The sequence below is a fragment of the Drosophila serrata genome, unplaced genomic scaffold (assembly GCF_035046125.1).
Source record: "Drosophila serrata isolate PLE 108 unplaced genomic scaffold, ASM3504612v1 contig_276, whole genome shotgun sequence".
Classification (NCBI taxonomy): domain Eukaryota; kingdom Metazoa; phylum Arthropoda; class Insecta; order Diptera; family Drosophilidae; genus Drosophila; species Drosophila serrata.
In genome coordinates this window covers 9,104,762-9,345,695 of record NW_028257174.1, presented here as the reverse complement: position 1 = coordinate 9,345,695, position 240,934 = coordinate 9,104,762, and the positions used below count along the sequence as shown (strand labels likewise).

General features: G+C 36.5%; 11 protein-coding genes and 1 pseudogene across 77 annotated transcripts in view; 6 read left to right on the top strand and 6 right to left on the bottom strand.

Annotated features, from left to right (window-relative positions):
* Positions 1-3,500: 3,500 nt before the first annotated feature.
* LOC110181803 (uncharacterized) lies at positions 3,501-19,125 on the top strand. 2 transcript variants are annotated; one of them, XM_020949686.2, is made up of 7 exons: positions 3,501-3,881; positions 15,380-16,040; positions 16,156-16,456; positions 16,665-16,800; positions 16,856-17,003; positions 17,112-17,429; positions 17,487-19,125. In XM_020949686.2, exons 2-7 carry the CDS (start codon positions 15,393-15,395, stop codon positions 18,399-18,401), a joined length of 2,466 nt encoding a protein of 821 aa, XP_020805345.2. In that variant the 5' UTR covers positions 3,501-3,881; positions 15,380-15,392; the 3' UTR covers positions 18,402-19,125. The 2 variants fall into 2 exon arrangements, with proteins under 2 accessions (XP_020805345.2, XP_020805344.2); XM_020949685.2 differs by having other exon boundaries at positions 3,510-3,881; positions 16,856-17,024.
* On the bottom strand, positions 18,877-51,592 carry Nost (Nostrin). Of its 5 annotated transcripts, XM_086836269.1 has the most exons (8): positions 51,041-51,589; positions 50,685-50,858; positions 38,141-38,479; positions 22,314-22,399; positions 22,031-22,256; positions 21,218-21,967; positions 21,035-21,145; positions 18,877-20,980 (listed from the first exon to the last, which is right to left on the bottom strand). In XM_086836269.1, exons 2-8 carry the CDS (start codon positions 50,709-50,711, stop codon positions 20,195-20,197), a joined length of 2,325 nt encoding a protein of 774 aa, XP_086692395.1. In that variant the 5' UTR covers positions 50,712-50,858; positions 51,041-51,589; the 3' UTR covers positions 18,877-20,194. The 5 variants fall into 5 exon arrangements, with proteins under 5 accessions (XP_086692395.1, XP_020805773.2, XP_020805772.2 ...); XM_020950114.2 differs by having other exon boundaries at positions 50,685-51,592; XM_020950113.2 differs by lacking the exons at positions 38,141-38,479; positions 50,685-50,858; positions 51,041-51,589 and adding exons at positions 22,514-24,310; positions 33,048-33,239.
* A 3,145-nt stretch (positions 51,593-54,737) lies between these two features.
* rdgA (retinal degeneration A) lies at positions 54,738-173,629 on the bottom strand. Of its 46 annotated transcripts, XR_015272428.1 has the most exons (19): positions 173,068-173,629; positions 95,947-96,879; positions 93,975-95,425; positions 71,340-71,478; positions 69,567-69,770; positions 68,851-68,980; positions 64,938-65,340; positions 64,665-64,845; positions 63,617-64,047; positions 63,189-63,482; positions 62,895-63,121; positions 61,621-62,828; positions 61,438-61,551; positions 61,161-61,212; positions 60,622-60,675; positions 60,250-60,313; positions 59,931-60,088; positions 59,291-59,454; positions 54,751-58,933 (listed from the first exon to the last, which is right to left on the bottom strand). XR_015272428.1 is itself a non-coding variant. In XM_086836240.1 (18 exons), the coding sequence occupies exons 2-18, from the start codon at positions 96,235-96,237 to the stop codon at positions 58,890-58,892; spliced, it is 4,521 nt and encodes a 1,506-aa protein (XP_086692366.1). In that variant the 5' UTR covers positions 96,238-96,879; positions 173,068-173,629; the 3' UTR covers positions 54,738-58,889. The 46 variants fall into 46 exon arrangements, 35 of the variants coding, with proteins under 35 accessions (XP_086692366.1, XP_086692370.1, XP_086692358.1 ...); XM_086836240.1 differs by lacking the exon at positions 61,438-61,551 and having other exon boundaries at positions 54,738-58,933; positions 62,607-62,828; positions 71,340-71,481; positions 95,938-96,879; XM_086836232.1 differs by lacking the exons at positions 54,751-58,933; positions 61,438-61,551 and having other exon boundaries at positions 58,981-59,454; positions 62,607-62,828; positions 71,340-71,481; ... (1 more) ...; positions 96,782-96,879; positions 173,068-173,609.
* On the top strand, positions 78,321-82,036 carry LOC110182108 (ceramide phosphoethanolamine synthase pseudogene; annotated as a pseudogene). The gene has a single exon (XR_015272430.1). The product of XR_015272430.1 is annotated as a ceramide phosphoethanolamine synthase pseudogene (transcript).
* Positions 110,140-116,244, top strand: LOC110182110 (uncharacterized). Its single transcript, XM_086836271.1, has one exon. The coding sequence runs from the start codon at positions 113,108-113,110 to the stop codon at positions 113,624-113,626; it is 519 nt and encodes a 172-aa protein (XP_086692397.1). The 5' UTR covers positions 110,140-113,107; the 3' UTR covers positions 113,627-116,244.
* On the top strand, positions 124,198-126,957 carry LOC110182109 (farnesol dehydrogenase). Its single transcript, XM_020950116.2, has 2 exons — positions 124,198-126,236; positions 126,289-126,957. The coding sequence occupies exons 1-2, from the start codon at positions 125,664-125,666 to the stop codon at positions 126,463-126,465; spliced, it is 750 nt and encodes a 249-aa protein (XP_020805775.1). The 5' UTR covers positions 124,198-125,663; the 3' UTR covers positions 126,466-126,957.
* Positions 173,630-174,320: 691 nt separating the features above from the next.
* Positions 174,321-175,886, bottom strand: LOC110181690 (uncharacterized). Its single transcript, XM_086836272.1, has one exon. It carries the CDS (start codon positions 174,950-174,952, stop codon positions 174,500-174,502), a length of 453 nt encoding a protein of 150 aa, XP_086692398.1. The 5' UTR covers positions 174,953-175,886; the 3' UTR covers positions 174,321-174,499.
* Positions 175,887-182,869: 6,983 nt separating this feature from the next.
* LOC110182008 (uncharacterized) lies at positions 182,870-195,234 on the bottom strand. Of its 2 annotated transcripts, XM_086836275.1 has the most exons (3): positions 195,075-195,234; positions 194,173-194,444; positions 182,870-182,937 (listed from the first exon to the last, which is right to left on the bottom strand). In XM_086836275.1, the coding sequence occupies exons 1-3, from the start codon at positions 195,102-195,104 to the stop codon at positions 182,928-182,930; spliced, it is 312 nt and encodes a 103-aa protein (XP_086692401.1). In that variant the 5' UTR covers positions 195,105-195,234; the 3' UTR covers positions 182,870-182,927. The 2 variants fall into 2 exon arrangements, with proteins under 2 accessions (XP_086692401.1, XP_086692399.1); XM_086836273.1 differs by lacking the exons at positions 194,173-194,444; positions 195,075-195,234 and adding an exon at positions 188,782-189,369.
* Positions 195,235-196,153: 919 nt separating this feature from the next.
* Positions 196,154-197,889, top strand: e(r) (enhancer of rudimentary). 10 transcript variants are annotated; one of them, XM_020949768.2, is made up of 4 exons: positions 196,172-196,366; positions 196,844-196,937; positions 197,067-197,213; positions 197,273-197,889. In XM_020949768.2, the coding sequence occupies exon 4, from the start codon at positions 197,281-197,283 to the stop codon at positions 197,593-197,595; it is 315 nt and encodes a 104-aa protein (XP_020805427.1). In that variant the 5' UTR covers positions 196,172-196,366; positions 196,844-196,937; positions 197,067-197,213; positions 197,273-197,280; the 3' UTR covers positions 197,596-197,889. The 10 variants fall into 10 exon arrangements, with proteins under 10 accessions (XP_020805431.1, XP_020805427.1, XP_020805428.1 ...); XM_020949769.2 differs by having other exon boundaries at positions 196,230-196,366; positions 197,067-197,183; XM_086836278.1 differs by lacking the exon at positions 196,172-196,366 and adding an exon at positions 196,417-196,645 and having other exon boundaries at positions 197,067-197,183.
* Positions 197,890-199,416: 1,527 nt separating this feature from the next.
* Positions 199,417-201,325, bottom strand: Rbm13 (RNA-binding motif protein 13). The gene is made up of 4 exons (XM_020949767.2): positions 201,180-201,325; positions 201,069-201,115; positions 200,115-200,892; positions 199,417-199,696 (listed from the first exon to the last, which is right to left on the bottom strand). Exons 1-4 carry the CDS (start codon positions 201,192-201,194, stop codon positions 199,553-199,555), a joined length of 984 nt encoding a protein of 327 aa, XP_020805426.1. The 5' UTR covers positions 201,195-201,325; the 3' UTR covers positions 199,417-199,552.
* A 232-nt stretch (positions 201,326-201,557) lies between these two features.
* On the top strand, positions 201,558-204,533 carry LOC110181741 (uncharacterized). The gene is made up of 4 exons (XM_020949600.2): positions 201,558-201,895; positions 201,962-202,339; positions 202,400-203,057; positions 203,118-204,533. The coding sequence occupies exons 1-4, from the start codon at positions 201,795-201,797 to the stop codon at positions 204,096-204,098; spliced, it is 2,118 nt and encodes a 705-aa protein (XP_020805259.2). The 5' UTR covers positions 201,558-201,794; the 3' UTR covers positions 204,099-204,533.
* A 62-nt stretch (positions 204,534-204,595) lies between these two features.
* NFAT (nuclear factor of activated T cells 3) overlaps positions 204,596-240,934 on the bottom strand; it is a 49,119-nt gene continuing 12,780 nt past the window's right edge. Inside the window, exons 1-11 of one of the 6 annotated variants that reach the window (XM_086836223.1) lie at positions 230,771-230,947; positions 226,826-227,453; positions 222,353-222,477; positions 221,658-221,992; positions 217,159-217,905; positions 215,465-215,885; positions 215,244-215,400; positions 214,927-215,174; positions 214,536-214,719; positions 207,672-209,762; positions 204,596-206,968 (exon numbers count right to left, since the gene is read on the bottom strand). In XM_086836223.1, coding sequence (XP_086692349.1) covers positions 206,964-206,968; positions 207,672-209,762; positions 214,536-214,719; positions 214,927-215,174; positions 215,244-215,400; positions 215,465-215,885; positions 217,159-217,905; positions 221,658-221,992; positions 222,353-222,477; positions 226,826-227,045 — 4,533 coding nt within the window. In that variant the 5' untranslated portion in view covers positions 227,046-227,453; positions 230,771-230,947 and the 3' untranslated portion in view covers positions 204,596-206,963. Of the gene's footprint in view, positions 206,969-207,671; positions 209,763-211,912; positions 212,578-214,535; positions 214,720-214,926; positions 215,175-215,243; positions 215,401-215,464; positions 215,886-217,158; positions 217,906-221,657; positions 221,993-222,352; positions 222,478-226,825; positions 227,454-227,730; positions 227,827-230,770; positions 230,948-240,934 lie in introns of those variants that run through there. The other 5 variants (XM_086836226.1, XM_086836225.1, XM_086836228.1 and 2 more) reach the window with 5 other exon arrangements.

Genomic DNA, 240,934 nt, shown 5'->3' with positions numbered 1-240,934 from the left:
ACTATAGATATTAAAAGCGGGGAGGCCACGAACAGACTGAGGTCAGAGCGCCTACAGTGCCTGTATTTATACTCTCCAAGTAAAGGGAACAGAGAAAGTAAGATCGGGAGAGAAAGAGATATCTCTAGGGATATGCAGAGAAACATGCAGATAAAGAGGTAGCTCTATTTTATATTATAGAAATAAATAACTATTGAGCATTAATTAAATATGAGCAGTAAGCAACTCTGAACAGTAAGTATCTATAAACAGTAAGTAACTAAAATCAATAAGTATCTATGACCAAAATGTAACTCTGAACAGCAAGTATTTATGACCAGTAAGTACCTATGATCAGTAAGTATCTATGACCAGTAAGTAACTATGATCAGTAAGTATCTATAATCAGTTACTAACTTTGAACACTAGTAAACAATGACTTGCAACTTTTGTAACACAACACATATCTGAGACGTGGCCGGCAGAAGTCACTTCGTTCCGGGGATGTTAAAACAAGTTGGGAATCATAGGCACAGATGTGCGAGATATGTTTTGGAACATATTTAAGAGCAAGCTATTTGAATGAAACTATGGAGCTATTCTTCTATATAGTTTTACTAGTGTATAGGTCGTAGCATGGCGAATCGGTGGACTACATATATATAGATATATATATATATATATATATATATAGCTGCCATAGGAACAATCGGACGAACTATGATCAGTAAGTAATTATGACCAGTGAGTAACTCTGAACAGCAAGTATATATGACCCGTAAGTAACTATAATCAGTAAGTATCTATGAACCATAAGTAACTCTGAAAAGTAAGTATCTATCACCAGTAAGTATCTATATCCAGTAAGTATCTATGATCAGTTACAAACTTTGAACACTAGTAAACAATGACTTGCAACTTTTGTAACACAACACATATCTGAGACGTGGCCGGCAGAAGTCACTTTGTTCCGGGGATGTTAAAACAAGTTGGGAATCATAGGCACAGATGTGCGAGATTTGTTTTGGAACTAATTTAAGAGCAAGCTATTTGAATGAAACTATGGAGTTATTCTTCTATATAGCTTTACTAGTGTATAAGTCGGAGCATGGCGAATCGGTTGAGTATATATATATATATATAGAAATATATATATATATATATTGCTGCCATATGAACAATCGGACGAACTATGATCAGTAAGTAATTATGACCAGTGAGTAACTCTGAACAGCAAGTATCTATGACCAATAAGTAACTATAATCAGTAAGTATCTATGAACAATAAGTAACGCTAAACAGTAAGTATCTATGACTAGTAAGTAACTATGACCAGTAAGTAACTATGATCAGTAAGTATCTATAATCAGTTACTAACTTTGAACACTAGTAAACAATGACTTGCAACTTTTGTAACACAACACATATCTGAGACGTGGCCGGCAGAAGTCACTTCGTTCCGGGGATGTTAAAACAAGTTGGGAATCATAGGCACAGATGTGCGAGATTTGTTTTGGAACTAATTTAAGAGCAAGCTATTTGAATGAAACTATGGAGTTATTCTTCTATATAGCTTTACTAGTGTATAAGTCGGAGCATGGCGAATCGGTTGAGTATATATATATATATATAGATATAGATATATATATATATATAGATATATATATAGATATTTATATATATATATATATAGATATAGATATATATATATATATAATATATATATATATAGATATAGATATATATATATATATATAGATATAGATATATATATATAGCTGCCATATGAACAATCGGACGAACTATGATCAGTAAGTAATTATGACCAGTGAGTAACTCTGTACAGCAAGTATCTATGACCCGTAAGTAACTATAATCAGTAAGTATCTATGACCCATAAGTAACTCTGAACAGTAAGTATCTATGACCATTAAGTAACTATGACCAGTAAGTAACTATGACCAGTAAGTATCTATGATCAGTAAGTATCTATAATCAGTTACTAACTTTGAACACTAGTAAACAATGACTTGCAACTTTTGTAACACAACACATATCTGAGACGTGGCCGGCAGAAGTCACTTCGTTCCGGGGATGTTAAAACAAGTTGGGAATCATAGGCACAGATGTGCGAGATTTGTTTTGGAACATATTTAAGAGCAAGCTATTTGAATGAAACTATGGAGTTATTCTTCTATATAGTTTTACTAGTATAGAAGTCGGAGCATGGCGACTCGGTGGACTATATATATATAGCTGCCATAGGAACGATCGGAAAATTTTAAGAAAAAATTTAAACTTTTTCATTTTCGAACAGATTTTCATCAACTTTAATATGTAGCCATATATAATAATCTAGAATTTGGTTTACACTTTTATGAAAATCAGACTATTATATTTTATAGTTGCCTTTCTTGTTTTACTATATAAAAGATCCTAATTTATTTTATGAGAAATTCCCATTAGATAATATCTTATAGCGTTGGCATTATCATCGGCTCATTATGAACTGCATGATGATTGGCGATTTAGGCGAACCTTGAGCTCTTCTTCAATGCCACCTCCACGACTCATTCTAGGACCGATCGTCCGATCGTGACTAATGATGCTAATGACGCCCCCAACCACCTCCTTCACCCAATCCAAAACTCGGAGGAGGAATATATGCATAACCTTGTGGATATCCGACTGGATATCGCATGCCTCGGATGCATAACTGAGGCATGTACATATCTGCATCTGTTAGCCGGCTACAAAGTATCTGCATCTGCATCTGTATCTGTATCTGGTGGGCATGCAAATCAGAGACATGATCGACACGATCGGGGTGTTCCCGATCCGAGCATACACACACACACACACACACATCGACACCACGAATGATGGCGGTTATTTATGCACTCGCGGATCCAACTGCCGAGTGGGAACCCGTTCGTTCCGTCTCCCAACTGCCACTCGGATAATGTATCTGCAATGATATATGGACAGCTAATCTATCATGGCCCAAGCAACGTTACAATTTTATGGGTCAATTTGCGGACTGCGGACGGGACGGCCATTATCCAAATGTGCGAGTGTGTGCAACAGGTAGCCCAGGTATCATTTTTTTTGCCTACTAAATACAGGGAGAAAAAAAAGTATCCTGTATAGAATATTATTAACATTATTATTAAGACAACATTAATTATTATCTAAGTGTACACAATATATAAAATTAGTATTCAAGCTTTTATTTGATTAAAGATACTATTCATATTATATTTTCATTAATTTATATATAATAAATACTAACAAATTAATTAATAATATTTAACCTATTGTATGTTTAAATTTTAATATTTCAACGCCAAAACAAATATATAAATAAAAGCTCAAAGCTACGCCGCCATCACTGATCGACGCAGCACAGTTCGCGGCTGGCGCTGCAGTCGGGATCGCTGCCGTCGTCGTATCATGGCCGCGCTTTGGCGCTTTTGGGGGGCTTTGGGGAGCAGCGCTGCTCGGCGCTCTGCCGGCGTCGACTGGCCGCTCAGTTCGCTGCGAGCGCTGGAACGCGAAAGTCGAGGAGAAATTCGAGCGCGGATGAAAAGGCCATATTCCAGCCATATTCCAGTTGGGGAATATATATTTTGAAAAGCGCAGGCGTGCAACGGTTTCTTGCGAGTCGTCGTGGTTCGCTTGCTACTTTTTTTTCGAGTGTGGTGTCTGCTGATTGAAAATTAAACGTGAATATTAAAAAATTAGTAAATTTTTTTTTGCGTGGAAATTTACATTTGAATTTGGTTTTTTGAGCAAATTAATTAAATTTGTTTGCAACAAACGATGCAATAATAACAACAAGCAAGCTGAACAACTAAAGAGTCAACAGCAATTACAAGGCACTCTATAAGACAGAGAAAGAGGTGAGTAAATATTTCCATTAATTTGTTGTTCTTTTGTTTTTAGGTTTTTTTTCGTATTTGTTTTTGTTGCCTGATTTTGTGATTTTTAATTTCCTTGATTTGTTTTATTTTTTTGGCGCTGCATTTCAAGAAGACACTTGAAGAAATTGTGACAAAAGATATAAGAGTGCAATAGAACGTATTCAAGTTGTAAATATTAATTTTAAATATATTATTGAAAAATTAAAATTAACTAATCCAAGGCAGACAATATTGAAGTCAAGCTGAGATAGTTTCATTGTGTTTTGTATTTCAATTTGGTTAAGTAAAAATTTTAAATGATTTCGAACAATGCCAAAAGAACCAGACTCCTTGGTATATATCCCTAAAAAATTTAAAATTAAAATTAATCATAATAATATCTATCTTAAAAATGATATATAACAAATAAAAGAAATAGCAAACCCAACAATAAACAGGTAAACTTTACCTTGAATTTAGCAAGAAAGCCTCTATTTATAGAGAAATAAATGGCAACCTCATAATATAAATAAATAAATAGTTATTGTTTTTGTTTGTTGGTTGTTATTTTTTTTCGGTGTGCCTATCCCAGCACTCACTCACTCACACCACAACAGATGCAGGTACACGCACACCTAGGCATAACCTCATTAAAGTTGTCGCTGTTGTTGTCCTCATTTATCCGGACTCCAACTTGGAAGATGGAGTTCCAAGAGCCACGGACTCAAAAAAAAAAAACACATCTCTGAGCCGTCTTCGATTATTGAGCCCGTTTGACTTTTTCCCCAACAACGAACCTGTTGGCCCCACTGGCAAAAAGCGAAGAAAAGACACAAAAAAGCCAAAGAAAATAATATAAAAAAATCTGAACAACAAAAAAAAAATATATATAAAGAAATAAAGTAAAAAGTAAAAAACAAAACATGCTCTGGTCAGCCTCTAGAAATATGCGAGTCTCTGTTGAGTCTCTGTTGAGCTCTTTTCTCTGCGGACTCTCCGAGTGCCTTTATTTATTTATTTATTCTTCATTTTCGACTCGCAGCTCGTAGAACCCATAAAGAGTAAAGCCGTAAAGCCCATAAAGTGCACTAAAATAGCGGCTATTTTCCACATATACTATATGTACTTGACCTATCCAAATCGGGCTTCCAGAAGCGGATAAGCTTGCACTTGACCTCAATTGGGGATTGGTTTTTTTTCCAGGGGTTTCTGCAGAAGAAAATCTATTGAGGAATATCATAGATAAATATAGGAAATGTATTTATATAAATATTTAATGTATAAGAATAATAATAATTATTAAGTGTACAAATATTTAAATGGTTAGGTATATAAATAATAATAGCTTTAATTAAAAGAAAATTTAGAAATGATTTAGTCAATTTTGAAACCCCATCAAGTGATTTTTAAACTATCCAACTTCCAACCCCACATATACAGCATTTATCTTTATTTAAATTACTTAAAATACACATATTTTTATAACAGTGCATTCCTAATTTAATTCAGTTCACTTTGCTTTTGACTCAAGAGCAATTTTCGTTTGGATTTGCCCCTGCTTGCCCCCTTTAAATCTTTTAAAAATGATGATTACTCCAGGGCAGCATCTCTTTCGGTGGCCGCCGCATCATTATCGCCGCGCTTGAGATCTAATTTCAGCCGCTACAATTTGCCACACGACTTGTTTTGTTTTATTATTATTTATTTAATTTTTTGTTGTTTTTTTTTTGTTGTATTCCATTTGATTTTCTTTGTTGCGGGTTGTCCGGATTGTGCGCCGAAAGGAATTGAAAGTGCGCGCGCATGCGCAATTAAGGCCAAGTGCGCGAAAAATAAATTCAACAAAAAATAATAAATAAATACCAAAAGAAACAAAAAAAAGCAATTTAAAAAGAAAATAACAGATACAAAAAAGTATTTAAAAGGCAGGAAAAAGGTAAAATGTCGGCTGCTTTCGGCTAAAAATTCACTTTTTATGGCCCGAAACGGAAGGGGGTGGTGGTGGTGCTGGTGGTGGTGATGTTGGTGGGGCAGAACCCAGCTCCACCGAAAGCCAGTTAGTTGGTGAAAATCCACAACGCATACAGGTTATAAAGATTTATGATCACTCTTGATACTGTCCGTCCGTTTGTCCATTCGTTCGGCCTTCCCAAGTAGGTGAAGCTCAGGTGAAAGAAGCAGATAACGAGGCTACCTGGAGTTGGTCTTACATACTTTTCTTCCTTTTTTATATTTATTTTTTTACTTGTTTTATCAAGTGAGCTCAGTTGGATCTGGGTCAGCAAACTGCATTTTTTCCTAGCCAAAAAAAAAACATACATACATATACATAACAAAAATGCAATATAAATAAATAAAAAGGAAAACTTGTTAGTTTTCTTAGAGCTAATCGATTAAATAAAATCAAACTATATTTAATTGATATTTTGATCAAATTAGAGATACCTTAAATTATTGTATTTGTTTTATATTTAATCAAAAACAAGTAATCAATCAAGTAAATCAATATACTTAGCTTACCTTGAAATATCAATTTAGAATATTATAGTTTCTAAATATATAATATATGTTGCTAAATTCATTTATAAAATATATTATATATTTTTATTGTTATATTTATTTTATTGTTCTTTTATTATTTGCTCAACTTGTGTAAGGTAGTATTTGAGTCACTGATAAATTGTGGTTTATTATCTTATCTAGAATGTGAGTAATTTCGAACGTAAAGGATTTTTGCTAGCTATTTACTATATACATAAAAACACTATTATTTCCACCGAGTTATTTATGCAAATATGTACATTTATATCTATATCGCCTGTGATTCATTTCAGAATGAATGAATCGTGTTGCAATCATTATGTATTCGAACAAAAAGCTACCACTTTGTATGCAAACGCTGGCCAATAGATCACATAAATGATTTCTTAATTGGCAGTTAAAGCGGCTTAAAGTGGTTTCAAAAGAAGCAGAACACAATTATATAGACCTGCTTTAACCGATGAAAAGTTTTGCTTTTACGTTAATTTTCTCACAATTTCAATCAATGCACTTAAATTTTTACTTAGTAATAGTGTGACATTTGTCAGGTGACCTTTAATAATATAGCCTTAAGTAATTGCTATGTTTTTAATATTGACTTAAAGTTCAATTCGTTGTCCATTAATTTACTATATTTCTTATAACATTTCCTTGGCTAATTACACATGCATCAAGTTGTTTGTTCACCTTCTTATCGCTGTGAGTTTAATTGTTTGGCTTTAAAAATTTCCCACCATTCACTCGTCTCTTTTGATACCCTAGAATAGGGTATTATGTGCATTATTAAAAACTATGTAGAAATGATACTCTTTTTAAGAGTTATAGATCCCAGGGTATATAAACTTCGTTATTTCTTAGTGCATTCCATTACTTTTCCCTTGCATTTTTCCTGCCCCTTTAAGATACCCTTTGCTTGCAATTTTAATTTTTTTATAATTATTATTTTGTTGTTTGCCTGCGAGAAAGGCATAATAATAAAAAGCTAAAGGAAAAAAACAACAATTACCAAGACAAGATATAACTCATTAATAACTTGCATGGCAAAAAGTATTTTTAATTTTTAATTTTGCTGTTGAGATCTTTTTTTTTGCGATTGTTGTTGCTGTTGTTACGGTTAATGTTGGAATAACTATTCATGAGACTTAAACGGGTTAAGTTGAGCTGAATGAATGGAAACTTGCTTTCTAACCAACGAACGTAACAAATACACCCACAGACTCATCCATCCATCCATCCACAAGTTTGGCTCTTTCAAGTGTCTCAAATAAATGTTTATGAATGCGGGTAGCAAAAATCATCAAAATATAAAACAAATATTCAAAGAAAAGTACCTCGAAGAATGGCTATTTGGAGCTATTTTCTATATATAGTTAAGAGCCAGCTTTGTAGGCCCAATTGACCTTAAATTATTGTCTTGCCAACGGCGTTGGCGTAATGTTTCAAAATTCTTACATATACAGGTATTTATTTATTTAACAAAGGCAAACCAGCACTCATATTTGGCTTTTGACCACATTTGGCCGTACAACGTCCACTATTCACTATCCACTATTCACTATCCACTATCCACTATCTGAAACATGCAAATCGGGTTTATTTCCATGGTTTTATGAATCGCTTTTTGTTTTGGTCAATTAACCTGCAATATCCGGGCAAAAAGCAAAAAGCAACAGCAACAGCAACAGCAAACCCGAGCAATTACAAATGCAGAGCAGGCAGTCTTAAAAGTCGTGCCACATGCCACATGCGAGCTTTCACTGATCCAGCCAAGCAAGACTGGCCAGCTTCGGATCTCTCGGACCCTGATCCTAGCTCCAAGATCCAACATCCAAGATCCAACAACCAAGATCCAAGATCCGCACACGAAGCAAACGTGGGCGAACTTTCCCACGTCCACACTTGGCCGGGGAACTGGAACTGCACAGTGCGAAAATCTAGAGAGTCTGATCTTGAATCAAATTCAAGTAGTACATAGCTTTATATATACATATATATAAAATAATATATATATTTTCAAAATTATTATTAAGGAAAACCCCTAATAATAATAAAAACTGGTTTTTAAACTTAATTTTGACCAGCTTCAGATTCATAGATTTTCCTGCAGTGTATCAAAATAAAAACCCCGTCACGCTTCGATTTGTTGTTCTGGCAAAAAAAAACCCAAGCAGAGGTGCCCAAAGAAAGCCAAGAAAGATACACAAATTTCACAAAATATCAATAGATGTGTGCGGCAGCAACATCAGCAGAAATCTGACAGCGGCAAAAGCAAAACCAAAAAACAAAAAATTCCTACAAAAACAAGGTAACAAAAAATCAGACCTGGGGGCCAAATCTCATGGCGAATTTGATGGTAACAGGCTGAGATTATTGGTTCCAGTCTCCAATCTCCACTCTCCAGTCTCAGTCCCTATTTCCAATGCCAAAAAGTTCTCAGCCAAAAAGATTCTTGGACTGCACCTTTCACTCGCAGCCGGAAATACAGAGAGAGAAAACTACAAAGAAACATTATCAAAATATCATAATTTTGATGTGACAATTTTTCTCGACAAATCAAAGTTGAAAATCGCATAAGTCAACCAAAAATGTAATCATTTCAAATCGGAAAGCTTTCCAATGTTAGTTTTTATCAGGTTAATAAATCTGCATACTTTATTTAAATTAATAGAAAATTGAAATTTTTATCAAATTTTGAAAATTTTAACGATGTAACCCCTTATAAAATTTTGAAAAAATTGGTAAAAAAATTTTTCCTTTCCGAGGTGGCTAGATCGACTCAGTTTTTGATGCTGATCAAGAATATATATGATTCCTTCATAAAGTTACAGACTTGTAACTAAAATTCAAGCGTAAAAAAACTACAATTTATTAAATATTGTTTATATATTATTTATTTAAAGAAATCCTATCTAAACATAAAATGGAATGACTATTCTTTATTATTATTAAAGCCATAAATGTATGCCCCCCATTTTTAGATCTTATAGGCTTGGTTTTGGTAGAATGTATTTTGAAATATTTATGGGCTCCATAAAGAACTCTTCTCTCTTTTCAGGGGATTGGCTTGGAGTGCTTTTTAGGCTCCATAAACATTTCATTCGGGGGTGTGGAAAAAACAAAACAAAAAACGGGTTGGCTAAGCAAATTGTTAAGTAAACAAAGCTAAGAATTATTTTCCAACTAAAACTGGGGGAGAGTTGTGCTGTGTATTTACGTGATTTGAGCTGCGTTTGCCTTTTGTTTGAAAATTTCCTGCTCATAAGCACGGCTCAAGGTCATTGGATACAGAGACCAGCTCACATATATAGTATATATAGAGCCCACACCCTTTCTATACAAAACAAAGGCTTTTTATTTGAAATGCGGTTTGGCCTTTTTTTTTTTGGGGGGCTTTGATTTCTTTATTTTTCATTGCCTCACTGATCGGCTTACTATATGCAAACCTCCTCAGCCATGCATACTTATGTATATATATATACATATATGTATATATCGTAATCTTTATCGTAATCAAATGCATCACTGCCTTCCTTCCACTGACCTTTTGCAATAATAATCGAAAGTGAACGAAAAGCGAAACCAAAACCAAATGAAAACGAATCAAGAGTTTCCCAATCGAAAAGCTTGAAAATAATGTGAAATGCATATCGGTCTCACTTGGATTGCGTCTAAATGAAAAACTCTGCTGCAACCAAAACTAAAAAAAGCAGAAAAGATACAAATAACAAATAGTAATAATAATAGTTTTGTTGGTGAAAAAAAAAAAATGAAGAGTGATGATGATGAAGAAAAAAGAAAAGCTGTTGCTTTCGTCACGGTTATACATTTTTGTTTAATTTTATTTTGCTGTTGTTAAGGTTGGATATAGCTTAAATCTTAAATCCGCATTTCCCATTTCCAAATCCCTTTCCAGTTTCGATTTCACAATCAATCAGGGCTCATTTTCCCTAAGCTTTACTTTGCAATACTCGAATGCTTACTACAGCAAAAAATGATATATACAATAACTATATAAAGATAAACAAGAATACTAAGCTAAAAGTAAACAAAACAAAGGTTCAATTTGCAGGCCTCGAATGCGCTGCACAGTGGCACCAAAACAATTGGAAAATATACAAAAATTGTGTGCACGTGATTCATTTGTTCTTGAGCAAGTATATGGCTGGTTGGGAACTTCCATTGGTTTTTCTTTGCATTTTAATTGCTTTTTAAGTGCACACAAAATAAACTAAATTAATTAATTAACCAAAGTGCACTTGAAATAAATATTTTTGGCTTCATGGAATCTATTTATTATGGAATATATTTATTGTATATTTAGTTAGTTTGAAGAAATACTTTACCTTAGATAAATATTTTATTTGTATTGAAAGCAATGTCTTGCATGGAAATCTTTACTGTTGACTATACATTTTATTACAGAAAAACGAATCAACAAAATTGATTAATACTATCTTCTACTCCTTATTGTTATCTTATCGTCCGAGTGCATTCAACTATTGGGTTAAGTAGTTATAGTGACTTTAACGCCCCTCACTTACCACTATGCACGGTTCAGCATTTATTTATAAAACTAAGGTAGTTGGTACTCAGTGTATGCATAAACAAGAGAGGAAACTAGCTTCAGGAAATCGAAGTTTATATACTCTTTCAGCTTTCAATTGAATAATAAGATTGTATTGGAAATCGCTCATATGTTTATATGACCACTTTAATGCCAAATCAAAATTTTTAAAAACTCATAACTAGGCCAAAAATGCATTAATTTCAAATCGGAAAGCTTTCCCATGTTAGTTTTTATTAGGTTAATAAATCTGCATACTCAATAAAACATTAAAATTTTGTTCAATTTTTGACAATTTTAATGATGTAACCCCTTTCCTTTTTTTCAAAAAATTGAAAATTTTTGAAAAATTTTATTTTTCTCCCTGAGATAGCCAGATCGATTCGCCTGATGATGCTGATTATGAATATGTATGATTTATGGGGTCGGAAATGATTCCTTCACTGCGTTTCAAGCTTCTGACTACAATTATAATACCCTTGCAAGGGTATACAAAATAAACAAAAACAAATTAAAAAAAACAGCAAAATGCGGCGAGTGAGCGTGGGAAAAAGCATTGGCTAATATCTCGGGCCAAGTTTGACCAGTTTGTGGGGATGACGACGACTTCCCCTTGCTGCAACGCGCTGGCCAACACTTCGCATATTACTCATACGCCGCGTGGCACACTCTCCAGACCGTTTTTGTACCTATCATATAGCTGATTTTAGGGTCAAAACACTTGTACCCGATACCGGGCGAGAATATCGATGCGGATCTGTTATGATCTATCGGCTGGCGTTGCCTTTAAAGACTTTCATTCATAGAAACTTTCAAAAAACACGAAATCACTTCCCAAAGTGACCATCAAGAACTGGCCGATAAACTGGTTTTCTGGCTCTGACTCCAGCTCTGCTCTGACTCTGGGGCTCTCTGAGTTTTGGCATAATATTTCGCTGTTGTTGTTGTATATATTTTATTTTTCGTATATATTTTTTTTATATTTCATAGTTATTCGCATTTTTGTTTTTATACTTCTCCGCACCCTGGCAGAATACGATTTTTGCAGATACATTTCGCAGGCAATCTAACAGTTGGCTGCTAATGTGATTTGTGAATGTTTCGACGGCTCTCTGTGTATTTCGCAAGCCGGAGTAAATAAATTACATTGGCAGTTTAACGACGTCGTCGTCGTTTGTTTGAAAATTGTCGCCGGCCGATCGGCGGCTTTTGTTTGAGTCTAAGATTTCCCCTTAGTTTTGCAGTCAAGCAGGCAGGGCCTTAGCTCAAGTCCACTCCCCTCTCGCCCTGTAAGTTGCTGGCCATTTAACGAGCCAATAGATACAAAGCCATACCACACAATGGTCACACGGGCTAGAGCAAAAGATACAAAGATACGCAAGGCACAATGCGAGGCAAAAATGTGTGTGTGTATGCACAATTGAGGTCAGGAGAATAGCTACCATTAAGCGGGGGGAATATGTGGTGGCTTAACATACTAAAAGGCTTAAAATAACCCAGATAAGTTTAGCTTTTGTCATATTAATTACAAAATAATAAAGTTTATTAAAGTATTTCCCTTTCTAGAGAGAGTTTCAAAGCACTAGACTTGTGATTTCCCTTAAGCTAATCATTCATAAGTATTATTATTAAAAAAAATATATATATATTGGATAAAAAGTAAATGCCTTTACCAAACATTCAATTATATTTTAATAAAGATAAAACAAAGTAGAATTTTGTTGTTTAAGCTTAAGAACTACGCGTTTGACCTCAACTGTGCGGATACACAACCTGCTGCCGATGAGCTTCAATGGTTAGCGATCGCTTGATTGACAGTTATCTAACCGTTCCGACTTAATACAAGTGTTTAACGGTTAGTCGGCGTGGAGAAATAGTGAGAAATAGTGCGAGATAGTAAGGAGATATTTATTTACTTGCCGCCAAGACAATGCTATCAGTTGCGAGTTACACAGAACAGCACTTATCTGCCGATATCTGGAGCAATGGAACCTGTTCATTACACTGATAAAATAGCAACAAAATGACAATGGCACAACGATAGTTAACAATTCCGGGAAACAGGAAGCCCGCCTTATGAACGTGCCATGGAGTTTAATGTATCTTTTGCGGTCGGATTCAAGCCATTGACTTACTTTGTTTTGCTTTAATTTGGTTTGGTCTGTGTCTCTGTCTAACTTCATTAGAAAGGCATAAATTGGAAAGGTTATTTAAGCTGAATTTTAAAGAAATATATAGATTATACAAATTGGAAAAGGAAATTAAAAGAAAACAAAGTTAAAACTTTAAAACCTTGTATATAAACAAGAGCTTGGTTTGCTGGAATTTATTTTCGAAATAAATAGAAGAAATTGATTGTAATTTATGGGGTAAAGAATACAGAAACATATATATTAGATGATGGAATGTACAAATAATATTGCTAGGCAAATGTTGCCAAAGAAATCTTGTTAATAATTTGTTGAGCAATTACTTTTAAAGCTCCTATTATTTAACATAGTCAGCTATCAACCTGAATTAAAGGCTCTTAATTAAAGTAATTTTTGGATTCAACTAGATTTATTATACTATGGTTTCATAAATCAAGATTACACAGGTTGCAAAAATAACATGTAAAAAGATACTTGTCTTATTTTTGTCATGTTTGTTGCAAATATTTCGAAAGCCAAAGCCATTGCCCAGTGTACACCTCTGACCCTCGTGCGAACTTCGTTGACTTTAATTTACTAACCTGGCCAAAAACCTTAAAGGAACTCTGTGTTGTTTTGTGGTTACCCAATTGTCGGAGTTTTGCAAAAATTGCCGGAGCCATAAATAAAGAACCTCTGCCCTCAAAAGAGGACACATCGTGACCTTAACCTTAGCCCCGATCTCTGCATTTTGATTGGAAGCCGAGGGAAATCGCGCAGAAAAACACTATAGAAATATATATATATATATATATATGCAGCAGAATGTATATATATTAGAAAAACCAGTTGGCAAGAGAACCTTACAAGTGCCTAGCTTGCGCGATCTTGGCCCGAACGAGTTGGCCAGTTGGAGTTGGACAGATACAGATGGAAATCGCTGTAGAAATATGGGTCGTGCGACAAGAAATGAGAAAGTGCCTAGTGCCAGTGTGGTCGAAGCGACCGTTAGAATCGGCTTTATGAATGCAAGTCTTGGGCTTGGCATTAGTCCGGATCGGGCTCCAGACTTGGGAGATCGAAGATCCAATAATGGCAGCCAGAAGAGGAGCTTCTGCTCTGTGTGGCCCCACAAAAAGCATTCGAAAACGTGCGAAAATTGTATGATTTAATGGAATAAAATAGCATGGGAAGGAAGAAAGTTAGTCTAGAAAGGATATATGTATAATATATTAAAACAATTTATATATATATTTTAATAATTAACTTAGACTAGAGAAGAGAGAGAAATATATTTAAACAAAAGAATACTTGAAGAGGTACGGATAGGAAGTGAAATTTAACTACAAAACTAAAGGATATATTCTTTTACAAATCATATATTATTCTATAAAATCCTAGGCACCTTTAAAAGTTTTATATATAAATATTCCATAAGCATCATTAGCTAATAAATTGGACAGCATTAATTAAATCGCTTGCCTCTTTTGCTTTCGCCTTTGTCTTTGTTCATTTATTTATTATTTTGGCTTGCAAGCCCGAAACTGTCAATAAAGCAAGGTCACGGACATAAGTTAAGGAAACGAATGCCAAATCTGAGAACTTTTCAAGATTTCAAAGATAAATAGGGGCAAGCTTGACCTAGACAAATGGAGAACCCAAATCAGCCAATAAGCTAAAAGATAATATTATCGAACAAGAAAGGAAAACCAACTTTGGGAAGTTTAAAGTTAAAAAGTAAAAAACTTATAACTCGGTCAAAAATGCATTAATTTCAAATCGGAAAGCGGTCCTATGTTAGTTTTTGTTGCGGTAATAAATCTACATACTCAACAAAAAATTATAATTTTTGTCAATTTTTAAACATTTTAATGATGTAATAACCCCTTAAAAAATTTTGAAAAAATTGAAAAAAAAATTGTTTGCCAAAGATAGCCAAATCGATTCAGCTGTTGATCCTGATCAAGATTATATATGCTTTATAGGGTCGGAAATGACTCCTTCAAATGTAATAATCTTCTGACTTAAATTATAATACCCTTGAAGAGTATACAAATTCTGGCAGACTTTTTATCTAATACTATATATAATGCTCATTTTCTGAATTATTAATAATATATCTTTCAAGTCAATAAGATATTTTATATACTTTATGAACTGTTGATAATATATCTTATATATCTCTCAAGTTGGTAGCATATTCTTGTATATAGCTTGTTTGAATATTATATAACCTAATATCTTTCCCTTTCAATTTACTCCAGATCCTTGTTCAAAATGTCGGCTGCCACGCATATGGCCCTGCCGGCTCACTCCATTGTCCCGCCTCCACCTGGAACACCACCTGTGATCTCCGCTGGATCGGGTGGCTCCCATTCCCATTCAAATGTCAAGCGTGGTCACAAGCGCAGTGTCTCGCTGGAGAATAACGCTCCGCTGGCGCTGCGTACAACGCCCAGTCTGGGTCAGTCCTCGCTCGGATCACCCCTGCTGCAGTTTGGCCAGGGTTTGAATCCCGGCCAGCCGGCCTTTCACACCGGCACACTGAAGTCACGGCAGGAGCAGCGACGTTTGAGCCAGAAATTCGGCAGTCACAGCAATCTTGATGACGAGGGCGTGGGCCTTGGTCTGGGCTTGGGCTTGGGCCTGGGTGTGGGTCTGCAGATGCGCAGCAAGTTCCAGAATATCCGTCAGATGTTCGAGCTGAGTCGCAGTTGTGTGGGTGGCAGTGGCGGTGGCGGTGGCGGCGGCGGCAGTTCCGGTTCCGGTGCCGGTTCCGAGGAGGAGGCAATGCAATCTCTACCAGCAACATTGCAGCCACAACAACAGCATCAGCAGCAGCAGCAGCAGAGGCGGACCACGCCCATTGCTAGCGGAAGTCGGGCGCAGCAGCAGCAGCAACAACAACTGGGCGAGGCGGAACAGGTGAGGCACAGCAACACTCCGGGGTGGGGTCTTGGAAACTCTAAATAAAATAAAACCATGTAAATGCAAATTATTTGCGATTATTTATTAATTAACCATTTATATTTCTCTCCAGACCAGCGGCAACTTTCTGAGACCGATAGCCTTCAAGCCCATACCATTTGAGCCGGATTATCGCATCGCTTGTCAGCAGCAGCAGCAGCATCAGCAACAGTTGCAGCTGCAACAGCAACAGCAACAACAGCAGCAGCAGCAACAGCAGTTGCAGTTGCAGCAGCAGCAGCAGCAACATCAATCGCTGCAGCTGCCATTGTCGGAGGGCAGCGCTGGTTCCGCTGGTGGAACGGAGCGATATGGCTACGGATCTACACCATCGCTGGCCCCCCTGCCGCCGGCAGTTAGCCAGAAGTTTGGCAGTGAGTAGCAGTTAACATTACCCACATTATCTAGTTGAAGTTAAAGTTTTCCATTGGCATTGGGAGTGTTCATAAAAACTGTAGATATATATTGCTAGGGGAAAACCATTTCAAATTGTGCACTTAACTAGCATAACTTGTTTGGAAAATTCTTTTGTGAATTCTTTAAACAGTTTTATATTAATATTTAATATATATTTTTATGTAGGCACCACAGATCTGCGACACCTGGCCGCCCGGCGTCGAAACCATCGCCTCCTGCAACGCTCCAGCAATGAGGATTCCCTCACACTGGATCTCCTCAGTCCAGGTGGAGGCCATGACAGAACCGATGGAGCCAGCAGGTAATTAAACTGGATTTTATTATTATTATTATTCATTAACGTTTTTGTTTGGCAGCAAAAGTAGCGGTGGTGGAACTCTGGTGGGCAGCAGCGACCTGACACCCTCGCCCTCGGACTCCGGCATCTCGGAGCTGGAGGCGGCCCTCAAGGATCGCGATTCGGAGCTCTCGTACCTGCGACAGGCCATGGAGCACAATGAGAAAGTAATTTTCCAAGTACAAAAGGTTACAATTGGGATTTATAGAAGTTTTCTATTATATACTAATTATTCATTTGGACTTTTACCTTTTTTTATACGAATTTCCCTTCAGGACAAGGAAGTCTACTGGGAACATGAGAACCAGCGGCTGAGGTTGTTCTATGAGGGCCAGCAGAGAGAGTGCCAGTTGAAGCTGCGCAAAATGGAGCAGCTCTTGGGTCTACAGCAGTTCCAGCTGAAGCAGCACAAGCTGCGCCAGTCGGAGCAGGTGAACCGGCTGCAGCAGCAATTGGATCAAGCTCGGGATTCCAACCAGAGTCTGCAGCAGCAGGTGGATGCCCTGCGGTCCCAGTTGGAGGACAGCGAGTGGCGGGTCTGTGAGCGTAATGGAGAGATAGCTTTACTTAAGACGCAGCTCAAGGAGGCGCATGTAGGTCAATGCTTTCAGGTGGTTTGCTACCTTACTTATAATATTATTTCTTTGCAGATGGAAATCAATATGAAGGATCATGCTCTTGTCAGCCTAAAGCATAGTAACAGCAATAATAATAACAGAAAAATCAGCAGCAACAACTGTGACACATCGAAAAGCCAAAGTCAACCAAAGCAGCAGGCGAAGGAGGAACAGCAGCTTCAGCAGCAGCAACAGCAGCAGCAACAGAAACTGCAGCAGCAACAGCAGCAACATCAGCAGCAACATCAGCAGCAACAGCAACAGCAACAGCAACTGCAGCAACAGCAACAGCAACAGCAACATCAGCAGCAACAGCAACAGCACCTACATCAGCAACATCAGCCAGAATTAAACCAGCAGCAACCCAAGCCACAGCCCGACCAGCGACAATTGCAGAAGATCATCACCTTGAAGGATCAGGTCATTGGAGCTCTGACCAGCGAATTGGCCAAGCTGCGCAAGGAGCTCTCCGATCTGGCCATTGCCCATGAATATGGCGAGGAGCCATGTGGTCGCTATACACGCCTCAAGCAGCAGTTGGACAATCTCAATGAGATTTGCCAAAAGACAAGGAAATACACCACCAGCACGACAGCGACACCGTCTCCGCCGGAGGTGCCTCCTAAGCTGGATATTCTGGTGCAGCGCCTTCAGCTGGATCAGGGACAGGTGCCGCAGCAAACGCTGGACACGCTCATCGAGGAGTCCACCACATATGCAGAGGATATAGCCAAGTTGCGACAGAAGCTCGATGATTTCAGGCTGAATCTCGAACTGGAGAAGCGTCAGTGGTGTGCGGAGAAGGATAAGGTCCTGGGCTATCAGAAGCAATTGCAGGCCCATTATATACACATGTACCAGAAGCTACGTTGCCTGGACAGTCAGGGGACGGCAATGGGTGGATCTGGAGGAGCCGTTGAGGTCAGCAATGGAAAGGGATTGGAATGATAAATGGTGCTACACCAATGCCTTTTTTCCTTAAATATCTAGCGGTTTGAGGTCACTAGTAAAAGGTATCTGAATATTAAACTGAATTAATATACTCTGACAACAAAAATAAAGTTAAAATATGGATCTTTAAGGAGCTAGTACATATTGAAAATGGCCCTTAGATCCTTTGATTATTGTACCTAAAGCAAATAAACTTATTTATCAAATAAAATGTAATACTTTTAGCCATTTTGACAAGCAATTTACAATCTAGAAAGATTTTACTTTCCAATTTAAAAGTTTCCTATACAATTTGGCTTACAACTTTCTTGAGAAAGAAAGGATTTAAAAAAGAACGGATATATATATACAGGGAACTTGTTCATAAATCTTAAGCCAAGGGCTGCCTTGACCTCCTGCTATGATTATTCAGTTTCCTTACCCTGGGCGATAAATAATACACGATTTTCGATATTCATCGAGTTTTAACAAATATTTTTACAAAATATGCATATTTAATTTTTTGTTTTTAATATTTTACAAATATATATATATATCGATATATATATGTATGTTTACTTTTAATTTATGAAATGTAATTACGCACGAGAGCAAAAAAAAACCTTTGTGATTCCTGCATACGTAGATGAAATCGTATGTATGTTGAATATAATAATAATAATAATATATATAATATATATATCGTTCCATTATGTTTATGCAATAAAAAATGATGTAGTAACAATGTTCTTTTTATTGATGAGGGCCATAAGTCAGAGCTAAATTAAAGGGCTCGCTTGATAATGGGCTAATGACTCAGCTGGGCTTTATAATATAATATATTCATATAATTGGTAATCGGTAATTGGTAGTTAACAAATATGTAAAAAAAAAATAGGTAAAATAAAATTAAATACAATCTTTTATCATAGATTACTTCGTATGCTTAATGCAGAGGCCTGTCCTGGGATCAACAGTTTGTCAGCGGCAGGATAATAATTAAACATATATATAACACTAAAGCGGATCGATTTGTTTGATACAATATATATAATCTGATTCATATTTTATATACTTCAGCCTAGAATTTGGCAAATGATAAGTTCTTTAAATGAAAATTATTGTAGTTTTGTAAGTGATTCAGATATTTAATCTTTTAACCTTTTTCTTTCTTTGTTATGTATATATTTTTTATATTTTTGAACAACTTATGCTCTTTACAAAAGTATTTAGTATATATTCAATCATTTACTAATGAAAGATATTAAGTAGTTCTTCAAAAAAATCAACTAAATATTTTCATTTTTCACAAAAATGAAATATTTTCTGTTATTTCGTTTGTATTTGTTTTCGAATAGAAAAAGGTTTAATTTAATTTTAAATTGTGGTAAATATTTGCTAATAGTTCATATTTTTAATTGGAATAGATAATTAATATTGAATTTAATAGAAAAATGTTATAATAAAGAAGTTACTGGTGATTTCTTAGAGTTTTAAATATTTTTAGCAAATGCTTCAAGAATTTCTTATAAAGAAAGTTTTCAAAAATTAACCAAAAACTAGTTCCAAATGGTTATTTAAATTAAAAACTGACAGTTCTTCATTTAAATTTATAATTCTTGGCTGAGTAACACATGTATTTCCATATAAATGATCTAATAATTTCCTTGTTTTAAAGCCATTTCTAATGCATTTTGAATTAAATTTACAATTCCTGATTTTTGTATCAAACAAATCAAATTCCCACGAATTCATACACACTTTGCACAGCCACACACACACTCACACACACTATCTATAAGATGTGACCTTTAGGCACACTCCTCCACATAGGTGGCCGGAAAGATGCCAATGTGATTTCTAAGTGCTCCCAGCCACCAGCCGTCATCCTGCTTGGCGTGGACCTCGATTATGTCGCCGGGACTCAGTTCCAGCTCGTCGTAGAGCTTCGGGGTGTAACTGTAGAGGGCCTTGCAGCGTCCAAGGATCGGGCCAACACCTTGGTCCTCGTCCTCCTTCTGGCTCTTCTGCAGATCCTGCGCATTCTGATAGAAATGCGTCTGCGTTTGCAGGGGATTTGGTGCTTTAATGGGCAATGGCTTCACCGGCTGCTCCTCATCCTCCTCGTCCTGCGAGCTAAACTCATCAAAGTCCGAGTCCTGTTGATTGGAACCACCATCCGCCTGGCCACGATCACTGCCTCCACCCAGATTATGCTGATGGTGCTGATGATGATGATGATTATTACTGTTGGCCAGGGTCTTGGCCTTGACAGACATGGCCGCCACGGCGGCATTCGTTGTCGAGATTATCTTTGGTTGGTTGGTAAAATTGGTCTCGATATTGCTTTTGCTTCGATTGAAAGGCTTCACCACGGAACTGATGTCCGTGCAGGAGCCATTGCTATTGGTGTGGCTATTATTGCTGCCATGCAAATGGGAGCAGTGCTCATCCGGCAGCTCGTCGGAGGCGGCAGCAGCTATATCGGTGATATCGAGAGCGGATTGTTGATGCTGCTGCTGGGACTTGTCATTGTTCTTTAGCCAATTGGGCACTTTCAGGATGCTCTGCTGGAGTCCAGTGCGATCACGGGTGATCTGTTGGGAAATAGGGATTAGTAAGAGGCCTAGAAGAACTCCTTAACTTCTTACCTGAATATGCTGGGCTAGAGGATGAGTGGTCCTGGGCTTGTGATCCAACTCCAAGAGAGCAGAGTGTAGTTTAAGACGGGCGCCCTCCAAATATGTAAGCATGGAGCGGATCTATAAAATGAGTTTCCAGGATTATCATTATTCAGATCATGACTTAATAAACATATTTTAAAGGAAACCCACATGATAAAGCTTATCGGTTATATTCTGATGCTCCTGATGGTTCAGCGATTGGGATAGTCCCCTCAATCCATCACGGGAACGTCTCTCCCGCTCCAGATCCGTCTTGACCAACTGCAGGAGCTTGATTAAGGCATGTTTGCGTCTCTCCCGATTCATGGCCAATGTGGTGTGTTCACAGTAAAAATCGGGCAACAACTGCTCGCTGGGTCCCTCCGAATTCCGGCGAATGTGACGCACCACCTGCATATCCTTGGACACATTGCATGCCTCCAGCTGTGGCTGCAGCCGGGCACTGAGTCCGCCCAGTATTGGATTCATATCCGCAATGAGACGGGCATATTGCTGGGCAAAATTATGCATATTGCCCAGACGTTGCTGCTCACTGCTCTGCAGCTGGGCACTGCCCCGGAGCACGGCCATTTCCCAGTCCACCCTGGCCCGCTCGGCACGCACACACAGGGTGTAGTACTCGACATCAGCTCGCTTCACTGCCTCCTCGGCCTTCTTGCGTTTATTGTCCAACTTGACGCAGTCCTTTTCCGCCGACTTGAGCTCCTTCTCGGCGGCCTGTTTGTTTGGTCCCTGGTGGAGTAGGGCAATCGAAGGGGATTTCTGGATGCGTACATCCAGCATGGCATCCTGCAGCTTCTCATTCTCCCGGGCAGCCGAATGGGAGGCCTTCTTAGCCTTTGCCTCGCTGGCACGCCATTCACCCAGGACGCGGGCCGCCTTGTCCACATTGCTCTCCACCTGGCAAAGGGCGGAAAAATGATTATTAAAATATTTTTGGGATAATATTTATAGATTACCCACCGACTTGCGAGCCTTATGATGACCCTCGACCACAGTCTTGAGCGGCTTGACCAGCTCATCCGTTAGCGAAGCCGCCAGCTGGCGATGGATATCGCTGCGGCTCTCCATTTCCGTAGCCACACCACGCCAGGCATCGGCCACACTGCCAGGAATCTCCCTGCCAGCCTTGTTGAGCTTATTGGCCAGCTTGGAGAGTGATTTCGAATAGATAAGCTCCGAGTCGGCTCTAAGGAAAATCAATATAATTTACAATATTTCTTACTGTATAATATATCCAATATACCTTTCCTGCAGGACAAATATGAGCTCCTTGCTAAAGTCACCGCCCTGCTTGACATATCGCCGGAGTTCCTCAAAGCCGTTCTGTCCCTGTTCCAGGAAATAAACAAAAGTTAATGCCAATATAAAAGCCCTCAGGATGAAGCCCCTCCTTTAAATCCCAGACCCCAGACAACAACAAGACAACCCCAAGAAGATGTATACCTCATCCTTGAACCGCTTTGCATGCGGCGATAAATCCTCCTCGCTATTCCTATTTGACATGGATGATTCCATTTCGGTGCGTTCGGTGACATCCTCACAGCTCTCGGTCATGTCACGACGACTCCGATCCGGTGACATTGACTTGCGTGCGGCACTGGCATCCGCCGTCGACTGGTTGAGATTATTCCGGGACTGGGCCAGCCGCTTGAGTGGTGTCTGCTGGCGCACCACCTCCTTGATCTTGGAGCTCTCCTCACCCAACCAGTTTTTCATGCCATGCCAGCCCTTTCTTAGCTTCTCCTTGTTGTGACTAAAGTTGATGAGGGTCTGGTTCTTGTTCTTCAGCAAAGTAATCCTCCGCTCACTCGGCTTCAACTGATCCCTGTGGGTGCAGTACTCCAGATCAATTTCACGACTAAAGTCCTCCGATTCATTTATCTGGCGGGTCAGCTCCTGCAGCTCGTCAATGGACACAAACAGATTCTGGGCATTCAGGCTCTGGTAGCTAATGGACTTGAGATCGAAATCATATTCTCCGGCATTGCTGCTGGCCAAACTCTGGTGGGAGCTCTGCTGGGAGCTACGATGCGATAGCTTCGAGTTGAAGTACAGGGAGTCCAGGCTCTTGAAGTGAGCTTGCTGGGCGGCAAAGCCACCATTCGGTATGGGAGTTCTGGGTAATTCCTGCAATGTTTGCAACCTAGGCTCATCATTCTCCTTGTTATTATCACTGGCCGCCAGGCTCAGCTCACTGGCTCCGTATAGCTCCGGCAGCTCGGGCAGATTCAGATCCAAGTTCCCCAGCTTTGCCGGGGCCGTTACATTCATATCCAGTGCCATGGAGTTGGTCTTGTGCAGGTAGACTTTAAGCTCGCTCCGATGAAGATTCTGCACCGATTGCGATTGCATCTGCTGGCGGGCAATGCGTGGTCTCCGCATGGGCGGTTCCACAACGGCTCTGGGTTCATCTGGTGTCTTTGGCGGGGTGATGGCATCTTTGATAGCAATCTCTGCTTCGATTTCGGTCAGGAGATCGGGACTGGGATTGGGATAAGGGTCAGCAGGATGATGCTTGGGGGTTTGGAATTGATCTTGATCCTGATCCTCCTCGATATCTTCGACGAGACACCCGGCTATATCTATTTTCCTTTCCTTATTCATATCACCAGCTGTCTTCACATCCTCCAAATGAATACCATCCTGTTCTAGATCCAGTTCATCCTGGTCACGATCCATCCCCTCCATCTGCTGTGGCGTGCTCCTGGCGTCCACAAACTCATCCTCATCCGAACTTTTGGGCGTGAGAGTGCGAACAATGCTGGATGTCTGGGCAATGCCGCCGCCAATCTGCTTCAGCCTTGCCTCGGTCACATCGAAGCGATCCGTGTCCAAGGTGGTTGTCGATATCAACACAGGTGCTCCGATCTCCAGGCGATGATCCTCCGAATGGCTGCCGGTCATGTTGTAGCTGCCATGATGCAGTTTACCTGGCGCGACCAAGTGATCTCCGCCAGCGTTATGCTGATTATGCTGCTGATGATGATCTCTGCTCGTGTGCAGATTCATGCTGCCCAGATGGCGACGCCCCAGTACCGAATACCGTTTGATTCTGCCAAGAAATCCCTTGGCTCCACTATTACCGTTGTTATTATTGGCGTTGGTATTATTATTGTTATTATTATTGTTATTGTTTGTATTGGCATTATCCGGTTGTGGCAGATCGGCCGGCATGGCGGCACTATCTTTGCCGCTGACCAGCCTGAATTTATTCACCCGCAGGTGGTTCATCGTTGAATGCTGTTCGATATATGACACAGAAAAAATATTACAAAATCGGTAATTTACACCCAAGTTCTTTCTGTGCGTGTGTGAAAGTGCGTGTGTTCTTTTTTATCTTTCCCTCTCGCCTGCAATTGAGTGCAGCGAGGGTGAAAAGGAAAGCAAACAATGGTTCCTCTTGCTGACAAGAGAGAAGCGCTCAAGTGAGAGAAGAGAGGAGAGGAGAGGACACTCGACGTATGAGTGATGTGTGCTGATGGGAAAGTTCTCGTGCTTTTTTGTTTCACTCAATTAGAATTCCTACTCTTGCTAGTTTGAGATAAGAAGTCATTTGCATCACGTGCAAATTTTTCTATCCATTTAAAAGTCTGTGTTTATTGTTTTTGTGATCTCTGATTAGACTGGAGTTATTTAAAGCATAGTTATTTATCCTTTAACTTGTTTTTCCGTACATAATTAATTGATTTGCTTGGACACATACATATTACTCTTACCACCGCCTCGAAGATAACCTAAATTCCATTGGGAGCCCCTTTCTCATTACAAGGTAAGCCCGCATACCAAATACCCTTTTCCCCATTTAATACCCTGCACTAAGTAACCCTAGGCCGATGTTCACCTACATAAGTACATACAAATATACATAAGAGGCAAAGAAAACAACCACATACAGAACAAAGAGAAGCTAGAAAGGGTATGAGTAAAGAGCAGGGGACGACTTAAGAAAGGCGCAAAGAATCAGGTGAAGAGAGGAGTCCAGGGTCTCTACCTTCGGTCATGCTCTCCCGCTTGTATTGCCTTGCGGTGACCCCTGCTTCTCCCTCTCTACCTTCGTTTCGTCCCCCTCTCTGTGCTCCACTTTGGCTGCAGGTAGAGATTACAAAACGGTTCGGCCTGTTTATTGAGCCGCAGCAAATGCAACGACTCAAAGGGGGAGCGAGAGCAGTAAAGAGATGTGCTCAGACACAGAAGGGCGGCGAGCAGCAGCAAAGGCAAAGAGTCAAAGAGGGAGCGGGAGCATTAAAGAGGTGTGCTCAGTGACAGAAGGCCGGTGTGAGAAGTAGGAAGCCGACACATAAATCGCTGCGTTGGCCCCTGCACACAGAAAAAAATAATGAAAAGTCGCCGCCTGTGGTGCCCCCATCGACTTCGTTTCTGTTTTATATCTGGCCGATCAAGTGTGGCTATATGTTCAATATACAGTCAATAGTAAAAGTGTAATAATGCGTTGTTGGATTAAGACAGATTTTCACGTGTGAGTGTGTGAGCGGCAGAGCGTCAGCAGAGGTGATAAAAGTCACGTGAGCTGCAGGTGAGCTTTTATTCTTTACCCACTTTAGTTGTATACTACCGGTCAACATTTTAGAACCATATACATATAAAAAAAGAATTTCTACAAATAGATAATTAAATTTTCTGTTTACCCTTAAAAATCAATCAGTTCCTACTTAATATATCCCAATTTTAAGAATTATTTAATAGCGATTGCTATATTTTTGCCCTCAATTATTTCCTCTTCACTGTGAGCTTTTCTCCGCTTGAATATTCTGCTGCTGCTCCTCTTTTGCACTTTTCGCCATTCCGTGTGGTTAATTATATAAATCATTTATTTATGAACTATTTACTTTCGAGTTAAGCCAGGTAATGGTTATACTCGACGCTTTTCCCCATTTCATTTACGCCGCCCGAATGAAATGCAAATTGTTTTTATTTTCCCTGGGCAAATCATATTTTTTTCTAATTGCAAATGTGCATAAATATGTGTATGGCTAAACTCGAATTTCTGTTGTTACAATTGCATTGCAGAGTGGAGCAGAGAGCGGAGAGGAGGAGGAGGAGGAGGCGAAGTTGGAGAGGGAATATGGAGAGAACTCGGGTACAGGCGACGATCAGCGGAGCTCATTAGGCGGCAGTTGTTGTTATAACTGTAATGTGATGTAAGCTTCGTGCCAAGTCTCTACAGATGTACCAGTATAATAGGTATGTATGGCTGTATTCTACAGTGAGCACTCCTGTGATTAGAGTGATTCCTCAAATATATTCTTTGACTTTTGAATAACTAATATAGGATATATAAATATTAATTTAAATATAAGTTTATATATGTGTACACTACAGTTTCATTTTATATTCTTTTTAATTATTCTATTCTATTCTCTTCTGTTCTCTATTATCAAGTGATCACTGTACTAACGAGAGCTTTTGTTTATGTTTGTAGATATCTGGGTTGCCTTTGTTACAGTTTTCCCGATTCAAATGGCCGACCTGCGAAACCGTAGTAAGTAAAACAATTTAATTACATTTTGCACTTGTTTGTTGTTACGGCTAATAGCATTTGCATCGAAGAGGCAGACTTGGCAAAAAGAAGATGCAAAACAGGCAGTAGGGGCGAAGCCGGGTTAAGCAAAACAGGCGGATAAACACAAAAGGCATTGCGGGGGGCACAAGGGGTTAATCACTCTGTCTGCGATATGTCACGTTTCTGGGGAGGCAAGTGGAGTGCGATAAAGTGGAGTGTGTGACAAGTCAAAAGACAATTCAACTAATGAGCGAGCTTAGCTTAAAATCCGCCCAAGCAGTTCAGAAAGCAGTTGTCAAGCAGTGCATACACTGTACCGGAAAAGGAAACTAGGAAAAAGTAGTGATGGCCGCATCCTTTTGTGTGGGTGAAAATCCCAACTGACTTGATTTGGAAATGCTAATTAAAAATGTTGCTTTAATGTTAGTGTTATCAGATAATTCTTATATAAAATACTAATTAATAACAATTACTTGGAAAATTTTAATATTCAATGCATGACTTAAAAGTCTTAAGTTAAATCTTTTTTCCTCCAATTTAAACTTTTAAAAAGAAAAATTTTTATAGCTTTCCCCTAGAATTTTCACTGGACATTTTTCTGTAATGAATAATATTGAGCTGAATTTTCTCATAATTGTTTATATAAAAATGATTATATATAAACTTTTAGTTGCTAACCGTCTAAAAAAAGTTCTGTTTATTTAATCAATCTTATTACAGTTATCTGAGCTTCTTATTCGTTTAATTAAACAGCAAAAATAATACAAAAATCACTACACATACTCTTGAAACACTTGTCTTAAAAACTTAAATATTTCTCTGGGTTTAAATTGATTTTTTTTTCTGAATTTTCACAACTTTATTTCAACTGCATGATATGGAACATCGAAAAAGGGGTAGGGCAGAGGCGCAAAACAAACCAAGAGGAACCTGCAATTATGGCCAGCCTTCTGCCAACTTCGCGTTCCAGGTTTAAAAGTCAAATAACATAAATTATGGCCAGACGGACGGTGGATCATACATACGTATATAAAAGGCAAGACCCACGAAGATGAGCAGTGGGGAAGGTGGGAAAGATGGTTTCAAGATCGGGATTGAATCGAAAGGACTACCCGCCCGTGGGTCCGAGAGCGATCTCTATAAATAGAGTTGCCAACAACTGTGGCAATTGCAGCCATCCGACAATTGATGCCCCGTTCCCCCTGATCCTCGGTTTCCCCAGGTTTTTGTGCTCCATCTCTTCTTATGGCAATTTATGATTAATAAAAGGAATTAATCGCACAAAATGCCAACGAGTGGCCATAATTGGTGGCACACCGAACTCCTGTAAGGCCAATGGATCACAGTCCAAGGTCGGTCCTTAAAGGATATATCTTTTTATACCTTAGTTAGATCTATTTTGCCAGTTCTCTTGAATATTCTACGTTCACTTATTTTCATTTTTTATCTTTATTTTTCTTGTCCCTTTATTGAACTTAATTCTTTTCTAATTTAGTTTTTTTTTCACTCCCGATCTGCGATTTTCTTTGGATGCTTATCGGCGCTCAACTGATTTATTGTTCTGTTCGACTTCAGTTTTTATATCAATTTAAGTCAGGAGGTGCACTTAAAGAAATTAAATTTATAGGGTATGAGTAATTTCTATTTAATTGGTACAACTGTTATTGGAAAAATAATTATTGAGCATAAACTACAAATGTTAAGAAACTATTAAAGAACTTTTGATAGCTATTTAATTTTGGTATTTCTAAATAAATAAATTTTTTTAACAATAATAATTTTATTAATTTAATCAGATTTGTAAACGATAGATTTCTCTTAGTGTTCAGCTGAGCCTCCCCTTAGAATCCAAAGTATATAGGTGCCTATGTACAATTGTACCTATCAATGCCTGACACTGAAGTGTGCCTTATATATAGAAATTGATTCCCATAAACAAAAAGTGCGAAAGTCGTCCGAACACCCAGCTATGGCATATAGAACATAATGAGTTTCGTTTTCACATGAAAAGAAGGAATAAAAAAACCTGAATATCCCTTACGCCGTACCGATCGTGCTCTGGAGTAAAGTATCTAGTATCTATGTATCTCTAGGATGGGGCAAAAGTATCTGGGAATCTTTCGCGTTGTTATGCGACTATTTACTTGGGATTAATCTTATTCCAACACTGGATCCGCCAGTAGTTTATGATGCGCATTTATCTCATTTAATGTCTAGAACAATAAACAAAACGAAAAGCGTGTTCTTGCCAAAAAAAGAAAAGGGAGGGAAACCCGAAACAAGTGAGAAAACGAAAGAAAAGCTAAATAGATTTTCCTGGCCTTTGCACTTCGCCTCGTGTGCGATCGGTTGATCTTTCGATCCCAAAAATAGAGAATGAAAATAAGGCAGACCAGCAGAAATAAAACTCACCAAATACAAAATTTAAAAAAATAAAAAAGAAGGAAAAACACCTTATAAACAGTGCTGCTCGTGTCTGTATGTCGACGCTTTCTGTTTCACTTACGCAAATATTTTCACAACTTATCGCGAGATGTTGCGCCAAATGCGCAGGGTCTGAGACCCGAATGCAAAAATAATTCTCTTAATGAGGCATTCAATGGCGAATCGCTCAGTGTGTTTGCCTTTCCCCGCATTTCTCAAATACCATTTCAATGGCCAAGACTGTTTTTTACGAGTTCGTATGTCTATCTATCTGTCTGTTTGTTTGCCCTCTAATCTCTTTTTTCCCCCCTGACAACCGACCGACCGACCACCTGACTCGCGTAGGTCACGTTCGGCTAGGTGTTGGGATGATTTCATTGAATGCGAAATGAAATATCTCAGATACAGGTGCAGATAGCTGCGGGTATCTGTAAGATAAACGGATTACAATGAACGATAAGGATGTTTGGCGAAGACCACCAAATCTTGGGGATATCTTTGGGAGATCTTTGAGAAATCTTTCTGGAAAAAGCTGCTTTGTAATCGTTATTTTTAGAGAGAGTGAGGTGGTATATGAAAACCCTTCTTTCATGTCATAGCATAATCTACAAAAAGTATCTACAACTGGTTTAAGTAGTTAAGATAGAAACAACAAAAGTAATGGCAACAAGAAACTATCTTTGCGGCACGTATACTTATTCGTTTATACTCTTGCTAATTAGTAAAGGTATTTACTTTAAATATTGTTTTAGAGTGTCTGTAGTTATAATACTAAACAACACGTGTCTATATATTTTGTGTTTTAAAGCTGGCGATTTTTTTGTACAGATTTGCGGAGGTTGCAGTGCTTTATAAAAAAAGAAAAACGTGCCTTTTAAATTAACCTTACATAAACAATCTTAACGTTTACTACATTAATACTTCCAAAACTAATCTCCACAAACATATCTCATTTTAAAATAATCTTTAATAGTTTTAGATACTTTGATACCTTAAAGAAACACACGAATGCGCGATATTTTCATTATAGATACTCATAACTGAAGTCATTTAAAAAACGATATTTCTATACCCTTCAGAAGATTGAAATCCATTGAAATACTCATTTCCGACCCTATAAACTATATATATTATTGATCAGCATCAACATGTAAATCTATCTAGCTAACTCTGGCCGAGAAAAGAAATTTTCAAAAAATGTAATTTTTTTAAAATGTTATAAGGGGTTACATCGTTAAAATTTCAAAAAAATGGGCAAAAATTTACATTTTAAACTGAGTATGTAGGGGTTTTAATCTAGCAAAAACTAGCTTAGAAATTTTTTCCGAATTAAAATTAGTGCTTTTTTGGCTGAGTTATAAACTTTTTACTATTTGATTTGTCCAGAAAATTGTCATACAAAAATTTTAATAAATATCTATTAAAAAATAGGAATTGTTTGAGCGTAGGTTTGATTAATTTCCTAAAAGATCCTAAATTTCAATTGCAACTGCAAAGATATATAAACTTCGGCTGCCCGAAGTTATTTTCCTTTCTTGTTTTAAGGCTACTGTTGTTTAACACTTGATTTATAAATTATTTTAAGCAATGTAAAACTCCAAGTATTTAGTTTTCATTATTTAAACACTACTATATCCATGACATTAATTAAAATGGCCAAAGTCCGAGAGTGTCGTGCAGAAGTCAAAGTTTCTGTGATTAGTGTTAATTGAGAGAACCCTCCCCCTCACAAGTTAGAAGTTTACTTTAAATTAGTAATTTGAAAAGCGAGCAGAGCTTGTACTACTGCTGCTGCATTCGGTTCATGTGGGTGTCAAGGGGTTAACGCAATTAACCCATGGCATGGCACCGCCTCAATCAATTCTTTTTCCCTAAATGTCATTGACATGCAATGCTGCAGCAGGCAGCAATTGACAGTGGGACACGACACGAGAGCTCAAAAAGCTTTTATTTTATTTTTTAAATTTTTCTTTAGTTTCTATTTTTTTCGCCTCAATTCTTCTGCCGAATGCCGTTAGACGAAGACGCAGAATGGGCCCGTCTCTGTCACTCTTAGTGGGGCTCTTAGCGCCCGTCAATCTTGTTAGAAATGCGTTTGAAATTCTTCTTGAAAAGGGCGAGAAGAAAGAGCAGAAGAGAGAAGACGCGTCTAAAAAAGCGGCTGCATTTATTTTTATTCGACATTCGGTCATTTTGGGGCTTACGCTTTGTTTTTTCATCATTGTGTGTGTCTTTTTTAGTCCGTTGAATTGTGAGTGTGCCTAATTAACTATATAGAATTACGGTGAAGCTTCGATATATATATTTAAATTGTGATGTAACTCAAAAAATTAAGTATTTAAAGTCTTCTTTCAAATTGAAATGGTTTAAAAAACCTTTAGAACGTATAAACATCTTTAATTTTGTTTAATAGATATGTTAAAAATATTAACAAATTAATCATAAGTAATTTCGTTTAAAATATATTTTATTTTGAGCTCAGAATATGCAGATTCTATACTAATTTGACCGATTTTTCAAAAATTTTACATTCACTTTGTTTATTTTGCATAAATTGTTAAAAATAATGAATCTATCTTTGAATTTGAATATTTGTAAGTATCTATAACCTCTTAGATCACTTTCTGGTAGTCTTCACTGTCCCAAAAGATATCGAATCGTAACGGTTTATCGTTATTTAACAATAAGGTTCTGCCAAAAGCCTCCAACAATTGCTGGGCCATAAATAATTATGCTAATCGCTAGCTAAACCAAAAGAACTCGCACCATCAAAAGCGAACAAACGGTCATGTAAAGATCACATAATATCTATAAATATATACATATATATTTCTTTTCTGGGGGGATATATACAGACTATATCTATGTAGATGCGTGTAGACATCATCATCATCAGCTATGGTTTTTATTGTGTTCTATTTGGGAATTGTACAAAAATAATTGGCACATTTTCAAAGTTGTTTAGACTGTGTTTTGGTTATTTAGTTCATTTCATGGAAGTCTGTGTTGCCAACGCAAAATCCGCCCATATATAATTGCAGCTGAAGAAACATCGTTTTAGCGCATCTGACAGATGCGTTTGTCATTTGTCATGGCGGCGCACAAACTTGAGCTCATTTTTGGAAGCGACAGGAGACAACAAGGTCGGCGTGTAGATAGCACCAACTATAAAGGCCCCCGCCAAAGACACTATTTGATTTGCTCGAAAAAAATACAAAAACACACACACACACCCGAGATATATACAACATAGATATATATATATCTACACGATGCATTTGCGTCAGTTTTGTATCTCGCAGATGCAGAATCGAAATACGAAAAATAGAAAACCACTGCAGGGGGTGGCTAAGACTGGCGGCAGTTGCTCCAAAAATTATTTAGCGCTGTTTTCAAATTCTCAGTTAATTTAAATTGAATATTATTTTGTTTTTCTTGTATTTACTTTGTATTTTATTAGATACAAAAAGAGAGTACAAAGAGAGATACAAAACAGAGAGTCATCGTGCCTGAACTTTATGTTCTTTATGTTTTCCCCCATAAAATCGGGATTCCTTTAAAAGATTTTAAGACCTAGTGATTTCTGTACATACTTCCAAGACATTATCAACAAACCTCAAACTTGAAATACTTTTTAACATTTCAAAAAATCCCTTGAAACTGTTTTCGAAAAATCTTTTCCACGTTTTCTAGAAAACTCAACTTCTATTCTATATTCCAAATTGATCGATCTGAAAAACGAGTAAATACTTGATTGTTTTTATCGCTCCATTTTTAATATTTCACGGTAGGGATTTAAAAAGTCACACGAAAATAATTCTCATTCAATTTCAAATGAAATCAATCAAAAAAACAAAAACCTAATTCACTGCATTATATTGTTGTTGTTATTTCGCACGTTTCACACACGCACACTCAGAAAAAAGAAAAAAACAATTAGATATTTCGTATTGCGGTTATGCAAACAACAAAATATATACACAAATATACATAGATATATGTATAGATGCTAGAACTAGTGCAAAAGTTTACCAAAAATAAGTTAAACTCAAATGATGAGTACAAATATTGCTATTATTATTATTATCGTTATTGTTATTGTTGTTATTTGTCTACGGCGGCAGCGGCGACATTTACAACAACGCGCGACGTCGGCGTCGGCGACTAAATTTAGAACGGATCAAAACAGCGACGTCGACGGGGCACAACGCGCGGCAGCAGACTGAAGTGCCGCCGGTGGGAGCTCTGCCAGAACGCAGAGCGCCAACGTCGACAGAGGCTGTCTGCTGCGGCAGCAGCAGAGCACAGTGGGGTTGATTTTAAAATTGGATACACAGAAATATAAAATTAATATGATATACATTATATTATTTTTTGAACACAAAAAATGGTGTAAAGTATTTTTAGAAATTTTTTAAAAGGAATAATCTTAAATTTTAATGAAAATTTGGAATAGGGATCATTTTGAATTTACAAAATATAATATAATAATAATTTTTATTTTAATATTTAAGAAAATTACTGAAAAATATTCTAGAGACAAATTAAAACAGTTTACATTGCAAGTATAACTTAAAATTCATTATTTAATGAGAATATTTTTGTTAGGTCTTTATTTATTTTTATTTTAATAACGAATAATTTTCTTATTTCAATGAGTTATTTTTCTTTAGGTCATAATAATAATATTATTAACGCTTCACTTTGCAAAATATTGGCTAATTTATATACAATCTATAATTAAATATTAAAATTACTGAATGCAGTTTAAGTTTCTGTGTATCTATGCAAACTTGCAACTAAAGGTCACTTCTTTACCCAGAGAAATGAATATCAACCCCACTGTGCATTGCAGTGCAGCAGGCGCATGGCAGAGGTAGAGATAAAGAGCAGTAGTAAAGAATGCAGATACAATGGGGAGCAGACTGCAAGAGTAAAAGAGATGGCAAGAAAGAGCGCTCGGAGCATGCGCAGCAGCGCATCGCTGGTGCGCCGAAGCAGGAGAGCTGAGCTCTGCCGCTTAGCATCTTCCTGGATGCTGCGCTGCACCTGTTCTGGCTCTCTTCTCTCTCCTGCTGTTTTGTTTTTGTTTTCATTTTGGTTTTTAGTTTTTTTATACCCTTGCAGGGTATTATAATTTCAGTCAGAAGTTTGCAACGCAGTGAAGGAGGCACCTCCGACTACATAAAGTATATATATTCTTGATCAGGATCAACAGCCGAGTCGATCTAGCCATGTCCGTCTGTCCGTCTGTCCGTCTGTCCGTCTGTCCGTCTGTCCGTCTGTCCGTCTGTCCGTTTCTACGCAAACTAGTCTCTCGGTTTTGAAGCTATCTGAATGAAACTTTGCAGTTAGTCTTCTATATACTCTCACTCGTATATATGTCGGAACGGGCCGGATCGGACGACTATATCATATAGCTGTCATAGGAATGATCGGAAAAGTTTTACAAAAAAAATTATAAAATTTTTAGTTTTCAACAGAATTTGATCAAATTTGAGATATAGCCATTTCATATTATTCTACAATTTTGTGTAAAATTTTATGAAAATCGGACTAATATATCATATAGCTCCCATAGGAACGATCGAGAAATTTGAGAGGAATGAGAATGGCGGTGGCTGTTGTCGGAAGACTGACAATCGCGGTGGCGATAACATTTTTAGTTTTCAACAGAATTTAATCAAAGTTGAAATATAGCCATTTCATATTATTCTAAAATTTTGTGTAAAATTTTATGAAAATCGGACTACGATATCATATAGCTCCCATAGGAACGATCGAGAAATTAATACAATTAAATTTATAACTTTTTTAGTTTTCAGCTGATTTTCATCAAATTTGAGGTATAGCCATTTTATATAAGTCTTAAATTTTGTGGCAAATTCCGTAAAAATCGGACGACTATATCATATAGGTGCCATACAAACGATCGTTTGATGTAGAGGAAAAATGAAAATCTGTAAATGTAAAACTGCAAATATAATATGTATAGGTGAATGAAATGAAAGCAGGTATTATTATTCATTGTTTTTTAACACAAATATATATAATTTATATTGTATGGATTCCTATTCATAGAAGTTCTATCTGCAAGGGTATATAAACTTCGGCGTGCCGAAGTTAGCTTCCTTTCTTGTTTTTATTATTATTGTGGACAACACCGCGTAGGCCAAATATTTGAATGGGATCGCTGCGATGACGCAGACGCAGATGCCGACGTAGACGGCGACGTCATTACGGTACTGGCGCAGCCGTCGCGTCGTCTGCACAGCATGCAAAGCGGTACGGTACTCACTGATTGGCCTGCCAATGTACCGTTGCACAGTGGGCCTCGATCGATCAGCGGCTTAATTAATTAATTAAATACTTAATTGTTAATTGGCAAAAAAGAAGGAAAAACAGAGGAAAGCATAAAGATCTTGCATGGGTTTAATGGGTTTGCATCCATTACAAAAGTAAATAAATTTGTATGTTTTATATTTATATTCGATAAATTAATTTGGGAATATAAAATGTTCAAAACTAAATGAATCCTTTTTTATGTATCGGACAGTTTATACCTGTGTTATTACTTCTTAAAGATATTTCTTGATGAATTCAAAATATCAGCTATTGGTATTCTTTGCTTTAATTATCTATTTTGCAATAGTATCTGTATTTCCATATTTTTTCCCATTTTCGGTATCTTTGAGATACTTTTTAGCATGATCCATAATTGTATACCCCTGCAGGGACTTATAAGTTTAGTCATTTTCTATACATTAAACTTCTCTCAAATTGCATCAATAGCCGAGTCGATCTAGCAATGTCTGTTAATAACAAACATTTTATCCAATTTGTTTTCAAAATTACCCATACATTTTTTCGGCTTCGACTTGCCAAAGATAGCTTCCATTTTCGTTGCAATTTATCTCGCTTAGCTGATTTTGGTGGTATTACTTTTCATACGTATTTGCTCCACTGTGCACCATCGGCTCCGTCTGCAGAGTGATACAATAAATTTAAGCAGCTAAATAGCTAAATGCACGTGCTGAGTGAGGAGACGGCGTCGCTGACTGCCGTTGACAAGTACCGGTATTATGGTCGCCGGATCGCTGGATCGCTGGATCGTTGGATCTTCGGATCTCCGGATCCCGGTTGCATAACCATAACCATGGGCATGCGCTTCAGATGCGATTTATGCAGCCTGGGTGATGTGATGTGGTGATTATAATCGGAATAGGAATCGGAATCGCTGGAAACCGTTCACACGACACGAACGGGGCGCTAAGCAGCCGATGCTGCACTTGCCGCTTGACCGACATTCGCCGGCATTAAAACCCGTACTACGGGTTTTCCTCGCCGGCACCAAGTATCTTGTATCTTGTATCTCGTATCTTGTTTTTCTGTAATTTTTTTGGCGTTTGAAAAATGTAAATTAACCCGTGTTGTGACATTTATGAGATGCATCTTGTGGAGCTGCAATAGCTGCATAGACAAACTATTGTAAAACTGAAACTTACTTGTCATTGTCGTTGTTGTCTGTGGTCATTAGGCGAAGGTGCAAAGATACTTGTTAAACCCTTTTGAAATCAGCTTACCTGTAAAGAAAACAAATATGGATTTTGATTTTAGGTACAAATTAGAGACTAATAAGTTGAATTTTTGTTAATGAGTGACTGAAATTAGATGGAGCAACCAATACCTTTGGAAATAACTAAAGTAATAGGTCTTAAAACCGGCACCGAAGAGCGAAGTATCTAAAAAGTCAGAGCTTACTATATCTACACCGATTTAGTCAATACCAAAACCAATGTACAAGCAATTGTTGGTTTTACACCTGCTTTTTGACGTAGACAAGTTTCTTACCAGGTGATTTCAGTAGAATTTTATTGAAAATACGAATATATCTTTTAATTTTCACTTTTTTCATGTATAATGCCTAGATTTAAATCTAAAAAAATTAAGTCTGTAAATCTAAATATAGAGGATTTTATTTGAACTGAATAGGGGATTGTTTTTTACACAAAATACATTAATATTGAATTATATTTATATCACAAGTTTTAGAAATGAGGGAAAATGTTTATGTTGCATCTTTATTTGACTCTAACTTTGTTGTATAAATTAATTTAACATTGCACTATATTAGGAAAGATAAATCGTTATTTTGCTTTCGAAAAAAGTGATTTAAATACATTTTTTAACATATCTTCGATTGAATTGATATATTCCCTTGCATTTTAGTCAGAAGCTTGAAACTTGGTGAAGGAATCATTTCCGACCCTATAATCCATATATATTATTGATCAGCATCAACAGGCGAATCTTTCTAGGCATGTAGAAAAATCAAAATTTTTGTGGCCATTTTTTTTAAATTTTATAAGGGGTTACATCATCAAAATTTTAAAAAATTGACAAAAAATCGAATTTTGTAAAATTTTAAATTGAGTAAGCAGATTTGTTAACCTAACAAAAACTAACATTGGGAAGCTTTCCGAATTGAAATTAACGCATTTTTGGCTTAGTTATGAACGATTTAAAAAGCAAATTTCCCGATATTTAAATTATTATTGTTGTTTTTTTAAGAGTCACTTTCTAGAATACTCTGTTAACAAGAGATTCCTTTCAAAAGTCAAGACTGTTTATTTAAGCTTTTAAATTGGCAAGTGTGTTTGTTTTTTAGTTTCAAATACTCAATTGTGTCGAGTATTTCGGCTTCTGTTTTGCCTTGGACTTTTTTGCTTTGCCTTTACTTAGTACTCGTTACCTGTATAGCTATCTTTCTAGATATTTTGTTTTTTTTTTTTTTTATTTGCCTTTTTTTTATTTACATACAACTTGCACTTGACTGCTAAATACCGTCAGTGAAACGGGTTTAACAATCGCAATCAATTCACACCGATATATCGAGGGGGTTATGGGGGCGGCAGGGGGCAGACACATAATAAATTTAATTTCGATGGCAGATCTCAATTGTGTTGCTAAACAAATGAGTTAAACGCTCCAATGGGTTGATGTCACCGATCATTCATATATACATATAGTAAATATATATATATGGGATCTGTTTAGTTCGGTATTGTTTCGTGGATCGTTGGATGTGTGGGATGCTGATGGAGCCGGAGAGCTGTCAATCTTACCTGAGCATTACCCATTAGTGCATCGTCTTCGGTCCCAAGATTCAGTTCGATTGGATGCACCTCGTCCAAGTTGACATAGATCGGTTGATCCTCGCTCACACTCTGTCGAAGCCTTCTCTTCCCGTTACCGTTCCTTTCCCCGTTCTCACTTTGATTCTTCCGCTGATTTTGATTCTGATTAAGATTCAGATTCTTCTCGGACTCCGCTTCCTGGGCTTCTAGCTTCTGCTGTTTCTTCAGGTGTGCATTCAGATTAATGGCCGACTTGGACTTGGCCTTGGCATAACGCGCCGAACACCGCAGACTCTTCAGCACTCCATAGGATCGGGCATTAGCCAGCTTTTCCCCCAGAGACAGAGATTTATATATGTGATATATATAGTTATAGGTAGAAATAGATATAGACACACAGAGGGAAGGAGGCAGGGGAAGGCAAATGAGGACGGGGCTTGTGCGCGATGGGGTAATTCTTATAATAATGTTAGGGTATTATCTAATCGTAATGCTACTTAAATCTAAACACAAACCTGATCCAATGAAATGTTTTATAATGAATCAATTTCCCAAAATATGCGATGAATGGTAGCACTCAAGAATAACAACAAGAACAAAAGTTATTGAGTAAAATATTGAATATACTTTAAAAATGAATAAAATACAAATCAAGAGGATTGAAATTAATGAGGTCCTGGTCTGCTCTATAAGTTACAGAACCTGTAAATTACCTATTAATTTTCTTAAATCTTTCTCAACCCTAACTCACATACTTTAATTAACCTCTTAAAAAAACGAAAAGCATAGATGATCATTGATAGAAAAGCCCAAAATAGCAAAGCATACACTTTTTATTACGTCTACAATTAGTTTTTTCACATTTGAGTTAATCACCTTTAAGACGAAATTTCAACGTTGATTCGCAGTGCCATTAATTTGACCGCAAGTGTATACAATTCCACACTCATAGAGATGGCATAAACTTAGAAATGGTGAAATGGGATGGTTTGTTTTGGGTTTTGGGCCTGTCCACTTTCTATTAACTACGTGACGGTATGCCCATATATGACCCGTACGAAAAAACTATGGCTTTGCCAACTTCCGGCAGTTGGGGGGAAATGTATATAAAATATACAGAAAAGAGGGAAAATACAAGGTGGCTAGTTCCAGGTGAGGATGATTCAAGGCGCGTTAATGCACCGGGTCTACATTACTGTCTCTATATATAGATACATGACCGAAGCCGCCAAGTCAATGTCTGTAGATAAAACCATTGAACTAAGTAGCTGGTAATGACAGTAAATAAAACAACAAATTTTTGCACTGGCAAAAGCGATATTGAAATGGAATTAATATATATATATATATTGATAAGATAATATTATTCAATAACAGATACATTAAAATGAATCTTGTCAAGATTTATAATTAAGATTCTGTTATTCTTTCTCATTGCTTTGAATGTTCCTTACATTTCCCTTCACTTTTCAACATTAGTAATAATGTAATTATATATTATAACTTTTTTACCCCAAGTTTAGCAATAGTATTATTTTCTATATAATTAATTAAATACATATTCCAAGATCTCCTATTTCTCGTTGTGCATTGCAAGTGCTTTGATCGTACAAGCAAATCACCGACAATTGCTACACCGGCATTGCGCATACGCCCCATTGGCTGCACACACATAAATGAATGTGTGTAGATGTACCTACACTCGGCTCTGAGTATCGAGTGTACAAAGTGGGCCAGCCAGCAGCCAGAAAAACACGATTCTGTGAGGCGATTGCCGAAAGAAGAAAGTCCACATGTTAAAACGTAGAACAAGTCCAACCAGTCAGAGTCTAGCGAAAAGAAAAAACAATGATTAAATACACTGCACTTCCGATGGCCCTCTGAAAAAATGAGTGGCTTAAGCAATGGCTAAATGGAAAACCAAAGCCTAAATTGGATTCCCCTTCCTTCGAAACGAAACAGAAAAAAAATGAAAACTGGCTGAATGCGGAACCAAGCTGGCGGATATTCGAGGAGGTTGCCACACAAGTTAACCGGCAACAAGTCGGATGAGTCTCTTGCCCAAGAACTGGAATAAAACTGGCCAAGGTCTTGAGTGTTGCTAAAATAAACTAAAAAAATAAATTGGAAACCTGCTGGTGTTTAACTCTTAAAAAACAGAACAGGGAGAGTTCTACATTTCTAAACTAAAGTCGTAGCAGGTTGTGAGACAATTAGAGCAAGCTGCGGCTATAAATAAGCTAAACAAATTGCGACGTTCCTCTACTTTGGGTGGGTTGAACTTGAAATGGGTGGGGTTTCTAGATTTTTTTTTATGGCAAGGTAAACATAAAATTGCCTTTCATGAAGATTAGCATAGGAGAAGGGTTGGAGAGATTTATTATTTTAAGTTTATAGAATGGAAAAAAGTTGGCGGCAAAATATCCGCAAATTTGCGAAAAGAAACTTAAAGAAATATTACGTATACGTATGCAAATATTCAAACTGAAACTTTTATATATATAATGTATTATTTCTCTGTTTTGAGTTTCTCTATATACATTTGAATAAGAATTATTATATATTTATTTAAGAAATATTAAGTATATACTAAAGCAGAAACTTGAAAAAATATTACGTATACGTAATATTCATGCAGAAACTTTAATATATATTATGTATTGAATTGCTGTTTTAAATTTAGTTGTATACATTTAAATAAGAAATATTTTATATTTTGTATTAATTTTAGATATATTAAAGCAGAAACTTGAAGAAATATTACGTATACGTAATATTGAAACAGAAACTTTAATATATATTATATATTATTTTTCTGTTTTAATTTTATCTGTATACATTTGAAAAGGAATTATTTTTTTTTTTAGTTAAGATATATTAAGTATACTTATGCAAATACTAAAGCAGAAACTTGAAAAAATATTACGTATACGTAATATTCAAACAGAAACTTTAATATATATAATATATTATATTTCTGTTCTAAATTTAGTGGTATTCATTTAAATAGGAATTATTTTATATTTTTTTTATTAATTTTAGATATATACCTTAAAGAAATATAACGTATACGTATGCAAATATTTAAACATATATTATGTATAATTATGTTTAAATTAAGTTGTACATATTTAAACAGGAAATATTATATATCTTATTATTTATTTAAGATATATTAGGTAAACGTATGAAAATATCAAAGCAGAAACTTGAAAAAATATTACGTATACGTAATATTCCTACAGAAACATTAATATATATTATGTATTGAATCGCTGTTTTGAATTTAGTTGTATACATTTAAATAGGAAGTTATTTAAGAGAAATTAAGTATACATTTAAGAAGAAACTTGAATATATATTAAGTATACGTATGCAAATATTCAGGCAAAATCTTGTATATATATTATGTATTATTTCTCTGTTTTACATTTAGTTGTATACACTTAATTAGGAATTCTACATATTTTACTTTATTTATTTAAGATATATTAAGTATGCGTATACAAATATTAAAGCAGAAACTTGAAAAAATATTACGTATACGTAATATTCATACAGAAACTTTAATATATATTATGTATTGAATTGCTGTTTTAAATTTAGTTGTATACATTTAAATAGGAAAATATTTAAGAGAAATTAAGTATACGTATGCAAATATTAAAGCAGAAACTTGAAGAAATATTACGTATACGTATACATATAGTAAAGCAGAAACGTTTATATGTATAAATTATCCATTTTAAATTGATTTGTATTCATTTAAATACATTTAAATACATTTAATACATTAAATGTATTTATGATTTATTTACTCTACAAACTCTCTTATATATTATTTTTCTTTATTTACTCTAGAAACTCCCCTCGCTGTGGATGCATTCGTAATTAGCTGAATTCGCATTTCGTTACACGCTCCACAGCCCATTCACAATGCGATGCGTCAATGAAATGCATTCGAGAAGGAAGCGTCCGATTAGGCCAACCCACACCCATCGAGCCCACCTGTGCACTTTTGCACCTGTCGCTTCAAACTTGAAGCTAACGCACAACCGATCGATTGGTATTATTATGGCATTATCGCGACTCAAGTTCAACGAACTATCGCCAAGACAGTGGCACAAGGAGAACGACCAGCAGCCAATTAAAGTCAAATAATTGGCAATAATTAACTTCGCATATCAAGTATACGCATCAAGTCCACATATCAAGTATACGCTGCGAAGGCCCAAAGGAAGTGGCTGTGTCCAAATTTTACAACTGCCTTATTTTTATGGTGCTCACAACGGAATGATGGTTCAAAAGCCTCAAAGGAAAGTGCATTTCTTGGTCATAAAAGCAAGTTCAATGTTTGGTTTTTTATTATTAAACAGAAATGTCATCAATTGTGTAATTTTGGTATTTTAGGTTTTGCCTGTATACTTGGAAATCAATCAGCTTTATATATATGATATGGAGTGAAGCAGACTTGGCAAAATGTAAGTAATTAATTAATTTATAAATTAATCAATGATACAAATAGATAAATAGAGGGAGGCTACAATTAAAACCCACACTTGATGTAAAACCTTCAGCTCATCTCTATACTATACATACATATTTATTTCTAGAGCTAACTAATTCAATTGAATTAAATTGAAGCGAGTTGCCATTGTTAACATATAGCCTTGTTGCACTAACAACAATTATCTGGCCATTGTTAACACAACTCATTCAATGCCTGATATTGAGGCACTTAAATATGTTTGCTCTAAAAAAAAACTCAAACTGGGTAGTATTTCAATGCAAGTCCAATTATCTACGTATTCAAAAGATTCATTGGGATCATTTTCAAATACTTTCTATAAAGGATAGTATTCTTAATTATTGTATTTATTTATTCAATCCCATCTTGTCTTGGTTTCTTTGTTATTTTTCACGGAAATTCTTTGAATTCATGACTCGCTCATTCTTGCCAAATAGCATTTAGTGTTTATATATATTTACGATCTTTTGTTTTGGTTGCTGACTTATTTTCGGTTGTTTCTCTTATCTCTTATCAACGCTTTTTGCGAAATTGCCTTATCAAAATGCATTTCGCCACCTTCGCACCTTAATGGAACATGGAAAATTGCTTCTATTTTGCTTTTCTTGCTTCAAAGCTTCAAAATTTACTAGGTCAGTGTCAGAGTGTCGTTGCTCCACAAAGTTCCATATAAAGTGACTAAGGGGCTAAAAACCACGCCCCATATCGACTTAGTCACTAAGTTCAAACCGATGACAAATATTTTCACCTGTAATTTATTTTGCGTTCTTTTCTACCTCGACTTTTTGCTATTTTTTGTGTTTATCTATCTGACTATCTATATATTGCTCGTCGACAACAACAATTAGTGGCATTCAAACGATATATTCAGCGGAGAAGTCAGGATGAGTGTGCGAATGGTAATGACAGGGCCCCAGAGCCCGCTTTCAATGCGAAAATGTAGCCAACTTGCGTGGGTTTTTATTTTTTTGCTGTAACTCCCACTGAACTGAAAGCCAAAGCTATATGTATAGGAAAAATGGGGTGAAAAAACGAGAGAAAAATGGGTGAAAAAGCCTAAAGAAAACTCTGATACACTTGGCTAATATTCAGCATACAAATATTAATTATTTCTTTCTTATTTGCTTATTAACACTGTGAGTTTCCCACGTCTTTTTTTAAGGCTTAAATAAAGATGTTGTAGTTTTTAATATGAGAAATTTTATATAGCCTTATTTTTGTAATAAATACACAAGATTTTTACATTTTACAATAGTTTAACGAGGCCTCGTTCTGGTGACAGAAATATGATTTAATAGTAAACCAAAATTATATGTTTATAATCTTAATTTAATTTTAATTCACAAACATTTTTAAAGTGTTTTGCTAAACATATACTTCTATTTAGTTTATTTCATGCCTTAAAAGATCAGTTTTCTTTAGACCTTTAAAGGCAAAATCAATTCCACATTCATAGCGTGGAGTGTGGAGAAAGGGAAAAGACAATGCCATTCAAGCATTTGAATTTATACTTTCCAAAAGCCGAGAAGTTTGAGAAATCAAGAAATCGAGAAATCGAGAAACGAGAACACTTCTCCTTCTTCTTCTTCTTGGGGGGCGGCCTTTTGTAAGTATCTGCGAGATACATATGCACTTGTCGCGGTCTCTGCTGCCTTTCTTGTTCAGCCGATTTAAACGAGGCCAGATCTCCTAGGCCAGAGCCCAAGTCTGGGCACGTTTTTGTTACCAATTTTTAATGAGTGTGCTTCTGTGTGGTGTTGTTGTTTTTTCCTGTTTCTGTTTTTGTTTTCTGTGAGTTTTTTTTTGTTGTGTTTCGTTTTTCGTTTTGAGTTTTCTTCTTTGGCTTCTCGAATCGGTCACAGTCTGAGCTGAAAATCAATTACCGTTAATGCTGGCCCACATACGAGCGGTTAATATGGGTTATAGCATTGAACGTGACTTGGCTGGAACCAAAGACTTTTGGCCCGATCTTCACAACAACAAAAAAATAGAGGAAAAACAACGAAAAACAAATATATGTTTATATAGATAAACAGTGAGCGGTCGATGTAAGGAATTTAGTTATCAAATAATGCTCAGAGTCTTTTGTTTATAATTATATTTGAATTTAGGGATTTTTCAATACGGTTGAAGGCACAGAAAATTAAGAAAACTAATTATTTTGAAGGCTTTATTATCTTTTATCATGTTGTAAATGTTTTATTTTTGATACAACAAATCCGGGAACTTAGTTAGTTGATAAAATCTTTAAATTTTTCTTTTTATAATAAATGCATTTCAAAAATATTTATTATTTAAAATATAAATAAAAACACTAAGAACAGCTTTGAAACTCAATACTTTTCACATACGAAAAATATGATAAATTACTCTTATCGAGTGCTCACTGTAAATAAAATAAGTTTGTGCCTCTTGGGCCGTTTCAAGGTCAGCGTCCAACCTTTGTAGAGCTTTAGTTTTAGTGTGCACTCGTTAAAACGGAAAAAAAGGCAGCCGTAAAAATCTGAACAAATATAATTAAAAATGCAGAGCGCAACAGACAAAGGCGAAAAGAGAGTTGAAAAGAAAAATGATGATTATTTCTAACACAGTTTGCCATCTCAGGTCTTAGTTTATTTATTTATTTTCCTTTTTTTCATTAAATCTGTCAAAGGCGTATCGCTGACAGCAAAAGAAAAAGAAGACAGAAAAACAAATACAAAAAAGAGCAGCAAAAAAGTAGCAATAATAACAAGACGGGATAATAGCTAATGCCACAACGATCCATTTTAGCGACTTTCACTGTTTAATTGTCGCAAAATTTCATATTTTGCTTTTATTTTTATTTACCTTTATTTTTTCGCCAGCAATTTCTGTGTTTGGTCAGCAGTAACAAGCGGCAATAACAAATGTATCTCATGATGTGCAAGATACAAGTGAGTACTTGGAAATTTGTTTAACTCTTGCCCAGTATCTCTCGCTTATATAAACCTCTCGAAGGGAGCTGCTGCTGCTGTCCGAGTAAACACATTAAAAGAAATCTTTGTTGCTCAAGTTTTAAAAATATCGTATATATCATTTTACTTTCTTTTAATTCTAGCTAATTAGCTGTTTGTGTAAAACAGGTATTTAAGATTACCGTTGTGTCATATTTTCGGCTGATTGAGTATTGAAAAAAAGAGTGATTTAGCTTGGGGATAGTTTTTGTTGTGCCTATTTTTTTATACCAAGTTGAGAACTTGTTTATTGACTAGGAATTAAAGAAATTATAAAGATACTATTTCTATATTTTAATGTAGCTGCAATGTATGAGCAATTCATCAACTATATATCGGGTGTATCTTAATCATGGTTTAAACTCTATTCTATAGAAATAAATATAAAGATTTTAAGGTTCATAGATACTTTAACTATAAACTTAAAAAAGGGCATTCAATTGATGTACTGCTTTTGCTAATATATTAATTTTTTGATAATTAATATAAGTTTTCTGATATTTGTTCGATAATATTGATATTTTACCATAAATGGGATTTATATTCTACAATAAAGGAAAGGAAACTAACTTTGAGAACATGAAGTTGATATAACCTTGCAGTTTGCAATTAAATTAAAGAATATAATCGAAAATTGATCCTAAATAAACTTAAGATATTCGCTTTTTTTATGAAAATTTGTTCAACAATTCAAATTTTAAAAGTAGCATAACTATGCCAAAAAAGCTAACATTTCAATTCGGAAAGCAGTTCTTTGCTAGTTTTTGTAAGGCCAATAAATCTGCATACTCAATTTAAAATATAATAAAGTTACAATTTTTCTCGATTTTAGAAAATTTTAACGATGTAACCCCTTATAAAATTTTGAAAAAATTTGAAATTTTTTTTTCTCCCAGGCTTGGCAAAATAGATTCGCCTATTAATGCTGATCAAGAATATATATGATTTCTAGGGTCGGAAATGATTTATTCACTAAGTTTTAAGCTTCTGACTAAAATAACATTCCCTGGAAGAGGGTATAATGAAATTTTTGATATAGGCAAAATTTCGATACCAAAATAATATTTAAAACTTGAAAATAATGTGAGATACTTTAGTATTTTATGTTTAATACACTTCTATGCTTTTCCCTGAACGAAAACCAAAGTAAAATGCATTCTACAAACCCTTTCAAGTCTTCAAAAAAGCTGGGGTTAAGTATCTGCATGTATCTGGAAATGTATCTGTATCTGTAGCTGCATTTGCATTTGCAATCATTGCAGTTGGCAATCATTCGATTAGGTTTTAGCTGGAAAAATGTACTAACTGCACACTTATTCATAATTTGGCTAACCAGTTTTTTTTCGCAAACTGCCTTTCGGGCCCGAATCCCAGGCAAATCTTCAATTGAAATCTAATCTGTTTTCGGGGCGGGCAAAAGGAGAAGGTTTTTTCTTTTCGCAAGGAGAAGGTTTTCCGCAACAAAAGAGCCAATTGTTCCGCAGCAAATTGGGCAGGCATTAAATTGCATATGATCACGGACGGAGGTGGCTTTCCTCCTTTGAAAATTTTCATATTTCTCCTTCCGTGAACCTCATTTGAATGAATCGAGTCGAGTTGAGCTGAGTCGAGTCGAGTCGAGTCTTTCCCCAAACTCTCTTTTTTTCCTTAATTTTTTGTTGTTACTTCTCCTCCAGAGCTGCGTTTTTATATTCGTTTGCTGTTTCTTTTGCGAAACGAGTCTTTGGGGGTAATTAAAAGTTCATTGTCGTTGACGGCCTCCAACACGTTGTGGAAATTATTTTGCAATGTCTGCCCAAAAAAAAAAAGATACAGCAGACGCAGCAGCTGAAAAACCTCCACACACTCAGCTTCCCCAACGTTTAGTTTAGTTTTTATTTTCCTTTTTTTTATGTCTGCAGAGGCGAGAGATTTTCCCACATGAAAAACTTAAAAACAAAACTGAGAAGCGATGACAAAATGTGCAGGAGGCATCGCAGCGTCATCGTCGTCGTCATTGAGTGAAAGTTGCTGATGACCATTATAGTACACACTGAAAATATATATATATACATATATATATGTATATATATATATGTGGGGGCCATGGCCAATGCCTTCACGACAATTTGCCGTAATTGAACTTGAAGCCAAAAGACCAGGAAGCGAGTTTCCTTTCCAGATTGCAGCTGCACCTGCGCATCTTGCATCTTGCATCTCACAGATCGCATCTCACAGTTCGCATCTCGGATCGCGGGTCCCCAGAAGCAGATAATCGTTAAAGTCACAACGTCAGTCACGACATTTGCGCAATCGTCTTGGGTTTGGGCCAACTGGTTTTACTTATTTTTATTATTATTATTTGGTTATTTTTATCTCTTTGCTTATAATTTCTGTCTGGGAGCGTCTGGGAGGAGGTGTGGGAGTCAACAAAATGGATCAAAATGTGATTTTGATAGAGATAATAAAACAAAATTGTTCTAAAGAATTCTATTACAACCATAATTTACCAGTATTCTCATAATTTATTATGCAAAAACGCAAAAAAAACTCTACTTGAATAATTAACAACAAAGAAAAGATACTGAATCACTTTGCTCAGAGTTATTCCAAAGAGTAAATAATTATTTACTGAAGAACTCATTTGCTTGCGTTGGAGTACTCAATTATGGCTAATAATAATATGGCAATAATTAAATCCATTAAGTTTGGCTTTAAATTCCAATAAAATAAGTGTATTTTATGATTATTTAAAACAATTATGACATTATTCCTTAATATTAAACTTTACAGAGAGTAGAAATATTTCTGCAGTATACAGATTTCTTTTCGTTTTGTTTTGAAATTGTTTTTGTTTGAAATTGTAAAAAGAAAGTGCTGGCGACCTTCAGCTGCAGTGTGTGATCTAGATCGCCTGTGGAAACTGTCTCGGGAAATTTCTAGGAAAATGTAGGTGTGTTTTTCATTCGCTTTAAGACAACCGCTGCGAAGATAAAGTGTCCCGGGGCTGAGACATTTCTGGGTTAATTTCCTAAAAAACTTTGAGTACTTCGAGAGCTTCGTTGCTGGTGAAAATAAAGAAATCTACAGCCTCTCCAGTTGATTTACAAAATAAAAAATGTAAATATAATAAATAAATCAATACTAAATGAAAGAAAACAGAAGGAAAGAAAGAAAAATCAGAGAAATATCTTAACCAAAGTCTTTAAACTTGTGTATCTAATTGTAAATTTTCGGGGTATTATACTTTTAGTCAAGTGCTTGTAACTATATGAAGAAGTCATTTCCGACCCTATAAACCATATATATTCTTGATCAGCATAGAATGCCTAATCTATCTAGCCATCTCAGACAGAAAAAAATTTTTATCAATTTTTTTCAAAATTTTATAAGGGGTTACATCGTCAAAATGTTCAAAAAATGGCAAAAATTTTACATTTTAAAATAAGTATGCAGATTTGTTAATCTGTAAAAAACTAGCATAGGGCAGTTTACCCAATTGAAATCAAGGCATTTTTAGCTTAGTTATGAATTTTTAAAGCTTTGATTTGTCATAGAAAAACTTTGATAAATATTGATTCAAAGAATGCATATATTTTTAGCTTAGTTATGGTAAATTTCTATTATTAAATTGAAAAACTGCAAGAGTATATGCATTTTGGCTTCCTTGTATTTAAGTTTAGTCGCAATTTCATTATTTTTTCGCAGCTATTTAAGATATTTCTCAATGAACTAAACTCGAGCATTTCTTTTCGAAGCAAACTCCACAGATATTTTGAGGGAACTTTTATGAGATAAATTGCCGTAAATAAACAGGTTACATGGCAGGGCCAATCGATTGACCCGCTAAAAAATTTAATTTAAATTTAAATTTATGCAAAAACTGTTCGACTTTCATTCGCTCCCATAAAACAGGGACAGATTAGCGCAGAAATGTGATTAGGTTCGCTTCCAGTGACCTCGACACCGTTGCTAAGATGATAAAGCGAACTTTTCTCGATGCAAGCTGCTTCTCAAGTCGTCAAAATTCTCGCTATGAAGTCAGTTTTTAGTCGACACAATTTAAGTGCACCGAACAAAATTTAAAACAAGTAATAAAAATTGAAAATTTAACATTTAATCTAGCTTTTTAGAAGGTTAAATCTTGGTTGCTTGAAAGTAAAGAAAGTAAAGGAACCTCTTGAATGTTGTAATTGTCTTTTTCAATTTTATTTAAAACAATTGAAATTATGAATAAATAAATAAATTACTAAACTGGTTATAGTATAGAATACTTAAATACTTTGTTTAATAATCAAAAGACATTGCTTTTTAATTACAATTTCAATGAAAGACAAAGTTAAGTACGGAAAATAAACAAAGGCTACTCAAGATAACATTTAATTTGATTTATAAAGATAAATTAATACAATTAAAGTATATAGATGCTAATTTTATTTAATAAATGTTACTATAATTCCTACTAACTCAATACTTAATTGGTTGTCCTTAATTTCAATAAAGATTTGCCATTAGTTATTAGATTTATGAAGAACCAAAATTTGCTTCCTGACAACTTCCATTATGACTCTAGTCATCAAACTTTGTTCCGTTAACATTAGTTATAATATTCATTTTTATATTGCTGTTTTATAAAAAACACCCCCGATAGCTTTCAGTGTATTTGCCAATCGATGGATCGCACTTGTTGAGCTGCGAAATACGACTCGAAGAAAATCGGGTCATCTCGAACGAGATGCAAGGGGCCACTTGGCCAATCGGGTTACAGATGGCCACACAGGTTAATTAACGATTTGGACCAATTAAGTTGACGGCCTGATCTTTGGTATATACATATATATATATATATATTTGTATGCATATATGTATCTGACAGATTGTGACAGCGTTAGTTTTAGGTGCAGGAGTGCAGGAGATATAGAGTGCGAGTGTATCTTTGGGATAGTGCTGGTAATTAGTGCTAGTGCTGGTGCTGGACTGGTTAGTCGGTGGTAATTAGTGGCAAGTCTATATTCCAAAGCGAAAACTCAACTCGATCGATGCAACTCACCCATGAATTATCGCGAAATTGTGACATATTTCGGCCAGCCGCAAAGAGCGGTTACGCTTTTGGTACGTTTTAATAATGATGATAATAATGCAGATAGTCTTACATGTATTTCTATATTATAATCACTATAGTATAATAGTTTTTTATATATTTAAACATTCATGTTTTTAATTTCTATAAATTAAATCAATGGTTTAAACTTGATTCTTCATGCACTGACAAAAAACAAACTAGGCGGTAGCATCCTTATATATTTATTTTATGTGAACAAATATATGACTGGGACGGACAATTGTTGTATTTGACTTCTTTGCTTTATTTTTGAATTATTTTTTATATACAAATCATGCATTTACTTCTCCTTTGGCCGCACTGTTTACTCTCTTTTTTTACTTTCAATTTCGGCCTGCTGCCTTTTTCTTCGTTTGTTCGTTGGCTTTCGTATAATTTTTGTTTGTAATAATATTTTTTTATATTCGCGAATTTCACAGTTTTTGCTTAATTTATCTAACCAATTTGTTAGCTAAGCTGGACACACACTGGCACACACACACACAAAAAGCACACACGGCGATGCAGCTGAGCGTAACGCATGGAAATGAGTGCCTCAGATACTTTTGTATCTTGTATCTGCTGGCTGTGTGTTGTTTTTTTTGGGCTGCTTTCTGAGGCGTAACTGCCAGCACGATTACGTGCGACAAGTGTAACACTGGCCAGCGGCAGATGAGGCTAGATGTGCTTTTTTTTTGAGTATTTTTAATAAAAAAAAATTAAAAAACAAAAAAAAAAATAGTACTTGAAGTGGTAAGATCGTTAAAGCCGCGCGCGAACCTCTCTTTTGAGATATATTTTCTTGATATTCATCAAAAGACGAACCGAACTCGACGAGTCTGCGCCGCTTACTGACTTTGGATTTCAGGCTTTTTGTTTGTTGCCTCCAAACTACGAGATACGAGATACGAGCTACAAGCTACGAGCTCCATGCTCCCTGCTCCACGCTCCTCAGACAACGCTCTCATCCAGGTCGCCGCTCACCGCTCATCGCTCCACAATCGCAATTGCAATCGCCGGTTGCCACCGCTTTCTAAACGCTCTCCGCTCACCTGTTCACCTGTTCACCGCTCAACGCTCACGTTCAATGCTCTCTGTGTGCTTTTACAGGGGCTTTCCTCTCCACAGTGGGACAAAATAGAGATATTTTTGAGTCATTGAAAGCCTAGGATAAACTAGTTTAGATACTTAGATACTTAAGGGAATTTTTTAGAAATTATAGATGAAATATTAAGAATGATCTTATGTAGAAATTGTTAGGGTATTTAAGTTATTTAAATTACTGCTTTCCTGGGGAGAAATTATAAATATTTTTGGGCTAAAGAAAGCCTGGATAAAACTAGTCTAGATACTTAGATACTCTGAGGAAAATTTTAGAAAATATAGATAAAATATTCTAAGTTTATGTAGAAAATGTTACTTAATTTCAGTTATTCAAATTGCAGCTTTTCGGGAGACAAACTATATATATTTTTGAGTCATAGAAAGCCTAGGATAAACTAGGTTAGATACTTAGATACTCTGAGGGAAATGTTAGAAAATATAGATAAAATATTCTGAGTTTAAGTAAAAAATGTTAGTTAATTTCAGTTATTTAAATTCCTGCTTTCCGGGGAATATTCTAAATATTTTTGGGCTAAAGAAAGCCTAGGATAATCTAGTTAAGATACTTAGATACTTTAAGGAAAATGTTAAAAAATGTATATCAAATATTTAGATTGAGTCTAGGTAGAAATTTTTGATTATTTTTATATATTTAATTGGAAAAGATAATAATTGTTATATATTTAATAAATTTTGTATATATTTTTAAATATTCCTTATATATAATTCATTTTAAAATATAATATATTTTCTGCTGTGTAAATACAACAGATAAACCACTTTTCATTTATTTCGAACGATCATAACTAAGTCAAACATGCATTAATTTTAATTCGAAAAACTGTCCTATGCTAGTTTTTATTAGGTTTATAAATCTGCATACTCATTTTTAATTTTTTAACTTTTGTCAATTTTTGCAAATTTTGACGATGTAACCCCTTATAAAATTTTCAAATTTTCACAAAAATGCAAAAATTTTTATTTTCTCCCAGATATACCCAGATCAGTTCGCCTTTAAATGCTGATTAAGAATATATATGGTTTATAGGGTCGGAAAGGACTCCTTTACTGAGTTTAAGTCTTTTAACTAATGTTATAATACCCTGGCAAGGGTATAAAAATAGTACCTCATTTACAACATTTTTATTCTTATTACTTCAAAAAGCATTACTCAAGCTCAAGTTGTAGTTTATATATTAATAAATTGTCACCTCTCTTACCTTTCCCTTGACTTATGGCTATTTCAGTTTTATTTCTGAATAATCGAATAATCTTAAAAGATCGATCTCAAGTGGTCATGAATCAATCCAAACCTCGAGCCCAAAAGTATGCGAGGGTCACTGAAATTTATAAGAGGTTCTTCTTGGCATATTTAGATGGATTTTCATTTACACAAAGTATTTAAAATATTACTTTAACTCAATTAGCTTTTCATGGGTTTTTAAGCCACTTTATTAATTGTTTTCCGTAGTCTTACAAGCAATGCAATGGCCAGGGAAAGCGTCCCTTTAACCCAATCAACCCAAGAAAAAGGCAATCCACATTTGAGTTTGAAATACCAAAAAAAAATTTATTTCCTCATAAGTCAGAAAATGTACATTATAAGCAATTTCGTGGATGATGATCGGTTGTCAAATATTTAGGATTAGCTAGCATAGGATGTGTGATCTCTTTCTTAAATATTTATATTTATAAATGTGTGTATATTTATTACAATGATTCGCAGTTGAAGGGGACAGAAAGAACTCTGGCGAGCTGGAGGCATAAATATTTTTTGGCCCTTTCGAAAATTACAATTTTTGTGTCTGTTGAGAAAGAATAGTAGTGTGATTTTTTTTATCTATGGATTTATTTTTTGTAGAGATCAATGCAAATGGAGCTACAGACTAATGTACAACTATACAAGGTTAATTACTCGCGAGTGTGAGTGAGGTGTGTGTGTGGTGTGTGAGAGGTGTGCGGAGTGTGTGCATATACGAATGCTGCATAGCCAATCCAGATGCTCTACGTTCTCGACTTTCCCATCACAAATTGCCTCAAGCGAATCCAGTTTTCTTCTCCTTATTTATTTTTTTGGAGTCTTCCGAAGTGTGTCTCGAAAAATGTAATTTTTTTTTAAATTTAATAGTTTTCGTAATTTATATCGATTAATTCGATGGTATTGGAGATTTCCGTTTTGTTTTTTTGGGTTTGCTAAATGCTATTTCAATTTCTCTTCGCGTTAATCTTAAGTAAAATTGAATCAAATTCCTCAGTGCTTGCAGTGCATATCGTACTTAGTAATTCATGTTGCTTCATTTAACCGCTATGTCTATGCTTAGTGACTAAACCAAAAAAAAATCAAGGATTTATTATTCATAATTACCATAAATATATATATGTATATGTATAGTTAATGGGACTGGGGGCTGTATCTTACAGTGCTTCTTAGTGGATATAGGATTCCGGCTGGATGTAGGACTCCGAAGCACGAAGCTATAGCTACACATTTAAGGATATCATAGATATTTTTATATACAATTTACATTTAAGCAGTTTAGAACTTTTCGATAGAAATACTTTCAGACTTGCATAAGTTTATCATTAAATATATTATATGTGTCTATGTATGGAGTATCTGGGGAATATCTGTATGTCTTTCGCTTCGATGTCTGACCAAAGTTGCAGCTTCAGAAGAGTGTGTGTGTAAGCACTGAATCCGGCGGAAAAACTTGGTGAGGACATTGTTTTATATACAAGGATATGACTGAGACAGGTCCAAACCAAAGCGCTTTGTCCTCAAGCCTCAGATTTTCTCTCGCGGGAAAATACTTTCCCTTTGGTTTTGTGATCGTTCATAAGCCGAGGACTTGGGCGCTCTGCTTGGGCAGTTCTGCCTTTAAATAAATAACTAACTTGTACATAGATATCCTTTATTGGGCTTTATCAATATTTTTAGTATATATTTATTATAGTATAGTTACTCATACAGTTAGGCATTGTTATTAGGTATATCTGTTTGCATCTGCTTCTTGCTTTTCCGTTCTCGCTTGTATCTCGTATCTTGTATCTTGACCTTTACAATTTTTCATTGGTTTTTGTTTTCGTTTGCCTTACATGCTAGAATTTTCATAAGACTTGCGTTTCATTTTCTCCATATTTTGTTCAAAAGTTGCACTTAAACGATTCGAAAAAAATATATGTATTTATATATATATATATATGTCTATGTCTATGTATATATATATATATATATGTATGTTATGTATGTCCAAATACATAGCTTCTGTAGCATGTGTCCCTTCTTATATATACACACATCATGCAGTAATTGCCGTCACTTTGTGTTATCTGTGTATCCTGTGTGTGAGTGTATGTCCTTATTGGTTGCAAGTGTGTGTGTTAGTGTGTGTAAGTGCGGGCTTTCCTCCCCTCAACTCCACCTTCTCCTGCTCCACCTTCTTTTTCCTACACTCAACTACAAAATGCACGAAAATATATCCTTAGTTTGGCTTGGACCCGGTCGTTCTCCGAACAGCTGTGAAAGTGCCAACTCAAGCACTCTGCTAGCCCGTTTTATTCCGCACTCTCTAAATATTGGTATTTTTTTATATTAGCATTAAGCATTTAGCATTCATCCTTTACCTTTATCTTGTCTAGATTTAAAGTTATCGCTCTTTTCTGCTGAAAATCCAATTAAAATCCTTCGACTACAATTTCAAAATTGAGTATTAGCTTAGTGCTTAGTAGAAAAAAAAAACAGCATTTGTCGAAAATGAACCGCCTCGTTATAATTTCTTATCTCGTTTTCTTATATATATATATTTTTTTTTTTTTAAAGAGTTAGCAAATTTGCTAAATTGTCTAGATTGTCATTTGCTAAATATTCCTTATACTCGACTCTGCTCTAATGCATATGGATTCTCAGCTGCGGTTGGCTTTATAAATAAAACAGTGCCATATTTATTTAATTATTCATAATTTTAAATACACATAAAATTTGGAATTTTGTATAAAAAGTAATAACAAAACCAAATAAAATTGGATTTTTTATAAAATAAAAAGCAAAAAGTTGTATGTATTATTTTTGTGTAATATATTAAAGTGATACTGAAAACCCTTTTTATACCCTTTTTATACCCTTGCATGGTAATAAAATTTGAAGGAGGCATTTCCGCACCTATAAATCATATATATTCTTGATCAGCATCAAAAGCCAAATCGATCTAGTTATGTTTAAGAGAAAAATTTTTTTGACCATTTTTTTCAAATTTTTTTAGCATTAAAATTCTCAACAAAAAAATTGAAAAAAATAGAATTTTTAAAATTTTTAAATTAAGTACGCAGATTTATTAACCTACTAAAAAATAACATGGGAAAGCTTTCCGAATTAAAATTAATGCTTTTTTGACGGAGTTATGAGTTTTTTAAACTTTGATTTGTCGAAAAAATTGTCATATAAAAATATTGATTAAAAGAATGCGATGCATAATTATTTTCTATTTTCGATCCAATTCTATAATTATTTTTCAAGCTGTAAGAGTATATACATAAGCAATGGTGTGCCGACGTTAGCTTCCTTTTTTTCGTTTACTTTCCATTTCCGGTATTCATAGTTCGAAAAATTACGTATACGCACTGTTATAATTATACTCTTGCAGGGGGGCTTTTAATTTCAGTCAGATGCTTAAAATTTAGTGAATTAGTCATTTCCGACCCTATAAATCATATTCTTAATCAGCATCTACAGTCGAATCGATCTAGGCATGTTTTATAAGAAATAAAATTTTGACAATTTTTTTCAAAATTTGATAAGGGGTTACATGGTTAAAATGTTCAAAAATTGACAAAAATTTTAATTTTTAAATTGGGTATGCAGATTTTTTAGCCTTGCAAAAACTAGCAAAAAAATACTTTCCGAATTAAAATTAATGATTTTTTAGCTTAGTTATGAGATTTTTAAACTTTGATTTGTCAAACAAAATGCCATACAAAAATATGGTTAAATATTGATTCAAACATAGCGAATATATTAAGCTAAATTAAAAGCCAATTCCGATTTGATCCTATAATTCAATTACAAACTGCAAGGGTATATAAATTTCAGCTTTCCGAAGTTAGTTTCCTTTCATGTTTTATTTTACTTTTAACTGAGGAAAAGTCTTACAGAAAATGAAAATAAAGGAATCTATTCACTTCAGTTTTTTTTTAATATCACAATATAATGTTTTAGTACTTTGATGAATAATAAATAAATTAATAAATTCCAAATGATATATAGCACTGCATAAAGTATATATATTCTTTTTGACCGCAGTTGTAGAATCCATTAGATGCCGCAGGCGGTGTGACTGTGCTGCGATTTTGGATCCAGGTTCTCCTATTTTTGGGGGGCACCTCTGGTTGGGGCGTATTTGCCGGAAACCCGCTAACCGGAATCCCAATCGCCGATTCCTGCACTTGGACACCACCTGCGGCAGCCATCTCCCATCTGTTTATTATTTTTCACAAGTGTGTGTTTCGTGTGTTTTGTTTCTGTGAAATCCAAAACATAATTACCCGCAGCGGAAGCGGAAATGGCGGAATGCGTACGCTGCCTCCCTCTCTTTAAATGGCGTCCTTTCCGGCTTCGCCCGGTAGCCGGAGCCACGGCTATCCGGGGCCAAGTTACCGGGGAAGGTGACCCAAAAAGGAGGCAGGGTTGCCTTCGGCCAGCGTTACTTGTAAAGGTTATCGATACACTTATCGCTCTTATCGGTGCCTTGTCAATCGGTATAGATAGTGTGTGTGTGGTGAGACTTATTGCTAAGGCTATCGCTATAATCCTAAAGGCTGAAGGAAATTTGCGGTAAACGTAATTGACTCGACTAAACACGACTATTATATTATGCGGAATTTTTGGAAATCTAAGCAAAAGAAGGTTTTATGATTAGACTAACGGCTATTCTGGATATTCGTATTATATCGTAATAACTTTTTGTTTTCGATTCGATAAAATTAGAGTGTGAATGTTGTATGTGTTTGTGTATCTATATTTTAAGAGTGTTATGGTACATATATTAAACATTGTTTGTGTGCTGGGAATATAGCTTTTGGAGAATCACCGAATTGTAGAGTTTATACATATAGAGAGTATGGGGTAAAGTAATGTAGATATATAGTCTTTGTTGGTCCTTGCCCGCTCTAGCTGCTAGCCGTCTCCCCTTTTAGAGGCGGGTAAGTAACCTAGGAGGGGGATTCACCCAAGTCTTTCGGTTTGAAACGCTGAGGGTTTGGATCTGAGATATATGGGATATATATACATCACGAATATATATATATATATCCTAAATACGAGTGTGTGCCGTTGGATAGGTACAGCTCTAACGGGGGTTGTGCATTCTAGTCTGTGTGCATCGGGACTGTGTGTGTGTCTGTTTGTCTGAGCGAGACAGCTATTGAGCTCGGCAAAACGCTCTCTCCATCTCTCTCTCTTTCTCTATTTGTCTCTCTAACTATCTCTTTCTAATCGTGCTGCTGCTTTTGCTGCTCTCTGTCTTATTCGTTCTCGATCAGAGTATTCAAGTTCTCACTTAGCCTAGAATTCCAAAAGAAGTACATTAAATATATATTTAAATATTATATATATATATATATAGCTGTATGTGAAGTGTGTGTCTCTGTATTTTATTTCGATTATTCAGTAATATCGCTTCGCTTTTTCGCTCCCTCTCTCTTTCGCTTTTTAATACATATTAATTAATTAATTTAGATATCACAATATAATCATTAATCGTTAATCAATCGTTAAGTGAAACAAATCAATTTCGAATTTCGAATTTACACTCAATTTTAATTAGAAATTAAAACAATTGCCTTTCGTCTTGCTAGCTTTGCTTTACAATAAATTACCTTCTCTCTTACGCGCTTACTGGCTAAAATGTGTGTTGTCCGAGTGTTGTGTATTTTCTTTGCTTAATTATATATTAACTAAAAAAAAAAACAGAGTTGCAAAAAAAAAAGATTATCATTATTATTAATTAATTATTAATTATGTCGTAGGGTGAATGCTTCGCCTGCTCCTAGATCCTCTTAGATCCTGGTCTGCACCTCCAGATGCATAAAACGCTCTTGACCTAAGCGGGAATCGCAGGACGTTTAATGGAATGTTGATTTGATTTCATTTCGATCGTTCAGTTTAGTTTTGATTTGTGTTTTTAAGGTTTAGTTTTTGTTTCAGTTTTAGTTGCATTATTTACAAGAGAAGTCCAGGTGTTTTTCGTTGGCATAGAAAGGAGAAATTTGCAAATATTAAAATTACGCTCTCTTGGCCGATTAACTGATCTAACTGATATATAATCATTATGTCTGTCCATGGATGCTGGTTGGGGATGGTTGTTTCTAGCAATCACTCTACATGGAGGGGGCCGGCGGCGATGTATTCGAGTCGTTTAGGGCCCAGCAACCGTCCACGGGTTGCGTTCCCTGCTTACTTTCCAAATACGTCGCTATCTCGTTAGCATTCTTATTGAAGGCCACCATCATGGCCGTGTTGCCACCGGAGTCACGGGCCTGCAGGTTGGCACCGGCGGCCACCAGCATTACGCAGATATCACGGCGATTCTGCTCGGCGGCAATGTGAAGTGCGGTCTGTCCACTGCAAGAAATAGAGGTGGATAATAATAATTAAATAATAATCCAGAACCCAATGTGAATAAGAAAGGAAGCTTGTAAACCTTTGGAGCTTAAACCTGGATAGGGAGATCAATTTCAAAATCGTTTATAACTAAGCTAAAAATTCATTACTTTCTTTTAACAGAAAAGCTTTCTTTTCTATTTCAATAAAGTAAGTCACTTGAATATTGCATTCTTTGTTCAACTGTAACAGCTATTTATTGGATTTTATTCCACATTTTTTACATTTGTTGTAGAATTTGTACAAGAAATTTAAACGGCAAGTGTGAATGATCTCTTAGAAATATTTTTCTTCAGTTTCTTGCAAACTCTGACTTGGGAATTATAAACCAGGCAAGGTAGACAACAAAAAGGATACAGGAACACCCTGTACGTTCTGGTACGACCTGATACTGATATTTCTAGGCAAGGATAATTAGTGATGTTAACTGTACTTACAGCTCCTTGTCGGCCATGTTGATGACACGTCGCGTGGCGCACGAGATGATGTATTTGACAATGTCCTTATGGTTGTATTTGCAGGCAAAGTGCAAGGCGGTCTGTCCGTTCTTGTTCACTGACTGCAGTGAGTATCCTTGTTCATGTAGTGCACGTAACTGCAAGAAAGCGTAAGGAACAAGGATTAGTGGGAGTCCTGACTATAGCCAGACTGAACGAGGACTACAGCTAAGCTGCTCTATTATATATATATCTATATATTAATATATATAGTTGGGCATACGGTTAGATTAAATATATATTATAATAGTTATGCTACCATATTGAGGTCGCCGCTCTGGGCTGCTAGTAGTACGGCATCGGAAGTTTGCTCCAGTATAGGGCTATTATTCAAATGTATTTGTGTGTGTATTAAAGAGAGAGAGAGCACGTGTGTGTATGTGTGTGTGTGTGGTGTGTGGGTTGTGTGTGCATGAAAGAGAGAAAATAAAAAGAGAAATTCAAGCATCAGTTCGGTTGGGTTTTTCATTCATTTCATTCGGTTTCGATTCAAATGTTGATGATACGAGAGTAAGACAGACAAAAAGAATAGATAAAGACAGACAGATAGAGAAAGAAAGAGAGAGAGAATAGCCACAACAGACAGATTGAGTTATAAGGAAAGAAAGAAACAGCTAGTTATACGGAATACCTGAATCCATAACCAAAAACATCTTCGTTGAAACTGAACAAACGATCTTTGTTGCTGCATGCAAGAATTCATTATTTTATACAGAAAATAGGGAAATAAATCAATCAATTGAATAAAAACAACTCAAATGTAAATGAAATCGAATTAAATCAAGATAGAGACGGATAGATGCTCAGGGAAGGAGAGACAGAGAGAAAGAGAGAGAGAGATAGCGACAGGGAGATTTTGTGTGTGAGAAAGATGGCGAATATTCTGTGGACCATGAAAAAAGCGTGTGAAAGAGAGAGACGGAGAATGAGAGAGAGAGAGAGAGCTAGCTAGCAAGATGGAGCCAATGGAGCCAAATGAGCAAGACAGCTGTCGCCAAAGGGATCCAATTAACGAGAGAGTGAGAGAGGGATAGATTTTGAATTTGAAATTTAGTTGCGACTGACCACTAGTGCCATCTCGCTCTGTTCAGCGCTGGTCGTCTCTTTTCTTCGTATGGATCTTGATTGGAATGAAATGCTTTACGAATCGGGACTGGGGACGCTTTTTACCTCTTCCACTTCATCACTTTAATGGGCTTGGAGCCAATTTGCAAATCCTCATCTTTGGGGTTTGGAATTATAGTGTTTTTCAAGTAAATATATTTATATATATTTATGTATCGTGTATTGTGTGAGTGTAAATTCGAAAAGAGAGTTACAAATTGTTAGTAAGCCATCAAAATCAAACAATTACAACTAAAGTTAACTATAACTATTGTTAGGGAATTCAATTAACTAACTAAATACTAGCTACCAGAGAGCACAATTGCAAGGCATCAAAACCTACCCGTTTCCGGGGCATTTTGGGTGTGTTTCTGTTATCGGTTATCGATTTTGGGTTGGTTTTTTTTGTATTAAGATGGGATCGTAACGAATACGGTTTGGTCCTTGCTACGGTTAACTGTTGATGTAAGCCGGGATTATATACCATTAAGTGCTCGAAGGTAATCGTATTTAATGCTCTACTTACATGCGATCGTGGCAAGGACTAAGCTGTATTCGGCTCCTCACAATTAGGATTATCGATTCTTATATAGCATATGTGAGTATGTGGATGGTGTAGTGTGCATTTGAGTGTTTATGCATTCGGTTTGCGATCGAAATAATGTATATATATCACAGTAAAATGATATTTCAAACAAGAATAGAAGTTTACAATAGGAAAATGATGTTCCTATGTATATTTTTTTAGTGTATGCTTTAATTACATTTCATAGGGTTGGTCAGGAGATTCCCTTATTATAGAAAGCCTAAAAAAAGGCTAGGTAGAAGAGGAAACTAAAGGAACCCTTAGGTGTCGCAATTTTAGCTCGTTTGGAAGCTGCTTTCTGAGAGAGACTTGAATTTCCTTCTTTTACAAAGAAATGGGTTATCCTTATCTATTTTGTGGATTTTTCTAGGCACGCATGAGCTTCAATTTAAGATCTGGTCTTTAAAAAGTCTTCAAATAAGACTGATTTGATCCAGATTGGTTGTGAAATATTTCTAAAAGAATTCCATATAGCGTATATATATATATATATTTATATATATAGATATTTCGACCGCAACCTAGTTACTCTGAGTGTCGATGTTTGGGGGGGGTGTAGACATGCAATTATCAACATTAAACATAAGGCAATGCAACGAAACGAAGGATGTGAGTGGACAGGACAACTGGCAGCCTCCACTCCGCTTTTGCTCCCTCTAGGATTTTGTGAGGATTAAGGAAAGGGTAGTGGGATTCAGGAGGAGAAGGGAAAGATTAGATCTCGATGCGCCGCTTGCGGAAGTGGAGGTGCAGAAACATGCGCCTGTCCAAATACGGCAGCTGCTCGGCCACATGCTGCTGGTAGAGCTCGAGCCGCTCCTGCAGCGGCAGCTCATTCGCTCCGCCACCATTACCGCCACCCCCATCCCCATTTAAGCCCGTTCGTGGCGGCCAGCAGCCAGCCAAGAGGCGGGAGGAGAGCCTACCGGTGCTGCCGGGGCCGCGGCCCTGGGCCTGATCCAGCTGGCGTCGCTCGTTCTGCGCCTGCCGCTGCGAGAAGGCCGCAAAGGAACGCTCCTGGTCCGGTGTCTGTGGCATGGTGGCCGCCTCGTGATCCAGAATATACAGCTCATCGATGGCAATGTCACAGATGTAGTGCAAGTGTTCTTGGGCGCGATCGATGCGGAAATAATGCTCCGCAGTGCAGGCTGAAAAATACGTAGAAAGTGTATATTAGGATATAATGCAGTAGGAAAGGATCTAGCAGGACTTACAGTCGATGAAGCACCAGTCCTGCGAGACCTTGGGATATGAGATGGACTCCTCAAACTTGGAGTTGAGCATGTTGCGCACATGCTCCAGATCGCACTGCGATTCGATCTCGATCTGGCCCAGCTTGTTGGCCAACTTGCGTAGCATCTCCTTGTCGTAGTGATATTGCTCATATTGCTGCATGGTCACACGCAGGATGTGCAGCTGCATCTTTTCCAAGGGATTCACCCTACGGTGAAAGAATATATATTATATATATAGTTAAAATGTTTAAAAAAGGATTTATGATTACGCACTGAACATCGCCGCGTCCATGCTTCCGCTTGGACAGCATCAGGGCCTTGTTTAGCAGCTCAATCTCAATAATTGAGGGCTTCACCCGGCAGGCCTCGCCATCCACCTGCATGGGTATGGTGCGCCTGGTAATGATCCTCGCCTTTCGGCACTGGCAGATGCAGGTACCATGCATGCCCGCCTGCAGCATGGGCAGCTGGTAGGTGGTCAGACCCACCACCTCCATCAGACCGTCGTCGATCGAGGGCTTAGCGGAGCCAAAGGAGTCGTTCCAAGGATGAGTTCCGCCGCCATAGCTGTAGAATAATATAAATTAATTTATAATCTTGACTTCAGAACTGAAATTCATCAATTTATAGCCATTTAGCAAATTCTTAATTAACAATTAAATTAGAGAAGGTAAATTGAGAGGAAAGGCCTGGCTACCCACCTGGGAATGTTCAGGAAGAGCACCGCATGGCAGCCAGCATCCCGCAGCTTGCCGGTGAAATCCTGGCCATCGCACTCCAGCGTTACCCACTGGGATAGATTGCGATACTGGCGCAGGATTAGATCCTTGCCGCCCATCTGGCCGTAGTACATCTTGTTCCTTAGCCGCGAATTGAAACGCTCCGGATGCGCTTCGCGTGCCTCGTGAAATTCGAGGGCGATGTGGGCATCCACACCAAAGGAGAAATAATTGTTGATCACATTCAGGGGCACATTCGCTTTGCTCCTGTCGACATGATCATCGGTGACGTCATCGTTGGGCGTCACCTTGACGCGCCAGCGATCCATTAGGACGCACTGCGACATGCCAATCTCGCGCAGTATCTTACCAATCGGTTCATCCGTATAGCCCTGAAGTTGGAGTTGGAAGCACTGTTGTCATTTTCGGGTGCAAAAATGCGGAAACAAATGAGATCTAATTTACTGCCACAATGGTAACTCAATTATACGTGAGACAATGTGTGTTAGATACTTAAATACATTATTTATTCCCTAAATCACCCATACGCAGTGTTGCCAGAGGTTATTTCTGAGAGATGTTTTATTAATTATATAAATGTTAATTAATTATTTAGCTTAGGTACGAATGGGTTATGTAAAGATTTCAAAGCAGATTTTTATAATAAGCTTATGTTATAAAATAAATGGGACTGTTATTAATGTAAATTAAAATAAATATGTATTAAATTCCATGATTGTTGAAAGTTGTTTAAAGCAAACTTACACCTTATATAAATTACTTTTTTTGGTAGCTGCTTAAATGATTTAATGCATTTCATTAGCTTGAAATCTGGCGTGACGTGTCGTATGAGTGTTATTTTCATCTCAAACTTGTAGCAGACTTATTTTAATACATACACAATTCAATAAAATAATATTAATAATAATAATATTAATAATAAGAATAAGAATAATGAAAGCTCTGGGACTACTTAGTGTGGTAAAGGGTAGAAGGTGTTTATTAGTCAGGGGGACAATCGATTACTTACCCCGCCCCATCCAAGAGCGCGAGCGAGATCATTTCCAGTGCCCAGGGGCAGGACACCAACAGCTGGGACCGGTTGCAAGGGCGGCTGGATCTGATCCAGGACGGACAGAACCCAGCCGACGGTACCGTCGCCGCCGCAGGCTAAGACACGCAGGTTGGGCGCCTTACGGAACATGTCCAGGCTAAAAATAATATATATTTATTTATTATATTTATTATTTATATATTTTTATTTATTTATTTACTAATAATAATATGTATTTTTTATACTCACCCCATTTTAGGCCCACCCTGAGTGAGGTCGAACACCTGGCGCGGATTGAGCAGATGCTGGAACTTTCCCAGGAGCTTGACACCCTGATTGCCACCGGATTTGGGATTAATAAACACAATGACCGGAATTACCTCCGGCGATGGTATTGGCTTCACAATGAATGCCCGCGGCTCCTTCTTCTCGTCTTTGGCCTTGTGGCGGCGCTGTGTATGCTTCTTGCTCTTGTGCCCACCACCCTGTCCGCCGCCGCTGCCAGCACTGGATCCACCTGACCCACCGCCACCACCAGCTGAACCCGAGGCGACATTGTTCTTGTTGCTCACACGAATCGAGGACTTGAAGTTGCCCTTGTTCGGCAGCTTTACAATCCACGATGGCGGAACAATGATGGGCGCATAGTTGCCTGTCAGGGATAACAAGAGGGAGAGAATTAGCATTAGTGTAAATGTATAATTTAAAAATTTCGACTGTAAATATATAAAAACCCATTTAAAATCGTTAAAAACCATCGTTTCTTTAATTTTATGCATATTTCAAAAAACCCAAAAAAGTGTGCTACGTTTTTCAGCCTAAAAGATGCAACATTTTATGCCCAAATGTCTGAGCCACACTTTCATTCTTTAATTTTATGTATATTTCGAAAAACCCAAAAAAGTATGCTACATATTTCAGCCTAAAAGATGCAACATTTTATGCCCAATTGTCTGAGTCACACTTTCATTTTTTCATTGCCTACTTTTATGATGCACTGAATATTGCGACCGTGCTTAGTTGTAGCATGCTTTTCGGCGTCAGTTCAGATGTGCTGTGACGTCACAAGCTGCCGGTCAGTTGACCTGAAGTACCAGGCGTACCTGAAGTACCAGGCGAACAGAAAGCAGCAGTAGGTGGATGTGCTGTTTGGTGCTGTGACGTCACAGACTTCGTGACGTCACTGCACTAAATTAAATCCACCTTCTGCTGCTTTCTGTTCGCCTGGTACTCCAGGTTCAAAAATTAACGATTTTATACTGAAAATGACTAGACAGAAATCTTGGTTTTGCCAACAACAACAACAACAAAGACATCCATTACAACAACAACAACAACATCCATTACAACAACAACAACAACAACAACAACAACAACAACAACAACAACAACAACAACAACAACAACTACAACAACAACAACAACAACAACAACAACAACAACAACAACAACAACAACAACAACAACAACAACAACAAAAACAAAAACAACAACAACAAAAACAAAACAACAACAATTCGCGGAAGGCAGATTAATTTTAGTGCAAGAGGTGCATTGTTGTTCTCCATTGACCTATTTTGCAGCTGAGTTTCAAACCTAGCTAGAGAACAGCTGGTATGTCATCGATACTTATCGATTTATTTAAGTGGCGGCAACTGATCGACTATTTAAATTCAAATTCAAATCTGTCGGTTAACTGTTATGGCGGGTACTGATGGTATGTTTGAATTCGAATTTAAATTAGGCAGTTAAATTAATATATTTATTGTCTTTTGCTGTTGTAAATTGTAATTTTTTGTTGTTGTTGTTAAGGGGAGGTTGTTGTAAAAGAGTTGTTGTTGTTTTTATAGGCAAAAACAAATCTATTTAAATTTAATACTAAATTTGGCAGTTTAATTATTATATTTATTGTCTTTCTTGCAGTAAATTGTAAATTAATGTTGTTGTTGTTGTACAAAAGCTTAATTGACAGCCTATTTATATTTCAATTCGAATTTGGAAGTGAAATCAATACATTTTTGTTTGTTACAGTTGTAAAATAGTTCTTTATTGTTGTAGTTATTGTAGGCGAAAACAAGCGCATTTAAAAAACTTATTATTTTTACTTTGTATTGGACTATTTTATAACCGATCCTAACATTTTTGGAATTTTTCAACGATTTAGAGAAATATTATAACAATTATATTTAAAAACAACAAATTTCCCACTCTTTTAAAAATTTGAAATAAACATAAGCCAAAATATATTTTTTCCTTGTTATTTCCAGCATATATTTATAGTTTCTTCCAGTGTGTCACAATGTTTGAACAACGCAATGTCCTTTCCGGAGAGCTAATTGTGAGTGTGAGTGTGAGTGTGAGTGTCAGTGGGATGTGTATGTGTGTGTGGGAAGGGGAGTGGCATGTTCTCAAGAATTGCCAAGCAACTAAATTCAATTTGCCACCTTTAAGGGTAGCTTTAAGTGTGTTTGGGTTAAATGGAGGGGAATGAAGGGGTATAAAAAGGCATGGAAAATTGTGGGGGGGGGAGGGGAAACGGCAGCTGGCATAACCGGCATACCAAAGAGCAATTATGAATGCCACAACTTGGCCAAAGGAGCTGCTGATGCTCAAAGGAGGACAAAGGATACGATCCAAGTCACCGCTGCCACCCACATGACACCCACTCGTGTAATTCTATTTCGTGCTGTCTTGTCTTCATCTCCGGTCATGTCCTTGTCCCTTCCGTCGCCCATTGCTTGCCCCGATGGGATGCCAGGAGAAACAGGGATACCGGGATGCCGGGATGAGGCAGGCTGCCAGGATGACAGCAACAGCTGAAGGAGCGTGCATAACGGTTTTCCCTGGAGAGAGAGAGTGTGTTAACAAGATGCTCATTGAGACGCTTTATAAAAACGTGAACAGGAAGCGGTTAAGTCACCATCGTCACCATCATCATCATCATCATCATCATCATCATCATCATCATCATCATGGGGACTTTGTTGCAATATTCCTCGTTGCCTGGAATGCCAGGACAGTCAACAGGACAACCGCAACTAGGTGCCTGTGACTGTCAGTTAGCATTTTACTGCAATTACTTTAATTGAAAATAGTTTACATTGCGCCTGCCACAGCCCACAGATTGCAGCTGAGCAGCTTCAATTCATCGAGATGATAAAGATGACAAGTCCAAACAGATGGCGCAAAGCCATCCTTTGGGATGTCCTTGGCATTGACATTTGTTTCCTACTTCACATTCCCCCTTCCCATATGGCTAAGCTGCTTATTGCCAAGCACTTGACCAGCTGAATTCTGTGGATTTTTCACCTCCAGAGGAATTCATCAGAATAAACAATGGGTTTGGCGGATAAAGAGATGCGGGGATGATTATGTATGGATGCATTTGTTGAAGCTGTGGAGGGGAAAAGTCGTGTTTATTGACAAAAATTTGGCTCTTATTTTTATACTTATTATATACATTTACATACATACATATATAAAATAGTAATATTTAAATTATCAAAAGCCCTTATATACCCTTGCAGGATCAGAAAACCAATCGTATGCCTTGATATTTAACAATATAAATTTGGGGGGAAAAGCAAAATTTAAAAAACTCATAACTAAGTCAAAAATTCATGAATTTTAATTTGGAAAGCTGGTCAATGTTAGTTTTAAACAGGTTAATAAATCTGCATACTTATTTTGAAATGTAAAATTTTTGGCATTTTTTTTTAATTTTGACGATGTAACCCCTTATAAAATTTTGAAAAAATTGGAAAATAATTTATTTTCTCCCGGACATGCCTAGATCGATTCGTCTGATGACGCTGATCAAGAATATATATGATTTATAGGGTCGGAAATGACTCCTTCACCTTCTTAGACCGAAAATTCATCGTGGCCCAGATAACTGTGCTACAATTTGTTTACCCATCAAAACGAGCCAGTTCAAGAGGTTGAAATGGCCCATTCTGCTGGAGTTGCTCTTTTTTCGGGCTCGCGTTTAATTCACAAATCTTAATTAAGTTAACGGACCGCAATTTATTTGCATGCGCGTCACGTAATTAATCAAAGGACAAAGGACATAACGAGAGGAAGGGAGCGCAGGCCTGCCCTAGATATATGTATGTGGGTATATCCCAGTAGGAGCTAAGGATAAAATGTATGTTGGACTCACCCAGACGACACTCCTCGCCGATTTTGGCCTGGTTGAAGCAGGACTCCTTGTTGTGGTAGATCTCGTGGCACCAGGCACAGGACAATGCCACAATCTCCTTCGACCCGAAGAGCTTACTCTGCACCGCCTGCTTTACGGGAGAGATAGGGATCAGTATAGACCATACGGAAAATTAGTACTGAAGGAGTCTGGATTTTTGTTTTATTCACGAAATATACATTTCCACTATTGCATAATGCTTGAATGTTAAATTACATATTATAAAATATATATAAATCTTTAATAGAAATAAGTAAACTTACTAAAAGAAACTAAAATGTAATTATTTAATTTGTATTTTTAAATCTGTTTATTGTTGTCATTTGTGTTCTCTGCCTAAGAAACCTTGCTGTAAAATATATTTTTAATTACAAATTAAATGAAAACATAAAAAATTAATCAAAAAAAACATGAGCTTATGCCACAAAAAAAAAAAAACTTTAGGATTTACATTAAAGTTCCCTTAAATTGGTATGGAAATTTGTGGTTTTACCCACTGAATCGTTAAGAGGCCTTCAGCGCCAACAAATAAAAACTCATTGAATATTATATATATCGCTTTATCAACGGAAAAACGTGTGTTGTGGAGCAAAACCGAAAAAGCATTAAAAATGAATACGGAAAATAAAAACCCAAACTCAGGTTGAAGTGCTTGAAGGTGCTTGAAGTAAACCTACCTTTCCGCATTGCTTGCACTTGCCCTTCTCCAGCTTGCGGTGGACCCAATGATGGTGGGTGGTGGTCTGCTCCCGGTACTGACGGATACCCACATCCCGGTAGGTGGGCTTACAGGCGAGCTGACTCTTCTCGTTCACGAACGGAATGCAGTTCTGGTGCGCAATCAACTGGCAGGCGGAGCACTTCATCCGCTGGCCGCTCTTCTGCAATGGCACAAAAGGAATGCAATTCGAAAGTTTTGCCTGAGGTTACAGTACAACAACAAAAGGTGTATATATAATATCTTATTATTATTAATATTAAGTATCATGTCTTAATCCGGGTAATTCCTATACCCTTACTCTGAACTAATTAGCGAATTCCAAGACGTACATCTCGACAGAAACCGCAATCAAATGACGAACCTGCAATTGCCGTTTGCATTCCGCAAAACAAACTTTCAAATTAATTGTCAAAGCGGCGAGTTGAGGTGAGGTGAGGGTAAGGTGAGCTGGCTGCTGCTGCTGTGGCTTGACAGGTGAAAACGGATTGCCGTCGAGGAAAATGCCTTAGGTTGCTGAGATGTTTTTCCTTGGAATGTCAAGAAAAACCCTCGGCTTGTGCGTTTATTGTGCTAGTTTCGGAAACTGTTTTTGTGAAATTGTTTCCAGGTAAAGTTTACCTTACCATTCCACCTGATATGGCTACTTTACTGCGGGATTCAAATTAAGGTAAGTTCTTGCCAAGGATCTAGCTTGGGATTATTTATGTATTTCACTTCCTGGCAATCGTAAATACATTTTAAGTTTATATAGCTAATAGAAAGGATTTTGCTTATATTTCTCAATTTTAATTCATTTAATATAATAGCCTTAGATCCTTAAAAAACTCTTAATAAGTCCTTCATGGTTCTTTAATACATCTTTTAAAAAATCACTTCCTGGCAATCGTAAATACATTTTAAGTTTATATAGCTAATAGAAAGGATTTTGCTTATATTTCTCAATTTTAATTAATTTAATATAATAGCCTTAGATCCTTAAAAAACTCTTAATAAGTCCTTCATGGTTCTTTAATACATCTTTTAAAAAATCTTCAATAAAACTCTACATGAAACTTTAAATTTTCATAAATTTACTAAAGAATAATCCTGGGTCCTATTCATGCTGCAAATATGTGTCCTGGCAATGTTCAGATTAGTTCTCCTACCTTTCCCCCTCAAACCGATGAAGATAAGACAGGATTTCAAATATATATATATGAAAAAAGCAAGTTTCTCCTCGTGTAAGTTTCCCCCACTTTAGCTGACAATGAGACTGATAAAGTACTTTTTTTGTTACTCTTGGCTTCTTTGCCTGCCCAAAACTGATGACACGCCCATCGTTCTTGGTTCTCCCGACCCACGTCCCTCCAAGGACACTCCATGCCTTCCCCGGTTTATCCTGCGTTTATTGCGTGAATGTTGAAAGAGCACGCAATAAATAAATAACGCTCACATGTAACCTGCCTTTCACTTCTCATTTTCAGTTGTGTTAATTGAATTGCAGGAATGTCAGAGTGAGAACGGAAAGTAGACACCAGGGCAGGGTGCAGGGTATTAGGGTTATTAGGAGCATAGTACATAGGATATACCGAAAAATTAATTCATAACTTGGAAATATAGTAATTTAAGTAATTTATAAAGCAGGCTGCTTTGAAGATTTTATGAATATCAACTGGTTATTGATAAAGATGTCAAAGTTCGGTATTCAAATTGCTTTGTTTGGTTTTGATATTTATCGATTAGTACTCACAATGCACTCCTCGTTCAAACAGCAAAGATCTCCGGATGCGGAAGTGGGTTTCCAGTAGTGCTCGCCCTGCACTGCGTTCTCCGTCCAATCGGGCACGATCCGTATCGGTCTCCGGGAATTGCTAGCCGAAGCGGTACGCCTGCTTAAAGTGAAAAAGAACAGGATACAAATAAATAGATAAAGAGAGAGACAGACAACGGTTAGAAAAGGTGACAAAAACAATTTCGAATACGGTTTCAAAAGGATTTTGCACTCGATAAGTAATGAATATGTTATAAATTCAACTACTTTCTTTTTTGAAGAATTTCGATATGATCCTGACATAATTGAAATCAAGCCAAATTAATTTACAGTGGAAAAATATTTAAAGAATACAGAGAATATAAATTAATAAAACACAGCATACTATATGTCCAGAGACAAAACTTTTCCTGTGACAACATTGTGTTGCCCAGGCATTCGATTATCGATTGTTTGTTTCGAAGTTTAAACATAAATTTTATATATAAATTTATATATATACATGTGTATATGATATATATTTATATGATATTGATGTATATTCCTGTTTGCTAGTTGAGAAACTCACCTCTTCCGGCGCCACGCACCCAGGGAGTCGAGCTTCCGCTGCCGGAAGGCCGACTTCCGTTGCATTCCAATGGATGAGCGCCGGAAGCGTCGAACGCCCATCGAACCCGCTCCCCCCACCGTTCCCGAAGCGCCACCCGTCTCCGACCAGGCGGTAATGGGTCCGGTAATGGGTGAACCGCTAACCGATGAAAAACTATCGCCACGCTGCAAACGACGACGCGTTGTCATCGGTAGCAATTGTGTTGCGGATGAGTTGCTGCCACCACTGCTGCTGCTGCTGCTGGTGCTACTGTTACTGTTATCGCTGCTGCTGCTGCTGCTGCTGCTGCTGCTGCTGCTGGTGCTGCATGTGCTGCTGATTCTAGTCCTGTGCGACGTTTGGCCCTCATCCTCCAACTCGTCCTCCGTTTGAAACTCCTCGCGTACAGCGTGCAGCAATCGCTCCATACCAAATATCGCTGCCAGCTTGTTGCTGCTGTTGCAGTTAACTTTGTTGCATAAATTGCAATGGCAGTGGCCACTGTGGTCCTGACTAGAGGCGATATTGTTGCTAATGCTTTTGCTGCACGTACAGTTCCCGACTTTGCTGCAGAAACATTGACTGCTGCAGTTGATATTGTTGCTATTGCTATTGCTATTGCTGCCTCTGCTCCAGTTAATATTGTTGCAATTTTTATGGCAAATATTGTCGCTATTGCATTTATTATTGCTGCATTTGTTGCAAATATTGCTAATGTCATTTAAGTTGCTGTCGGTGTGGTTGCTGTTGATGCTGCTGTTGCTGTTGCGGCAGCTATTGCTGTTGCTGTTGCTTTTGTTGCTGCTGCTGCTGCTGTTGCTGCTATTGCTGTTGCTGGCATCACAGTCCAAATAAGATATGAACATGGTCTTTACAGTGACTTATTTCTCCACATCCGCTCTCGATTGGCTTTATTTGACTTTATTTTTCACGTTTTACATTTCACTTCACTTCATTACACATTCCCTTTGGTCTGGATTTATTCCTTTTTTCGGTTATTTAGTCATTCAGCGTTCTCTGGCCGGATAGATCCGCTGTTGGAGTCCGATTTCGGGACTGATTCTGATTCGGATTCCGGATCGTGTTCGAGCTTTGGCTCTGTCTCTGTTGCTGTTGCTGTTGCTATTTCTGCTGCTGTCCGTTCTCGTGGCTGTGGCTGTCATTATGGCGCAAAAAGATTGCCCGGAGATTCTGTTTTGGTTTTGCTTTTGGCTTGTTTTTGCAAATGATTTTCACACACCCTTTGTTGGGGGTATTAACGAATTGGCTTGGCCTTGACACATCTGAGTTGGTTAAAGATTTATTGGAATTTTGTGTTTTAAATGTTTATATGCTTGGGTTTTTAGAATTTCAATGAGAGTTCGTAGGCATCAAAATTTTCTTGTAATATTTTTAGCTAAATAATAACAGTTTCCCCTTTCGTAAAGAGTATAAAAAACTCCTCAGAATCGTGTAGAACTACATAGAACTTTGACCGAACATTATTCGGATATCTCGCTCCATCGCACACCCAGTGGCAGTGGTGTGGGTGTGCCGTGCGTGTGGGCTTAATACATTTGCATACATTTTGTTTATATGCATTGTAATTAAGTTCTTATCAGATGGAAATACATACAGCAAAAAAATGTGACTCTCTGCCCCTTTTGTATATATTTCTTTACTTTCCGTGTGTTGCTTTTCTTTCCTCTTTTTATTTTCAATTTACTACGTGCCCTAGGTATCCTTTGAAGGGAGGCAGAAATGGAGCAGGAGGAGCTGCTTTTATTGGCCTGGCAAATTGCCGGTTTGCTTTTTGAAACAGATTGCAGATTTTCCATGTCAATTGTCAACGTTTACGGCGACTTTTTGACTTTGCCCAGGAACCCTTTCTCTTTCTATAACATTTCTCTCTCTTTCTTTCTGTCTATGTGTCCTTTTGCTGAGTATCCTTTTTGCGTGCCGCCTCTCCTTTTTACTTTGTACGACTTTTGAGCGCTTTTAATGCGCTGTTTTTGACGCGCTACTCAAAAAAAATCTTTTTTTTTTGGCATCCACGCTTGATTTACCGCTAAATGTAGCGTGTCGGTGCGTGTGTGTGTTTTTGTGTGTGTAAGTGTGTTTGACATGACCTCACACTGATGCACACACACACCCACGCGTACACTGCAATTTTTATTGAGGTTGTGAGTTGATATTTATTGATACATTTATATAAAAATGTTTGCGATAAATCCAAGTTTCAACAACTCATAATTCCGCCAAAAAAGCATTAATTTCAAATCGGCAAGCAGTTTTTTCTAGATTTTTTAAGGCTTAGAAATCTGAATATTCAATTCAAAATAATAAAAAATTCAAATTTTTGTCAATTTGTCAAAATTTATAAAATTATTTATTTAAAATTAAAAAAAAAATGGTAAAATGTATTTTTCTGCCTAAGATGGCTGGAAAGATTTGCCTGTTAATGCTGATCAAGAATATATATTATTTATAGGGTCGGAAATGACTCCTAGAAGTGTTACATGCTTCTGACTAAAATTAAAATACCCCGAAAGGGTATAAAAATAAAAATGTGTTTTTGACTTAAAAATGTAGTCAACAAAGGGAATTTTAATTCTCAGACACTAATTTTATATAGTTTTATTCATCTATTATCAAATTTATTAGTATATTTTTTAGATACCTAACAAAAAATTAAGGATTTATATTTCTTGTCTCTAAAATGTCAATATTAATAACCTGAATACGAAATAAATTCGTAAAAGAAAATGAACCTTTCTTGGCTACAAATTCCTCCTTATTTTAAGCTAAGTAAAGTTACTCAACGATTGCAATATTGTCAAGAAGGCATCAGTATTCTGGGAGTTAAGAAATCGAAGCCTTAGAAGGATAAATCTCCAAGGAAGGAAGGAAGGAAGCCAGTGGGCGATGACTTCTCAAAGTTGCAAAATTGCAAAATTGAATTGCAAATCAATTGGCCGATTGCAGTTTTAATACGTCACAATGGAGGCCCTTTCCTGCGACTCGAAATGGAAATAAATGTTGAGCTGGCTTTGTGCTAATAGTTCATCAAATAGCTTTGCGAAATAATTGGAAATTCCATTCCATTTTGCCTGACCTCTGAAGTATCTCTTAAAGGCTTCTTCCAAGTCCAAATGCTTTTTATATACGTATAAATATATATATAAATTGCATTTATTGTTTGGTGGAGTTATTGATATGCAAACTTTAATGCTGGCAAATCTTACGATACCTATAATAATGACCTTTAACTTTTTCATTGACAACTAGTGATGGCTTTCCCTTCGAACTGTTAGAAAAGCGTTCCTAATATATTGAAAATTTTAGTTTGATTTTCTATCGTTTTATTTTAAATATTTTCTAAATTACTGTATATATAAATTTAGTCTTAAATCAATTTCAAAAGCCATTGCAACCTAATATATTTATTTTAGAGCTTAAGAAAACAATTTCCCGCATAGAGAGCCCAAAAAAAGAGGCAATCATCCCTAATTAGAATCGTTTGCTACCAAATATGAATGACCACAGAAACTGAAATCAAATAAAACCAAGCGGGGCCAAGACGTAACAAAAAGTTGAAACGCAATTTCAATTCAAATGTGATTAATTTTGATGTCGACTGCCTTTGAAGAGGTCTGGACTTTGCCGCCGACGGTGGAAGGTGGATAATTTGAGGGGGAAAACCAAGGGAGACCCAGGAAAAGCAAGGAAAAGCATAGAAAAGCGAGATAAAGCGTGGAAATGTTTGGCTAATGAAAGGCAAACTGTCGTCAATGGCTTGGACTTGGATATGGAGGTGGAAATGTGAATGGAATTGAGATTCGGTGGCCTCCACCTCATTGACAAAATCAATAAGAGCCTTGAGATAATTTTAAGCATCCCAAGTAATGACACTCAGAAATAATAAAAATACAAATCGTAAAAAATATTATCGCTTTGGCTCTTTGGCCTTTAAGAGTGCAGAAATAAATAAATGAGCACTCTAAAGTGCACACACACAGACAGAGAGAGAGCATCATGAAAAAGCTCATAAAAAAGAGATACTTAAACCCTTTCGGTGGGGTCCTTTCAACGGGCAGACTTTCGGCGAAGCCACCATTAATAATCGCCCACAACTATGCACTTTAAATAGATCCCGCTTAGAGGTATATACATCAACCATTCATTTGCACATTTAAGCCAATGAGAAATCCATTTGAGCTGGCCGAAATGAAAAATTATCTGCACGTCCTGGCCGTCTGTCTCTGAGTTTGAGTTTGAGTTTGAGTCCTCGTTCTCGTTCTCGTTTTCGTCCTTGTGATTGCGATTAATGCCCGGACATTCGAATTGAAAACGTGGCAACAACTTTCAAGCATCGAAAAACGAAAACTGAGAAATGGTTAGCCATTTTCCGAGTCCCTCGCAATGGCAGTGGCAACTTGAGCCGAGCTGCACAGCTTTCAACTCGAGAAAAGGATTTTAAGCTAATGAATATTAACAATAGCCGTGGGCAAGCGGCAGCTACAGAGAGAGAAAACATTTGTAAACTTCTCTAGATTTATTTACAATTAAAAAAAACAAGAGAGAAAATATATATTTCTATTTGAGTTATTAGAAAGAAGGTTAACATTTAATTATTAATTAATTCTTTATGATTTGACATAAATAATTCAAACAGGGTAATAATTTTCATAAATAAACTAATACCAATTCAATCTATTTTCTCTGTGTACGTAAATAGGTAGTTGCATCCTGAAAACACTCAAGGATTGCAGAGGAGGGACTAAACGAGGCTGGGTTGCAAATGAAATTAATATTCTTAATTGGCATTAAGCGTTTGGCCTTCCAACGAGTTGGTGTTTTTCTGGGTGGGCCCAGCCAGTAGGTTTACAGAAGGTAAAAGGATAACGAGGACGAAAAACAATTCAATAAAATAAGCAAAAAGGACCTTACGACAATCTGCATGGCAACCGTTTGCCGAGATGTCTTGGGTGTAAACTTTTCAGACAGATACCGGGAGATCCTGCTGAATCCCACTGTCTCAATTTTTCGCAAGGCCTTCGGGGTCTGTGTCAAAAAGTTTTCAACCCAACAATTAAATAAACTTAGAGCAAAGAATGTGAAAACATGGCTTCAGTTTTCAGCATGAAAAATAATCTGTGTGGAACTGTTAAAGGGGGATTTTTTTAAAGGGGAATATTAAATGGTAGCAAAAAGGATTTGATTAAAAATCTAGAAAGGAAGCTAACTCGGGACCATGTAGTTTGCAATGCAATTATAGGATCAAAACCAATAACGATCACAGCTTAACTTAAAATATTCAGCTTTTTTGAATCGAAATTCATCTATATTTTTATAAGACAATTTGTAAGACAAATCCAAGTTTAAAAAACTCACAACTCCGTCAAAAACGCATTAACTTCGATTTGGAAACCATTTTTTGGCTAGTTTTTATCAGACTTATAACCCTGCATATTCAATCCAAAAATGAACATTTTTGTCAATTTTTGAAAAATTTAGCAACGTAACCCCTCATAAAATGTAGAAAAAATTCCAAATTTTTTTTCTCCAAAAACATGCCTAGATCAATTCGTCTGTTGATGCTGATCAAGAATATATATGATTTAAAGGGTCGGAAATGACTCCTTCAGTAAATTTTAGGCTTCTGCCTGAAATTTAAAGTTCCTGCAAGGGTATAATTATAACAGTGCGTATACGTAATTTTTCGGACTACGAATACCGGAAATAAAATTTAAACCAAAAAGGAAGCTAGATTCGGTACACCAAAGCGTATATACCCTTTCAGTTTGCAAAAGAATTAAGGATCGGATCGAAAATAATGATGCTTAAAATATTCGCATTCTTTTAATCAATATTTATGAATATTTTTATATGACAATTATTTCGACAAATCAATGTTTAAAAAACAAATAACTAAGCCAAAAAAGCATTAATTTCAAGTCGAAAAGCTTTTCTATCTTAAAATGTAAAAAAAAATGGAATTTTATAAAAACTAGAAGTTTCTAGAGCACCCTGTATAAACCTAGTTGGAAGAATAATTATAATAATAAGGTAATTCTCTCAAACCAAAGCACCTGATATCTAGACAATATTCTCTTATCTTTCGAGAAAAGAAAAACATTATCCCGCGTTGCCAACTCATCGGCTGCATGAATAATTGGAGACAAACAAGGGATTTTCATTTTTTGTTTTTTTTTTCGGTCTTGGGCCAGGGAGTGCCTTGAACCCCTTTCTAACATGTTACCCCGTGTTTCTTATCTGGCTCGTATCTCTGGGCTGTTTTTCTACCGTTGCTTCCGTTTCGTAATATGGCCAGCTAAATCTGGTAGGTAGCTAACGGCCTAATCTGTGGCACAATCACAAATTATCTGGGACTAGTTAAATTTATGAATGAACTTATATAAACAATAAAAAAAGGTCTGAAGAGAAGCTGCTACCATGTAGGAAGCAAAACCCAACTTTACAGACATTTTTTAATTGAAATACTTTCAGACAACGACGACGACATCATTGTTGGCTCATCTTTTCTCTGGTTTTTCTTTTGCTAAAAATACTCAAGTTAATTATGAGAACTGGCAAGTCAAACATTTCAAATCTAAAACATGTGTGTGACTTGATATTTATTTTTAAAAACAGCATTTATATATGTATATTTATAAGTATGATAAATACTGGGGGGTGTGGGAAAAAGGCAGGTGTAGCCCTCCCCTTGTTTTCCACCGATTTTGATTTTGATTAAAGTGTAAATTTATGCAGGCATAAATTGCGGCTGGAAATTAGTTTGCCATAAATACGCTTCAATGGGAATTGCACATTTCGCATATTTATTTTGGGTATGCCCCTGAAATTTCAATAAATATTATACCAATATGGATTATTAATATTGCTATATTCAGTTTTCTTTTTTTATTATTATTTAATATTCTATTTTTTCTAGCCGGCTCACGTGGCGTATCCGCAATTTCGTGGGCGCCGCTCTCCCTAATTTGTGTCTTGTGATGTTTTTGGCTGGCCGCAGCTGGCAAAACAAGACGAATCAAAGGCAAAGAAAAAATATATATATAAATAATATAAAATAAAACAAAAAAACACAAAGAGAAAAAGTAGAAAGAGGGAAGAGCAACAAATCGACAATAAATCAAATCAAATAAACGAAATGCGACGTACTTTGGCCGCCCGAATCGTAGCTTCTATCTCTTTCTATATAGTTTATGCCATAGTTTATATACCCTAGCAGGGTATTTTATTTTATTTTTTATAGAATATCGTTTTTAGTGTTATGAAAATCGGAATACTATATAATATAAATGCCAGAGAAACGGTTGTTAAATGTAGAAAATCAGTAAGTATGTTTTCTTATTAAGGAACTATGAACAGTAAGTATCTATGACCAGTAAATAACTATGATCAGTTAGTATCAATGAACATTAAGTAACTATGATCAGTAAGATAACTATGATCAATAAGTAACTCTGAACAGTAAGTATCTATCACCAGTAAGTATCTATGGCCAGTAAGTATCTATGACCAGCAAGTATGTAAGATCAGTTACTAACTTTGAACACTAGTAAACAATGACTTGCAACTTTTGTAACACAACACATATCTGAGACGTGGCCGGCAGAAGTCACTTCGTTCCGGGGATGTTAAAACAAGTTGGGAATCATATGCACAGAGATTTGTTTTTGAGCAAATTAAAGAGCAAGCTATTTGAATGAAACTATGGAGTTATTCTTCAATATAATTTTACTAGAATATAAGTCGAAGCATGGCGAATCGGTGGACTATATATATACGTATATATAGCTGCCATAGGAACGATCGGAAAATTTCAAGAAAATATATTATAACCTTTCCAGTTTTCAACAGATTTTCATTTAACTTGATATATAGCCATTATATATTTATCTTAAATGTGGTGTTTACAATTTATGAAAATCTGACTACTATATCATATATAGCAATCGTTAAAAATAGAGGAAAATGAAAAACGGTGAATGAAATGAAAGCAGGCATTACATTAATATAAAATTTATATTGTACTAATTCCTAGTGATCGAATTTCAATCTGCAAGGGTATGCAAACATTGGCGTGCCGAAGTTAGCTTCCGTTCTTGTTCTATTTTGATTTTGTTTTTCTTTCTTTTTTTCTGATAAATGAGTGCGAAATTCTTTAAATGTCACGGCTGGCAGTTGGCCCCAAAGTTCACATGACGCGAATATAGTAAGCCTATAGTATACTATAGTATATAGATTCTAGTAAAAGTGGAAGAGAGCCAAGATATAGACAAAGGTGTTGGTGAAACAATTACCATATCTTTTGGCAACAAATGTGCATTTGCTGCTTTATATTTTGGCAGCCCTTAAAACCGAGAATATTATTCTATATATCTGGAGAAATGGGATCTATTATGAAATAGAAAAAACTGTCTAAAGCAGTTTGCTTCTATATGTATTTTAGTTGTTTGGATTAGCTAATATTTATAGGGATATTTAAGATAAGTACTTCTCTTTTCTATTAAAAAATCGAATGAATATAAACTAACTGCCACAAAACCCTATCTGAACACTACTCAAATACTAAATATATATATAAATCTGAGTAGTCACTGGGCTTCCTTTCCCAAACGTACCTAAATTCAATGTGTTTTTGCTTGAGCCCACACTGGTGCAGCAATTAGTGAGGTTCTTGGATCATGCGGAGCAGCAGCAGCAGCCAGGTGGCCCAGTGGAATGTGGAGGAAGTGACCAGCTGGGCCAACCAATCCGATCACTACTCGAAGATCCTGCTCGACTGCCTGCGCCAGGAGGCCATCGACGGCGAGGTCCTGCTCACTCTCACCGAGAGCGATGTCCAGGATCTGCGCCATCGTCTGGGCTACAATGTAACCTTTGGCGAGTTGAAGAAGTTCTGGCTGGCAGTGCTACGGTTGCAGTTGCTCATGAAGGACAGCCAGACAGAGTCCGTGACCCGTGTATCCTGCCTGACACCTGACGAATATGTGAAGACTGCCATTAGCCTGATGTACTCCTTCCTCGTCAGTTGGATAACATCGTTCGTTATGGTGATCGTGCACGAGCGAGTGCCGGATATGCAACGCTATCCACCGCTGCCGGACATCTTCCTGGACAATGTACCGCACATACCGTGGGCCTTCTCCATGTCCGAGATCATCGGATCGCTGCTCTTCACCATGTGGCTAATAGTGCTGATCTTTCACAAATACCGACTGGTGCTCCTGCGTCGCTTTTCAGCACTGGCGGGCACCGTTTTCCTGCTGCGCTGCATCACCACGCTGATCACCTCGCTGAGTGTCCCCGGAACGCATCTGCAGTGCAACCAGAGTGACTTTGGCATCAACGATCCGAATGTGGACCTGGTGGGTGCTATGGTCATCCGCCTCAATCGTGCCTATCGCATCTGGCGGGGTTTGGGTTTGTCCATTCAGGGTGTGAGCACTTGCGGCGATTACATGTTCAGTGGTCACACGGTGGCTCTGACGTTGCTCAACTTCTCTATAACGGAATACACACCGCGAAGTATGTATGTCCTGCATGCCTTCACCTGGATGCTGAACCTATTTGGCATCTTCCTCATCCTGGCCGCCCACGAGCACTACTCCATCGATGTTTTCGTGGCGTTCTATATAACCTCCCGGCTCTTTTGCTGCTACCACAGCCTGGCTAATAATGGGGCTTGTCAGGGGAGTGACTCTAAGAGGATGCACACCTGGTTTCCGCTGTTTAGTTACCTGGAGAGTGGCAGTGCCAATGGGATGGTGCCCCATGACTTTGACACACCAGGCTCCCTGGTTTCGGCCTTCACAAGCCGTTTCTGCCAGGCCAAGGATCAAGTGGTCATGACCCTTTCGAATTTCTCATTATTCCCGCTCTCCTTTCTTCAGTGTTCCAGCAAGTCTGCCTAAGTCCAAGCCTAATTGTGATCCCAAACCTGGTTCTGATTCTGCTTCTGCGTTGCCTTTGCATTTACTCTATATTTATTCCTAGTTTTCCCCCAGCTCTACATGAAATAAATAACTACTTAAATTGTGAAAATATATAGAATATAATCCGGTTAATTTTCCGCCCATAAGTATCTTGTAATAATTTCTCAATTTTGGGACAAAGTCCATGAGCAATTTGATGACTTGCCAAGCGAAACTCTCAGAGATCCAAATGCCGTCGTATATATCCCATATTTTTTTGCACATTTATCGTTGTCGTCGGCTGTATCGGTATACATATATGTATATATGTATCAATATATATCACAAACAGCTCTCTGTTAACCGCCTAACATTGAACTTTGGCTGACCCCAGGCGTCTTCTGCCTTCCATTCAAGTTCATTGATTAAATTAATTGGAATTTAACAATTTCCCCATTTTGGGGCTCAATTAAAAAAAAGATACACTCGTTATTTATACACTTTTTGTATTATTTTTGGCTGACAGTTATTTTTATTTTTGGGGCTTAATTGACCCGAAGGGGCGAGCGAGTGGCTTTTGTTTTGGTTTTGATTTCGAATTTCCCCTTTCATACTTTGCTTTACACTTTGCAGCACACTTTTTTTGTTGTATTAATTTGCAACACGCGCGTAATTTAACGAAATAATTCTTGTTTCTTGTGTTTTGTAGAATTTTCCACCCGCTTTTCCCCTTTTAGTTTGTTTTTTGCTTTATGTTTTTTTTCGGTTCTTTTGCTGGCGGCAGCATCCGACCGCACAAGGCAACTGAGCGGCGGGCTGCCGTCGAGCGAGCTGAAAGTCAACAAGAGAGGCGGCAGCAGCAGCAGCAACAACAGCAGCAGCAACAACAGCAGCAGCAACAGCAGCAGCAGCAACAACATCAGCAGCGACACTTTGTCACCTCGAATTGCTGCCTGCCCGCCTTTTCGCTTTTTCACTCATCGCGACTGCGTGGTGAGTTTTTCTCGGCAACGATCTGTGATCAGTGGTGTGCAGCTGACTGGAAAATTAGCCACTAAAATTAAGGCTCTACATAGTTTTTTTTACCAATATTTTAACAAAATTTTAAAGAATTTCTCTAAAATTCTGTCTCAGAAAACAAATAAGCATCTTTAGACTTAATTATAAGCTATTTTTACCCCTGTTTCCCAAAATTAGTTTTCTTTCTTGTTATGTGGGCAATTCGTTCCTCATAATGCAAAATACTTTACTATTATAATTTCTAGTGATATATAAAAAGTTGTAGCTAATTTTTATAGAATTTAAATAATGTTTTAATAGGTATAAACTTTTCTTCTATTAGTGATGCAGTCTAAAAATACTTTTGAAAGCATTGAACTCTTGGAACTATTTAAACTGCACAATCTAGAAAAGATTGAAGTCTCCGGAAAACATTTTAAAATGTATAATCCAAAAATTTAAAAATATTTACTCAATATATATTTAATATTAATGAATAATTTTGTAACAAACCAAGCCTTTTTTGAATATGTTTTGCCCAGCACTGAGAGCGATCTCTCTGTATGATAGTTTTGTTTTCCTCTCTAGTGGCTGTTTGCTTTGAATACGAATTTCCATTTGCTGGGAAACGCGACGGTGACATTTTCTAGCTCCGTGCTCTGCCCCTGCCTCTACCGCCCCATTGGATCACCGCTGGCGGTTGTTGCTGACGTTGCCGCTGACGTCGCCGAGTTGTGGTTGCTGCTTTGTCTCCCGCTTTGATTGTTCAGTTTCGCTTGGCATATTTTCGCTTTGTGCCTTTCAATTTGCATTACAATTTCGCCTCCATACGCCCAACCTGCCCCATACACACTCGTACACTCGTACACACAGACACACACCTCGCACACCCTCGTTGACGTAGAAAAAAAGAAAGAAAGAGAATACAAATCGAATGTTTCATGAAACTTAATTGCGGCTGAGTTTTCAAGTAGACTGGAAGATTGTTGATGTTGCTGCTGTTGCCGCTGTGAATGTGTGGTAAATGTTATTGCCGCCGATGTTGCATGCCGCGTGCGTCAGCCAAATGCGGAACTGAACGCACAAAAAAATATTACAAAAAAAAAAAAGAACTGAATCTGAAGACAGACGGCAGCAATTCATTTATCATCATCCATATCCTACTTTTTCTGGACTGAGAATTTTATGGTATTATTCTATACATATACTTTTTTTTGGAAGAGTATAAAGGAGTAGAGATCGAGACATTGAGGTTCTAAAAATATTAAATAATATTGAAACTATCGAAAAATGTCTAAGAAAATATTATAAAATATTTTTACCCTTTCAGGGTATTATAATTTCAGTCAGAAGTTTGCAACGCAGTGAAAGAGTCATCTCCGACCATCAAGAGTATATATCTTCTTGATCAGCATCGAAAGCCGAGCTAACATATTTTCATCTAATTTGATTAAAAAGTATCTATTATTATTATAGAATTTCGTTCTTAGTTTTAGTCGAAATATTATTCAATATACTTGCCAGAGAAACGGTTGTAAAAAGTGGAAGATAAGTGAGTAACTATGAACAGTAAGTAACTCTGAACAGTAAGTATGTATGTATGTGACCAAAAAGTAACTCTGAACAGTAAGTATCTAAAACCAGTAAATAACTATAATCAGTAAGTATCTATAACCAGTAAGTATGTATGATCAGTTACTAACTTTGAACACTAGTAAACAATGACTTGCAACTTTTGAAACTACATTTCTGAGACCTGGCCGGTAGAAGTCACTTCGTTCCGGGGATGTTAAAACAAGTTGGGAATCATATCACAGATGTGCGAGATTTGTTTTTGAGCAAATTTAAGAGTAATCTATTTGAATGAAACTATGCAGTTAATGTTCTGTATAATTTTACTGGCATAAAGGTCGGAGCATGTCGAATCGGTGGACTATAGATCTACATATATAAAGCTGCCATAGGAACAATCGGACGATTTATAGAACTATGAATAGTAAATAAGCCTGAACAGTAAGTATCTATGACCAGTAAGTAACTCTGAACAGCAAGTATCTATGACCAGTAAGTTACTTTAATCAATAACTATCTATGACCAGCAAGTATGTATGATCAGTTACTAACTTTGAACACTAGTAAACAATGACTTGCAACTTTTGTAACACAACACATTTCTGAGACCTGGCCGGTAGAAGTCACTTCGATCCGGGGATGTTAAAACAAGTTGGGAATCATATCACAGATGTGCGAGATTTGCTTTTGAGCAAATTTAAGAATGAAACTATGGAGTTATTGTTCTGTAAAATTTTACTAGTATATAAGTCGGAGCATGCCGATTCGGTGGACTATATATATACATATATAAAGCTGTCATAGGAACAATGGGACGATTTATACAACTACGATTAGTAAGTAAACCTGATCAGTAAGTATCTATGACTAGAAATTAACGCTGAACAGCAAGTATCTTTGACCAGTAAGTAACTCCGAACAGCAAGTATCTATGACCAGTAAGTTACTTTAATCAATAACTATCTATGGCCAGCAAGTATGTATGATCAGTTACTAACTTTGAACACTAGTAAACAATGACTTGCAACTTTTGTAACACAACACATATCTGAGACCTGGCCGGTAGAAGTCACTTCGTTCCGGGGATGTTAAAACAAGTTGGGAATCATATCACAGATGTGCGAGATTTGCTTTTGAGCAAATTTAAGAATGAAACTATGGAGTTATTGTTCTGTAAAATTTTACTAGTATATAAGTCGGAGCATGCCGATTCGGTGGACTATATATATACATATATAAAGCTGTCATAAGAACAATGGGACGATTTATACAACTACGATTAGTAAGTAAACCTGATCAGTAAGTATCTATGACTAGAAATTAACGCTGAACAGCAAGTATCTTTGACCAGTAAGTAACTCCGAACAGCAAGTATCTATGACCAGTAAGTTACTTTAATCAATAACTATCTATGGCCAGCAAGTATGTATGATCAGTTACTAACTTTGAACACTAGTAAACAATGACTTGCAACTTTTGTAACACAACACATATCTGAGACCTGGCCGGTAGAAGTCACTTCGTTCCGGGGATGTTAAAACAAGTTGGGAATCATATCACAGATGTGCGAGATTTGCTTTTGAGCAAATTTAAGAATGAAACTATGGAGTTATTGTTCTGTAAAATTTTACTAGTATATAAGTCGGAGCATGTCGAATCGGTAGACTATATATATATATTAAACTAGCTGCCATAAAAACGATCGGACGATTTATAGAACTCCGATTAGTAAATAAGCCTGATTAGTAAGTATCTATGACCAGAAATTAACGCTGAACAGCAAGTATCTTTGACCAGTAATTAACTCCGAACAGCAAGTATCTATGACCAGTAAGTTACTTTAATCAATAACTATCTATGACCAGCAAGTATGTATGATCAGTTACTAACTTTGAACACTAGAAAACAATGACTTGCAACTTTTGTAACACAACACATTTTTGAGACCTGGCCGGTAGTCACTTCGCTCCGGGGATGTTAAAACAAGTTGGGAATCATATTACAGATGTGCGAGATTTGCTTTTGAGCAAATTTAAGAGTAATCTATATGAATGAAACTATGCAGTTAATGTTCTGTATAATTTTACGGGCATTAAGGTCGGAGCATGTCGAATCGGTGGACTATAAATCTACATATATAAAGCTGCCATAGGAACAATCGGACGATTTATAGAACTATGAATAGTAAATTAGCCTGAACAGTAAGTATCTATGACTAGAAATTAACGCTGAACAGCAAGTATCTTTGACCAGTAAGTAACTCCGAACAGCAAGTATCTATGACCAGTAAGTTACTTTAATCAATAACTATCTATGACCAGCAAGTATGTATGATCAGTTACTAACTTTGAACACTAGTAAACAATGACTTGCAACTTTTGTAACACAACACATTTCTGAGACCTGGCCGGTAGAAGTCACTTCGATCCGGGGATGTTAAAACAAGTTGGGAATTATATCACAGATGTGCGAGATTTGCTTTTGAGCAAATTTAAGAATGAAACTATGGAGTTATTGTTCTGTAAAATTTTACTAGTATATAAGTCGGAGCATGTCGAATCGGTAGACTATATATATATATTAAACTAGCTGCCATAAAAACGATCGGACGATTTATAGAACTCCGATTAGTAAATAAGCCTGATTAGTAAGTATCTATGACCAGAAATTAACGCTGAACAGCAAGTATCTTTGACCAGTAATTAACTCCGAACAGCAAGTATCTATGACCAGTAAGTTACTTTAATCAATAACTATCTATGACCAGCAAGTATGTATGATCAGTTACTAACTTTGAACACTAGTAAACAATGACTTGCAACTTTTGTAACACAACACATTTTTGAGACCTGGCCGGTAGTCACTTCGCTCCGGGGATGTTAAAACAAGTTGGGAATCATATTACAGATGTGCGAGATTTGCTTTTGAGCAAATTTAAGAGTAATCTATATGAATGAAACTATGCAGTTAATGTTCTGTATAATTTTACGGGCATTAAGGTCGGAGCATGTCGAATCGGTGGACTATAAATCTACATATATAAAGCTGCCATAGGAACAATCGGACGATTTATAGAACTATGAATAGTAAATTAGCCTGAACAGTAAGTATCTATGACTAGAAATTAACGCTGAACAGCAAGTATCTTTGACCAGTAAGTAACTCCGAACAGCAAGTATCTATGACCAGTAAGTTACTTTAATCAATAACTATCTATGACCAGCAAGTATGTATGATCAGTTACTAACTTTGAACACTAGTAAACAATGACTTGCAACTTTTGTAACACAACACATTTCTGAGACCTGGCCGGTAGAAGTCACTTCGATCCGGGGATGTTAAAACAAGTTGGGAATTATATCACAGATGTGCGAGATTTGCTTTTGAGCAAATTTAAGAATGAAACTATGGAGTTATTGTTCTGTAAAATTTTACTAGTATATAAGTCGGAGCATGTCGAATCGGTAGACTATATATATATATTAAACTAGCTGCCATAAAAACGATCGGACGATTTATAGAACTCCGATTAGTAAATAAGCCTGATTATTAAGTATCTATGACCAGAAATTAACGCTGAACAGCAAGTATCTTTGACCAGTAATTAACTCCGAACAGCAAGTATCTATGACCAGTAAGTTACTTTAATCAATAACTATCTATGACGAGCAAGTATGTATGATCAGTTACTAACTTTGAACACTAGTAAACAATGACTTGCAACTTTTGTAAGAACACATTTCTGAGACCTGGCCGGTAGAGTCACTTCGTTCCGGGGATGTTAAAACAGGTTGGGAATCATATCACAGATGTGCGAGATTTGCTTTTGAGCAAATTTAAGAATGAAACTATGGAGTTATTGTTCTGTATAATTTTACTGGCATAAAGGTCGGAGCATGTCGAATCGGTGGACTATAGATCTACATATATAAAGCTGCCATAGGAACAATCGGACGATTTATAGAACTATGAATAGTAAATAAGCCTGAACAGTAAGTATCTATGACCAGTAAGTAACTCTGAACAGCAAGTATCTATGACCAGTAAGTTACTTTAATCAATAACTTTCTATGACCAGCAAGTATGTATGATCAGGTACTAACTTTGAACACTAGTAAACAATGACTTGCAACTTTTGTAACACAACACATTACTAAGACCTGGCCGGTAGAGTCACTTCGTTCCGGGGATGTTAAAACAGGTTGGGAATCATATCACAGATGTGCGAGATTTGCTTTTGAGCAAATTTAAGAGTAATCTATTTGAATGAAACTATGCAGTTAATGTTCTGTATAATTTCACGGGCATTAAGGTCGGAGCATGTCGAATCGGTGGACTATAGATCTACATATATAAAGCTGACATAGGAACAATCGGACGATTTATAGAACTATGAATAGTAAATTAGCCTGAACAGTAAGTATCTATGACTAGAAATTAACGCTGAGCAGCAAGTATCTATGACCAGTAAGTTACTTTAATCAATAACTTTCTATGACCAGCAAGTATGTATGATCAGGTACTAACTTTGAACACTAGTAAACAATGACTTGCAACTTTTGTAACACAACACATTACTAAGACCTGGCCGGTAGAGTCACTTCGTTCCGGGGATGTTAAAACAGGTTGGGAATCATATCACAGATGTGCGAGATTTGCTTTTGAGCAAATTTAAGAGTAATCTATTTGAATGAAACTATGCAGTTAATGTTCTGTATAATTTCACGGGCATTAAGGTCGGAGCATGTCGAATCGGTGGACTATAGATCTACATATATAAAGCTGACATAGGAACAATCGGACGATTTATAGAACTATGAATAGTAAATTAGCCTGAACAGTAAGTATCTATGACTAGAAATTAACGCTGAGCAGCAAGTATCTATGACCAGTAAGTTACTTTAATCAATAACTTTCTATGACCAGCAAGTATGTATGATCAGTTACTAACTTTGAACACTAGTAAACAATGACTTGCAACTTTTGTAACACAACACATTTCTGAGACCTGGCCGGTAGAAGTCACTTCGATCCGGGGATGTTAAAACAAGTTGGGAATTATATCACAGATGTGCGAGATTTGCTTTTGAGCAAATTTAAGAATGAAACTATGGAGTTATTGTTCTGTAAAATTTTACTAGTATATAAGTCGGAGCATGTCGAATCGGTGGACTATAGATCTACATATATAAAGCTGCCATAGGAACAATCGGACGATTTATAGAACTATGAATAGTAAATAAGCCTGAACAGTAAGTATCTATGACCAGTAAGTAACTCTGAACAGCAAGTATCTATGACCAGTAAGTTACTTTAATCAATAACTATCTATGACCAGCAAGTATGTATGATCAGTTACTAACTTTGAACACTAGTAAACAATGACTTGCAACTTTTGTAACACAACACATTTCTGAGACCTGGCCGGAAGAAGTCACTTCGTTCCGGGGATGTTAAAACAAGTTGGGAATCATATCACAGATGTGCGAGATTTGCTTTTGACCAAATTTAAAAATGAAACTATGGAGTTATTGTTCTTTGAAATTTTACTAGTATATAAGTCGGAGCATGTCGAATCGGTAGACTATATATATATATATATATATATATATATATATATATATATAAATAGCTGCCATAGGAACAATCGGACGATTTATAGAACTACGATTAGTAAATAAGCCTGATTAGTAAGTATCTATGACCAGAAATTAACGCTGAACAGCAAGTATCTTTGACCAGTAAGTAACTCTGAACAGCAAGTATCCATGACCAGTAAGTTACTTTAATCAATAACTATCTATGACCAGCAAGTACGTATGATCAGTTACTAACTTTGAACACTAGTAAACAATGACTTGCAACTTTTGTAACACAACACATTTCTAAGACCTGGTCGGTAGAAGTCACTTCGTTCCGGGGATGTTAAAACAAGTTGGGAATCATATGCGCACAAATGCGAGAATTCTATTTCTTTACCTTTACTGATACCTGCCTAAAAAATATTCCGGCATAAAACAAACTGACACACACTCACAATGTAGTCTCTAAATATCGGGGAATTCCCGCCGTGCAAAAAAAAAAAATAATAAGAAAAACAGTTTGCTAAATCAGAGAATAGGGCAAATTGGGAACACAATCGCGTATCCCCCGACCGTTGTATGCTAATTTCATGTATGGAAAAGTTTGAGAAAACCCCGTCTATCTCTCTCTCTCTCTCACTCTATCTCTCTCTATATATATATACATATATATATATATATAGTACCCCTCGGGGGAGTATTTTCATAAAATTATTTGTCCCATTGTCATAAAAGTTAAGTTAACTTTTTGTTTCTTCTTGTTCGATGGCGCTGCTTCTGACTCTCGTGTTATTGTTATTGTTGTTGGGTTTGTTTTTGATTGTTGTTGTTGTTGTGGAAATGGTAGAAAGGGAGGTGTAGGTGATGAGGTGTAGGAGGGAAACCGGCGGAATGTCTAAGGACCCAAAGACGCATGAATGAACCGCACACGCCTCGGGGACAGACAGCAAGAAACCAAAGAAAGGACTCCCATGGAAGGATGACACTGTTGTACTGTGAGAAATTTTGGGAGGAATCAAAAGTTATAATTTTGAGAAAAAAAAATAATAATAAAATATGTGTTATTTAAGATATTGATATAGTTTAGAAAATTTGTTATTTATTTTTGGAAAGGCCTTTCAATAATAAATATATAAAAACAAGAAAGAAATCTAGTGCGTTAAGCCGAATTTTATATATCCTTGCAGTTTGAAATTGGATCAGGAAATTGGTATTTTAAATCATTCATAAATAAGTAAAAAATTCATTAATTTCAAATCGGAAAGCTGTTCCTTGCAAATTTTTGTAAGATTAACAACTCTGCATACACAATTAAAAATTTAAATTTTTTTCAATTTTTGTCAATTTTAACGATGTAACCCCTTATTAAATTTGAAAAAAATTTAAAATTAATTAAACATTTTATTTCTCTGCCGGATATAGCTATATAGACTCAGCTGCTGATGCTGATCAAGAATATATAGGATTTATATAGATAGATAAATTTATATATAAATTACAAGCTTTTGACTACAATTATAATACCCAAGGACATACCTATTCCTACATTATTTTTATATTATTTTAAATAAATAACACAATTTCTTTGGTGTGCATGAAAGCCACAAAGTTGAAGAAGTCAAGATTGGAGTGTAGACCACATCCGAAAGTCAGAAGAATGACTGCAGTGTCCGGCATGCGTCGCATGATTGAGTGATTTTATAATATTTCCAATTTTATCGGGCAAAAAGGATACCGAACAGGGGGAAGGTGGGAAGGGTTTGTCTGAGCAAATTAAACATATCCAGTTGTCAGTGCGGTCAATACTTAATTCTCAGTCAGAAGAGATAATAACGTGTCACGCTCCGGTATCGTAAATCAACAAATCCAACTTTATGAGGGGATCCCCGCACAAGCATAATATATCCCCCGGCCTCCAACTGGAATATACATACTATATAGCCCCCGGGGAACGACTAATGGTGGGATATATATCGTGGTGGAGAGAGAGAGGGGGACTTTAATGGGCATGTTCGGCACAATAAATGGCCATAAATTGGAACAACATGGATCGGAAATTAAAAACGAAAGATATACCCGCATAAAGACAAAAAAAGCAGAAATGGCTGCTTAAAAATATTTAAATATAAAATGAATTTTCAACATCAGTACTTATCTGAGTGCAAGCTTGGGGCTGGGTCAAGGGTTAAACATTTTGTACGTACCTGAAAGTAGAAAAAGGAATTCAAGAATGAGTTAAAATAATTAAATATACATATACAATAAATAATACAAATATATAATATGATAAAACCATTAAAATAACACTCCAACGAAGATGTTTAATGCTTTTTCCCTTGCCTACTAATTTCCAAATAATAATTATATGATTTCTTTAATTCACTTTGATTTCCTTTCTCATTTCGTACAACTTTTTCCCCAGTTATGGGTGTAACTTTTCCGTTAAATGAATAAATATATCCCAGCGGCCATGGCTCCATTCGGTGGTTGCCATTGATAAACCCTGCACTAAGCTAATTAATTTTCCGTGGAACCGAGTCGAGTTTCTGGGCAAGTTCTCGCCACGGGTAAGCACACACGAGGACGCCTAATCTCTCTAATCCATCAGAGGAAAGTTCTGAATTATCCATATCCATATACCGGCTGGGAGTTGGGAGTTGGGAGAGAGTCCTCCGACTTGGAGTGGAACTGGGGGATGGTGACTGGAGCTTGGTGGTGGTGGTGCAGCGTAACAAATTGGCCACAAGTGGTTCGTCACTCTCACACCTAGTCCATGGGGCGGCTTTCGGCACGCAACCTCCTCCTTGTCATTTCGGGCAATGGGATACGCGGATAAAGGACATAACGGACAACGGACACGGGAGAACGGACAACGGACAGTGGTGAATGGACAATGGACAGCGGTCATGGGACACTTTGTTTGAATATTATTTATGAGCGGCTTTTTTCGTTATTCAAGAAAATTGGTTTGCTTAGGCAAATAACACTGCTCAAAATAGGCAAGATATTTGGTGTATGCATTTTATATGTTATTTAAAATTAAATGTTTAAAATTTAAAAGGAAGAATTTACAAATCAGGCCTTTTAATTGATATAACTTCTTTCAAGTTGAAACCACTTTAAGATCCCCATTTATTTTCAAGTATTATGAATGTTTCAGTGTTAAAATTTTGTTTCTTTTTTATTTATTAGTATTTCCTTTTTGTTTTAAGAAAGACTGAGCATAATTTATTCATGCCGAGGGTTAGCCAGTGTCCGCTCTGGGCCAACTTGGCGGGAATTATGAATGGCCCCAGAGGCAACAGCAACTAGGACTGAGTGAAGCCTTCTTTCGCTTCTAATTAGGCTTAAGTCGGCGGGAGTTGGATCACCGACGAAGGACCCCAAACGCACACGGAACACTCTTTTGGGTCTCACATGTCGCTCCGTAATACGAGTGGCACACGTGTCACACACGGATTGCCAGGACCTCGTCCTACCAAAAAAAATCTCAGCAGAAGGCGGAGGTTTTCACTCAGGTCAAGTGGATACAAACAGAAAGAGAGCGATAGCAAATACAGAGTTTAGTTGCAATTATGGGTCCTGGCTTATGTACATCTCCTGTCCATCCTACATCCCTTACCGTCCCATGGCTTATCCCAAAATCCTTACAGGGGGGCCACGTGTAAAGCTTGTTTTAATGAGTCAATTTAAAAGTTTGGTCGGTTCAAAAATAGCCAGCGAGTCAGGGTCGAAGGCAGGCCAAGCAAAGGCGAAAGTAAACAATAAAATGTGTTACAAATATAGGGTTCTTTTGGTTCCCTTTTTTTTGCTTCACAGATTGGAAAGAGTTAGGACCAGGTTAAAATATATATATAAAGAAAACATTAGCTCCAAAGAATCCTTTCAAGTGGAAAATTATTTAAAGTATAAATTAGGAAACCCCATTAGTATATCCTTAAATACATACCCATCGGCATAGGTTGCTGTGGATCCGGTCATGGACAAAGCCTTGTATCTCGCCTGCTCATCGGTTGGTAGCACTATATCCACCGATCGGGATCGGGTGGCATTGATGTTTGGAACGGTTAGGAAGCACCCATCGGCACTTGGTTGCAACTCCTCGGCCTTGGGACCAGAGGAGAGCTTCGAGAAGCATGAATCCACGGAGGCAGCGCGATCTCGCTTCAAATCCGGCACCATCAGGTAGATGTCTCTCACCACAAAAGCATTGTGATGACTGCTCGATGATGCTGCTCCGGCACCAGCTGCCGTCGGTGAGCCACAAGTGGCCATGGTTGAGGCCTCATCCAGGGAGTCGGCAGTGTCCACCGATGACTTGTTATTGTTGTCCACCTCCTCGTGGGATACATTCTCCAAGGAGTTGCCCGTGGGCTCCACAAATATGGCCTCTTGTCGCGAGATCGATCGACGTCTGGCTCGCACCGGCAGACCCATGGCAGCGCCAGCATCATCCGCATCCGCCGATGCACAGGGCGAGGAGATCGTTGGTGGTGTTATCATGGTGGGCGGCAGCCTGGCCCCCGAGCACGGTGACATTGGTGGTGATGGTGGCTCAATGGGTAGAATTGGCGGCGCCGATGGATAATCCCCATTGGTTGGACTGAGCGTGAAGGTGATGCCACAGGGCGTGGTCGGCTGAGGTGGCAGCAGGGTATTGCCAAAGTGCGGTGATCCATTGTCTGATTCTTCCAGGCCTTCATCCTCGGAGGTCATGGTGGTGTGCCCGCTGCTGCCGATGGTGTGGCGACGCATCTGGCGTGGAATGTGGGTGCGTGAATCTTCGATGCTGCTGCCCAGGCTCATATTGCCAATTCGAATGTCCATTTCCATGGCAGCATCATCGTCCGGATCGTGATCATGCTCAGACTCCACTTCGGTGCGCGGCTCCTCCTCCACCTCCTCGGGTGCCGTCTCCGTGGTCTCACCCTCGGTGGCCTCTGTGGTCGCACTGCCCTCCTCGTCATCATCATCACCACCACCATCGTCGTCATCATCATCGTTGTCCTCATCCTCACTTGCCTCCGAGCTGGTGTTGCTCAGGGCACTCAGCTCACGATGATCGATAAAGTAGCGCTGCTCGGCCGTCATCCGGCGCTCGTACTCCTCCAGGTAGTGACAGTGGATGCAGGGCGGTGGCGTCTTGGTGGACGAACTGCGACGAGTCTTGAGGCGACGCGGCACCTCCAGAAAGGTGCCGGAATCATCACTGCCTGCGGACACAGCCGCCGAGTCGAAGCTGTGAGATCGTTGCTGGTGTGCGGCCAACGGCACCTGGAGCAGTCCAGCCTCCGAGGATCGCTCATCCGCCGAAGCCGAGGATGAGGATTGTTGCTTGAGCAGGCTCGAGGAGGCACGCTGTGCCTCTAGTTGCATCTCATCGAACGAGGCTGATCGAACCTGTAACAACATGGTTGAGGGGATTGGTCACAAAATGTCAGAGACATGGTTGGAAACTAGGGCGGATGCCAGTCTAAGCTGCTAGTTTCACTCAAAAAGACAACGGAAACGTAAGAGAAAACAACATATGTTGAACACAATATAGCATGCTCTCAATCGAATTTATCAACAGGGTTAGTAAGGATAGTGTAAAGGTATCGAGTTTATTGATTGTGCAGAGGTAGAATCCAAGATAGGAATCCCTGTAGGATTACCGAGTCGAAAGCAAAACGAATTAAACTGATCAAATTCAAAACAAACATGCAAACAACAAACGATTCATTTAGAAAAAAAAGGAAAACAGTCCAACCAACAACACAACAAAAATATTAATATGTATAGAACTATTATACTTAAATTTGTACAAATATATATACAATTAAGTACACCAACACGAAACAATGATGCGTTTGAACAATCAGAACAAGAACAACAATCGGAACATTGGAATTATCAAAAAATTAACGATCCACCTTTTTTACCTGTTTGGGTACCTCCAGGCTGTTCTGCATTTTCATCTCGGCACCTGTTGGTGTTCGCGAACGCGTAAATGTTGTACGTAGACGTTGCATGGTGGCTGCTGTTGTTGCCTGCAGTTGTTGGTTGAAATTATTGGTAAATGTTGTTCTAGCCGGGCTGGTGTTGTTCGACTTAGAACTTGTTGTTGTTGAGTTTGAGCGGGTAGTTGTTGCAGCTGCTGCTGTTGTTGTTGCGACCGTTGTTGAACCTGAGGCCACCGACAGCTGATCGCTGGACAGTCTTTGCTGTTCCATTTTTAGTTGCTAATACCAATATGGCTGCAATGTTGTAGAATGCTGGTTGACTTTCGCTGTTGCTGCTTGTTGATGTTGTAGTTGGTGTTGTTATGGCCGGTAGTATTGTTGATATCGTTGTTATTGTGCGATTGTTGTTGTTGGGATTGTTGTTGTTGTCTTCGTCGTTGTAGATTCGATTAGTATTGTTGTTGGTTTGAATGCTGTTGCTCTTGGAGTTGTAGTTATTCTTGTTGGTTTTGAAGTGCTGGTTTCTGTTGTTGTAGTAGTTCCTGTTGTTATTGTTGTTGATTCTGGCTAAATGCTGATTGACAATTCTGATGCCCAATTCCATTTCGATGTTGATTTTCTGGCCAACAGTTCTTGTTCCTTGTTATTTGTTTTGTTTGTTTCTTTTTTCTGTGTATTTTTTCGTTAATTTATTTTGTTTTTGTATATATGTATTCTGGGTTTTTGTTATTGTTGTTTCCTGGAGGAGAAAATTGTTAGAAATGGGACAACTTTCCGCGAATGTCGTTGTAGCGTCGATTCCTGGTTAGATTACTTGTTGTTGTTGTTGGATGCCACTTGCTGTTGTTGTTGTTGTTCTTGGCTTTGGCTCTCAACCTTTTGTTTTACTTTTAATTAATCAAAAGTTTCTCCCTGTGAATCGCAATTTACAAAAGGGCCAGCGGGAAAGAGAGAGAGAGAGAGAGAAATGGGAGAATTGATTACGTTAGTTTAATGATTAAAAAGCATTTTCCGCAGTTTTCTCTTCGCGGCATCAAACGAACAAACAATGGCAAAGCGGGCAGCAAAAAACTGCTCAATTTACACGCCAAACAACATTTTTGCTGACCAATTTCGTGAAAGTCTCAATCACACACACACATACAGTGAACTCTCACACAAAAGCAAACCGGCAAACCGAAGGATATTCGTAAATTGAAAAATCCTTTTATTGCCCTCGGCATCTACACGCTAAAAATGTTTGTATGTGAGGGCTTAACTTTTTTTCTTTTCTTTTCATTTCTGATGAAAAACTGCTGGCAACTCGATGGGGCGAAAGAAAATATGGAAAATCACAAGGTACGAACCATAGAACTACTGAAAGTTTTCAGTAGAATGTAAATATTGGAAGTTGGTAGGATAATTAGCTTCATTTGGTGGAAAATTCTGTATATATTCAGAAGAAATACAATTTCTATTGTCATACTATATAATTTCTAAAATGATTTGATTTGAAAAAAGGATAGGTAGTAGGTATAGCTATCAAAACTATCCTTCTGTTTGGTTTTTTACGAAAAGAAAACTGATATAAGATATTTCCTTGTATTCAAAAGATACAAGCTGGTAAGTTCATGAAATATTTAATATGAAAAATGCTTTATTATTACCATAAAGTACCTATTAATATTTTATTCTGAGAGGGTAAACTCCATTCGTTGTCTCAAACTAGCCCTTTCACCTGGTCATGGATATTCGCTGTCGTTTACCATTAATTTTTGTTTTTATTTTCCACTTTTTTTCGTAAAGTTTTTCCATGTTGTTTTTGTTGTGCTTTCTCTACTATTTCCTTTCAATCCATTCCAAAAACACACACCGAGACGTAGACCGAGACCGAAGCCGAGACTGAGACCGAGAAGGAGACGAGGGAGGGTGGCACGTGTGTGCAGTTGAAAGTGCTAAATTGACGAGCAATGCGGTTCGCAACGGGAACAGTTTGATACCGGGGTCGGCGGGGATTCCCCGGCGGGTTTCGTTTTACAGACAATAGGTGGCCAAAAGAAAACAAGAGCAGAAATCCATTATATGGCATACCTTCGACGTGGAAAAATGAGGTCGGCGGCGGTGGCCCCAACAAAAAATAAAAAAATACAAAAAAAAAAAGGGATGCGGCTGGACAAAGCGCGCCGTTTGTGTGGGTCGCAAATTGAAAGCGTGAAATTAAATGAAAATGATATAGCTTTGAAATTGAATTCCATAGAAATGCCAAAAGTTCCCTCCCGGTTAACAGGCTGTGCGGCGCAAGGTGATGGCCTGGAACGGAGCCTCTCTACACTCCCTACTCCCTACCGGGAAAGGGAACTTCCCAAGTGCGTAATTATTTCGTAAAGGTTGAGGTTCCGGTTCCGGTTTAGCTTTCCTAACCCAAAAGATGAGGGACAAGCGACATGTAAATGCATTATGCAATGCCCGCTTCTGGGCTGAGATTTTTTCATTGAGTTTTCCATTTCCCACAAAAATGTTGCCTACTTTCCAGCTGAGTTCATCAAAAAAAGTAACAAGGCTAAGAGTTTTGTTTATTGTTTTATAAACAAATTGTAAATTGAAATAGGTTTTAAATATATATATATATATATATAAATATATATATATATAAATATATATATATATAAATATATATATATATAAATATATATAGAATATAAGAATAAGATTTTAAAATAGAATACCATTTAAAAGGTATTTAAATTAACATGACATGAAGTCAAATATTTAAATTTCTTAAATATGTATGCTTGGAAAATTCACAGCTACTGTAAATTGCAACCTTTGATTTATGCATTTTCTTGGTGATAAGTAATTACGTAAACTTCCGCCATTTGAAAAATGCACATAAATCTTTGAAACATTGTTTGCCGTTTTGGTTAATTAGTGGAAAACTGACAGATTGCGGCGATAAGCCAGCCATTCGAACAAGGGACAATTTCCATTTTTCCCCACCTCGAACACACTTTATTTTCCTTCAACTTTCCGCATCGTTTAAGGGGCCAAATCAAACACACAAACACACATTATTTATTTGCCGAGGACCCCATTGACTTGGGACTTGACCCCCCTTTATTTTCCAGCCAGCTACTTCCCTGATGGCCTCGTAATTGTTCAGAGCCCGCCTGCCACTAAGTAAAAAGTTTTGTATAATTTTTCATAAAGCCAGCAAACGACGGGGAACAGTAACAATACTAAAAAACCAAGTGATGAATTAGGAAATACCCTAGAGTAAGGAATATATCTTAAATATTAATCAAAAAGTCTTGCAGAAAATGTAGAAAAATAGGTATTAGTTCTACATATTTATAATACCCTCTGTGGTAGGGCATATATATAACACAGCTTTGAAAGAAAAGACTCAGACTCACAGGAACTGCGGAATCGGTGGCGTATGAGGAATGCCCTTATTATGTGTCTGTGTGAGCAAAAACCTGCCATCTCCCACTCCCAATCTCCCCTGGCTCATTCTCATTCCGGGAACTCCACGGATTCCCTCATGACCTCCAATGCTGCTCTCTGCTTTTTAGTCTGGCCCATTAAAGGTGCAACAAAAATGAAAGCGTTTCACTTACAGGCCATACAAATATTTGAAAAATTAATTTCCCTTCAGCTTAACTGGCAATTCATCATGACATTTAGTGGCAACGATTAAATACCTTACTTAATTTGCAACAACTTTGATAACTAAGTTGAAAACATTAACAAGTTAACGAAAATATATAAACGTTAGGATAAATATTATTTTGGAAAGACACATATAATTATTTAAGCCTTTAACGTAAAACTAATAATTATATAAAACATTTAAAATCTTGGTATTTCCATTAAAGACAAATTTTTGAATTTTTCGCATTTCCCTGGAATGCATTGAATCCTTTTGGTTAAACGGCTTAAAATTTTTCCCGGAACTGCGAGTAATGCAAAAGTTATCCACCTGCTTAACTAGAAATATTCCAGGAAATACAAAGCTTTTGCATTACGTGGAAAATCAATTTACAAAACTTTCGGCAAGGATTTAATTGGTCCGAATGGCTTACTTCCGTTTCATTCTTCACAGACGCTGAAAATTAATCCGCGGCATTCGAATTTATTTATTTTTTTTTAAGTAGAAAAACTTGTTGAAAATTAACTTGGTCAAAAGGGAAAAGAGACAGAGAGAGACGTGAGGGATGGCCTGATAAGTTGTCTCAAATAAAAGAAGAAAAATATGTTAATTTCAATTAATTGTTGGCAGTAAGAAAAGTTGTCGAAAAAGGAGCAAGAAAGAAAATTGTTGGGAGAAAGCAGAGAAGAGTTTACGCTTGATGGGGTAAGGGTTTAAATTGGGTTGTTTTTTGGGTTGAAATTGGGTGGCTTTTTGAATTGGGCCAGGACAGGGTTAGACAGGACTTTCCCTTTCGGAGGGAACATCATAATTTGCTGCCATTTGTCGCTGCCAGAAAAGAGGGAGGAGAGAGGGAGATTTATTTGGAGAAAAGGAGTGTTTTTGTTGCATTTAATGATTGTTGGGGAAATTATTTAACGCGAAACGTTAACGTTTTTTTTTTGTTTTGTGGTGGTTTGAGAACTTCATCAAGGGGCCGAAAGTGTTCCGGGAAATTCGGCAGAATATTTAAATAAATTTTGACAGAATAACTCGGCAAACAAAACGAAGAAGTGAATGGAAAAACTTTTTCATCCCACTCCCTAGGCTTTTTTTTTTGTTCTCTTCACCTCCTGGTCCTTGCTTAATTTTCTCCTCGTCCCATTTTTTTCGCACTCTCTTCCCATTCGAAAGAGGGAGCTGCTGCACGTGTCCTGGAGATCTGATCAGGAGTCTAAGGACGTGCCCGATGATTTGGCATATTTATCAATGGCCACGGAACCCGAAACGAACTGCCAGCCGGCAAAGAGATTTAAATGCGAGCAGAGGGTAAGCATCTCCTTTTATCTTAGCCAGGGAATAAGTTGCCTCATTTTTTTAAGGAAGGAGTTTAAGCTTAAATTTAAGGAAATATTAATAAATCACCTAAGAGCTTAAGGGAACAAATATAAAAAATATGATTTAACTGACAATAAACCGATTTATAGAATGACAATTAATATTTTGTTAGACCTTCATCTAGCTACTTCATTTAACTGCTATATTATTGTAATTAAAGCTCCTAAATTGTTTATTTAAAACTTGCTAATGTATTTAAGAAATTTCTAGCTGTGCATCTTCTCCTTGGCGTTTCGGTTAGCTGGGGCACTTTGAATTCCAATTCAGTTCGACTTGCAAGTGGGTCAGTGGTGACGTCAGCAGGTGGCAGCAAAAAAACAATAACAAACACCACACACCAAAAAGGGTTGCCAACTTGAGCGATTGCTTCCACTTGACGAGCTGCTTTTTTCTTCGGCTTTCTCTCGCTTTTCTCGCATTTCCCTGCAATCTCAATCGATGCCAAGTTGGGCTGCAAGTGGAGCAGGTTAAGTGCGAATCCTTGTAGCCATCGATAGTCCCCTACACACACCCACACATACATACATCCATATGTATGTATACAGAGTCTGTGTGCCTGTGGGGATGGGGGTTTTCCGGGGAAAAGCAATGCATTCGAAGAATCGCTCTCAAGTCGCGTGTAGAACGCGTCATGCAATTATCAAAAGTGACAGACAAGTAATGAGAAAATGAGACGGGAGAGAGCAGGATTGATGGGTCAGGTCAGAAAAAGAAATAAATGCAACAAAGAAAAGGTGCTGCAATGCATCGATAATTCTATAATTTAAATATATATTCACAATATGTATATATTGTATATAGAAATACATATAAACCATAGAGATATCGATTTTATTCTCAGTGATTGATATTCATATTCAAAAACGGTTCGAGATGGAGAGGTATATCAGCAGAAATGTTATAAAATGTCATGGAAAATATTCATATAATCATTGCATCTATACAAAGAGGAAATATTCACTATTAACAAGAAAGGAAACTGCTTCGAAAAGCTCAAGTATAGATACTCAATTAAATTATAAGATCGTATCGAAAATCGATCACAACTACGCGTGTAATATTCAAATTCTTTGAAGCAATATTTATCAATATTTGCATATACAAATTTGTTCAACAAATAAAATGTTTAAAAACTCACAGCTCCGGCAAAAAAGCATTAATTTCAATTTGGAAAGCAGGTTTTTGTTAGTTTTTATAAGGCTAATAGACCTGCATATTCAATCCAAAAATTAAAACTTTTGTCAATTTTTGAAAAATTTAGCAATGTAACCCCTTATAAAATTTTGCAAAAAATTGTCAAAAAAATTTTTCTCCCACAACATGCCGAGATCGATTCGTCTGTTAATGCTGATCAAGAATATATATGATTTAAAGGGTCGGAAATGACTCCTTCACTAAATTTTAGGCTTCTGCCTGAAATTTAAAGTTCCTGCAAGGGTATAATTATAACAGTGCGTATACGTAATTTTTCGGACTATGAATACCGGAAATAAAATTTAAACCAAAAAGGAAGCTAGATTCGGTACACCAAAGCGTATATACCCTTTCAGTTTGCAAAAGAATTAAGGATCGGATCGAAAATCGAAAATAATAATGCTTAAAATATTCGCATTCTTTTAATCAATATTTTTATATGACAATTATTTCGACAGATCAAAATTAAAAAAAACTCATAACCCCGCCAAAAAAGCATTAATTTTAAAACCAAAAGCTGTCCTATGTTATTTTTTCCTAGGTTAACAAATCTACATACTTAGTTTAAAAATTAAAAAATTTCAAATTTTTTCAATATTTTTTGACAATTTTATAAAATTTGGGAAAAATGGCAAATTTATTTTTCTCCCACACCATGCCTAGATCGATTCGTCTGTGGATGCTGATCAAGAATATATATGATTTATAGGGTCGGAAATGACTCCTTTACTTAATTTTAGGCTTCTGACTGAAATTAAAAGTCCCTGCAAGGGTATATTTATAACAGTGCGTATACGTAATTTTTTGGACTATGAATGCCGGAAATAAAATGAAAATAAAAATGGAAACCGATTCCGGCACACCAAAGCGTATATACCCTTGCAGCTTGCAAAAGAATTAAGGATCGGATCAAAAATAAATAATAATTATTATTAAAATATTTGCGTTCTTTTAATCAATATTTATCAATATTTTCATACGGCAATTATTTCGACAAATCAAAGTTTAAAAAGTCATAACTCCGCCAAAAAAAGCATTAATTTTAAATCGAAAAGCAGTCCTATGTTAGTTTTAATGAAGTTAACAAATCTGCATACTTAATTTAAAAATTTAACAAATTAAAATTTTTTCAATATTTTTTTTTGACAATTTTAACAATGTTACCCCTTATAAAATTAAAAAAAAATATGGCAAATTTTTTTGTCTCCCAAACATGGCTACATCGATTCAGCTTTTGATGCTGATCAAGAATATATATAATTTATAGGGTCGGAAATGATTCCTTCAATGTGTTTTATGCTTTTGACTATAATTGAAATACCCTGAAAGGGTACAAGAATGAACATACTTGATATATATTTTTATATCAGAGAACTATGTTCACAAAATGTATTTCTACTTATATATAGATTATATATTATATGTATTAAATATTACTTTTATATCTTCAACATGCTTGATTTTATAGCAATTCTTTTCTCTTTATTTCGCTTAAAATTTATTTGTTATATTTCCCACTCTTTTTCTTGATTTTCCCCAAGTAAATATGTGTTTGTTTTTTTCTTTCCTAAAAATAAATTCGCGTGGCCTTTCGGCACCCCACTGACCTGACACTTTTGACACTCCAATGAAATGGTATTTGGATTCTGTTGTATGTGCGAGGGACAGGATGCCATGCCACCCCACCCCACCCAACGCCCCCAATACCAAGTGACCTTGGGAATAGTCAGCCTGCCCATGACAGCCTCTCGAATCGAATCGAATGGAATCGAACAGAATCGAGGGGAATCGAATGAACGGCATTAGCCAGAGCAACCGGAATCAAGGGACAGTATTTGATATCCACTTGCAATTATGTCACAACACACACATACACAGTGACAGGCCACAGCTCGTTGGCTTTTCCAGAGTTCGGGCATAATGGGATAATGCCATAATGCTACTCTCCAGATCGCACCGAGGTGCTAAGGCAGCATCAGAGCCGCTCACAGGCCCCAAAAGTCAATATACGGGGACCGGGAAATTAGGGCATTTAACATGCCACTGATAAAAAAGCAACACAAAAAAATTGAAATAGTCGATGCACAAAGAGAGCAAACAAGGCCAAAGTACGTTAAATACTTGGCTCAATGGGGGATTGAGTTGGTTAAAGCGAAGCTAATGATACCCTACAAAAGATATTTATTATAAAAAGGGTAAATTTATATTTTAAGCTGCAAAAATCCCACTAAAAAGCTAGCTACTTGAAATGGTTGATTAACTTTAAATTGAATTAAACTTTCAACACCTAATTAACTAATTATTTGACATCATTTAACTCATTTCTAAACATTTTTCTCTTATGTTTTAACCAAAATAATTATTTAAAATATTAAAACCAAAAATACCTCAAAGAGTATGCATTAAAGCCCAGAGAATCGTCTAGTTTAAACAGCTCTTGAAACCACTTCTCCAACAAAACATGAATGGGTTACCTTTGAATGGTACACATATGAAAAAAAAACACACACACACACACAGTTCTCATCGAATCGAAACAAGGTGCTAAATATCTAGGCACATAACAACAAGCTTTAAGTTCCAAGATGATATATTCAAAGCAATGAAAATCATATTCCCCCCCAAGTATTTTAAGCAGTTAGACGCCTCGCGGTAATTTGAGGCTCGTTATGGGCCAGGTGTTAATCAATTTTTAAGCAGCTTCAACAACAAACAACAAGCAAGAAGTAAAAAAAAAAAAGAAAACAGGAATTAAGCCAAGAAATTTCCACTCCATCGAGTTCAGTTGCTCGTCAATTTTCAACTCGAGCGGTTCTTGATTTTGAATTTATTTTGCATTTTTTTTATATAAAGTGTCTGTGCGTTGTGACTGAGGAATAAAGATATATAGACTGAATATCCCTGCTATATATATATATAAAACAAAACTAATGAATTTGGCAAGATGTCGGAATAGCTGAGAGCACAGAGAATCGAGTGTTTTTATCGATCCAAAAATGTGAATATTTTTATAAAAGCGGCTATGCCTCATCTAGTCAATTGCATTACTTTGGCTTCTACAAAGCGGGATCAGAAGAATATATCTATAATATATAAAGAAGGCTGCTGTAAATATTTTCCCAAGTTCATTACTATTTAACTATATTATATGTTGAATTTTATTAAAGCAAAACGGTTTATTAGAGCCTTGCAACTCTCTAACTTTCCTTATTAATTTAGGTTTTCTAGTAACTAATATTGGGTTTGTTCTTTGCCTTTGTTTTTTGCTCATTAGGTTGTGTAATTAAGCCAGGACTCACTCAGGCTCAGAATGCATATTAGTTTGCATTACAAGATGAATTTCAAGGATTTTAAGCTGGGATTGCGAGAAAAGTTTTTTTGTGTCAGAACAAAAAAAAACGACTGCAGTTTATTGTGATTTATCTATTGCAAAAGATCCAGCAACAGGCTTCTCTAACTTTTTCCATTAACACACACAAAAGGATACACCCGGACAAGCGGCACATATATCCTGGATATGCGACTGAGATAATGAGTACTCGACATGAGATTTAGTTGCCAGAAGTTGGGCTCAACCGAAGCCTAGAACTTAAGCCATGTTGGACACATAATTCCAGTGTTGGCACTAATTAGCCCGAGTCAGCCTCAATGAGGATAAGTTTGTATAATGTGTAAATATATAAATTATTCAAAAATTATGAAGCAAGAAAATATACTATCTAGGAATTTAGTCAAATAAATTATGCAATTTAAAAGCATCTATCTATGATATATATTTCCCTAAATGGCAGACATAAAATTTCACCAACACACACGAGACCATGTCCTTGGTCACACGGGTTTAGCATTTCAATTTCGGGGGCAAACAAGACGGGTCCATTGATACCCAATCAGATCCCTGGTATCTGATTAACTTGTCCCGAAAACAGAATGGCAGCAAACACTTTCCACGTGCTCTCCCCTTTCCCCATTCTGCATTCTCCTTTCCGTAACAATAACATCAGGCTGGCCACAGAGCATCCTTACATCCCCACATCCTGGGATGACAACTACCAGTACAGCCGGACGAAAGGCAAACAACAATTAAGCGCATAAACTGGGGGATAATCCTGCCAGGGGGCGTATAACTAAAGGACCAAGGACCAAGGACCAAGGAGCAGGGTGTAGGAACAGGAACAAGCAGGAAAAGTCTCCCGTGGCAGGAGGGAAAACAATTTCCATAAACATAAACAAAACCGTTTGAAGCGGCATAATCAAGTCCAACATCGAAGTTGGCCAGACACAATCTAATTGCAAATTATGTTGCACAGTGTACATTTGAGGTCAAGATAAGAAAATACAGGGTATTCTTGGGAAGCTATATAGAGGTTTCTAAATTCTTTATATTTAAAATATATATTTTAAAGAAATATCTAAGCAACCATTTTCAAACAAAATAAAGTTGAACTTCTTCTTTATTTTAGAATACTTTAATTACCTTTGTCTACAATTTACTTTCTCCTAATTTAGATACTACAATTTTATCCCCAATTGTAACCTATACACTGTTGGAAAAACTTTGTCCGGCTCTACGGGAAATTGATCGGCATTATTCAATGGGATTTATGTATGCACAGGCCCCCGAGTGGCCGAAAAAGAGAAACAAAAAAAAACTTTTATTTATTTACAATTTGTTGCCATTTGTTTCAGAGTTGGCCAACTTTGGCCAATGTCCCACGCTGACAGTGGCTGCAAAAAGTTAGCTGACTAAACACTAAACACGCCGCAAATTTATGCCGCTCAAGTTGGCGGCGGAAACTTTTCAGTTTCCATACCATTTCGCTTTCGCTATTCCGTGGATGCTGTTTCCGCTGCCATGCCATGTATTTTCTCCGTTTTTCCCTTTATTTATTTTCAGCACTTGAATAAATATATCAGTCACACACACATGGGTGAGAGTGTCCTTGCGAAACAAGAAGCAACAGGCGGAATGAATCATGGGTGACACACGAGTGCCGCAATTGAGTTGTAATTCATTTGCGAATGGCTGCAAGGATATGCTGCTGAATGGCAAATAATTCCTGCCGGCCAGGATCATCAATTTCAGGGATTCTCTCAAGGGGCCACAGGTGGCGATTGGGATTTCATCCAGCAGCAGCCGGAGCACCAGCTAAGCAGGTGAGTTATGCGAGGCATAAATTATTCACAATTTATTTTTGTGGCCGCCGTTCAGTAATTTGCACTTCATTTTCCAGATCGAAAATGGTGATTTTGCTCCTTCTTTTTAAGGTAATGAAACTAGTGTTATTATCAGGGGAAAATAGGATCTTAAAACTTTACACGCCCTTACTCCAAGACTAAACCCGGCACTGAACAATCATTAAAAATGTAATGCTTAATTACTTGCTTTAAAATTCATCCAATTCCGCAATAAATTACCCATATATAGTATAACATACATATAAATGCCACTGCAAGAATTGTTAACTGAATAATTGATTTATGACCAATGGCCATAACAATATATATGGCTCGCATATGCAGCCGCTGTGGGGAATGGGCTCTTAATGGACAGAATGATGAAGTATTCCAATTCCGGAGGAGCCTTGTTTTCCCCACATGGAATTGGCCATTCTGGCGTTATTAATTCTCCGCTTGGAAAATTACCTGGGCCACATGGTTCGTGATGCAGGCTGTCAGCAAATCGGTGAAGAGAATTGGTTGAAAATTGTGCTCTAAATTCGGTTTATGGTCAGCCATTCCATTTCCCGTCCGAAACATTTAATGTGCAACGCACGAAAGTATGCAATATTCATGGCGAGCAGCATTAAGAGCTTCCGAGGGTTCAGAGTGTGTGTTTGCGAGTGTATGTGCCAGTGTGTAATAATTATATAATGAATTAATAAACATAACGCACAAAACGACAAGTGAATGAACCCCAGAAAAAAAATTAAAGAGACCTTTGGAAAAACACACACGCACACACACACACACAGCAGGGAAAGACCCACCACCCACTTTGACAATTGCATTTTTAATTCGTTTCAATTATTCATGGCTGCCATTCGCAGGCAGAAAGCAATGCAAACACTCGGCAAACCGACTATTTGTAATTATATTCCCGAGAATGTGAGTCTGAAAGCCACGTCTCTTTTTTTTTAAACGAAATCAATTGTTGATCGGCGGTTATTTCTCATTATGTTTTGTGTTCGAAATTCAATAGGGGAGTGAGACTGTTTCTGATTTCCTTACAAAATAATTAAAGTACATGTAATATATAATAATATATTAATATTTGCTCAATTTCGAAGTCCTAAATAAGCCCAACTGTCTTTAGAAATTATTCAAGCTTGGGTGAATTCTACTTGATGCTTATTAAAATATGTTTTAAATTGAAAACGGATTACTTTCAATTGACCTCTTTTACTTTTCTTTGAAATATAGTCGAGTTAAAAGTCAACTATCACTTGGCATTATTTCTGCTTGATTTATTACATTTTTTGACAGGTTTGTTAATGAATAAATAGCAAAATAAATTAATACTGAGCAAAATATATGTCCGAATGAGTTCTGTATATGTTTTTTTCCATGAAAAATCTGATAAATAAGTTGACATTCATTATTTTCCACTTGACCTGCATTTAATATAATGTAATATAAACAGATTAACTATCAAAGAATATTATGTTTTCTCGAATCAATTATTTCTTTTGGCATTTTGTTAATACGTTTTCGGAGGAATGCATTGCAGATGTAATTAATATATATTATTAATTTGAATTTTTGTGTTATCAAGTTGTCATAGTTACATAGTTAAGAAATATTTCAAAATAAAGAATTTGCTCTCCTATTAAATTTTATTAAATAATTTACTTAATATTTATTATAATGTTTCATTTATTTAACTGATTTAAGACTGCCTTCTCACAAACTCTTTGCTGGACTTAACTCCTTAGCTTTTGGCTTTTGAAATCTGGCTAGAGTCATAAATTTTGCCAGCACACACACACATGTACATCTGCACACACACACACACACACCTGGACTGCTGGCCATGGCCGACTGATTCCGTTAATGCTGCGGGCCTGAAGCACTTGTTCTACGGCTAATTAAAGTCACGGCCAGACCCGTTTGGTCCCTGGGCTGTCCTGTCGGTGGCATCGTTTCCGCTTCGTCCTGCTGCCCCGTTGCAATTAATTCCAACATAAATTTGCACTTTCCGGCTAGTTCTATGTGTGTGTGTGTGTGTGTGTGTGTTAGTATGTGTTTTCCCCAGTCACCTCATATCAGGGATTGGCCATATTCGTAGAGCAATGCCTGCTGACCTTGGGCCTTTTCTTCATGCCATTCCATTTTGTTCGTAACGTAAGGATGGGCTCTTCCGCTTTTGTTTCATTACCACATTCCTAACAAAGGACTTTGGTTTGGAATTATTTTAAAACTCAAACTAAAACGATTCTTTTTCCTAAGACAATCCAGCTTGAATATATGTTGTTTATAATTTCTATGATATTTCTTAATTACTTCAAGACTCGCCCCAATGTGCCGCTGTTGCGGCTCCAATTTGTCACAAAACAACGAAAAAAGTCACAAAAATACAGGAAAGAAATCATATTGCCCAGACTAGAATGTATCCTGTAACTTAAAACAACATTTAAGGAGAAGTTTCTTTGACAATAGAATTAATTAACGTAGAAAACGTTACTGTTTCTTTTATTTTCTTTTCTGTTTTTATATTTCTAAAGTTTCAAGATGCTGAATGATCGCTTCCCGAAAAATACCCTGTATTCCTTCTAAACAAAAAAGAGAAAAAAAGAAGAGAAACGTACAAAGGACTCGGTAATTTAATGGCCACGTGCATGACAGTCCTTTGGACTTGAATATTTTTTTGCGCACTACATCAAAGTCCATCCGTAGAGTCCCGGGGTGATTAAATGAAATTTACGAGTACACTCCACTCACTTGGGGGGCCCCCAGGAGTTTTGGTTTGGGGTTTTATTTTGCATACACATAGGTCCTGGGTCCTGTCAGAGATTGATGAGTTGTATTTTGTCTTTGCCGCGGTCAAGGGAATTTCAGCGGCAGTGGCTGGCCTACGTGGCGTATGCGTAATAATTGCAATGCAAGCGAATTAGATGGGGAAATTCCACTGATTAATTAATACCTCCCTCTGTGACTTGTTATTTACGATATTTTCAATATCTCCACAGATATTAAAAGGCAAAAAAAAAAGTTTTGAAATGGTCCTAGCATCGAATTCATCATAAACCCACCCAACTATTAATTTGTACTATTAAACACAATATATACTAGACCAGAGTCCTTGTTTCCAAATGGATTAGCATACATTTAGGGACCACAACATGGACAGCAAGAGCATCCGAGATGGTGATACTGATGGCTGTCGATGCCTGTCGAGGCGATGTTATTCAAAATCCAATAATAAGCCCAACAATTATGCAGGACAGGCAATAAAGTGCCAAGCAGTGTTGCCGCACACAAAACACAGGACTAAATGTGATGGGATAGTCCGAAACTACAACTGACAGCTAACCACGAGAAGGGGAAATGGTACGACAGGATGCCAGCAGGAAGAAGGACGAAGGACGAGAAACGAGGGACTCATGTTTATGAGCTGCAATGGCGAGGCGTTGACAGCTTTTGGTCAGGACGTTGCTGGTGCCTCTGGGGGCCTTCCTTGCCTTGCTCCATCCAACCTCCTTCTTATCTATTTTTTTTTTTAGTGATCCTGTATATTTGTTGTGCTTTTTTACGAGTGTACACTACATATATGTATATGCTCGCATGTGCATGTTGTTTTTTACGACAAGCAGCCATTTTTATTGCAAGTGTCGGGGGGCCTCGTCTGAGGTTATTAAAGTTTCAGCCAGCCGAGCATTTGGTGTGAAGTCGCATGGCATAGAGATGGAGCTCGGGGAGGATGCACTGCATCCACGATTCGCCGCCCACTCGTTATTTTATTGCTGAAAAGTGCAATCATAAAACGTTCAAGGATCCTTTCCGCCCCACACTCAATGCAAGGCGGCGATAAGAGAAAAAACAAGGCGAGAAAACGAGACTCGGGCACGGAGAGAAAATTTGGTAGAGTTTCACAAGGATATCAATGATATATATGTTATAAGATGAATAGATTTTTATGTTGCACTTTGTTTATAGTTTCTTTAAAATACCATAAATATATTACTGTGATTTCTGATGTCACAACTCTTAACTAAAATTAATATTCTGACCAACAGCAATAGTATTTCAATTCCTGCTTTTGATCCTTACTCAAATAAATCATAAAATTTAAACTCTCTTTTTACTGTGCACTACAAAAACCACTTGAAATGAGATAAATATAGAGCGAAAAAGACCTGGGATCTGATGTTATTTTTCCCCAATGAGTGAACACATTAAGGTTTCCCATTTTCATAGCCGCAAAACGAACTTCGCCAGTGAAAACTCTTCGAAATGGCTTTGTGCATTTGAAATGCGAAAGGAGCTCAGAATATTTGCAGAACCCCTTGGCCACAGGGGGGAAAAAGACACCATCGAGGAGAAAAACAAAATACCAATCGACCAACTAAAAGCCCATAAAAGCCTATTGACACAAATCAAAAGACACAAATAACGAAAAAAAAAAAAAAGTAAAATAGACACAGTCTGGGAGAAGGGAAAGGAACAAAAAGCCGGCGGCCAAAACAAGGGATATCCTGGTAGATAAATTTTACACTCCTAAATGGCTTTTGTGGGCCATTTCCAGTAACCTCGAACGATGTTCTGGACCATCGAGTACACAGAGGAGAGAAGGAACTCGGTTTACCGAGCTTAGGCAAGGCTTTAAGCTGAGTTAATTAACTTGAAAAATCGTACAAATAAATGTATAAATTCCATGCCTCTCAAAACTAAATACGGAAAACAAAAAGAAAAGCGAATGGAAATATATACTGAAACCAAAGTAGAGGAATAAGTTTTCCCTGTCAGCCGTCAAATCGAATTCAAAGTTGATGCGATGATGCGATGTGCGGTGAAAATGGCTGGGAAATGTGTGTGTGCGGAAGGAAAGCCGATGTCAGGCAAATATTTGCTGGGAAATAACTGAAAATGTAAATATGAAAATTGAATCGCCGCGGAAAGCAAAGTGAAGGAGTAGGAGTTGGAATCTGGGACAAAGAAAAGTGCCAATGCAAGGGAGCCTGTAGCTGGCTATGTGAGATGTGTGGCAAGGAGTGGCTTTCTCATCCATTGTTCAAGCCACACCGATGCCACTCTCAGTTGCAATGCAAATAAACCGGAAGCGGAAGCGGATCAGGAATGGGAACGAGCACAAGCACGAGCATGTGGCAGCATGAAAACTGTAACGGAAAGCGGACTCAGATGGTGGAAATATCCGATAGGGAAAGTCAGGCTACACGTGGCATGGCCACCTGCGAGAATGCAATTAGCTGGGCAAACAATACAAACTTTTAACCAGAAAAACACGATGTAACAATTTACCAGCAGCGTGGACCCCAAAAAACCCTAAACAAACACAGAGACCCCCAAGTGCTTTGATAGGCAGTGGGTTTCAGGGCTGTTATCCGAAACCTAAGCATGGAGAGCCTGAAACTTTAAACTACATTTAATGTCTGTGCGCACATAATTCGAGCAACTATGCTTTTGTAAATTAGAGAGAGCAATTAAAGCCAAATTATGGGTAGAGGTGGTGGAGGTAAAGGTACTAGCTTGATCCAATTGAGGTGTGACAAATCACCCAATCAGCAAATCATTAGTCGATTTGACTACGCAGTCAGAACTCAGTTGCTCATTAGTTCACCGACAGTCATGGGCTTCTATAGGAATCTGTTGGGCTTTATAACGCTCTTTGGATTTCTACAATTAACCCAGCAGGTATATATATACCTCTATAACTACATTTAACTATTACTATATATATTCTGATCTTTTTAGCACTGCTATATGATGAAACTGCTGGGTCTTAGGTCTTGGGACACTCCCGCCTATGGCCTCAAGATAAATCTCTTTGAGAAGAACAACTCCATGTCTTCGGTGACTACGGTGCGTCAGGATGTGGCTATACCTCTGTGGCATCTTGTTCTCCTCCAGCATCCGCGAAAGCGGAACTCTGGATCGTCATCTTCGCGAACGGAATTGCCACGAACTCTGTACAATGCCACCACAAAGACCTGTGACTTTTGGAAGTACATACGTCATGTATCCGCCTGGAATAATGTGGCCAAGTTGATGCTTTCGAAGGGGGCCAGCAATATGAGTTTGGCTTGTCCCCTGAAACAGGGCGTATACGTGATGAACCGGATTCAGGTGCCACCGGAAACGGCCATTTTGAAGTTTATGTATCATCCCAATACGGTCTATACACTGGAAGGCACTGTATTCGGTTTGAATCCCAAAGATAGAGTTACCAAGAAGGCTTTGTGCCACTATGAAGTTAATGCCACTATCTTTAAGTCGTGTTAGGAGAGGGGAAATCCCTCACTAAACAAGTTTTTTTTGTCTTTTTTTTAATATATATATTAAACTTGAATGTTGGTTTGAAGTTTCCATAATGTTTATCTAATATATATTACAGTTTGATCTGCTGAGAGTTTTTGGGAATTTATGTAAACTATAATTATTAAAGCTCTTGCAGTTAAAGGAAACTTGTTAATTAATTATTTATGGCAGCTATCCCTTTTCGGTCTTAATTTATTGGATAATTTTCTGATATTTATGGCAAGAATCTAAGATACAAATATATATATTTATATATATAGTAAAGATAAACTGCAACAATTCCCTTTCTTGGTCGCGGAATGATGCCGGTTTCCATTGTCAGAAAGAAAAAAAGGGAGAGAGAGTCTCGTTTCTGGCCAGGATTGAGGTTGCAACTGGGGTTAATGGTGGTCTTGGCCACGTGCGTGTCGCACGTCAGCAAAAGATTTTTAATTAAGTGCGAAATAAAAATGAAAAGGAAAACTGTATACCATGCACACCGTGCACTGCACACGCAGTTGTACTTACATACACACACCTGGACAAGGAAAGGGGACCCCCCGTGGACTGGGCTGTAACCGCAAATCAGCAGAAACGGAGACACAAAAGTCGGCCAATTCGTTTGAAATTCAGTCAGGGAATGGTGGTGGAAAGCAAGTTACAGGAAAAAACGTACACTTCTTCATTAGCATTTGAGGCAAATTAAAAGGTTACACAGCACATGGAACATATTTCCAGAGAGAAGCTAATGAAAACCCTAAAAATAGAACCTTTAAGACTAAAACTAAGTCGTTAAAATAAAGCTTTAACCCCTTAAAGAAGTATTAATTTTGAATGCGAATTTTATGGTGAGTGTAAATTTATATAAACGTGGAGAATCAGTGGCTATTTGAAGTCAGCTGAAGCTGCCAAATATGAGACTTTATATAAATATTTATCAATAAAAATTGTTTATTCAAATTTGAGTTAAATAATTAAAAAGCAGTGAAGGAATCGTTTCCGACCCTATAAATCATATATATTCTTGATCAGTATTAAAAAGCTGAATCGATGTTGCAATGTTTGGGAGAAAAAAAAAATTTGCCATTTTCCCAAATTTTATAAGGGGTAACATTGTTAAAATTGTCAAACAAAAAAAATATTGAAAAATTTTGAATTTTATAAATTTTTAAATTAAGTTTGCAAATTTGTTAACCTAATAAAAACTAGCATATGACAGCATTTGGGTTTAAAATTAATCCTTTTTTGGCGGAGTTATGACTTTTTAAACTTTGATTTGTCGAAATAATTGTCATATAAAAATATTAATAAATATTGATTAAAAGAATGTGAATATTTTTAGCATAATTATTTTCTATTGTCGATCCGATCCTTAATTCTTTTGCAAGCTGCAAGGGTATATAAGCTTTGGTGTGCCGAAATCGGTTTCCATTTTTGTTTTCATTTTGTTTCTGGCATTCATAGTCCGAAAAATTACGTATACGCACTGTTATATTTGTACCCTTGCAGGGACTTTAAATTTCAGTCAGAAGCCTAAAATTTAGTAAAGGAGTCATTTCCAACCCTATAAATCATATATATTCTTGATCAGCATCCACAGACGAATCGATCTAGACATGTTGTGGGAGAAACAAATTTTTGACAATTTTTTGCAAAATTTTATAAAAATGTAAACAATATTGAAAAAAATTGAATTCTTTTAAATATTAAATTAAGTATGTAGATTTGTTAGCCTTTTAAAAAGTTGCACAGAAATGCTTACCGAATTGAGAATAATAATATTTTTACCAAGTTATGAGATTTTTAAGATTTGATTTTTCAGTAAAAATTATGAAAACGTTAGGACCCTTATTTTTCATTTTTCTGCCAATATTTTGTTATTTATCAATTAAGATTTTATGTAGAACTGTAATATATATGACTTTTATGAAGTAGTCTAATTTTGGCAGTCATAAGCTCTCAAAAAAATATGGAACAATATGAATATGCTTTATGCAATTATAAAAACCAATATCAAACTCTTTAAACCATCAAAATAAAAAATAAATACTATGTTGAGCCAAATGAGTAACATTTCCATCGACAAATCACTTAATTTCCTTTTCGAATTTCCCCTCTTTTAAAAATTTAATTTCCAATTTGGCGAGCAAGCAAAGCAATAATATTTATTCGGGCAGCGATCGGTAGGTGGGAAACGGTCACAAAATTGCGGCAATCATATTTCTGCGGTCTGAACTCGGCACTCGGAGGCAGGACTTGCATTTACATTTTTGCATTTTGCATTTTGCATGACCGCACGCACTCGGAAAATGGAAAATTCATATCGGTTGGCCGTCGTGCGTTCCACATTCGCAGCAAATTTCGGCCTGAATTCATAATCAATTTTCGGTAGGCAACTGCCAAATAATTTTCAGGTGGCAAATTCCACTCCAAGAGGAGATATTTTTTTGCTAGAGAAAAAGGAAGGAAATAAATATTCGAGTTACCGCAAGATATATCCTGGGCTTCCTTTCATTTGCTGTTTCTTTTCTAACCAAAAACAATTGGGTTGAAAATAAACAGCGCGGGACACGAACCTCAAGTGAACTGGCAAGCTAACTGACTGACTAACTGACTGACTAACTGACTCCCAGGTGGGACCAGCACCAGGACAAGGACCAGGACCAGGACTGAGATCAGGACTTGGGCTGGGACCCCGCCTTTTACCTTTATAGCCCACCGGCTACGCCTTGGGGAGAAGGAGTCCCCCCAGCAATTGGCATAAAATATGCGACGCTTGCATGCCAGTGACTTATTATTAAAACATAAAATTTGCATGCAAGCCGCAGAGCTAAAGCGACCTAACCTATATAATAAATATATATTTATATAAGGAACATATATATATATATGATATAAACATTTAAAACAGCTGCGGTGGAAATGACAGGGCACAAAAGATATAGATATAAGGCACTCTGTTTAATTTACAAATAAAGAATAATCTTGTTACTTTACTTTATTAATAATGTAATAATGTAATTATAATAAAAATTATACCATTAATATAACTATAAAGATTTGAAAATTATATTTCCTTTCAGCTGTAAATACTTTTGGATACCTTTAGATAATTTTTGATATTTTACCTTTAGATACATTTAGATACTTTCAGAAACTTAAAGACACAATTTCTCCCAGAGATCTCTCTCTTTCAAAGCACTATAATTTTGACTGCCACTGTTGGGTTACTCCCAACACAGAATAAGAAATCCTCAACCAAGATATATATATATATATATATATATATATAAATACGTGCCTGTTTGTACATTTATGTGGCGTTTGGCAATTTGAACTCGTGAATTATGCACAGAGCGGGAAAAAGACAATGGCCGTAGCAAAAGCGGGGAAAAAGCCCAAACAATGGGGACTTCCCCCGGGGGCCTGTGCCTTCGAGGGAGGGGGAAAGCACGCATTAGACAAATTTGGCCAGTTTATTTACTGGCAACAGTTTGGAGACAGTCACACAGATGCTAACACTCAGTGGATTGGATCGGATTTTCTGGTGGTTACTTAATGAAGTTCAGTGTTGATAAATGTTAAGAAATCCCAAAGTTAAATATTAAATCTCATGTATAAAAAAATAAAAATATGGTAAAATGCAATAAAATAAATACAACTAAGACTGTTCTTCAAAGCCATGAGTCTGAGTTGCTAGAGTTGTTACAAATATTTCTCAATTTTCTTTTTAAAACCCACAAAACCAGGTAAAATTCTGAATGCAAGTTCAACAGTTAATTGAATTACCTTTGACAATTAACCCCTACACCACCCACACGCATTTTTAAGCCCAATTCAAAATGACTTTTGGCATTTATTCACTGGACAAAGTTCAGTCCGAAATGTATTTTCGAAAATTCCCCTTACGATGAACGACAAGTGAGGTTAATTATGAAGCTGAATCCAAAATCCGGTGAACGAACGAACGAAAATCATCAGAAGTCAGGTGCCATGGCAACCGCAAAGAGCTTCTACCAATTACAGCCTAGCCAAAGTACAGAGCGAAAAAGGGAATGGGAAATTCAAAGTGAATTACAATCCAATGTCAGAGTCTAACTATAAGCAAGGATTCCAGATAGCTCTAGAGAAATTAAGAAAGAACTTTAAATTGCAACGAGCAGTGAGCTTACACACAGATAAAAATATATATATACCATATATAACATCGGCACTAACTGGAAACCGCAGGCAGAGTGCAGTTAAATGGAAACTGGGGCTCATACGCAGTTGTCACATCAATAACTTGCCGCCGGCTTAACATCCAATGTGCTCACTTTACGATTCTCATCAAGGCACAGAGAGAAAATAAGTTAAAAACTTTAAACTTAAAGCAGAAATTCTCAATATCAGGGATCAACTTAAGTTATTATAGCCCCAGGAAATTAAACTTTAGACTTAGCTCTATAGTTTTATAAGGCTTAAAGTCTCACTATGCCGCGCAGTTCCTTTCTTTGCCTCTAAGTTATTGCCATCGAAATAAGTTTAAAGGATATTTAGCCAGGTTGAGCTAATTCCCCGTCAAATGTCACCTGCCACCTGCCACATATCGCATTTTATCGCCCACAAAAATGGCAGTGACAGTAACTGATATATAAATATAAATATATATAAAATATATATGGTATATTGCAATAGCCTTGGACAGTGCCTAAAGCCAGACTGTATTTTTATTTCTTTACTCCTTACGCTTGCCCGATTTTATTTTTAATTATCCGGTGAATGCCGCAGAGATGAATTCCATGAAATGGCAAACAAAAATGCAACTCACATATGGACTTATATATATATATTTCTATAGATATATATATATATATATATATATATATATAATATGCGCATTTTCTTTATAGTTTTAACCATATATATATATATATATATATGGTTAAAACTATAAAGAAAATGCGCATATTAAAAGTTCTTTGAACAGAAATAATATTAAAATAAGGCAGCCAAATGAGCGTGGAGAAAACAATCTATTGAAGGCCTTTGAGCTTAGCAGATTTCTGCTCAAAAGTTTATAGGTTTTCCAGGCAAAGTCTATATTAATTATTATTTTTATTTAATTGCATTCGAATATTGGTTCGAAAGTATATATTTTTCAGATAAATTGCAAGATGTGCAAAACTCAACAGCAGCTGACATGCGATGCTGACCCAATAAGTTTTTCAGATTCTTCCTAAATATACACGAAAAATACTTTGATATTTAACTGAAATCTTTGGCTTAGAATCTTTAAATATTTATAGGTTATAGGCTATGAATCACAGGACACACTGAATTATTCTCTTTGCTAGCTCCCTTTTGGTAGCTGAAACTTCATGCTAATTATAATCATTAAGATTTCCCTAAGCACATCCTATAACCAGGACACCCGTCCACGCCCCCAAAATTTGATGGGCAGTCCGTTGGCTTAAATCTGTCGCTGGGGGATTTATGTCGCAAACACAGCCAAATGAAGCAACTGAAACCCTTTGACTGTCTCTCTATCTCTGGTCTTTTTGGGCCAATTAATTGTGCATCTAACCGGTGGCCATTGAAGGAACAAAGGCAGGACCCAGGACTCGTGTCCAGCGTCTGCGTGTGTGTGTGTCCTTTCCGGGGATTTGCCTAATTGGAGTTACAGATACATAATCGGACATATGTACATCTGGCGCCCACCTAGACATCATTTGGCTTCCTAATGATATCCTGCCCTATGTGGAGGAGGTAATGAGTAGAATATATCTGTCATATTTTTGGGAGTATTTCCTAGGTGTTTTAGAGGTTTAAAACTCAACTAAATAATTAAATTTTAAATGTGCCAGTAGGAAATTCGTTGCCTATATTGATTTTATTGATATTAGGAAGTTTTAAGCTGACTCTGATTATATTTAAATAAAGTTTCAAGAGGTTTTAACTCTCTATAAGCTATAAATAAAAGTATAAATATATATAATATCAGGCTGATTGCCAGTTAATTACGAAGAAACTATATATAAATGATGTGTAACCTCGTCTTGTTAATATTCCTTACACACGTAAGTATGTACATTTACCTTCTGTTTCTATTCTATTCATTCTAATGAACTATAGGCCTTGAATTCCGTTTTAGCACCTTACCCGGAAGCTTGACCTGTGGCTAACTATTGCGGATTCAATTCGCTTGACAAGTGAAAAACAGAACAACTCACTCCTCCTCCTTAACCGTCCTTCCTTCCTCCCTTCTTTCTTTTTTTGTTTGCCATTTCCTTTCTGGGCATTTTCTGGTAATTAGAGTATCGTGTTTCGAAACAAAAAAAACCCCCCCACACACACAGAGCTAGCGGAAGTTGCTAGCCAACGAAATGGCAAAAACCCGGCAACGGTGGCGGATGAGTAACGTGTTGCTTAATTACACGCATTACCAAATATCACACATACGCCATGTGGCCCCGCCAAGGGGAACTCTTGAAATAAAGCAGAGAAAACGAATAAAAATGAAATATGCTTTAATTTCAAGGGTTTATGGTACCCTTTAACAGGGAGATGTATAGAAAAAAGGTTGAAAATCTAAATAAATTGCTTTAATTTGTATTATGTCTTTGTCATTTTTTTTATTGGTGGAAAAAAGCAAATCACAATCCGCTGGGAGATTGTATTGAAACAAAAGCTAATGCCTTCGTAAGTCCAATGTGTGTTTAAATGCACGGCGGAACCCACTCTGGGCTGCCTTAATAAATCATCAAAGTAATGCTTAGCTGGTATTTTTTTTTTACACAGCACTTGCTCATGGCACTCCCTGCCCCGGGGTGGTGCTTTTAGCTAAATATCTCCAGGCCCAGCCTCGAGAGTCCTGGCCAAGTCGATAACCCTAAATGGCCGACTGAGTGCAAGGAGCACCAAGCCCGACTTGGTACTTAGTACTTAGTGCTTAGTGCTTACTAGTGCAGGCGGCAATGGCGAGTCACGGCAATATTCAGATTACACGATACCAGCCGCTGACACGCCCACTTTCCCGAGTATTCCCCAAAGGCGCAGGGGCTGCCTCAGAAGGGGATCCCTCAGCACGTTTCACGTTAATGGCCCCAGCAAAGGGAAAAGCTACAAAAAAAATATACACATAGCAGGAAAAACCAGAAAGAAAACAACAAGAAAAACAAGTAGCAAGAAAAAAAAGGTGAGGAGTCCTCAAGAGAGAGTGGGTGAGAGAGAGGGGGTAAAGAAAAGCCGGCACAAAATAATTGTTTTCCGTTGAGCAATAATTTTCTATACTCTCCTCCTTTTGCCCCCAATAAAGAGCCTGTCAGTGGGCGTGGCCGTGCCTTATTTTTGGCCCAGTAAATTGAGTTAAGTGTAAAAATAAAAAAAAAATGTAAAAACAAAATGCAAAAGCCAAGCCCAAGCTGACAGGCAAAACTGGGTGAAAATGAGGAAAATTGCAAAGAAAAAAAATGCAGAGCGGAAGTGGAACATTTGCCTGCTTGTCCACATTAAACAAGGAATGGGTTAATTAAGCCAACTAATCTTAATGATTTGTGGTGCTTTAGTTCAAGGTGCTAGAAGGAACTAAGAGCGGAATTTCAGAATTAACTGTTTTTTACAAGTTATACCCGTTGGTTTTCTAGCCATTGGTTTTCTAACCTTCTCTACAGCATTTTATTTATATTTAAATTTATATGCATCGAATTGTTATTCAGAGTTTAAAAACAAAACTTAAAGTCTATAATAAGTTAGTTTGAAGGTCTTAAGTTCCGATTATTAAATAGGATTTACTAAGAATTTGTAAGGAATTTTGAATATCTTAAGTAAATATTAACTTATAAATATTCTACACATATATTTGATCAAAATTTATATTTTTCGTACCACAAATTCCTTGCCTTATTCAAAGCATTCTCGTAATTAAACATCTATAATTATATCTACTTTTTCTATTAGTGTCTTTATGGCAGGATAACGTATATCATGATGTAATTTTAATGCCCCCATGGATCTTGGCGGTCATTATTTGTTAACTTCCCTCCTTGGCTGTTTTTCCCAACATTTTTCGTGCCCCCCATCCCGCAAAGCACACATTAATGAGGCCACAAAATGAGCTCTTAAATGACCAACAAAAGGAGGAAAAACCAGGCTGAGAAATACAAGAACAAAAAAAGAAAGGAAAATTGTTAGGCACTGAAAACATTGTTGCGGCAATTGTCTTGTGTCTTGTGAGTAGATTTTCCTGTTATTGTTTGGCCTTTACTTTACTTCACTTTACTTTGCCTTGCCTTGCTTACATTCATTACACACACAAAAGGGTGGTGGTGGTGATGGTGGGGTGGCTTTTCCATTTTTCCCACGAAAATGCGAGGAGTGAATAGAGGAAAGCGCAGAAAGCAGAAGGACATTGTTGCATCCTGGAGCGGAGCATGAAGCTCGTCTCATTCAGCGTTAATTTTATGGATCCTGTTCAACTTAAGGAGACCATAAATCTCTGCCAAGTCTCTAAATTAGAGATGGATTTGGATTTCTAAATATAGAAGTAAATTTTATATATTTCATAATAATTTCCTGGCATAAAATTACCTTTTTTGGCTAGCTAAAACATATTTTTCACGACTCACTTGACTCACCTCTAGCAACACTTTTCCTACATAGTACACGAATGCCTAAAGGAAAACTGCGCTCTCTGCTTTCACCTTTTGTGTGGGAACAACAGCGGTGCAAAACAAAAAAAAATTAAGAACATTTTAAAGCGCAACGCCAAACTCCTTTTAAGAACAAGAATTATTATGCTAGTGGCCTTCATTTCCACAAAGTGAGAGAAAGAGAGAGGAGGAGAGTTTTCCGCTGGCCGCTGTCCGTTTTCCGATCCCATTTGGAAGCTATTACAGGCAAGAAGGAAGCGCGGTCTTTCATTCCAAAGTTTTTCCCATGAAACGGAAGCCAGAGAATAAGTTTCGTTGGCAGAGACCAGGAAGGCGGACGGGGAAACATTTTCCAAGTGGGGGAAAAAGGCTTGTGGTCAAGGGATTTGTTTGGCCAAAGGTTTGACTTTGATTTTGGTTTGATTCCCTAAGCAGTTTTATGGCCAAAAACAAGTCATGTATAAAACGGGGCAAGTTCAAGGGGACTTAAAGACCTATTTAAGAACTTTGAAAATGTCAAGGATAACACAGTCACACATGTTGAAGCTGGATTATATGTAAGCAACTTTCCCAAATTAAATGCTATTAATAAGAGAAAGTACAATTTAATATTAAAAATGTTGAGATATATGCCCACCTACACACCCACCTTAAAATGTTAAGAAAATAAATTCAGAAAATATAGAAAATACGAAAGGGGAAAAGCCAGAGCAGACATTTTGGTTTCCTTAGGAATTTAATAAATATGGCCAGGACAAGTATTTGTTAATGAAAATTGCTCAGGGATAATTCGAACCCTTTTTTCTCTCCGAGATTCTGGCAGGGAAAAGCCACAGAGTTGTGCAAATAAATATGAAAATAGTTCGCTTTGCCCTTTCTCATAAACAAGATATTTAAAATAATATGTTTGTTAGTGTAAACATTTATTTTCCATTTAAATCTGTTGTTATTTCAATGATATTTATATTGACAGAATCGTACAGCACCGTGGGTGTCCAAATGAAGTTCATTCAATTTGTCGGCTCATCCAGGGATATGTAAAATTATTTTCGTCCTTTTTTCCGCCTTTTTGTTTCGGCTTTTTTTAATCTAGACTTTTATGCTGTTCATTTTGCAACTGTCAATTCGCATATCCGACAGGGAACATATAGATATATAAATATATGTGTGTTAACTTGACGATTTGTGATGGATTCTTGGAAATAAATTAAAACATTCCAACGAGGCTTTTACAGAGTGAAATAACATTGAGTTGCATTCATTTTATATATGTCTTTGTTAAATATTTAACAAAATAAATACTTATTTAAGGCAAATAAAACCAAGAGTCTCCTTAAGTAATTTGTTACAATTTTTGCACACTTTAAAAATCTGCACTTAATGAGCTGAGAAAATACACTCTTCACTTAACGATTGGCACGTACACGATTTAAATTGGAAAATCTGCCAAAGAGAGAACAAAGAAATGGGGGAAAAAGCGTTGGAAATCCAAACAAATCACTTTGCATCAATTTAATGCTGCAACGTGTCATCAAAAAATTTATTGATGAGTCCCGGTCATCAGGTCGCGAAACGTTTAATCAGATTGTTTTGCGAGAAAGCAATTTGTACATGGGAGTTTTCCCCACCTCGCATTTCCCCCTATCCATTTTCCACTAACCAATATATAGCCATAGTTTGTTTCCGTCCATCGTTTGCACGCGTAATTGCCGGATAAAGTGGCGATTTGATGGTTCCGATTTGATCGGCACTTGCAACACCATGTTGCAACTGGGATGCATTGCCTCCTGGGATATATCCCATATAGATGGGATGGATATATCCTTTTGTTGCCTTATTGTTGCCATTTAAGCATCTCTTGAGTGTTACGAGCGGCCATAAAAATGGTTGCCAAGACGAAGGAAATATATATGTCAAGCGTGGGTCCTTGGGGCGATAAAGCGGAAACCGGGGGGAAAACTGTAGGAAAACTGGGGGGAAAACTGGCAAAGGCAGACTCACACATGCATAGAGAAAAGCATGTAGGTGGCCATAACTTGAGGCGCCAGTTAACTGCATTGCGTGTTGGCCTTTTTTTTAATGGCTCCTCTCAAATGCATGGTGAGGTCGCAGCTACCCTTAAATCGTTTGAAAAACTATCCTTAAACGAACGGATCCAGAAAAATTCATATGATTTCCTTATTCCGTATAGTTATTAAATATAATTATTTATAAATATGAAACAGTCAAGAAACATGTGTCACAAAGTTGTTAAAAACGAAAACACTACTGGAAATTGGTAGGTTATTAAAACCAGACCAAAATCAGAAAGGGAGGCCGAAATCAAATTTTAAAAAACTCATAACTAAGCCAAAAAAGCATTGATTTCAGTTTGGAAAGCTGTCCCATGTTAATTTTTGTTAGTGTAACAAATCTGCACACTCAATATAGAACTTAAAAAAAATAAAAATTTTGATAAATTTTTTGACATTTTTTTAACGATGCAACCCCTTATAAAATGTTGAAAAAATTTATAATTTTTTTTTTTTCACCGGAGATGGCAAGATCGATTCGGCTTTTGATGCTGATCAAGAATATATATGATTTATAGGGTCGGAAATGATTTCTTCTATGCGTTTTAAGCTTCTGACTAAAATTATATACCCTACAAGGGTAAAGTTCTGGCTTATATTATAAAATAAAGCTGCTTCTTAACAGCAAAAATATTCTTTAGAAATCAGAATCAAAGCTTAGAAATTTATTAAAGCCTTATTAAATGCCTCAATATCTAGCTTTAAGCTGGAGAAACTATCATATAGTCATCCCTTTTTCTAAATTAATTGTCTGAATTAAAAACTGATTAAAGCAACTTTGTGGTCTAGGTCTAGGGCTATCTGGAATCACTGATAATCAGTGGTTATCAGGGGTTCTCCACGGAGGTCGATAAGGTTGGCAAACAAATAATCCAGACAAAATAACATCTGTTGTGCCATCCGATCGGATGGTCTGTTCAAAGGGAGCAAAGTATACCAAAAGACACGTCATGAAAACAGCCAAGAAAAAGTCAAGAACCTAAAGACACTACACTTGAAAAAAATAAATAATTAAATAAAACACAATATATTATGAAACATATAAGTATTAAATAAGCTTTTAAAAATCACCTTGGAAAAAGAAGACTTGGGTCTCTCTTAACTCTTTGCTAATCTCTTTTCTATATCTAAATCTTTAGTTTATAAACCAATTTATTTCATTACTCAATATAAAGAGTATTAGCTCCAGTTTTCTCCCAGTGTCTCACAGAGAGAGCAAGCGAGAAAGAGAGACCCCCACCGAGATAAGACCCTGCTCAGCAATATAACCCAATCATTCCCAGCACACCCAACTCAGTGGCTCATCATCTCTTTGCCGGAATGGATCGTTGGCAGAATCGCGTGGCCGTAATCAGTGGCGCCAGCTCTGGCATTGGAGCAGCCTGTGCCCGTCTCCTCGTTGCCGCCGGCCTTCAGGTGGTGGGTCTGGCTCGTCGCACCGATCGCCTGGAGCAATTAAGGAAATCCCTGCCCGAGGAGCAGAGGAAACGCTTCCATCAGCACACTTGCGATGTGTCGAAGGAGGAGCAGGTGGACACTGCCTTCGAGTGGATCGAAAAGGAACTGGGTGGCGTCGATGTCTTGATCAATAATGCTGGCATTGTCCTTGGCGGTCAGCTGATCGATATGCCTACCAAGGATATTGGCAACATTCTGCAAACGAATCTCATGGGCAGCATCTATTGCACCAAATGGGCAGCCGGAAGCATGAGGCGTCGCCAGGTGGCAGGACACCTGTTCTTTGTGAACAGCACAGCTGGAGTGGCGGGTTATAAACCAGATCCAGCGGATGAGAGTCTAAATGCCTATACCCCAAGCAAGTTTGGTCTGACAGCTGTGCATGAGATTTGCCGGCAGGAGCTGATCCAAAAGGGTTCTAGGATCAAGACCACGGTAAGTGAATTTCACATTCTATATATTGAAATAATTAAACCAAATCTTTCAGAGCATCAATCCCGGCTGGGTGGCCACCGAAATAGTGCCCGACGAGACCAAGGCCAAACTGGGTGAGGTGATCCTGCAGGCTGAGGATGTGGCCCAGGCTGTGCTCTATGCTTTGGGAACCCCTCCTCATACCCAGGTGGAGCAGATAACGCTGAGGGCGGTGGGCGAGTACTACTGAGTGACCTTCTCCAGATATCGCTATGCTGATAAAACCAGCTCCCAGATTAGGCCATCGACACACAATAACAATCAAATGGAGGCGAACGACCTACAAACACACTCACACACACACAATCAAGACACAATTACACACAAACACCCCAAAGAAACACAGTGAGAAATAAGGGAAGAAGAAAGAAAATAGACTACAATTAAAACAAAAACGAAAGCAAACTTGTTTGTATTTTATAAAGCATTTAATAGTTATAGCTTCTTGATATTCTATTTAATTCTTTTACTATCTTTCTTCTCCATTTTTCTCACAGTGCATATACACACACACACTATACACACTCTTTCGGTTGACCACAAAATTGTTTGCTTTCACCTCGTTTCATTTTACTTTTATTGTTACTGTTACGATTATTTGTTCTGCGCTTTCTCCAGTCTCTCAAACCCACTTTTCCTTGCCCATAGCTAAATAAATAATTCAGTTTTATAAATTACTAAAGACCCTTGTCTAATCGATAGTATCGAATGGGTGGGAAAGAAATGGAAACAAGTATTTGCCTAGGAATGTTTAAAGATTCATCGACGGAGGCATTGTTAATGAGTTAGCGTTGGGTCCTGGCGATAAAGTCATCAAAACTGGATTGGGGGCACTTTATAAATATTCCAAAAGAGGGAAGAATATAATACCAAACTATTCATTTTTAAAGGTAAAGATATAGAAGATCCTTACATGTTTCTTTAATTTAATATTCAAAATACTAGTAACCTTAAATTTCACAAAAATTTAAGTTGAGTAATTCCTAGAGCTGGCTATCAATAATTTACCAAACTCCCTCAATTTTACAATAAAAGCATTTGTCAAGTACATTCACAGTCAAAATGAAATGTAAATATTAAATTTATAAACAATATAATAAAGAAATCTCCAACCTCAATCAGAAACTGAAACAGGAAATAACAAAGGTTTTAAAAAGGTTTAAAGTCTCTATGAACATTATTTAATATATATTTGTTGCGAAACTGTTTTGAGCCAACTTGTCACACTGACTTTAATTTGTATTTGCCAACCGTTTCCAGTTTATAAAGTGATTAAATTAAGTCACGAGTCAGCGAGTTTCCCCTCGGGGGGCATCGGGAATCGGCGAAAAAGTTTCGAGTTTATAAGCTTTTAGTTGTGGCCAAAATAGTTTTTGCACCAAAAAAGGCAACATTATTTGTTTGTGTGCCCAAAAGTTGTTCTTTGGAGCTGCCACATAATCATGGAAATGATTTCAAAATATATACATATATTAAAATATATATTTACGTTTTCTTTGTGGCAATTTCTGCCACTCGTTCTTTTTATTCTAAATATTACGTATACGCATATTACGTATACGCATATTACGATACGCATATTAAACGTATATGGATATTACGTATACGCATATTACGTATACGCATATAACGTATACGCATATAACGTATACGCATATTACGTATACGCATATCACGTATACGCATATTACGTATACGCATATTACGTATACGCATATTACTTATACGCAAATTACGTATACGCATATCATGTATAGACATATTACGTATACGCAAATCACATATACGCATATTAAACGTGTACGGATATTACGTATATGCATATTACGTATACGCATATTAAGTATACACAGTGTGGACTTGTAATTGCACTCGCTGTTGGATCCTTGAAAATTAAGGAACATTTTCAAAATTAGCAAAGAAAAGTTTTACAAGAAGGGAGAGGGAATGAGCTTAAGCCAAAAATGCGAGGCATCATCATCATTAACATCAGCTGAAGGGCATAAGGACACATATTATCTCGGCATCAGGATTTTATTTCATTTTCAGCAAACAGGACACAGGAAATTCTTTTCTTCTTTTTTTCGAATCAGCTTGTATTTCAGCGGAAAAATGTAAACTTTTCGTCGTTTTTTCTTTCTTTTTTGAGAAACCTTTTAATGACAGGCCATTCGAAAAGCAGACACACATATGTTAAGCTTCGAATTTATCAAAAGGGGAGCAAGGGGAGGAAAGTTAAGAAAGCATGAAGGATGCACGCGTAAAGGATAAAACACTTTTTCCCATTTAATTATTTAAGTTTTTTGGCCAACGAGTTGCACAAGTCATATGTTTTCCCGCTGTTTTCCGTTAAGTTTGTGGGAACTTGTTCTGAGATTTTTTGATGACAGTATGAGAGCTTCGCAGCATATACATTCTTATGACCAGATTTATTTTTATATATTTTCTTTAAAAATTAATTGATTATTTGTGAGCTTCCATTTTAACCAATTATATTACAAATAAACAGTTCTGAGTAGTTCAAAACAGAACTTTTAAGTCCCAGTAAAGGGTATTTCATACTTCGTCTAGAAGATGCGTCTGGCTTCCGCTTTGTGTTTTTGAAAACTTTCCGTGATGATATGTGAGAGAGTGCTGTGCCGGGTGTGTATTTGTATTCCCTTCTAGCCGCTCCTGGAACCTTCTAGGAGAAGCCAAGGATGCCTTTCGCCTGTCTGCCAGTTAGACAAGTTTTCCTTTGTTTGGCAGCCGTCTTCCTCCCCATCTTCACTCATTTCCGGCATTTTGTTTTAATTAAATTTATAACAAATGTCATATATATCGTTGAAAGTTTGCCACCAACCAGCAGCAGCCTGCATATAGCAGCTCTTTAAGCCCATGGCCAATGGAAAATAGTCTTCACAAACTATATAGACTCTCTGGATTAACTCAAATTTATGCCAAAGATGAGGGTCATTTGGAAAAGCCTTTAGGGGCCCAGACAAAACGGTAATAGGAAACTCACTTCAAACGCCAGCAAAGAGTTCATTTGAGTATAGTTTATTATTTGTAATAGAAACCAAGAGCAATTTATGGGATACATTATAATAATAATAAAAGGAAATTGAATGAATAATAAGAATGCTTATTTATTCACTTGTCTTTGCTTGAGATTTGTATCTCAAAGGGAATTATTATGGATCATTAAATGTATTATTTTATTTAACAAAATAAGGGGTTTTAATTACTTTCTCATACATTTCCTTATCAATTCATCAAATTTAACCTTAATCAAAGTTCTGTTAACAATATTTAAGACCTAAAATGCCTCTCTCTCTGGCCCAAAAACATTATGTCAAAGGGTAGCTTGGCTTATTTTGGAATTTGAATTTTCCAGCACAACAACAGTTTTCCCTTTTGCCCTAAAATGACAATATTTAAATTGAATTTAAGCTTGTACCAGAGGAGCGTACTTGTGTGTAATGAAAGCTTTCTGGCGAATATATGCTGGCTTAACCCGTTTAACTGAAATTCGTTATGGCCTGAAAACCCGGCCGGCCGAGGCTTGTTGGCCAAAAACCAGCCCACAACAATATGCAACATGGATGAGTGTGTGGGTATGAGTGTGTGTGTGTGTGTGGCATTTTTGATGACCTTGGGAGCTCTTTATTTTTTGCTACCTGCAGCTGTCTCCTGTGTGGAATCCTCCCTCCCCACTCGCCCCTGCTTTTCCCCATTGGCAGGAATTTTTGGTAGCATTTCCACAGAATGCTAGGCAGTAGCAGGTGCCTGTGGTTCCTCTTAGTTTTCCAGCAGCGGCAGGTTTTCCCTGCTATCGACATTTGCTTTATGACAAACCACCCACAATACACACAGGCACACACAACACAACACCCTTTCTACACACACACACACACACACACAGGCGGGGGGAGCCACTACTGTTTGCCTTCTGTTTGGGACAGTTGTGGCAAACATGTGATGATGACCTTTGAGCCCGAAAAAGGATTGCAACGGCCAGGCCATAAAATGTTCGAATAATTCGTAGAAATATCCTACGGAAAATTCCGAAACGCATATCCATCAAAGCCAAAATTATGCCTATTATTAGGAAAATCACTGAATGTAGTTGACAGCTGGGACTTGATGAGCTTTTTGCGATGACTTTATTTTGAATTTATGGCTTTATGACGCGATTTTAATGACTTTTATTATATATTTCCTTGGTTTAATAAGCTCGTAAATATTTCTATATTTATGTTTGACAATAGAATTATAATTATTATTATTGATCAGTAAGTTTATTTTAAACAACTAAGAATTAATGACGAGAATTAGTTTAGTTTTACTTTAAGTCTAAATAGATTGAAAACTTCAATCCTTAAATTGTATGCCCTTTCAGGGTATTATACATTTAATTAGAAGCTTGAAACTAAGTTAAGGAGTCATTTTTGACCCTATAAATCATATATATTCTTGATCAGCAACAACAGCCAAATCTATCTAGCCATTATTTGGAAGAAAACAATTTTCATAATTTTTTTCCAAATTTTATAAGGGGTTACAAAGCTAAAATTTTCGAAATTTTGAATTTTTTTTTAGATTTTCAATTGACTATCCAGATTTATTAGTCCAATAAAAATTAACATGGGACAGCTTTCCGAATTGAAATTAATGCATTTTTGGATAAGTTATACGTTTTTTAAACATTGATTTATTGTAAAAATTGTGATATAAAAAATCGTTAAATATCGATCCAAAAATGAATGCTAAGCTTACGTATTATCGATTTTCAATAATATCCTATAATTAAATTGCAAACTGCATAAGCTGTATAAACTATCTAAATTTTGGCTTCCCAAAGTATTTTTCCTTTCTTATTAGACAATATAGCACATTAATTAACCTCCTAAAAGAACAGCAATATAAAATTATTAAATAAAAAACCTGCATTTAATCTAAAAATTACTCCAATTCCAACATCATTAACTCCCGCCCTGAACTTTATGTTCATTGCCCTCGAGGCCAACTTTGGCCAGAATTAAAAGCATACATTTCATGTGATTGCCCTTTTATGGGATGTCAATCATGATTGATCCCTGGTGCTGGGGTAATTTTTTTCTTGTTTTCCCTTCATTTTTTTTTTGTGTTGGCCTCATTCGGTTGAAAATTCGGTCATGCCATCGTCATCGTCATTGTCAGGCAATTTGCAAGCCAAACAAAGGCAAACAATAAGTGCCAAGAAAATTGCCCAAAGAGTGTCCTGCATTTTTGATTTTCTGATTGATGAGCTTCAGCCAGGAGCTTCGTGAGGTGAGCTCAAGGACCTCAGCAGGCAGTAGAAAAAGGTGCCCTGGCAAATAGTTCAAATAATACCAGAGAAATAGAGATAGAGATAGCGAGAGAGACACAATCAAACTGCACAAATATTATAGTTCAGATGAAGTTGCTGTTGTTCATCAAGGAGGCGAGGTCCCTGCAAAAACATTGACAATCCGAATGGCAAACACATTCGATTCGGTTCAGTTTACTTTGCATTTGCATTTAATGAAGCGAAAACAATGCCGCTGGTTGAGGGATTTTCACCTTATCCCGGCCACCATTTTGTGGCTTAATTGGCCTGGCTTAAATTTGGATTAGTAAGTCAACTCTAACAGCTCGAGTTCCATACTAACTACATAAAATTACAGCAACAATTTCAATGAAAATTGCCAAACAGACGGATAAAATATCAAATAACTGTGGTAAAAGGAGAGTTTTCCAATTTCCACATACTCGTAATCACAAACTACATCAAAGTTACTTACTAATCAGCAAATTGCAGAATCAAATTAGTTGAAATCCGTCAATTTCTATGACAATAACAGGCTTTTACACACGCTTTTGGTTGGTAAAAAGGGAATACAGTGCAAGGATAGAGTTTTTTCTCATAAAAAGAAAAAATTCATGAAAAACCATAAAGAAAGAATATATTATATATATGTATCATATCTAAGAAAATACCATATAGTTTTTACTTTTTTTTATAGAAATTTTTAACAAAAGTTTAAGAAAAAATTTAATTGAAAATAATAATTTGAATTGATTTTATTTTTGAATTAAATCAATTTGTACTTTGGCTTCAATTTTCTGCCAGTGTACATGTGCATTCGCGGCTATTGAATTACAGTTCTTTTTTTCCCCTTCACCTTGGCTTAAGGTTTCAGGGAAAAAAGTCCAGAGTCCTGGTCCTGGACCCGGCGGAAGTCGGAAGTCACGGATGCACGGTGATGGCGGCGCGTGCGGCGTATTAACTTTTTGCCCCTGCACATAAATTGCAGCATAACGTTTCGTTTACATGATTAAGAACTTTTCACTTTTCTCTCTAGCCTCCCAGCCACCCAACCTCCCGCCAGTTTTTCCGTCAGCACGTGAGAACACAGAGGGGCAAAAGGTCCTTTCGGAAAACTTGTAGCATTTCGTTGAATTGTAAACAGAACACAAGAAAAAAAAGGGTCTGAGAAGGGGGGACTAAAAAACTTCGCTAGCCTTTTCTCATAATAATCCAGTTTTCTTTTTCGAAAGTTTTTCCACACTTGCCCCGCCCTCCTTGAGTCGCGTTTTTGGGTGTTATTTCATTTGCTTTGGTGTTAGTCAAGCATCCTTGAGAGCCGCAAGTTGGTCCTTAGTCTACTCACGCTTTTGTGTGTGTGTTTGCTGGGCGTTTAACGAGCCACGCCTCTTCCAAAGGCAAAAAAAAAAACCAAAAACTTGGAAGAAAACCGCCCACAAAATATGGCCACAAAACTTTGCATACTTAAGCCAAATATGTTAATAGTTATGGAAGGCAAAAGAGTGTGAAAATTCAATGATTTCCATATTTAAATATGGGAAAACTGGTACAAGTTATTGTTTTTTGTAAAGATTATTAAATACATTACTTATCTATCTTCAATTGAGTATTCATTTTATTATTTACTTATTGTCAATTGAGCATTAAGAGAACTTATAACAGAAGCTTTGGGCACCTATAGTAATTTTAAATTCATCTTTAATCTAAAATTTCCACCTAAAATAATAGTATTAAGAATAATAATCAATATGGTTGATTAATCCGGCAACTAAATGCACTTTCAGGGCTTTACATCAGCAGCACTTTGGGGAAATTAAATGCATTTACTCAATTTCATATTAAAGCCCATATACTTCGCCTTATATTTATGTGCAAGCTTCGTCTATGATTTTCCTCTAAGCCGGCTTAGTGGCGATACAAAAGTCACCGGCATGAATCATATATAAATATATGTAAGATATATCTATGTATATATATATCAACAAAGAAAGAAGCACAAGAAACACAAGGGGAAGGAAAAAGTAAAAGACGCAGAAGCCAAACGAGGGAAGAGTGACGGCCCAGCTTCCGTTTCCGGTTTGGGAAAATGCATGGCTACCGCCCTTTTAAATAAATACTTGAAATAGATTTTCAATACTCTTGTTTAATTTTTATACCCTTGCAGGGTCAAGACGGTCAGAAGTTTGCAACGCAGTGAAGGAGTCATCTCCGACCATATAAAGTCTATATATTCTTGATCAGCATCAACAGCCAAATTAAAATATTTTCTTTATTTAAGTAACTATGATCAGTAAGTATCTATGACCAGTAAGGAACTCTGAACAGTAAGTATCTATGACCAGTCAGTCACTATAATCAGTAAGTATCAATTAACATTAAGTAACTATGATCAGTAAGTATCTACGACCAGTAAGTAAATCTGAACAGTAAGTATCTATCACCAGTATGTATCTATGGTCAGTAAGAATCTATGACCAGTAAGTCTGTATGATCAGTTACTAACTTTGAACACTAGTAAACAATGACTTGCAACTTTTGAAACACAACACATATCTGAGACCTGGCCGGTAGAAGTCACTTCGTTCCGAGGATGTTAGAACCAGTTGGGAATCATATGCACAGATGTGCGAGATTTGTTTATGAGCAAATTTGAGCTATTTGAATGAAACTATGAAGTTACTCTTTTATATAATTTTACTAGTATATAAGTCGGAGCACGGCGAATCGGTGGACTATATATATACATATTTATAGCTGCCATAGGAACAATCGGACGATTTATACAACAATGATCAGCAAGTAACTCTGAACAGCAAGTATCTATGACCTGTAAGTAACTCTGAGTAGTAAGTAACTCTGAACAGCAAGTATCTATGACCAGTAAGTAAATCTGAACCGTAAGTACCTATCACCAGTAAGTATCTATGACCAGCAAGTATGTATGATCAGTTAGTAACTTTGAACACTAGTAAACAATGACTTGCAACTTTTGTAACACAACACATATCTGAGAGCTGTCCGGTAGAAGTCATTTCGTTCCGGGGATGTTAGAACCAGTTGGGAATCATATGCACAGATGTGCAAGTTTTATTTATATGGAAATTTGAGCTATTTGAATGAAACTATAGAGTTATTCTTCAATATAATTTTACTAGTATATAAATCGGAGCATGGCGAATCGTTGGACTATATATGTATGTAAATAAAGCTGTCATAAGAACGATCGGAAAATTTTAAGTAAAAGAAAATTATAACTTTTTCAGTTTTCAACAGATTTTATCAAACTTTATATATGGCCATTATATACTAATCTAGAATTTGGTGTAAAATTTTATGAAAATCAGGCTGCTATATCAAATAGGCATTGCTTTATTGTTTCTTAACATAAATATATATAATTTATATTGTATTAATTCCTAGTGATCGAATTTCAATCTGAAAGGCTATACAAATTTCGGCGTGCCAAAGTTAATAATTATAACCTTTGGGTTATCCGATTCCACCCATTAAAGTCTGCACAAAATAAAGAGAGAAATGAAAACCCTGCTGACCCCATTAAACCTGTTGACTTGGGTGCAATTTATTTCATCGTTGCAGATCTCTTCGTGCTCGGTGAGTAATTACACGTAATATGACACATGCAGCAATAAAAATTGCGTATACGCAATCGATTATTATGCGATTATCGAGGGGCCGGAAGCGAGTTCACACGCTTTCCCAGGTGCCATCAAATTGTCAGCAGCAGTGCAATCCTCGGAAAAGCCATCCCAAACCCAACCCAACCCATCTTTAAACATTCTGACCCACACACACACACTCAGACACACCGATATCCACTTTCCACTTTTACGATTTTCCGCTCTACCCCTTCCAGCACCTGCCAGGTGCCACTCAATGACACGCCTACACAGTTAACGGGTCTTCTTTCCTCTTTTTTTTTCATTTTGTGAGGAAAATGGTAGAGGAAAATGTACAGTGGTGGGCACAATAAAAAATAATCATAAATATAAATATAAACATAAATATTCATATAAATAAATGTGTTCACTTGAATAGGTTATATTATTTGTATAAAGCAAAGGGTATTTTTTGTGCTTGTGTTTATTTTTTTAAGCAACTAAAATTACACAATTTGAATAATTAAAGTTGTATTTTATGTAGTAGTATTTTATTTTTATATGAATGAATTGATTTGAATGATTTATTCCAAGAATGCACAAATATTTATCATATTTTGTGGATTTTATGCACTTGTTCAATACAATTTTTTTGTGAGTCTTTGTAACGATTAAAAAATATGTTTTTTTGTTTTAGTTTGTAACCCTTTACTGCCAGCTGAGGTCTGTGTAAATAACGCTTTTCAACTTCTCAAATAAGCATAGGAAAATATTGTTTAAAAACAGCAAAAAGCATTATTTGTTGAACAAAAAAAAATAAAAACAAACTCTTATTTATGGAAGATTAAATTAGCTTTTTTGATGATAAATAAATCAAATAAATATACATTCAATATTAAAACATATAAATAAATATAGTAATAAATCATATTTGTTCAAATTTTCATTTTCCTTGATGATTCCTATATTTATTGATTTATATTATTATTTGAAATATTTTCCAATAGTTCTTTGGCTGAAATATATTTAAAAGTAATACTTTTCAACAGGATTTTCTTTATCCCAAATTTTTAAAAGGGGAAAGCCCAAAATTCTGTATCATTTAGCAGCCGTTTTAGACCACTTTTCCTAGACCTGCCACTGCCTATTGCACTTTTAAATGATGTTGCACAAAGGAACCTGCATAATATGGTTCAGAAGGGCATGAAATAAAGGGAAAATGCGCTAAAAGGATAAAGAGGAGGAGAAAGAAAAGAAGGAGGAAGACATGCAGGAGACGGAGGACGGGGAATAACAGAAAGTATTTCCCACAGGGAATGGGGCAGCAAAAAAGCCTCGAGGATTCGGCCCAGAGTAAGTGATTTGCATGCCAAATTGATGATAGTTCGTTGATAGTCTGTTGATTTTTTGCCCAGCTCCTGCCATTTCCCTTTTTCCCATTTCCTTTATGTTTTTTCGTGTATTTTTCTTGCCCTTTTTCCTGTGTTTGCAGCCATTAAGCTGATTTGATATGAGAGAACTGTGTGCTGCGGCAAAGTGTAATCGATTTATTGAAATGCAATGATAAATATGAAAAAGCTTTTAGCTGTAATGAAATACCCAAAAGCAATGACTTTTTATCGCAAGTCAAAGGAGCCTTTGATTAACTGCAAATTTGTCAAAACTTTTTGAACAAATTTTAATTGGGGCTTCTACCATAAATTTGGTGACTAATTAAGGCATTAAAAGAATTCAATATTTCCTGTAAAATACCCTGCTTTTTGAAGGCCAAAAACCCAAAAGTTAATCTTTAATAACTTTTACAAATATTGTAAAGACTTTGGCTAGCAATAAAATGCGAAATTTCTGAAAATTGCTGGCCATTAAAACAAGACTTCCTATATTGTTTTTGTGCAGGCCAAAAGTTCTTGAACAAAAGATAAAGTTGCTCGACTTGCAGCGGACAGGATGCCTATCATTTTCACAGAGATTGCGGAGGAGAGTCAAGGAGAGTGACGGAGAGGAGGTCCTTTGATGGACGTGTCAAGCTGGGGCCAAACTTGTAACAAAAGTTTTTAATTTCTAATAACGGATACGTAGCCAGCTCGGAAATATTCATATTCTCTTTTGTCTGACTAAAGTTAAGTGCACTTCGATCGAAGCTATTTGCACTAATTAAAATTCCATCGAGTAATGAAGACGAGAAGTGGGATGCATATCTTGGGGCCACGAAACTAATTTCCACAATTAAAATGTGGCCATTGAAAGGCACTCGAACTGATAGCTAAAGCTTTTGTGTGGAATATTCAACCAAAATTGGTACTCAATGTTCCTCATTTTGAGGGATTTTATGATGTCTTTTAAGTGACTTTATTTTATAATAAATACATAATTTATAGACCTATAATAAACACACTTTTAAGCTACAAATTTCATTATCATTAATCTTAAAAACCACACAACCTTTTAAACAAATTACTGTGTTATTGGTAGCAACAAAAATTAATGAATTGCTATGCAAATTAAAGCTGCTTTACTAAATTCTAAACTCAAAATAAATAGATCCCCATTGTCCCAATATATATATTTGTGGCTATATAGATTGACAGCCAAACAAATTGTCCAAATTTTGACAACAAACAAATTGATTATGTAGCCTGTTTGTTGATAGATACAGATATTTATATAGATACATATAAATACATTCCCTCAGGCATAAAAAGGACCATTCAAAAAACTGTCCAAGCGTGGAAAAATGCTGAATGAATGGACGCAGGGGTAAAGAAAAAGACAAGGAAAAGTTGGGGCAGGGTAGGAAAATATATACATATATATATTTACACACAAATACTGTTTCATTCCGTTCCACTTGAGACAAAATTAGCAGGGGGAAGGGGCTGGGAGAATGTAAAGAAACGCTTAGTAATGGCAATTTCATAAATTTATCTCCACGAATCCGTATAAATAAATGGGCGTATTTATGGCATAACCTCCTCTCTCTCTTCCCCCTTCTCTTGATCGTTACAATTCAAATATTTATGCGGCCATTGTTTTCGAAACATTCTTCATTTATTTATTTAAATTTTCATTTTTCATTTGACGTCACTGCGATTTCCCTCTCTCTCTGTCTATCTGTATTCCTATTTTGTCGCCTCATTTTCCCCGCGCGTTGTCGGCATTTTCCTTTTTGTTTTATTGATTACGCACATTTGAAAATCAATCAGCAGGGAAATCGGCTGCTCGGGCACATTTGACTGAAGTTTTGTTTATTTGTTCGTTTTCCCCAGATTCTGATTCTTTAAATGGCCCAAAATGAGCACTTGGCTTTCCTAATGGCCCAGAGTTAAGAGGCCAAAAAATCTTTTGATTTTCAGTAGATATTTTTAGCATAAAAAATATATTTAAACGGGTTTAATTAATTAATTACTAGCATACATTGTGTGCTCTAACATATTCTAAATTTCTTAAATTAACTTCCTTCGACTTAAATCATCCATTTACGTATACGTAATATGGCTTTCCCTGGAGCATTTATTTTCCTTCTAGTCACAAAAGAACAACGCATCCTTGGAGGAATATGTCCTGCGTATATTATATATATTTCCCTTTATGTTTGTATTAGGGGAAAATGCGACTGGGAATACATACGTTATGCGCCAAGGAAAATCTCGTTTCTCCTCTAACTGCAGGCAATTTTTCTATTTTCCACATCATTAGTTTTCAATGAATATTTTTGTTGTAGTTTCTACTGGGTTAAGTTCTCCGATCTCCTGGCATATAAGCAAATAAACTTATAAATTGGCCAAGGACAGGGACAAACAAAAAAGGAGATGGAAACTGAGGGAAACTGTGGGAAACTGTGGGAAACTAAGGAAAAGCAAGGGCAACGCAAAGGAATCAAGAGAGTTCAATAGCAGCCATAAATCAAAAACACTGCCCAAGGGAGGAAAATGCGGAGATTTCTCTTTTATTTCTTGGACTTTTCTTTCATTTTTATTTGGCTTTTTTGTTTGTTGTCGCTTTTCCTGACCGGGATAAGTGCGTGTGTTTTTCTCGGGGCAATTGTAATAGAATTAGTTTATTTTCTTGTATTTGACTTTTTGTCGCACGTTAAATAAGCAATATGAACAGCGATCTTTACCGTCCTTCGTCCTGTGTCCTTTGGTCTTGGGGAATAAATTCATGCACGAGCTGCTGAAAGAAATCATTTGAAGTCCTGCCCTGCGGTCGGTCGGACAACATCTTCATTATCGCCTTCAATTATCACTATCATCATCGTGAGGAAAACATTTTTTATATATATTTTCCTGGCAAATCAAGCAAATCGAAATCAAAGAAAATACACAACAGGAAGAACGCTACCGAATATCGTTGTGTAAATAAAGTCACTGCCTTTGGCTTCTTAAATTGTGGACATTAATGTCCAGCCAAGGGGGAAATCAAACATCAACAAAATGTATTTCAAAATGTTGATGGAAAAAATATTCAATATTTTTACCTATAATTATGTGGCAAACAGTCTGTAATTTAGCTACATTTTTATCAGCGTTGGAATGCTTTTTTTGTGACCGGGAACAGAGCCCCAAATTGACCATTAAAAACGCCTCCTTTTGTGGGGAGGTTAGGATGTATTTTGCCTATCAGCAAACTGAGACGGTGTCATCAGCTTTTTACCCACAAATTATATATTTCAAAGGTCGAAGAAAAATAGTCCTGTGAAAAGGGTATGTCCCTTGATGTAATGTGGACATATTTCAGTGGAAAAGTTGAACACAAAAAGAAATTGTAGAACTTTGGCCTTTACAAGTTATACGTTTTGCCATAATTTGTATTTATGTAGGTATATTATATATTAATGTTTCTTTACTAATCAATGTTTACATGTGAATATCCTAATTTACTTTATAAGTTCCTTTAAACTTTGCCCTTTATTTATTTTAAAATTTTTACATAATTAATTAATTGCCTTTGTTGTGGTTTTTAGTGCAAACTAATTTAGCTCAGCGTTATTTTGGTATTTACTTTAATTTGCATTTATATTTACATTACATGTTGCCCTGTCACTTTGACAAATGGCAGAGATTGCATTTTACAACAAAAAAAAAGGACAACCAAGGATGAAAAATTAATTATCATGTCAAACAATTAACCAATTTACATTAGGAAAATAAAGGAAAAACTGATATGGATAAAAAAGAGCAAGTACATTACATATTGCATGTATCCTTCAGAGTTTCTGGTCTTTAAATATATTTATATATTTTAATTAATACATTTTTAAGTACTTTCTAATTTGCAGCTGCTTTAGAAAAATGCTAGAAAAGAATAGGATTTATTTAGATTTATCTTCCTACAAAATTGTTGCCACTGACAGACAGAAAAGAAAAGGAACACAAAAATTCCCTTGGCCAACTGTCAGCAGGGTAAAGCCTTTTTTTATAGATTTATGTGTTGCTATTTGGAAAAGCCAACGGCCACTTACCTACCAGCCACAGGGCCCTTTGCAAACTTTTTTGGGCCATTAAACTAATGAAATTTTGTACGCTAAGTTGACCATACAAGGACCGGGACAATCATACAAAATGACCAACCTACTAAAGCCTCTTAAAGTCTGTTTATTTAAATTAAACACCTAAAGGAAGTGCTCTTCTATATCTATTGTATTTTATTTGAAATCGAATTCAGGTTGGAATACAAATATGGAGAACGTTCTGTCCCATGAATTATGAAAGGACAGTGAACGCTGCCATTTAGGGAAAATGCCAACGATGCAAAATGCTTTTAAAATGAAACACTGAAATACTGAAACACTCAAAACACTCCAAAAACCGAGCTGGAATGGAATGAACTGAAACGTTTTAACTCTTTAGTGCTCCCTCCCCCTCCGAAAATGTTTCTATTCTTGGTCAAAAGTTTTTCCCTCTAATATTTTATTTATATTTCATTAAATATAAATGCGTTTGCCTTCCAGTTAAGTTGAGTTTTCAGAGTTGGCCCGCTTTATTTTTTGGGTTCCCCCATGCCCCATGAACGTACCGTGTTTTGGCCACATTGAGCCCAACAAGTTGCCAGTAAAGTTTTTCCATTTTTCCTTTTACTCTTTATACCATTTTTCCATTTTTCCCTTTTCCCTCTTTTCCCCCTTTTGTTGCCAGTCTGGGATACCACTTCCCTGCCATTTTGCCATTTTGCAACCCCTTGGCCTGGCCGGGTCTGGTCTGGTATAACAAAAAAGAGGCATTGTGTGGGCGGGTGGGTTGAAAAATAAAACAAAAGTGGCGGACTACAAAGGAAAAGGACTGCGAAATGAGCAGCAGAAGCTAAAGGCAGCCGCGGCGGCAATTATAAAATAACAAAAATGTGGCCAGGATAACAAAACAAACGAAGGCCATTGACTCTGACTCTGACTCTGACTCTGACTCCGATTCTGACTGTGGCTTAAAGCTCGACCCCCGAGTTCATTTTGGGTCATACGGATTTCTCTCTCTTAACTCAACCTCAACTCGTTTTCATAAAAATATATATTGCCAATGGCTCAAACAGCAAGCAGGAAAATCGATCTGAATTGCTAGCCAACCCCGGAAACTGGCAGGAGTCCAGTTGAGTTCAGTTCAGTTCCGTTTAGTTTAGTTTATATAGTATAATTCCTGCAGAGTTCAACGACATGCCATTGCGTGCCATTTATGGAAGCCATTCCTTGTGAGCACCATTTGACACCTTGGCCCCGATAAGTTAAGCAATTTATGTTACATGGCAGCAGCTTAAATTTGTCATCACTGAGTTTACACAGCCATCGCGGTGTGATAAAGGCTACAAGCCCAGGTCCCTGCCATTCCGGCAGGAATAATTCATTAGGTCTCCCAAGTCCTGATAAATTGCTTATGGGTTTTATGGTAGAAAATTAATGAGAGTTCAGTTGAATAGTTGGATATACTACATATAATTTATGCCATTGCAAAGTCTGGCTCGGTAATCACAATTAATCGAAGAAATTTATTGAATAATTGCTAGCCTTAAAGCAGTTGAATTATATTAAAGAAGGATTATATTTATCGTTTTATTAAGATGTTCTTTTAATATTGATTAAGAAATATTGATTATTATAATAAAGTCTTGGAATAATATTGAAGAAGCTCTCAAAGTTAACTAAATATTTGATTTGTGAATAAACCCATAGTTCAACAATATTATTTTATTTATCAATGGAAAACTGTTAGTTAAAATACTTGCAGAGAAAGGAATCATGTGAGGCTCTGCTCCTAATTTTCTACTTTTAATATAAAACCCTAAATCACTTCGATTCCTAGACTCCAATCAGACACTTTGACTTTGAGTTTCGATCCTAGAGTTCCACAGTTCAGGGTTAATCGCCTAAAAATAAAACCAGGACATGTCAAGGGAAGACGTTAATTTGAATGTTTTTTGTGGTTTTTGTTCGATTTGTGTTATGTTTTCTTAGCCATCGTCATTAATTATTGGCTCACGTCAGCGTATTTATATTGTTACAAGGCGTTGAAACTAATTACCCACTTTGAGAAATTCCCAGTTACCAGTCCACCCAATACAGCTTTGTATCGTGTTTGCGTTTCGGTTTACGCCTTTTGGTCGATGTCCTCGCTCTCGTCCTCGTTCTCCTTCTCACTGACCACAAAACTTTTTTGATTAATTTATTGGTTGGTGCTCCCATTCCCAAGTTGAACTCGATTCCCATTGTGTTGTGTTCATTGCTCAATTTCGTAGACAGTGTTTGCTTGTAACAATCGACAAATAATGATTTATGCATAGTCAGCAGTTTAGCATTTCAGAATTTTAACGTTGAGCTGTCTTTAAAGTGGGATATCTAGATAGATCCCTAATAATATTTTTGTTCGAAACTAAGCAGGACAAACGAAATTCCTGAGCAACATCAGTTACCTATTATTATGGCCGGCTATTAATTAGTGAATTCCCACACACATTCACTATGTTGGAATTCTAAATGTCAAATGTACAAGCCTAATTGCCACGAAATTTCGGGAAACTTGACTTGCAACATAATCAAATTTCTCAATAGTGATTAGGAGAGCTACAGAAAGTGGAAATTACGATAATTATTGATTTGATCAACATTTAAGGCTTGAAAGCAGTGCAATACGAGGAGGAGGAGCCATTAAAGGATGTGACAGGGCGGTAGCCAGAACTAATTATAGCCCAGAACCAAAGCCCGCTTTTCCGTCCTTTGTGCCGGTTTCTGTGGCGGCGAACAAGCGGCTTCCTTTGTAGAAAATATGGTTTAGTGCAGGTTGCAGCCGCAACATGGAAGGCTCACACACTCACTTGGCTTTAACCGCAAAAGTAATTGTTGCTGAAAGCAAAAACCTAATTGAAATTTATTCTGTACTTAGGCATGGAAAAATCTATCTAGAGGAAAAGTTTTTCAGAGCTACTGTAAAGGGGTTTAATTTTTACATTTTTATTTAGGGTTTACAGAGGGAATTATGTTTTATCCCTAAAACTATTTATAGAGCCTAATTATATGCAAATTCAAGTGCTACATTTTCCCTTTCAACGCTTAGCAATCGAAGATCTCATTATTTTCCACATCTATTGATTAAAATACAACACTTATTCACAGTTACTGTTATTGAGCTGGAATCAATGGGGCTTAGTGAATGCCAAAGACACTTTTTGTATTATTTATTTTTCGCAGCAGCCACTAGTGCCCATTGCTCGTACTGCTAATTGGCTGATGGCTTTGAATCGTTTGCATATAAAAGCCAATCATCAGCCTTAATGAACGATTTTACAGTGTCCTTCCATTGCCAGCAGGTTCCTTGTGCTGGCAATTAAAACAAAGCAGCAGCAGCAGCATCATCATCATCATCATCATTGGCATCATCGCCAGCGCCAGACTTTGCATATTAAAAAAGCTGACCGAGGGCGGGCAATAAATTAAATTGAGTAGCGAAATCAATACAAAGGCATCGCTTTATGCATGATACACCCACTCGAGGATCCGCCCCAGCCAAGGCCACCATCAGCAGCTGCTGCCTTTCGCGTTGGTTTTTGAGGTTCGCTTCGTTACGTTTCGGTTTATTTAATATATATATTTTTTGTATCCTGTTCATTCTGCGCGCCCTCAATTCAATTTTTTTGTTGTTGCCATGATAATTATGTTTTTTGCGTCCCCTGTTCGTTTTTATATACTCAGCACTGGGATATAGCAGGGTATATTAAATATTTCAGAGAAGAATAGGAAAGGAAACTGAATTTAGCATAGCTTACCTAACAATATTCACATGCATTGAATCGATATTTGTTGATATTTTATTCGACATATTTAAGATTTAAAAACTCATAACTAAGCTAAAAATTAATTAATTTCAAATCGGAAAGCTGTCCTATGCTAGTTTTTATCAGGTTAATAAATGCATACTCAATTTAAACAAATTAAATTTTTTCACTTTTTTTTCTTAAATTTTAACGATGCAACCCCTTATAAAATTTTGGGAAAAATTAAAAAAAAATTGTTTTCCTTAAAACATGGTCAGATCGATTCCGCTTTTGATGCTGATCAAGAATATATATGATATGTAGGGTCGGAAACGATTCCTTTACTGCAATTTAAGCTTCTGATTGAAATTATATTAACATGAAAAGGTATTATAATATAGCAAACATATTACATTGATCAGGTGATCACATATTTTAGGGATCGAAGAGTAATCACTATCACAGTCACTAATCACCATAGATGTTAACAGCGGGGAGGCCGCGAACAGACTGAGGGCAGCGCGCCTGGAGTGCCTGTATTTATACTCTCCAAGCAAAGAGAGCAGAGAAAGTGAGAGCGGGAGAGAAAGAGCTTTCTCCAGAGCGATCATTAGAGCTACACACAGGGAGAGGCTGGCCTACCGAAGTAGTTAGATATAAAGAGGGAGAGAGAGGGAGAAAGAGAGGGAGAGAGAGAGAGAGCCCATTACAATATTATATTATTACGGGTATATAAATAAAGTAAATAAATTTAAAAAAAAACTAAAGAATTTGTCTTTAAATAATTAAATCGAATAGGTTGGCTACATTTTAAAAATAGACATATTATTATTTAGATAAATATCTAGAATGAACTAATAAATTAAACTTTAAAGAAACCAAAATATATATTTATGCTACATTTAAAAAATATTATTAATGTATAAAACTATCTAAAATAAACCCGATTTAAATGAACCCATAATAAATCCTCAAACAAGCCCTCTTAAGTATGCAACGTTTTTTGTAACTCGACAGAAATACCTCACGGGTATCCTCTAGTCGGTTTTTTATATTTTTATTCAGCTTTTTTACTCCCTTTTGGTTGTACCGTTTGTGTGCCTTGACAGCATTTAATTCATTTAAATGCCTCGCAAAGTGAAATATACACGGCTCTTTCTCTCCGCGGTTTCTGCGCGTTTTTAAACGCATCGTAAATTTCTGCTCATTAAGCCAAGAAGGAGGCAGGTCGCAGGTCGCTGGTCGCAGGACACAGGCTTGACTTAATTAGCTCAACGGGATGTGTCAGCGCCTCCCCATATATAGTTTGATTCTGCTCTATTCCCCCACACTAATTAGCCACAAATTCCGCATTTTTAATGCTAGTTAATGAGCTTAAAAATCAAAGAGTTAAAAATGGTGCCACAAGATACATTAACCAATTAGCTTTTATGGATTTATATCCATGAAATATACCGCTAAGTCCAGATAATGCAACAGTTTTTAGAGCTTGTTAGCGAGCTCAAATAGTTGGTAAATAGAAATTATGAAGACATATTCTTAAAGAACTTAAAATGGGGGCTTAAAAAGGAGCTTAAAATAAGGTTGAATAAATGTAACAAATTGACATTCGGTTTAGCAACAACCTTTTGGCTCTCAAAAATATTACTTTTTTGTTAAGCTCACAATATATATTTTATATATATTGGCATTTTTATAGCCTCCTTCTGTATTGGTATTCATTTTATGTTTTTTTATTACTCATTTCGGAAGAGATACAAATTCCAATCACTTTTTCGGATATGGGAAATACCTCAAATACAGGAGGCTTGGCTGGGAAATCAAGTTAAAAGTTGAATCGACCGCAACAGGTTTTTCCGCCCTCAAAAATGGCTGCCAAACCGTGTGGCCATAATGGACAAATTAGTGGACTTTCCTCCTGGAAACCAAGCCTGTCTCTCTCTGTCTCTCTTTCTGTGGGCGTAATCGAATGGGCGTGGGCACAACATACCAAAATACAAAACAAAAAAAAAGAGGAGGAAAATTCTCTGCCAGACAGGCAAACAGCAACAAGATGAACAAAGTCAACAAGCACAAAATGAAAAGCGGCGGCAGATTCAAAAATGAATTCCCAGAAACCTTTCACCGCTTCGCAGGACATCATCAGGCGGCTAAATTTGGAAGGTAGCTGGAGTTGCCCTGCAGGCATTTTCCGTATTTTTCCCATCCCTGACTTTTCCTTTTTGACCATGCGACACACACACACGCGTGCGGGACTGCTAAATATTTGTTTCCGCATTTTTTTAAAGTTGCACTACGGGAAGAGCATAAAAAGGACATGAGGCAACTTAGAGAACTCTTTGAAATTAAATATAATTAAGACATCTTAAATATTTCCACGGTTTGTTTTAAATTTACGTTTTAGTCATAAATTTAAGTCAATTATTTTTACTTAAAATTTCCTTAAGAAAGTAAATCAATTTTGCCATTAAAATTGTATAACTTTATCTGTCATAAAATAACCTAATTAAAAGAAACCACTATAATAAATATTCTCTAAAGATTGTAGACATTATTCTCTCAATTTTCCATTTTCCAAGAGTAACAAAAGTGCGTTGTGAAACTTTTCCCACTGCGTTTGCCCTTTGGGTGCTCTTTTTTCCTTTCTTATTTTTTTGTTCTTCCTTTTTTGTATTTTTTTGATGTGCCATTTTTTTGCTTGCCTTGTTTTTTGTTGCCTTTACTTACAGTTAATTTTTATGCTGTTTTTCCAGTAGCAGTTTTTGTGCCTGTGTCGCAGAAGCTTTGTTTTTCCAGGTTTTCCCTGCCCTTTTTCTTTTTTGTTGTTAATTTTTTTGCAGCTTTTTTCGCAACTTGTAACGTTGACTTTGTCACAAGTATGGAGCGGGGGTGGAAGGGACGGAAAAACTTTAAGTGAAAACTTTAAGATGTAAAATGTTTACACGGAAATTGTGTTGCAATGCGAGGGGAAAATGAAAATGAAAAGCAAAAGCCTGTAGGATAGGGATAGTAGGTTTGTTTTGGTTTCATGGAAAACTCAAACGCACACACACACACACATCTATAGATACACGCACTTTGGCAATGCAATTTTCCTCAGCGAAAAACCCCGATGGCAACATTTTCGCCCTTCCATGCGTTTTCCCCTGCCGCCGGAGTTATGTGTCAGACAAAAGTTATTAAAAAGTCTGAATGGAGGTATGACGGAGCTCCAACTCCCGACGCTTTCCCGGACTCTTTTCCTCCCCCCGTCCCCCCATTTTCTTCTCGCTGTCGTCTCCCAAAGAGAATGCCAGAGCAAAGGCCACGCAAAATAAAAACAAAAGGCAAGGAAAATGAAAGGAAAAATAAAAGGGAAAAAAATTAGGTTTGGCCGCTGTGGAGGAGGTGGAAACCTTGAAAGTAATTCTGCTTCCTATTTCCCACGGGCTTTACACACACATTTTCTTCTCAGAAAAGCTTTAATTTTTACCAAGAAATTTTCCAGCTTATGCATAAGTTTTTGGAAAAATTTTCACAGCTCTTAGTTAGACTTTTAATTGAAGATATATATTTATAGCTAAGGAACTATTTTTTCAAACTTGAAATTGTTCCCCTTTAATTTTATTTTAAAATGGAACCTATTCTTAATAAATTGAATAACTATATGTTTACTATCAAAGCATTGATTAAATTATTTTAAACTACTACTACTACTATTTCTTCTATATTAATCAGCCTTAAAAATGTTTCACCCCTTTTTCGTCTCAAGTTTTTCCCACATAAACTTTATATATTTTCCTTTTTGCAGCTTTAATTGCAAAATATTTCTATGTCCATTGAATATAAACTTCAACTTGAGCTGCCAATTATTTCTTAAGCCACTTTCAGTCAGCAAATGTTGAAGTTTACTCAACTTTTTGCACTGTTACCCATTTGATTTGAGTTATTTTCCTTAAGCCTGTTTACTTTTCCTAGTTATTTTCTTGGCTGCTAAAAACTAAACTGCCAATTAATTTAAAGCCACTTTAAAGGAGCTTCTGCAAGAGCTTCTACAGATATCCTTTATTAAATGTAATTAAAACGATTCTAGCAACGTATAATATCCTTTGGCAGCTTGAAGCTTGAAGTGAACTTTGAATTAATTATTTGTCAAGTTCTTGGGGGGGGGTTGAATTTAATGAAAATTTTGTAGGAAAATGTTAAGGGAAAACTTCACGAGACTCTTATAAACTATAGTTGCCTTAGTTAATTTGTTGAATCTGTCAATTTCTTTAACTTAAATCAATGTTTTTATACAATAAATCACTGAAAAACTTGCTACTTGTTGCACAAAATGTATATATAGTACATGTAGCGTTGATTGCGAAAAATAAACTTAACCAAAAATATTTTTTGGTAGCTGGAAACCATAAATCACAGTCACAACCCTCCCTCTGCAGATGCAGTGTGAATTTTTGGACCTGTTGTTTGGCTAAAAATTGATGGAATTTTAAATTTCATTGTGCACATTGTGCTCGGCTCGCATCGAAACTTATTTGTCGTCTATTTTTGGGGCACAATTGTTTTTTTTTTTTTTTTTTGTTCTTTTTGGATCGAGAGATCCTAGATACTGGGACAGGATGCTGAGCTAGCTGCTGGCGGCAAGTTTTCGCTTTGAAATGGAAATTGTGGAAAATGCTGGGCTGCGTGGCTGTCTGGCCTGGACATTGAATGAAAACAAAAGTGCTGGGAAAAGTTTGTACAGCAGCTGACTGACTGCCAGGCACCGACTCTCCAACCCCTTTCCACAGCTGTGGCAAGAATAATATCACTTAAAAAAGCACTACACAAACTGCTGAATGGAAATCTAACTCGAAAAGATTCTTAAACAATGTGCTTAAATATACTTAAAATTAACCGTACTTTTTCTGATTTTAAACCTATTTATTTTGAGAGAAAAGGTTATATTTAGTCGAACCATCTCTTTGCTCCTGCAGTAGTTTATATCATAAGCCCCATAAGTCTGGTGGTTTTAAGACTTTGAATTTCATTTAAATGTGTTAAATAAACATTTAAAACTAGTTGTCTTGGCACAAAGAAAACACATACAAGGATCAGCGTCGCATGTGGCGAAAATGCTTCCAGAATGCTTCTGATAGAAGAAAATAAAGGAAACACACAACAAAAAACACACACTCACACACCAAATAAGCCAACTATTTGAACAGCACTTTATTTCCTTTGCCTTGCTCTACATTCAGGACACGGCAAATAATACAAATACAAATAAAAAGGATGTACAAATATCATCGAAATTGGAAGAGATGTCAAACAGTTTAACTGGATTTTTGATTGCCAAGCGAGAATTTTATATTAAATACAAGTAGAGCCCTTACATTGTAAGTTAAACCTCTAAACTAAGTCTTTACATCCCTTTTTATAATATTTATAAAAGAAATATACATTGACTTTAACAGGAAATCAAACTAATTTCGGGAAGCCCAAGTTCATACACCCTTGCAGTTTGCAAATTAATTATGGGATCAAATCGGAAGTCGATTATAAATAAGCTTAAAATTAATTGAGATTTTTTTATGAAAATTTTTTACACATATCAAACATTAAAGAGCTCACAACTAAGTCAAAAGATCACTAATTTAATTTCGGAAAGCTGTTTTATGCTAGTTTTTCTTAGGTTCACAAATCTGCATACTCAATTTAAATTATAAAAAAAATTGTTGTCTTTTTTTTTATTTTTTTTAATTTTAACGATGCAACCCCTTATAAAATTTGAAAAAAAAAAAAAAAAAAAAAAAAAATGCCAAAAAATTGTTTCCTTTCATATCTAGCTAGAAAGATTCGCCTGTTGATGCTGATCAAGAATATATATAGATTATAGTGCCGGAAACGAGTCCTTCCAGAGTTATACGCTTTTGACTACAATTATAATACCCTATATTCGGTAGATATTTACCTAAATTTTTATATGCAAGTTTTTCTAGAAATCAAAGTTTAAAAAACTCGTAACTACGTCAAAAATGCACTAATTTTAATTCGGAAAGCTTTCCGATGTTAGTTTTAATTAGCTTAATAAATCTGTATACTCAATTTAAAATGTAAAAAAAGTTGAATTTTTCCCAAAATGTTTCGACAATTTTAAAGATAATAAAATGTTGAAAAAAAAAAATTTTTTTTTTAATTCTTGTCTGAGGTGGCTAGATCGACTCAGCTTGCGATGCTGATCAATAATATATATGATTTATAGGGTCGGAAATGACTCCTTCACTTAGTTTTCAGCTTCTGACTTAATTTATTATAACCTGCAAGGGTATAAATATTTCAGCTAAATTTAAAAACGAAATAATATTTTAGAGCCTGGAGAACATACTTTTATTATCAATTACACTTTAGACCATTATTTTTCTTAAGTACCTAATATAACAAAATATTTATAGCTTCGTTAAACTCAAAAGTAACATCCTTAGCCTTCCTCAATCCTTTTTTTCGTATTCTTCCCTTCAGCATTCTCTATATTCACAAGACTATCCCCAAAAATTGAACATATTTATGCTACGATATTCCATTAGTAAATTAGTTGGCCAATTCAAGTTGAGTGAAAGTCGGTTGCTCACCTGCTTTATTTCATAATTCATAAGTCACATGGCCCCGTGTACCGAGATCAAGGAGCCTGACTTTTATTTACAAACACGGCACGGCGACGGCATTTTCGGTGTCAACAACAAGGATAAGCAGCAGACAAGACAAGGCAAGGCAAGGCAAGGCAACGCAAATCAAGGAGAGTTGGCAAAGGCAAAGGGCAAGGAACAGGACTCCACCGACAGGACTCCACCGACAAATGTGGGCGGCAGCTGGGAATCAGAGAGAAGGGAGCACAGTGGCAGCATTTGGTATTAGCAAAAGAAATTAAAGTACAAATCCCTTTGGTGACACTAACGGCAACCGTGATGCAGACAAAAACAAATGAGGGGAAGCCCAGGACCAAACCAAAATGGAGAAGTTCAGCGACTGCGGTTGGCGTAAATAACATAAATTAAAATACAATAAAATAGACAACGAATTGGGGTTTGTCTCCTCTGGAGCAACAGCAGTTCCTTGTTTCTGGCATTGATTGCCTTCGTGCTCGAGTTCATTGCTCATTTGACTCACCCAAGCTACCAAGTTTCACAAACTAAAGTGAATGACTTCTAAATTGCGAAAAATAAGACAAAGTGGCAGCATCTTTATGCACACACACAATCTGCAGACACACAAGAATTCAGAGTCATATATACATGTAGCCAAGAGGAAAATCTAGAAGAAAAACCCATTAGCAAATGCCACTTTTGCTTGAGAAATATTTGTTAAACGTTGTCAAACCAAAAGAAAGTTTGCTATAATTACTGATTATAGTATTGAAATAATCAAATTGAGATTAGATTTGGATTAACAAAGAATTTACCACATACAAATATGATGTTTCCTTAGAGGAAACTTTTAAAATGGTTTACATTTTCTTTACAAATGGGTTACATATTTTTAAGATTTTTTCCAGTGTCTCAATTTGCTTTTAGAATTGCTTTTTGCCCGCGGATCTTTTGCAATTTAATGCACTTCGTTGACATGCATTTGCATGAGAACCATTAGCAACAGAAAAATAAGGAAAAAAAACATATAAAAAAGTCTACAAAAAGGACACAAAATATCCAAAAATATTGCAACTTAGAAGCAAGACTTCATTGAGAGTGTGGAATATATAAAATAACAGCTTATGAGGGCTTACAAGGATTTAAAGGAACACTTCAATAGTATATAAATTTAAGGAGCTTTTATAAAGCAAACTAAACCCACAAACTATTAAATATTTAGTCAATTTCTCCACACAATAAAACTAAAACTTTAAACTGTCTGTCAGACATTTTGAGGAGTCCCAAGGACCAAAGACAAATGCCTGGACGAGGACATCGTCTGACACTTATCAGGTCAAACGGACAACACAACGAGCCACTCGGGTCCTCTGTCCTGTGTCCTTTCTCCATTATCCTCTCTCTCTCTCTTTTTCCTTGCAGCCAGCTCCTGTCACTCCTGCTGACTCTTGACCCCTTTCGAGGGCGGCGGCTTTCAGCGGCAAATGAACTTTGGGCCAAATGGATCCACAGCTCAATCAATTAGCAGCCATCGGACAGATGGACAACTAGCCATCATTGACTGGGATAATGTCTTTAATTTGATTTAGATAGAATTCAATAAAGATATTTCTAAGAAAATATATAAATTTAATTTAAACTATAAACACTTCCAAGTGATTTCTGACAGTTTTGAATTTGGTTTTGTAAGTTTTATCTTTTTCTAGACAATACTTAACCCTTGAAAAAATTAGCTGTTCCCTTTAAACAACCAACCTTGATGATTGACACCGCCTTACATTCAATTAACAAGTTCAAGCCACTGAGAGACTTTCTCTAAGCCATTTTCAAAGCCATGAAGAAGCCCTGTTCTTGGCTGCAAAATCAAATTTGGTAAGGAAGTATGACTAGAGCCTAGATTGGAATTTCCACGTTAACGACAAACTTTTCGCGAACAATTTAAGCCGCCACGTTCATTGGGAATTTCCCAGGACTAAGACCCACTCCCAGCCCTCATCCAACTCCAACTCCCCTGAGCTGGATTTTCCCTTCTTTGGTTTTTTTTTCGGAGCCGGATGAAGATGAAGAGCGATGACTGAAATGAGTTTCCAACTTTCTGGCGGCATCATATACATCCACTTGTTCGTTCGATCGAAACGTGACTTCTTGAAGACAGCCCCACTAGTGCTGGGGTCCTGTGATATATGAGAGCAACCGGGATTGCCATGGAGAACAGAACAGGAAAGCCTTGGACTCTGCATCCATCTTCGTCTTTTGCCCGACTGAGTAGAGTTACTTCTGAATAAATGATGCCACAAGCCGCAAGCAGACTTCACTTAATTTATCACAAAGACACACACACAAATATGAATATTTTTGGGAGCTGTGGCACTTTCTAATTGTTGAGAGAGGGTTTAGTACCATAAAATTGAGTACAGTTGGATAACACGAATTTGGAAATACAAATTTAAATGTACCTATAGGTGTTATTTTATTTATATTTGTATATCAACTTGATTATTGATATATATAGTATAAAGTATAAAGTACTTGCACCGCAAGAAAAAACGTATATAAACCATTTGTGATGCCTGATTTTTATTTGGCCAAAACTTTAACTCAACTTCACAAAACGTTCTTGAGGTCAAAGTAAGGGATTAAAAGTGCCACGAAGACAGGCACGATTTTCAACTTGAGATGAAGGGAAGGCAGCGGGGGGAAAGCTGGACGGAAACGGAAACTCAAGTGTGTCAGGTAAGACGCAACTAATTGCTGGCCAAAAACCGAAGGACGCGTGTAAGCTGTTGCTACACAGCATTAATTGCAAGTATTTTCCACAATTGCACACACACCGAAAACCGTTCAAGGTTTACCTTGAAGTATTTGCCACGGGTGAATGCGCTTTTTGACCCACTCCGTGGCAGGTGGGGCACCAGGTGAGAGAGACTGAGCGACTGAGACCGAGATGGGGGCCTCTTGACACGTGTGTTCTGAATAGAGGAAATGAAAGTGGAATTGCGCGGTCGGAGGACTCGACGGCGGTGGCCTGATGGTTTGGAAATAATCAGGAACGTGCCCCAGATTTCCGGAATACTTTGAGAGTGTGTGTTTGTGTTTGTGTATCTGTGAGGGGTGAGTGAGTGAGTCGAGATGCTGCCACATCCACGGCATCACATTTTCAATCATTGATGATTAATCAGACATCAGCTGGTAGTAAGCGTTCGCTAACCCACTAAGCGCCACCCTCCAAATACCCCTCCAATTTTCTTGGCCTGCCTTTTCACGATTTTTCCCCAGTTTCCTCGATTTCCCCTCATTTTCACAGATCCCCGACTTTCCCACAGGTTCATTTTACTCATTTTCTAACACTGAGAGACTTTATCTTTTATTTCAAGATGGTTTTTTGATATCTATCCCTCTTGTATTGTTAAGTGTGATATATCATAATATGTACAATGCATTTAGTTAATAAAAATCTATAACTCTACACCTTTTTTCTCCCTGTGTACTTTCCTTTTCTTCTTTCCTGAAAATGATGATGAGGCCGAGGATGAGGCTGCCTTGGTAGTAAATCTGTTTTGGTTGCTTCATTAAAAATTAAACAGTGCGGCAATTTGGGGGCGGCAGTGATGGGCGGCTGTGGGCGGGGCCATTTGCATTAACATCAAATCAAAGCTGGGCAAAGAGTGTAGCATACTTTAGGGCTTTTAATAAACTCAACTCGGCAGACAAGACAACACGCCGGCTAAGAAGCAGACAAACGACTACCGAAAATTTTAATAAAGTCTTCTCCTTCTACTTATCCTTAGAGCGCCCTGCCACGCCCCACATCCCACATCCTACGCCGCCTCCCTGAAAATTGCCTGCGGCTGTCTGGAGCTCTTCGTTTTATTCCATTTACAGTTCTGCATAGTTTAAGGCGTCTCTGGGTGAAACCTCTCAGTCTTAGCCGGTGAAAAAACAGACAAAAAACACAAGCCGGCTTCATATTTATAAATAAAAACCGAAAACTCAACAATAAGATGGTGAACCCAAACAGTTTAAACTGTTTTTTCTTAGATTTTTTATAAACAAATTAAAGAGTAATGGGAAATATGTGTCTTTAACAGACTTACACTTCATAATATTAAAACTAAAACGTTCCATCAATATTAATCGAAATACAAAGAACTTGGTATTATATATATTTTATCTAAGCCCTTAAGAATTACTTATATATAGTTTTATACCCATAATTACTCAAAAGATTTATTAAACCCTCTTAATTTCTATGAATGCCTATTGGTCATACCCATCCATCATCACATATTCGTAATACCCGAGCGATTAGGGAAAAGCGAAAAAAATGCTTACACAAAATTCATTGGAGCATTAAGTGCCCAAGAGTCTTGGTCTTGGCTTTTTTTTTTGGGGAAAGGAAACGTGAAAGAAAATTTCCGGCGAAATGTGTACACACCCAAATAGGAAATTATATATGCACATTACAGCGCAGATTTTGCCACTTGACACACAGCCTTTGTTTTCCCAAATTCTTAATATATTCTTCTTTTATTTTTTATTTTTTTGCCTTACGTGGAATCTTCATCTCGAGCTAGCCGAGCAGAAAGTGACAAGACAAAAACGTCGACTTTTAAGCATAGTTTTTCTGAGTTCCATCAAGTCCTGGCAATGGCAATGACGTTGCTACAAAAAGAAGCCCCAAGAAAACACAGAAAACAATGGAGCCAATTCCAGGAAGAAAGTATGCAAACAAAAAAATAGAACCCCCTATGAGTTGTTAACATATTAAGGAGATTTCACTTAAGTGCGCGCCCAACATCCTGTTATATATATGGGGAGTCCAAAGGTTAATGATGAGCACCCGAAAAAGTAGGCAACACATTATTCTACGCCGTTGTTTTCGCCATAATGAAATGTGTTTCAAATTGCCCATAAAAGGGAAAATGGAAAAGCTGGGGGGGGGGGGGTGGGGAAAGCGGGGGGTAAAATAACACAACATGTGTGCACACTATGCGTAATTTTAATAAAGTACATGCGAGTACATTTAATGTGGACAATATTTTTTGGGGGCCTTTAGAAAATGTTGAATTTGTTATTTATTTATTTTATTATTTATGCTTTGTATTAATTTTTTTTTTTCAATATTTATATTAATTAATTTAAAATTTGTATAAATTTTAATAAATCCCAGTGGGATATCCATAGCCATTGTGAGATAATGTAGAAAAATGCTAGAGGCCAAAAGTCTCGTTGGTTTTTAGATTTTTGAATAGGATTCCCTCCTTAATATTAATATGTTTCTTAGATCGGTATTATTTATATTAATTTTTAAATTTCAAACTTCTATTTCTATTGTTTTTATTTTGTTTACTTTTTTCTTTTACTTTATATGGATTTTGACAAATATTTTTTTTTGTTAGAGCACTTCATTCGATTTTGTTTATTTATTAGAGTAAACTTGACCAAAGGTGTTTGAAGCATTTGAATAAAGTGGTCCTTCGCTGTCAGGTTTTTAATACAAATCTCTAAACCAAAATCGCTTTTTTGTCTATTGCTTTGGGTTTTGATTAAGCCTCTATTTCATTTATTTATTTCAAAATTTTTCTAGTTTTTAACTGTATTTCTCTTAGAGTGTATTGTTTTAATTGCTAGTTTCACTTTGAAAAATAATAACCCACCTTCTGAACGATGTATCACCGTCAAATTGAGTGTGTAAATTGCCTTTAAAAAAATACAACAACAACAACAACAACAAGAAAAAATAATAATACATGTTCAGCCTAATGGCAACGATTCTATTAAAAATGATTTATGGAACCGACAACACCCACTCACAAATCACTCGCCATTTGCCTGGCATACACCCCTTTTCTTTACGTCCAGGAGGTCCTCTGCCGGGTGAGGGGGGTTTTTTGTGGATGAAGGAAAAGGAGTATCCTGGTCCTTCACAGGTGAAGGACATGAGATGGCAAAATTCCGGCAGCGGCATGTGTCTGTGAATTTGCGTTTGTGCAAAGCGAGTGCGTGCTATTTGGGGCGTGGCTGTCAAAGCACTTACACTCACTCATCCACAAGACACACACACACTGAAACACACACATGAGCTGGCAGCTGAATGGGCATATTTTTGGCATGATTTAACACTTAATTAGCAGCGTTTTTTGACTTGAGTGTCGCCTCATCATTGTCAGTGGGTCGTGGCATACGGGGCGTATGAGTAATCGCCATAAACGTTATAATCAAGCATAAACACACATAAGGGTTACTACTTTACACAGAAAGAAAGTTATATGAATAATAAAATAATAAAGCAGTAAGCTTGGCAATATAAACAAATAAAATATATCAAAGAAATTGGGCAGTTTGCTTGAAACAAAGAGAATTTTCGAAAGAGCTTCTATTTAGACTTGAATATTAACTATAAAATTAAATTACCCCTTCATATTTCTTTACTCACATTTCCTCCCAGTGTACACACACACTTACACACTTATCCCTTTTGCCCGTTGCCAGCTGTGTGAATTATTAAATAAGCAACATGGCGGACAGCAGGGATATAATGAAAAATAAAACCCAAATGTTGCATACTTCTCAGCTGAAGGGATTTCATCCTCTGAATGTATGTATATGTGCTTGTAACAGGTGTGTGTTTGTGTGTGTGTTGGCCGGGATTTTGTTTTTCGGTTAACGCTTCTGCGAGCGTTTCCCGAAACGTAATCGGTTCTTGATGGCCAGAAGCTGTCGGTGGGCAGAGATTTGTTCCTTAAATTTATGTAGATACTTAGTGGGAATTACATTTGGAAAGTTTTTTGCGAAAGGAAGAAAGGCCCCCTTTACTTTCATCAGTTATTTAGAGTTTTAGCTTAACCCATATTTCAACTCCGAATAAGAGAAATTTTCAGTAAACTAATTAATAAAATTAATTAAATTTTAAATATTTCAGTAATATATTAAACATCATTGTACGTTTTCCTTTCTTTCTGTAATTAAATGACGCACAACATGGACACAGAAGTTCTGTGTTTGCCTACGGGAAATGGAAAACATCTAGAGGAAATTCCTTAATACAACATACATATATGTATGCTAAATGCATGAAAATTGTGCAGTTTTCATCTAGCCACTCACTCTCTCTCGCTCTCTCTTTCTAATTAGCCAGGAATTTCCATTTCAATTTTAGCATTTTGTCCTCTCTAAAGGCAGCCGCCTAGCACACTCAGCTAAAATATTTATAATAAATGCATGTTGCATAACATTATTTTGCTTTTATTTTTATTCACTTTTCGGAGTATTCTAAGAGGGAAGAGGAGGTGGAGGATTGGCATCTTTAAGCCTCCCACCTTTCACCTCCTCCTCCCTTCTCCCTTCCTTTACATACAAAATAAATAATTTCATTTGACTTGCAAATGTTGGCTGATGCCACGCAATGGCAATGGCAGCCACTCTCTCAGCTGAGACCCTCACCGTATCCCTCCAGAGCTCCTTGCCGAGGCCATAATGCCAGGCATCAGCTATATGGCCGTAGCTACACATCCATAGCTATAGCTACCCCCAGTAGCTGGGGGAGAGCCGGGCCAAAAGGAAAACAATGCCAAGAACAGTGCAAACAAAATGGTGGCAGCAACGCATATGAATGGAACCAACAACAGCACAAGTTAAAGCGCAAGCAAAAGGGGTTCTGAACTTAAATCTGCAGACAAGTAGAAGCTAAAATACCCTTTTTCTTTCATATTTTGTTAATAAAAGAACAATAAAGGGGGAAAGTAACACTTGAAACCCATATTTAACTTATTATTTTTGACATATAAAATAGCATATTGAATAAATTTTGAAACTTAAATTTCATTTTCTATATGAAGATTATTTTAAGCCAAGATTTGCGTTCAGAAAGATATATATATCACATATTAGATGCCATTTTATTTACTTTAACAATGACACAGTGTGTGTAGAGCTGCATACTATATTTTACTACCATTTTCCTACCATTTTCCTTGCCTTCTCCGCCGCTCTCAAGTGCAACACACTTAAAAGCCTTGCCACTTACGGCGTTGCCTACTTTTAGGCCACAGTGCCATAAAGGAGAGCGTTTTAGAACGCCCAGAAAACGCTCGCAGGAAGCTAACTAGCGTGCGTGAAGAATTGCAAAGAAATAACACAAGGAAACCTAATTAATTAATGTTTTTTAGTAAAGCATTGTATTGATTTTCAATAAAATATTAAAAACCCAATCTCTGGTTGCTTTTATAACCATTCTCAATCAAATTATTAGCTTTAAACGAAAGGAATACAGTATTTATATTTTGTAACATGTTAGCTGGTGAAATTAACATGAGCATGAGCAAATTTAAGCCCGAGGCGACCACTCTTAATGCATTTTCAATACAAATTCATTAAAAATTAATTAACGCCACCTCCAACGCTGCCGCTGGTAGCCTGGAGTAAATGTCATTTTAATTTGATATTTACAACAGTGTTTGCCCGAGGGTATGGAGGATGGTTTACATGACGACTCCCCCACCCCAACTGTTTGTATTCGATATATATATATATATATATTTAATGTAATTAACGCACTGAACATTAACAATAACAAAAGTGCCGACTGGACGGAAAGCAAAAAAAAAAAAAGAGTAGAAGCGTCAAAGGGGGCGATAAAAAACGCAGTCAAAACGCCCCAGAAACGCAGTCAAAAACGAAAGCTTTTAATTAGTTGTGAGCCAAGGCAACGCCGCGGCATCAAGTCAGCAACTTTTTAATGAAGCGCCCACACACTGCGAACAGGAAAATAGACGGTGCATTTTCCACTTCCATTTCCATTCCCATTTCCACTAAATGCTGACCACGATGATCTGTCCAAGGCTGGCGGTGGACATCGCCCCCAAGGCAAACTGCATCGCATCCTCATACTTATACTCATCCTTATCCGCAGGCGAATAATACGCTCAAGTTGACATTTCTGCAGCCCAAGACAAATGTGAGGGAACGAGACAGAGAGCCGTGTTAGTGCTAAGCGACGCCAGGATAATTAGATGGTCACGCGGAAAAGGACCAAGTTCAAAGGACATAATGTGAATACCCTTTCAAATTATAATTTCAAAGGAATTTATTCAAAATTCATATATCCTGAATAAATAATAATAATAAATAAAAAAGGAATCAACAAAAAATATATGCAGAAAAGTGTAATGCAGATGAATGATATTACAAAAGTAAGGACATACTCAATAAAGTCTAAGGATCTTTAAATGATTTATAAACACAACCTGACAAGCCTGAAAACAATAAGAATATAAGCAAAATGCGAAGCTCTCAATTATCTGGAAATAAAATTAGTCAAATCAAATAATCACATTTCAATTTTAACACACTAAAACCAAGTTTTTAATTCGGCAATGTAGAAACATCCTTGTGGGGAGTAACATTGATTCAAATGCTTCACTTGTTGACCTGACAACCCTGCGACAGGCGCTAACACTATTGCGGACAGCATGGAAAGTTGAAAGCGCCAAGGATTCAGCCATTAGAGCGCGTGGCAACCCTAATGCATTCTGAAGTATTTGCGGTTCACTTTCGGCGAGATGTCGCATTCGTCAGCGTCAACTTAACGCCATTTCCCCCAGATTCCCCAGATTCCATACAATTCTTCGCGATTCTCCATCTGCGGCATATATACGCGACGCTCTTGGCCGTGCCCGGCATTATCCTTATCCTTGCCACTGAGGCGCTGTTATCCTGACTGTCATATTTGTGGCTCAAGTGCAGCACTTTGTTATTTTTAGCGTCGTCTTCGTTGTCGTTGTCAACGTCTTCAGCCCCTGTGCACCCCTTACCATTTCAGCCTTTATTTTCCCCCATCCGTTTACGACGCCTTTTGTCACCCGCCAACTTTCTCGTTCATCTTTGGTCCTGGTTTTGTGTTTATTGACGACGCAGCAAAATTGATGATGCAAATATTTGTAACCAGCATTGTGCTGTGCTGTGTGTGTCTCTCTCCCCCCTCACAATCCAACTAAAAAAGAACTACAAAACACTCGAAATAGTTTGCAAAAGTGCAGAATTTGTCGTGAAAAATTATTGAAGAAACAGTAAGAGTTTCCATTCAATAATTGTCAATTTAAACTATATTTCTTGCTCTACATTATAGCTTGGGAGTAAATAAAGAAATTTCTTAAAAACAAGTGATATTTCGAACGCATTTTTTTTTTTGGTACTGTGTATCCTTGTGAATCTTCATCTCCCCCATTTGCAGTTATTGCAAATGGCTTTGGTTGTTGTGATTAACAAGTAAGCTCGTGGCTTTCAATGCCTTAACCCCCTGTGTTACGCTCCCTTCTGTGTCTGTCTGATTTTCAGTCTCAGTCGAAGACTCAGTCCCAGTTTCAGTTCCAGACAGCGGCAGCAGGAGAAACAAATACAAAATCAACAAATAAAAACAACAAAGCAAAAGTCTGCTTGGAGGAAACTTGGTAGCACAGTGTACTACACACTAAGCCCTGTCTTGGCTCTTAATTCTATTTGCCATGGGCAATGCCAAATGGCCAGTGTGCAGCAGGTCCTTCTTTTCAAGAGACACAATGGTTTAAATAATAAACACTCTAAAAGATTGCCGGCTAATTGGACGGGATTTAAGGTTTATTTACCAATTTCTGTTGATAACTGGGATTAGCTTTATTCATTTACATAAGGGGTAAAATCCCTTGAATATAATGTGGGAACTAATCGATGAACAGGGATTAATTGGAATACTTGGAATACAGTCGCAAAAATTTAAATAAATCGTTTTAAGTTGTACTTTTATCAACAAATTTTAGTTTTTTAGGTTACAAAAACTACCAGAATATAAAGAAATATAAGCATTGAATATATATAAATATATATGAAAGATATATATGACCTTTTATTCTTAAAGACCGCCACAATTGCATTTCTCGCCACACAAAATATTTGTTCCAGTTTGATTTTCTATTTTGATTCGGCAATTATTCAGCGATTTATTCCCGCAGAACGAAAACATTTCGGCAGCTTTTGGCAGCAATTTAATTGTTCGATTTTGTTATGCCTTATTATTGATCCAATAACAATTAATGCTCGCTTCCAAGACGTCACACAATTTGTGCGCCGCCCTCAATCAGTTTTTTTCCCCCCATTTTCATCATCATCATCATCATCCACCCGTCCATCCATCCATCCGTCAATCCATCATCCATCATCTAGCCGCAATCGAAGCGATCTGTCTGCATTGTTTTCCCTAAAAATAAACATCTTCCCTCTGAACGTGATCTTTTAAGAGCCTTCCACTGCTCCCCCCATATAACATGGTACAACAAAATGTTTCGCATTTTGTGTGTTTATATATCTTTCGGATCGGAGCATCTATATATCTCTCCCTCTTTTTTTTTTTTTTGGATCGGTCTAATCACGTCACAAATTTAAACACCTGGCGGCGACGGTGGCGGCTAGCTTTGCGACCAATTTCCACACTTTTATTTTCAACATTTAGCTTATTTTCAAAAAATTCAATTTCAGTTTTATGCCCTGCAGTTGTGTTGCCGTTGCCTGTTTGATTTATTAATTGGATTTATATGTACATATGGATATCTATATATGAATTTGCTGCATATTTCCCGCAGCAATGGCAGTCATTACTCTCAAAGTCTTTGATTTTATATGAAAACGTATTTATTTCAATATGTTTTAGACATTTAGACAATTTATAAAAATCAATTAAGAGAAGTTGTGGGCTGCACAACTTCCCCCAACGATATATTTCATAATTGTTATTAAGCTTTGAAAGGTTTTTATTGTTTAGTGTTTAGTTTTTATCTTTGGTTTTCGTTTTATTATAATCAGTTCTTAGTCAGCGTTTTTGAACATTTTCGGGTTTTCTAATTTTCTCACCACCAAAAAAAAAAAAAAAAGAAAAACGAGGTAAAAGCGAGCAATTTTCTTGCCAATTTATTGAGCGTGCCAAGATTAAAGGCAACAAGTTCTCACACAAATCTCACTGCAATTTTCCCTCTCTCTCTTGCTCAGAGTTTTCCCTCTTTCTCACACTCTCTCTCTCCCTCTCTTTCTCTCTTAGAACACATTTGTATATGATAATTAATGTTAATTTTAACACGCATGGGCATTTCGGCCATTTAATAGACCCCAGGCATCATTAAAGTCATTTAAATACATAAACTACCGATTACAAACTGTGCAAATCGTACAAGTCAAAAGGTGAAGCATTAAGGAAGTCAATATCTAAATGGGTAAAAGGATATTTATAATGATGTGTTGAAAGATTAATTAATTAGGAGAAAGGAAAGGCAATACATCAAGGGAATCAGTAAAATAATTTAAATGCAATAAGCTATTAATAATTACCAACCTAGTTCCCATCTTAATAAGCTTTTTTGTTTGATTTTGAAGAAGATTCTATATTTATACCTAGTTTAAAACATATCGATTAGTACACAAATATTATTTTAATGATAATTCTAAACTCTTTACTTAGCAAGATGACAACTTTCAATCAAAATAATATATTACCCAAAGCTAGGCACCTTTAAAAATACCAATTTAAGACCCACACACCGAACCAAAACTCAATCAAAGTTGCTCCTAGATAAATATGGCGCCAACGCAACTGCACTTTGTCAACTTTCGAGTCTTTTAATTAGCAAAAGTTGCCATCGGCAAGATTTGCAACCTTGCAACTTTCTCGATTCGGTTGCAGCAGATATTCAATTTGCCATTTTGCCCCCAAAGAGCAGATAAAGATCAACATTCTAACCAAGTTGGGTGGCAGAGGCGGCGGCGTACAAAAAAGCCATTAAACAAGCATAAATCAGAGCACAAGTTGGCAGGCAAACATAGATACATAGATACATAGCTACAAAGATACATAGATACATATATTTGTATGCATGCTATGCATACTTGTATGCAAATACCCATTGATGCCCATCTGGGCATCTATAAATTTCCATTGAGAACCCCGCCAAGTGCCCCTCATAATCATTAATTTGCATAACTTTTTCTGCGCGGCGTGCAACATGTCGTATGAGCAATGCGGTCATTGCCCCGAAAAAAAGAACATAAAATAAAAAAGAGCAGCAACATCAACAACAACATCTACATCATCATTATTATCAACATGACGCCCCCGAATGTTACACACATTAAAATAAAAAGCACATTTGTCATTCGTTGTTCTTTTCTACTTTTTTTTCTTTTTTTTCTTGCTCTTGGCATTGACACTGGCCTGGCCATGGCCCCACAGCTTTTCTCACTCAGTTTTTCACACAGTTTTTCATCTGCCAAATATTATAGGCATTTATTTTTCTGCGGTCATAATAAAAAAAAGATACAAATTGAAACTGGAAACCAGAGCTAAGAGGGATTTATTGATACTTTACATGTTTTGTTTGTATTTGCGAATAGATAATGGGATATAAATAGTTAATAAAAATGTTAATCGAGAGGGAAAGTCAGATATTATATTGTGACAAAAATATTGAAGGATTCGATTTTAATTTAACGAAAAAATATCGAAATAGTTGAATAAATATACGAACTATATAGCTATAAGTACTGTTTACCGCTCATAACTTTAAACCAATTTTTTATTAATCCTAATATTCGATATATATCAAAGTATTTGTTATATTATTGTTACATTATTTTAATTCAGTTCCTTAGAAGCCCCCTGTATATATCTTTGTATCAAATAAATAAATTCACTTATAAACAAAGAAACACAAAAAAAAAAGAAAAAAAAAACGAATACAATATCTTTTAACGATCAAAATTAAATTATAAACACCCTCCAACCATAGTTTTTATGTCTCGCAATCAAACGAAATGCCTTGTATATCAACTATTTACGGTTCCCATGACGAAAACAAAAAACCCAGCCAAATATTGCGACAGATACAACAAAAAAATAAGAGCAACCCAAAATAATAGGCGAGGAGGGAGCGAGTTCAATGTCTCGTAAATCTTTCTCGTTTTAGAGGCGACGGCCACCCACTGAGACACAAAAAAAAATAAAGCAAAAACAATAATAAGAAATAAAACAAAAACAATCCCTGGCAGCAGGCACGCCCCCTTTGTTAGCCAGGCCCTAATAGTGGCCGATGGAACAGAAGTGCAAAAAGTAAGCACAGCACAGCAGTCGCAGCTGTCCCACAGTTAGCGCCCTATGATAGATGGCCAAAAACCAAAGAAATTTCCAGGGCCAAAAGCAAAACAGACAAAAAAAAAATAAAATAAACCCAAAATGGAGCCAAAAGCGAAACAAATTTGTGATGACATCAAAAGGGACAAGGAGCAAGGCAGAGGGGAGAGTGTGAATAAGCTTTAGCCTATTTATGGACGATATTGGAGAGACTGCTGTCCAGATTTATGGTACCAGAGGCCATCCATCGCCATGGCTGCTGCTGCACAGAGAGAAATGGGAGAGAATGTAGCCTTAAAAATCAAGAATTAATTTTTCTGTCCCTTAAGCATTTGTCTATGATTTTAAAAATCCTTATTGATTTCGAGAGTTGGTAAATTAAATACCATTAGCTACCGAAACAACCCCGAAAATTCTGGTAGGGATATAATTTATATTTCATATATAACTATCCTCTTTTTTTGTCTCACTGTACCCACTATCCTTCACATGGCAATACCCAACCGAATTTGATTTTCCAACTGTCCTTGATGGAACTGGAAATGCGACTGATGCAGCTGCAACTTGAATAGCCTGTTGACTCGGAAAACGGGCCAAGATTTTTTCCATTTTCCCCATACAACCCTGGCCTCAAGGGTCTCTTCAACTAAGAACTAAAAAATAAATACGAAAAAGTAAGAGAAATAAATAATTACAAAGTAAAGAGTCAGACAAGCGACGAGAAGAAGTTCTGTGAAATCTATTGAACAAGTTTTGTCCGAGAAAATTGCAGCTGCATCAATATGAATATTCATTGAGAAAGTTTTTTGAGCCAAGAAGTGTACAAGCACAAGTTCGGGGTTATTAAAACATTTTTTTCTAAAGGGATTCCAGAGAAAAATATTTAATTAGGGTTGTGAATAATATATGCAGAAACTTGATTGATTTTAAGAAAAATAAATGCCTAAAAATGTGAATTCAATTTAAGCTTAGCTTAGAGAAGATTTTAAGCAATTTATTTACAAAACTCCAAATAATCTAAATGGAAATTTATTTAAATATCATTTCCCGAGCAGTTGGAAATTTCTTGTTGATAATTCAAGTAAATTGCAATGGAAAATGCATTACCATTACCAACTACTGCCTAATGCCGACTAATTAGCAAAGTTTCAGGGCTCGTCCGACGAGTGCCTCTGCACGAGGGGCAGGGGGGTGTGGTCAAGGCCGGGAAAACCAAGCAGGAAAAGTAGCTCCAGACTACAAGAGTTTAGCAACAACAACAGCAGCAGCAACAGCAACAGAAAAAAATACAGAACACAGAATACGGAATACGAAATATATAGAGGAAACAGCAGAATGCCGTCTTATCTGGCTAAGCAGTTTATATGCAAATTTTATGAGCTGTCAACGTGGCCAAGTGTCTCGTCGTGTGCTTAAGCCCCATAGAATATACGGGGGGCCAAAAAGGAGACGGCACTGCGTTGGACATCAAGGGTTAAGCCGAGGAGCAAAAGGACTTTGCTCTTGGACTGGACCATGCACCACATGTACAGTTGTGAATGCATTCAATAGTTGCAACTTGAAACAAAAAGAAAATAAATTGTAAATTTAATTTAGTTCCCATATTCTAATTTTAAAAGCTTGTTACCATATGAAGGAGTCATTTGCGACCCCATCAATCATATATATCCTTGATCAGCATCGAAAGCCGAATCGATCTAGCCATCTCCGACTGACACAAAAAATTGGCTAAATTTTTTCCCCAATTTTATAATATAACCCGTTAAAATTAACAACAACAAAAAAATAGTAAAAAAAATTGTATATTTTTAGATTTTGAACTGAGTATGCAGATTTGTTAACCTAATAAAAATGAGCACAGCAAAGCTTTCCGAATTGAAATTAATGCATTTTTGACTTAGTTATGAATAATTTTAAATTCCAATCTTCGGTTTCCCGAAGTTATTTTTCTTCGTTGTTTTCAATCAATTTTATTGTATTTTAGCTCTTGCTTAATATAATAGTATAGCCACATTTTTGAATTATTTACGACTGCTGTTTATTATCTAAAAAAAAATTGTAAAATTTTACAATTATAATTAAAATTTTCCTTACACAGCGACATATTTTGTTGACCCGTGCTGTGTTTGGACCAACACTTCAACTTCAATTATTCATGCCATCAGGCGAAGGGAAGCGAAGGTCAAGTGTGACAGTGTGTGTGTGTGGACGTGTGGATGTGGCCATGCAATTAAGACCCCTGTGCACGACACGGCGACAAGGAGCAGAAGGAGCCAAAGACACAGGACACAGGACACATGTGCATATAAATTGCTTTGATGAAAATATGCAGAAATCTCGACATATTTCCGCAATTCGCAACGAGTCAGCAGATGCTGCCATTTTTACCTTCCAACTTTCCGAATCGCACAAAAGATTTTCCAAACAACCCCTCCCCCCTGTCACTCCCCATTTTCATTCATCCATCATTTCGTTTATGCCATTTTCATTTGGACTTTCATGCGTGAAAATCTGTTGCCGGTGGTAACAAATAAAAAGGAAAACAACTTAAAGATGTTTATTGCTCAATTGTGTTTTCCTTTATGTGGAAAAATTTTTGTTCAAAAGTGAAACGGATGCTTTAAAATATAAAATCAAATGCTATAAACTATAAAACAGGTAAGAATAATATTTGGTTGAATTATAAAGATTTAATTTACTTTAGTTTTATGTGTGAGAAAATCTACAAGTACTTGTTTTATAAACAAAATGGCCAGGTCATAAACTTGGTTAAAAGTGTTTAATTTTTTTCGATTTCTGATTAGCTGCTGATTCGATTTGGCAGTCGAAAAGATTTCCAGCTCATAACTTGTGTTACAAACTCACAGCTGGCCAAGCAATGCACCAAAAATGCAATAATTATATTTTCAGGAAGTGCCCAGACCAAAAACATCAAGTTTATAATTAAATTCGTAAAATATGAATTCAGCAAGATGAACTGAAAGCATTCAGCATTTGCTTAATTGCCTATCATAAATATTGAATTGTTGTGGAGTTTTATAACACATTTTTGTGCGAAATTGAAAGCTTTTAAAGCTAAATTTTCAAAAGAAAATAATGAAATTTACCATTAGCCTCATTGTAAATAGTCCTTCCAGTAAATTCTATTTAAATAATAGCTAGTATAGTTAAACTTTATTAGTTTTCGATGCCGAGGCATGTCAATGACTCTGTGGTGTAAATAAAAATAACCATAAAATTGGTCTCTGTTGGGGTGGTATTTTCTCTATATATATATATATATATTTCCTGCTGCAGTTTGTCAAATTTTGGTGGCTTTTGTGTTTGTCTACACAAAACCCCATAACAGTTGACAGCTGTCGACGGGGAAATTAAAGCAATACACCCGAAAAAGCCAGCTTTTCCCCCATGGACTCGTTTCTGGGACAGCCGCTGGGATTTATTTAGTTGTGTTGCCAAATAAATGTTTTGCAGTTTTAACAATGTTTGGCAATCGTTTACTCACTTCAATCAATGGCAAATTGCAGTTGAGATTCGCTATGCAGCGTGCACATGGCGTATGCGTAATGTCCTCAGTTGCCACTTCAACAGATCCTTTTGCCCCGTTTCCGTTTCCGCTTTCTGGTGCTGGTGCTGTTGCTGCTTCTGCTTTTGCTTAGCACACTTTTTTTTCTCTATTCCTATTTGCTGCTTTATTTCTTGTACCGATTTTCCCCCATATATTCCTATATATCCTCGTTCCCATATGTCCTCCACCTTGTCGAATTTATCTTTGGCAGGACACACTCACACATATATAGTGACAACACTTTTGTATGCAAATATATCAGACGTCGCCCCCATGTTGGCAGTTAAGCACATGTGCCATGTCAGTCCCACTTTCGCTTCGTGCCAGGACTCTATAGCCACCGGGATGCCCCATACCTTTGGGGGTTTCCCGGCCACATTCTGGATGTGCCTCTGGTTTCGGTGTGTAAAACATTGAGTTTGAATGGAATAAAATCAATGAAGAGTTTTGCTATTTAATTAGAAAAGCAAGTTTTTTTAAAGCTGACATATTTTATAATTATTCTGTTTTTTTAAGAGTGCACTAGGTTTTAAATAATAATTTCCTGGGAACTAGATTACAGATATTCCAATTTAAATAATAATTGTAATAACATCCAACTAATATACTTCAAATTAAAAATTTTAAAGTATTTGAAATTTAAACTACCATTGTCCCCCTCAAAGAGGTGGGGAATTATGCATAATTAATAGCTTTTGACCCACTGTACAGGGTGGTGCACCAGTGGGCGCCATAAAGCGCACAAGTGCCAAATTGCTAGGCAAACTACGTTAGTTATTGCAGACTACGGTTGCTACTTGGTTACTTCGATTTCAAGACCACACCACACTTAAAAATTCTACAAAAAATACAAAAATAAACCTGAATTGATAAAAACTCTTATTAAATATATATATTTCCTACAAAAACTAATGAAAACATTTACCAAAATGTTCAGAATTAAACTAAAACTCGATTGGACTTGCATCTAGTGTAGTCCAGTGTATTTTTCCCCCATTTAATGTTGCTGTTGCTATGGCCTGTTAAGGCCTCATAACTGGCTCTTGGCGCATCGAGCATACGCCATGTGTGCCGGCGCCTTGACAAGAACATAAATAGCTCTCGAAAATTGGGTTCGCAATGGATGGTTTGGTTGGTTTAGATGGCCAAATGCCCGAATGTTTACCCACCGACAACTGTCAGTTCGTTCTGTCCGAATGTCTGTCCAAGGGAAGCACCCAAACAATAGATAAACACACAAAAAAAAAACCCCCCTCCTTTCTCTGTGTTCCTCTGACAGGCTAAAAGCTCAGCAGGAGCAATCACTTAACTCTTGCCCCCCGGTTTTAGCCGAGAAGAGCTTCTTGCTTGTTCACCTGCAACACCAAACGTTAGCTTTGTTTATCAAAGACAACAGCAAGGAACGAATGAAAAGGGGTTTGCTAAGGAGAAAGCATATTCACCAGTTACAGTTGTATATTTTGCGAAACACTAGAGTTTCGCATAAAAATTCTTTTAAATAAGGTTTGGTGTTGCAATTAATTAAAATTGAATTTGTAGAGAAAAACATTCTCTAAATGGATTACCACAGATTTCAGGGGAAATCCCTCATAAAATCCATGTAGAGTCACTGATAATAATGCACATTCCAAATCCTTCACATCGCAGCAAACATTGTTTTCCACTTAAAATGCCATCAGGTATGGTGGGTAGTCACTTTTATGGTTTGTGATATTTTCCATGAAAATATTTATTTAACCAAATGCCCCAAAGCCATGTTATCAATGCACACACCGTCCCCCACTAGCCCCTGTCCCTAACAATGGGCAATGATTGATGGTGGTGAAAAAAGGTTCATAAATTATCCGGAAAAGCAGCGTGAAAAATATGAGAATTTTCTTTTATTTCTATTAATTAACACACAGCTTGCACTCGTTGTACCCCTTTTCATCCGCAAAGTTTCTCTGGTTTTGCCTGAGGGATCCTTTAACCTTTCTCCCCCTCTATCATCTTTCTTTCTTCCTGTTTTCTTATTTCTGTTTTGTTGTTTTTCAATTTTTATGTGTATTTTTATAGGTTTATATGCAAACCTTTGCATAAAAAAAGGGGAATGAAAATTGGATACTTCATGGAAAATAAAGCAATGCCACAAAAAGAATGTATTAACAATTGAATCTTATATTTAATATATAAAAAGAGGTTCAGAATGCCTCTAAGATAATTGTCTGAAAAGAATTAAGGTTTTTAACAAAATAAAACACAGAAAATATTTAAATAAATTTCTTTTTTTTCATTGCCTGTTACTACTTTCCTTAGTTTTTTTAAAAGAATTAACGTTTTAAGTAATAATATTATTTAAACTAAGCTGCATTGTACCTCAAGAAAGCCACTTTTCCTTTCAAGTTTCTTAAACAATTTTTTAATAAATGGAAAACACCCATTAAGGGCAACAGATTTTTTGGGGAAACACAAATATTTCAATTATTTCCGCACTCCTTGAACTTATTCATGCGAGCAGATAGCAAGCTCGATTTTTTTTATCAGACTCTGAATGCATTCAAAAGTTAGAGTACAAGCCTCATGTTCCACTCAAGCCAGGCCACAAAAAACCCCGAAAATAAGAAAAATGAAATGGAGAAAGCTAAAAAAATAACAAAATAAGGAAACACACAAATACCACGTATACGCCACGTTGGCTGGCATTTTTACCGTTGCAAGAGGGAAATCAAAGATTGCCGGCCGCAAACACACACCATACACCATAGACACACTCATACTACACACATCGTTTTCCTTTTTGGACCATTTCGCGCTCTTATATCAGATAGAGAGAGAGAAAAGCTGGCAGGGATCCGGTTCGGCGGTCACGCGCCAATACAAGCGCTGCAACTAGCTCTCCTGCAGTTGCTTAAACGCAGCGATTAGCAAAAGGACACGTACGAAGGATGCTCATGTATGGCTGCACTGAGAAAAACACGATGCGGGAAGAATACTAAGAAAATAGGAACACATTTCAGAAAAAAAAAACCAGAGATAAGGCTAAAAAGAGCTAATGAAACTAATAACAATAAAATCAAGCATTCAAGGACTCAAGTTATTTATAATAAACCATAAATCAAGTACTATTTTCTATATTTCAATAATTTCACTTCCCTATTTTTTTTGTACTGTGCACCCATGGGGGGAGTTTCGTGTTTTGTGCGATTGCGGCAACAAGTTCGGTTAACGAGGCCGGTCGACAAGGGGCCCAAATCCTAAGCCGGAGTGGCCTCTCCTCGCCTTGCCACTCTTGTGGCCAGCAATTTACAATGGCATCGTTTAATACAATTGCACACGCGGCGTATGCGTAACGAGTTTGCTTCGACAACTCAAATTTATGGAGAGACATCAAATGAAGGGAATGTATACGAGTATATATGTGATCTATATATTGCCATCGGGGCTAATGCGCAAAAATCGTAGACAATTTTTCATTAAATCATCTCATTGGCACAACACAGACAAGAGCAGGAAGAGAAGGAGTGGGATGTTCCAGGCCAAAAGAGCAAGACAATGAAAATGTTGGTAATTGAATTTATAAAGAATGGCACAAGGAATGGAATAAAGAATGGAAAGTTTCATTCTTCAATGAGAGAGCAATGCCAAGGCAAGGCATGAATTTAATAAAAAAAATAAAATTGAAGAATGTTAAGGAAGTTTATTCCAAAAACTCTAAAATTGGAAATGAAAATTCCATGGTAAACTTTTAGTTTGAAGTTTAAAAACAGTTTTTGGTAATTGCAAATTACATAGAATTAAAAAAAAAAAAACCGTGTTAAAGGTTTAGACTTGTAATAAATATATTCAGGTTATTTAAAATATTTTTAAATTTGATAAATGTTATAACTAAATAAAATAATATATTACAAACTTTATTTCTGTTAATATTAGTTTTTCCTGGTGTTTTCAAACTCCTATACCATTTCCATCACCTCTATATTTAAGGTATTCAAATATTCAAGTTTTGATTTCGAAATAAATCGAATAAAAGCAATTCTAGAAAATTCCAAAATTAGCTTCATTTATTTGGTTTTATTTGGAGATTCCAGGAAATATGTATATTGAACAACCACAGATATTTGCTACCAATTGAAAATACTGAAAGCAGAGACATGTTTCAAAAACTTTTCGGATAAAGAAAAAAAAACTAGAAACATACACACAAAACACACTCATTCACGAAATTCATCAACAATTCCACAGAATTGGTCTCTAATTTGCTCGTTTTTTGCATTATTGTTTTAAAGCCAATTAATGATTTTTTATGATTTTTGAATGAAATAAGTTTATATTTACCGTTTCGCATTTAGTTTGTTTCAATGGAACGAACTTTTCAGTCGTTTGAATCCAATGAGAATTTCGTGCACATTTTTTTGCGTTTACACGGCAGCAGTTTTCTTTTTTCAAAAATGAGTTTTATAGTTTTTCAAAAATGTATGTGTTTGTTTGGTCAAACCCTTTTTTGTTTTATTAGTTTGATATTTATATATTTTTTTAATATATATTTTCTTTGTTTATATTATATTTGTAGTTTATATTTGTACAAGTTAATAATATAGCTTGGGTGGCACAACACTTAGAAGCACAAACAAAAAAAAGGAGTTGCTTAATTTAATTGAATATTTTGTATGTTTTTTATTTACTGCTTTATTTTATATTTTTTTGTTTCTATTTTTATGTTTTGTTTTAATTTTTCTGTTTCTGGCTAAGGATGTTTATGTTTATGCGATGTAGAGTTGGAGAACTGAGAGTTCCAGAGAGTTTTTGTGGCTTCGCTGGCTTGCTGCTTGTCTGGGCACAACTCGCCTCGACGACCGTCAAATGAAACTGATGCCCAAGCCGAGTCCGTCGAAGGAATATAAACTGTTAGGCAGCGGGAGCGAGCAATGGGGCCGACGCTTCGGCTCTTTGCCGAGCGCAGCCGAAGTGGGCCAAAACACCTGTAAGCAGCCATCGCGAATGCCGGCGGAGAGTGTGAGCGACAGAGAGAGAGCGAGAGAAAGTGCCAGCGAGAGAGAGAGAGAGGGCGAGAGCATAAGAAGCCGTATCACACTGCGGCACTTTCACTCGCTCTTTCTCTCTCTCTCTCTATGTTGCCCCCTCTTTCACACTCTCTCTCTCTGTCTCTCTCCGGCTTCTGCTCCTTGCCTGACGCCTACTCTCTCTCCCGCCTCCCACTCACTCACACTCTCTCCTTCGGAAGCGGAAGGAAACTCAACAGTTGGCACATTACGCCGTGCAGGTGGGAATGAGAGGGTAGATGGTGGCGAAGAGCGGAGCGGGGGGTTCAAATCGGAGGAAAATCGAGGGAAAAGCGCTACTGACTGTTGTCGTTGTTTGTTGCCATTAAATTTATGACAATCATTTGTTTGGTGTTTTAACTTAAAACAAAGCCAAACAAAACCGAAGCCACAAGTGTCGAAAAACTATCGATAACTATCGAAGTCGATTAAGTTAATAGCATCGTTTAATGTTATCGTTTTTTGATTGTTTTTCTTAACTCAATTTTAAACAATTAGAATTGATTGCTTTATATCTTTTTAATCATATTTGGTATTCAAATTATTGTCTTTTTATAAGGAAAAGGTATGGAAAAGTTATTGGTTTTTATTGATTTTATAAAGATTCTGCATTGGTTTAAACCATTTGAACAATATAGATATTTTTACCAAGAAGTGAATAACTATTTTGATTTGAAAATAAGACCAGATTGACCTCTATTACATTATCAATGAAACAGATCCCAAAAGGCTGTGAAGAAATCATCGGACTCGTCCTCCTCATCGACCTCGTCTAGTAATTTCTTCAGCTTTCGCAACAGATCCTTGTCCTTGCGGAGCTGCTCCACCACTTTTTCGGCCGTATTGTACTCGTTCAGTAAGCCCAATTTCCTGAGAACACGCACCACTCGCCTCTCGAAGGGAGTAAGTTTGATTCGCTTCTGGGAATTTGTACCGGGATACCACTTAAGGAAGAAGGGCTTTTGAAGGTCCACTTTGTGGTCATTGCTATGGACTATAGCATTGGTTTTGTTATGGAGAATGCCACTTGGAATAGTTTCAACAAGGTCCTTGTGAACTGGTACTGAACTTGATGAATTATCCCGAACTGGCTTAGTATCCTGGGACCACACAGAGACAGTCAGGAAAACCAAAAGTCCCATGAGCGATAGGTAAGACATTTTGAAAACTATAAACCTCACTTCTGAGCTTCATAAGTTTATATACATTTTCAGTAGCGGAAAATTAACTAAAATTCTATTTGAGATAATTTGATTTATGCCTGAAGCGTAGGTGTTGCTTTCCGCACTGATAAGTTCAAGGAAAATATTATTCTCTACAGCACATTATGTTGTAAAGTTTATCTAAGAACATTTCCACGCTTATTACTCATACGCAACGTTGCCTATGTGCTGCTTTGAGACTATTAAAAATATATAAAACAAAATGTCAATATTCAATGTTAAACCAGTTTAAATTGCTTGCAATATTATTAGGAATTCAGGAAATATTTTAAATGATTTTTTCTTTGCTGCTAAAAATATATAAGTATGTACTAGGCATAAAATAAAGGTTAATGTAATTTTAGATAAATTTGATTTTTGGGTTTTTCCTATATAAATAAGACCTTCGAAAATATTAGTTAAATAGTATTTTACCCTAAACGAACTCGGCAACTATTTAAATCAATTAGGTAAAACCTGATTTCTATTAACCCCATGTAAACACACAATCAAACGGCAATTAACTACTAAATAGCATCTCAATTAATGACAAACGGCAATTAGAGGCTCGAAAGCCAATTTGGTGGCCCAACACGGCGGTCACTAATCGGAAGGAGTCCGCCGAGTCCGCTTATTGATTCCCGTTACTAGCCTAATCTAATCGATTATGTTTGCTGTTGCTGCAATTTTTTTTTGTTTTGTTTTGTTTGTTGGTGACCCAAAAACATGCTTTTTATAAAGCAATTACGGTGGAAACGAACACGAGCGAACAATTGGCGTTCACAAATTATTCATATGTACATGTGTCCGTATGGATTGTGATTTATTCAGTGGCATGTAAATGCGGCCAATTGATTCCATATCGGCAATAATAATGTGGCATACTTTTCAGCTCGAAAAAGGAGAAAGAGCAATCAGACCCTGCAGAAACTCTCAAGAAAGTAATCCACGAGAAGGAGGTCTCGCCTTTACAACCTGTCCATCACCTTTTGCTCTATAAGTTAGTAAATCACTTTAAATGCCTCCAAATAGTTCGAAAAACTACTGGGGTAATAATCATAGACTATATCGATCCATTGCAATGACCAAATTCACCTTTTTTGGTGCCCCGTGTCTGTCCATCAATGGGCAATCAATGTTTTTTTGGGCCATATATTTGGACAGATATTTATGTGCAGACAAAGGCAATCGGCATGTCAGGTGAGCAGTTTTTAAAAGCAATGCCAGGGCAGGTGGAAAATCATTCAGGGGAAAGGGGGATTAGGTGGAAAATTATGCGGCCAGCAGCAGAAGGAGCAGGAGCAGCAGCGGGTGTCAAACAAAATGTTTTCACATTATTCAAATGAAATGCTCTCTTTATTGTCTGACACAGAAATTGCAGCACCACCAACAACAACAATCAGCAAACAAATAAACAGAAAAAAAAGAGAAATACAAATAAAAGGAAACTCGGTAGTGGAGACCAAATACAAAGAACAAAAAATATTACCTGCATTCACAGCAAACAATGAATCATCATCAATGGATTTTTCTCTGGGTGAAAATGAGGGGGGAAAATATACATAAAAGTAAAAAAAGACCAATCAATGGGCTATGGGGTTTTCTCTATAAATTATAGATTTGGATTAGCCAGACGAAATCGTTGTGTTTTATTTGCATTTGTATAACTCTATAAATAAACACTCAAACCTATATATAAACCTCATTTGTAGTCCTTTTAATTACCCAATAATACTTTATTAAAATAACTCTAATACTCAGATAATAAAAGTACCTGTAACTTCTATAAATTCTCAACTTGATAGCTATTCTCTCAGTGTAATTCATTCGGACTTCGAGTAGAACAAAGGACTAGACAAGGAATCACAGAATTTGTGCCAACCGCAAACTTTGTCCCGCTTATCGGCGTATATCAAATTATAATGGCTGAGTGCTTGGGTACATCTATATGCACATAAGTGAAATATATAGAAGGTATATTCTATATATATACTATATATGAGAGATGTAGCTGCAATGTCAACTCACAAAAAGGATAAATGCACTTGATATATGCTATGTATTTCCTGATATTAATTTTAATTGTCAAGAAGAATACCTAATCATTTTTCATAGTAAAACTATAAATAAAGAAAACATAAAGATAAGTAACTATATTATTATCATTATATTTGTTTATACCCTTGCAGGGTATTCTCATTATTGTCAGAAGCTTGAAACTAAGTGAAGGACTCATTTCCGACCCTATAAACCATATATATTCTTGATCAGCATGGACAGGCAAATCAATCTAACCACCCCAAGCAAGAAATTTTTTTTTAAATTTTTTTTAAAATTTTAAGCATTGTTCAATTTGTCAAAAATTTACAACAAAAATTATTTTTTTTTTACATTTTAAGTTGAGTATGCAGATTTATTAAGCTAATAGAAACTAACACAAGACAGTTTTCCGAACATAAATTAATGAATTTTTGGCTTAGCTATGAGTTTTTTAATCTTCGAATTTTTAACTTAGTTAGATGAATTACTGAATCGATCCCATAATTCAATGGCGCACTGCAAGATGTAAGTTTGAAGTTCGTGAAGTAAATTCACTTTTTTAATCTAGAAATATTTGAAAACTTCAAATTGGTGGTTATAATTAATGAAAAATCTGTAACGGCTGTGTATGCCCTTTTTGTTGCAAAAAACTTAATTGAGATTCAACGTTATTTGAGTACAAAATTTTCTTGTTGGAAAGTGGTTCACCTTTTGTAGGTCCCCAGCTTGACATTCAGAATAATTCAGAGACAGCGCCAAAATCGCGATATGAACCATGACGAGAAAAACGTAACCAAAACCAAAAAAAAAAAAAAAAAAAAAAAAAAAGTAAGAAGAAAATAATAAAAAAAAAAGGAAACCAAAACGAAGCCGTAGCGCCTCACAAAACTTGACTGCAGCGCCTGCCAAGTGGTTGGCAGTCAATGGGCCATTTCCTAGGCCTATGTACATAGTAAAGCGAAACAGTCGAGCCCATAAATATAGCACATACATTTAACTATAATAAAACATAATAATTATTAAGCCTTCTTTTAATTTCTTAATCTGCTTCTCTCCTTTACTCTCTCTTACTCTCTTTATCTTTAACTATTTCGGTAGGCCAGTCTCTCCCTGTGTGTAGCTCTAATGATCGCTCTTTCTCTGCCTTTCTCTGGAGATAGCTCTTTCCCTCTCGCTCTCGCTCTCACTTTCTCTGCTCTCTTTACTTGGAGAGTATAAATAGAGGTACTCCAGTCGCGCTGCCTTTAGTCTGTCCGCGGCCTCCCCGCTGTTAACATCTCTAGTGATTGTGATAGTGATTACCCTTCGACTCAAAGAATATCTCCTGACCAATATTATATATTTCCAAATTAGTTTACTATCTTTTTTGATATTGCTTTATTATTTTGTTGTGCTTATTTTCCATAATAAACCCTCATCAGAGACTATATTTCCTTGTACCTATTTAAATGCTGACTATCGTAACGTAGATATAAGGTCGCATCTCAAAGTGGCAAGTGAAGCGAAGGCGAAGGAGCAGCAGGACGTCAAGGACGCTGCGGCCTATGTGATATGTTAATTTGGCCTAAACTACACACCGAAAGGAAAAGCATGGATGGGGAAAAACGCGGGGAAAAGCCGGCAAGGCGAAAGTAAAAGCGAAAAGCGTCCTTCGTCCGTACAAATCCCAAAGGCAAAATGTGTCATACATTCGCCAGTTAGCGGTGGGATTTTATAGAAAAAAGTAAATATTATAAAATACAAAATAGAAAAATACACTCTTTTTTTCTCTACTCAACTCTGTGTTGTCAAAAAAAACAGTTTGCTTGGAGTAGTTATGATTTATGGCACAACATGCAACTCTTTTTTAAAAAGCTAATGCACATAAATCATTTTAAAACATTTTCAAAGATTAAAAAATGGGAACTAAAAAAGTTCAAGAACTTAGTTTATAAATACTAAGTAATAAACTGAGAAAACTATGTTTTAATTACAGTTATTAAAGTTACTTTTTAACAACAATTTCTCTAAGACTTTGAGATAGGAAACTTAAAGTAAACTTATAGAAAATGTTTTCGTAACTCAAAAACTGCTGATAAAACCTCCCTAAAAAGATATTTTTGAATTATTCTAATACATTATATTAATTTCCATATTTTGTGACCCTAGTTTGTTATAACAACTTTACATTTTTATCATTAAAAAAGAAAAATAAGGCAAGGCAAGGAAAAGGTATCAGGCAACATTGTCCCTAATGGCTTTGCGTTAAGAAATTCTTAGATGACGGAGGCTATAATGAAAGTTGTGCCATTGTGGCGCCCACCAGGACACATTCTCCACCCCCTCAGCCTGCCCTCGCGATTGACACGTTCACCCGCCCAAAGGGGGAGAGGGAGAGGTGAAGTCAGGGGAAGGACACGATTCTCATATATATATCCCCCAGAATATGTCCCCCTTCTCTCCACACCTTCTCCACTGTCAAATTTAATGCGGTTCGCTGTTTATTAGATTTGCACAAATGGCATTTTCGGCAGTAGGTTGTGCCACTGAAAAGTTAAGAGGGGTGGAGAGGCCGGTGGTGGGAATTTGTGGGTGCGAAGGTCCTTTCTAGGCGTTAAGTGCTTGCTGGCTGCTGCTGCCTGGTGGTGTATGTGTGTGTGTGTGTTTTCGCAGGATACGACAACAACAACAAGAACAACTCTATCGGCTGCTGCCAAAAAACCGACAGCAAAATTATTGAAAATTCATTTAAATGTCAGCAATGTTGAGAAACTTCACAAAAAAAAAAAGAGAAATGGCGCAACATGTCGTATGCGCAATATTAAATATTAAAACGTTTACATTATTAATAACAAACAGGCGGAAGGAGCTGAGACCAGCGCACAGACAAAATTAAATTTCATTTCACAGCATAGAAATCAACATATTTATGAGTGTTTTCTGAGTGCGAAAAGCAACTGGAATCCGATTGTAAATTAAAACTGAAAAAACGCGTGGAAAAACAGAGACAACGATGAAAAAAAGATAAAGTTAAATCCATAATGTCACAGAAAATCTGCAGAGCAGGTAAAATAAACCCAAACTCGAGAGAAATATCACCAATTCTGGTTTTGATTTTGGATTTAGAAGAACTAAAAAGGAACTCACATTTCAACTGAGTTTGTATCAGTTAAGATTCTAAATCAAAAGAATAATCTACTGATGATAGTGATGGTAAGCAGATCTGAATTTTCTAACTAAATAATTGGATTCATTTAAATTTGATTTAAATAATAAATCTATGAAAGTGAAGAAGATATTTATAATAAATATTAAAGCTGTGCAAATAGTAGTACATTTATAATTTAAATTTCCAAACAGCCTAGTTCTGTGTATGTCTTTCATTTGCCTATTAAATACTACTTTATTCAACGGAGTTGCGTGGGTTTTTTGAGGAAATTGAAAATACCTAGAACAGCCGTGGGATGCATATTGGCATTGCGATGACAGCGGAAATCCTTTCCCCTTCCGATCCGCTCCATTTCCGCGAGAGCTGTCATAAAAAATCAGCGTATGCATTTGTCGAACAACATTCCAGACTGGCCCCCACACAAATCCCATATCCTTGTCCAGTTTCGCACCGTAAAATCTCTCATCGAAAAAAGTTCATTTCAGTGTCATGTTTAAGGCTCGTAAAATCAACTCTCATGGCTGAGTTTTTCTTTTGCGTTCCGTTCCGATTCGATTGCATAATATCAATATCAATATCACATATTTCCCCACCACCCCTTCCTTCTGCTCATTGTTGTTCTTTGTATGGATATTACCACCCAAAAAAAAGAAATTCTCCTTCATTCCCAGCCATAAGAGAACAATCTTTTCTGCTTTTCCCCCATTTTCCATTTTGTGTCATACAATGGAGGAGTTTGCTTTCTTTTTTTTTTTGAGAGAGTGAGAAAAGGGGCGACGTCAACGGGGCGTATGCGTAACGCGCACAATGAGAAAGACTAGAAAGCCATCAAAGAACAAAAAAAAAAACAAGAAAGGAAGCTAACATCATCGGGAAACCGCAATTTCTATACCCTTGCAAACAAAATTCATCATAACTCCATCAAAAGTGCATTAATTTTCAATCGGAAAGCTGTCCTATGTTAGTTTTTGTTATGGTAACAAATCTACATACTCAATTTATAGCGTAAACAAAATTTAAATTTTTGTACATTTTTAAATATTTTTACGATAAAACCCCTTATAAATTAAAAAAAAATTTCAAAAAAATTTTTTCTGTCCGAGATGTCTAGATCGATTCGGCTGAACCTGATCAAGAATTTATATGATTTATAGGGTCGGAAATGACTTCTTCACATTATTACAAGCTTCGCACTGAAATTATAATACCTGCAAGGGTATCCAAAATATACATATAAACCAGAAAAAAAAAGGAAAAATTCCCTCTCATAAGCAGATATGTGATAACTGTAATTATTGAAGGAGAAATTTGATTGAAATGTTGCTACGGTTATGTATTTTAGGGTGCGAAAAAACAGCGTGGTTTATTTTTTGCTAATTGAGTACATTTTAGACTCATTTTCTATTTATTATTTTGTGGGTTTTCTTTAATTTCATTAAGGTTATTTAATATTCTCATTGCTGATTTAATTTCTCATATATTTATTATGTTATTAAATACTTTAATATTTAATTTGTCATTATTTCTACGAACTTTTGCTATTATTTCAATTTAAGAAAAGTGGGTATTGCTGCCTGATCTATAACCCCCTCAAACATTTGCTAAGCTGGACCAGAAAGGTATCCTTTGAGAGCTTTACAGCATAAAACTGATCCTTCGAGCCGCAGGATTTTTCATTCAATTGTAACCATTTTCTTTAGTTTTTCTTTACACAACTTATCCCTATTTCAAAGATGTGCTTGTGTAAGAAAATCTAGGCAAATCTAGACATATATTTTGTTCTGGGTTAAATATCCTTGCGGCACAAAACGTGTTGGACCCCACATCCCCCCCTCCCACCTTTCCACACCTGGTTTTTAGACCCATTTCAACCCCTCGCCAGGTTAACTGCTGCTGGAAATATGATTACAATGGTTGACAGACAAAAAACGTCGTGCCAGGTGGGAAGGTTGTCAAAACGTATACATGTCCGACCGATGCGTGCGATTACCGTTTGGGGGGTGGTGGAAAATGGGTGGGAAAACAGGAGGCAAAAAAAGAAAAAGAAAATAGCATAAAAAATGGAAGTGTGTGTGGGTAAAAATGGGATTGTTTGTCTGTGACATTGAAAATGCTTAAAGCCAGGCAAAGCGAGTTGTATTAAATCAAAGTAATTGTGGAAATGATTTATTTAAATCATTCCAATTGTGAGAAAATACAAAGTTAAATAAATCGGTTTCTTGTGTGCAAATATATGATATATGAAAATTCTACAACTTAATTAACTGCAGGATTAAGTAATCAAAATAACTCCCACGCACTCCTATCCATATTTAATAACACAATCAATTTTAGTTTCAACTTAATCCCACACAGAATTTAGCCTACCAATTCCAGATAATGCTTTATTAATTGAGAACCACAAAGGGAATAACCAAATGGTTAACTCTACCTACCCTTATTTATATATAATATATTTTTTATTATATATATGTTATATATTTATTGCAGCTAAAATTGCATTGGTTTTTGAGTCGTAAAGCCGGCAATAAAGTTTAGCAAGTAAAAAAACGTATATCAGAATCGCATTAAACTGCATTAATCTTGTCAGGATGGTAAATACCTGATGTAATGTGCATGTTTTTTGGGTTTTATGTACGTGCGCACATATATATTTATATATATATATATATTTTCATTCGCCGCCCTTTGTTTTTCTTATTTTTCCTGCTTAACGACAGGTTCGTAAAAAATGTTTGGTTGTACTCACGTATCGCTGCAACGAGAAGGGAAAAAGAAAACAGAAATCCAGTTAAAACAAAATGATAAATAAAAGGAGAAAATCAATATTAAAGTATATGGCAGATTTATCATGTCCTTATAATGTAATATATGTTTTTAAAATTTATAATAGCATAAACATGGCTTACTACGACTTAAAGATTATAAAATAACCTTGTGAAATACATAAGTATATGCTTAAAATCAAGTAATTTATTATTTTCTTAGTATTTTACAATTTCTTTATGTTTCTTCAAACAAAATACATTCACTTTTTCTTTTTCTTAGGCTAATTGGAACAGCTATTGAATACACTTCATCTCCTAACTAACTTGGTTAATAGACTGTAAAAAGGTGACAAATATTACCAAAAGTTCCTAGACAAGTATATGTTCTCAAACTCAAACATTGTTGAAAAATATTCTAGCATTTTGGGGGAAATTTTCTTAAAGGACGCAGAAAAGCAGGACAAAAAAATAAGAAATAAAATAAAAGCCCGTTGGCAAAGCACGGAACAAGGAAAATATTAATACCCTTAAATTCACTGCGATTGAGAGGTTCATAACGAAGTATCTAGAAGTTGGTTGAAAATTATTTAAAATATAATTTTAGTATAAAAATATATTGTGAAGTGTTGCAGCTTAATATAACATTAATATAAATATTCAGACTAAAATCAATTACAACAAAAAGTAGTTGAAAAAATTCATCAAAACCTGTTTAAATTATATATTTTAATAATTTATTTTAAACTGAAAGGTTATACATTTATTTCAGATTGTTGTTTTTATAAATAACATTTATATTTATTTTCTGGTCTATTCTGTATGCGTTCCCTTTAAATGTAGTCCCCCGAATGTGTTGAGTTTCTTTCTAGGAACACACACCCAGTGTTTCACTAAAAAATGGGACTAGAACTGGGTTTGGAAATAAATCAATACACTGGAAATATTAATTTTTTAAGGAACATAAAAATATTAAAAAATTGTTTGATTTATGCAACCTTTATTTTGTGCGTATACGTAATATTTTGCAATTCTAGTTCAGAAGACAATCGCAGAGGGTTGATTTATACGTAATATTGCGTATACGTAATATTTTCCAACTATAGATCAAAAGGCAAGTGCAGAGGGTTGATTTATACGTTATATTGCGTATACGTAATATTTTCCAACTCTAGATCAAAAGGCAAGTGCAGAGGGTTGATTTATACGTAATATTGCGTATACGTAATATTTTCCAACTCTAGATCAAAAGGCAAGTGCAGAGGGTTGATTTATACAGACAAAGATTGTTAAATTACAGTGTTTTATAGAACTTAAACTTGAGAATTTATATTGCTAGCTGAGAAGGAAATAATTTTGAATACATTTTTCTATAAATTGATGCCAACTTTTTAATGTGTTCAAATGGAGCTAGGTCATTTTCACTCTTATTTCTCCCAGTGCTGGGCGTGTGTGCGTGTATAATAAGCATAACAGCTTGGCGCAACCTTGCTTTAGCTCCCCACTAAAGCGACGCTGCAGGCATCACATATTTTTGCAAGCCACTAAAATGCGCGATTCAGAGCGACGCAAAATACACAAAAGCAAAAAACTTCACAAAAAAGCCCCAGCGAGTGGGAGATATAAAAAGACAAGAAAAAACTTCGCAGATACACACACCCACACACAACAGGCAGAAACACATAGATACAAATGTCGAGCCGCACGCGAATGCAAGTGAAGTATTCTAACTATTTTTATGCTCTCATCAAGGTAGCCTTAACTTTGTAAAGGAATTAAAGTTTAAAATCAATTTTTTAGTAAATATACAATTGATAATACTAATTGGAAATATTATTTTAAAGATGGAATATAAATATATTCAGGGAAACTTTTGCAAACTTTAAAGTAAATATTATGTTGATGGATTTTGTCTTAAAATTGTAATTTTAAATTCTTCATTTTGTGTTATTTTAAAGATTTTAAATACTATATATAATAAATTTAATAAGAATCCCTAAAATTGAGTCGAAATACAGCCAACATATATTATTTAAATACAAACTATGACTAGAAATTGTGGAAAAATTAACTTTAAGGGGACGTTTTAAACAATTTCAAAGCTTGCAGAACGGAAATTCTTTGCCTACTTCTGTGGCATTTTCCCCAGATTTGAAATTTTGTTTTCCCCCCTTTTTTTGTTTTCCGGTAAAGTAAAGGATTTCAGGGCATGCAGGGTGCAGTAGCAGCAGTTGAAGCCGCCACAGAAAATCCCAGAGGGTCGTCAAGCTTGAGCTTCAGCTCCCAAACAGATGCTAAAATTTTTGCTAGCATTAAAGCCGAGTTGCAACTTTTTGACAGCCGGGGGAAAAACAAGGGAAAAACGACAGAAAAAAATATAGAGAAGGTGGGGAAAAGCTGCAGACACACACAGGCACATACACATCACTTGTGTGTGCAACGGAAAAAACTTACTGTACTTGGGCAATGTTTTATGAGTTTCTGTGGCATGTCAAAGGGGATCCCCAAAGATGCTAGATGAGTGCCACTCTCCTTTGGGCATTTACTTAAATGTTTATTCATATTTCATTTGTTATCTTTGGCCAGGTCAAAGGTCACCCAAAACTTCACTCAACATATCATTTTTTGTTTTTGGTTTGGTAGGTTTGAGCTGAAGTCAGGTTTAAATTGAATATATAGATATAGGAGAGCTAGTGAAAGAACATCTTAAATAAATTGGAAATATATTTTTATGTTATATTATGTAGTAAATAAATCATTAAACTTATCAAATCTTTAAAAAATGCATCTAAAAGTATAACATTTTATAGGGAAACTCACTTTGAAAATATTGTATCTTAGTTTAGGGAGCGTTTTAATAATATTTCAATAAGTGTAAAGCTAAAATTCTATATTTAATTATTCTATTTAATATCAAAGTTTAATCTTCCTTTTAACTGTTAAGATATGGTATATATATTACATATATTGGAATGCATTTGGCATCGAGCCATCCTTCATGAGAGCGAAAGCTGCGAGACCTGCTTGATTTACTGCACAATTAACTGAGTTGAAATGTAACCAAAAATTGTAAATATTTGCAGCCCCTCAAGGCCGGCAAGAAGTGAAGGGTTGTGGGTCAGGGGAATGGGGTTGGCTCTTCAACAACAGCAGGTGGGTCGATCCAGGTAATGGCTGACACCTCCATCAAAAGGATAAAAAGCCAACGTACTTCATTAATTTTAATTAAGCGCCCACAGCATGACAAAAACGTGAGACCAAAAAAGGCGAGACCAAAGGACGACAACGGCAGCAAAAGCAACAGCAGCAACCAGCAACAAGATGGAAAAGGGATGCTGGATGTGGGTGAAACAGCGGGTGATGGGAGTCGAAATAGGAACGTCAAGGACACTCGCAGAGAGCGGAACATTTAATATAAAATTTACAAAACTTTTGAGTGATTTTGAATTCATAAATACAAAAGATATATAATATTTTACAACTATTATTATAATAATTAAATATATTTAATATGATATATTATTCCAATCTATTTACGAAAGCATATAGCTGATATAGCAACAAACGTAAAATGTTTGTAAATAAAAATTTTAAATGTTCCAGTCTTAAAACATATTTTAATCTAATTTGAGATAAAGCCATTCTCGTAATATTAAAATATTGGAGTGGGCTCTCCCTCTCTCTCTCCCTTTCTCTCTCCCTCTTTATATCTAACTACTTCGGTAGGCCAGCCTCTCCCTGTGTGTAGCTCTAATGATCGCTCTGGAGAAAGCTCTTTCTCTCCCGCTCTCGCTCTCACTTTCTCTGCTCTCTTTGCTTGGAGAGTATAAATACAGGCACTCCAGGCGCGCTACCCTCAGTCTGTTCGCGGCCTCCCCGCTGTTAACATCTATGGTGATTAGTGACTGTGATAGTGATTACTCTTCGATCCCTAAAAGATGTGATCACCTGATCTATGTAATATGTTTGCTACATTATTTATACCTTTGCATGTTAATACAATTTCAATCAGAAGCTTGTAATGCAGTGAAGGAGTCGTTTCCGACCCTATGTATCATATATATTCTTGATCAGCATCGAAAGCCGAGTCGATCTGGCTATGTTTTGAGGAAAACTTATTTTTTTAATTTTTTTCTAACTTTATAAGTGGTTACATCGTTAAAATTTTAGAAAAAAAAGTCAAAAAAATTAATTTTTATAAAATGTTAAATTGAGGAGGCAGATTTATTAGCATAATAATAACTAGCATTGGACAGCTTTCCGAATTGAAATTAACGATTTTTTGGCTTAGTTATGAGATTTTGAAAACCCTGTTTTAGCCAAAAAAATTAGCATATAAACATATCCATTTAATATACTAATATTTAAGGTAACACTTTAAATACATAGAAGTATTCCAAACAATCTCTTAATAATCCCCAAAATAAACCTTATCTGCTGCTGCATATTTTACAAGTATCTATATTTAAATTTTTGCAAAATTTAACGCCCATTTGCTGGTTTCGTTTTATTTTATTTTTGACTTGGAACCGAGATACATTTCTGGGAATATGAAAACACTTTTCCGCGCTCTCAAATATCCCGTTTTAGCTCTCGACAGACAGCCAGACATCCTTTTTTTTTGTATTCCGGTTTCACGGCAATTTTTAGTTTCAGTCTTTTGCCTTATAAATTTATAAACATGCAGCAGACTTCCGCTGCCAGCATCCATTTCGACTTTTTGGCCAAAAAGCAACCGCAAGACTTGAGATATTTCCAACTTGCCTGCGGCCCCATTTTGTAGGCTATGATGGCATAATAAAGGTGTTTTTTTTTGGGCAAAGTTAAACCCATTCAAGTCGGGGATATAATACATACATCCACGTGCAATCGACATTATCGGCTGAGGGTCGAACGGCAGAGAGTAGACCAACAGGTGATGGGATGGGGGAGCATTACGGATGAATGAAACCCTATGGCAACAGCAATTGAATGGAACAACCTATGTGTGTACACATAAATGCAATTCCAAGTTCACCATCAGTTTTCAATTAAATGGTTTTTGGCAGAAAAGTTAACACAAAATTCACCAGCGAATTGTCGAGGATAAAGTGGAAAATGGAAGCCAAATTGGGGATAGAAGTTAAAGTTGAATTAAATTCAGATGTAAAATTAAATACAAGCTTAAAAATATGTTCAGGTTCATAAAGCATAGACATAATATATTATATATACCTAAAAATAAAGGGAACTATTTCTTTTTATGGGTTCATACTTTTAACACCTTTAAGAGGTATCCAAAATTATGCCTATAAATAATAAATCGTGACGAAAAACTACAAACTTGCTCTGAACTTGTCTCATAAAAAGTTGTATTGCACTTTAAGACACATACAATATTGTATTGTTTGTTTGTTAATCATTTAAAATGATATTAATTACATGAGGAATTTCTGGAGCACCCTAGATAAGAAGAATTTATTAATTTCCTATTATGTTCTCAGAGAACTGTATTTCCAGCAAGCCAAAGAATTTGTACAATTAAATGAAATGCCCGAAAAAATAATAGTATATTGTTTATAATATTAAATAGTGATTTCTACACACAATTTTTAAAATTGAAGATTGCCTTAGTGGTATATACTAATCCCAACATTGACTATTTCCCTATAGAAACTATATTTCCTATATATTTTTGCCCGCGAAACCATAATTCCCAGAAATCCTCCCCGTCCCAGAAGAAGCCCCAAAAGCAACACCTAATCGAATTATGGCCAGTGAGCGCATAAATCGGATGAAATGAAATAGTGGGGAAGACGTGAATGTGGGTGGTGGCGCCTATAGTCACAACTCACTAATCCAACATTTCGATATCGTCATCGCTCTCCTCCTCGCCATCCTCATCCATTTCACCGTCCTCGTCATCGTAGAAACGGGCCTCATCGGCGGCATTCGATCCACCGAATCTCTCCTTGCTCCTCTCCCGGCTTCGACTTGGTTGCCCATTGCTGGCATTGCTATGAAGGCGACTCCGCGATGTTGCTGGAGAGTCACCGGCGGCGGAGGAGCCCCGATTCCTGCGATTCCGAGTGGATTGCACGGGCAGACCCACACCCTGCTCCAGCTCGTCATCCTCCTCGTCGCTCTCAATCTCGATCTCGTCAAGATCCCGCTGGCTAATGCTTCGTTCCGGCATTTCTCTTCAACACTCGAAAAAAAAGTTATGATGGCAGTAAATCCAAGTTGTAAGTCACTCGCCACGATCTGTGATCTGCGCTATATTTTTGTTTATTTTTATTTTATCTTGTCGCGAATGTTGCGAATTTATTCAAAAGTTATTCGACTTGCACCGAACGCACTCAAAATTGCAATTGGCGATGAAAGCGGGCTGAACAATTGGCAGCCGACGGAGAAGAGACTTGCTGGGGCTTCCCACATATCGCGAGACCTTAGACAGAGGTGCCTGGCCAGGTGGCTAATGGCTAATTCAATTAGGGCCTGCCACTAGTTAAAACGGCAATAGCAAGGAGAACGACTCAAAATGGTAGAAAGACAAAGTATCGACTTTGTAAGTACCTATAACATAGAAAAGCATAAGCACTGTGGTTTATAAATTCCTTACAAAGGAGTCCAATCGTCTGGTACCCAATATTGCATAGCAAAAAAAAACGCTTTGTTGCATACTTTTAGGCACCTTTTAAGGAGATTTTTTAAGCCATAGATAGTTTTGCTTTTTATATTAATAGGTAAATTTTAAAGTATAGTGTTTTTTGTATAGTTATAATAAAAGAAACCATTATTTACAATTAGGAAACAAAACAAATACTATCATTCAAAGAAAAACCTTTTGAAATAGTGGCTAGAAAACTAACTTTTTATCTGTGCTAGAAAAAAGATCACTAAAGTTTTGAATTTCCATAAAGAAATGTTTAAAAAATATGCTTCTAATTAGTACATCGTAAAATCAAAATAATTAACCTTAAATTTTTAAAGGCTTTGAAATTATAGTCCCAGAAAATAAATATTTAAATCTACAAAGTCCCAAAAAAAATATAAATTTTAAATAAGATAATAATATAGGCTTCAAAAAAAGTATCCTTCTAATAAAAAGGTTACAGGGTATATCGCAAACAGCCAAAGCGATGGTCACTCCCAAGAACACATTGTCCGCTCTGTCCGTACTGTCCGTTCTTGTCCGCTCGGCTCGTTCTGGCCACTTTTCTCCATTCGAAAGCAAAGCAAATAATGTGGAAATGGGTCAGCGATTTTCGGGGGCGACATTGTGTCGATAGATAGATAGAAAGGAAGGAAGGAAGGTAGGAAGGAAGCCCTTCGCACGTGCTGCTCACCTTTGTTAAATGCGAAGGTAGGGGAATAAAGGTGACATCCGAATTCGCCACGTTCACAGGAAATGCCTGGCTGAGGCTGAATTGAATTGATGTAATCAAGTTCTCCTATTACTTAAATTGTGATTAAAACTATTTGCTGTGCTGGCTGCTAAACAGATTGATTGGTCATTTGATGCTGTGATTACGCATTTTCAAACAGCTTAGTAATTGGTAAGGATTAGATAAGCTTTTGGGTAAATTAATGATTAAATGTAATTCTATTAAAACGAGAAAATAATTTATATTTAAATGAATAAAATTTAAATTAATTGAGAGTTAATAATTCATATTTAAACGAATTAAATTGAAAGAAAAAATGTGTTTAATATATTTATAAGTGTAAATGGAAGGTTTGATGTATTTGTGGTGCTTGCAATTGAAAATTAATGCTGCAACTATGGACTTTAATAAACAATAAGGTTTCATATTAAAAAGTAATTAAAAACCACAAATGCGCAATTAAAGAATCAGTATGAAACATATCCCAAAAGAAATTAATCCAATTGAATAAAGTGAATTGAATCTTTATATAGAAAGTTGATAAAAAGAAGGCTTAATATGGGTTACTGTTCGATTTATTAATCAACGATATTTATTTTTAGTTTTTCTATATATAATTTGTATTGTGCGCAGTGCTTAACTCGGTATTAGTTCCGTGTTTCAGCATTATTCTATTGATTTTCGAAGCTCGCGAGTCTTTGTTTGGGTCTTTCTTTTAGCCACTTACATTATTAGCCAGCAACAGTGAAATTATTAACAATTATTGGCCCGACTGCTTCCGCTAATTTCCCCCACCCTGCTGCTGCTACTGTTTCATTTATTTCTTCCTCCCAGAAAACCATAAAAAATTTAAATGAGCAAAACCCGCAACGAGCCCGATTTAATGAGCCATTTCAATGCCACGGAGCCTCTGCCTCGAGAATTGTTAGCCATCATCATCGGTGATGACGGTTTCAAGCCAGGCGGGGAATATCAAAATATGTTACGCATCTTCATTTCAATTCATTTATTTTTTATTTTTATATTTTCAAATCATTTCCTTTTTAATGAAAACAGTGATATAAAAACGAAACCGATATGAACAGGGGATTTAAGCCGTTAGCAGCCTTTTATATCTCATTAAAAATATCTTTGTTATAAGATGTTTCTTAACAAAAAACATTTTTAAAGTTAAGGAACCAAAGTTCTCCTGAAACAAATATATGGAAAATAAAATGTAGGCCTTCTTTAATTGAATTTCAATTGAGAAGCTTTTGGAAATAAATTAAGTAAATTTAAAAGTTCAAAAACTGAATGACATCCTACAAAAATACTTTACAAATAAATAATATGCTTCTTAGGGTTTCTTTCTATAGAATTTGTATTGCCAGTTCTTTAATCATACTTTAAATGGAATTGGAAAAATACCTAAATGAACTATTCATATTTAATTAAAATTTAGTCCTATATGAATTTCTTTTCAAAATTTTAATACAATCATAATCATAATCAAAATCATTTGATAAACATATGAAGTTATAAGATAGTAACGTTTCTTTCGAGTAAGTAATATGTATCTAAAACCCCTCCTAAATTCCTTACTCAGTTTAAAAACTGTTAAAACCTGAAACTGCAATAAATCTCTCTGCAAGACAGATTGCTTGTTAAGTTAAGACTCTGATTACCCCAAATTGTACTATAAATATATATATATACAAACATTTAATGACCTCAAAAAATGCTCCTCTTAATGGCAATTAATCTTCTCCTTTGACAATGTTTTGCCAAAGTTCCGATAGGGAGACCCCCCAGGGAGTGGGGTTAATTATTTGAATGCACAATATATATATATTTCTATAAAGAAGTCGTTGCACTAATGTCCATTTTTAGTTTTAATTACGCTGCCAGACGAGTGACGAATGCCGGCTAGCGACAAGCAAATAATAATGGACGAATGTCAATGCCAAGGGCGAGCGAAACTTGTGCCGGTAACTGTGACGAAAACAGCAAGAGACGATGGTCAGTGAAGCAATAAAAAGAAATACAAAAAATAAACAAAAAATAATAATAAAACACTGCCACGAGCAAGACACCAAGCAACAGCGAAAAAAAAATAAAACCAAAAAAGGTGTCAACCGAGACAGCCTTCAATAAAAAATCTCTAGCCAAACAAATAAAGAGTATGCGGAAGAAGCGAGAGAAATAGCTTTAACGACAGCGAAGTCAAGATGCTCTTTAAGGTAGAGAAATAGGTTTAAAACCTCTTGAAAATAATTTAAAAAAAAAATAAAATAATAAAATGGTCGCTGGAATAGTTTAGTTATGTAGTCAAGGAAATAATATGCACTTAAATGCACTCTTTTAATATATTAAATTTAGAGAGAGGGCTACAAACCTTAAAAAAAAAATATGAAAAATGCTATAATTTCGTTACTCATATTATATTATATGAAAATTACAAGTAGTATATAATTTTTGATGATGTCCAAATTCCTAGGCCGATATCAGTAAGCCAAATCTGTGTGTTTTTGGCCAGAATTGGAACCCAAACGACCAAGTCAACGAACAGTACTGCCATTCGAGGTGGCTCCCCCCAAATACAGAATAAATAAACTATAAATATAAATCCGCGCTGGCAGCCAAAAGAGGTAGCACACACAGAAAATAAAGCGGTAACAATGGCAATAATCATAGTTAAGGCAGTCGTGTGTTAAGCGCCAATAGAAATGCGAAACAATTAAGCCAAATAAGAGTCAAAGCAAATAAGCTCAGCCTCAAACACAAAAACAAAAGAAAACCAGCAAACCGACAAACAAAACACTCGTAAAATGCAGCAACAAAAAAAAACACAGCTACAAAAATTGGTAAATAAAAAGAAAGGTAAATAAACACGCATAACGATTCTTTGATAAGAGCTAAGAAGACAGTGCCGGCAAGGAGTGTAGGCCATAAAAAATCGACACAAAACTTTGAACGTAATGGAGGTCATTTAGAGATTATTTAGTATAAGTTATATTTTCCTGAACAGGAAATCAAGTATGAAAGAAGGAACTTAGATTCTTAATAATTAAAATTATATTTAATTAAAAGCCCCAACTAGTTTCTAGCTAAGAGAACGTATAGATTTATCATCATATGCGGGGCGCCCGCATTCTTATCAAACTGAAAATGTTTCGCACTTATCAGACCCCAAAAGCAAACACTACTATATATTTTTTTTTAACTAGCGTTAGACAAGACAAATTATTACAGATGCCAAGGCGTGTTGGAGACACTTGAAGTATTACAAAACAAAATTACATTTGAAGTTCAAGTACTCGAAAGTAAGAGGTTTTAATGAAAACATTAAGTTTTATGTATTCAAAAGTAATCAAAACCTTCATCTATTTCCTATGGATTTTGTTTTTAGTATTTTAAATCGAGTATGCAGATTTATTAAACTATTAAATACTAACATAAGAAAGCTTTCCGAATTAAAATTAACGATTTTTTGGCTGAGTTATGAGTTTTTAAACTTTAAATGGTCCTTTATAAATCTCGATAAATATTAGTCAAACAATGCGATAATAATAAGCTTAATTATGATCCATTCTCTGTTCGTACCAATAATTTTATTGAAAACTGCAAGGGTATATTAGCTTCGGCCTCCTAAAAGAAGTTTCATATCCCGTTTTGTATCAAATCAACAACAAATTAAGCTTTAAAACGATTTCAATAAGTTCGCAACCTTTTCATCCTTCTCTTTCGCTCTCAATTAGCAAGTGATATGCAAGCAAGTTCACGGCCACGATCACATCGATGACACTCCCTCTCCCCTACTCTCTTTCTCTTGGTATTTATCTTACTTCCTTTCTCTTTTTTTTCGCTTGACTGACTCACCTGAAACTGTGTCGCCGAAGCTTCTCCTGCTGCTGTTGCTCCTCTGCTGGCTTCGACAGCGCCTCAGCGTAGGTGTCGACGGTGGCCGCAACCTCTGACGTCACCGGGCGGTAAATCAAAGGCTTCACATTGCGTTCAAAATCGTCCAGAAAAACGACATCATGAACGGGAATAATGCGATGATCGCTCACGTTGAAGTGCAGATCCCGAAAAGGACCGTTAAATAGGCAGCGAAGCGGTGAGGTCACCAGCACAGCGTCCTCAGAAGGTAACTGTAAAGATATAGTAAAGATATAATCAAGATATTGGATATATATATACCAACTCAAACACATAATTTGTGTTATATGTATTTATTATTTACATTATAAATTAACAATCATTTTATTTTACTCAGTTTCACGCTTAACAAATAAAATGAATGTTTCAAGCGTGAAAAAAATGGATAAAAAATAAGTAACAATAAAATCCTATATTTAGGTTAAAATGATGAATCAAAAATGTTTGCACAAAACAAACAGTGAGAGGAACTCGCTAATTATCACATAATATTTAAGCATACCCCAGGTCATGCTAATTATCAGCGCTGCTGGTAAATACACCCAAATGATGGAATTTTTATCATTTTCATATTTTTTTTGCATTATCTTTTTACATTTTAAAGATGATAAGTATATTATTATATCACAGATAAGAAAGCTTTAAATAAAAGAAATATTAAGAGAAAGATGTGATGAAGATGTGATTTGAACTCATGAAATTAATTAAAACCTAGAGACATGTGTTAAAACAACTTGAAACTTAACTTTACTTGAAACAAGTTAAAACTTGTTAGCACAAATTAAAAATCATAACTCTTTAAAACTTAAAAAATATATAGATTAATTTGATTAATATTTCACCTTGATTTTGCCATTGGTAGCTGAGAACATTTGAGGTGTTTTGCGGTTGAGATTTGATCGATTTTAAAGATAGTAATAATACCAATAAAATGCGAAGAAGCGAAAGGCAAATTAAATAAAATGCACCGTACGCATGCACACATTAAAACGAACGAAAAAGCACACGGACACAGCACACGTGCGTGCGCGGTTGTGTGTATGTATGTAGAACGGACAAGAAGAAGACGAAACTTTCGACACGCGTTGGGCTGGATTTTGTATTTTCTTTTCTCACTTCTAATTTTCTTTACTATTTTTCACTGCAGCTGTACTTTGATTTCTTTACTACATTTTTTCCCATTGTTATTAATTTATTCAACATTTTAATGCCGCTTCTGCTTTAATTCGCCAAATTTTCGCTCTATTTTTTCATTTCATTGATATTATTACGGTACTTTCTTTTACTTCATTTGCAGAGCACTTGCTTGGACTGTTTTTTCCAATTGAGACACAAAAACACACGCACAGGCTAACAAATATATAACTAAAGCACGAACGTCACTTGCACAATTTAAAATAACAACAAATTAAGCTGCGTCTGCGCTTTCAATCGCTTGCTAAACAAATTAAAAAGGCGATCGCAGATTTTTTGTTTTCGTTCTGCTGCCGCTGTGACAGCGCTGCCGCGGCGTCGGCTCAAATACGGATTAGTGGTGGGCGCGTGCCTGTCTTTCTTAGCACGACCCGACACGAGCTTCACTGATCACGTCGTGAACCAGTACAAGTTTCAATAAGCATTTTTAAGCATAGCCTTTAATTATTAATGGAAATTAGCGCCTACTCTTTTACTTGAAATAAAATACTTGCCTAGAGTCAAATAGTTAAGGTTTTAAAAACTATTTTTAAGCAACATTAAGTCAATTCAATTTTACGACCGGTGCTCATCTCTAATGCTCAGCTGGTTCAAAAATGGACTAATTAGCGTTGACTGCCACCATAACTGGCATAAGAAAATAATCGATTAGTCCCAATTTGCCTAGCAAAGTTCTGCACCTACTCGTTATGTTCTTCTTCTTATTCTAATTGGATGCTGTGAAACCATTTCCAGTTTTAACACCCTTATAAGTTTGTAATCGGGAGCCAGCAAAATGATCGCACTGTTTATAAAAAGCATATCGATAATCAGATATTTATTTTTATCGATATGTTGACACTTCAGATGTCTTTCCCATCCCTACTGGCAAATAAAACGCCAAGACCGGGCCCTAAATTTGTCGTATTAAAGAATTAAAACACAAAACAATAAATAACTGGTAAGTTTTACGATCGGGTTAGGGTCGCACTTTGCGAAAACTCCTCGTTTATGGTGAACATTTAGTTAAAGAGTTAGACGCTGTTTGGTGCAATACAATACTGCACACACACATACAGGCATGCGGCCTTCGGCTTCTGTGCGTGTGTGTACAAATGTTTGTGTCAATTCAGCGGCGAAAACAAGCCACGAAATAGAGAAATACACCAATCCCTTAAAGTTCCAATTGTTTTCCAAGCGCCTATTAATAGGTAGATGAGTTTTTCTAAGTGCTGCTCTGGTAATTGAAATACCGCAAGTTGTGGAAATAAAATAACAAAATCTTCCCTCGCACATGTACATGTAAATTTTAATGCAATGGTAGTGGTGGCCTGCGAATGAGAGAGAGGGAGAAAGATGGATGGAAGGATGCACAGAACATCATATTTTTCGTCTTCTTCATTTTCGGTGATTTCTCACTAAATTGTCTTTTTTGCAGAATTCTCAAAATCAAACAGAAAAACTACTACTACAGCGCATAAAACACACATCAAGAGTCTCGGACTTCATAAGCAATCGGTACTTAGAAAAAGGTTCGTTTTCACAGTACCATGTTTACTCGTCTCTAATTCGGTTCATTCAAAAATGGTGGCTTGTAAGAAAAGGAAACAAGGCACCTAGATCTAGTTTGTCATAGAAATAAACGTCTAAATACCTTTCAGATAATATTAATAATACACCACAGGCATAAAGAACTATTTCTCAAGAACAAAAAACAGGACAATTTACAATGAATTTCAAGTCTAATAACGATTTATGTGGCAAACCACATAACCAATGTACGTTTTAAGTGCTCCAGTTTAACCCAAGTAAATGAGGATTGTATTAATATTATTAATAATACTAATTGAACATTATTTCGCTCCAGAGAACACCATGTCGCACACAATCCTATTGGTGCAGCCGGGCGTTCGCCCAGAAACGCGCACCTACTGCGATTTCGAGAGCGTAAACGAGTGCATGGAGGGCGTCTGCAAGATATACGAGGAGCATCTGAAGCGGCGCAATCCGAACACCCCAACTATCACCTACGACATTAGCCAATTGTTCGACTTCATCGACACTCTGATGGACATCAGCTGCATGGTGTATCAGAAGAGCACCAACACTTACGCCCCGTACAATAAAGACTGGATCAAGGAGAAGATCTATGTGCTGCTACGCCAGGCGGCCTTTAGCCCCAATGCCTAGGATACCAAAACAAGTAATAATAACGTAACTAACCGGCAGTTAAACTAAGAGACACCATTAACTTAACGGAGGACAAGAGTACACACCACCGTCACCACACCAGCCACATGAGGAGAATTGGGGAAATGGAAAATGCAACTCCCAGACTCGAACATGAAACCAAACTACGATCGATGATATATCTTGGATCTGGTGCCGAGGACGATTAAATACAAAGAGAAAATGCAACTGTTTAACTTAGTAATGGAAACCCTATTTTACAACTACTAATATAATGTATATATATACACTCAATTGACGACCATGTGTGTTTTCAATGAAAAGTTGTGTGTGCTCGTTATTGTGCTACTGGATATTAATACTCTGGATCCAAAAACGATATTTGGGTAATACACTTTGCAAATATTGTCTTTCGCTTTCTAAGCTAATTTTTGTTTTTAGAGTTGATAATAAAACAAGAATGTTGTATAACATTTAGGTATACCTAACAGTTTTATCACTTTCTGTTCGTTCTACCATTTGGATCAAATATTGAGCTTTTTCGCAATTATTATTTAAAGAGCTTAGATGTTAAATATTAGACATATTTAGATATAATATAAGATATCACCCTTTCTCGATATGCATATGTACATCCCTAGCACCCTCAGTGTTTCATGCTCTTTGAGCCAATTTATAGGCTTCTTGCCTTGAGTTTGAGTGCTTATTTAGCTCTTAGAATGTTCTCGGCCTAAGTCAATAACAATAAGAGTTTACGGCAACTGAAAGCTTACTCAATCTAACAAAGGGAAGCCATATAAATATATAGTTTCCCCCTCTCTGCTGCCTGTTAGGCTTGTCAATATGTTTTCGCTGGGGTTAAGAATATAAACCCCCCTCAAAGCCGGCTATAAACCTCGATTATCCACTGTAAGTTCCGGCCGGCGTTTTTTTTTTATGGCCAAATTAAACAAGACCTGAAGAACCTTTGCCCACAGATTTAGATGCTTGGGAATGACCTTGTCGATGCGGCATCTGTTATCCAATCTACCGCCGCATGTATGGATTCGATACGATCTCTGGGGCTGGGCCGGGTTTTTGAATCGGTTGGCTGCGCGTTGCTGCATTGAACTTGGCGTGCGATATTTAATTAGCCCCGCAGCAGCAGCATTTCATTTAATATGAGTGTAGAGTAACCCGTCAGCAAAAATGTGCGATTCCACAGGTGTACGTATGCATATCGAGTTGGGAAATACCCATTATTATATAGATAATATATATACGAAGGCGTCACGGAAATACAAGACCTATTACTGTTATTAATTATTTAAATTTGTGAAAATTTTGAGATGTTTCTTAAATCTTTAAAAGCTCTTGCTGAATAATAATTGAAGTTGTAGATATTTTTGTTAAAAAAACCTATTTCAAAACAATACTCTACTATTAACTATTAGATTTTCTCCTAATCTCAATTATTCTTACTAATAGTTTTAATTTACCTATACTTCATGAAGTATCTAAACTCTTAAGGAGTTTTATTATCAGAAACAAAGTGTTTATAGATCGTATATTCCCTGTAACTCCACTGATTTCCTAGGGTCAGGCATAAAACTGTAGCTCTAGCACAAAATTGTTCATATAGTTTTTCTTCTCTTTTTGTTTTTTTATAATATTATATCAAACTGGTTTTGTTGTTGCAATGCCGCAATTTCAATGTCAAGCTCCAGTAGCAGCCGCCTTTTTTGGTCAGAATACAAAGTGAGAGAGACGGCTGCTACCAGCTATGACTCCTCTCTCTCTCTAACTGTCTATCTGTCTGTCTAGGAACAAACACACACTGTCTTTGAAGAATCTCTGGGTTCCTTTTCTTTATCATTTCGTAAAGTTCTATTCTTAAACGGAATTACAAACGTAATTGGCTAAACATTAAGGGGTTTGCTAACAGCTACGGGGGAGTATATATGAAAAGTGGACCTGGCTAATGGCGACGCAGCCGCTGGGCCTCAGCCTCAGTCTCCACTTCATACTCGTACTCCACCTCCAGTTTCGGTTTCGAGCGGCTCTTGGATTTGGCGTCCTTCTTGCTTTTCGATTTTGGTTTCTTGTCGGGCACTTGGATATCCTGTATTGTGATATTTAATTTATTTCGGTTGTAGTTCTGTTTTTAAATATTTTTCTTAGGGTTTTCTTTTCGATTTTTTGGCAAATTTAAAACTGGAGCTTAAAACTTTACGCGCACACCGAATGGAAAAACTGCAACTGAATGGAAAAGCAAGGGGGAGCTAGCTCGAAAGCTCGCACAGCTTCTCAGACGGGGCGCGGAACTTGTTTACTATTTATTACTAATTATGGTATTTTTTTAAAAGTTATACGCAAAGTAGGATCTTTATATAAGTGTGATACTTGTTACAGATTCAGAATATAAATATTTTAATGATTTCCTTTAGCAATTCGGTATAATAATGTACCTTCAAAAAGAAACCCTAAGAAAGTGCCAAAAAATCTGTAGGAAACCCCCAAGTTAAGCAGGGGAAACTTACCTCAATATCATCAGCATCCGCATTATCGTCTTCATCGGACTCGCCGAAATCGCTACCCATTTCCACCTCCTCGCGGTGGCCGGAATCACTGTCGTAATCATCATCCTCATCATCATCATCGTCGGTGTCGGCTTCCACAAACTCCTCACGCAGAAGATCTCTGTTTGTTTCTGCCTCATCATCCACCTCCATTTCGTGCTCCAATTCCAGCTCCTGCTCCTCCTCGTCCTCATCCTCCTCTTCGTCTTCCTCCTCATCGACACGCTCCGCCTCCAGAGCCTTATTAAAGGCCGTCTGTGAGAAATTATAGATGTCACGGTATGTGCCATGCTTGAGACGGTCCATCAGCGCCTTCTCAATGTGATTATCGATCTTGGCCGCCACCAGAGCCTTCTCCTCGCGTCTCGCCTCACGGCGCTCAATCTTGGTGGACAGCGGAACAATCAGCTTCTGGCGTCTCAGCTTCAGTTTGCGCATTCTCATCAGATACTGAGTGATCTTCAAGAAACGCTGCTTGTTCTTGGCAATCATATATTTGGGCCAGAAGACGAGATTCTCGTTAATCTGTTCGATGGCCTTCTCAAAGTTCCGCGACAGCTTGATCCGTTCCCACAGTTTGCTGGGCGTATGCGACCTTTCCGCCGTTTTGATAAATAAATATATGATGCCCTTCTCCTCGCGAACGGTGGCATACTGCGAATTGGCCAGGGGACAGGTGCGTCTCGTGCAGAGACCCGTGAGGTTGTACTCATGGCGGCAGAAGGTGCGAGTGTCCGTCCTAAATAGGGTAATTTCAATATCAATTTTAATTCATATCTTGAAAGGAAACTGTCTTGATATCAGTGCAGGCTTGAAAAGACTTAAACGAGTCTTCAGAACTTCTAAGCTTTGCTATTGTTCTTTTCAAGCGCACACTGTATTTACACTTTAAAATTAACAATAAAAGAAGCTCACTTGACTTTGTGCGAGCAAAACGACTTGTTGATGATGCTCCAAACCACCTGCAAATATATATGCATTTAGAAATATATGATGAAATTACAACACGGGCAATAATCAACTCACATCGTCGTGCTGCATGATGAGGCGGTTTAGCTTTTAACTTAGTTTTTAAGTTTTTAATTAAATATGGGAACACGTGCAACGAACGCCGCGTTAAACGAAAAACATATGGTTGTGATTATTCGATAGGCGCGATAACAACAGTGGTCTGCTATCGATGAGAATAAGCGGTGACGCAAACCACAGATATTGCAGTGATTACAATAATCAATTGAAACTTAAAACTTATAAAATGCATACTTTATTGGGAACCGGTTATACAAAGATGATATTTTCAATAATTCAGTCATTTAATTGTAAAGGGAATTGCCTAAATACTTTAATCTTTTATTTCACTCATTTGCGAATGTCATGAAAACATCGATATCTGCGAAAATAGATGCTTCTTCAGCTCAACCATGCGTGCTATCTTAAGCGATATATATCGTGTCATTTTGCTTGGTTATGTTACTCTGCGCGCGAAAAAAAAAGAAGAAATTGCATTCCGAGCAACCGGCGTCACCTTTGGGTTTAACTCAATAAACCCGGCATTACGGTGCACTTTTGCATAGTGCAACTATTCAGAAGCAGACCATAGGATCAGCAGCATCAGCAGCAGCTCTGTAACTAAGCATAATTATGATGGATCAACTGTTGCCGCTGGCGGCCGCAAGTCTGCCCATACTGGCCATTATCTTCGTGCTCGGTCTGTCCGCACACAAGGGATACACGAATATACGGTAAGGATACGGCAAAACCCACTCACTAAACTTTAACTCAATGCGGTTGACATAAACTTTCGCCAGATCCCGGTACAATGCCAGCGTCAATTGCTGGTTCTGCAGCGGCGACCACAGCGTTCCCTATGCCGAGCGGAACAGCTGGACCTGTCCGCGCTGTGACCAGTACAATGGTTTTACCAAGGATGGCGACTATAACCGGGACATGACCTCGCAGCGGGACTGCAGCCAGGTTTCGCGAAAGAGCAGCTCGCAGGGCAGCTCCACCATCTGTGCGAACTCCTACTATGCGGATGTCCTTGGCTCGAGTCCTGCCATGGCGACCATGAGCAGCAATGGTCTGTGCGACAGTTGCAATGAGGCACAGCGCCTGAAGGTGGAGAAGCTGGCACAGTTTGAGCCCAAGAACGAGGGCCGCTTTGATCAGGAACTAAAGGTTTTTAGGTGAGAATAAAGGAAAAGACATAGTCTGGCTGGAATATGTAATTATTGACCATATTCCAGAGAACAACTGGAGCAACAGTATCGCCTTTGCAGCACTTGTGAGCGGCATGTGAACGGAGTCCTTCACGAGAAGAAAAAGATGGTGCTGGGATCCAAGTTCCTTAACTTTGTTATCAAGGGAGCCGCACTGCTCAAGCAGCCATATATCAATCGCCTGGCCACCGCCCAGAGACAACAGAAATTACAGCGCTATCGTCATGTTTTGCTTGTCCTGACAATTGTCAACATTCTGTGCCTGATCTGCCGGATGCCACAAGCAACCAGCGAACAATTTACAAATATCCTGGGACAAACCATTGGTTCAGCCCTGTTCCACGCTTACTCGCACGTCTTGACCCTCGTTCGTGTCCTGGTTTCGGGTGTGATAGGAAGCCTTGTCGAAAAGCAAGATGTGACGGCCAAGCTCATGCTATATCTCAGCACCTTTGGCAAGCTCTTGCTCTATTCCGTGGGCCTGAGCCATCAGCAGGCGCAGCAGGCCACCTTTGCTTCCTGTTTCATCAGCAGTTATCCGTATGCCATGCTTGCACTTAGCTTCCTGCACAAGATCAACGATGGCCTCAAGTTTACGCGCTTCACGGTCATCCTGCTTCTGTGGAGTGCCTACGCTAGGGGCATCTCGATGCTGGCACCGCACATTGACGGCATCTCTCTCACAGTGAGTATTTGGTAAAATTTTAAATTAATTTCGTTTTTTACACACATCTATTCATGTTAGCTGCTGGGCAGTGTAATAACCATCGGCCTGCTGACCACCAATCGCTCAAATCTGCTGAGACTGTCTGCAAACAATGACGAGTCCGCCGACGACAGTTTCCATCGGCTGTGTGCGGACGAGTGTATCAGCGATGAGGAGACCCTGAGTATGCTTAGCCAGCAGTTGAGTGACTGCAGCAATATATCCCAGGGTCTGCGCTCCCCCACAATCTACCAATCCACAGCTCCGTCAGTTTCGGCTAGGAGCCAAGTCGTGGTGCCACCGGCATCATCTGTGCTCTCTCTGGATTCACTGCACCTCTCGAATCATCATCAACAGCAGCAGCACTCTTGGCGTGGTAATGGTGCAGGAGTCGCAAATTCACTGAGCGGATCCTCAGTGTTCCAGCAGAAACAGCGGCAGCAGCACCAGCACCAGCACCAGCAGCACCAACAACAGCAAATGATGATGCGTCAATGGAATCGGGGAGCTGCTCCCCTGGCCAGTAACGGACAACGGGAATACGCACGATCAACGCAAAGCCTACTGATGCCATCACGTTTGCCATCTGGCATAATGAGCGCCAGAAGTACTACCGGATTGAGCGGTGATGTCAATGCCTGGCTGGCGGCCAATCAAAGCATGAACCAGGACCTACGCACTGCCAGTGTAATGCGCCAACATCACGACGATGTCTTTGAGGATAAGCTACAGCAGCAGACGCTGCCACAGCTATTGTCACGCACCTCGTCACAGTCCTCTGGTTTCGAGTCCCATCCCAGACCAGAATCCTGCCAAGGACCAGCATCACCATTTTCGATGCGAGACTACAATTGCTCGGTGCCGGTACCCGCGGCCAGCCCTTACCAGTTCCCTGGGCAGCAGCAGCAGCAGCAGCATCATCATCACAATAACAACCACAACCACCAAACCATTCAGCCAGGCGATCTGCTGAGGAAATGGATCGATGACGCGGCCAGGGCACCACACCACCTCCACTAAATAGAGAGATTTTACAATTTACAAACGTTTTTATACAAAGAGAAGGAGATAAAGAAGGAGAGAATGGATCTACGAGTATATCTTAGCCTTGTTCTGACATCCTCCTATATTTTTACCTATTGTTTTGTTCACCAATTGCTTGTCAAACCACCAGCTCAGGTTCAGGTTAAGTAATCCTAGTCTTAGTAGGAGGAGGTTCATGTGTTCATCTAAGGATAGGAATTCACTCTAGGCAAACAATTGTACATACTATAGGCCTTAGTGCTTAGGTATTAAACTAAATCTCTTACAAATGATTATTGTTTTTGGAAATATATTATAATAAAGTATGGACAAAAGCGGTAAATATAAAATAAATAAACATATTTAAATAAACTTGCCGTCTGTTTAAGGGAATTTAAATATTAAAATAAAGTTCAATTACTGCTAAACAAATATTGATTTGCCTCTTTAGACAATCATACCACACTCTTCCAATAATGACTCAATAGTTTTGGTTCTTTTTCAAAGATTTTTTAAATTTTTATTCACATAAAAAGAGATAACACGAGCAGAATTCATAATTGTTTCTGTAGACGACGTGGGGGCTAGGGGAAGGCTCATTCTCTACAAAAAGCAACAACTAATCAGTTTCGGTGTAAAATTGATGTACATATGTACATCAAAATGTTTCACAATGTCAATTGATACGTATGTATGTGTCAGCTACAGTTACAGGTGCCTCTCCTTAACCTCACATTTCAGTTTCGTCAGTTTTGAATCGATTTTTAACTCGGTTTTCATCAGCTTCTGCACTTTGGGCAATAAGAACATCAAAAATACATTCATTTTATTCATTGTAAAGTCATAGATATATGTATATGGGTGTGTGTATATATATGTATATATATAGCATAAATTATTTATGTATAAAGTGTATAACATTTAACACTAACACTATATTCTTAAGCGCTGGCTTTCCGCATCTCTCTCGCTCTGCGTCTCACACTTGCACCTACTTACTTACAACTCGCTAGCCCGTTAACTCGCTCTATCGCTATCTCGCTTTCGTTCGATGACTCGCTAGTAGTTCAGTACCTCGTACTCGTAACTCGTAACTAGAAGTTCGTAACACGTACTCGTTACTCGTTATTCGTACTCGTTACTCGCATTTCGTAACTTTGTAACTCGTAACATTTAAAATTTAATGAGGAATATGCAATCTCTGAGATTGTTTAACACATTTTAACACTCGCACGAATATCTATCTAGACTTTACGTATGTCAATCAAATTGTTTAATATTTATCAAGCATTACGTTATTAATAAAAAAAAACAATTAAAAAAAAATAACATACATATGTATATAGTGTATATATTAGTTATATATAATTGTAGCAGCCTGTTGCTTTCTTTGTTTGTTGGTTCTAGTGTTTTCAGTTTTAGTTTTTTATTCTTGGGAGTGGGCGAAATTCGTGGTTGGAATTGGTGTGTTTTGTAATTGTAAAAAAAATGTTTATAAATAGTCGGTAAATAGTGGCTATATAATTATTATTATTATTACAACAAATGCAGATTTCTTCAATCGATCTTGATCTTCAATAATTAATTTTTGGGGCCTGTTTATGGAGTTTCCTCGTCACTATAATTATTAATATTTATGTACTAACTGCTACAATTAAATCGGTTTGTTCTGCTTCAGTTTCAGTTTATCAGTTTTTTCGTGGCTTCTTAATTTCGTATATATGTATATATCTTGTAGTTTAGGATAATTCCGATATCTCTGGGCTTACACATAACAACTATCATCAACATTAAGGGGTATTCATAATAATAGCAATATATATATTTACGTAATAGTAATGGTAATTTATAAAATAATAGTTATAGTAATAGTAATAGTTGCAGTAATAACATTTGTTACTCTTTATTTGTGTTTTGTTTGTGTGTTTTCTTCTTCCTTTTCCTTCAATTATAATTTAAAACAAATAACTATGTTAAAACCGTAAAACAAAAAATAATAATTGCATATTTTCTTTAAATCAACAAAAGTCTTTTGGAATTTCTCGCATATTCATTATATTCGTAGGCTACACATAATATGTTTATATATATATATATATTTATTTTTATATAAATTATTAACTGTATATAATAAATTTCTCTTCGTGTTTTGTTTTCCCAAAAAAAAAGTAATTATCCTAATTTTAGCGCCAAACATATTTGTGTGTTAAGGCAATAGTTAAAAATATACATAACTTAAATTCTGAAACACAAAAAAAAGGAAATTTACAAATCAGACTTTATTATGAAAGATTTAGGCTTTTCAGCTCATTAAAAAAAAAAACAAAAAAGCGTTTTCCAACTCATTTTCATTTTCTTCCCATTTTCAGTTTGCTTCTTCATTTGCTGTTTCTTTCTGTTTTTAATCTTATTTTGTTTTATTTATATTTTTGTTGTTTTGTTTCGGGTATTGTTTCAAGGGTAATGTATATGGCAGTCGTTATCTTTTGTTTTTCTGTAACCTTTTGAGATAATTTTTGATTATTTCGTTCAAAATCATTATTAAATAGAAAAAAAAATAATTAAAATAATAATATATATAATATTTACTTCCTAAAACGTCTGCTTTTTTGCGGATTTTTGTAACTTCATCTTAAAATCTTCCTATCCATATTTGTTTTTCAATTTTACTCAATTTTTAACTTGGTCAAAAAGTTGGTCCACATTGAAACCGTTAGTTAATCCATCAAAAGGTGTGTTTCTCTACCTAAATATATCGTATATACTTAATTCTAAGCCTGTGTGTAGAAGTAACATTTATTGTTATTGTTAAGAAAAAAAAATATAATAAACAAGTCCACGTAGTTTAATTTGTTGATCCATTTAAACTGATAACGAAAAGAGAAGAATATAAAAATTAAGTTAGTTAAGTTAGATTATAGTTTTATAAATATTAATGCATTCATGTCCATCCAAAAACATTATAAAGGATAAAGGATTATAATCTTATAAAATTATAAGCTGCGTGTCGCCAGACGATTTATTTTTGTACTCTAAAGCATTACGTTCGCATCTTATTCTTAATATTTTTAAAATTTTGCTAGGTATTTTTAATTAAGTCAGAAGCTGGTTACGCTATGAAGGAGTCATTTCCGACCGTATAAATCATATATATTCTTGATCAGCATGAACAGCCGAGTAGATCTATCCACCTCAGGCAGAAAATAATTAAAAAAAATTTTTTTTCCAAATTTTACATCGTTAAAATTTGTTTAAAAATTAACAAAAAATTAAAATTTTATTAAACGTTAAACTGAGTATGCAGATTTATTAACCTAACAAAAACTAATATAGGAGAGCTTTCCGAATTAAAATTAATGCTTTTTTGGCTTTGTTATGCGTTTTTTAAACCTTGATTTGTGGAAAAAAATTTTATATAATTATAAATTTCAAGAATGCGAATATTTTAAGCTTAGTTATTATCAATATTCGATTTGATCCTATAATTCAATTGGAAATTTCTTATTTTAAATAACATTATATTATTATTATCCGATATATTGTTTTATTTGAGCACATAAAGAAACTCACTCTGATCAAAGGTGCTCGGATTAATATAGCTGATCAGATCCTGATCCGACATCGTGGTCAGCTCCTGCGGTATTGGTTGCGGCTGTACCGCCACTGCCGCCGCTGCAGCCACAGCTCCAACGGCTGCCGGAAGAATAATGCTGCCGGCTGTGCTGGGAGCCGATGCCTGTTGGGTCATCACCGCTCCATTGGTGGTCACGGCAGCGGTGGCCACCGACTTTTGCAACGCATTCTCGCTGGCCAGTGCAACGATCAGAGATTCTTGTGGTGTCGGCGGCACCACCACCGGCAAATGATGGCCATGATGATGTCCGGTTACATGATGACTGTGTCCATGTCCATGGCTATGGCTGTGACCATGATGATGGCCATGATGCTGGGCATGATGACTGTGATTCAGTGACTGGAAGTTGGCCGCCTCCACGGCAACGGCTGCGGCAGCGGCAGCCGCTGTTTCTGGTGTCGCCGAATGATTGGACAGCAGCATATTGACATCCGCGGGATTAGGATTAACCGTGACAGCGACGCCTGCCTGCGGGGAATGGGAGTGCGAGTGATGGCGATGGTAATGATGCTGCTGCTCCTGCTCCTGCTCTTGCGTGGTTATAAAATCGGCCGCCGCCTTGAGAATCATATTGCTGACGGCCGTCGATGTGGCAGTGGCCGCCACCTCCGGCTGCATGACAGCCGGTGGCATCGGTGGCAGGGTATCCACAACATTAACACCGCCCACAACTGCTGCCGCTGTCGGTGGACTCATCATGATGTTGCTGAGGGCCAAGGCAGCCACTGCAGCGTCCTGTTGCGTTGGCTCCGGTTGCATGGCAATATCATTCAATATGGAATTGGCCATGGTCACTTGGTGCGGTGCCAGAATGTTAGGCACCACCGCTGTGGCGGCTCCATTTGCCGAGCACAAAATGGTTGAGGGGGAGACAGCGGGATTCATGATAATATCAGTGGATAGGCCACCGCCGGTCACATCCACAGGGGCGGATTGCAGACCAGCAGCGCCGGCTAAAGCGGCCGCCGGTTCCGAATTGAGTATAATATCCTGTGTTAATGGTGAACTATTGGGTGAACTCTCGCTGCCGCTAAGGGAACTGCTGCTCGAATTGGTGGAGCTCAGCGAGGACAGGCTACGTTCCAGGACAACGGTGTGCGGTGGCGGTGGTGGTGCTGCCGCAATGCCCACCTTGGCCTGCAATATGTCGGTCAAAGCGTGATCAATAACCGCCGATGTGGTGAACAAGGCCGGTTCAGTTGTTCCATTGCTGCTGACCACCGATGTGGATTTGGTTAGTTCGTCTATGAACTTGTGCACTTGCTGCTGCACCTGTTGCTGCTGAACCTGCTGTTGTTGCACCTGCTGTTGCACTTGCTGTTGCACTTGCTGTTGTTGCTGGGGCTGCTGTTGCTGTTGCTGCTGCTGCTGCTGTTGTTGCTCTTGCAACTGCTGCTGCTGTTCCTGCATCTGTTCTTGCAACTGTTGATGCTGCTGCACGACATGCTTCACAATCTCATTCTTAACAGCCATCTCGACGGCCACAGCAACGGCAGCGGGATCGATGTCAACGGCTGCTGCCACAGCAGCGGCTGTGGCTGGTGCCACAACGGCAGGGAAGCCGGGCAAGCTGTTGGATTGATCATACATGATGGTGTCCAGGCTGGGCTTTCGTGTAACGAATCGATGATGATACTGCATGGCGGCATTTGGGCTATCCGGCGTCGATTCACCAGTGAGGGGACTGTGCGAACTGCTATCATCCAGGAGTTCCGTCTTCAGGGCCTCGGCACTGGCCACGGCATTCAGATGGACCAGCTGCTGCTGTTGCTGATCGGTGATCATGGGCGTGGCGCTGGGCAGCGATGAGCGACGAAGGCCTATTGGGATCTGTGTGGTTATCGGTGGCGGCATCATACCCGAATCGATCTCATGCTTGGCCTCCACATTGGCATCGGTCACCGAGGATGAACCTGAAGCTGGAGCTGTAGGATTGTTAGTTCCGGCCGAGCCAGTCCAGCCAACGCCGCTGGAGCCACTGGTGCTGCCACTGGGCGCCGCTGTGGTATCCATGAAACTGCTCACATCTACAAGAAGGAACAACAATAGATATGGAAGAGAAGCCTCTTAGTAATCACATTTTGGTGGCATGTCAAGCAATCGTCATCAATCATCGTTCATCATCAATCAATAAGAAATCATAAGAAAAAAATAAAGAGGATATGTAAAAACAGTCAGGGGTGGGGCTGGGGGAAAGCGCTTAGTCCTAGGTTTTAGGTTCCAGGTTTCTAAGAACGAGAGTTCCGGCGGAGAGAGATCCGCCAAAGTCCGAGTGCCCTTCTTCTGCTGCTCTTTCTCTATCGATGTTGAGTACTACAGCTTACAAATAAAAAAAAAAACTAAAAAAAAAATAAAATACAACAACAACAAACTTAAACTATTTAGAGAGCAAGAAGAGCATTCGAATTTTTTGGATCTGCCATCTCCTCTGGACGTTGGGGTAGGGGTTTTGGTCACTAAAACTAATTAATTAAGAACTAAATTAAGTCTAGATATCAACTAAATTATTTTTATTGCTTAAATGTAGCTTATGCTTGGTATTTCATGGCCATTCGTTCATCCTTTCATCACTTTATCATACATTCACCAAAGAGGGAATTGGAGAAAACAACACTAAGAGCTAAGAGGGAACTACGAGCATTTAAAATATATTTTTAAACACACACAGAATAATTAAGAGGCTTAAAACAAACCACACCAAAAGCTGACGAAATCATTTTATAATAATTAATATAAAAAAAAGATCTAAACTGGATCAGACGCTATGGTCGTTCTAAACAATCAAATAAATCACCTTCAGACAAACATTCACACAATTACAGAGCATTGGTGAAAAAACTTCACCAATTAAAATCGCTGAAACAATCATTTCAAGCAATCATCAAATTCAACAACCATTCACCAACAACACTCTTAAAGGTCAACTATCATTCACAAACAACGCTTTTGTTATTCAATCATCACTCACCAGCAACGCTCTTAAATTCGCTCACCAATCATTCACCAACCACAACTCAACAATTCAACATAATCATTTGAAAAACTATTTTAAAAATGCCAGAATCAATCTTTATTCACCAAACATCATATCCATTCATAACTCAATCACACACCACATCATACTCCAAGCTATTCATTCTTAAGACTATTGGCTTATTTAATTATGTCTAGTTATTGAACTTAATAGCTACTGTTTATATTTATATGTATATACCAAGAATTTATGGATTAGTAGTTGGTAGGTTCTATCAGGAGCCGGATATACACTAATTTTATTTCTCCTAATACTTCTAAGCGGGGTCGCATTGATCTAAAGCTGTTGTCGTTCTTTAGGCGTAATGTTGAGGCTCTGAAGTCGAGCGATGCTTTAAATTCCACTCGTTCTAGACGAGTCCCATCACTACCACCTCTTATTTATATGGGTCTTTCAGAACAAGTTCCCGCTAATGTACGTGTTGTCCTTATATTTGATTCGTCTTCTGCATTTGGATAATTATTTCTTTCACTGTCTAATATTTGGTAAATATTTCCATCTTTGGTCTCCATCATAGAACCAAGAATTCCGTACATGATCTGATGTGATTAGTATTTAAGGGAAAACAGAAATTGAATTTAGGAATATAAATATTTGTAATTTGAGAATAGGTCTCAATTTGCGTAAAACAAAATTTTGGTGAGAATGGAAGTAGAATTTGCTTAGTGAAATATGTATATAGAACACAACTCATGACTGATTTCACATAAATTAGTATTAGATACCAATGAATGATAAGAACTATAGAGCCTGAAGAGGCATTTGTATGATTTTCCAATCGAAATCCCAAAGAAATTTCAAAACTATGCTCTAACAAACTCTATAAAATCTTCCAAAATTACGAAGATGCCTACAAAAATGGGGTTAGCTTTGGGTGACTATGGAAATATAACCCGTATTTATATAGGGGATGCTTAAAGATAATGCTCTAAGGTTATATGGTTGTGAAATGGGTTTCCCTTAATAGTTAATAGTAATGGTAAGTGTTTGTGTGTGTGGTGTGTTGGTGTGTTGGTGTGTGTAGGGTATTAATTAAAAGACATATATAAAGAGAAAAATTGAGTACGAAATGGCAAAAAAGAATTTGTACGTTTGGTCATATTAATTTGCAGGTCATTTTTTGATCTCTAAAAAAAATGTGGATTTGTTTTTGATTTTTTTTTTTTTTTTTTGTTTTAACCAGTACCCTAAAACGTATCCTTGATGCTGAACGTAGAGCTGATGGCTAGAGATGAGTAGAGGAGAGGTTGAGATGCTGATGAGGAAGACTCAAGTCCGTCGCCGGTCAGGTCATCTATTCCAAGGGGGTCGTCGGGTCTCCTCGTCCGGTATCGATCGCTGACATAGATTGTTCCATTTTATAGGGTATCATTTTTTGTACAATTCGTGTTATTTCGTGTGACGTGTGTGTGGTTGTATGGGTTGTTCTTGTCTATCGCAGTCACTTATCGATCGTTTCGATTAATGCGATTCTTACGATTGCCGCAATCGATAGTTCTTTCGATCTCTCATGGCTTTTGGAGTTCCAAGGCGTTGCTTTCCCAGCAAGCTTTTCATTTATTTTATTCTGCGGCCTTTCTTTTCGTTTGCCTCTTTGCTATATTTATTATAATATATATATGTATATATTTACTATATATATATACACATATATGTATATATAGAGAGAGAGAGATACAGGATATGTCGGTGTCTATATACTTGTTATATGGACTTAATTTTGGATTGTAATTTTGGCCTTGCATTTTATAGCACTCAAAATTGGTTACATATTTGACTATATATAGTTAGTTTGAGCACCTAAATTGCTAAGAGAAAGGGGAAGGAGGAAGAATATAAAGTAAAAATATATATATGCATATTTTTTTCGGAAGATGTTTTTTTTTTAAGGTTTGGTGAAGGGAAGGAGTTTCTTTTTTTTTTTGCTGTTTAAAGATATCCTGATCTTTGACTTGATTTTGTGAGGGAATATCTGCCTTTTTGTGGTTATTTCTTCTTCACGAATCCTCCTGAATTCTTCTGCTTCTGCTTTTGCTGTTGCTGCTGCTGATTGTTCATCTTGTGTTGGTTTTTATCTCGCTTTTGGTTGAGTTTTCCTTTTGGGTAAGAAATGTTTTCTTTTTTTTGGGGGGGGTAGGATAAACTTGATCAAGAAAACTCTGCATTTCATTCAAAGCCCACACACATACATCCAGCACAGACACACGCTCAGGCAAGCACACACACACACACGCACAGCAAACACACTCACACCCACTAAGCACACACACACAGAAATAAATTAAGCCAGAAGAAAAGTGTAGCCGGAAAAGGCGAAAAACTACGGCAAAATACGGCAAATCGACCCAGAGAGAGATAAGTTCTAAACAGATAATAGGATATATATTACGAATCCTTGGAATCGCATCCAATATGGATCAGTTATCAAATATATGTATCATCGCAAAGAATCAAAATGTCAAGTTCATTCATGCAGCAGAGTTGTTTCAATCAGTTTCCGGTTCCGCTCCCGCTCCTTTCCTCACGAGAGAGAGAGGAGAAAGTGAGCGAGAGAGCGAGCGAGCGTGGAGAGAGAGAGATAGATATAAGGGGGGGAAGATTGGAGGAATTATATCTCCAAAGATTCGCCTTATATGTCAGTTATTTAATAGTTATTTTAATATTAATTTAAGGCTTTTTATGTTTTATCATTTCCTTATTTGTTTTTTGCTTTTTGTGCTTATAAATTAAGTTATTTTTTTAAAGTTATATATTTTTTTGAGTGATCGCTTTGTTTACCGCGTTTTCCTACTTAAAAATATTTAATGCTTTATTATTATATTTTTATAGATATCGATTCTGGTTTCATGCGTTATTCGTACAGAGAAAGGTAGAGAGAAAGTAAGTAAGTAGAAAGTATGAAGGGGGAGGAAGGCAGGCAAAATATATAGTGTATATATATGAAAGTTCATTCATTTAGTAATGAAAATCCAAATGAGCTTAATAATGAAATGAACTCGATCTTTGGTTATTTTAACAGGCAATTGAAATGGAGAATCAAATAATGATTTAAGCTTAATTTTACAACTTTAGCTTTACATCTTTACTTAATCATAGATATTAAATTAAGAACTCATCTCTTTTTTTTTAATTTTGTTTCTTTTCGGGGTGTAAAAACATTTTAGCAAAACAATTTCATTCACCTTTCTTTGTTCAAAAGAAAAGACAGACTTGCTAATTGTTAAATATATATAAATATTCTAATACATATAAAAAAGCTAACCAAAGACAGCAGAGAGAGCGAGGTAAGAAGTTAAAATATATAAAGATAGAAATAAAGAGGGAAAGGAAGGTTAGAAAGAGCCAAAGAATAACGCATGAAACGATCTCATTTAGTTATATATTTTCTAAAGGGAATGTTTTTTGTTGTACCTACACGAACAAAAAAAAAAAAATAATAAAATTAACACCACATCAATGTTGGCATTGAAAAAATAATAAATAAAAAATATGGCAACTTAAGTATTCGGTTAGCCACTATAAATTTCATTAAATACAACTAAGAACTGCCTAAAACAAAACTGACTAGACTACCTCACCTATAAAGATTACTATCATTGGTTCTTTCAATATATATAAATCTATACATGGGAGCTAATCGGGGTAGATACGCGATCTCCGATATATCTCCCCAACTGGGAGTTTAATCGGTTGATTGGTTTCGGGTTCGGTTTCGATTACGGTTTGGTTCTGGGTTACGGACAACACTTAGTCAACAAATAGATACCTTGGGCGTGGATTGTGTTACTTAACGTACTGGCAGCCGCCAGCGTCGTATACTGTCCCTTGGGCGTATAGGTGAACGTGTGAGGTTCGCTCTTCTTGCCACTGGAAACAATCGAGACCTGAACCTGGACGGGCTTCATAAGGTTCGGATGCAGATATGGCGGTACAGTGCATATTAAATGGGTCTGCAAAGGAGTAAAGATATAAGTAAGATGTTAAGATTTTAATTACATAAGAGACAGATCTTGCAAATAACAATAAAAAGTTGATTGATCTTAGTTAAGTGATCTCTTTAAGCTCTTGTAGTATTTTCTTATACAGAGAGTAATCCTTCCTTGACTCTTCTGCTATTTACAAGCTCTATCCCATTCGGTTATCATAACAAAACGAACCTGATGAAGATATTCCTTATCTGGCAGGACGCTTTGCTCCCAGAGGGCAGCAGTTCCTCCAATTAACTGCTGACGCACTGCAATCTCGGTGGCTGGATCATCGCCATTAACACTATCATAGGTTTCCTGGAACACCACATGTGTGTCCTTTAAAAAGTTCTTGCCAATAATGAACAACTCCAGGCCACCATCCACAGGACATGAGTTAAGTGATTTTTTGCAAATCTCTGGCACACCAGGGGGTTGAGCTAAAACAAAGAAATAATTAGATATTAGTTTGTATTTTGAAATATTATTAAAATAAATGAATAACTCACTGCAAATGATGGGATTCGAGCAGACCTGAAGGGTCTCGGTGGTGCCATCGTCGCGGGTTAATTGAGTGCGGAATACCATACGGCAGCGTGTGGATTTCTTTTTGTTCTTCTGGGCCAGATGCTCTGGGAAACGATGCTCCACATCGACATTGCGTTCCTGCAGGAGGTAATTATATATTAATTATACTGTTACATGTATTTATATCTCTTTGCAGACTTACCTTTAGTATGCCAACGCAATCACAGGTAATGGTCATTTCCGTTTCCGGCTTGAAATCAATCTCGATGACCATGGTGCCATCCACTTTCTTCTCATTGCACTGCGTCGAATTCTTGCCAGCAACCTTGCAAGCCTGATAGAACATATGCGGCGCCACACGACCTATGTCAGTGCCTATGAAGACCTGAAGGACAGCATTCTTGTCGTATCCTGTTAGCCGGACAATGGGGAAACCATTCCCACTGCGATCCTTGACAGCACCGCGGCTACCCTCCGTTTGATATCTCGCCCGATGCTGTTGCTCCGGCTGTGAGACAATCTCCAGCTGCACCTGGCCATCATTGGAGCTGGCGATGCTATTCAAGGGTGTGATGGGTTGCCGCTTATTGGCCACTCTGGTGACAGTTCTTGCCGAAATGAATCTGTAGAATTTGTTGGCGAAGGAAAAGGCGGCAGCAGAAGAGACAGGAAGAGAGAGAGGGGAAGGGAGAAAAGAAATATGGGGTCAGATTCTGATCGAGAATGGAACTTTTTCGGCTCCAAGTTTGGTTTATTTGTCTAAGGATCGTTAAAACAAAAAAAAATTTGAATGAGGAATGCCTTGTACTTGTACTTGAACTTTGGCCAATGGTAGCGATCAATTGATGTTTTGGGTTGTATATATACTATAGTATTTTTTGTTGGTTAAATGATTTATGGTCTAATTTATGGTGTTTTTTAGCTGCGATTCAAAGATAAAATTCATTGCTTCAGAGATACAAAGATACAAAAGCTACAAAGCTATAGATACCAGATACAGATGAGGCCAAATAAATGTTTTGTGAATGTGAAATGGAATGGAATGAATGTTTTGCTGTTGTTAATTACACGCCGCACACACATGGAACAACATATGTACACAAATATATATATTTAAATATATATAAAAGCCAAAAGAATTTTATAGATATTTTTCATGGTTTGCATGGCACTTGCATTTGGTTTTTTTCTATCTTGCTTTCTTTCAATCGATTTGGTTTAAACAAAAACTGTTTATAATTGTTTCTAGAATTTTTTGAACACAAAAAAACAGGATAGAATGACACAAACAACAAAACACACACATTAAACAAATAATTTACAAAAAAGAACAATAAAGAATTAGAGAACAAAAGCCTCAAAGTAAATAAAAGTATGTCGAGGAAAAGGTTTTGAATCCTAAAAACTTTCAAAAAATTGTTTCTTTTCTTATTTGATTATATATCTTTATATCCCTTTTTTTTAATTAATCCGAAATTGTCTTGAATACTCTTTATAAAATTTTTAATAAATTATCTTGACTCAGCCATATTTTGAATGATTTTTCTAGGTTGCTCCACAAATCACTAAAGATTTTAATGCCTTAAGAAAAGGTGTCTAAAAATGAAATTTTGAAAGCAGAAAATTCAGTATAAATTTGTTTTTGTTTTACAATTTGTCCCTATCCCTATCCTTTCAAATTTACTTAATTTCTTTTGTATTTTTCTTTTCATTTTTGTAGCTTTTATGCCAAGAAGTGTACTTTTTTGGATTTCCAACAAATTAAACTAGAGATGCATATCTTTTTTAGAATAGATTTGATTAAATAATTTTTTTTAATTTTGTTTTAGAGAAATGATCGTTTTTTAGATGTTTTTTTTTTTGTTGGTTCGTTTCACTGAAAGCCATCCTGCTTACTTTGTCTCATTGTTGGTGCTCCGAGGCAGTTGCTTGCCCGTGGCTGGAGCGGATGCAATGGTGGCCACTTCTGGCAAGGTTGGAGCTGGAACGGGAGCTGCAGCTGGAACTGGAACTGGAACTGAGGACTCAACAGTGGTTGCTGCCACCGAATTGGCTATTTTGCGTATAAACTCATCCTCGCTGCAGGCATCATCGTTGTCCAGTTCCACCTGGTTGCATTCGAGCTTCTTGCGTTTGGTGATGTGCTTCCCATGGCGATGATGGTGATGATGATGTTGTTGCTGATGCTGTTGTTGCTGGTGATGCTGCTGCTGTTGCTGTTGCTGCTGCTGTTGGTGATGATGATGCAACAATCCGGAATAATGGAACTGTTGCTGCTGCTGCTGTTGTTGCTGCTGCTGTGTATGTTGCACCTGATGATGCTGTTGCACTGGGTGATGCTGCTGGGTAAAGGCATTTACAGCCGCTGCCACTGCCGCTTCGGTGGCCTGAAAGACACCGCCAAAGGGATCCGTAGTGGAGTTGGAACTAGTGGTGGTGGTGCCTGTGTTGGAGGTGGATTTACTGCCCACGGATGATGCCGTTGCTGCCGTCGAGTTGTTGTCGTTGACAAAGCCCGTGTCCTCGTCCAAACTGATACTGACCGGTGGCGAGGTGGTGGCTGAGGAGTCCTCTGAGGAGGAGGCCGAAACCAGATCGAGATCCTCCAGATATTGGCTCATCATATTCCGGGCGTGACGCGATCTATACGTTAACATATACACACATATATATATATATACAGACATTTATTCATGTACAGCAGCACACGCAGACAGCGTTAAGTATTATTTTAATCGATTTGTAATCGTATTTAAATCGAATCCTATCGATTAAACAGTTATCGCCTGCCTATCGATGCTCAAATCGTAATAATATTATTTACTATAAATTTATTACTTTTTTGTAATACTTTTTAAGTATTTAGATTGTAATATTTAAAATTTTGCAAGCACAATGTCTTTAGTCTAATAATAATCGATTGCTTTAAAACTCGATTATTTATTAAAATAGATATGTATAATTTTGGTTATTCCTTGATAAAAATATAATTTTATAAAATATATAGTATATAGAGAAGTAAATAAGCCCTGCAGCATTCCTAAGAAAATTGCAAAACAAATAGAAATCAACAGAGTATCAACAATCAATGTCCAATTGCATTTTAAATGCAGTCAGCGAAGTCAATTCCAAACAGAACTCAAGGGAACTGGGACTAAACTGCATATAACTGATTGGATCTGAACGAAACTAACGGCCTGTGAACTCAATCGAGATCTGTGTCTGTCTTTTATATTTAATTCGACAAGAGAATATCATGGTAGAACAGACGGTTGAATCTTGGGGAAAACAATAAAGGAGTCGAACTTAAGGAAACCGAATATAATATACCCTTGCAGTTTGCAAATCGAATTAAAGGAAATCGATCATAGCTACGTTTAAAATATTCGCATTATTTGAATCAATATTGTCGATATTTTTATATGACAATTTTTTCGAAAATTCAATGTTTAAAAATCTCATAACTAAGCTAAAAATGCATTAATTTCAAATCGGAAAGCTTTCCTATGTTCGTTTTTAAGAGGTTATCAAACCTGCGCACTCAATTTAAAATTTTAAAAAATTAATTTTTTTTTCAATTTTTTTAACTGTAACCTCTTATAAAATTTTGAAAAAATTTTATAAAATTTTTTTTCTGTCGAAGATGGCTTAATCAATTCGGCTTTTGATGCTGATCAAGAATATATATGATTTATAGGGTCGGAAATGATTCCTTCACATCGTAAAATGTTTCTGACAAAAATTAGAATACCCTAAAGAAGTATAAAAATTGCTTCGCCCAATTAATAAAGTCCCAACTAACCACATTTGTATTAAATGATTTAAATTAGTTAAATATTCCTTTATAAACATAAGAGATCAAAATAAAACAAAGTCTAACTTACTGAATCTAGTTCCCCTTATTAGCTAATACAACTGATAAAGTTAGCAAAGGTCTAGTTATATAGAGTAATGCCACATAATCCGTATACGTAAGTGATCATCCAGCGGCTATTCATTCGATCCTAATCCAAATCGTAAAATCAGAAAATCGGAACCAATGCGAATGCAGCCCCCGCCGATTGCTAATCAGTGGAGCAGAGTAAAGCAAACTCATGGCGTCAACGGTGCGTATAAGTAATCGCAGCGAAAAAGAAAAGAAAACAAGCCAAAAGTCATTGCCCAGTGAGTGGGGGAAAAATATATATATACTATATATATATAGCATGTGTGTTTTCATGTAGAGAGACTGGCCCAAAATGAATGCAAATTAAATCAGCCGCCAAAAAAATGTGCAAATAATAGGCAAAGATGAACGAACCAACAGATGATAGCACTCTGTCCTACCTAATCTTAAATACTGTTTTAGGGCTTTATCCACTTGTCAGTAAAATAATTTCCTTATTAACCTCCTTTTCAAGCACTTTGATTAGAATTATTATTATTAAACAGCAAATCACTAATTTATCAGTAGATAAACGATTAATAATGTTAAAGTGCAAATGCAGTTGCTAAAACCAACAAGCAATTACCGAAAGCCCTAAATAAACCCAATAAAAATCACACCAAACTCTTTGCTCTCCTTGTTGTTATTTTTTCTACTTGTTGCATTTATTATTATTATTTTTTGATTTGTGATAAGGGGGCAACCCCAAAAGGCAAGCACCTGCCTCCTCATCCTCCTAGTCAGAGGAGAATGCACAATTTGCAAGGAGGGTAGGTTTAAAGCTGATGGGGTCCGATAAGATAATGCACCGATATTTACACAGATAGTAGAGCTCTGATCATGCAATTACAATAGCTACGACTAGGACATATGTAATATATACCTGGGACAACAACAACACCGACAACAAAGGCATTAATATTGCTAAAACAAAAACAACAACATGAACATGTTTCAATTGAAATTAAAATCTTAATCCGTATCAAATCTATTTGAAATAAGAAAACACATTCACCATGACCTACAAAAGAAAAACCTGTCTACAAAAACAAATGTAATAAAATAAAATAAGATAAAATAATAACCCCCAAAGTGTCACATGATTGAGCAAAAGTATTTTTATGTGACTGATGCTCAGGCTTGGTGATTGATGGATATGATTAATATAAGAGAGTTAAAGAGAATGGCCATCAATTTAAGAATTTATTCCCAAAAAAAATTGTAAAGAATTACTTTTCATACTTTATCATTTGATTTCACTTTTCTTAAAATTTTGATATCAAATAAAATAAAACAACTTCAAGTAAAGAACTTCCACGCATGCACATACATATCTCTCTTTTTCCAAACATTTATAAATAAAGAATTTAATTTAAACCATTTCACTATCTTTCACTTGACCAAACTATTCTATTGTGATTGCTTAACTCTATTAAGATATCTTTTTTTGAATCTCACTTTCTATCATTTTCACAATTCCACATTTTTTAATAACAAAAAGCAAGTCAAGCACGCGCACGTTTGTTCTGATCAAAGCCTAAAGCCGGACTGTACTGAGGGATTTGTGCCTCTGTGGGGTATTTTGGATTTGGAGTTATCAATGATTCTTAGTGATATCCGAGAATGTTCCGTCCTTTTTTCCAATTCTTTTCCCTCTTTATTTACTTTTCCCCCTTTTCTTTATTGCCATTTGAGACGTCTATTGACCAGAGCAAATGCGTTCCGATTAATGGCCAAGTTCAGCTTGGGAAACGTATAAACAAATATGATATGGCCATTACTCACATAGAACACGCTCTATTCTAGTTGTATATATAACGATTCTTGAAATCTATTCATAAAGAAATGTTTACTACGGTTTCCAGAATGTGTAATTATACATAATATATGATACTATAGGAATTAGGAGGCTGTGTCCGTTAAAAACGGACAATATTTTTTGTATTATTTTTAATTTAATAAATACCTAAGTATCTTTTAAATCCCTTGGTATTTACTAGTTTACTAAAATCATGACAGCTTTAAGCATAAGCTCCCCTTAACGGACAACAGACAAGCCTAAAACTAATAATAAGTTGTTATAAAAAATTCGTAGTCTTTCCAAAGTATTACAAACAAAGCGGAAAATGAATATTGAAGCTTTTAAATAGTTTCACATTATTTTTCTATATATATATATATTAATATATATCTGTGCATTAGTTGTGTTGTGCTTTTGCGTGCGTGTGAATATTCGGAGAGATGAGGATAGGCAATCGTACAATGTTCATCAACTATTCGAAACCATGAATTAAAACAAACGCAAAACGAAATGAAATCATGAACTGGCACTTATCATGAACTGGCGCACTTATCTCGAGTTGCGGCTGCGCATGAACTCGTCTAAAGATTTCCAAAAAAAAAAAAACACCGAAAAAGTGGACTTGACTTGTTCGATGTGGATTAGTTTAGTTGAAGAGATGGGACTCACCTTGATACAGGTATCGCGCGTATTAAATGCTGCTGTGGTGAATGTTGCTGCTGTTGTTGCTGCTGCTGTTGATGGTGTTGCTGATGCTGTTGCAACGTGTTGCTGGCCACTGCTGCTGCTGCTGCCGCGGCCGCTGCTGCAACCGTGTTGGTTAATGCACTATTGACCAAAAGTCCGGATGATCGCTGGCCGGAATCACCGCCCGTCGAACCTGTCGAGGATCTCAGCTCTGTGTGTTGATCGAAGCCGAGGCCACTGTCATTGGAGTTGTCGCAGGGCGGCGGATGTGGTCGCTGTGGTATTCGCTTGCCGGGTACCATTTTGCCGGGACCCGCCTGTAATAATTTAAATAATAAATAGGAACTAGTATCAAAAGTCTAGGAGGATCATTATTGAGACTTATTATAGAGTTGAAAAGAAAAGAATCTTTGTGAGACTTTAAATTTATCCTTCTTTGATAGGAAATGCTTTTATATATACCAGATAAGCTAATGCATAGGTTTGTTTATTGATCATCTTGGAAGTTATGATAACAATAAAACTGAAACCTACTATCTATCTCTCTCAGATGCTTAGTCAAGTCTTAAACCTAGGTTTTAAACTAGGGCAGATTAAAATTAAAGACATAATTTGAGAACTTTATCCTTTTTGTACCTTATATTTTTTTAAATATATATTTATTTATTTAAACTTACCCTGGTTATTGTATGCAGTTTGCCGGGCAATCCCTTACCCGGCTGTCTTTTCGATGGTATGCGAAAACCCTTTCGATGTATTCGCGCACTCATTGTGGAATTCGTGGACATGGTCATTCTCATTCCTAAAATTAAAAGAAATCAAATGATGATTAAAATCCAATTTACTAAATATATATAATATTAATTTAAACCAATTGCATATCAAAATCATTTAATTTTCCATTAAATAGTATTTTAATTATATAGTAGTAATACTTGGCTCATTGAAATACAAAAGATTGATAGAGAGATGGAACCGAGAACGGAGAACGGAGAAATCTGGTCTCGTTTGCAAACTTAAGTTATATGCCAGGAAAATTGTGCTGATAAAGCTGAGGCAAACCGACTACTCAGGGCATTGAACTTCCCTCCTCCGGGGACGAGAGACCCCGTAAAGTCCGTACATATATGTACATGTAGTTGAGAGCAAAGCATAGAATCTGTTTCACACTGTAGTCTATTGTTGCTGCAGCAGTTGCATTCCCATTGTTGATCCCAATTGATGCTCAATTTTCATTTGCATTTCCATTTTCATTTCAATTTCAATTCAGAGGCGCGCAACTGCAACAGCAACAGCAAAAGCAGTTACAGTTGCAGTTGCAGTTGCAGGCCAGCCATCAGCGTCAGTTCCAGCTGTCATCGCAGATTCCAGCTTTATTTTTTTTGCCCGACGTGGACATGGACTTACTTGTCCATATGCGAGAGACTCTGTATTTATATATGTTTGTATATACATCATCTGGCGACTGGCCTGTACATATGTGTATTATCATGGGCTGGAGCACAACAATGGGCCGGAGTCCGCTGATAAGGAAGCCAGACAAACCCAACCAAAACCAAACGAACCCAACACCACCCAACCCATTAGCAAAGCTCCAATGACTCCTCTCCTCCTTCTCATTTCCCACCCAGCATTATTTTTATTATTATTTCCTTTATTAGTCCAGTCCCTCATTCCCATTCTTAATCGTATATGTTTATTTTGTATTTATTCTGCTGCTTGCAAAAACATTTAATTATAGTGCAATGGTATAGCAAATCTTTTGCTTAATCCAATTATAAAGTTCCCCTGAAATTTCGTTCTAAATATTTCTGTAACTTTATTTTCAATTTCAATTTGAATTAAATTTCTTTCTAAATTTTTGGAAAAATTTCTTCCCAACTTCTTTTTAGATCTTCTTCTAAATTTTCTCCAATATCCCTTCCTAAATTTCCTTTTAAATTTCTTTATACGTTTCATTCCTAACTTCCTTTTAATCTTCTTACACATTTCTTATAAGTTTCTGTGCAAAACGCCATCTAGAACTCATTTTAAACTAAATTTCCCTTTGTATCTTGTACTAAATATCTCTGGAAATCTTTTTCCTTCTAAATGTCCTTTTTAATCGTATTCTATATATTCTTTAAAATTTCTTTTCTAATTTTTTTCTAAATCTCATTAGAAATTTCCTTTTTAATCTCCCTTTAAGATCCAACCAAAATTTCTCTTGGGATAGGCCACCAAATAGACAGTTACATTCTGATAATAAGGGGATTTTCAACAATGCTTTATAATTATTAATAATATATTAAGAGAAACATTAAAACATACTTTAATACCATTGGAATCTACACATATAGATACTGATCAAATTTCTACAGAATGTAAAGTTAAATCAAAAGAAATATGCTTGCAGGTAAAATAAATAAATAATAAAGATAAAGACCAATGTAAGGTGATATATGTATAATTATAATACCCACTCACTCCCCCATCGTAATTGTGTTTGCTCAGTTGATTTTAACACCTTTTTTTCCTACCCAAAATGTATCTCCAATTTAATTCTAATGAAATCTCTCACTAAATGCATGTGTGTTCCGTTCCCTAATTCCGGTAAAACCGTTAAACAATTACGAGCTAATTTACGAGATAAGAGACTCGACGAGCAAACAAAAAGCGCCTTTGATAGCACACCAGGCAAAACGAAAACAAACAAACAAACTTTGATCTCCAATTACGAGGATCCCTCGGTGACGTCCGTTGCGCCCCCTAAAAGCATATATACATATAAATATATATATCTATATAACTTTATACATAATTTTAGGAAGGTGAGAAAATCTGTTCTCGCCTCTTGGCTTTTATGATGCCAAAATAAAGTAAAAGAAAAGAAAACGCACCCTTTTTGGCCTAACTAACCTTGGGCGGGAATCGAGCAAACAACAAATATATACATATTTATTGTTGGGCTTGTGGAACGCGCCTACCTGAGGAGGAGGCGGAAAATGGGCCTTACCTGGGATAGCTACAGAGATAAGATCGGACCCAGAGGGAGATGGGGATACCGTTTGCTATTGTTTCCAAGTGGATAAAGTGCTGTTTCATTCCCCAGATATAGATACGGATACGGTTTACCGATTAAAGATACAGCAACACGGTCAGATATTGTCAGATAAATGATAACGAGTCATGAGATACAAAAAGATCTTTGAAAATTAAATCAGAAATGGATATTAATTATGAATAATTAAAAAAAAGAAGGTTTAGTTAAGAAAACAAGAGGCTAAGTATATTTAAAACTAAAAGAAATGTTTTTAAAACCCTTTGATATATGAACATAAACACAAAAATTGTTGCATTGAGATGTCTAGAAATTCTCAAGTCTGTATTCGGGAACAGGTTTAAATATAATGAGGTTTATATTACCTAAACCTATAGCTTTTATCTATCGCCAAAGCCAATATACTTTGCCCTCTCAATTGGCTGACAAAAAGTCAGACTTTAATTTATTTTTCACCAGAAGAGAGAGATCTCAGTAAGAATCGGACTTGGATAGTTAAACACAGATGTTGGTTGGTTTGTTGTTCTCCAAGTTTTTTTTTTCAGGTATAATATAGCAAGGTTCTATAATTAAACGCAGACTCCTCCAAAACAGATTGCAGATTAATCATATACAAAAAAAAAAAAAACAATGAGAAGGCACAGAGAGCAAATTGAGCTGAAATTAAGTGTAATGAACCCAACTGACCCACTGTGCACGCCCCCAAAACTGCTTATAGTAAGTGAAAGGTTTATTAAAGCGGAAACAAAAACTATAAATTAAATTCTGTAATATTTTTTTAGGCAAAAAAAAACCCCTTTTTTGTGGGTAATAGTTGCTATTTGCATTAATGTGTTGGTCAAGTGTTTGGGTTTGCGGATTGCGAATGTATTTTATTTCTATGTTTTGTTTTTAGTGTTTTCATTTTGACCGTAATCTTATCGAAACAAACTTGGCAACTGGCTGAAAAAAAAACTTAAGAACCTGAGAAACCAAACCAAACATGAGACTGAGTGGGAGATATGGAGAAAGGAATGGGAATTGAATCACCCACGGCGACAAGAACTGGCGCCTCTCGCGCGTAATTGGAGATTGGAAAACGAACCATCCAACATTTCTGGCTGGATCTTCGTTAGGCCAGGAAATATCAGGTGTACTACCCACGATTATGGCATATATACTACATATAGTGTATGGTTATCAAGGGCGGGCCAGAGGAGAGATTTGTTTTCGAAGCAATTACGACGTGTTTGCTGATAAGCAGCTTGCAACTTGATGTTGGGATAGTACAAATTTAAAGAGGGTTCGATTTTGTAATTTTATAGATATTTTTAAAGGTGTTTTTATAAAGATATCTAATAAAATAATATAGATATAAAATATAAGATAATATAGAAATATTAGGTAATATAATATTAAAATATTATTTTATAGGAACCATCAAATATGGTATAAGTAGTGAGGCTCTTTCTTGTGTTTTTAATTAAAGCCTGTCTTGTTTTGTTTTCGATCAAAGATATAAACGTTTATAGAAGGTATATACCTTATAATAAAAAAAGATAAGTAACGTTATACTATTTTTATCTGCATTCTTTAATCAATATTTTTTTATATTTTAATATGGGAATTTGTTCAACTAATCCAAGTTTTGAAAATTCATAACTCAGCCAAAAAAACATTATTTTAAAATCGGAAAGCATTTCTATGTTAGTTTTTATTGGGTTAATAAATCTGCATACTCAGTTTAAAATTTAAAAAAAATACATTTTTTTTTCAATTTTTGAAAATTTTAACGATGTAACCCCTTATAAAATTTAAAAAAAATAAAATTTTTTTTTCTATTTGAGATAGCTAGATTGATTTGGCTTTTGATGCAGATCAAGAATATATATGATTTGTAGGGTCGGAAATGACTCCTTCATACCGAAACAACCTTCTAATTATATTTTATAGGCAATAAACCTACCTCTTAGAATATAGTTTTAAGAGCTTTGGTTGTGAGATTTTCACAATAACTTTACAAGAATATACCCAAAAATTATTACTCCAAGATTTGTAGTACATTTTCTTATAATTCACAACATTTATTTGGATAACAACCCCCTCTCGTTTTATATATTTTTTTTCTTACCGAAATTACTTTTGTAATGATGCTGATAGGCTTGTAAATTTGTATTGTTGTTGCCATTGTTGCCGTTGTGATGGCCATAGTGATGATTATTATTGTTATTATTATTATTGTTGTTGTTGCCACCAGCATTGCCATTATTATGGTGGCTAAGATTATGCATTTTGGATGGAATCCGATAACCGGACTCATAATGTTTATACTGATTGTAGGTGAAGCGCATTTTGATGGATTTCCTTTAACCGCGTGTGTGTGTGTGTGTTTAATTTACTCCTCTCAAAATTTGACTATATTTAATTCATTGAATTAATATTTTATGTTTCTGTTTCACTCTTTGTACTCTCTCCTCTAGTTTCTCGTTCTCTTTTTGGGATAAGTGCTTTTAGTATATTTTATAAATATTTTTACAGGCATAGGTTTTCTTGCTTCCCTCTGACTAATTGTTTTTTTTCCTTTTTGTTATGTTGTTGGTTTCTTTTTTGGTAATTATTATTGTTGGCACATTTAATTGATGTTGTCCTTTAATTATATTAATTTGGTTTTTGTCATTTCATTGTGATTGTGGTTTTGTACATGTGTTTGTTGTAGTGTTTTTTGTTTGTTTGTTTCACAATAAATACGTCTGATTTGGCTTTAATTAAAAAAATGGTGGGGATTAAAATGTATTGAAAATTTTATTTAACTTGAAAAAAAAACCGCGCCAGAATTGCTTAGTTTCGAAAACGTTACGAAAACGCGTTAAAACACGGCTCGAAACGCGACCAAAAACCACTTTGCTTTTTTACATTTGTATCTCGTTTCGTTTCGTTTTGTTTTGTTTTTATCATTCGCCTTTATTTTTTTGTATTCTCTCTCATTTATTTATTTATTCATATGCCTGTTTATTGTGTGTGCTTTTTTTTACATACCGACGCCAAAGATATACAAAATGTTGTTGTTTATTTTTTTAAGCACGCATATTTTTTAATCGCCGGCGGTTTAAAGTCCAAGATGACAAGAAAAAGCTATAGTAAGGAGATCGCCCAGCAATGTGTAAAACGAGAGTTTATATTTTGATGGTGACTGTGATAATTGGTGGTGGCTTGAGTGCATTACATTATTTTTCCCTTTCCCCCAAAACTGGTTGCCTTGTCCAAGGAGGCACCTTGATATACTTCTATATATGTATGTATTTTCTTCCTTAAGCTTCCTGGTATCTCGAGCTCTCCTTTTTCTTACACCTTTTATTATTTACTCGTTTACAGTTACAGTTCCTGTTCTACTTGTTCCCTTTTACTTTTTGAGGAATGCATTTATACATATATATATATAGACTTATATGGTATATGGTTAAAGCCCTTTAAAATGGCAAATTCCGCAAGGTCTTGTCCCTTACTACCTTCCAAAAAAATACACAAAAGAGAGAAAAAACCTTTTAGGAATTTACACACAGCGAAAGGAAATACAAAAACCAGTCTTAATGCTGGAAAACAATTTTAAATATGATTTCTAGAACCTAAATTAAAACAGTTTACCGGTTTTAAGAGTTATAATTTGATGGGAATTAAAAAAAAGTAAAGACTAGTCAGAAATATATTTAAAAAATTGGTCTATAATTAAGATACATTTTTTAAATATTAATTTTTAGAAAGAAAATAAAAAACCCTTTTAAATAATTACTCTCCCAACTAAATCGGACAAGATTTGTGCCAACCAGAGATATTTTAGTGACTATCTTCAATAAACCGCGTGGCTGCCAAAAAGTAGGCTATGTTTTGCGTATATTTTCATTTAAACCACAGAACTCTAAGAACATTAATTAAAAATAGTATGTAATTAATATTTAGATACTCTATCTTTTGTTGACCTTAATCTATGATCAATGGGTTATAGATAATACTATATATTCAGGGGAAAAACGCCCTTTTCCGCAGTGCATTTGGACTTTATTCTGACCAGACTTTCGGTGGCTAATCGAAGCAAACTTGATGCAGTGACACAGATAATTGTGTTAGCACCAACCCATTGACCCCGCCCCCTTCGTCTGACTTGGTTTGGTCTTTATATATATATTTTTTTAGTTTTTTTTTTGACAATCAAATGCCAAGGCAAGTTCTTGGCTTGATTAAATGCTAATTGAAATTGTACGGTGTATTTATCAGCAATCGAGAACCGAGTGTGTGTTTGTGTTGGGGCGACTGCCGTTGTTGGCTTTGTGAAAAATCATGATCTTGTTTCATTGACCCACATTGTTCGTGTAATAACCGATCCACAAGTAAGCAAAACTAAGCTGAACCTTATCTGATTTGAGTGGGGATCGCAATTCAATTTATTAATATATTTATAATATTTTTCAATAATTTAATTACAAATAGGAAACACAATTACATCAGGGAACTTCTCGGGAGTAGGTTCAGAAATTAATTCAAAATTTCCAAAACTAATATATATTATTAAAAACTTATTTTGTTTTTCAAACATAATGAATGCCTGCTGATATTACATCTTTTTCATTCAAAAATACCTTAAAATATTAATTTAATAGAACCAAAACCCACCTGCTGTGCTCTGGACAACTACAAACTGATAATACATATCGATATCAAGTGAGTTAAAAATTAGAAGCTCTCAAAGAAAATGTGTTTAGACCTAATGAGTTAATAACTCATTAAAACACTGAAATAATTAGGGTAAATAAGAAATCGTCTGCTCATAATGAAGAAACTAAACCAAAAGATTGTACTTTAAATTGGTTTATGGTTTTTGCCATTATTGATTTTTCGTTTCAAGTATTTAGCGGCATTCTCAACGCTTAAATTACTTTTATGTCTTTTCCTTTCTTTTTTTGCACAGCATTTTTTCGTGTTTTTTTCTCATTTCTTTCATTCTTGTTTTGTTGTTTAGTTATTGGCCGCATTGAAATTTGTTATAAACAAATGTATTTTACGCGTATTTCGGTATGTGAGAACTCACAACAAGCAGAAAGTGAATTAAATGAAAATAATTTGTATGTATTTAATTATTCGTTCTTTCTTTCTTTTTTTCGCGCTCTTTGCCTTTTTGGAGATTCTCAACGGGTCCGGGATTGTTTTTTTCTTGGTTCCGGTTCGGTTCTTTGTGGTCTTGGGGTCTTTGGGTTTGTGACTGGAACTAACTTTTAATAGACTGTCCGCCGAACACTCGCCTCAACACACACACCACACACCCCGAACCTCCTTCCCTTCCATTCCCATTCCCTTTTCCAAAAGGCGATAAGATAAACCCCGCGGGCAGACCGAGAGAATTGGATTTCTTAGAGATTTCCCTCTAAAAAATAAAATAGTGTAGAGTAAATCTATCATAATTTCTAAAGTTAGCTGTTAACTATTTTCAATACAATAAAGTTTAGAATTATCTTTTTATTAGTTAAAATATGGTATTTAAGGATGAGACTTTTCAAAGAAAATGTCCTAGGTTTAGTGTTATAATTATGGTAAAAAATGGGTATTAACTTATTTATTCAGCTTTTTCTATTGTTCATATATAATTATTTTTCTGCCTACAATTATAAATATCTCATTTCCCGCTTTTTTAGAATTTTCTGTAATTATTATTATTCAAAATTTTAGATTTTCTACTTCTAGAAATACTTTATATTAAAGTGTAAAATCTATAATTTTAAATAATAATAATTACAGACTGTTATTCTATTATTATTATTATTATTATATTTAATTTTCTTTTTAATTTTTATAATTTTCCTGCTCATCAATTTAATCAATATTTAGTTCTCTGCGATCAGGTCATGATTTCTCAGCTGATAAAAATTCACCGCACAAAACTTTTAACTTTAACTTTTCTTTTTTTTATATATATTTTTTCAAATAATAAACGTTAATTAGGCACATCTACACCACCAACAACAACTAGAAAAAAAGGCGACAGACAGCAACAAAAACTACAAAAAAATAAAGTGCGAAAGATTTTTACCACGAGTTCGTAACCGAAATGCCGTAACTCGCAAACCGTTGGCCAAAAACCGAAAGCCATAGACGTTGGGACCTAGACCGGAGACCGTAGTAGCCCGAGCGTGGTAGACCGGAGACCGTGAACCGTTAGCGTAGCCGTAACGTTGTGAACACTTACGCTGAGATCGATGAACTAAAATCCGTAAAGAACGAAACACTGCAATGATGCTGCCGATAGGGGCATGATATAGTCTCGTTGGCGAACTGAGAGGGTCTTAATGACGTCAACGGGCGCACACGAACGGTCGATAAGGCTCTAAAAACCCGAATGCCTCGGCTGCCGATGAGACTACCTTGTACTCGCTGTACCATGAATTGGGGGAAAGAGAGCTAGTCCCAGAGAGCGGGCAGCAAGCAACAAGTGTACGCGTGGCCGAATGACGACAACGGGTTTAATTGATTTCAATGTGTGTGTGAGCACAGCGCGCGCCCCGTTTCTATTTACTGCTGTTGTGGCTGTTATTGTTGCTGTTGTTGCTGCTGCTGTTCTCGTTCGGCACTGATTGCAAACGCAGAATGATAAAGCAGCAACAAAGCTGTAGGGAGGAGAAGATTGGAAGATACAGAGAGAGAGAGAGAGCAACTGAAATCAATATCAAGAGATCTGCATGAAGCATCGCTTTGCTCAGCTAAACTGCAGTCGCACTAGCTTTCCCCAGCCTCCGCTCCCCATCCTCACACTATTTCGCTCTGTTATGCTCCTGACGACGCTGCGTATGCGCATTGTATTAGGGTGGACCTACTGGCAATTAAATATAATCAAATTTATTTAAATAACTCTTTAAATGATAAATAATTGACAAACACCTCCTAATATATAACCTTTTAATGTAGCTCTTATATGTCAGGACATGAACTTGACTTGTTACACTTGATACCTGATATTAGGTAAATATAGTAATGAACAAATATTTTACCTGAATATTTTTAGGTAAAAGGTAATAAACCCACATAAGCATGGTACAAGAATTCGGCATTAAGGCAATTTCAAAAGGATCACCCATACGCAGTGTTACCTTATCATGCATATTTATATATTTACAAGAAGTAAACATGTCACTGCAGTGTTATTTCAGTCGGATTCTCAAATATTTAAAATTTCGTTTACATTTTCCCCGTTTTTCCCATCTAGGTCCATCCCACCGTGTGCGTGTGTGTATGTGTGTGTATATTTTCAAGTGTGGCGGCGATGCGTGGCTGTTAATTAACACTAGGCAGCACACGTTCGCTTTGCGGTCAATTGCAGACAGTCAGGGCCACTCTACAACTCTACAGAACGGAATGCCAACATAGGTCCGCACATAGGCATGTACAAACGCAGATAAGTGGACAAATATACAAACATTAGCATTAGTATATACACGGGGGAAAACTATTTGGGGATTTATTGACATATCACATTAATTTTGTAAGTTATTTAAAAAAGAAAGTGTATATATTTCGTAGAATAATAATTATACGGCTATGGTTTACTTTCTAGCAATGAACAAAATTATCTTTTGTTTATTTGGTCTGAAGCAAAATGTAAGAAATATATTTTTTCCAGTGCACATTTGTCAATTATCCGCTTGAACACAACACAACTATTTGGCAAGTGTGACCAAAAATGGCAAAAGCTTACACCAACAAATTTGAGTCAATTTGCGGTTAATTTGATTTGATCGATTGAAAGTGTATTTATTTAATTGACACTCTCTTTCATACACTAATGCACCAAAATCCAGTTCTAATTCCCTGTTTTTCCCTCTCCCCAATTTTACCAAAAATACAAATCTCTTGTCATCTTAAGGCCTATAAAGTGCCATTAAATAAAATCAGAAATCTGGTGTGCAGCCATAACGGTGCATTTTTCGAAATTCGTTTGCCCCAAATTTGGTCACACCACAGTCACGCGTAACGAGGGGGTGGAGGGGGTCGGAAGGGAAGTGGGATGGCCGCCGGCCCCATGTCAAGTGGCTCAGCTGAGCGGACAGCTGTGAAGAGAGCGCATCGCTTCGGCATGGCTGTTCTCTTTCTCACGAAAACACACGAAGCGATCCGATCAACGATCGTGTCAACAACAATAACAGTAACAGCAATGGCGTTAATTTCTTATTGGTCGGTGATGGCCGCACAGTATGGCGCGTACAGTAGAGTAGGCAAAAAACATTGGAATAAAAAATAAAAATAATAATAATATAATTATACCAGAATGGTATTTTACATTATTCTTATTATCTATTTAAATTCATTTTTTTAAAGGTTTAAATGGTTAAATTTGGTCATTTTTTAAATTTGCATCTGAATTGATAGATAAAGCAGCTGAAACATAAACGTATATACCATAGTATAGCAGAGGTGTTTTAACTCGACCCACTGTACCTCACCAAAAATGTGTGATGCCCTCCTTGTCGGCTGATAAAAGCCAAAGGCAATGCCAGCAACAACCACTATAACAGTAACAAAACAAACACAGCATACAACACATGTAAATTGTCATCGCCGACGTCACCAGCCCCAAAAAAAAAAACTAGTGAAAAAAAAATAAAGAGAGCACGCGCACACCTCAGTCCATGTTATCACAAGAACAGCAACCACAAGTGATGATAGTTTTTTTTTTTCTAATTTTTTATTCCGACATAGCATTGAAAATGAACAAGCTGATGGTGAAGGGGAGAGGGTGGAAAAGAGGGAGTGTGTGTGTGCGAAGGTAACATCAATGCACGCATACATTCATATTTAATATTGCGCATACGCAACGTTGACGCCCATTTTTTTTATTTTTTGCGTGGTACAACGAATTTATGTTATCAAAAATGAAGTAACACTTGTTTTAACGATCTGTCGCCATTTATTATTAAGAATTCTTCAAAAAAAAAACTATTATATAAATCCATTTAATAAACAAATCAATTAGGGAAATCATTACGGTATTACTAGATAAATTTGTAATTGGTTTTTAATGTTATTTTAATGAAGAGTATGTTCTCTGTGTATTAATAAATTGTTATGTTATGAACTATTTTATGAAGTGATGCTTTTCGTTCAGCCTATGATATTTTTTTTAAATATTTAGCCATACAATCTTCTTAACCATAGCCATAAATATAAGTTATATATGAAATAAAGATACGTAACACATTTATATATCCAAATAAAAAACCTTACGGCGTTACGCATCTTTTCCTATTAAATAATTTTCAGAACAGACCTAATTAAATAGTATTAGATGTGAACTTTTGGTTTCAAGAACTTAAATATCATTTCCCCAAAAGTTACTAAATCGATGATATTTTTGAAAACGCAGCGTGTCAAATTTTGCTCGATTCGCGATAATATTTAATTAATAATAATTACCATTTTTAATGGTTCGCCGCCGCACATTTGTCACTCTCGGCTATGTATAATTTATAACATTTTGTTCGTTGACAGAACCCCTCCTAAAAACCCCCGACAATCCTGCATCCCCCCCTGACGCCGTCACATGATGATGATTATGATTACATCTCATGTATTTGCTGATATTGTCATGTTGTCGCTGATAGTTGTTGCTGTTCCGATGAATGTATTATATTATACCCTACTTTTAGTGCGTGGCGACCTTAGCAATGATCATAGCCAACAACGACAACAAGAAAAAACACAGGCAAACAACAACAACCAAATCAGTTGGGTATTTATCAAGGTTCAAGGTTACAACCTGCACTTATTAATAAGGTTTATTGTACTTTTGTTTCATCACCTGCATCACTCTAGTACAGCCAACAAAAAAAAAAGGAAGGAGAAAAAAGCAACAATAATAACTGGAGCAACAATAAGACTACAACAAAAGTTGCTTGACCCGCAGGAGCAATTGGCTTCTATAATTATTTATACGATGTTTCATTTGTTTCGGAATTTTTCCAGTTTCCGATGTTGCAACGAATAAAAAAAAGAGGCAGGGGATAATTATTATACTAATTCAGAAATATCTTAACGTATTTTTATATATTTTTCATTCCTTAATTCCCATCCTTCGAATATCCTATTAACAAATCTTAATATCTTAAAATGTAAAAACTTCTTACACTCTTTGATTTCCTTAATCATATTGTTGCGAAACGCACTGTCCATTGGCACATTTTAATTAAAAAATTATATTGCTTTAATATGTTTTTGATTGGCACTCTAATAAGTAAAACTCTCCCAAAAGATTGCCAAAGGTATTTCCAATTATTTGTCTCCGCATTCTTGTTTTTTGCGTCTTTTCATTAACCAATAAGAAATCGGACAGATATCAGAGAGAGAGCATCAGTCAAAAATACAAAATTAAAAAACATTTTCACATTGAACGGATGCTGTACATTATGTGATATATATCATACATACGCAGCCCAATATCTTAATCATGTTAAATGCTTAATCACGATCTCGAACGATTTATTTCGTATCGATTAACGCTCGTCTTCGGTTACCCCTGGCTCCTATCCAAATTCTCTTTGGACTCGCGACGCCACGGCAGAACGCTAACAAAAAAGGTAAACAAGACAAGATTTAAAAAAAAAATCATAAAAAAATAACGTTTGAACCTCTTTTTCGTCAACATTTTTTGGTTAAAGAATTCTTTTTGTACATATACACGAAAATCGATTTGAATATTTCTGGTCAAATTTCCACAATAAAGAATAGCATAGTTTAAACTGATTAAAAATAAAAAATAAACAAGAAAGGAAGCTAACTTCGGGACGCCTCATTTTCCTTTGTTTTTAACGATCGTTTGTATGGCAGCCATATGATATAGCAGTCCGATTTTCATAAAATTTTTCACAAAATTCTAAATGAATAAATAATGGATATATATTAAATTTGATGATAATCTGTTAAAAATAGGAAAATTTATATTCTTTCTTAAACTTTTCCGATCGTTCCTATATATATATATATATATATATATATAAAAATGCTCTGTTCGTGTCTACATCCTTCATAGACTCGAAAAGTTCTGAACCGTTTAAGCCCAAATTTTTACACAACATGCGTTGAGGTTCCAGCTCGGTTATTGACTACTTTTGATGTTGATAGCTTATCTGCGGTGGCGAATATATCTATTTTTTAAGCGTTTCCAAGTGCCCCTACTGCTGCGCCATCTACAGGCAGCCAGCTGAATCAAAGCATTTCCTGTCAAACATTCAAAACATATTGAAAGAAGAAACTTGAAAAGTTCTGAACCGTTTATGCCCAAATTTTTAGAGAAGATGCGTTGAGGTTCCAGCTCGGTTATTGACTACTTTTGATGTTGATAGCTTATCTGCGGTTGCGAATATATCTATTTTTTTAGCGTTTCCCCGTGCCCCTACTGCTGCGCCCTCTACAAGCAAATCAAAGCATTTCCTGTCAAACATTTAAAACATATTGAAAGAAGAAATTGGAGATACAAATTTTGTTTTTTGTTCAGGTTCAGTAAGAAACGAAGTCATGCCACCAAAGAAGTCGAGATTGGGTCGTCGTATTCGCAATACAGAAGCAAAAAGACGTAAGATTACGAATATGACTGACGAAGAACGGGCCTCCATCCGAGAGACGCGGCTGCGCGATGAACTTTTACTCATACAGGTTAATGGTTCGGAGGACCGATTGCAATCATATATTGAAATGTCGTCAGTTGTTTCATCAGTACATTGTCGATATGTATGCAAAAATTGAAACAACGTTTGCTGTTCCTCCGATTGAATCAGAAGAAACTTCGGTCCGAGGAATATATCCATTTGCGGGATGCTGTGATGAATGACCGTAATACAACCAACGTTGGAAAGCTCACGATTTTGCCATCCTCATACATAGGTAGTCCGAGCCACATGCATGAATATGCTCAAGATGCCCAGGCATATGTTCGTTGCTACGGCCGTCCAGACTTATTTATCACCTTCACATGCAATCCAGCTTGGGACGAGATAGTTCAGCTGTTATTTCCTGGACAATCATATAGGGATAGGCATGACATCACAGCCCGTGTTTTTAGACAAAAGCTCAAGTCACTGATGGATTTCATTGTGAAACATGGAGTTTTGGGATCTGAGCGGTGCTGGATGTATTCAGTAGAATGGCAGAAGAGAGGATTGCCGCATGCGCACATACTGATTTGGCTGTATGATAAAATTACTCCAGACGAAATTGACAATGTGATATGCGCTGAGATTCCACGGGCAGAGGTTGATACAGATTTGCATGCAGTTGTCATCAAGAACATGATCCATGGCCCATGTGGTACCCTCAACCGAAGTTCACCATGCATGGTAGACGGGAAGTGTTCCAAGCGATATCCTCGAGCATTTACAGCCAACACCGTAACAGGGGACGATGGATATCCTCTGTATAGAAGACGGTCAACTGAAGATGGAGGGACTTCGGCAACTTTAAACATGAGAATTTGTGATATTGAGGTAGACAATCGTTGGGTGGTTCCATACTCAACACTATTGTCAAAATCATACAAAGTGCACATCAACGTAGAATATTGCAATTCCGTGAAATCGATTAAATATATCTGCAAGTACGTGAATAAAGGCAGCGATATGGCAGTTTTTGGTGTTCAGGCAGAAAATGGGGACAGCAATGCAGTACGAGTTGTCGATGAAATATCTCAATACCAGGCTGGAAGATACGAAAGCAGCAACGAGGTTGCATGGAGAATTTGTTCGTTCCCCATTCATGAACGCTATCCAGCTTTAGTTCACTTGGCAGTCCTTTTGGAGAATGGTCAACGTATCTATTTCACAGAACGAAATGTGCAAGAAAGAGTCCTGAATCCGCCAGCGACAACTCTGACTGCCTTCTTCACCTTATGCCAGGAAGATGATTTTGCCGGAACATTGATGTATTCAGAAGTGCCCTCTTAACTACAATATGCCACAGAGAAACGTGGCAGGGTACAGCTAGTATATATATATATATATATATATGCATATATATAGTCCACCGATTCGCCTTATATACTAGTCAAATTATATAGAAGAATAACTCCAGTTTTATTCTAATAGCTTGCTCTCAAATTTGCTCAAAAACAAATCTCGCTCATCTGTGCATATGATTCTCAACATGTTCTAACATCCCCGGAACGAAGTGACTTCTGCCGACCACGTCTCTGAAATGTGTTGTGTTACAAAAGTTGCAAGTCATTGTTTACTAGTGTATAAAGTTAGTAACTGCTTATAGTTACTTGCTGTTCATAGTTAATTACTGTTCATAGTTATTTACTAATCTGTGTTCATAGTAACTTTCTGATCCCTATATTTAACAACCGTTTCTCAGGCAGTTATATTATATAGTATTCCTATTTTCATAAAACTAAAAACCAAATTCTATAATAATAAAAAATAGCTTTGAATCAAAGTTGATAAAAATCTGTTGTTCCTATGGCAGCTATATGATATAGTCGTCTGATCTTATATACTCCGGCAGTTTGCAATTAAATAATAGATTCGTTTCCGAAAGAAGATTAAAATACTCATAACTCAGCCAAAAAAGTATTAATTTAAACTCGGTAAACAGCCCTATGTTAGTTTTTACTAGACTAATAAATCTGCATACTCAATATAAAATTTTAAAAATTTGAATTTTTTATCAATTTTTAAAAACTTTAACGAACCCCTTATAAAATTAAAAAAAAAATGTTTGAAAAAATTTTTACTGCCGGAGATAGCTTAATCGACTCGGCTGTTGATGCTAATCAAGAATATATATGATTTATAGGGTCGGAAATGACTCCTTCGTATTGTTACAAGCTTCTGATTGAAATTAGACTACCCTTGAAAGCGTATAAAAAATCCTCCAATAAAATTATTTAAAATGTTTTTTTTTTTTATTTTGTAGCATTTTTTGTGTAGATAAACCAACAATTGCAAACAATTCTTTTTACATTTTTGGGGTAAACAATTTTATATGGTTTTTTACTATTTTGTATGGCAAAATAGAAATAGAAAAAATAAAAGGGAAACAAAACGAAACACCAGACACGAAATGTTATTGAAAACGTTGTGCGTTGGCGCTTTTTTTTTACGGCGACTGCTGGTCGTAAAAAAGTTAAATCAACAGACTGAAAAATCGCGAAAACCAAATTGTTATTCCTTGTTGCACGTACGCGACGCGAAAAAAAAACAATGGTAATAACAAAATAAAAACATCAACTTCAAAAGACACACAAAAACAACAAACGTGGAAAAAGAGTTTAGTGCTTCTTTTATTATTATTATTTTGTTCGTCTTTGCTTGCGTATCATTAATTTGCCTAAATTTGTTGTAATTGTTTTGCCACTGTTTGATTTAATTATAGCAATGGCAGCGGTAGCAGCAGCAGCAGCAGCAGTACCAGTGGAAGATATCACGCATACGCCGCATTGGCCGACCGACGATCTCAGCTGTTAACCGCATGCTCTCAGTTAACAGTAACAGGCTAACAGTAACAATTGAGAGTCTTCTGTTATCAGCAGCTCTTAACTTAATTAACAGATATTATTAATTTAAATCGATGATGTTAATGTCTTCTTCGATTTTATACCTTATTGAGTAATTTTTATAATTTATATAACATCAAAAAGGCATAATGAAGATGCGTTTATTAATCAGCATCATCAGGCGAATTGATTTAGACCTGATCAGTAGCTTTTACTCGTTCAGATATAATTAATATATATTATAACTAAGTGAGTAGAAGCTATGAATATAATAATTTTGTTTTAAAGTTTGTAATAAATCAAAGCAGACATTAAGTACATAAGTTTATGAATCAGCCTCATCAGACAAATAGATTTAGACATGATCGTTTCTTTCTACTCCCTCAGATATCAAAGATTATCTGACTGATAATTAAATAACTAAATGAAATAATACTTTAGTCTGTTTTTTGGAGAAACCCCTGATTGTCAGCTGCCCTCCCTGTTTGGTATAATTATCTCTTTGGACTCTGCTTCTTCTCGCACTTAATGGGAATCATTGCGCGTGTCTTCTAATCATCAGTTTTTCTTTTACCATTTTTTTTGTTCTTAGATTATGCAAAGGCGCTTGGGCACACACAGACAGTGATAAAATTGGGGGCCAAAGGGAGCAGCAAAGGTGTTTCTGGGAGTCGTAGCACCATGGCACTACAAAAGCTGAGAAAGCCGACTACTTTTTAACGCCAAACCCCCAAATAAAACACACACACACAGTCGAAGATAGAGAGATAGAGAGAGAGGAGAGAGAGTATGCAAAGAGATAAGCTTATGAAAAAAAATATTCAACTTTTGCTTATTTTTTCATTGCCTGTATTTTTGTTGTGGTTCATATTTTGAACTTCCGGGGGATCTATGTTTATTTTGGTTGAGAGTAACGTTGGAACTAAATTATTTGTAGGTGGTTTTAGCTTGGTTAGAAGTCTTTTTTACGCATCACGTGGATTGAAGATTGAAGATAAAAAAAAGCCTGACAACAACACACTCTGTTCTTTACTCTAGTTTATTTTTTGCACAATAAACAATGTAGATTAGATCGTGAGGCATTACTTTAAATAAATGTAAATGGGCCACGCCCACTATTACCACCCTTTGATCAATATATGTAGTAAAAAAAACAAGTAAAAATATAGGGATAAATAACAACAACATTTGAATTGATTAGCAATTAGCATAGTATCTAGTTGTGGAGGGAATTCACACTGAAATCGTTTGAAAAACAGATTCAATTAACCAACAATTTCCGCTTTCCAAAAAGAACATGTTGTAGAATATATTGGAAATTGTTTAGAATAGTATAAATAATAAATAAATAAATAAGGGGCTTGATCTGTAGAAGAACAAATAATTTAAATTCTCTCAAAACTCTTCTCTAATGCGTATAGTAAATTAATCAAGAACCAAATAAATTGCTGTTAATTGATATATTTGTGTTTGGTTTATACTCTGGTGTCGTGCTTTTTGATCAAATCATAAAGAGATAGCACACTTTAAGAGCGAGAAAGATGACGAAAACCTCTCCTCAATGCCACCAAAAGCGCTAAATAATACTTTTCTCCAGTCCCTCCTTCTATCCCCCTATATCTCTATCTGTATCTCTATCTCCATCTCTTTTTGTATCTCTATCTCCATCTCTATTTGTATCTGTATCTTCTAGCACAGCCTTCACATTTTGTTTCTTTT

Bases quoted from the DNA above. Each gene is read 5' to 3' on its own strand.
- LOC110182008 (XM_086836273.1), bottom strand. From the start codon at position 189,122: ATGCCGGAACGAAGCATTAGCCAGCGGGATCTTGACGAGATCGAGATT.
- LOC110182110 (XM_086836271.1), top strand. From the start codon at position 113,108: ATGATGAAACTGCTGGGTCTTAGGTCTTGGGACACTCCCGCCTATGGC.
- LOC110181741 (XM_020949600.2), top strand. From the start codon at position 201,795: ATGATGGATCAACTGTTGCCGCTGGCGGCCGCAAGTCTGCCCATACTG. The intron at 201,896-201,961 runs GTAAGGATACGG...AACTTTCGCCAG, and splicing joins AAGGGATACACGAATATACG to ATCCCGGTACAATGCCAGCG. The intron at 202,340-202,399 runs GTGAGAATAAAG...ACCATATTCCAG, and splicing joins CAGGAACTAAAGGTTTTTAG to AGAACAACTGGAGCAACAGT.
- Nost (XM_086836267.1), bottom strand. From the start codon at position 28,031: ATGAAAATAAGTGAACGTAGAATATTCAAGAGAACTGGCAAAATAGAT. The intron at 22,257-22,313 runs GTATATTGGATA...GATTTTCCTTAG, and splicing joins ATATTTGTCCTGCAGGAAAG to AGCCGACTCGGAGCTTATCT. The intron at 21,968-22,030 runs GTGGGTAATCTA...GCCCTTTGCCAG, and splicing joins ATCATAAGGCTCGCAAGTCG to GTGGAGAGCAATGTGGACAA.
- LOC110181803 (XM_020949685.2), top strand. From the start codon at position 15,393: ATGTCGGCTGCCACGCATATGGCCCTGCCGGCTCACTCCATTGTCCCG. The intron at 16,457-16,664 runs GTGAGTAGCAGT...ATTTTTATGTAG, and splicing joins AGTTAGCCAGAAGTTTGGCA to GCACCACAGATCTGCGACAC. The intron at 17,430-17,486 runs GTAGGTCAATGC...ATTTCTTTGCAG, and splicing joins CGCAGCTCAAGGAGGCGCAT to ATGGAAATCAATATGAAGGA.
- rdgA (XM_086836230.1), bottom strand. From the start codon at position 96,237: ATGGAACAGCAAAGACTGTCCAGCGATCAGCTGTCGGTGGCCTCAGGT. The intron at 64,846-64,937 runs GTGAGTATAAAA...TATTATTTTTAG, and splicing joins CAGGGTGGGCCTAAAATGGG to CCTGGACATGTTCCGTAAGG. The intron at 63,122-63,188 runs GTGCGTAATCAT...CTTTCACCGTAG, and splicing joins CATGGACGCGGCGATGTTCA to GGTGAATCCCTTGGAAAAGA.
- LOC110181690 (XM_086836272.1), bottom strand. From the start codon at position 174,952: ATGTCTTACCTATCGCTCATGGGACTTTTGGTTTTCCTGACTGTCTCT.
- LOC110182109 (XM_020950116.2), top strand. From the start codon at position 125,664: ATGGATCGTTGGCAGAATCGCGTGGCCGTAATCAGTGGCGCCAGCTCT. The intron at 126,237-126,288 runs GTAAGTGAATTT...CAAATCTTTCAG, and splicing joins GTTCTAGGATCAAGACCACG to AGCATCAATCCCGGCTGGGT.
- Rbm13 (XM_020949767.2), bottom strand. The intron at 200,893-201,068 runs GTGAGCTTCTTT...TACCCTATTTAG, and splicing joins TTTTGCTCGCACAAAGTCAA to GACGGACACTCGCACCTTCT. The intron at 199,697-200,114 runs GTAAGTTTCCCC...ATCACAATACAG, and splicing joins CGGATGCTGATGATATTGAG to GATATCCAAGTGCCCGACAA.